This window comes from Saccoglossus kowalevskii, chromosome 19 (assembly GCF_978046115.1).
Source record: "Saccoglossus kowalevskii chromosome 19, keSacKowa6.1, whole genome shotgun sequence".
Classification (NCBI taxonomy): domain Eukaryota; kingdom Metazoa; phylum Hemichordata; class Enteropneusta; family Harrimaniidae; genus Saccoglossus; species Saccoglossus kowalevskii.
In genome coordinates, this window is record NC_140659.1 from 18,123,340 (window position 1) to 18,359,769 (window position 236,430).

Below are 236,430 nucleotides of genomic sequence, written 5' to 3' on the forward strand. Positions count from 1 at the left end.
CTAGCACCAATTCTTCGCCTAATTATGCGAGTGAAGTTTTCAAATATATAATTCTCCAAACTACAAAATACCATCTGCCATCAAGAAAATTGCTTTCAGCAACGTGGTTGATGAGAAGCTCCATTGGCAGGTGCAACGACATAATGTAGTTTTCATGGGAATACTGTAAATACTTTAGCTGGAACTAATTTTCACTGAATATGCTTTTTGGGTGTTTTGTGTCGAATTTACTTTCACTGATTTTTGATGAGTTGAATGTAAAATATAGGAACAACAGTATATTCGCTGGATTTTATTTTCACTGAATCATTCTTTCAGCGAAAATATCGAAAATTAATTCCCGGCGAAAATAAAGTATTCTACAGTATACACGTTCGTGTTATCTTATGCTGTTTGCGCTTTCTTGCAAAGCAACCATATATTAGCCAGGCCTTAGGCACAATTTTAGCGTGCCTAAGGCCTACCCAATTTTTTTGTTAAATAAGCAAGATTAAAATTAAGTCCGCTGTCACACAGTCTAAATTCCTAAGCTCTCCCTTTTCTTTGGAGTGAAGATTTGTTACGTCAGACGGAAGTGAACAATATGGCGAGGCCCAATGCTCTGTTTGTTCTCAACGTTTTTCTGTATTTACGTAACAAATATCGGCGAAAATGTAGTTTGTATCGTCGGAATGGTGTCTTAAATCGTCCTGGAGCTCTGCCAACTAATTTGAATCATGGATGGCGGGAAAACTTGGCACAAGCGATCGTTTCATTTTGATTTTAAAGCGGGGAGTCGTCACCTGCGCATGCGTCAGATAGCGTGTCATTGTTTACAAACAAGCGTCTACCCATGGGCCTTTGCGTTTTTAGCGTGTGTTTTTATCGTCGCTTGGGGCTCAATTCCAGCGCGTGCGCAGGTGACGACCCTTCTGCTTTAAACGTGGTTTGTTTGTAACTTTTGAACAGAAACTCGGTGATAATGGCGATAACAAGCTGGGAACTAGAACGAGATGATTGGTGGACACAAATAGTTTTGATAATATGGGAAAAATCGCAAAACTTTCGCTTTCGGTCATTAGTTGTTGTTTCCAACTTAAAATTCGCCTGCAGAAGTCTCAACTTGTTTATCACTTGTGCTGTCGTTCTCTTTTTTTTCATGCTGTCTTTGAAAGTTTTGTTGAGAATTCTTTGAATTGGTCTTCTTTCCATATAACGATCAATGATTTTGTTTTCCTCGGCAGTCCAATTGATTCCTCACACAACCATCGTTGTGGCTCTTGTTTGTTTTGTGGTGTTTTTTTTCAATAAAATAAAATATGAGGTGAGTGTATAAATGGCGAAAACCATGTTACCGCGTAAGCGGTGTTTCGCGGTAACCCGGCTTTCGCCATTAATACATTTATTGTATTGAAAAAAACAACAAAAAACAAACAAGAGAGTCTATGCAAGTCTACCATCGATGTTGCGATTGTGAAAAGGTTTTGAGACTGTCCGACAAGAGCCACGAACCTAATTTGCATGTTTAGTCAAGGGAGTGGCGATTACGTACTATGGCGTTTGTTCATACTGTAGTTAGACCGGCCTAACATGGGAATTACACCACTTCCCAGGCGTGCCTAAATATTTAGTTCCGTGTTCACACACATAATTTAGCCGAGCCATTTGGGTTAGCCTAAGGCCTGCCTTAATTTCCAAACCACCCGCCTTATCATCCTCTTCAGTCCCGCCACGTTAACAGGTGGTAAACCTTACAAGGCCACATTTTCGATTCGAGTCCGCAGTCGCAAAAAGAGACCTTCTTTTGAGAATAAATCGAACTCCCCCCGCATAAAAGGCACCGTGCGGATTTATAAGGAGGTTAGTTCCCACAATCTATAGCGTGCCAAATCGAAATGACTTACAAGAGCGTGCCGGATTGGCTTCACAACACTAACACCCAACCGTTTAGCCAATAGGAAAGAAGCTTGCTTGTTGACTGGTTCTTTCAACAAATCAAATCATGTCTTGTATAAATGTCCCGACTTCAATATAGTCCACTCATAAATGCATCTGATGTACCAATGCACAATCCTTGGTCAAATATACATGTATATTGAACATAAAAACAAATTAAACAATTCCCTAGATTTGCATTCATGTTAGGAAGGCACACACTTGACATGGTCACCATGACAATGTACAGACATTGACCTGACGTCATTGACAGGAACGGTATGTGCACTTTTCGCCAAAACAACATTTGGCCAGAAACTTATTAACAGTTGATCACAAGTCCAATTATTCAAAACTTACTTCATCGATTTTGCAAAACTTTTTCTCGAAACATGGCCTCGTAAATGTCTAAGTATTAATAACTTCTTGACTCTGTTATCACATCACCGAATATGAACTATAATATATATTAATCTCTCGCGCTTTCTTCTCGCTTTATTTGAATCCTTTACTTTGCGGCAAGTAAAACGAGGGCGTATATTTAAAATGTGAAGTCGATCATACGCGATAGTCCGTGAACGAGAGCCGGGGAAATAGGACAAGTGTTTTTGGTAGCTGAGGGTCACGAGCAAACTGGGTCAATAATTTGCCCTTGTAGAAAGTCCACCCCTCGCTACGGTCAAAGGCTGTCTCACATACCAAGCCGTATCTCGGCAACTAATATTCCGAACACGCAAACAATGTCAACCAGTCTATCCGAATCAAATCACTGTTATCGGTGTGATATTTTAAGAATAGCTCTATTTCAAAATATGTTAATTAGACATTCAAGTCCTGGTGAATATGGGTTAAATCATAGACTCTCCACTGGATAAATTTGGTATAACGCAATGATGTTTTTTTTTTTTTTAATTTGACACACATTTTATCAAATAATGATACGTGTGTATACAAAATATAAAAAAATAAATAATTAATCAATACTATGTTAATGCTATGTTGTTGAGTTACAGTGCTGTATTTTTTTTTAAATTCGGGAATCTGTATATGGGACCAAACCATTAGAAGTAATAAAAATAATGAACATCTGTAAGAATCATGACGAAGACACGTGATCTACATCATATGTCCTTCTTAAAGGAAAACATATTGTAAAGTAACAAAATCATGTTCTACCCGATAATTCTAACCCACCCCAACATAAATAACCCATCCCTTACCGTTATACGTTATTAAACTAAGTTTACCGAATATAGTTCAAATGTGAACAGTATTTCTGGTTTACTAAAGGGGTGAACCATAAATGCATAGTGAAGTGGTGGTTGATATTGTCGCTTCTGAGTAGTAATTTGTTTTTGTTATTGATTATTGAATTTGCTATTCTGTTTTTTTGCAGCTAATTTGTGTCCTCGATTATAGTGAAGTCACCCCCGAGAAAATAATGGCCCAGTCCTGTCTAATCCCGTGTCACACTGTGTACCGCATGATGGCGTGTGATTGACTGCTCGTTAAATGGACCGGATCTAAGTTGTACTTTATAAAGGCACCACTGACCCATGGTATATGTACTTGTACAAGCGTGGTATTAGGACAGTGTTCACTATACACCAAAGATTATATTCCAAAAGTAAGATATACATTTAGGTTAGGGAAAAGCAAAATAAAAACACGCAGATTACTAAAAACAACTTTGCCGCGATAAAAGGGCACTTTAATAACGGTATAACGTTAACAAGTTCTTGAATTGTTAGACTAGAATTCCTTAAATAACGGATCACTTGGATTCTTACACATGAATAAACTTGAAGACTTTCTCGTACACGTAGTTCACGTTCAATTGGGGAAAGTAGTTGTCTTTGTTCCGTGACGGGGTTTAGTAGTTTATTTTAGCTATATTGGTTTCCTAAGTTAAAAATTCCAGACTGTATCTAACGCTACCATGCGAAAGTAAATATTAGGATTAGAAGAAAACATTCAATGATCCGGTTAGTGGGTCTATTATTTACCACAATATTTCTTTCTATTTCTTGTAAATGAATTCTTCAGTATACATTTCATTGATAGAATCATGTATAGTTAACATCGAGTTAGGTGGTCAACTAACTGACATAACATTGAAGGTAAAGTTGTCGGTTGTTGAAATCATAATTCTTTCATTGATGCTAGCATACATACTTAACATTGAGTTAAGTAGTCAAGTAACTCACGCGAGAACAGGTTAATTAAATGAATTCTTCGCCGGGTTCTTGAACTTATAATTCTTTCATTGATGGAATTATGTATGTTAACAACGAGTTAGGTGGGCAACTAACTCACGCAAGAACTGAATAAATAAATTAGATCTTCGGGTCTAAAATCATAATTCTGTCATTAATATAATCATGTATAGTTAACATCGAGTTAGGTGGACAACTAACTCACACAAGAACAGAATAGATAAATGTACTCTTCGGATCTAAATATCCTAATTTTATCATTGATACAATCATGTATAGTTAACATCGAGTTAGGTGGTTACGGTAGCAAGAAAGTCCTTTTGCTCGGAACAAGTTGATGGCTATAACCTGACCAATAACGGCCAAAACCTGTGTGCAGAAAGTGCTGGTTGCTGAATAACAGTAAGTAGCACAGTGTCTCATCGTCAGTTCGTTTTTTCTCGTCGAGAAGAATGTCTCGTGATGTGTTCGCGTTGATTGTTATCTCGGAAATGGCATACCGAAATAAATAGTAATTAATATAATACTAGTAGTAAATCTTCCAATTAACGTTAAATACAATGGTGTTTGGGTGGCTTAGCCTGAGCTAAGCCTTCACACACACTTCGTTAGGAGCTAAGGATCTGGAGCTGGTCTTATAAACGGGTCAGATTTAATTCGTACTTGGCGTTTCTTAGCCCGTGCTAAGCGTTCACACACGTTTTCTTAACACGGGCTAAGGTATTTGACCTCTTGTGTGTGAACGCTACTATAAAACAATCTGATAGCATTATTCTCCAAGTTGCTATAACAACAAATACTATATATGTATGTCATGAAGTACTATAAATGGGAGTTTTGTTTTTCTAGTTATTGTTTCCATCAGTTTCAAAATGATAACTTCCACGCGCGGATTCAGGGGAGGCGCGCCAGCCCCCTTCAGCCCGCAAAAAAATGACAAATCAACTGACAAACCCATCCCACGTCAATAGGAGCGCGCTCCTTACCGAATGTCCGCCAGTGGCTTCTTCACAATTGTCATGTGAGGCCAAAACCATTTTTCTGTCAGCGTTTCACAATATACCGCAGCATCCGCTTACAAAATCCAACATTTTTCTTTACTTTTTTCTTATATTCTTCAATATTTCTGGAAATGAACCCTAATTTTGGGTCCAACATACAAAATTTAAATCAATTTTCAGTTTTTACCCCAAAAAAATGGCTATTTTTGGCCTAATCTTCTGATGGAAAGTGATTTGCTGTTTACGATTGACTTTTGACTTTAACTGAAAACGACAAGAACTAAATCACTTAGTTTGAGAGTATGTGTTGAATTAAATGAGTTATTTTATCATTATATTACGTGAAACGTATTGTTTACCTAATAGAAATTATCGCTTTCTATCCAACTTCAACGGGAAATCCATTGCTCATATCTTGACAATTTCCCGAGAGCTGTATATTATTTGAAACTGGTGCGTTTTTGTGACTTGGCCATCGTTTCCGTGACAATTTACTGAAACTCCAAGGCTAGCGCCCATGCGTAATGTATTGCATGTTTAGTTAGTAAGGTCGGAGTAGTATCATTGGCTAAATTTTGAGATTTAATTAGGTTGCCATGAGAAACTAGCTCGGGCATGTTGTACTAGTTTGGCAATGTGAGCAATGACACTTGGGCCGACCATTGTATTTATTGCCTTTTGTGCCCACGTTAGTTAATGTTTTACTAGCCATGATACGTTGAGAGCAGCGCAGCGTATGTAAACACATATTCTTTATTCTGCTTGTCTTTTGCACGCTGCTTGTGCCAGATACTCAACCACCGATTGGATCTCTGTTGCCTGCCAGCTGAACAAGCCACACCACGATACACAGGCGCGTTCTCCGACAAGATGGCGTCCTCCAACCCCGGGGACGCTGTCGGACTACATAACAACATTGGCGGGGACGAATGTAGCACTCTAGAGGACTACAAATCAGAGCTTTTGACAATGATTAGGCAAGGTGATAAGAACAGAATCGAACATTTACTGGCTGCAATACAACGTGATGGGTACATGGACCGAGTATGCCGCACAGATTTATCCACGGTGAGTCTCTCTATGTCATTTAAAACTCTGTCATAAGTGCCGAGTTTACACACACACACTTCGCATTCAATACACCTGTTACTCCATACATGCTTCTACTATATTAACTCCAATCATTCGATTCATTGTGGCCGAGGACAAAAGTTTTATAAAATCACGGCAGTGGTTTGATTGTTGGGTATTCACCATGTTAAGCAGGTATTTCTATCCGATTTAAGTCAATACATGCAATACTCCGCCAACTGATAAATCATTGATCAGTATGCACAGGTCCACTCCAATTTTACGGGCTTAAATATTTTCAAAACAGAACACGGTTGCTAACTCGACAGAGAAGTGTCTTCTGAAGAAAAAAATTGCGTTTGTTTACGATAACCGAATGGATCGCGTCAGTGGATCACGGGCGTTTCAGTGCACATACCATCAAATGACTTGACATGTTTATCGATCGGTAGACAAACTAGCCGTCATTATGGTCAATCACCAGCTATTGTTTGCTCGGAAGTTTTTTTTTTCAACATTTACTGAGACAATGCCTCATTGTTGGTTTCAGCAATATTTTTTAATATTTCCTAAACATACAAATCTATCATTCCTTCTAGTTTCGGCGGTGGTATTAAAATAAAAAAAAATTATGGCGTTTAATTATGACCGAATTTAATTATACTCCACCGCTTTGAGCTTTATAACTCATAATATCTACTGGTAATTAAAATAAATCAGATGTAGCAAAAGTCACTATGTCACATAACTCAATTAATGTGAAATAAATTGCGAGGCAGAAGAACATTTAATTAAGTTATACATGACAGTCGTTGCGCGGAATAAATTAACAAAAATATAATCATTTAGTTCCATTAACGCGGATGTCGACAACACTGCCATTTAATCAACGCAATAACCAAACACTGGGCACTTTTGCTTGCTGCTGCCTAAATATAGATTTTATCAATCGATTCAATGGCTGTTTTTGCTGTTCAACAACTACGCAACTTACGAGAGTCACTTCGGAATGTGAATATTGCGCAATTGCGCCTGCGCAATTCATGCGCAGTAGCAACCATGTCGCGTACGTGATTATGATTATGCTTGACAATAATATTAATGGTTTTACTTAATTAATGTATTTCTATCACCTTTTGTGTTGATGTGGCCTTCATACAGATAAAAACAGTTTAATAACACAATCCGACGCTGCGCTGTCTCGTTTATTTTTGTCACGTCCAGGCAGGACAATTACTATGTCTATTTTCATTGAAGGAATCGGTGTAAATACAGGACCATTGTAACGGGCGCGTTTGAAAGGAACTCCCCATGTCGTGTTAGTGAACCTAGACTAAATAAAACGTCTTTCCATGTTGCGTGTGTTTACTCTCGCGCCATAAAATTTTACGAATTTGTTTTTTCCGAAATGTTGCATTCAATGGCCGCGAAGGTTTGTTTACTAGTAGTTTGATTCTATTATGATGTCGTCTGCGAGTGAAATCTAGGCAAATGGTGGTTTGTCAAACTTGTATTCCTTTTTTGTGCACTCGTTTTCATGTTGCCATGGGAAGCGTTAAGTATATACTTTAGCCTTTTGTTTGGTTTGCTGGTGGACCAGTGCTAGTATTTCCTCTAGTTAGACATTTTGGCTTTTCTTATACCAGGTGATGTACCATTTCATGAAAGGTATTGCGAATAGATCACGTGATTTTTTTCTTCTGAAATCATTTTTCTGTTTCTAAACCTCGACAGAAAGAATAGACTGTCCTTCACCGGTGAGAAACCATGGTAACGCATGTTTTAAAATGCCTGACTCCACCATGTCCGTAATGTGCTGTAGCGATTATGTATTTTTTTCGGATTTCAACAAGTGGAACAGTTTTCGTGTTTTGGGGGTACGATATTTTATGGCTGGTTTTAATTTGTGAAGGACGAGCTCCTTCTATAACAGTGTTGTGTACCAATATGTTACGGATGACACGAAAAAAAAAAAAGTTTTAAACAACAATGGTTCTCGTATGGGGAACATAGTTCAAGTGTTGTTCGGCGCTCTCCAGAATTATCATGTAATTTTAGAACCTCGGTTACTGTCAAACGCAAACTTTCAAGTGTAACAATCCGTTAAATAATTCCCTATTAGCCCAATATTTATGTTTCCGGTTACCCATAATACAATGCGATAACAGTGCGGAAAACTTCCGTGTCAAAAAAACAGTGCATTTCTGTCCAGCATACTGAGATTTCAACTTTTGTATAGTTTAAAAATGTCCTGGATGGCAAGACAATGCGGACAATACTTGAGAATTGTGCCCTATATTTTACCTGTAAAATCATTCTCTGAAATTTCACATTTTTATAATTGAGTTCATTTGAATCAGACGACAACATCTCAGGAATCCTTCCGCTGAAATCGCTGAAGTCTTATTTTGACCTGTATACCGCGGGTGAATCTCACACATACAGAATATCTAGACCAATGTCTTCCTTATTTATTCCTTAAGTCATATATTCCCTGAAGTCGATGTATATATTCTTAGAAAGTCACCTCTTTACATTTTACAAACTACTTCAGTGTTCCGCAACAATACGTGCGGTACGAGAATTGACAAAATATCCCCCTGGTCGTTGAACAAACTTTAACGACTAGCAAACAAACAAGTAGTTTAGAACTTCGCGACAGTTGGACGTCACAGTTGCGACAGTTGGACTTGATGTGGAACACATGTTTTGGTCTGTGACTGTCGATGGCGCGCCATCACGTGACATCGCAGTATCCATGGAGACGCGTTAATAGCAAATCGTCCTTGTGAGCACGTTATTGACCCAGTGTCACATTTATTTTTATTTATGAATTATTTGTTTATGAAATCACTAAATCATATAAAACAGACTACACAGCTGTGCTAATTCTGTGTAGGATATTTACCAAAGGTAACACGCTGAGAAAACCCTTACTATTTGGTAAAAGTTTGGTCAAAGTGTGTAGAAAACCTTTCCATGCAAATTGGTTTCCATCATCTCGCAGACCAACATTGGTCCCTCTCAGTCAAGAATTTTTTTTTTAAAAATGGCGGAATTACAGTGTTGATTCAATTCGAAGTTGATAATTACGGATACGCCATTTATACGGGATTGTAAAACAACTAAAATAGTCTATAGTAGCCTTGGAATGTGTGCCTGGTCGAGAATTATTCACCGTCGTCGTTTTGTCATAAACCTGCCCACTTCATGGGATGGTTTACGGTTGTGTTTGCACGCCAGATATACGCGATATAGTTACATTAATTACGACAAAAAGTATCTAAAGTTATGATTATTCGGTTAATTGTCCCAAAGATTATATCGAAGTGAATTAGTCCGAATCGTTATGTAATTGGTTGTAATTATCACGTGACGTGTACAGCGTAAATGCCACACAATGTATTTTTTTGTTTAATGCCATTGTTGACCTTTCACATTTACCTGAATGACAGAAAGTTACACGACAGCCTCACTACTGTACGCTTCGCACTGCACTGTACTGCACTGCACTGCACTGCACTGCACTGCACTGCACTGCACTGCACTACACTGAACTGCACTGGACTGCACTACACTGCACTGCACTGTACTGTACTGCACTGCACTACACTGAACTGCACTGGACTGCACTACACTGCACTGCACTGTACTGCATTGCACTGCACTACACTGAACTGAACTGGACTGCACTACACTGCACTGCACTGGACTGCACTACACAAAGTACACAAAGTACATACTGTTGTGCACTATTAATTCAAATTACATTACTGGTACGTACTATTAGTGCAAAGTACATTACTGGTACGTACTATTAATTCAAAGTACATTACTGTTATGTACTGTTAATTTACATTACATTACTGTTATGTACTATTAGTTCAAAGTACATTACTGGTACGTACTATTAATCCAAAGTACATTACTAGTACGTACTATTAATCCAAAGTACACACTGTTATGTACTAATAATTCAAATTACATTACTGTTATGTACTGTTAATTTAAATTACATTACTGGTATGTACTATTAATTCAAAGTACATTACTAGTACGTACTAATAATTCAAAGTACATTACTGTTATGTACTATTAATTCAAAGTACATTACTGGTATGTACTATTAGTTCAAAGTACATTACTGGTACGTACTATTAATTCAAAGTACATTACTGGTACGTACTATTAATTCAAAGTACATTACTGTTATGTACTATTGATTCAAAGTACATTACTGTTATGTACTATTAATTCAAAGTACATTACTGTTATGTACTATTAATTCAAATTACATTACTGTTATGTAATATTAATTCAAATTACATTACTGGTACGTACTATTAATTCAAAGTACTTATTGTTATGTACTATCGATTAAAATCACATTACTCTTATGTACTATTAATTCAAATTACATTACTGGTACGTACTATTAGTGCAAAGTACATACTGTTATGTACTATTAGTTCAAAGTACATTACTGGTACGTACTATTAATTCAAAGTACATTACTGTTATGTACTATTGATTCAAAGTACATTACTGTTATGTACTATTAATTCAAAGTACATTACTGTTATGTACTATTAATTCAAATTACATTACTGTTATGTAATATTAATTCAAATTACATTACTGGTACGTACTATTAATTCAAAGTACTTATTGTTATGTACTATCGATTAAAATCACATTACTCTTATGTACTATTAATTCAAATTACATTACTGGTACGTACTATTAGTGCAAAGTACATACTGTTATGTACTATTAATTCAAAGTACATTACAGGTACGTACTATTAATTCAAAGTACATTACTGGTATGTACTATTAGTTCAAGTACATTACTAGTACATACTATTAATTCAAAGTACATTACTGGTATGTACTATTAGTTCAAAGTACATTACTGGTACATACTATTAATTCAAAGTACATTACTGGTATGTACTATTAGTTCAAAGTACATTACAGGTACGTACTATTAATTCAAAGTACATTACTGTTATGTACTATTAATTCAAATTACATTACTGGTATGTACTATTAGTTCAAAGTACATTACAGGTACGTACTATTAATTCAAAGTACATTACTGTTATGTACTATTAATTCAAATTACATTACTGTTATGTACAATTAGTTCAAAGTGCATTACTGGTACGTACTATTAATTCAAATTACATTACTGGTATGTAATATTAGTTCAAAGTACATTACTGGTACATACTATTAATTCAAAGTGCATTACTGGTACGTACAATTAATTCAAAGTGTGTGTATACAGTTAATTCAACAAACGCATACCGTGAGAACAACTTTACTGAAATTATTAAACTGGTGTATCTGGCTTATTTCAACTTTCTAATACCGAGCCATTTTCAGATCTAGTGTTTATTGATCTATCGATTATTGCTTTATTGTTTATTGCTCTATTGTTTATTGCGTTATTGTTTATTGGTTCTTTATAGTCAGGATAAACACGACATAGATTGATTATTATTATTAATCCTTTCACACAATTTAAAGGGGGGGAAACAATAAGAATTGTGCAACTACTGCTGTATTTCATAAGCAGAGCTATAATTTAAAACGACCACGTGGAAGTCAGTACTTACATATTTGGTGAATAGGCCGTCCTTACGTTTTCACTAACAAATGATGCTAATTTAAGAAACATTTAAAAAAAATGTTATTTGTTTATTCCACTGTTTTTTAGTTTCACACTTCATCTCTGATTTCTTAACATTCAACAGGTGGCGGTGGCCGCATATTATTTCCATTACAAATTCCGGGGAGGGGCCTGATCTTAGAGGTTATTTGCACAGATTTTTTTTTTAAAAGAATTTATAGGAACAAAAATACAGAAAAAACAACAACACGCATTTGATATATGATAACAAAATCAACATTTCACAGCAACTTGCATTCTCAAAAAAAACTCTTACTCAAAACCAGTGAAGGGAAACAACTATTCAAATGGTCAACCTCTAATGTTCACAAATTATAACTCTTGACCTTAACTCGATGACCTCGTCCGTGTTCTTTTTATTCAGGCGTGAGTCATGTGATCGTATGAGGTAGACAGATGACCTGTACATGAACAGTTCCGCCTATTGTTAAACGATGTAAACAGAGTATTTTTCGCAAAGCGTTGTTACATTTCAAAAGACGGAGAAAAATACTACTTAATAAAGCTCTTTGTCATAGCCTGGGCACGAATTCTCTTTGATAAGTACTTAAAAGCGCTTTATATTGTACTGGTGAACTTTTCAGTGACCCCTGTGTTCCCTTGTTCGTAAAGGACACGATCTACTCGGCAACACTTTTCTTGTGAGATTTCATATTGGCGTGTGAATGCATTATGCCCACTCCCCTTGGAGTTAACTAACCGCTGCCCGTGGGCTCCACATGCTGCAGTAAAGCCTTGCAAAATCGTTGAAGCGACAGTCAGCGTTATAGGGCTGGCAATCGGGGGTAAGTGCCGGAATTGTTGAAAAATATTATGTATATATCACATGTCTGTTTAAGTGAAAACGTAACAAATTACATTACTTTCAGCGCTAGCTCATATACGATTTCGTTTTTGTCACTTCCGTATAGTGACATGTTACTAACCAATAACAGTGTATTGCTATGCAGTTATTCGGCGCCGAGGCAATACTCTCCTAGTAGTAACGACACAGATTGGAGATTTATTCATTCGAGAATGGAAGCAGTGGTTCGTAAAGTTATGGCATTTGTTCAAGTTACAGTAACGTCATTGGCCCATCTAGAGGAAAACGTGAAGAACACTTATGCAGTTATTTTCGTTTAAACTTCTCCAGCTGGATGGGGACGGATACAACCTATTTATATTAACTAATGTTGCGATCGACAATAACAATGATGGAATTCTAATTCGATCCATTTTCTCTTGGTCACCTAATTAGTTTGAGTTTGTCAGTGCATATGATAGAACTCTGAAAATTACTTGATTTGTAGTATTTATTAGCACAGCATTGCATTTGGATTTCTAGTCGTCACCATGACTTTCAGTAACGCACCCAGCATATTGAAGGAGGTAGCCATCTTACTCCCATCATGCATCATTTTGAAACTTTGTTTTATAATTGTGACGTCATAAGCATGCACGATGTTATCATAGCCACTATCACAGTCAATGCGCGTCCTTAAATCCCCCTATTGTTTATATAAGTGCCAGATTACCCAGATGAGAAGCAAGGTCATTCATGCATGCGGGGATTCATCGCGACTAATAAATAGTCTTTCCTTAAAATATGAATATTCACTTTTACGCTTTAAGATCACATACTAAGAGGCGTCCTCACATAAAATAATTGTAGTAGCGCATATTTTTGCTTCTGATCAGCTAAAGATTAGAAAAACAAAACTATTGACAGTTTTTTTATCGGTTGCAACTAAAATAAAACAACCTCTGGCAGCAAATTGTAATCGGCTTTCAGTAAGATTTATCGGAACACAAAAAACACCTCTCACCACAGTCTCCACATAGTCCTTATAATTTGAATTTAAACGAGTGTCATTTTCGTGCATTATGTCCGTTCTTAGTTATTTTCCAGACTTGTACGTTCCACCGTGACGTGTAATATATAACACTTCTCCCCCGTTCTTCACCAAGCTTATCCAGTTGATGAAATCACTTGACACTGTAATTTTAAATCAATTGTCCGCTTATGTGTTTCATGCCCTGGAGGTTAGAAGTGGGGATTTCAGACTAATGGTGTGTATGTAATATTTCATTCTCTATCCAGACTATTTCCAATATATGCTGTGTTTATTTGTGCATTTTTCGTCGTGAGCCAGTGGCCTCGGATTAGTCAAAAATATCCCAGTATATGAGGATAACGTAGCCATGTACGTATAATTCACCAATAATATGGCGGATATGCGAGTCGGCGCGATAACGTTGTAGAGGGCCGGGGCACGTTAAAATACATTTACAGTATTTGTATCATTGTGTGCAATTGTTTAAAAGTATAGAATCACTGTTTCATATCTATAGACTAAAATTAAACTAATTAATTTTATCAACATCTACTTTTTGCCAGGCGTACTCACAGATGCATAACAAGTCGACAACATCTGATTTGGAATTTTTAACTATAAATTACGCGACTTAAACCTGTCTGACAACGACGATGCTCAGTTCGGATATTATCACTTTGTATACTACATTTTATTAACACAAATCAGCGAGAAGGTTTATAATCTGTTGATGAACATGGACAATGATATCACTTATTGACTGTTCAGATTGATTTCAAATTGAACAAACTTTTCAGGATGATCGTGCTTGTGGGATTTTTATTTATTATCACCATGGTCATCGCGGTCGATATTGTTCCAACAAACAAGCTTCTATTGTAATGCTAGTCTTATCTATGGCATTGCCACGGCGTCAAGGAATTTCATAGACTAAACGTAGAATCAAGTGCTCGCATTTTGTGTAGTCACGATTTTAAGTCAGCTCGAACGTGATGCGGAGTTAAAACCCGCTTATTTCCCCGGAGAAATCTCAAAGATTCAAGAACGGTGCATGACATTGTTGTCAATTTGACATCCAGCCACGAATTCGATTTTCATTTTGGAACATAGATCTATTTTTGTTTATGTATACATTTAAACTTTCTTTGAATGACGCACGTACACCAAAAGTAAACGTACTTTTAAAGCTGCTTTTCAAACATCCAGTAAAGTGTCCTCGATTCCCCTCTACTCTATGAGCGTCGGTAGGGTTTTCTTATGGTGTCACAGGGGCGGGGCTCCAATACAAAACGCAATCAACTGTGGAAATCATGCTTGAAAAAGTGTCGACCGATTCTGGGCCATGTGGTGAGAATGTTGGTAAAAAAAATCTCCCGGGACGTTATTATGGGGGAGATTTGTACACGTATGATGGCAGCTAGGAACACAATGACCCGTAACCCCACCTGGTGCGTAGTTGTATATGGCTCTTGAGTTGTGTGGTACGATGACAATACACTTTCGTGCTTTGTATAACTCCTGATGTCAAACGATCCTTGTTAACGCGCCAATAAAACGTTCGTGCCTATACAAACAACGTGCCTGTTCTAAATGATTTAGCATTCCTTCTAAAATAACATGATTATCGTCAACAATGCCTTTACGTCGGATTCGTATTCAGAATACGTTGACACTCATTTAAGTAACTTTGCGTTAACAATAATAAAAGGGCAAACTTATAAACGTATACCACCGCCCCTCGTTGCCGCGTTGAGTTACATATATGGCTGTTACCGCCAGGACTTGTGATTATAAATAGCCGACTCTACCAAAACACGAACCTTTGAATTATGTTTCTTCATAGTCCGGGCGTCGGGTAGCCTATCCGAATGCGTATGGATCTCCGTACGGAGGTGGTACACATACCGTAAACTCAATACCGACTCACCGTCCTAATCGCACAGTTGCAAACTGCTTATTGTGCCCTTTTGTCCAAATAAATGTACCCCTCCTGGTGACGATGGTCCGAATTTTTATTTTAGCTGGAATTAATTTCCGATCAAAAAGCATTTTTTGGGTGTTTTGTATGTGGTTCATTTACACTCATTATTGATGAGTTGAATGCAAAATGTAGGGAAAAGGAATATTTTCACTGGATTTTATTTTCATCATATATCAATTCATCGAAAATAGCACAAATAAAACACTGTTTTGACGTTGTTGCATTGAAACTGCAATGAAATTGACAATGGCCCAACGGTGTTGGAAAAATAGAACTGTGTTCCGTCATATTAATAATTTTATTAACACTTACACATTCCCCGGAGGGATTGGCAAAGGTTACAACAGTTTAAGAAGGAATAAAAGGTTACAAAAAAGTAAATAGATAAAATAAAACAAACAAAAACAAACTAAGCTAATACATTACAGATATAAAAAAATACTAAGATTAAATTATAATACTACAATAGATAGAAAACAAAATGCAAAACTTAAACTGTGAAAGAAGATTGTAATTGGGGTTGCTGTCTTATTTCAAAACACTTCTTTAAGTACTGTATATTATTACTGTTACATTAATTATACTTTGAAAAAAGAAACATAGTGAGATAATTTGTCCTCCCTTATTTATTGGGTCGATTTCCCGTGATGATTGTAAACATTTATGTACGTTGAAGAGGTCGTTTGTGTCGTGCTCGGTTGGATTATACTTGTTACATGTACATTTGGAATAATTAAACGTGTTTACGCAAGTTGTAAAAACCTGATATTTGTTCAACGTAAATTCTCTAAAAACGATAAAATGTTGCAAGAGCTGATAAATGCCCCCGGGGTCTAATAATTCTGGGTGCCGCGTTCTAGGACCAAAAAGTGTTATAGGAGTGAACACCTACATTAAAGCACGGTAGTCGTCGCGCAGCGCGTGTTCGAATTTCATGTATTATATATAAACAATGTATTTTACACGCGTTGTATACGTCGCTATGAGTCCCATATCGAACAGGACGCGGCACGACGACTGTCGCCCTTTAACCGACAGTTAGAGTACGACATGCAAGAGTCCCAGGCGCGCATTCATTTGAAGGCAAATATGCTTTTCATCTCATCTGAATCTGACATCGAATGTCATTTAAAAAAAAAAACATGGAAACGCCACCAGCGTTAAATATATGATATCTTTTATAAAATTCAATATTTCACTTGCATATTTTATAAAGTGGGCATTTTATCAGTCAGCTGTTTGCAACATGGTATGGCTACTTATAAATACACGTCATTTACTCGTTCTATTTGTTTATGAACAGTCAGCGGTACACTTTCAGCAAGTTAGCATCAAAATTGTTGACGTCTTTTGCAGTCGTATGCATGTAATTTGTTCCCCATTTCTTTTTTATGCCAACACAATAAAATGTTACACCTGGATGTCTGCCTCGACATTACCCTCTTATGTCACATTGGGTCAGGACCACCACGTCACATGTCTTATAAAAACTTATATAATCATCATACCTTAGAAAACAAGAAGAAGGTAAACAAAAATGTCGCTTAATTTACCCGAACGTAAACAATGGGCTGTCAGCAGTTATATCATTAAGGGTATTTTTTTAACATTTTAAATTTGGTCTAGTCTGTGCACTCACTGTGATAAATGCGGCTTTTAACGCAGTATATATTTTTAAACATACAAAAGGGGTTAAAAGGTAACATTTAAAGCTGTTTCTATATATGCTAAATTCGTCGAGTTTAATCAGGCATTTATTGATTAAATGTACTGGAGACAAGAACCCACGTAGGAATACGCAGTCGCAGTCGATACAAAATAAACAGAGACTCCTTTGTTTGGTTTGTTTTAAATTAAAGTTACCTAATTCAAGTTGATATTCTAAAAACGGGTTCGCGGAACTTTAAATAATTCGCCGTAAATTCTGAATGGGTGCCAGCTTTCGACAGTTGAGTCGATATACGAAGCAGAACGTGACACGTGACGAAAAAAACGCTGTCAACAAACAAGATGCTGTCTGATTGGTCTGTTGGGTGGATAATGAAGCACAATCTTGTATGTAGCTACACACTGACTAGATTTAGGACGCCACGCCACCTGTAAACTTTGTCTCAAATTTCATTTACTCTATTTACGGTTGACCAATATTGACATAATTATAGGTTTATTTGAATGAAATAAAAGATACGTTTCCATCATTTTCAAAAGACGACTTCATGATTGATATTAGTGGCGGTGTTCAGACTCGATTGCCATGCGTACAGAACAGAGATAACGATCGGAATTCAATATAAACACGGTTACTAAAAAAGATTAGTAACCGTGATATAAAGGACAAACGATGCGTCCGGTCATGTATTTTTTTTATTGTTGACAATTGTAAAAAACACATCAAGTGGATAGTAATTTCTAAGCGGTATAATAATAGAGTCAATGAATAATAAATCCTATTTGAATAGACAAAATAAAAGTAATGAATCATGTACAATCTTGTATTTTGATATCCAATGTACTCGTGTATGGTCTGACAAATCCGTTTTTAATCGCGTCGTCATAGTTACATAATATCCTTATTTGTTGTGGAAATCATTTGATACATACGATGAGATATTTTTATTAGATTTCACGTCTGATACTAAATTATTTTGTTCATTGAATTGAAATATTTCACATATTTGTCATAGTTGTGGGATTACGAGACTTATACCTTTATTTGCTTGCGATGATAATACCCAAGGTTAGCGTGATGCTCAACGTCATTTCCGGGTGAACTGTTCACCACTTCCTGTCTGATGAATCAGCGCACTGCATACTGCCATATCATTTCCCGATGCGCACAGAACCTTGTCGGCATTCATTGAATTCTTGGTATATAATTTAGCGACGTAATTTGAAAAGATGGGGCATTGTGTTTGAGATAGTTTGGTATCATAAAGTTTACGTTGTGGGGTAAGCTTGAATGTTTTTTGAACACTGGAAATATCAGGGTTTTTTTTTTCTTTTACGATGTAAATTGGCAATATAGATAATTTGTAATATTTGTTTAGAGTTACTTTTTGAATATGCGCATTGTTTTACGTGTGAATTACCTGTCGAATGAAACGCATGCGCATTGCTTTAATAGTACGTACAAGTAGATCAATGACCCACTCGCACAAACATTGTACATTATTTAGGCAAACGAATTCTAGTTTCGGAAGCAAAACAACATTCTCAGTCGATCCCGGGTGTGTATATAAACACAGACAACAATGCTACATTACTTTTTGTTGTTGCTTTAATCGCCCTGACAGTCCCATGTCATATGAAGGGAATTACGATTTAATGTCAGATTCAACAGTTTCTAAAATCGAGGACTTGTGTGCGATTCTCATAACAATCTGGTTCAAGTGGCGGAGTTCTCTTTAAAATTACGGTAACTGTAATAACTCATATATCAAGGGTGGTAGGTCGGGACTTTGACAAATCTGGCGCCGGGTTCGTACAGAAATATTGCCCTCGTCCGCTCATTCATCGTCTTAGTGTCATTTCAAATCTCACCACCACGATGAGCGAAATTTAAAGGGCTATAAAGCACTACAACGCATTGTAAAATGGGTTTAATTTGAAGAAGAGACACTTTAGTTTTATGGGAGTTACAAATCCGACACCAGTAGATTGTGAGTATTTGTCAGGAAGATTGAACAAGATGCGAGCGAGGCTTCTTCACCTGGCATATATCAAAAAGTCCAACACCAATTCGTTTGTTGACCCAGCGTGAAGTGCAAAGCGACCCCACGCATATTTTGTGTGTTTTTTCCCGATACATGACGTTAATCCTTGCTTTGATTGCTATCAGTATTTCCCTCGCTTCTCTAGTCGTAGTCCGGGCCTCCGTGTCTGTTGCTATGGGTTAAGAATGTAAGATAAAACCTTATCTTGCTCTAAAAATATCCCCCAACGGGTCAACTATGTTATCATCTATGTTAACAGGTTAAATTCGGGAATCAGGGGATTTAACTGTCTTGTTTTAACCATTAAGTTTGAATAAATCGACTAATTAGATATTTCTAATCCATCTGTATATAACGAAATGTTACGTTTACAAACTACCACATGAATTAGTTGTCGCATTGTGTATTCCCATAAACCTTTTTTTAGTTTCAATGTAGTGAACCGCCACGGTTGTATTATTGCAGATTACACAACTTCACATTGTACCGAGTCTCGCATAACGTGTACCACAGTCCCTGTGCGTGTACCCTACATTGTGTTTACGTGAACTGTGAATTGACCACACTTAGCCGTGTTTTGTATGTTTCTTTGGTTTCGTGACGATTCGTAACATAAGTGCGTATCTATCCGAAACTTCCAGATTACCTATACACGTACTCAGAAATACACAATGACAAAATACTATTATTACTTGAATGTCAGATTATGTTTATTCACAATACACGTACCCAACTCCCTGGTTTAAACTTGGACACATCCTAAGTTCACTGAAAAATAAGATCTTGAAGTTGATTGGTCGGAACGTAACCACGTGGTGGTGAATAAGACTCAATACTGACTCGGAATCAATATCGAAAATCCTGTGACCCGTGTTTGCAATGATATACAACAAAAATGGCTCCAACAGTTTATACTGTGGTTCACTCGGTTTAATGAAACGTCATAGTTACCTCAATGTCGGTAGTTATTCAGTTTTAATGACCCTCGGAAGAAACTATAAATAATTAATTCCTATTTGGGTCATTAAAATTAATATTGACCGACACTGAGGTAACTATTTGTTTAATATGTGACATTGTTGAGTGTATTGAAAGAGGTGCTATAGTTTTTAAATATTTAAAAATGCATGACAGTATTAGTCTGTAGTTGTTTTATGCATAACGTTGGTCACGTGGCGGCGGTTATTTACAGTAAGATAAAGAGTAAATATCTGGAGAAAATAAATGATAAGCACGCACAATCCCATTCCGTAATTACGTCATTATACACGATGGACGTCACGGCGATATAACGTCGATTCTCGCGTTGGTGTTGTATTTACAACAACGTGATAGGAATGACATCGACCAAGGTAAATGATCGTACTGAATATTTAACCATACCAATAAATAAATAAAGTCTGGTCAATAATTCACAAGTCTATGAGACATTAACTATAAGCGGTATGTTTTCAGCTCAATGGCATCGTATTTAATATTCAAGTGGACATGGTGTTATAACATTCGACTGTTCTAATTGTGTTAAACTTCATATTTATATCGAAAAGCTGAATTCATCTTGTGAATCAATAGGATGCTATTCATGTAGTATTTCAGTTGTCGTATTTTTTTTACTACTGTGTCCATATAACTATACTGTCTCCCGCTGTGAAATGTCTTGGTTGTTGTAAAAATGGCGTCTACTTGTCCCACGTAGTCTTAGATCCGACTATCAGCATGCCCATTGTGTTGTTCTCGACGATGTCATTATCATTAGTTCAAGGGTCTTGAAAAACAATAGCAGTGACATAAACACGAGTTCTCATCTGTACCAGGTGTAGAAGTTATCGGGAAACAATGAACAGCGCCACCACGAGGGTTTGTGAGAGATTACTGGTGGTGCAGTTGCTTATTTGTTATAATCAATTCAAAGATACTGTTTATTATCTATAGGATCATACTGTTCATTATGTATACTCATACTGTTCATTATCTGTGGAGTCATACTGTTCATTATCTATGGAATCATACTGTTCATTATCTATGGAATCATACTGTTCATGATATATGGGGTCATACGGTTCATTATCTATGAGGTCATACTGTTCATGATATATGGGGTCATACTGTTCATTATCCATGGGATCATACTGGTCATTATCTATGGGGGTCATACTGTTCATTATATATGGGATCATACTGGTCATTATCTATGGAATCATACTGTTCATGATCTATAAGATCGTACTGTTCATGATATATGGGGTCATACGGTTCATTATCTATGGAAACATACTGTTCATGATCTACGGGATCATTACGATTATTTAGCAGGTGTCATTATGCAATGGTTATTTTTGGATGCTAGTATGTGATGTTGTGTACGGTGGTCATTTTTGTGAGTTTGTTACCTAGCTTGCCATCATGCTGATAATGATGTATAGAAGGGAAACCCGATTAATTTAAGTGAGGAATATACGAGTTTTGAGTGTTTTGGTTGCTACGCTACTAGGCGCTCGCCAACTTGAGTGTCAACACTGCAACAGACAAAAACCCCAGACAAAAATAGTGAGTGAAGTGACTAGATTTCATAAGAAGGTTTGTTGCTGTTTGGTTTATAAACACGGTTGGACGATAGTTCCCCGGGGTGGTTCCCTTTTGTGATAGAAATATGAACTTTAAAATGGTTACCATGACGACACCAAATCTGTATGTTCGGTACAAAACGTTCGGTGCCGTAATCCCATATAGTCTTACACTGCCGGCACAGAAAGTATACAGAGGGGGGGGGGGCAAGGAGGAGTGGCTGATACAGTTTTACAGCAAATAAAAAGGGCTTCTTACAATTTACAAGGAAAAAAACATTTTTACAGTTTACAGTGAAAATTGAATGTTTACAGTTTACACAGAAAATAAAGGTTATTTTACATTTTACGGAAAATTAAGAAAGAAAACCTAGAAAAGTCTTGTACGTACCGAGAAAAATTACACATTTTTACAGTGTACGAAAAAAAATATTTGATTGATTACGTTGTACGTCTAGCCTGTGATCACAGAATTACGGAATTTATTTTTTCAATTTACGTTGTACGAACAAAAAAATATTGCAATTATGTTGAACGAAAATAACCCTTGCCCTCCCCCTATACAAAACCTCTCTTCGTGAACTTGATCTTGTTAGTTGCATCCTAGTCGCATCGTTGTATTTTTCGGATTCCAGTTCAGAATCTGTTTGTTTGTTTGTTGAAAGTTTCGTCAAATAATGACGTCACCGTCTTGTCGTGGCCGCCATGTTGCCACCACCTGTTAGCTACAATTATTTACATAGCACTATCAACAATAATTATCCCACTTCATATATTGCACACGAAGTCATTTTTTTTTATCCAGTAACATATCTCAGTCATGAATCATTCATTTCCTTAAGGTAGATTATGCTACTCATGCTATTTTGAAATATTCGCATATTTTTGCGCATGCGCATGCATCTGAGGCAATATGTAATGTCATGGACTGTCTATAATTGATTCAATATTATGTAATAGTATGCAGACGTTTTTTGTTCACTCAAAAATTACGTTTTAACAAATGTTTCCAAAGACCACTTACTGCCCTTAAAACCTGCTGAAATTACGGCATGCACCTTATAAGATAGATACTATATACATACACGTACATGTATATAGTATGTATATACATTGGGATAATTTCATTTCATAGAGAGAACAACACTAATACAGAACAACACTGATTATTTTTATTGCGTATTTATTGTACATAAGTTTTTCACAAACTTTGTATTGCGATGGTGACCAGGTATTTGTATGCACTTTTATCTTCATATCGTCATACGTGTAAAAATAAAGATAATTACATTGTCGAGTTTGTCGCCATCTTGAAAACGTCAACGTGTCCCAACAATGACAGTCACATCTGTCAACTTTATTTGCTCATGTCGCATAACACATTGATAAATGTGTGAAGGGGGAGTCATTGACCTCACTGAATTTATAGTATTCTGGCACGTAGGCATCGAGCCTTTTGACTACAACGTGTCGAAATGTAACTGTACCCCGAAATCACCAGGGTATAAGGCTTTAAGTGGATACAACTATGAAAGTCGATGAACGACCTTCTAAAGTAAATGACACTCGACTGAGAGAATATTTGTAGAATGTAACGCCAATATATAGGTGCTAGGAAAATAGTTCGAGTCGTCGGCGGTGAAATGTACATCCTGTCGAAGTTGGGGTTCAAACTGACAAACTGGGTCTAATATAATTTATGAGCAAATTGATCCTTGGGTAAATAACGTAAAGTTTATTTGTCCCCAAAACTGGAAAGGTTCTGTAAAAATATTTCACACATTGCTTCGGAAATTTAGTATGGTGTATTTTGAAAAAATAGAATTTTCTGATTTTATTGGGAGTAAATTGAACGCGGATATAGCATTATAATAAATACAGGAAACCATAGCAACAAGCAGGGTTACATGTTGTTGTTTTTCGCAACACAATTGCATATCTATTAAAATGGGAGCATATATTCTTTGGCTTGAAATGCCATTCCATGAACGTCGATGAAAGTTTCGATGAGAAGTTGTTATAATATAAGGACTGCGATTTAAAATGTCTGCGTACGTCATCCGCATTTGTTCTCTACTGAGAGTAACGTTCTATGATTACGTCATTTCTATTTTTAGTAAGACCTCGTAGTGTTTACACAAATTATTTTAAATTTAAGAGTGCGTGATTTTTTTTAATGTCGCAATGGATTTCATAAATAATGTTTGTAGCGCAGATTAATACAAGTTAGTTTTGTTAAATTGAAACACATCAAGTCATGACATTTATGATGATGTAGCTCGGGATATTTTTTTAATAAATTTATTATAGTTAATAATGATACATTAAATTGGATGAATGGGTCAACAAAACTGACTCACGGAGCTGGTTAGATGATCAAATTGGAAAATAGACTGCATTAATTTCTATGGAAGACAACACATATGAAATATTACATTTCTCCAATTTAGTTGCATCTCTGGTTTGTATACACTTATTAAATGACAGTCACATCATTTTAACCGTCACGCCAAAGGCACGGACTAAAATAAACTGCTCAAATTATGATGGTATCATACGCTTAAATGTATAAATGAGAAATACAAAAAAAAAATGAAACTGTTAGCTTGAAAGTGTATTGTCGGGGTTTTGGCTGCATTCAGTCGCGAGGATAGAATAATTACAATGTCACCTTGGTTGATGAAATATTGTTACTTGGGGGTGATCATGGATACCACGTGGGATTAACACTGATGGAAATTAATTGTCAATTAAATAAATCTGTCGCTTTCTATTACACAGAGGGACAATGCGAATAACTTATAACGCATGCGCCTTAGACTTTTTTATTATTTCATCGAACGAATATGTTTGCTGCCAAAGCGACGATTATTTTATGAAAGTTTTTTATCCTCATTGCTTCTTTAAGTTTTTATTATTCATCGTTAGATTCTGTGAAGTTCTGCGTATACCCCTCGTGAATCACTATGTAACTGTGTTCGTTCAGAACTAATATATAATTGGTACAATTAATTAGACTAGAGAATTATTCATTACCACGCCTTCTCCCCTTCAGTAAGGGCAGCAATAAAGTTACAGCGTGGTGGTCGTCGCGCAGCGCGTGGTCGAATTTCATGTAAACAAACAATGTATTTTACACGGGTTGTATACGTCGCTATGAGTCCCATATCGAACAGGACGCGGCACGACGACTGCCGCCCTTTAAAGGGCAATGGAGGTCTACCGGTTTCCCATCTTCGCCAGCCAAGGTCTGTTTTTCTTGTCACTATGCTTTAATGGATTTTATTCTGAATCAGCGAATGTGTATTTAAGTACGCCCAATTTGACAATTCTACGTCCCGCCATTGTAAGACACCTCTATTGGATGCAAGATTTAGAGGCGCTTCCAATCAGATTCATGTATTTTACTGAGGTTAAATGCTATTTTGGTAGAATTACACATGGGGTCATGCTTACATCGAGTTCGCGAAACCTTGCGATTCGGGCGATGCCGGTTAGCTTGTCCTGTCACGCTTGATGCAGCAGTAAGTTACACCTCAATCAAATATTCAACTGTTGATTCTCTTAAAACAGTTCGTAACAATTTTACGCGTGTCTAATGATCACACTGACAGATCCAACTAGCACCGTAAGTCTGTCGTCATGCATCAAATAGCCACACACAATCGTGTATATGGCGGCGGAGGGCGAGTTGGGACTCGAGTTAACAGTTTTGAACTAATTGTTATTCACAGCGGCATGCCAGTCACTTAGTGCTTAAACAGTCAGGCTTTATATGTACCACTGTATTGTTGACAAAACCGTACATCTAAGTAAAAACGTGATACGCATTCAAGAATGTTTCGAAGAATTTGTGATTGCAATTTAGTGATTATGATCACCATGGATACACTACGAAATGTTCAAGCTTTGGCGATGCAATGGAATTAGGTGATCACCATGGCAATGGTGTAATTATCAAACTGTAAACTTTGAAATGATCGATCCCTTGAGACAAAGGAATGAAATAGGTGCTGGAATTTATACTAGACTTCGGTTGCCCAGAAACGCCGCGACTTAGAACATTTGTTAAGATCTGGCGTCGCCCTGGTTGGAACTTCAAGTTGGTGAGAAGATGGAACCCATAATTCATCTTATTAAGTTCTGAATAACATCGACCGGGACAAATGAGAACGCCAAAACACTGATCAAGCAAATAATTCAGGTGACTCGTTGGCACAAATGAAGGTTTTATTTTTCATTTATCGTGCGTACCCCTGATCTTGACATTGGTGCCAATGTACCATGTTACGGTCACCGTGTATTAATAACGGAGAATGTTGGGTCTGTTCTTGTTCATTGTTTGGTATAGAACTTCTCTTTTAGAAGTACTAGAAACATAAATTGGAAATTGTCTGCCGACAGTATAACATGGGGTGTGTTGTCCGAATATATTAAACAACGAATGACCAGCGGCGAGTTTAACGAATGTACTCTTGTATGTAATGTATATAACGAAATATACGCAATATGAAAACGGATATAATAGTAATATGCAATGTTGTATTTCCTTCGAGGCTAATTTACCCTTTAAAAAAGTTCCCCGCATTACAGACTCATATTTCATTTTTCAAATTAATTTAATAATACATTAATTTAATTTCACTGACTTATGAAAATATTATTAGAAGTTACTTTGTTTAAAATAACATGCAAACATACGCATTTTATTAGTAATTGAAACACCATAGTCCTGAATTGTCTCGATTGGTCGACCATGTTCCAATCTACACAAGAATGCGCCCTCAATAGGCTCTAAGGTGAAAGGTGGTTTATAATAGCTTTTTTTACAAGTAGATCAGCATGTAGTAGAATCGGTATTTTTCACTAATTTGACATCAGCTTTAATGCTCACGTAGTACAATGGAAACTCACTCAATGCGTATGTGTATGCATTTACTTATCAAACTAGCCTAACATAATCTCGTATTGCTTGCTAAAAGAAGTTTTTGTTTTTTTACAAACTGACTCGGTACTTCGACATGTCATTGAATTGACAAGTATCGTAGTCACAGGCGCGTGCTATCGCAGATGATTTTATTTTTAGACTTGAGAGTTTAGTCAAGCAGAACAGTGACAAGTATGCCCAAATAAACCGTCCACATCACTAGAATGATTGTCCGCTGTGTGTATTCGATCATACTACGAACAGCCAACGACTGACTGTTAATAAGAGGTATACTGCGACACAGAGCCGTTGACCGCTGAATTCAGTCTTACGTTTGACTGAAATCGACTAATATAATATTACACCCCGAGGCGTCCACGTAGTGATACGGTCACGTGATGTTTTGCGGCTTTGCCCCGATTTCCATTCACTCTCACTATCCGGACAAAAAACACCGGATTACGATGTATGAATGGATAGCTTTTCAGAAATATTCCATATAAATGTGTTACTATTTTAAGCAACAGTGAATACGAATCAAAGACACTAGTGTTTCTTAGTCTCTTTGTACGAATGCGGTGTTTCTACGAAGAGTCATGTGGACGAAACAACACCCTACCGGGTGAAACAGCCGCGTTGCTTCACCGATATTAATTGTCCATGTCTAAAACCAACACGACTCAGGAACGAAAGCTATTTTCAGGCTCATTGTCATTTTATTTGTTCAAGATTCAACCACTTGATGGCATACTTTTTACAACCCCCTGACCCTGAATGACCCTATAAAAACTTGCCTCATACAGTACAGGTCACCGATGGTACAGGCCAACGCGGTTGGTACGAAACGAGGGCAGTGGTCCAACTTCGTCGCACTGGCATGTCACAGCGCAGTGTAAAAAAAAAATATGTGCGAATCGACAAGCAGAAGTACCTTATAATACATGATGTTTTATTTCATAATATTTACCCAATTACTGACAGTGCTAGGTCCGAACTGGTTCTATAAATAGCTTAGATTTGAGCGATTTGAAAAAAAAACTTCTAGCAGTCACTGTGTACAATTCAAGCGCTGTGATATTATTTTTCCACTCCACAGCAAGTGGGCCAACGAGTCACCGAATGCGGCATGTCACGGCCAGTTATCGGATTATTGGCCACCACGGCGAAGTCTACTCTTTGGTGACACGAACACTCGTGTTTACCGTATGCGTCATTCGCGGATCTGCTGCGAGCCAGCTCTTATATTAACTCTGCCCGTTTACTTGTGTCTTGTAGGGCGGCGCTTCTGTTCTGATCACGGCCGTTGCGTCTGGGAACGTGGAAATAGTACAACTATTGCTAAAGAATGGATTTAATACCATCGTCACAAACCACGTAAGTACTAAAGAACCCTCAAAGTTCATAACTAGTAGGATATGCTACAGACGTTGTTTGACGCACGTGTTCCGGCTTCCAGGGAGTATATGTATAGTTGAGATCAGTAGATGCACAGCGCAAATATTGAACTATCAGCGTATCTGTCCAAACAGCTTGATTCAAATAACGCCATTGAATAACGATGGTATATCAAAATGCATATACGGAGTTATTGGGTGTGGTACTGTAGGTCTGTAGGTTGTTGGGGCTCTTTTAGACCAATCGAAAACGGAAGTAGGTTTTATGCGAGTAATTTCACGGTGTAGTTCTATGTAATGTCTAAAGACCATTTCAATTTGAGCGCGATTATGCGAAAATATATCACCATGTCCATGAATTTCACAACAATGAGTGGTAAGATCAGGTGACAGATAATGGTGGGAACTGTCACATGTTCGGTTGGTATTGGTTTAACAATTTTCGACATCTTACAGCGATGTTGTAAACAAGTTGTTGCTCGTGGGTATATCGACGATGAAAATTACTGAAGTAAATAAATAAATTTCATTTCAGATGTTAAACAAATATACACTGCAGTCGTGCTTTAACGGAGAAATAATTTAATGCTCGGTATCTTTTCTTCGGTTGTTTTATTGTCACATAAACGTATTTTAGGTGTATGTCCCAAATACGCAGTACCTACCAATTCTTGCATGGCAGTGGTATAAACGATTATCACCGAATGAGATTGTTTATCGGTAATGATACATCGATACCACGATGATTGTCTCGATTGCAGTCTACGGCAAAGAGAACGTCGTGTTTGTGTTTGCTTGTTTTACCGCGATGTCATTCGAGCGATCGCGTTACGACTTTGAAATAACACGGATACGTTTCTGACGGTGGTGTCATTACCAGGGAGCGGTGTCCCTTTATGGTGATTGCAGTGAGTCCTGCGACGGTTTAGAAGTTTGGTGATTTTCTGACTTTGAAACTTGTTTAGTTATTTATTTTCATCCATACACCATGCTTAATTAAATATGTGTCCAAGGACATCTCCTGTCACATGATTTTTTACATCAATTTACATTGTCAGTCTGACAAGTTTAAAAAACGTGAATAGATACAGTTTGGAGGGCTGGAACGCAATATTTAATATGACAACATCATACGATTTTGACCTGATGAAATTAATGGCTTCGCTCTGTAAGGTCCATTTTCATGGATATTACCCATGGAATTGTAACAATGTCGCATTTAATACGGCATTTGACATTATTTGACCTCTAATTGACCCGAGTTGACATGGTACACACAAGCGTGTTAATTGGACCCCGCGGCCTAACTGAATATGACAGGACTATCTTCTGAGGGTTACCTATTTTAAATCGGGGTGCTGTTGGAATTTGTCTTTTTGCGCATATTTTATTCACGTATGACTGTCGACAATGTTTTTGATTCACATTTCTTGGAATCATTTCACATCATGTAGCCGCCGTATATTTTTTTATGTTAGCATACGGTAATTTTGAATCTTCCCAAGTCCCTAATTTTCAAATGGAGAAACCCTGTTTTCAATTACTCGTATTACTGAGTGCAATACTATATATATTTATACACCCATTCGACTTGAAAAATTAAACACCATTCAGATATCTGTTTTAACTACTATTTGAGCTTGTTTTTATTTGGTTACAATGATAAAGGGTTCATTTCCTCAGCCAGAAAACGTGTTTTTTATTACGACTGATTTAGATAGCGGTAGTGCATTTGTAGATGTATGTAATTTATACCTTAATGGAGGCCTTGGATACTGGCACCAACTGCTGCGAGCACTTACGTATTTCATGCTCAAGCTTTAATATTCCTTATTAAATGTTCACACTTATATTAAGTAAACAACTACTTGAACTTGTGTAAAGGCACGGAAACATGATTAGCTTGTGTTTGACCCCATATGTTAGGTTACACACTTAGACTTGTACTTGTAAGTTGAGAAGGGAAATGAGATGGAATTTAAAGGGCGGCAGTCGTCGTGCCGCGTCCTGTTCGATATAGAACTCATAGCGACGTATACAACGCGTGTAAACACTTTTAATTATTCCAAAAGTACAGGCAACTACTAGTATAACCGACCGAGCGTTCGCAGGCAAACCCGTGACACAAACAACCTCTTCAAGTTCACCAATCATCTTCATAGGTCATCTTGATTCGACCTAATAAACAAATGAGAAATAATTAAATCCATTCAAAAGTGTCACGTAATGATTAAAAAAATAGCCTAGTTTTTCGAGTGTTTTCCAAGTACGAAATAATTTGTAGAGAAAATTTGTTCGAGTAAGTGGTATATTTAGAACAATTCCCATGTTGAAGCATTATTTCATAAAAAATTTGTATTCACCCAAAATTTTATAATTCGTGACATTAAATGTTATTTTTTTCACCATATGTAAATTTGAGGTATGATGAGATTTTTTTCTAAAAACCAATCATGGCCCAAATGTCATTAATTTTGTGGACCCGTGTTTTGTTGGAAAAGTAGTTCGGTGACTATATAATTTTGTCTGAAAAAATAAAACCACATTGTAAAAGTAAAAAAAAAATGTTCAGTCTTTACTAGTAGCCAAAAGTGGAGAGTATTCGGTATTTTGTTAGCATGTTTAAATATGTGTATGCATCTTGAAAGAAACAGCGTTGATTTGGCAGTTAACGTAGCAGTATTCGCTTGACGCAATAATGAAAATATTAGTGCGCGTGCGCTTCAAATTAGGCGCATTCGCATATTAAATTGTTTCATTGATCGAATACTGTCATGTTTGTAGCGTATTTGTCTGGATTTCGAGATGGAATGTTATCGATAGTTATCGGATTATAGGTCATTCGAATTATCGTTAATGGTAGACATTGATTGAACAGTGTGCAGTGTGGTGTGTCGCGGGATCATATTGTACATGGCGATGATACCACATAGCAAGGTATACTAGTAATTGAGTAATCGTGCACATTGCACAGCAAGGCTCCATTAGGTTTGTATCCCTAATATCACATCCGGGTCCAAGGGTCCGGGTATCGGGTGTAAAACCGAGAATTGCGATGAAGATGAATGTGGTTGTTGACGCTAAATTGTACCGTGCAATTTGTGACAGCACACATTGTTATTCAAGTATCTGGCGTGCATTCAACCAATTTAGAACGTTTCAGTATGTCGGGGGAATTTAGAAAATAAGTATTATTCTGCGATATCGCGGTTCCGGACATTTGAGTTCAGGTACTATGCGGTTCTAAGAACACGGAGTTACAGCCTGTTCCGTAGTCTCTTTGGCTACTCTGTGTGTTCCTCGTCTTGTAAACAGAAATTGGCACCAAATAAAGCCAAAACTAGGACATCATGTCGGAACATGTGTGTGTGTGTGATGACACACTCCGACACAAGCCACGTAATACCCTTACTTTGTGATAAGGGACCCGTAATGATGCATTGTTCCGGTCCCCGCTAACTGTTAAATTGCAACCTCTTGAAAAATACCTTGACTCTCCCATTTTAATGCAGCACTTCCGTAACACCGCGTCGTGTTCGCTGTGGGTCCCATGCGACGTACACAGCGCGTGTAATAACATCAAACACGCGCTACACGACTATTTTGGCGCTTTCAGGACCCCGGTTAAAAATTAACTATTACAGACTATCGATAATTCATCTGACAAGTAAAATTGTCTGTATTAATAGTTATTTATGTATCATAGACGTGACTGCATCAACATTACACTCCTTGATGACCAGTACTTAATAACATACCGTACAATTGCTAAGATGAGTATTTCGAACGCGTACTGTTGCCATCAACATGCCGTGTGCTTGCCCCGTGGTGATAGCTGTCTGGGGTTTGGAAAATTGCAATGCACTGAATGGCAATATGCCGCTGATCGCTTTCTTTATTCTATTGATGGGAATTATTCAAGGTGGTCGCAAGCATGATAACACCGTGACGTGTTTTAGTCAGTATTGTAAATCGTGAATAAAAAGAAACATTTGAATCGAGTTTGAACCAGATTGGAAAATGTGTGCGTCAGGGAGAACGATAAGGTGAAAGTAGATATTGCGTAGTAAAACCTGAATTCATAAAGTAGAAGAGGCGGGGAGCTCAGTCGCATTTTAGGTGGATACAGTCCGAGCTTAAAGACACGGATTGAATACTTTGTTGTATTGTCGCTGACTAGTGTATTATTCTCTGTCCATTTCGCTCCAAGCTCGACATCTCACTCAACAGTATAAAATTCAGAGTTGCTGCCCAGACCACCAAATATGTGAGTTTGGGGCATGCGCCCTCTCTGATGGGAGACGATGATAACTGCCGTTCCCGTGTACTGTTTCGGCTCTGGGTGTTCAATCCCGGGGACGAGTGACAACTGTCTAAATAGTGTTCTGGGTCTATAATTACGTTTGTTGCCCGTTGATCTGCTAAGGAGTCAAATAATTACATTAAATTGGTGTTATTTACCCAAAGTCAATTCTTAAAGGGGGTCGTTATCTGCGCATTCGTCAGATGGCCTTAGCGTGCCATTGTTTACAAACAAGCGTCTACCTATGAGCCTTTGCGTTTTTGACGTGTGTTGTTATCGTCGCTTGGAACTCAATTCCCGCGCGTGCGCAAGTGACGACCCTCCCACTTTAAATGACTACAGTCGTTGCTCCACATAGGGACTCGTTTGCATACACATGATGAATGGCGTAAGTGTAGCATGCTGTTGTTAGGACGCGACGCGACTGGACCCGTGACTATATCTGACGCATCATTTCTACACGTCACAGACTAGTAGCGCCGCGTGAATTATTCATAGTAACACATCAAAGCTGTGAGTGACTGCGAATAAACTCCGAGAAACAATAATTAATGACCATACTGTGATCTTTAGCATGAACAATCAATTGTATATTGAACAGTTGAGAGGGTAAGTATTTTACCATCGCCGCCCTGCACCATTGTTGCTTTCAAGTTACCGATTATTTGCTTGATGAACCGCACTCTCGCCACTATTATTTCCGGGGGTACCGAGACCGTGTTTTCATTAAAGATGGATGAAAAGCGGAATCAGACTATGTTACATGTACAGCGTTTGGAATAATCAAAAAAGCTTATTGTACGTCGAAACCTCCGATCAAGTGTTCAGAATTTAACAATTCGTGACAAATTGACTTTTTCGTCACATGTAACCGAATTTGAGATATGATGATGTCATTTCATCATATAAACCAATGGCTCAAAGATCAACAATTTCGTCGATTCTTGGCAAGTGTTTTGTAACATGTTCCATATCGAAAACCACGCAGCGCGACGACCACTACCCTTTGATAGTTCTGCGAACGCCAGCATAGAATAAAACCGTATTGTAAAGGAATCCTGACGATCTGTTTTTTTTGGTGGCAACTAGTATTTTTGTACATACACCTTGATAGAAACATCGTTGTTTAGGTAGTATTCGTTTCCATGTAATGAAGAGTAATGATACACGTGCGCTTCGGAATTTATTATAACGTACATGTTATTATTGTACATCTGTCACCGTAACGCCATAAGTTACAGCGTGCCGTAGTTTTGCGGTATTGCACTGGATATTTTCATCCTACCGTATTAGGAAACGCGAATACCAAATATTGAGCGATTACGCGCGTAAGCGTCCTCCAACAGGGTTTGACCGAACCCACACAAAGAAGTTCGCTAAATCTGTTCTTAGACTAAACGTTTTGGATTTCGGCATTCCCATGATGTATTCCTGGGAGGAAAAGATGCATAATAATACTAGTAACTAAAGGTTATTACGAGGATACTGCAAATGCACGTCGGTCGATACTGTCGCTGTACTGTCTTCGTTCATACTTTGCAGTATCCTCGTAATAACGCGTGCACATTTTGCGGCTTGTATCAATTATTTAAACATCGTCAAATAAAACAAAAGTTGAAACATAGAGCAGGCGAAGAAACCATGGAACAGGGCATGCCTCCCGAGCTCTGGTGCATGCTTAAACTGCCAAGATCTGTGATATTGCCAAATACTCCTTGTTTGACAACTTCCTTAATAATATCTCATTAATAACTATCATAATTTTGTTTTACAGATTTTACTGGTGTGTTATCAAAAATTATTACTAAAATGCTGATTATTGGGTTTGCAATTCGAATATCTTCACTTTGCTTTTTCATGGTGCCGTAACCAACTGGATATCAGAAAATATGTAATATTAATGTGTACAACTCGTTTCACGTTATTGATATTCAAGGTGCAAATGATCTGAAACAAACTCACTACTTTGAACTGATTTTTGAATACAGTTGAAACTTCCCCCAACTCAATAGATTTGTTATTACCATGGATAGTGCTAAGCGTCGTTAGTTTTTCCCCATTCCCGGGTTACAAGAACCTTTCTGTGTGAAACCAAGAGGTTAAGGGGTGACTAAGCACGTCTATGCCGTAAAGCGTTTTAAGTAGCCGGCGTAAAGTGTCAGTGATTAGGTCCCGTTCATTCGCCCTTATTGGTGAGCATGTCACGTTCCTAAGTGAATCTGCTGGGCCGGACACCTGCATCATATCACAACCGGCCATTAAAGTATATGCAAATTGACGTAGGGGATTGCGTATGTCTCTTTCTTCGCTAATTCGATTTGACTAGCAATATTGCTTGCATTCCCAAACAACAACTTAATGGATGCATGTTCTAATACTGTCTAGTTACGTCGAGCATACATAATCTTCCGACTCAGTGTTTGCGGCATTGCGTTCTAGGTAAATGTGGAAATTGATTTTGAATATCGTAGCAATTTTCTAAGTCACACCTGAATAATTCTACTTCTCAGCAAATAGTAAAAGCAGGTGGATTGGACTAGGTTCACTGAGCATCTGGATTTGTGTTCTTGTTACTATGGTTACAAATGAATAATGGATGTATTTTATTCGTATTTTGGTTGATCTGCACAGCTGACCGAAACTTGGAAATATTGTGTTGGCCTCGCGCGAAATGTGCATACGATTTTAAATCACTGATACGTACGATTCATTAAAAGCACGTGTGCAGAGGCTTTCGTTCATATTTAAGAGACTCAAAAGCATGCATAACTAGGTGGGCTGACGAGCTTGTCTATTTTTATTTTTATCCAAATTCAAATCGATATAATTTACATAAAATATAATGTAAAATGGAACTACGTCATAATACGTCAAATGTATTTCACCATGAACTGAATGTATTCAAAATCTAGCCATAATCAGTTTGTGAGTCGTGACCTTTGACCGAGTTTTTCTCATACGAGGTGTGTTCAATTAGCAGCTTCTTGGGTAAATGGATTCAATTAATTCTAATTCGCCTCACGTACCTAGCCCCATTATGCTTACAATTCGAAGACGATTCATAAGATTCAGGTCTAAGTGAGCGCAAATGATTCAGAAAATGTGTTGGACATACATAATGTTCAACACCTTTATCAATAGACGATTTGTGGGTTGTTAAAGGTGTGCGTGGCATGGCTTGTTCGAAGTTCGAACTTGACGCATACCATCAACGGCTCATACCCAAATTTACATAAAGCTACCACACCTAATCCAGAAGTTTGCTGTAGGTAGTCGAATATATACCTAAAAAATCTTGGCGTTAAGGCAAATTGTGGACACACACAAATATATAGCTGCGCGTCGGTCGATACTCCCGCTGTACTGTCTTCGTGCATACTTTTCAGTATCCTCGTAATAACCTTATTATACATCTTTCCCCCCAAGGATACATCATGGTATGTCGAAATCTAAAAAAGTTTAGAACAGATTTAGCGAACTTCTACGCTTACGCGCGTAATCGTTCCATATTTGGTATTCGCATTTCCTAATATGGTAGGATGCAAATACACAGTGCAATACCGCAAAATTACGGCATGCTGTAACTTATGGCGTTAGGGATACAAATGTATAATAATAGTATATATTATTCAATCAATTTAGACGATCGTACAATTCCACGCGAAAATCCAATTCACGAAGATACTGTCGCGTGAGCTGGATCGATGAGATCATGTTAGTGAGATCCAAATGTCTCGTGTGCTCTACACCCAGAGGACGTCGCCTCATCCGACGTCACGTGACTACCACATGTTAACAAAAGAGCAATAATTGTCCGTTTTTCAAGCGTGGAAATCCATTAGCAAAATAAATTGAACGTCGTTTGTAGGAATGTAGTTTATTGTCCTGTTTGCATTTCCATTCTGTAGATACCGAGTTACACGTGTGAGCATCATTATATGTTTTACTATGGAACTCTTGTCTGTATCGTGTTGATATAACATCTGTTGGCGTGTAAAGAATAAACCATTAAGACGAGGGATGGGAGGGGTAATTCACTCAGTACCTGTATGGTCATTGTTTTATTTTTATAAATCAACACTTTGTTACTGTTGATATGCAGGTTTGTGATTCTTAATGACATCAGTAGATATTTTGTTCATATGTAAATTAGATGAGATGAGCAATACATTTGTAATCTGCGACATGTTAATTGTGAATTTCAACGCCCCCCTAATCAGTGCGCTTTGTGTGATTTTTCAAACATGCCCGGGCCAACATAATGGTGTACATGCAATTTTTTTTTTATCTGTTCATGCTTTTTGTTTTAATCATTTATTAATTTATTCAAATTAATGTAACCGATTTGAATTAAGATGGCTGACTGGTGGCCATTCTATATTATTCACGTTTGTTCAAATAATGGTATGTACATTAATTTGTGTGTGTCGTAACCATTTTTCAGCTTTGAAAAAAAATCTGCTGTATTGAAAAAACACACACAGGTGGGTTACAAATTAGACCACTGATATCAGGAACAAACACTTGGATAAGTGGACAGGTAATCAACACCAACATTTGAGTATGTAAATTTTATGAAACGAATAAGACAAAAGAAAAAATCGCGATGTGTGCAATATGTTCATAGCATAATCAACGTCACATGATGTGTATAGCAACGTCACATGATGTGTATAGCAACGTCACATGATGTGTATAGCAACGTCACATGATGTGTATAGCAACGTCACATGATGTGTATAGCATCCATGTTATATCAAGTAGGTTTACATGACATTACCCTAGATTCTGAGTGTTTTTCGAAATATCTAGATAAATCTTCAGCAGTGTCATCATCGATCTTTTTTCCACGAAGCAGACCCTCTTCTCAACATGATATGGGCTGAGCTTGTTTACGAAAGACATCGATACCCTGTTCAATTAATTCCCGCATCCAAACAAGCACGTAACTTCTGAGATAATCCTGCAGCTTTTGCCAAAGACATTTAAATCACCCATTTCTTAATCTTCTGACAGGGATTTTTAATAACGACACATACACTGCTCAATGTATCAGGTGCATATGGTTTACCGCACATACTACTAACGTCCATGACGAAATAACTCATCGAAACGACCAATGAATCAATGTCAATACAACCTTGCAGATCAGCAGCGTGACAGCTCAATCTACTAGTAGTTACGCTCCTCGCGCGCAACTCCAAACATATATAAGTTTGTGATACATTTTAACAACAACAGCAATAACGAAGTACCTGGTTATTGCAGCAAAGCTCCACAAGAGTAACTAAATACTTTCTAAGCATCGAATTCAACGCAAGATTATGTCACAATATATTTATAGTTGGTTTGTTGTATATTAAGTCGCATAATACCTCGCCTCGGGCTTGTGTGTCTTATGTTCCGAGGCTACAGGGCATTATTCTGTACATATTATTATTTGTCTGGGAGCGTGTCGCCAACTGGATCACTTGATTATTCTTAGTGTCTGAATTAAGAGTATTTCGTCTCAGGAATATGGAGTATTACATTTTTTTGCTCCTTGCAATAAAGTGCACTCATGAAGCATAAAGTCTGTCAAGTTGATGTCATTGTTAAGATGGGTTAGATAGATATGTTAGAAGAAAAGTATACAATAACGATGCCATACTACATATTAAAGCGAGAGGGTCGTCACCTGCGCACGCGTGGGAATTGAGTCCCAATTGACGATAACAACACACACTAAAAACGCAAAGGCTCATGGACAGACGCTTGTTTGTAAACCATGACACGCTATGACCATATGACGCATGCGTAGGTGGCGACTCCCCCGCTTTAAACGAATGGACTGACAGAATATTTCAGACAGATATATAATAGTAACAATAAATAATACCAAAATACAATTCCCGCTGGTTGGGGCTAACCATAAGGCGAGTAACATGGCGCATGTCGTTAACATACCATATCAGAATCGTAAATTTGCATATGACGCGAACCATTTTCCTGGGGGGCGCATACTCACAACATAAGCGAATCTACCGAACGATGTCCAGGCTTTCACTCCCAAGCTGTATTATAGTTATAATGATCAAAACCGATAGTTTAACGCATCATTGGAGACGGATTGTCTTCAATAGTTCGATAAAAGATATGTTATGCATCGGCGATGAACGGTAACAGTTCGCCCACCATTTCCTATCTTCTGCATAAATCCGACAAACATGATTTAACTGTTACGCAGATTTGTCCACGAATTGATACTGATCTTAAAAACGTTTCATCGGTGATAAATTGGAGATGTAATGCTTTCAGACTTTGATAACTTTACAGTAAATGCGTCCCTTTTATGCTGTCAATAATATATTCAATGTCATTTATTTACACATTCAATAGATTTTTTTCCGTGTGTCGAGTATTAAAATCTATTAATTAAACGTCAGTCAATCGCTAACGACTGTCATGCATGATTCCTCACCGTGACAGCCAACGTTTGGTTTTGCCTGTGCCATAATGCATGAAATGTTAATTTCTGAGCATGTAGGGTTCAGATATTGAACTACTTATATATTTTTGTACTTATATATTAAGCTTAGGACTTAATGAACATTGAGCTCGGCACATGGAAATGTTCGGGCATCTTGGATCTGTAGTGCTGGATACAATAATAGTTGGAAGCGGAAACACCCCATTGGATGTTTGTCCCCAGTTCATTCATAAACCCTAACCATCTTTATTTGTCAAGGAAAATAATTTGATTTGGGGAAACAGAGCTAAACAACACGTACGACGGGAGGGAATACATCCGAAATGTTTTCTCGGGGTTTCGATTTGAATTCATCACTGTTTAAAAAGAGATACAAAGATGGTGTCAGTAAATACGTGTCAAATACATGGTGGATTTCATGTGAACAGCAGAAAACAGTGCCGCAAAGGCGTGAAAGAAACAATCGGTTGTATAAAACAATATCCCAGGAACAAATTACAAATATTTACTTATTTTGTTGATAGGTTTTACTTGATTGTTAGTTGGTTATTTTCAAGAAACCATGCTCGCTTTTGCAAAACCACGCCCGAATACCCTGGACGACCTGGACAAATATTTTTATTTTATTTATTAATTATAAGTAGAACACTGTTTGTCTGTTGAATCGGTGAGATAATTGTGTTACCTCTGTTGAATTTTGTACGTAAAGCTTCAGCACAATACGATTACACTTTGCAGTTTATGCTTGAGTGGGTTCGCAGATCATTGATGAATTGAAATCTGTTGGTGACGTGTGCGAAAAAAAGCGTCGTCGTCGGCTCAGTGGGTTACTTCATGTCAGACACGCTGAACTTTGACCTCACGCACTAAAGACGCTGTAGCAATAACATTAGACTACCATTCGATTAACGGCGACAATAAAGGAAGCTCGTCAGCTGGAAATCTCACGTCATTACTAGCTGGACTAGTCATTTCCGTCCATCAAGTACACAACCACGAACGTAAGTCATTGATATATAATTAGTTTGTATGCGAAAGAGATTTGAGTCTGACAAAATAATTGAAGAAATCAAATGAACTATTCTATCTTGTTCCCAATTTAACCCTTTGCAATTTTTCCCGCCGACAATTTGATTTAACATTTTGTGCATTTCCATGTATTTTTTATACAACTTCTTTGTTATTTTCGAGCCTGATCCGAATCGAAATCAACTAATATTGGAAATAATGGAAATTATAGGAACATTTGGGAAATGTGAAAGAAATTAAATTAAACAATATTTTATCCCACTATGTCGATCAAATTATACAAATTTATATTTTAACAAGGTCAACTACCATAATACCCCCTCAAACACAAACGGACTAATAGTGTCATTTATGTCCTCTCTTATCTATTTGTTCGTGTTTTTCATTCAATTACTTAACGAGTGCATATAATATATCTAGTGTTTTGCTTCCATATATGGCGGTAATTTGCATTTTTTCCCACTATACATTGCAAAAAATTGACCACCGATACACCTTCTCTGGTAATGTTTAACTTGACATTTTGGAATTACGTGGTGGTAAATAGACAAAAAATGCGCCAAAAGAGTAAAACTGTCAGGATTTCGCGATGTTTCAAAATATATAACTTTCAATGTTGCGATGTGAAAGATAGATGTTTGGAGGAGGATTTTAGTGAATATTGGACGACTGACAACGAACGAGGGTGAACAAACATGGCGGATTTGTTAACGTACTCAGACTTAAATATCACATGACAACGAAACCGCAACTGTTCTATTGAAGAAAATTGAATCAGCATAAACGTGACATAAACCGGGTACATAAACAATATTAGCCACTGACAATGTCGACATTTTCAACTCACAGTTAATGAAGAAATGTTAGAATCGGCCACAGGGAGAAAACATTCATTACAACAGGTTAATTATGATTAAGTGCATGGGCGAGTTACTGTTGCCCGGAGGTCTATAACCTTCTGAAAAAAAAATGATGGTTTCAAAAGCTTGTTCTGGTTTTTACGACTATAAACTGCAGTATAACCATTTACGATACATGCCATATTGATTCGAATGGCTCATTCTACGTTGAGTTATCTGAATTGCTACTTGCCGATTTATACTGTACAACCTGTTGCCCGAAAATAGTTAAAAATCCAAGCAGTTAACCTAGATATTTCGCCCAACAAAACAACAATTATCTATAATATACATGGATGTGGATGATGTAATTGTTAAGTCCCGCCTCTGTCTAACCTTGGAGAAAATGCGGAAAGTACATACATACCTTCATGTGTTTTATTCATCTACTTCAATGGGTGTCTTGGGACGAGGACGTCACGTGACGCGCGTTCGGATTTGGTGTAAACAAAAAAATGTACTTTACGCGCATTGTACTATACGACGCGAGGGAACACTGGACACGACGGGTTTCGATGACTATGTGGTTTTCCAGATTGCATTTTAATAAATTTCGGTGAAAACTGGTTCGGTCAGAACCTCATATTTATAAACGCGTTTAAAATTCATATTAAATGTGGATCATCAAAATAGTTACGCGTTTTTTTCTTCTTTTAAGGCTGTATACCGAAGTTTTGCCCGAATAGCAAGTTAGTGCCCATCTTCTCTGACCAGAAGGTATTGTATGTCTTATTTAATGAACCCCAAATTGTTCGGACTCAAACTTGAGAAAACGATACAAGGAAAGACGCAGACATCGGAGGATGGGCAAATATTGCTTCAGGTAATGCAATGCGTGTTTTAATACACCTTTATCAAGAGCCGCGTTTTATTGATCTTCCGCGCATATTTGAAGATGTGACTCGTTTCTTTAAAAACACACCGCATTTACTTTCTGTTATTGGCTGTATAATATCAGGGTCGAGGAGGGGTTATCGAATAAGGAAGTACATGCTAATTCAATAACCAGGGGCGATCAGATATTTCTCATAGACAGAGACGAATCGCATGTGAAGCTATTCCCGCGTAGGTCACCGTCAATTTTCGTAATTTGTTCCTGCAAAACAACAAACGTTATACTGAATGTTTTGGCTCGGGGCAATGGTTATGATGTCCTCGTAAACCCTGAGATTGTTACCGTATTTTTCCCCGGGGTGATGACATTTAGCCAAGTGCAGGGTACATCGATAAATTTAACGGCAAACCAAATAAAATACGATGTTTGATTTGTGAAATGAGACAACTATTATTTTGAACTCAGGTCACTTAATACGATCACTACGAGTTGGACAAGGTGTGATGTGTTGCTATAGCAACAACCTTTCTGAGGCAGCGATTGCCAATCATGGTGGGATATGCTGCACTGTTTTTTTTTTAGGAAGGGACAGGTATTAGTTTTATTCCACTTGAGTGATTTCTGCGTGTTATAGATTTGACTGTGTAATCCTTGGTCCAATCATGGAAGGTACTAACGTTAGTACCTTCCATGGTCCAATGCGTGGCTGACGGAGAGGAGGAGAGCAAACAATGTTATCTTTGACAGAATTGAGATTAAAATTCCGTTCCTCTCGTTTGATTTGTTTTGCCGTGTGACGTATGGAATCACGTGACTGGAAACATCAGCACAAGCACGTTATATTTAGACTGACGTATAATTCGAGTCAGATCACCTTGTTGTCGCGTCAATTTAAAGGAAAGCGGTATATTTCACTCTTTATCAGTACACATTCATCCGAATTTATGACGCTTGCGGATGGGCATTCGTCACATTCTATTAAGTAGAGCTCATTTTTGTAGTAAATTGTCTGTTAAATTTTATAGTCTGCATTTCGTTTTTATTTCCCGCCCTTTACTCGTGTGTGGTTCTTATCGTCTGCGCTGCCATACTGCGCCGGGGAATAGCATTCATCATTCACGACTGCTTATTTACAAGAGTACTTTAAGTATGTGTCAAGTAATATTTTTTCACAGTACGTCATCACATATCCGCATATCTTTTCATCCTCGTCCGCAAGCTAGTTGTGCTGTAATGACTAAACTACATTTCCGGTTATATACTGAAAACGTGTATAGTTTTCCCTGGAATTGTTTTATAGTTTCAAATGTTGGCGTATTCACGAGCAGTTGACTGTGTCGTAGCGTACCGATCCATACGTTTAGTACTGGCCTATGATATTTGTGTTTACATCGTATTCCACAGGTAACCGACGATTTGGAAGTGTCCTATGTTCAACTTGAATGAGTCACTTTTTTTTACTAGACCGAAACTTTTCTGGTAAATGATGAATTTGATATTTAGTTATTCATAACATAATATTATATCAAAATATCGCTGAAATGTACTCACTGTTTGGGACTCCGTTCGTCGCTGTCTAGCTATTGACGGCCATGCTGGAGTTCATGTTAGTTCTCCATCGCAGGAACTAAGGAGACTGGCGTGACAGAGGAGACAAATGGTCGTAGATTACTAGCTAAAGGTTTTCATCACAATGTCTCTAGAGTAGTGGTATGCATATTTTTATGGTGGCCATATTTCGATAGCCCATGATATGGAGGATATGGGGGAGGGGGGGGGGGTATTCCCACACTGTATAATAGACGATGCCAGATTCAAAGCAGGACGTCATCAATAGATGGTCATGACCACCATGCACCCAGGGGCCGGTGAATCGTGTGTCGAATCGAGTTTTTTTTTATTTTCAATCAAAATAAAGACGAGAGACTCGGGCTCATGCCCTCGTGTCCCATATTATCTGCGGAACGTGTAACCGGTTAACAACATCATTACAATATTTAAAATTGCATGACGCTGTTGTTTCAAAAATATCACGTGATATAATGACGTATCCCATTGTCTATGAAACTACTTCTCTCGAATCATTTGTCTTGCGGACTTATAGACCAATTAGAATCCTAACTATCCCGTTGCCATGGAAACGGGTGACCTACTTCCACTAACAAGTTGCATTTTAACCAACATTCAATTATACTGTCTATAAATGGGAATTTACAAAAGCTCTATAAAATACAACCCACCCCGTTGTGTGTATGGAAGGCATTGGTTTGGAGATGTAAACGGTGAGCGATGAAAATTGGGTTTCAACTGCACATTTCCTTGTGCGTGTATTCTAACAAGCAGTAACATTGAAATGTTAATTTTCTTATGGCCATACCATTTCCATTCAATAACTCATTACAATACCACATTTTGTTCGCACAATATTTTTTTTTGTAACATGTTCTAATGACTCCACCTCAGTTTCCGCAACACAGCTTTAATTAACAAATATTTTGGGACGCTGAATCCAATTTTTTTACAGACTTGGAATGCTGTGTTGAAAAAAAAGCAACACGATGTGAATAATTATTATCTCTTGGGAAACAGAATCAACAAAATTTCTCGACGTTTTGGTGTTTTGTCGGATCACAATATCTTGAACGAAATAAATTGAACTTGAATTGGAACATTTATATTTAGTACAAATTGTACATGTCTGTTTTAAGCCCTATAGGTACCGCGTCATGTTCCGTGTGAGTTCCATGCTACGCAAGCAACGTATTTAAAATGCATTATAAAGTTATTCGAACGCGCGCAATGTGGCAATTTCGAGACCTGTAATGTAACTTTATGCAGGATACCCAATAAAAATACCATTAAAAAAAATGTGGCAATTTCGATCGTGGCCAAGTGATTTTCGGATGGGGTCTCCATATCGGCATATGTTACATAAATCAGCAATCAGTATTGTAACTAATTTATATTCCAGTTTATGTAAGAGTGCTGTATTTGTGGGGAAATAAAGACTAGTTTAAACTGAACTGAAGATCGAGGGATGCCTCGTGCTTCCGGAAGTTAGTTACCGAAAGGGAGGTCAATAGTCAATTATGTTCACCTGAAAAGACAATTATTGATAGGTGTAGCCGTGGAGCTAATAACTATGAATATTAACTTTGAGTTAGTTTCCATGTCACGTGACGACAGGTCCGGGGAATGAGAAATACTACCCTGATCGCGAATTATAATAATTACATCAATAACAGTTCCACGTTCAGTAGTAAACATGGTTCCGCATTTACCTTTTCCGGACTGTTAGTGATACACATTAGGAATCGGATTGATGCAATACACTGTCATTAATCATTAATCATTAATCGTATCCTCTGACGTCACTACAGAGCAAACATTGTGAGATTACTAACACACTAATTTATATCCAAATCCGATTGATTGTAATTGCTTATCGAGCTAACAGACACTGTAAGTGACGGGAATATGTCATATTTTTATAGCAATTATATTTCAACTTTTTGATCAATGACACAAATTTCTGTAACTGACATGAATTACGCTTGTTACACACCGAATAATACGCAGTGTAAAGTTTATTTATGAGTTTTCCATCTCGCGGATTTTTCTCATACACCGACTTTAAAGGTCACGCCTTCTAACGACGAAGCGCTTATGTGACGTCAACACGACGACGCGTGTGTGCGTGAGCAAATCAGCTCAAAACGCCAACTCTGGTTGCGTTGGTGTTCGCAATTTAGAATATAGCATTTCTGTGAAAAAAAGCAGTATATTTTATTGTGGACGACCATAGATCGGTGTCTTTCACACCCATTTACGTCACAGATTTATTTCGTCGTTAGAGGGCTTATAGAAGTGGTGTAATGTCATGTATGCTGTGTTTTTCTCTCCAACCATACACTAACGCAGTTTATTTCAAAGAACCCAGTTATTATTGCTGCTTGGGGTCTTTTTTTCTGAATCCATACATATCACTGTAAAAAAAATGCGAATGATAAAGTCGTCATCAGTTTTTGCATGACAGTCAATAGAATACTGATAGCGTGTCATTAGTGTCATTTACTGAGCTCATGTGACCCATCCCACTACATTGCGTTTATAATCATCATAAAATCACTTCAATGTCACGCGATTAATAATTAAAATAATCCCAATAATAGCAGCATGAAACCAACATTTTTTTAAAACTGTTAGCTACACTCATTTTCAGTTCATTTCTGATCAGGGTGTTTAGGGTCTCTGATCCCAAATCACCATATCTACTTCACTGTAATTACCGTAATTCACAATAGTAGCATAAATATAATTTATTATACCTAATATTATCTATTGGTAAACGGGTTGGATCTATTGTAATCACGTGATCTCCAGTATAAACGACCCGGGCTGATACTCATAATCGTGTGTTTTTATTAGATCGGTAAATTCACTATGTTGAATATCAAATCAGCTGGTCAATATTTCAGTGAGTGGCAACAGACCTACAGATGAACTATTGTCCTCGCGTTCGCCTCGGCCAGGGCTTTTTATTCTTTGTGTGTACCTGTACTCTCATGGTGTACTTGTCCTAGTGTGCGTATATCAGCTAATTTGAGCTCAAATCCCAATCCACCTAGCTGGCTGGCCGTGTAAGTACTTCGATGACGTAGTAACATCCCCCACGTGTGCGTACGTAATGTTTTTGTTCCCTGTTATTGTGAGTCACTGTTGTTGTGAGTCTATAACAGCATAAACTAGATATGACTCGATTACTATATTATTTCCTGTGCTTCTTCACTATTAATCAATATGCGTCCTTCCCTTATATAATTTAATTTGGGGGGTAATGACACCTTAAGTCACGCAGCAACCAAATATATGATAGGAGACACTAGGTGGCTGTGCACGCTCCGATTTCGCGTTGTGTACGTCGTCATATGCAAGTGGGACTCACATCGAGGACGACGCGAGCTGCAACGACCACCGCTCTTTACATATTTAGTATAGCTAGAGACTTCTTTCGATTTCATCATACCGTAAAGTGGTTAGAAGCGACCACAAAATATTCTGCATTTACAAGTCGCTAACAATAACCACAACACAGATGCGCTTTTTTTAGTTTAGCTACTAATACTATAGTCGATACTGAGAGACGTCGAAATAACGCCAATGATTGGAAAAAGCGTGCTAGGAAATTGACACAATTTGAATACGTACTCATTGATTTACCATTTAAATATAATATGAGATACTATTGGATATACATAATGTAACCGTTGCCATAGTTACACAATCAAGGCCACTCGTTATATATTCATTCAAAAAATGAGCCATTCATTTCAGGGTTGCGTTTAAATGAGACCTTTGTTGCGCACGTGTTTGGCCAGTGAGTTCCCAGCAGGACTTGCACCTCGATAAAAAAACGATGTGTTGAAATAAAGCGATGTATTTATACCCCCTGTGTTAAATGGTTTCTTCCACCCAATTTAACATTCCTATTTCACAAACACAGTTGGAAATAATATAAATGAACCACCTTCGGGTTGAAGTGGTAATTTTGATTTGTCAATTCTTGCTGGTATACGAGCAAAATAATCTTATTATGCTAATTTATGTTAATTTACCCGGAACGCTCAGCTAGCATCACAAACATCGTAATCTAGAATATTTCGTGTGTCTAAATTAAATCTACCGATGTGCGTTCATCGATCATTGGTAGTGTTTCGACTGGTTAATGCGTATGGCGTGTTGCAGTCGCTAGTTGTGTCAAGCTGCCGTGGCTATTCTATTGAACCATTGTACATTCACAATATCGTTCGTTTGTAAGTGAGTATACTCCGAACACGTTTTAAACCATCCAAGGCGAGTTTATTTCAATTCATGCGTTGAATTATATGTTATTCATACGTTGTTGTTGTTTTTTTACTTTGTAGACGATAGGCTCATTTATAGAAACAGCTCAGACAGTCGACAAAGACGCGATGGTGAAAGTGCTGAGTCTAAGTTGCGAGCCTGGTGACGACATCAAAACTACCGGCCCTAGGGTGAGTACGTATAGGGATTACGCACTGTGGTTTACATGTATTAATATTGAAACACGTCTTGCAGAGAAAAAAATAATCGATCTCGTCGCCAGTGTCTCTGCGTCAGACGTCGGAATCATTGCTCACTCTCTCCGATGAGCAATAGCATTAAAATGCCACAGAAAAGTTATTCTGATTTTTAGCGTAAAACGACGCGTTAAATGAATCATCCACGTCGACTAGACTTCAATCGCCACCTGTTTCAGGTAAAAGACGACTATGTCATATGTGTTTAGGGGAGCTGTATCCCTTCTAAACATCGTCATTAGGTGGCGATCTCAGTACCTGTATCCGTGGACCCTAGAAAGTCTTATTCTAAGGTTTTTGCACTGTGAAATCGTTCAAAATTAAAAAATAAATAAAAATAAACCCTTAATGAAAGAGTAATTAACATGAAATTTGATTTAGTAAAGTAATTTTATTCTCACTAGCTATTTCAAATCGTTTAGTCGTATGGCCAGTTTTGCTGACAGAGTTGATATTGAGTTAATACTCATCATCGACCGTAATTGCTATCATTTAGAAAGTCCGCATTACTTTGACGATAGTCAACGACTCTACCAAACTCACTGGTTATTTCACAGTAACGACAGCTATGTGTTTGAAGCGACATAACCATTAGCTACGGTTCATTGAAAAAGACTTAAAGGGTTTGATTTAGACTGCATGCAGAAGATCGTGAAATGATGAACTCAAAAACATGGTCTAATTATTGTCATTATATGCAATAGACACTCCGGAATCATTATGGGCGTCCTAATTACGGTGACGGTAGCAGAAATAATTCAAGACCGTGGTAGGGATTCTGCGCGATATCTGAAGTCCACGCATCCTGGTACGTTTCTATGGAGTCATCAATTGCAGCCCCCTTCAAAATCCAAACAGTCGTCATTGACATTCAAAACTAGTTTATTGTAAACCAACGTGAGATGCATGTATGACATTGGAAATTATTTCTGTTGTATGGCAACAATCATGATACTTCCGGTTCCGGTTTCGGTTCAGGGGTCAAGAATAATGATTAAATGCGCGTGTGCTATATTAAAAATCTAAATGACCATTGTGGTAACAAATAATTAAATGAATATGGCATCATTTGTGATAATAACAAGCATATAACTGGAAAGGGATTTTTTGGTTGATCAAACATTTATTCTCCAGTTGCGCAGATCTTGTTGGCATATGCGTAGAATGAACATCATAGCATTTTACCCCGAGCGTACCACAAATGTTAGACTGTCTACAGTCGGTCGTATCAAGGAAGCACGGTGTGCCGTTAGGCGGGACTAAAGTCCCTCGCTTGAAATGCTTCGAATGTTTGAATGCCCGAGAACTGTCGACAGTCTCCACAAATGTCATTACGAGTACGTAACTGCTAAGACCAATAATTATGAAATATCGGAAAAATCTCAGAGGTAAACGGAGCTCATGCACAACATATCCAAACGTTTAGGACCATGACCCTTCACTTTTTCAAAGACCATCAATGACAGATCATTCCCCTTGACCGGAAATAATCTGGTTGTCTTGCATGAAAAATACAAGCACTACTACGATTAATAGCCAGGTAAATTGAACTTCGGACCATTTTCGTTTATTCTATGCGATGGATTTTGGTAAAAGAAAATAAGAAATTATTTATTGGGGGGGTAAATATTTATACGCACGTTTTACAATGCTTCTAGTACTTTTCTATAATATTCAGCCTTCGTGATTCATAAGTTCACCAACCAGATCAATTTTCACAAAATGTTTCCACCACCCCCAGTTTTCTATTGGGGAACCCCGTAAATTACCCGTGTCAATGTAGGGGTATATGTGCTTTGAAACGGAAGTGTCTCTCCTCTAATTTCGAAAGAACATTCTTTATTAAAACTTGCGGTATTATTATTTGATCAGACCTCGCAAGTAAATTTTAATTAACAGATCTCATCCATAAAATAATATTGTTTAGTGATCAAGATACTATCGCAACACAAACCTCGGTATTCGCTTTATTTTCATGATTTTCAATTCAAACTGAAAGAAGCGGTTTCTATTGGTCGATGGAACAATATTGGAGCATTTTGGAATGACATCATTGCGCTCTGCGCTCGTTGATTGGCCGGTTGATTGGATTCAAGTGTCATAAATAGTTGTGGTCGCTGTAGTATATTAATATCTGTAAGTGTCAATAAATCTCCTTCAGTGTCATGAGAATTGATAACAGAATGATGTGTTCACAGCTGTTGTCGAAAGTAGTCATATTACCGTGAAAATCACATATTATTCATGAACAAATACTGTTGTATTTCTGTAACCTACATCATCGGTCAGTGTGTTTGTTGTAATGATACCTCAGTTCATGACATTACAAGTGGGTGGCCCGAATACGAGATCGTTATAACTCGAAAATATGTAATTTATTGATATCCTGATCACCTTTGAGGTCATAGGTCAGTTAGGTACATCAATAACTGGAAACGTTCCTGTTAAATCATAATTGTTATTGGAAATCAATATTAATGTCGCTTTTAATTGTAAACTGATATATTTTGAATGATATTGATGTCAATTTTTAGAAATATATCATAATTGGAAGAGTTTCCGGGTAAATTCGGCTCAGTAAGATGAACGCATATCAAAGCATTATGGACGGAACTTGTTTCTCCTGTGTGTGTTGGCATGAAAACTGTGGAGACTCTCTTGTCTTGTTTTGTTTTATTTCGATTTGAACAACGCAATTGTCGGTGTCAATAATCCACCCGTAGCTGCGACGACATTAGGCCGTTCTTAAAATATAGACACTGACGTTGTCTTTACACTCAAATTAAAGCGCGGTGGTCGTCGCGCAGCGCGTGTTCGAATTTCATGTGAATAAACAATGTATTTTACACGCATTGTATACGTCGCTATGAGTCCCATATCGAACAGGACGCGGCGTGACGACTGCCGCACTTTAAGGCCAACAGTGTACTCGCAGCGAACCACTGATTATTTTTCCTCAACGACGTACTGGGTCATTAGGTCGCTAATCTTTCCAGTAGATGAGAACGTAGTACATGTCATAGTACTTCCCAGGGTACAAGGTGGCTTCCCCTAAATATTGCCCTCGTGTTCGAAGCTTGGAGCAACCCCCTCCTCTGTGCGTTGCTCGGAAGAGCGAAGAAGTCGATGTAATTAAGTAATATTATTGGACTTTACACAATCACTGTATTGTGTACATTCCATGTAAACATAGTCAGTGACAAATAAAAAAAACGCCTTCAACGAGAAAGCATTACTCTTTTCTCAAATTGCCGTTTAGCGCATACATTTCACCGAAATGACCAAGTGATTTCAAGGCATGTGCTCACACAGCTGCGTCTCACTATGTCGTCTTCGACGTGCCCACGGTCTCATGCTAACGATCGTTTTGTGTAGATGTCTAGCATAATTTACTTCGCAAAGGTGATAACCGAATCATAAGAGTTATCGCTACTAGCATATGACCATTGTTCACTGTAATTTGGTTACCATGGTAATTAATCAATAAACGCCACGAATTATTTGACCCAAATATAATTTGATGTAGTATGTGTATGTATTTCCGTAAATGTTAGACCAAATGAACATCATTGTTCTCACTAGCAGAACAAGCATGATTATTCCTAAATAATTTCTTGAAACGTGAGTTCGAATTTCGATCGCCGCTCGTCGTGTTCAGGCATGGGTCCCACACGACGCGTGTAAACTACATTGTAAGTTTGCAAACCAAAAACTTAAACACACGGCTACGGGTCTACTGTTTGAATCTACGTTGAAGCATACATTCAGTACTATTACGTTGATTAAATCGATAAACTTCTGGAGTTCAGAGAATGCAATTTATTCAGTCGGCAGTCAGTTTTCAAAACTAATGTACCTTTTGACATCCGTATGTAACGGTTATGCAGTTATAAACATGCCTGAATGTTCGTATCCCACGGCGATGTTTCATTTTGACCTTTAGTGGGCGATTTTATGGACAACTTACCCCCCAGAACAATATACTCAATTCATTTGAGTACCCGGGGTTCGCACATAAAATTGGCCAATTTGCACCAGTCTATTACTTTCTTCATTAAATATGCATTTTTTAATAATTCCTTCGAGGAGACGGACAACTATTAGATTACTTCAGAGAGCGTGAAATGTAAACCCTGATCCCATCAGTCATAAACGATTTCTCACGATTCTTTCAAATTAATTTTTATTTCGAATCCCTATTCGGTTATAGTCCGCGGATTCGTTTACTGTCTAGAGGCCATCTTGTGTAATTGTTATTTTGTCCGTCGCGACGTCTGTTATGTATGATCGATTCTTGGCGTCGGTTGAAAGATAGTAGTACAACAATCCAAACTATCGTTCAAAAAAACATAAATTATTCTTTGCCGTTTGATGTTTGACGAAAGTGACACGATAATTTAGATTTATTTTAAGTAAGATATATGAACATAATTCTCTTTATTAAACTTCATGTATAGCGTATTATTCTGATGAGCGGGCAATCATGTGGAATGTCTGTATTAAATCAGAATTTATTGATCAAAAAAAAGCAGTAATGTAACGGTACAACGAGAAAGGCAAAGCGGAATTCTAGTGACAGTTTAACGGTAATCTAACATCTCTATCAGAATGACATAGCAGCAATTTGTCGACAACGTAACGGCTCTATAAAAACTCACGTACCGGCAGCGTCACGGTTACGAAATGGCTCTACGAGAACAACGTAACGGCACCGCAGGAACAATGAAATGGCGATGTGTCGGAAACGTACAACGATTCAAATAATGCTTGGTCTGTTTGAACTTCAAAAAGAAAGAAGACAGCAAACGGGGATCACCATAGTTCTGCTTCAAGTTGTTTCCATGGCAACAAATAGTTCACACTCTCTCAATGTGTCTATTTTCGAAGATGCCTTGAGCACAAAAATGTCAGTATATGCGCACAACCATTTTATAATGTAACTGATAACCGTGAACACATTACGGGGACAGTCAGATATGATAGATGACGCAACATTTGAAGAAAATATTTCTGTTTCTGTTCTGTTGTTACCTCTACAGTGAACAATTGAACCGTAAAATCAGATCACCTATTCCCGTAAATACAAAGATTCCGCCAGCGCAAACCGCGTGGGAGGGGGGTTATTTGTATTACTAGTAATTGGTGCGAATTTGTTACTAGGATCCGAAAGTTATTTTTTACTTGAAAGTGTGATTACGTTAGACGAAGGTTCGTTTATCTTCAATATGAAATAGATCACATTATCCCCCAGTCGCTGCGTGGTTATAAAACATTGATCACTCAAGATACCAAATCTGCTTCAGTTTACTGAGGTGATGTGCGGTGTGACGTCGCCGTGACATCGATGGTAAGCCAAAATAAGACTTTCAAGATTGCACACCATGGCACTCACCAATTTCATGATTAGTACGTGGCATATGACATCACCTAATCGCAGTGATATGTCACTGTAGAATGCAAAATCTGATGCACGGCTGTCAAACTGCCGTTTTCTAATTTTCTAGTGTTACTTTGTGGATAATGTTGTTATTAGAGTCAGATATAATTAGCGATATTATCGCATGCAGAACAGTCAACCCGTCGTTCGTGTAACCGTGTTCTATTATATAGTGAGCTATGCAAGGCATTATGAACTGCTTTGAAGCGGGAGGGTCGTCACCTGCGCACGCGCGGGAATTGAGTCCCAAGCGACGATAACAATACACGCTAAGAACGCAAAGGTTCATGGGTAGACGTTTGTTTGTAAACAATAACACGCTATGGCCATCTGACGCATGTGTAGATGACGATTTCCCCGCTTTAATACAATGTCTACTATGTTGATCAACTCTCTCTTTTGACGATACTCAGATTTTTAAAAACACGAGGTGCGTCGCTTTATTAGAACGTAATGTTGTACGCAGTGCTATTATCAAGGTTCAGGTAATACTAGTTGATAGGTGACGAGGAATGCGGCGGTGGTAATAGTAATCACGTACCTATTTATTGCGAGATCCGTCCCATGCGACACTGCAAGTTTTATGTGTTTATTTACACGAAACCCGCCTATAATAATATATGATGTCTATGGCTATAGTACATTACATCCCGGAACTGTGTACTGTACTCTCCGTAAATGCACGCGTGAATTGCTTTATTTTCGGTGTTAGCATGTTATCGACTTGCTGAGTTAATAACCTATCGTAGATTGCAGACGGAATGCCGACAATAGGCAGATGAGTACTAGGCACGAATCTCAGTAATTCCGAGACTCGTTCACTTTAAGTGCATTTGATCTATGGTTCCGTTGAGGCGTTTTGTGATCGATCGAGTGCAAGACAGTTGTGGTATTCGAGACAGTGACATTTACTGTTCAACAGCCGCTGCGCTGAATTCTTGATCTATGATCAGCATAGCGAAGGGGTCACTGTAATGTGACTCCATCTCAATACAACGTGTGGGGCTTCAGAGAGCAAAATACGGTCAGGCAATTGCGCAAGTCAGCAAAACTTTGCAAGTGTGGTGTACTGGCGATGATGTCACGTGATAATTATGTGACCATTATGATAGCGACACAATACTTGCACTTGTTTTCTACAAATTGTATAACTCGTTCTTCAATGACGTATATTTCTATGTTTAAAAATATGCCTCTCAAAAGTTTATATTCCCGCCAACTGCCAAAAAATGTGTTTAAGGGATCAACCATATGAAATCATGGGAATGGCTGGAAGAGTGTGACCAGTACATTTTTTTCGCGGTGTCTTATCTGAACATTTTAAATAGTCGAGCCCTTAGCTTTGTGTGAGCGTTGAAACTGAATTCCGCGCGATGAACCAAGAACAGTCGTGTGCGGCGCTCTCTGGGAGTTGAGGAGTTGAGTTCCATGCGACAATAACAACACACGCTAAAACGCAAAGGCTCATGGGCAGGCGCTTGTTTGTAAACAATGGCACGCTATGGCCATCTGACGCATGCGCAGGTGACGACTCCCCCGCTTTAACATTATTCGTTCACAGTCCCTCAAGGACTGTGATTCGTTGTAGACGAATATGCGTTCAATCGCAAAAATTATAAGTGAACTAGATATTTATATTAAACTTTTTTCTTGACAGGATACTGAACACAAGACTTCAGCTGATTCAAGCGTCAGCAGTAGTTCGGGGTGTAGCTCGGCTAGCCCTACCCAGTGCAACAACGGTGGTGATGATAAACCAAGTCCAACGGCGATCGAGACCATCGATCCTGAAGTGACGTACCCCGTTACGGAGTACGCTGGGCCAAAAATCGTTATTCCTGAACCAGAACCTGAGGTAATAAATATATGACCGTATTGTCTAGCCTGATCCGATATGTCACGTGTTAGGTCACGTGTTGTATTATGTGTAGCGGGCACCAGAACACTGTTGCTACATTTATTCGAATCGTCGTTATCATATACTGAATATCGTGTGAAAAAAAGTACCCGGATGTCTGACCTTTATTGTCTCAGGTGTTCTAAATGCTATTTCTGTAAGAACGTCCAAAAAACACCCACAATGATTGATTTTTAATGAAATACAAATTAAATTATATTACAATTCAATAAATATTGCAATCAATATATTATTTCGATTAACATGCAGCCGAAAAATAGAAAGGCGTATATATTTTGGCAACATTCCAGTAAAGCCAATTATAATAGTCTTTAAAATGAACGTCATTAGAGGTTTACGGAGGAAAAATGTAGTCAATTTGTGTAGCTTGCTGAGTTATTCATGAAATTCATATATGCAATCGTAGTGATACTTTTTCTTGTACGGCGTTAGCACGAAACGAATTCTTTCAGAGAGCACATGCTCAGGAAATGAAATGTATGTTACGGATTCTTAATATGCAGTTCTTATTGTAATAGGGCAATGTGTTGTACTTGTAATTAATTATTATAAATGTTTATGTGAATTATAGTCTGAATATTATTATTCAAAAAAAAAGGTCCACACTACTAGTAAGTCTGCGCTATGCAAAATTTACCGGAATTATTGTGAAAGCTGAGATTACAAGTCGACTTCCTCGATAGTCCAGAAATGCTAGAAAAATAGTGGAATTTTGGGGCCGATTTTAGTTCATTTTTACCACTTTGGCAGTAAAAATAAAAAAATAAGTCGCAAGCGGTGCCCTTCGAACTGACGCGCGCGCTGGCCAGAAACAAATTATTTGTTTGGCGTTAACGGGTAACACTAATCAGTACTAAAACAAACAAAAAAGTATTTTACAAACGCCGTCGCATTGCTTAAACTAGGAATTTTGGATAGTTACATATTGCCCCTTGGGTTTGGCAAATACTGTGACCGTTTTTCAATGTTTGTCAGTTTCAGATGCTTGACCTGCGTTCATTCACATTATCGTCTACACGTAATTGTAGTGTGAAACCTATAGTTCATCCGGGAGTGAAGTGGGACATGTATCACCTGGGAGTGTTAACATTCATTGCAGCTGTCCAGGAAAGTGATTTAGAAGATTTGAGTCATATATTTATTTATTCAAAGATCATACAGCAAACATACGTTTATGATGCAGGAAATTAGTCACGTCACTGTAACTGTGCAGTAGTTACGGCCTAGTCGCCTCAGATACGTCCCCTTCGTGCCCACTTTCACGGCGCGCGCAATATAGATATACTTACAATCCAACGCCACGCACAGCGTTACTATGTCTAAATGGTGACTCAGACAACCGGGAAACTGGAGTTTTAAATGTCATGGAAACTGCATTTTATGTCTTCGTTTTCCATTATTTTCAATGGTGAACGCATCGTCTTCATATTCCGTTCAGTGACATGGATTGTATATGTCACGACTCGGCCCCAAAACTAATCTCTATTTTTGTGCGCGATGTTTGCGTAGGTTTGTCATTTATGTTCATTTTAATCATAAACCTATATTTTTCCATTTTTAATTTGAAAATGGTATCATGAAAATGATATTTCCACATTACACTGTATTTGTTATTTTGATTTCTCGGATTTGAAAGTTGAACACAGCAGTGGGTAGGAAACTGTTGTCTAGGAAACATGAGTAGTCTTCATGTTTTTGAAGCGTATATCAGTTTTCTAGTCGTGTCATTGTGGGGCACAAATCCAACATCTACACCAGCTACTCCAACTATCTCTTGACTCATTATTTTGCTTGTTTTTCCTGTTCTATCCTCCATTCAATTCAAAATCTAATAAGTGTACATTTAATAGTTGTACGGGGTAAAGTTGAACGGTACGTTGCCAATAATTACATACATACAATCGAGTCACTTTGCTCACAAATATGGCCGCTCGACGGCGTTTCCATGGGTGCCAATATTTCTTTATAATTCTCCAACAACTTCAATTATTAATGTATCTTCAAGAAAGTTCGTTCATCGACCTCAGTCGTAAGTGTAGATAGGTTTATTGAACCGCGTGCGGGATTCGTCACACAGCCACGTTATCTTCTGAGATACTCTAGGATGGCGGTTGCTAGGGATGTGCTTGATCCGATCCGTGTTGTATACAAGCATTTATTACAAGAACTAATATATCCACAGTACGTTCGCATTTAGTCATCATGTTGCTACACTAATATTAACCAGTTCTGTGTTGTTGTATAAAAACTAAAGGGGAACCGAGCAAAACATTGCTGTAGTGGTTCTTCACTTCCCCGTACATATAATCCATTATCTCTAACTCCATACTTATTTTACTCCGATTCCGACCCGGTACTGCTAATAACATTGAAGTGCCGTTACCACATCATACACAATGCCTAGTGACAGTTATGTACTGAGACAGACCATGAAGCCAGCTCATTCTCTTTCTTTTCGCCGACAGGAGCCAGTTGTCGATGTCGACAGCAACACACGGGACGCCGTCTTTGTTTTTCTGCGGCGAAGGCTAGGTACTTACAAAGGGTGGAAAGAAATTTTCCGTGCCTTGGGATTCGAAGAAAAGGAAATTATGGAATTGAAGTTCCATTACATCAATACAAGTTTAGAAGAATGCATATTTCAAGGACTACATGTGTGGGCCAAAAAGGATGGCGCGGATATAGGCACTTTATTTGGTGCTCTGTGTCATGAAAAAGTCAATCAAAGGATTTTAGTTGGTAAGTACTGTGAAATTATGTTCAAACTGAAAAAAAACGTTTTCAACAGATGTGAGCGGCAAGTCAACATTAAAAAAAATATGTCCAAACCGCGTAGTGATTAAAGATGCAGTATAATCATATATATATATATACATTTGTGGAATGCACGACTTTTCGTTGAATGAAGAATTTAAACCACTAATATGCATGTGCTGTGCTTGTTATTGTACATACCAAAACAACGAGTAAAAAATACAGCGCCAAACGACAATACTAAAAATTACTTTCCTCGTTCCATAATGCATCTTTAAAGCGGGAGAGTCGTCACCTGCGCATGCGTCAGATGGCCATAGCGTGTCATTGTTTACAAACAAGCGTCTACCCATGAGCCTTTGTGTTTTTAGCGTGTATTGTTATCGTCGCTTGGGACTCAATTCCCGTGCGTGCGCAGGTGACGACCCTTACTCTTTAATGGATTCCTGAAATGACTATACGAGGGCGAACCACTGTTTTCGCTTGGACTCGACTTCTAGCACACAATTATCTGAAATTCGGCTCACTTTCACTAGTCAAAGAAACTAGACGCAAACGTATTGCTGAGAGAGAACGTTCATAATCGTACCACGTGACTACGGAGACCCAATCACTTAGCTTGTTGTTATAATTTAATATTTTTTTCTAGATGATTTGAAGAGGCGATTTTCTAAACTGAAACCGGTTGTTATCAAACCCGTATTGACAAGGCAATCCACTCCCGTAAGGTCCGTCGACGAATACGACAACAGACCATTACTGAGAAAACAAGAATACTTGCCGAAACCATCTCCGTCCCTGAAGAAGAAACAGAAATCTGGATTCAGAGAGAGGCTCCCATTCGGGCATAGTCGGTCATCCAGTATCACGGAAGAAGAGGCCGTGCCTCCAATTACTCCCAGCGAACCCAAAAAACGAGAACGTCGCCCCAGTGTACCAGCCATATTTTCGGATATGTTTAGTAGAAAGGGTAGTAATGGAGACGAGATGCCGAAAGTGAATGGCAACAAAAAGGGGACAAATAATCTAAGACAAATCAGTGAAGATGGAAACACGGCATCGAGTTCTAAACGCGGTAGTACGTCTGCACCGTCTTCCAAGCGGGACAGTTCGTCGCTATCGTCTTTCAGGGTGGAAGCGGATATCCACAACGAAAGTACAGACGAAAGTGTACACCAATCGCAGCCGACTACACCGAGAGTCGGGTTTGCGGATAGGACCCTTGTTATTCACGAGTCTGGAAGTGAAGATGGCAGCCCCAGAATTTCCAGAAAATCAAAAAAAGAGAATTCATCATTCTTCCGGCGAAAAGTCGGTATTCTAAAATCGTATTCACCTACTTCGAGTCCTGTTGTCGCAAAGAAATCTACGGGTGCGAAGTCACGGCGTCGGCGAAAGATGGGACACACTTCGCCTGAGCCTCCGTCGCTCGAAGAAGTTAGCTCGCGGTTTCAAAATTGTGACGATAACACACCAAAAGAAATATATATGTTGCCTTCGTCGGAAAGAGAATATCCCAATGGAGGCATTACCGGAAGTGAAACCTCGACTGAAGAAAGTACTAGTAGCTCGCGAAAAACGTCCAGCGAAACACAAGCGAGTTCAAGAATCGAGGACTTGCACGAGGCTATTGACGAGAAGGACCAAGACGATGCAACACGACATCTCGCGAATGCCGGAAAATCAATTGAGATTTTATTACAACAATATAATGAGAATAAGGATAATGTTAATTATAAAATGACCGAATTAAACGCTGATTCGAATGTGTGTGTTGTAGAATTAGTGAAGACAGTTGAGGAAGAAAGCAGACATAGTCATGTTAGACGACAGAGAAGTCTCTCCGATAGCGACATCCCAGTGCAAAGACTTTTTACAAAAACCAAGACAGGTACTTTCAGAATGGACTTTTACTTCAGACACAAATCGGACAATTACGGTATTCCTAAAATTAGACAGAACTCTTTTACTAGGAGGCATTCGGAACAATCATTCCCAAATACTGAAATTAAGTCGGACCCGGTCTGGCAGCTTCGACCCTCCAAACGAGTTGTAATGTTCAATCACCATAACAACCACCAGCCAGTTTACAAGACGACGTCATCAATGACCAATATCTCAACTACAATTTGACTCGTAGTGTGTCTGGTTTCAACTCATTCCCTCGTCAACGCCGCAGTTCTGTGTTACTGGGACGAGCCTGGGCAACTGTTATTAATTTGCTTAGTTCGTATTTACAACATTTTCATTTCAATGAAACACGTTTAAATGGAAACTGTCATGATGACTAGTATAGTCCGAAGTTTCTCCGAGAAAAGCGGGATATTTTAGTATGACAACGTCTGTTGAAGAAAAGTCAACAGTTTCAGCAAGTCACGAACTTGAAAAAGCGGTGTATCTTACTTTGAATATATTTTAGTAATCTGTCCCGGTTGTACCGAAAACTATTTACTTATCGTTGGCATATGCATACTTTTATGTTTTCAAATGAGAGACAAATACGATGGAAACTATAGCAACTGAATATCAAAATCTTCTTATATTATCCAGATACATCTTATTTATATACTAAAACAATATGTGACATCATCAATCACGTGATTACACGTCACAATGATTGGAAATGGAAACTTAATTACGTTATTTACGTGTTTTGGGGTCAGAGGTCAGTTATTTGACACTTTCAATTATAGCACGAACATATATCACGTGGTTGGTGTTTGTGTCAAAGTTCACTAACGATACAAATGTTTGCTAGGTTTGCAGAAATACTATTTTGACTTTTTATGCGTTGACCCACTTCCGGAGCTTCCTGGGGGGGGGGGAGAGGTTCTCAGCCTAGAATGGATTCCAATATCATCTTTAACTCCGTGTTTTTATGTAAATTATCCTTCCTTTACCCCCAAGCATACAATAAATGGTTTGCATTAATGTCTCAATGAGTTTCCTGGGACGCTCTTTAAAGACAGAACCTCAGAGCGTACGTTTCAGTGTGTTTCCGGGATATTCTAAATGAGCGGTAGTTCCGCGTCATTATGGGTCCCTTGCGGTCGTGGACCGTGACCTTGACTCCTCGTCTTAAAGGTTTAATATTGATAAGAACATGTATTTTTTAGCACTGCTGTTTGATGCTGAAACAATGAAATTCGCTAATACGCATGTGCACTGGTTGTTTAGGTACGTACAATAAAAACACTGCACATGCGTAGTAGTCACGATGATTTAAATTTTCCATCTAACGTATAATATTGTTTGTCCTGCAAACCCAAAATGTTTAGTACTAGTATATGATAAATCATAATTTCACCTACAGTATGGAATATCAAACAATAATATTAAATATATATATATATTTTCGTTCATACCGAAAATTTAAGGGACTATATATTGACTTTTAAAAAGTTGGGGGTCACTAGCCTAATTTTTGAGAAAATGATAGTATTTTAGTAGATATTGGCCATTTTGTTTGCCATATGTTCCTATGGCAGAAATATTATTTCATATGTCTAATTGTAGACTGGTGACATGGAGTGAACACAGCTTATTCTCCTGAATTATTTTTGTAAATCCGGGTTTTAAAAAAATGCAATTTTGTGATTTATTGAATTCCTTAATTTTTGACAAATATCAGGACAAGCTTCTCAAAATACGTCACAAACACATGAAATAATTTCATGCTTTCATGGTGCCATGGGACATTAGTTCCATGATTTAACATAACAAAACCAATGAACTCATGTGATTTACAACCACTTTCTCAAAAATTATAAGTACCTTGATGCGCCGGCCAGAGTAGCTGTGCGCGGTGTCGTTCGGTATGGGTCCCATGCGACGAATATGACGCATGTAAAATCCGTTGTTTGTTTACACGAAATTAATACATGTCTTTTAACCCACCAGTGTATCCCCACACATAATGATTAATTTCAGGATTCAATCTTTTTGCCCCGAAATCTACAAATCACGGAACGTACATGGCGGAAACTGATATTTCAGAGTTTTTTTCAATGTGAAGTCTAGTCGAGGAGACTGTGATGTTCTGGTCATTACAGAAATTTGCCCAAATGTACCCGGTAACCCCAAAAAATCATAATTTGTAATAATTCAAAATAAACATGTTCATTAAAACATAAACATATCATTTTGTGACTATCGTTCGATACAACCTAAAACTTCCGTTCGGTTATTTTATAAGACTCATCCTTTGTCCCATCATGCACTGCGATATTCCAACGCAAAAAAAGTCTATAAAATGGCCGAATACTGCCTTGCTATGAAAACCAGCAGTTAGTGCATAGCAACGGGTAAGCTAGGTAATTTGACGAAACTAGAAAAAAAATCCATGATTTTGCTGATTATTTGATCTGATGGCGGGTGCTTAAACCCATTATTGTTTAGTCAAATAGTGGTGGACCATAATTATATTGGATGTGATTAGAGTTGTTTTAGAAGTTGATTTCAAAATACACCGAGTTGATCTGTTCACATTTATCCAAACCACCCCGACAAAAATAATGGTCTAGCCCTTAGAACGTAAACGGCGTACGGTACTGGTCAGTTATTAAGGTGCTTGACCCACAGGTGATGATGATATGTGTGTTTGTTCGTCACATATTTTCTCAGCACTACACTCATCGAGTTTTGTTATCTCAGTATCTGTATATACGCAATGTAAATAAATTATATATGTAATAATGTATACAATATTAAATGATGTTTTTTTTTCTTCTGCACAAAACATTAGATTTTTCACGTGTTTTCGAAGAATAATGTTACATGCAATTTATTTTCATCAATGTTGGTAAACAACTTAGTTAACACATTCATTGAATAGCATACATTCAGTGTACTAGTACACAGAACGATATTTTAAAGCGGGGGAGTCGTCACCTACGCATGCGTGCGGTGGCCATAGCGTGTCATTGTTTGCAAACATGTGTCTACCCATGAGCCTTTGCGTTCATCGCTTGGGACTCAATTCCCGCGCGTGCGCAGGTGACGTCCCCCCGCTTTAAATGATCACCAACATTCGAACGTGCTGAAAATCGCTGACATTTGAGCGATGAAATGTTTCACTTAATAGTCAAAAAATAGGAGGAGTACCAGCTTTATGTCCAAGTTGGTGGCGCTATTACTTAGACAAGACACTAGCGACTGAGTAATCCCTGATTTGCCTGCCGTACATGCCCGGCTAGGCTGTAGTAAGTTAATTATAAAATTAATTATAAAATTAACATCCATATTTAATGGATTATGACTAACAAGAGATGGTATTTGTTGTCATTATTGACGTCATCGGTACATGTAATAGCTACAAATCAAATCTTAATCTTAACAAATCTTAATTTAACTAAAACGCCAACAATCTCATTCTGGGAATATACTTTATTCTAAATTAGCAACATCTTGAAATAGCGTAATAACTGATTAGCTAAATTATCTGAAATAACATGCTAACTAAATATGTTAGAGCAATAAAACAAGGGATTCCTCACAGGAAATATGATTTAATGTAACGTAATTGGTTTCGACGTAGTGAAACGAGATAAGAATTAGTCATTATATCATTAAACATACTAGTAAACAAAACACAGACGCCGTGATTTAAAATAAAACTGGTCAACGTTAATTTCGATAAAAACACATTCCCTCCATACGCCCTCTGGCGACGAATAGTTTTTGTGACGTAAATGGATACTGACCGTCCAACGCGTCGATGTTGTATTGATGTGCAGTCAACCGTGAATAAAACATAATGCCTTTGAACATTCTTGTCTATTTGAGCGGCGTTGCTTACTCCTTTCATCATACTGACGTCACAGAAAACATCTCACCACTAGAGGGCGCGAAAAGTGCTTGTCAGACACAAATCGGCAAGTGTGTACATCTAACAACCGTATATTATAATTAAATAAAATGATTTCTAAAAAGTCGCGACAGTTTTTCTTTATACATGGTGAATGTCGCTGGTTACATATATATTATGTGTTTATTTAGCTTGTTTTAAGTGAATCGAACCACATTCTCGGTATGCCGGTTCTTGGCGTGTGTGCAGGGCATCTGATTCACCGTTATACCAAGATTAGAAGACCGTGGTTTTACTAACTCTCGTCTCTCTTTTTATTAAACAATATTACACCGCAAGCTACTAGTAATTGTATGCCCGTTTAATTTTACCTACCCCCCTAAAAAAACATGTTTTTATAATTAATAATAGCAACAATATTATTACATCTGTGCAATACATTATCTTGAAATCCACACAGAAGGTCGGACGAATGACAACTTTTGTTTCAATAAACATATTACGATAAATTAATATATTCTTATTATTTTCTAGTAGGTAATAACAAAAACATAACGTAGTTCTTTAAGTCTTTTATAAATATTGAAATTAATCTAAGCAAAATGCATTTTTTTATTTATATTTGTTCGTCCATACATATGAATATTCCTTTCGCCAATACGATAACACTGCCTTTTTATTTATAAAACCGAAAAATGGAAAAATGGTCATTTATTGAAATAGAGGGCGCACTCGCTTGCAGGAACATATGGCTGTCTAACATAGAAGTGTTTGCGTATGTGAGTTATCTTTGAAAAATATGTGCATGTATGGTTATCATTCATTGTACACATCTTTCTTGTTTCTTGTACACTGATTCGTTCCAATTATATAAATAATGCAATATATATAATAGATGCATTTAACAACAGAAGTTTTCAAGTCACAGCACCACATTGATGTCCCGCGCTCGAGAACTAGTCACTAAATATTATATTGTCGACGAGGGCGGTATTTGTACTAGTAGTACTAATTTGTCAACTTGGTCACAGTTTTGACTGAGACTAGTAGAGGGAATACGATACGCCCGAGCACAACCTTGAAACACAAAACACGAGTAATCAGGGGTATATTTTGACAAGACACGTTATTACTTGACTACTAAACTTACTGTATCTCAAGTTCGCCATTTTTTTTGTCTAGTGCAAACCTCAGTGTTATGTTATCTTTAAAATAAGTCATTTAAGTATAACTTCAACTTTGTATTCGAAAAAGGTCAACTGTATGTTAATTTCTAGTTAACAAAATGTGCTCCAGGGGTGAAATTAAAAACCTAACATCAAGCTTGGCCACCCAAGATTGAAGTTCTACCCGAGTGGTCCTGAAACATTGTTTTCTCAACAACTCGGGTTGCCCGGTGATCATGCATGAACCTCGTTACAAGAATTTATCCGTAATCGATTCTGTGTTTTTTTCTTCTTCTCTAGATCTGGGAGGTATGCCGTTTTGTGACAGTCTGAGTATCAATCGTGAATTCCGGTGGGATATTTTGCGCAGTAGTGAACTGTATAATTTTATTCAAGTTTCGATCATATTACATGTATTTCATTGGCCACAGGTCTTCAGTGCAATTTGTGATAAAAAAAACAAAAAACGTAGGATAATCATGAAAATTGAAAAAGTAGACTTTCAAAAGGTTGCTCCACGCTCTAGAACGTTTAGTAACTTTAAGTACCACGGCGTTGTCCTTACTGAAACACTCGTTATTTGTACTCATACACGCATATATCCCATAATGCTAAGTAGACCACGATCGTGGAGGAATGCTTTTATTATACCGCAATGTGATGAGGCTAGAGAACTGAAGTAAAAAGGCAGTGTTACATGTCGATGAGGCATGAGGTAAATTGCTTTTTGTGTCACATAGAATAGTATTCGTCCCGCGCAAAGAAAAAAACAAAATAGGCAAATCTCAGACTATAGTTGTATGTGGGCAAATTCACACACACTTTAAAATACGAGCACGTGCTGGAATTTAAAGATATTTTATGTCAATAATCTTATAAACATATTTTAAAATTTTAATAAAATTTGCGATGTTTCAGTGATTAATACTTTTATATAAAGATAATTTGGTTTCTTCAACTCCATCATGGCCTAATTTTCATCGTTATTTGTACATTTTGTACTATTACTACGCCTGGGGGCGCTGTTCTGGTGAAAGGTCGAGGTCATTCATTGTAAATCCACGCTAAAAACAACGTTGCCCGTGTTCGAGATGTTTGGGTCTAGCCTGGGGCCGTAAACTTCCAAAATATGCATTTTATTTGTTAGAAAGGAAGGTACAAGGATTACAGTATTTAGTTCCATGGTATTCCGAATCTTTGGTAGTCAACGGTGACAGTATAGGTGAGTTGTTCAAGAGAGTGCGTAATTTTGAGTCACTGCCATGACTGGCTTTGTTCAATGTGTTGCGAGACTGGATAATGACAGATCGGCGCCTACAGCTTGCGATGTTCGTGTTTTCCGAGTGAATTTTAAATCCGTATTAGCCAGAAGCTCCCGAAAGCAATAATTTGTTTTTAATTCCTCCAGGCTCTGTCTCATTAAACGAATATTAAGCATATTTTGAAATAGATCCTTTCCGGAAGTGGTCGTAATTATAGTACTGATCGTCAACTCGCGTGCAATCAGTCAGCTATTACGTACAGCAAACCACGCTACATTAGCATAGCACTATTCACCTGAGATAAGGGCATGCTCTGTTTGTTTTGAAATACTTGAATTGAGTGTCAGTAATTCCCAAATATTTTGTTTTCGGGTGAATGCAACCATCGAAGCTATCACAATACATTTTATACGCCACTGAATTTGTAAGGGACTATGTTGACAGCTACCGGTCTCTTTAATTATTAAACTTTTAACATTTAATGTTAGGTATAACTTGTAATATAATAAGGGCTAAATATTCACTGTGTTTAATAATTTTAATGGATTTGATGTTGCAGGGATATATTTAATCGGTTTTCAATTCACTGATTTGTAAAGGAAACAATACATTCCATTGATAAATGTGAATATTCACTGGGACTTTGATGCATTTAAATTTTGGCAATATAAGTGTGAATAAAACTGAGTGAATAATTAAGCCCTATTACTACTTTAAAAAAAATTTAGTGTTAATTCCCAAATAATACTTTTTCATGGTGAATGTGAAACTTACACTTAGTGTGCAGCAATAAATTTGTACATGACAGCTTCTTTTTTTGTTTTTATAAACAAATTTGAATCCTGTATTAAGCTTGAATTTTTTTAGGATTTAATTTTAATAGAAATTAAGGAGAATAATTATTTCATCTGATTTTAACTTCTTAGCAGATGTGGTGTTGCAGGTATATTTGTTAGGTTTTACATTTGATTTCACTAGTTTGAGAAGGAAACAGTGCAGTCTGTAGTCAATTGAGGTACCTAATAATCACCAAAACAAGCAAGAATAAAACCCAATATATAAATACAGTCCTTCAAAGTAGACAACAATTTGATATTGTTTCATAAATTCCCATTTTTACTAAATAATTTCAGTATGTTGAATATTTCTGATAAAATATTGAAATTTGAGACATTTATTGATTTGTGAGCAAAAAAAAAAATGGATGTGCATTCTGTTTGTCTTGGAATAATAACCTACATTTTATAATACTATAATTCATCAACATATGGTGTTTAATATTGAAAAAAAAAATTATATGGAATCATGTGGTATTGCATATTCCTACAAACTGAATAAATCAGTCTATATTGTCTGAGTTTTCACTAAAGAATAGCAATCATAGTCGTGATTTCAAAATAAAATTGTGAAAACACTGCTTTTAATTCTAAAAAAAAATAATAATAATTTTTTTTCGTAGCAATAAGCATTTGTTAAGTGGGGAGTGATCTTCTGAAAAAAAAAAATAGTTTGCGAGGCCAACTGGAATTGGGACCTTTTTCTATATAATTTTGTGATCTGATTTTATAACTCCATATATTGGTGCAAAATAATGAGCCCCTAGTTGGCATTATTTGTTGGTTAGGCCAGACTTTTATTATCCCTTGTTTCGCGAACCCGCCGAATGAACAGAATCCAAAAAATGAAATAAAAATATAATTTTATTTCACTGTAATTTCTTGCGCTCGCCGACTTGTAAGCGCAAAAAAATGCTAAAAAAATATTATTTTTATCTTCATTTTTTTACCGCCCGCCGCATAACAAATCCAAGTTGCATTTTCGTGGGAGTATCATGATCTAAGTACCGAAGTCTCGCGCAGATGAGAAACAAGGTTATATGGAATAAAATTGTATTTCATGTCTTCTCTCCAATCAATGGTCTCACTTACAATTCTTTGAGAATCACACAAATCTAATGGAAAAAAAGAATTAATTTAATTTTTTCTCCACCCTCCTCAAAAAATTTGCCTTATAAAAACCCGTGAAACAAGGAATAAAAAAAGTCTGGCTTTATGAAAATAGTGCAGTATGAATTTAGAATCTAGAAATAGCGAAATGGTAAGTTAGCAAATTATGACCTTTCTTTATGCAAATGAGGCATGAAATTCACATATTTAATTGAGGCATTTCATTCATATGCAAATTAGTCATGAACATTTGGCTAAAGATGATACTCGAGTATATACTGCATCTTTATTCTGGACAATTGGGTTACTTTAACGTTGGTAGTCGTCGAATTTTGTGTATGGGATTCAGACCAAAACAACCACCACCATCTCTTATCTTAAAATAATGTTTTACAACAAATTTATATTTGTCATCAAAATCAATTGATTAGACTTTTGTCTAGATTTACATGAATGGTGTGGAGTCAATCAAAATATTCTAATTATACCATGTGATTGATCATGTGACATATTTGTCATTCCAGCTAGTATCTTGGGTAAACCATGAACAATGCGGTAAATGGTAACCATAGCAACAAGAATTCACCGACTGAAGAAGAAGGTTTGGGTAAATGGAAAGTTGTTGAAGTTCTCGGAACGGGCAAATATGGGAAAGTATCGTTATGGAAACATGAGGTATGATGTTATAAAAATACAGTTATGTTTGTGGATAAAATTATATGATGATTAGTCGAAACATATCAGTTTTTATATCTATATTTATGTATACAATAATGTCTGAGTGTAACAGCTGGTTTAACTTGCTTTCAAAATCACAATATATCTATCGGTGAGTTGAGCAAAGTAATCAGACTGAATTTGTCTTTTATCAGTGAGGAACATAACTTCTACAAAAAATAAGTTGATGTTATTGATGATGACTTTGATACTTTAAAAGTTTTTAGCTTATGTGTCTGCTGTCCACAGTCTTAGTTGATCTGTTGAGTCTATTCATCCACTAAGTCAGTGTTTGAAATCACTGCCCGCCCGTACACCCTGCATGGGTAACTACTCAGTCGGGCTTTTGAAAATTTACTATTTTATCAGTGAGGAACATAACTTCTACAAAAAATAAGTTGATGTTATTGATGATGACTTTGATACTTTAAAAGTTTTTAGCTTATGTGTCTGCTGTCCACAGTCTTAGTTGATCTGTTGAGTCTATTCATCCACTAAGTCAGTGTTTGAAATCACTGCCCGCCCGTACACCCTGCATGGGTAACTACTCAGTCGGGCTGGTGAAAATTTACTAGCCCCGTGTACCTAGAGTTCCAGTCGGCCCGACCTTTTCAGAACTGGATTATGAATCAAGATTTTTCTTACTTGAATGAAAGTCACTGCAGTGATACTGATTGAATGAAATATAGTGAAAGTAAATAAAATATTGAAAACATAAACAGGGGCTTGTAAATTGTTAGCAGGGCAGCAAGTTTTTAGCTCCGCTGTCGACTTTGTCGAGCGGAGCTTATCATATGAGTGATTGTCCGTCGTCGTCCGTGTCAATGTTTTACTTTTTTGACTTCTTCTTGAAAACTACAAGCCTGAATGCTTTGATACTTGGTGTATATGTACCTTGGGTAGACCTCTCTTAGGTTTGTTCATTTCATGTTGATATCTTCAATTCTTTAATTTTGGTGAATATTTTTGTCATTTTTGGTAAAAAGTGATATTTTCGACTTCTTGTTAAAAACCGCAAGTGCAATTGCTTTGATATTACATATATAGGTACTACATGTGGACCTCTCTCAGATTTGTTCATTTTGTAATGATATCTTTAATTCTCTAATTTTGGTGAATATTTTTATCATTTTTGGTAAAAAGTGATATTTTCGACTTCTTGTTAAAAACCACAAGTCCGATTGCTTTGATATTACATATATAGGTACTACATGTGGACCTCTCTCAGATTTGTTCATTTTGTGTTGATGTCTTCAATTCTCTAATTTTGGTGAATATTTTTGTAATTTTTGGTAAAAAGTGATATTTTCGACTTCTTGTTAAAAACCAATAGTTCAATTGCTTTGATATTACATATTTAGATACTACATGTAGACCTTTCTCAGATTTGTTCATTTCGTGATGATATCTTCGATTCTATAATTTTGGTGAATATTTTTGTCATTTTTGGTAAAAAGTGATATTTTCGACTTCTTGTAAAAAACCAATAGTCTGATTGCTTTGATATTACATATATAGGTACTACATGTGAACCTCTCTCAGATTTGTTCATTTTGTGATGGTATCTTCAATTCTCTAATTTTGGTGAATATTTTTGTAATTTTTGGTAAAAAGTGATATTTTCGACTTCTTGTTAAAAACCAAAAGTTCAATTGCTTTGATATTACATATTTAGATACTACATGTAGACCTTTCTCAGATTTGTTCATTTCGTGATGATATCTTCGATTCTATAATTTTGGTGAATATTTTTGTCATTTTTGGTAAAAAGTGATATTTTCGACTTCTTGTAAAAAACCAATAGTCTGATTGCTTTGATATTACATATATAGGTACTACATGTGGACCTCTCTCAGATTTGTTCATTTTGTGATGATATCTTCAATTCTCTAATTTTGGTGAATATTTTTGTAATTTTTGGTAAAAAGTGATATTTTCGACTTCTTGTTAAAAACCAAAAGTTCAATTGCTTTAATATTACATATTTAGATACTACATGTAGACCTTTCTCAGATTTGTTCATTTCGTGATGATATCTTCGATTCTATAATTTTGGTGAATATTTTTGTCATTTTTGGTAAAAAGTGATATTTTCGACTTCTTGTAAAAAACCAATAGTCTGATTGCTTTGATATTACATATATAGGTACTACATGTGGACCTCTCTCAGATTTGTTCATTTTGTGATGATATCTTCAATTCTCTAATTTTGGTGAATATTTTTGTCATTTTTGGTAAAAAGTGATATTTTCGACTTCTTGTTAAAAACTGTAAGTCCGATTGCTTTGATACTATACATATTGTTCATTTTCTAATGATGTCTGCAGTTCTTTAATTGAAATGTGCATTGCTAACAGCGGAGCTATCTCAGCCGATAGCCTGCTTGTTAAAGTTACCTGCCCTGTTGTCTGGTAAACTATTTTGACAAATATCAAACTCTGACTAAGTATCTCTATTTTCTCTGGCTTTAAATAAGAACTGGGAAAAGATTATTTTATCATGTGCTGCACAATAACCTTTATGATGCACAGCAATGATCCATACAAGGGAAACAATGAGTGCAAGTATCATTGGCTTGCTGTGTATCCTGGTCATTCTTTTACATGTATTGCATTTATGTGGAACTGAAGGTATTTTCCTTCTTCTTGGTCTTGTGGTTCTTCACTCCATCGTAAATTTATTCGGCAGGAAACTGGTCACCGCCTTGCAATGAAAGAATGCAGCAAGGAATTAGACGAGAAAATGATGGTGCATTGGAGGAGAGAAGTGGAAATCATACAAACACTACACCATGAGGGATTAGTGAAGGTAGATAAGCAAGCTCAGATCGGGAAATGCGGTTCCGAAAACAGCGAGATACGACGACTACCGCTTGAATACTGCAATGGCGGAGATCTGAGAAAGGTATTGTCTTGTCCAGATTTTAAGATTACACTGGGCATATGGGAGGTGCAAAAATGTTTGCGTAGAAGTTTTGAAAGAATTGCTAAAAGTCTGGAAGCAAGTAACAAAACTAAATATCGTTTTCCATGACTACGAGAGCTTACTAAAAATAGATCTGACGTAACCATATAATGTCATTCAGCGAATAAATCGTGAACAACGTGTGCAGACGGAAATATAATGACTGCATTACTGTGGCTTTATTGTGATTTTTTGTGAATGTCAAGTAACAGTAATTTTGATACTGGAGTGAAGCCATTTATAAATTAAGTGCCTTGTCAGTTATGAATACATTTTTCACTATTCTAGTTCTAGTAGAATCTAACATCTAACATGAATCACATTGCGCAATACCTAATGATATCATTTCAAACGTTACCGGTATTATAGTTGTATGTGCCAGTCGGTGTTCAAGTAAGGTGTTGCATTCTTTTTGTACAATTTTATGTAAAATCTAAAGAAGAGCCAGTAATATTGATATATTCTTTACAAATAATATTTTTAAAAATTTTAATTTTTGTTTTGTTTTAGATACTCCGAAAATCTGAACACTGCTGCGGACTTGAGGAGTACTGGGTTCGGGAACTGTTAAGACAATTGTCATCGGCCATAGAATATTTACATAATAACAAGATTATGCACCGTGATATTAAACCGGAAAATATTATCTTGCATCATGACCACAAAACAAAAAATGTAAGCGTGAATTCTTCTTTTATTGAAAGAAATGAATTTACACTGTTACTGTAAAATACTTTATTTTCGCTGAAGGGATTCATTGAAAATAAAATCTAGCAAATGTACCTGTATGCTTTTCTTATATTTTACATTTAACTCATCAAAAATCAGTGAAAATAAATTCCATACGAAACACCCAAAATAACTTTTCAGCAAATAATTCCAGCTAAAATAAAGTATTTTACAGTATTTTGTTCAGTTACAATATCACAAAGCGATTCATGAGGTTGTGTTGTGAAAATGAATTATGTTTTCATCACAAATTCACAAAATAGTCATGTTTGTAGTCTGCACTTTCCTTCAGAAGATTGGGACAAAATAGGCATGTTTTTTTGAGTAAAAACTGAAAATTGACTCAAATTTTATCTGTTGGTTCATTTCCATAAATATTAAAGAATATAATAAAAAAAAAAGTGAAGAAAAATTTGGGCGAGAAAGTCTGGTGGTGAAAAGGTTAAACTGCTTTTCTCGTCTATAGACGTTGATTTATTTTGTTTCACACCTGGTGTTCCATGTTCGTTATGTCATTTCTGTTGTAAATCATACTGTCTTATTCTTGGCATACAGGTTTGTTACAAGTTGACAGATTTTGGTTACGCCGTTAGGTGGGAATTAGAACCATGCGCCAGAGAATTTGTTGGAACCGCACAATACTTAGTAAGTATCTTTTCAGTAACTTTTGTATGGCTTATTGTTTAGCATGTCTTCCCAGCATCAGCAAAATTGGGTTTGAATCCCATGGTCAGCTAAGGGTCATAGCATTCCGATTTGGGAGAATGGCATTTTTTCGAAGCGGACATAAAGTTGTTGGTCTTGTGTACTAGTCATATGCCCAGTGTGTGTAAAGGACCTGATTGCTCTTTTCGCAAATAGTAGCGATTTCTGCAGTGTGCGACATTTGACATATTCTTCTCAATGCATGTGTATGCTTGAGTTGTACTATCCCTTATTTCTAAGACTGTAAATGGCCGCCAGCCTACCATTCAAAAGCCAGTTACAAACAAATTTACTTATTATCAACAGAATATTCTACCCTGCTGCATATTTTGAGAGATTCTAATCTTGGTAAATTGCTACAGTATCATGGATAAAAACTTAAATAACAGGGTTTATTGTACATCTGAATAAATACAATTCATTCATCCGTAAAATGTTGTACGAAACAACAAGAATCACTTCACTGAATTCAATCGATCATACAGGCATGGTAGAAAATAATAAGGTTAAATTCGGAATACCACAAAATATACAGGCAGGCAGCACAGGATCGCATTGACATCTGCATCGGTTGATATGATCATCAAACTACCTTCAGACATAATTAGCGGTATTCTCGTAATAACCTCATAATATTGAACCAGAAAATCAATTTAATTGAGTAGTTTCAGTGTCTAATTTACCAATTATGGTCGGCTTCATTTCATAAAATGCATACTGTAACCATGGAAACATGTTATGTATTTATAGGCACCAGAAATGCTGAGTAATAAGGAATACTCCCATACTATCGATTATTGGTGTTTTGGAACTGTTGTATTTGAGTGCATCACAGGTCATCGACCTTTTGTACCAACTCTTGCAATACCACAATGGTAAGTAAAGAAATTATGCACTTACCAATCAGATCTTGTGTTATAGGCCACTTTCTAGAGGCACAGTCTGTTTTAGTGAGGTGCACTCTAATTGGTTGATAAATCCTGACTGTGGAGAGATGCTTGCATGCAATTTGCTGGTATTTAGAAGAATGTACATAAGTTGACATAAAATAAAGCTGCTCTCTTGTCGGAATTATGTGCTTGTGTATTCTTGGTTCTGTTATTTCTCTTCTGTTTTCTGGCTGGTCTTTTCCTTCAGTATGTTCATTACGTTCAGGGATTATGCTTTTCACCACCAGACATTCTCTCTCAAATTATTCTGCACTTTTTTCTTATATTCTTCAATATTTCTGGAAATGAACTCCAATTTTGGAACTAATAGACAAAATTGGAGACAATTTTCTGTTTTGTGTCAAAAAATGTGGCTATTTTTGTCCCAATCATCTGAAGTGAAGTGCAAACTATAAATGGGACTATTTTGTGAATTTGTGATAAAAAAAATGGAACTGGTGGTGAAAAGTTAATGGTATTTTTATTACCTTGACCTATGACCTATTAGACTTTATTTGATATGCGCATACTTTACCTGAAAGATGGCGGTGGGCATATTGTGAAAAACTGTGTCAAATTTTAAATTAGGAGATATTCTACCAGAACTGTGAAACCATCCCTTCTCATATTATTTCTTTATATTTATTATGTTTATTTACAGGTTTGAAGTTGTAAATAAAAAACAGTCGGATCATATATGTGCAGTTAAGTTAACCACTGGTATGTAATTAACATAATTATAATAATAATACTGGTAATAAAAATTGGTTGTCAGTCATTATTTTTTATCTATACCTTGCTTTTATTTGATGTCTTGAATTAGTCAACGGAAACAATAAAAAACAATAGAATTGACTGCTCCTCAAAACACCGTTCAGATATGTTCAGAAGTGTTATCACGTTTGAATGTCTCACTTATTTGGAAATCGTGTTGTATTCATACATCACATCTGAAAACTTTCTTTCAGACGCTCAAGCGTTATCAGTACGTGATGCAAATATAATCTCGTCACTGAACACAAATGTTTGCACAGTGCGATATATTTTTAGTTATTATATATATATATATATATATATATATATATATATAATCTGTCATTAAATTATTACTACAGTAATGTTATCACAAGATTAATCATAATCATAATTGATATACGATTACCATACTACCTTTCTGTATACTTTGCTGTATTCTCATAATAACTTCATACCAGTAATACATACCTCAATTAAGATACATAATCATGACAACTCTACAAACACTCATTGGCCAATTCAAAACAAACAGTACACAAAAATACTACTGTAAAATCTGTATTAGAACCTGCTGTTTCTATTAGAAGGGAACAATGCAACAGAGGGGATGTGGTTTCTATTAGAGCATCTACACAAATTTGTTGGCTCTCAATTGTTCAAAAAAATGGGTGCTGCTTCTAATACAGATTTTATAGTAACATTATCACCTACACAAGACTAATAGTAACATTGGCACTCAAATTGTAACAAATTATGAAATACGGTCTCCATTTTGAACACACAAATTTTGTAAAAGCATTTATTAAAAACATAGCTTTAGTGAAAAATAATGTGTATTTCTTAATATATAATTTTTATTTTGTGAAGGTGAAGTGCAATATTCTAACAAGTTACCAGAACCAAATCATCTTTGTGAGTAAGTATTAACTATGTAATTATGTACTGTTTCCATGGCCAACTAGCAGCCATTTTGTTTTTCAAAAATGCAGTTACATGTCAGTTATATATACACTTTGTATGTTCGCACATATGTAAATCCATTCAGATCGGGATTTCATTTGAGATGGCTAACTGGTGGCCATTTTAGTTGTAAAGATGGCTGACTGGTGGTCTGTTTAGTTGTAAAGATTAGCCATCTGGTGGTAGCCATTCTTGTTGTAAAGGTGGCTGAGTGGTGGCCATTTTAGTTGTAAAGATGGTTTAGTGGTGGCCATTTTAGTTGCAAAAATGGCTGAGTAGTGGCCTTTTTTAGTTGTAAAGATGGCTGAATGGTGGTCATTTTAGTTGTAAAGATGGCTCAATGGTGGCCATTTTAGTTGTAAAGATGGTTAAGTAGTGGCCATTTTAGTCATAAAGATTGCTGAATGGTGGCCATTTTAGTTGTAAAGGTGGCTGAGTGGTGGCGATTTTAGTTGTAAAGATGGCTGAGTGGTGGCCATTTTAGTTATAAAGATGGCTGAGTGGTGGCCATTTTAGTTGTAAAGATGGCTGAGTACCCCGGTAGTGGCCATTTTAGTTGTACATGTCATGTCATGTATTTATATAAATGTATATAATAAATGCCTGGTTTTTAATAGATACATGAAGATTAATATGGATAGATGGCTGATGTGGATGTTACTGTTAGATCCTAATCTGAGAGGTGGTCCTTTACAAGATGACAATAGAATTCATTGTTTTAGTGCCTTAGAAGAAATACTTGATACCAAGGTTTGTAGAAAGTATTTCATACTTTCACCACTGAGGGCACTGTTACATTCTAAACTAATGGGTGTATAAACAGGTAACAAATAATGCAATGTTTTAGTGCCTTGGGAGAAATATTGGATTCCAAGGTTTGTAGAAAGTATCTTGTACATCTGCCTCTGAGGGCACTGTTTTAATCATAACCTTAGCAAGTGGTCTACAAGATAAAAATAGAAGTGTTTCATATCGATGAGAGAATCTATCGTATTTTTGTTCCGTCAATAAAAAAGATTAAATTATACTATGATATTTTCATGTTGCATCATTGTTTCACATAATTGGTACAAACATTATTTTCATTTTTTAGATAATTCATATCTACAGTATCCATGGCAACAAGCATACAGCCATACCTGTTTTAGATGAAGATGATGATTTATGCAAATTACAGCAAGAAATTGGCACTAATTGTGGAATTGTTGTTGACAGTCAGTTGTTACTATTGCCAAATGGTGATACGGCCGATTTGAACACAGTCATTGAAGGGTACTGGATGGACATGGTTAGTATGTAGAAGATAAATTATATGAAACTGGTTTTACAATAGTCTCTATGCTTGTTAAAATGGATGAATCCAGTTTTGCATGAATATGTACATTTACCAAGTTTCATTAAACTGGATGTAATCAGTTTTATAAATTTATGAAAGCTGGGTGAAACTAGTTTTAAAATGTTCTTAAAACTGGATAAAACCAGTTATGAAATGTTCATATAACTGGATAAAACTGGTTTTGAAATGTTCATAAACTAGATATAACTGGATGAAACCAGTTATAGCAATGTCCATAAAACTGGATGATTACAGTTTCAGGCAGTTCTTGACAATATAAGAACAATATAAATACATTATGATAATTATAATCGTTAATAATTGCCTCATCATATCAAATTACTATATTATTCTTTATTTCACAGAGTCCTGACAAATCACTGGTATTTGTATTCAACTCAAACCATGCACAAAGTGAAGACAGTGAAGCATTAGTGTCTGACTGGATAGATGGTATTATGCCTTCCATTGTGAAAGCAATAAAAGGTAGAACCTGACAATTGTAGCATGCTATTACATTATGCAAAAAAAAAAAAAAAAAAAAGTTTTGCTTTTCGTTTCCGACAAAATTAAAAGTTGATCTGGTCTTATTTATTTGTTTTTGTATTACCGTAAGATTATTCAATACCATAGCAACAAGATGTATGTTCTACATTAATTAAATCATTGTTTTGAATACATGCATTACAGTTTGATTGACATTGACAAAACATCCATCTCACCATATGTGGCACACTTTACCAGTATGCAAAATTGGAGAAAAAAATAGTTTCAAACTGACGTGCAATGAAAAGGAAAACTTTTTTTTTATTGCCTTATGTGCAATCATCACGTGGTTAAAACTTTATGCATGGTAGAATGATGAACAATGAATGAAAATCAACAACATTAGTTTGTAGTGGGTATCGTCAAGTCCCTGTGACACAGACAGATATCAAATATTTCATCATCGTTTTCAAATCAGTCGCTGTTGGACTGAATTATTCATCAATCAATAACATTATGTAATGCTTTGTGATGCGACACTGTCATCTTAATTATCATGGTATTGCATATATGTCAGAGGTACATTACTTGGGGTTTGCAACGCGCATAGTACTGTATGGTGACATCATGTCAAGATCCCATTCAAGTCTCATCTCGTAGATAGCGAGACAGATGCTACTACCTTCTGACATGACATAGGCCGTTTATAATAAAACAATAAAACATGTATTACCACATTCATAGTGAAAGAATGTAATACATCGAAAATGTACAGAAAACATAGTTATCGTAATCCGTCATATCGTGAGCAGTTATTTTGATAAACCTGGACATCCCAGTATTCTAGTTACCTCGGGCATGCGCATTTGCATTTTACTGAGTTGGAACGCTTATGCGAGAGCGAGATTGTAACAGGATCTTGGTATCATGTCACCGTAGTTGCAAACCCCAAGTAATGTACCTCTGATACATGTACGTACATAAGACTTCACAAAAACATGTTTTTTATACCGAACTGATTTTTGTTGAAAGTGCTACATGCCTGATACACTTTTATTGCCAAGCTAGTAAAAAAAAAAAAAAAATGTGTTGTAGTTCAAGATTTTGTGGGCTAAGGTACGATATACATATGTGTATGACCTTGAGCCAAGTAAATTTTGTTTGAATGTACTGTATTGTGCATGTAACTACGTGTATGCCATGTGCAGGTCTGATGACAGTGTCTCTTTACTTTAGTATCAGCTGCTTTCTTGTAAATTTTTCATATTTTTAAAACCAAAATGACCTTTGTAACATTGAGTAAAATATTAGTGGTCATGCTATATATATTCAAATCCAGACAGCTGGATGACCACAAATTTATTTTTTAGTCATTTGCCTGGTATTATTTAAAATATATGCCATATCATTTTGTACCTCAACACTTTTTGCTTGATACTATATGAAGTGAAAAATATGGAAAAATTGGCTTATGACTCTTTTAATTAAGCTGTTGGATATAATGAAAACTATGGCATAGCTATGTTTGTAGTTTGCATTCCTGTATCATCATCATCCAGTCTGTCACAGACACACTGTATATAAAAATGGCATTATGGGAGCTCTCATCTAATGACATTTGCACCAATTAGAAAACACCTTGTTAAAACAAATTTTGTATTTTGGAACACATGTTATGATTGGTCAATCGCAACAAGGCTTGTTAAAAAAAAAAAATGTTCAATTTGTCAAAGATTTTGAGATGATTATGATACAAAGAAAATCTTTGGCCTCACTATAGAACTGGAAAGAACAGGAACGTGAAACTTAAATTTCCTTCCAAACTTTATATACTGGAAACTTGACACTTCATTCATTATTGCAATGCCAATCTTTGATCAAAAATGATTTAAAAGATAACAATTGATTGTTAAACTAGCTCATGAGACACAGCAGATATGTTTGATTTAACTAAAAAGTTTTTTATTTTTAATTCAATATTTGCCACAGTTCTGCATTCCTGCTCTTATCGAATTCTTACCTATACTTCATTCTCACTGAAATTGAACAATGTTCAACACTAAGGCCAAAAAAAAAAATTGTTTTGTTGCCCTCAGCGACCGACCGAAAAATATGAAATATCGGGTCGTGTTTGTTTGTTTTTTAATAGGCCCAAATATTAAAAACTTACCATTTTAAGCAGTAAAAAAGTGTTTCCTCTAAAAATTAACGACCCCCTGGTCATTGTTTGATCCCCAGAATAAATAGACTGAAAGAAACACTTGATTTTTGTGTTTAATATCTAGCTTGCATTTGATTGATTCTCATATACCTCGGCTATTTACAATACCCTTAGTTTTCACAAGTTTAAAAAGAAAAAAGAAAATTCGGACCGACCGACCCAATTTTTCAATTTTTTGACTTGAGGGAAACATAAGTTTTTTTTTTTGGCCTAATGTTAATTAAAAAGATAGATAGCTGCTACATGTATTATACTGATTTTTGATCCATTAACATTTGCTTCAGATGGACTGATCCAGTAATATATTTCTCAATTCTTCTCAGCATGTAGTCTTCGGCTGTTACCTAATGCATACTAACCATAATTATATAAATGAGCTAATTAACTGTTAATTATTATTATTGTATATTAATTAGGTGAAGTGCTACATATAAAGCCCCCACGGGGGTATGTTTTTTTATTAGATGAGGACACGCATGTCCCATACATGCAACTCAAGTATATTTACAGATCAGCTGTCTATTTCTGTCAGAAGTTGAACTTTCATTATGAACGAGTGACCCAGGGTTATGGTGCAATAATGTAAGTTTCAGATTCCACTACCCATCGCTGTTGACAACCATTAACGTGATTTTGAACTTTTATCTACCGTATTTGCTCTGTTAGTAGTACATACACTTGATGTTTCTATACTTTATACATTCAGTATACCAGTACAACAAATACAATTTTTTGTTTATATGTGGTCCTTTTGGAGATGCACTTTTAATACTGTAGAATACTTTATTTTCGCTTGGAATTTATTTTCGCTCTTTTCACAGAAGGGAAGATTCCGTGAAAATAAAATCCACCGAATATACTTTTTTTCCTATATTTCACATTAAACTCGTCAAAAAACAGTGAAATAAATTTCATATAAAACGACCAAAAAGCCTTTAATTCCAGCAAAAATAAAGTATTCAACAGTATGGTAAAAGTTTTACCGTATTACCGGTAGCTCAATTAGTAGTGCATAAACTTATGGGTACATAGATGGCAGAGGTGTTTCTATGGTCAAAATAAGTCGTATTTTAATCCAAATCACAAATGCAACAAATATGATTTTTGGTTTATATGTGCTTCAAATACAATGAATATGGTATATGTGCACTTCTATTAAAGATGTGATAGTAATAGAGCAAATACGGTATTTGAATTTTGATTAGGACAAGTATTTTGATGATAAGGGTATGCAACTGATGTGATATGTGATGGAAAACGGTTTTTGTAGCCATGTGACAATCGCAGTCACATGACAAATGTACACTAATGCAAACGAGTCAGTGTTTATCTCGGGCTATCTCTCTGTGTATTCACATAGCGTATATGACGCATTTTTTGTTTTTTGAATACATTAATTATTTAATCGAACCTGTGATGTCATTAGTGAGAATTCTTTTCGATTGACACATACATAAAACTTGCACAGTACATGGATTTCAAAACAAATCACCATACTTATGATAGTTATTAAAGTTGCCTACCCTTGTTTTGGAAATCTTTGATTAGTATTGTATTCTGAAAAGAGGCAGAATACTTTAATGGCAGTTGTGAAATTGATCGCCTGTTGGACATCTCCACAGATCGCTGTCATGAATAGAGAAAAATGGATTCAGTGTTTAAATCTAGTCGTCATAGTTACCAAAATACTAGCTGTATATTTGCAATATTTTACTATTTGTTTTTAATGCATCCAATATTGCATGTTAGTTTGTTCGATTATTGTTGCTAAGTAACCGTGTTTAGCGTTGTACTGCTTAGATCTGACCATGGAGTATTGAGGAATGCATGAAATCTCACTTATCAGGTCGGTAGATGTTAAAATTTGTGGCTTTCTATATGCATTTTTACATTCAAATTATGTAATAACTAAAATACTTGTCTTTGTATTAATTTGCTAATCCCCATTCGTACGTAGTCCAAAAATGAAACATTTCATTTTACCCTGTGTGCATCCATGTGTCTTTCCACACCTGTTTCATGGACATGGATTGGACAGGTCAACTTCTCACATATTCCGGTATATCACACATCTTGGGATACATGTGCATATTCATTTGTTTTGTGATCCAATTAAAGATTACCAAATGATCATCATTTTAGTGCTGAAAATTAATTAAAATTAGCATATCTGTCATTCTGAAACCAGATCTTGGTCTGGTTTGGATGGATTTCATGAAATGAACATAATAGAACCTAATACACTTTATCCAGTTTTGTAGATTGGATTCTAAATTGCTCACAGTGATCATGTTCAAACTTCACACATACATCATATCACACCCATGCACATGCATGCACATGATCTAATTGAAGATGGTCTATGACATCACTTTTAAAGCTAAGATTCAAATAAACCTTGACAAATTAAAGTTGTACATCAGTCAATTTCCAATTCAAAATGGCTGACTTGCTTCAGTTGTGGATGGTCTAGACATCAATTTTGACGTTTGAAAACCTTGAAAAATTGTACATCAAAAAGTTATACATCAGTCAATTTCTGATTCAAAATGGCTGACTTGCTTCAGTTGTGGATGGTCTAAGACATCAATTTTGACGTTTGAAAACCGTGAAAAATTGTACATCAAAAAGTTATACATCAGTCAATTTCTGATTCAAAATGGCTGACTTGATTGTTTCAGTTTTGTTTACTACCGTTATTGCACAACAGAGACTGTGTTGTCTTGGAAATCTTGTTTAACTAAAGTTTAATGCTATGCAAATTGTGTATTTGTTTAGTGACAATTCAGGCATGCCCAAGCCCCAACAATATACAATGTTAACAGATTTAAAATAAGTATAAGTCACTGACGTAACCAGAATTCTCATGCACATCCAACACACTGTCAAGCTATTCCATTTCAGACTGTCCAAGTTTGTGGAAAATGTTAAAATTGTTTACGCATTGAAGCCCTTAACTTTATGAAAATTAATAATATGTGACATAAATATATACTGATAATGACAGATTTGGACAAAGTACATCTAACTTAGTATTTTCTATATGTTTATTTAATATATTGCAGAAATCACTTGACAAAACTAAAATCCGATTTATCGCAGAAGAAACTAACTCTGCTTGCCACATATCACAAATATCTTGGGAAGCTGGAAGTCTTTAAAGACAGGTATTTTTTCTAAATTTTGTAAATGTTGAATTTCAATGGTAGAACGTTAGACTAATTTGCTACTGGTACAAATTATGTCTAGTGAGTATAATAATTAATAACTCTGCATTGTGCTCAATTATTTACCGATCTAATGACTTCAGTTTGGAGCAAGACCTACAAAGTTACCAAGAACAAAGTGCAAGTGGTATAGGTACGTTGAGACTACATGTACATGATTTATATTTGTGATTTTGTACTAGATTAATAGAGTCTGCAGCTTTAGTCATTGGTTGATATTGTTGATAATGTCTCAGAGGCAGATCTATAATTTTATTTTGGGTTAAGATAAAGAAAATATGAAAAACGGAAAGTGTTTACAAATCTTCAGATTTGAGCTTTGTATAAACCCAATTTCCCCTTCTTTTGGTTAAGGGCGAGTCTGCATGATACAGCTTCAGCCATTGGTTGATATAGTTAAGGGCATGTCTGAATGATACAACTTTCGCCATTGGTTGATCTAGTTAATACAAGATCATATCTGCACGATACAGCTCCAGCCATTGGTTGATATAGTTAAATACATGTCTGAATGATACAACTTTAGCCATTGGTTGATCTAGTGAATACAAGATCATATCTGCATGATACAGCTTCAGCCATTGGTTGATATAATTAAATATATGTCTGCATGATACAACTTTAGCCATTGGTTGATCTAGTCATGGAACTATAAACCCCAGGAAGAACAACCACTTCGTTTCCTTTGAACTATGATAGTTGCCGCGATGTCGAAAGTTTATTTTGACTGTTTATTTTGTCGCATTAAAAAATAAGCCGATTTACGCAAATGAACGTTTATCTCCGACTATCGGCCATTTTCGGAGTCAATCGGACGACTCCGGGAGATCACGTGACCGAGTTGTTCCGGTTATAGCATAAAAAACAATGGCGCCAAGACAAAAACACTGATAAATGATCGACATTCAACGGGAAAAAAAAACACATTGCCACTTCTGGCGATCGAAGGGAAACACGGAATTAGTCGGGATATCTCAACAACAAACAGCTCACCAAACCCCATGTTTCGCAAACTTTCGCAACCTTATTTTTTCGAGGGTTGAAAAAAACAAGAAGTAATCTAAAAACGACATTAAAAATTATGAAAACTCGCTAAAACTCCGACCCGTTGCATGATTTCCGGTACACTGAAGGTCACCCTGCAGACCGACTTGTTTGCGCATGCGTAGTGAACGAAATATTTTACTGCGCAGATATGAAAATTTTTTTTCAAGTTTTCCGTTTCCAGCAAAGCGGTTGAAACGGGCGTATCGGCGGCAACTAACATGGAGTATGACTAATGTCGTGGAAACAAAAGCGAAAGCACTGTAAGATAAACTAAGACAAATTTTTTTTTAGTCCTCTTAGTTTCGTTGTTCTTCCTGGGGTTTATAGTTCCATGATCTAGTTGATACAAGATCATATCTGCATGATACAGCTCCAGCCATTGGTTGATATAGTTAAATACATGTCTGAATGATACAACTTTAGCCATTGGTTGATCTAGTGAATACAAGATCATATCTGCATGATACAGCTTCAGCCATTGGTTGATATAGTTAAATACATGTCTGCATGATACAAATTTAGCCATTGGTTGATCTAGTTAAATACATGGCTGGATGATACAACTTTAGCCATTGGTTGATCCAGTTAATACAAGATCATATCTGCATGATACAGCTTCAGCCATTGGTTGATATAGTTAAACACATGTCTGAATGATACAACTTTAGCCATTGGTTGATCTAGTGAATACAAGATCATATCTGCATGATACAGCTTCAGCCATTGGTTGATATAGTTAAATACATGTCTGAATGATACAATTTTAGCCATTGGTTGATCTTGTGAATACAAGATCATATCTGCATGATACAGCTTCAGCCATTGGTTGATATAGTTAAATACATGTCTGCATGATACAACTTTAGCCATTGGTTGATATAGTTAAATACATGGCTGGATGATACAACTTTAGCCATTGGTTGATCTAGTGAATACAAGATCATATCTGCATGATACAGCTTCAGCCATTGGTTGATATAGTTAATTACATGTCTGAATGATACAACTTTAGCCATTGGTTGATCTAGTTGATACAAGATCATATTACATGTCTGAATGATACAACTTTAGCCATTGGTTGATCTAGCTGATACAAGATCATATCTGCATGATACAGCCATGGCTATTGGTTGATCTAGCTGATACAAGATCATGTCTGCATGATACAGCTTCAGCCATTGGTTGATCTAGCTGATACAAGATCATATCTGCATGATACGGCTTCAGCTATTGATTCGTCCACTCCTGCATTTTATGTCAGCATGATACACCATCTAGGATTGGGCAGCATGTGACATTGACTTTTTTATTCCTTGGTTTCTTCAGAATCAGAGAAAATCTACAATTCATGGTTGAAATCAAGAAAAGAATTTGATAGAATAGAAAAAGTTGGCCAAGTAAGTTTATAGTTAGTCATAAATCATTAGTATGGTAATGGTATAATATGTATGTTGATATGCAAATTAGCTCATTACCTATGCATGTATATACAAATTATATTTGTATGCTATCGCATTGTGTTTTGAAAAGGTAAATTAATCTTTTCGTCTGAGCAATGATGTACTGGTATTTCATGTGAGAAGCTTGAATCCTAAAACATGTTGGTCTATATTGATTTGTTACTGATGTGCACATCTTTTTGACAAAAATGTTTAATATTATTATAAATTATATTCAGTCTAAAGCATGTACATCCTTCTTTTCTTGTTCATAGTTTTATCAAGAATGAGTACAGTCCAATTAAAATCCATTGGTATAGGCTTTGTTTACTTTATTGATAGATTTTGATAAGCTGACAGAACCTATGTAAATTATGTAATTAATATGCACAGATTGAAACTAGAAACTAATCAGAGTTATGCATTATCCTAGAGATCTAGAATGTATGTATCAAATTTCATTGAAATCTGTTATGTAGTTCTTAAGATAAAAATATGCAAATTAGGTCATTAATATGCATATATTTCAACAAAAAACGAATCAAGTTTGTGCATTATAGCAGAACTACTAAGTACCACGTTTTGGAGATATCAGTGGAACAGACACACAGACATCAGTTGCGATATTTCAAGTGGAGTTGATCACATATATTCCTGAAACACAAAATAAAAGTCACCCCTGAATGTTGTGAAAGGTATTTTATATTCAAATCAATAGAATAGGTGCATAACATAATTCATTTTGTCTTCATTCTAAACTGAATGTGTTCTTTCTTTCTCTACCAGAACACCAATATAAGTGAGTTTATACATTCTACTGATGTACTCCAAGACAGACTACTGAAGGAAATTGACACACACCAAGTTGATGCATGTCACAAACAGATTCAACACTTGTGAGTATTGATTACAGTCCCCTGGTTGCTAGGTTACTGAGTGTTATTTTATATCAGTATTTTGTGAGATCGTTTCACAAGTTTACTAGAATTTCTTTGGTGTCACCACTGTTCTACGCTTGACTGACTGTCAAGTCATATAAGGTACTTCTTAGCTGATTTGTAAATAATATATTGCACCCCTTAGCTGACTGGAAAATAATATATGGTACCTCTTAGCTGACTAGCAAATAATTGGTGCTGTTTAGCTGATTTGCAAAAAAAATATAGGATACTCTTTAGCTGACTAGCAAATAATATATAGTACTCCTTAGCTGACTGGCAAATAATTGGTACTGTTTAGCTGATTTGCAAAATATATATTATACTCCTTAGCTGACAGGCAAACAATATATGGTACCCCTTAGCTGACTGGAAAATAATTGGTACTCTTTAGCTGATTTGCAAAAAATATAGGATTCTCTTTAGCTGACTGGTGATATGTTAATGCTGCTATTATGAAGTGATGACTGAATTTTAGTTAAACCTCAGTTAATTATATAAATGTATATTATTTTCAGGAAAACTGAAGCTTTGAAATTATTGCATGGTTTGCTTCAGATCCCTAAAGGTGAGTGACAACTCAGACTCTCACATCATTAGGTGACAACTTTAAATGACTTCTGCATCACCTGGAATTACTGAAACTTTCAACAAGTTTTATATCTTCTTTCATGGAAGTTCTTGCAAGTTGCCACAATTTCATGAAATTTTCAACGTATTTAGCAATTGGTTATTCATTCAATATTAACTGTATGTATAAATGAAAACAACTGATGTAGCTTCATTAATCTGTGAAAATATCATGGATATTTCTATTATTATTATGGTCTATGTGTTTCAAGACAAAATAAATATTTTTAATTTTAATGAAAAAAACTGGTTTTAAAGATTCAAGTGTACCACAAAACAAGCCTCATCGATAGTCCTCATTAGCTTCTCATTTGCATACAAAAATACCCAGAGAAGTTGATGATCAGTGCCCATAGCCACTAGTGCAAAAACAGGTGGTTTCTTATTCAGTTTTCTCATCGTTTGACTAAATTGACCCACATGTACTTCTCATTGAGGAAGATTGTACCGTAATGAACACAGAATATCAAAATTATCGGTATAGTGTCGAGTCAGATGCGACATCTGTCATTTTTTGTGTAGCAGGTTACTATGATTAATGGTCTTACGAGAAAATTATGCTGGAGCCCGTCTACATTAAAAAAAAATATTTTAATATTATAAGCATAGAATTATAATGATCAGTGACATAGAGAAATAATGACGTAATATACTGTATTCGTGGTTCATGAATCACAGCTACAAAAGACTAACTGCAAGCGAATGAACTAACATTGAGTTGAAATGGGTCATGGTGAGGACAAGTCGATGACTGCGTTTGATTTATTAAAAAAGATGAGAACAACGTATAACCCAGGTTATAAGAGTGTTGACTCCCAATCTGGGATGAATGTGGACAGACTCAATGGAAAGACTGAAAAGGTCACACATCTTGGTTTGAAATACAAAAACAAATTTATTTTATTGATATCTCGGCACAATTTCCTTGATTTTAATATTTGTTTTGATTAAGAATGTAATGTTTCTGTTAGGAACAGAAAAATGTATTGAAATGCCCGATTGTGTTCGTTTGTGATGCTGTCATACCAACAAAAGTACCAGGATGTGTCATAAATGTGACCTATTCACCAATCATTCACTTATGGAAGTGACTTTAGATGAATTGATAATTTCACTTTGTAGATGCTTATGTTCAACCAGGGAACGAGTGATTAAATGTCTCTCCGTCCGTTCTCTCTCCCACTTCCTATTAAAATTTTGAAACCATTTTTTGAGGAAATGCTAAATATTATCAAGAACATAAGCAGATTTTCATCATCACTTCAGCAATGACAACAAATTGTTTGTTTCTGATCAGTGTGCTCGTCAGGTTACATTGTGTTCATCATAGAATTTTTCAAGGCATTATTCCTAAATATTGTAAAATAGCAGCAACAGAAAAAAAAATGCGTTATGGTACTTTGTTTTAATTACTGACTTTATTATTTGTCATCACCAGATCAGCGTGACAAAGTTTTTAGTTGTAGTAAAATGTCTTCAGTTATAAATCGGAGTATGAAGGCATGGAAGAAATATTACAAATATATGGATGCCAGTATCAGGTAATAATAACAGTGCAACTAGGGGGTTCTAATATAAGGGAATGTTTGGATGCCAAACTTGACCATTGTCACTTTTCACAAAATAAACTTTTTATTTTTATTTATTTATAAGACCTTTAGAGAATTGGTAATAATCATTTGGCCCGGGCGAATAAATTGTATTCATAAAAATATTACATCAACATTTTAGCGGAAAATATTGTAGTGTTCAGAGGAATAAGAGCATGCGAAACATATTGTCAAAATGTTTTGTTCATTAATATTCAAGTAGAAGTTTATATATTGTGTAAGTCAGATTGGGAAAGATATAACATGGTGAGAACTAAATGTACTGTGAAACCATTTATTTTCACTGGCGTTTAATTTCACTATTTTGATGTTTTGAACTATTTCGCTGGGTTTGAAGTTCACAGACTGGGCAGAGAAGCAATGAGTTCTATTATTTCACACTTTCTTGTGAATTTAATTTTGTGAATTTTACTTATCAATGAAAATAATAAAATTAAAAACCAGTGAATAAGTAATGTATTTCCAGTATCTCTATGTTTATTGAATATATTCATATTTTTTTGTAGTGTTGTCTTAAAACTTGTCCGGAAAGTGTCTTACCTTGATGCAGAGCTGGAACTGGTCTTGCAGCAATTTGAGAAAGGGGGTCAAGACTTAATGAGATTGCATCAAAAAAGACAAAACGATGTTTGGACATTACTTAAGGTATTTATTAGAATTGTCAGATCTTCAACACCGCAGATAAATCAGAAGTTTATCTGATTCAAATTTATATAGTAGATGTTGTCTACATTCAAAAGAAGGTCATTTCAACATTTCAAAATATGAAGATTTTACTAATAATATTAAATTTATACATTTTTAAAAATATATGATATTTTTCTATTTTTAGCTTCAAAGCCAAGTTGTAGCAGCTGTGACAAATTTAAATCACAATTCAAACAATGACACAAAGTTATCAATAGTCAGAGTCTAAATTAGCCAAGGTCAGCTTATTGTTAATTGGGAAGGTAAGTTTAATAACAGTGTATCTAATCTATCGTGTTTGGTGAAAATGATCACAAGGCTATGCAACAATATGTGCAATACATGAGCAAAGACTCTTTCACGGAATTACAAATCAGGAATTACAACCCAAATAGTTACTAAATGATACAATGTGTAACCAAGTAGTTGCTAAATGATACATAGTGTAACCAAGTAGTTACTAAATGATACCAAGTGTAACCAAGTAGTAACTGAATGATACCAAAGGTAACTTTATGATACCAAGTGTAATCAAGTAGTAACTGAACATGTAACCAAGTAGTAACTGAATGATACCAAGTGTAGTAACTGAATGATAGAACATGTGACCATGTAGTAACTGAATGATACCAAGTGTAACCAAGTAGTAACTGAACATGTAGCCAAGTAGTAACTGAATAATACCAAATATAACCAAGTAGTAACTGAATGATGCCAAGTGTAACCAAGTAGTAACTGAATGATGCCAAGTGTAACCAAGTAGTAACTGAATGATGCCAAGTGTAACCAAGTAGTAACTGAATGATGCCAAGTGTAACCAAGTAGTAACTGAATGATGCCAAGTGTAACCAAGTAGTAACTGAATGATACCAAGTGTAGCCAAGTAGTAACTGGATGATAGAACATGTAACCAAGTAGTAACTTAATAATACCAAGTATAACCAAGTAGTAACTGAATGATACCAAGTGTAACCAAGTAGTAACTGAATGATACCAAGTGTAACCAAGCAGTAACTGAATGATACCAAGTGTAACCAAGTAGTAACTGAATGATATCAAGTGTAACCAAGTAGTAACTGGATGATAGAACATGTAACCAAGTAGTAACTAAATGATACCAAGTATAACCAAGTAGTAACTGAATGATACCAAGTGTAACCAAGTAGTAACTGAATGATACCAAGTGTAACCAAGTAGTAACTGAATGATACCAAGTGTAACCAAGTAGTAACTGAATGATACCAAGTGTAACCAAGTAGTAACTGAATGATGGAACATGTAACCAAGTAGTAACTTAATAATACCAAGTATAACCAAGTAGTAACTGAATGATACCAAGTGTAACCAAGTAGTAACTGGATGATACCAAGTGTAACCAAGTAGTAACTGAATGATACCAAGTGTAACCAAGTAGTAACTGAATGATGTCAAGTAGCAACTGAATGATATCAAGTATAACCAAGTAGTAACTGAATGATACCAAGTGTAACCAAGTAGTAACTGAATGATACCAAATGTATCCAAGTAGTAACTGAATGATACCAAGTAGTAACTGAATACCAAGTGTAACCAAGTAGTAACTGAATGATAGAACATGTAATCAAGTAGTAACTGAATGATACCAAGTGTAACCAAGTAGTAACTGAATGATACCAAGTAGTAACTGAATGGTACCAAGTATAACCAAGTAGTAACTGAATGGTACCAAGTATAACCAAGTAGTAACTGAATGATACCAAGTATAACCAAGTAGTAACTGAATTATACCAAGTAGTAACTGAATACCAAGTGTAACCAAGTAGTAACTGAATGATAGAACATGTAATCAAGTAGTAACTGAATGATATCAAGTGTAACCAAGTAGTAACTGAGTGATACCAAGTGTAACCAAGTAGTAACTAAATAATGCCAAGTGTAACCAAGTAGTAACTGAATGATATCAAGTATAACCAAGTAGTAACTGAATGATACCAAGTAGTAACTGAATACCAAGTGTAACCAAGTAGTAACTGAATGATAGAACATGTAATCAAGTAGTAACTGAATGATATCAAGTGTAACCAAGTAGTAACTGAATGATACCAAGTGTAACCAAGTAGTATCTGAATGATACCAAGTGTAACCAAGTAGTAACTGAATGATACCAAGTGTAGCCAAGTAGTAACTGAATGATAGAACATGTAACCAAGTAGTAACTGAATGATACCAAGTGTAACAAAGTAGTAACTATACCAAATGTAACCAAGTAGTAACTAAATGATACCAAGTGTAACCAAGTAGATACTCAAGTATACAGAGTTGTTATTTCGTTAGCATACAGACTTGAGTTGAGTTACTGAATATGGATCTATTTCTTTTTATTCACAGAAAAGGCATCCATTTTGTGTTGTTTGTTGCCATGACGTCCACAGCCAAATTGATGCTGCTCTTGTGGTTATCATAATTCAAGATCTCCCATCATGCAACAGTAGCAGTACCTTTTCTATCATTCTATAGATTTGGTATTTTTATCTGGCTTTTTTCTCCATTGTTTTTGCAGTTTTACAGTACGATAATAATCACATGATCCCTCAACATACCAATGTATTGCTTATTACTTGATTGGTGTTGAACTTGAAATACCTTGAAATTTTCAATACTTGGCATTTTCCAGATTTTTTTCACCCGGAGGCCATATTGTGTGATATGATAATTTCTAATAGTCACTTCCAGTTTATTTTAATTTACTTGGTAAAGGATAATGAAGTGCTAATGAAAGCTAATGATTTACCATGTTGTGCCTTTTCCTAATACTTGGGCATCTTTGTAAAAGCAAGTGCTTTAAAGTGTGTTAATGTTTAAGTACATTTTTTATACATATGTTTGTTTTGATTTTCTAGTCCAGTTTTTGAAGTTGATTATCCAGCCAGTATTTGTGTATAAAACTAGCTCCGTATTGTTGTAATTCTGCATTTTATATATATGCCGTGCAGTTATGTAAATTTTTGTTTCACTCAGCAAGATATAGGTTTTTATTGTCGCCAATGTAAGCATTGTATAATTATGTTTCCTGCCATTATTATGCTGCAAAATTTGTCAATGTAATTATTATATTTTTGTCGCTAATCATGACATTATTTTAATCCTGCCATTTTGTGAATTATGAATTTGGGTGGATTTTTGAACTAAAGTTAATCAGTCGGGTCATCACTGATTGTTTTGTTCATCACAGTTTGGGCTCCATTGTAAATATTTGGCACCATCTACAAAATTATTTTATATATTCTGCTCCTCTCCGCATAAAATGTTGTTCAAAATTCACAAACCTTTTGATCAAAAACTACTTAAAATATCTGAACTTGTCTGTATGGTTCAAAATGGTGATGAAATTTAGTGAAAATTTTACAAAATGTGAAAATATTTGCACAAAATTTTGGGCGGGAAAATGCTATGAGTCCCATATCGAACAGGACGCAGCACGACGACTGCCGCCCTTTAAAACGGTTCTTGATCAAAATTTTCGTGAAAAATGGAAAAAATTATTCAGGTTTGTTTTTTGAAAGGTGACAGAAGTCAATCGAACGATTAAAACCAAATGGACGATTACCTAATGCTTATTTCTTATCCGGGTTTCATAGATAATTAAAACATGACAAGCATAATTTTTTTGGTCATTGCAATTTTGTATGTACCGGTGCATGACATTGTGTGAGGCTAAGTTTTGACTATGCGGATTTTCATTCTATTATAAATCTATCGAAATTGATCGTTTACTTTTGTGTGTTTTTCGTGATTGCAAGTCTCGCTGATGCAGAGAGGGAAAGGGGTTACCGTATTTGCTTACATAGATAACAAAAGTGTGTTTATTGTGACAGAAAGTTATATTTTAATTATCCACTATGTATTAAATGCTCATATGTGCTTCTGTCTGAGATGCGCTTCCAATTCATCTTTCCACAACGATTAGTGTGCATCATTTGAACAACTTACTGACCAATAGCCTGACAACAGCTCATCTAAAAACTTCAACGAGTAACATGTTGTTACTGGCCGGTAGTAAATATTCAGTCAGAAAAACTTTCAATATTTATTATGCGCATTTTTGATTAAATATACTGCAAGAAAGTATCTATCATCATTTTATATCATTTGGCATCTCTGTGAAATGTATGCAGAACAGAAAACTGTTTGAATATCACTGTACTTTGTCGGACTAGCAGCGGGGTTCTGACATTGGATTGTGGAAAGGTGTGAATACGACGTTCGTCGTCATGAATGGCCATTGGTGGGTAATTTTGCATTATTGCCATAATTAATGGCGCATTATATCGGTAACTGCAACTTAGGCTAAAATGCATATGTTGTGAACTGCTGTGGATATAATGAAAGTATAACTTGTAATACAAATATATGATATATTGGCTCCATGTACATTTACTTTAGAAGCAGAAATGGTTGTTTAAAAATGATTGATTGTATTATGTAAATATTGAAAAAAATGAAGATGTATCTATCTATCTATCTATCTATCAAGATTATAATCATTGTTTTCCAGACTGCCAGTTTTGTCATTTATTATAATCGAATAAAAACATTTGCTATTCTTTTTTATGAATTGTGTGTATTACTGTGTCTTTTTAAATGCCTGAATACATGCTAGACTGTCCCTACAAAAAGGGAGATTTCTGTTGGTACGCTAATCCCCATGTGTTTATCTTTGTTAACAATTCATACTTTATGTCACTGTACGTCTCTCAAAAAAAAGTTGTACATGTCAAATTGGAACAGTCTGATGTAAATACAATGTACTTTTTTTAGGCCCTATTAATTTTGGGTTACTTCCGTTCGTACGTCTGGAGCTATATCTCGGACACCCATTGATGGATTTCATTTAAACTGTCTTACATACGTGCGTCAAGTTACTTTTTGATCAGAGAAAAATGGCCGACTGGTGGCCATTTTGGATGTAAAATTTGCTATTTCTGATACCTAAATGTGTCCGCAGCAGTTCCTCAGAGATGACTAGCCGATTTGGATCAAACTTGGTATGATGATCATACATATTGGGTTATAGGGCACGTCATACTTTTTCTATGATTGGAATCATGATTCAAACAAACAAATATGGCCGACTGGCGGCCATTTTGTTTTTCATAATACCCTTTCATAGTGCTACTTTCTCTTGAATGTAATGAACATTTCTGTTTAAATTCTATACGAAGGTAGTATGCCAATGGATACATATGCACCAACATTATTTTTGTGATTCAATTCAATATGGCTGGCTGACGCCCAATTTTTATGTAAAAGCACTATAAATTGTCATTTTTACATGTCCGGAGCCGTTTCTCAGAGATGACTAAGCCAATTTGGATCAAAGCTTGTATGGTGATCATACATATTGGGTTATAGTTGCATATCATATTTTTTCTGTGATTCAAACTAATATGGCTGACTGGTGGCCATTTTGTTTTTCATGTTACCCATGCCTACTTTCCCATGAATGCAATGAACATTTCTGTTTAAATTTTAGATACATCAACATGAACATTATTTTTGTAATTTGATTCAATATGAATGTCCAATTCTCGAGTAAAACCACTAAATCATATTTTTTTACAAATCCATCTCCTATCTAATCTCAATGACTTCATCAGCATCAAATTGATATGTCAGATCACAACATTTTGGACGGGGACTGTGCCATTAACAATGACTTGTTTTGTTTTTAATTTGTCAAAAGTTTGCTATCACATTTTCTAATTTGTAATTTCCAAAGATTAAAGTAGTTTTGTTCCAATCTAACAGTCAAATCTATAAGTAAATAACAATACATAAACAAACAAAAAAACTTATAAAAAAAACATATTTGTATGTAAAATACTTGTAACGGTGATTTGTGATTTTACGCAGGCTAAGTCACAGTAGTGCAGCGACAAGAGACTGTAACCGAGTCTATACTGTCACAAGATCTGGGCTATTTGACCGACCACTTACTACAGAATATTAGATGTACGGAAGCAAAACCCCATCAGATTTGGAGTGACATTTTGTGAGCTTTTATTTAGAATCAATGCAATCCATGACGAAAAACAACTAAAAAAAAGTTAAAAAAACATACTGTAAAATGACTAATTTTCACTGGGTTTAAATTTCACTGATTTACCATTTCAGGCATATTCGGTGGGTTTTAAATTCACGGTTTCGTCATTTAGATATTGTGTTCTATGCTACATTTTACATATTCACTGGGTTTTAATTTAGCGCATTTTTCAGTCAGCGAAATAAGCTAAATTAAAACCCAGTGAATAATTACTCCCTTTACAGTACTTAGAATATGTCGTTGCGGTGTGCATTTGTTAGGTGTCAGGTCAACTGTCTGCTGACCCAGTTGAAATACAGTACATGTACTTGTAAATGTTTATTGGTGGTGCGTTTCCTGTTTAGTATGTTCATGGAGGTTCATGGTATGTTGATCGGGCTAATCTGCACTGGCTCGGAAGGTTGTAAATGATTAGCTAGTTTGAATTTGCATAACAATACTGACAATGAACGTGCATTCAACGCCACGAGTTTTTTTTGTTTTTTTAGCCAATCAGAATGAAATCTCTACACAAGGGCAATTTATCATCATAATTGCAGCATAATCATTTATATTTCAGATGAGCAATAATAACCAAAATAGGGAAGTATACATGAACATGTACTAGTATTTACAGATCTTTTGAAATCAGAAATGAAAATTCTTTACTTTTTATTTTATTATTATCTAAGCAATACAAACTTTCTTTTATTATTTTATTGCTAGAAAGTTAAAAAGATTGTTTTTTAAAGATGCAATAAAGATTACATGTATTATTATTGCCGTCTTGTTCATATATTAATTTGGCGGCATGAACTGAAACACAATTTGACTCCAAATTTCGCGGGAGCTCGTTGTCACTGCACGTCTCCTAACCTCGGTTAAGGTAGCGTGAAGGAAAATTTTAATTTTTTTCTTGATTTTTCAAAAATTTATAAAACGGTTACTTTAGACTTTGACACATCGTCCCAACCTTTTTAAAGATCGAAATTTCGGAAACACGCTGCTCAAATTAGTGTTTTAAATGCTAACGCAAATAACTACAACTGCCGTTTCACGGATATTTGCATAATGTTTATCTTTTGGGCGGTTTAAAGCGCGGTGGTCGTCGCGCAGCGCGTGTTCGAATTTCATGTAAATAAACAATGTATTTTACACGCGTTGTATACGTCGCTATGAGTCCCATATCGAACAGGACGCGACGCGACGACTGCCGCCTTTTAAATGATAACATCTTATCTATACACTCTATTGTTGACGATTCTGATATAACGGGTGATAAAGAATAAATAATGCGTGTTTATCTTGCGTCCATTGTCAGCACATGCAGGTATAAACCTCCATGGTCAGCATTATTGTCAGCCAAGACAACCGTGTCCTCACTAAATAACGTTAAAGGGAACCGCTCAATCCCATGGAGTGCACCAAAGAATCATGAATCACTATTGTTTATGTTGTTTACAAATTTAATCTATCTTTTGTTATCCATTGTGATTTTAATCCAGAAAGTAAATTTGTTGTGAGATTAGGCTTAACTGGAAGTGCCCCTTTAACTGCAATTTTCTTGAACGTGTAGCTAGCCCCCCCCCCCCCCCACTCAGGATCCATAGGGGGCCGCATGCGCGTTCCCATTTTCTCGGGAAAGAGGGTACTTTTTGACGATCTGTCTCGGGAACATTTTCCCGAGAAAATCGTAGAAAAGGGGGTATTTTTTGCTTGTTTTTCCGAGATTCTCAAAATAGGGGGTGTATTTCAAAACACTTCCCGAGATATACAAAAAAGGGGGGTTTAAAAGGAGTTCTAGACTGAAAAGTTCCCTAGATGGGGGGTGAAATTCATCGGAAAAGCCCGTGAAAGGGGGGGTTAAATTTTCTTCTTTTCCCTAGATAGGGGGGGTCAAAAAATGAGGGAACAAGCATAGCCCCCCCCCTAAATATAGGGAGTGGGGGGGCGGGGTAGCTAGTAGTCGAAACAGAGTTTCTAGCCGTAGCCGTGGGTACAAATCTCTACTTGTGTCCATTCTCGTATTCGTTCCTTGAGATTTGGTACTTTTCATCATGATGTTTCTGCTGTGGCGGCAAAATAAAAAAAAAACATTACAAAAAATCACAGGGAGCCCAGGAACTATAATCAACTGTACGCAGTCTCCATTAAAAATTATGAAAATCGCAACAACCGCATTTACACCCCCTCCCTTAAAGGTATATGAGAGATCACAATCTCTCGTCCCTCGATTGGTGATTTCTTTGCCGATTTATAGATTCCCCTCATATTAAAAACACTGATTATTGCTAGAATTTAGTTTACGCATTTCTCATGAAATATTTGAAAATCTACGACCAAAAATCTATATGGCGTGTTCCTGTTGATATTGTGCAAATGATGTACGGCAAGTTTTAGGCTTATTTTATTCAACATTTTTGCCCAAATTTGACTTTTTCACTGAAGTATAGTATTTGGAAGTGGGTAATTTATTTTTTTCATAATCGACTTGGTTCTTATAGTCGAAGTTTCATTTCAATTAAACATTCCATTTTTTAATGAAATTTTTCGAAACTCAATGGTGCATGCCGGTCTGACGGTGTACCCGGGAGTGTACACGGGATTTGACGGTGTACCCGGGATTTGCGACACCTTTGGAACCAGCATAGACCAGTCGGTTGTTGTTTACGCTTGTCAACAATAAATGGCTTGAGTAAGAGTAATGACATGCGTTGGCAAAAAATTCAACCTACATTTACATTATTTGTATACAAACATAACTCCTATCGTTATTAGTAGTTGGAGTAACAGATGACCTACTTCACCTCAAAAAAGCGGGTCGGTCCTATTTCCATGGTTACAATGTACAACGTATAATAATAATAATAATTTTATTAAACTCTCAATTCCCATTGTATTTCTGAAATAAAGTGAAGTGAAGTGGTCCCTGTTTGCATGTTCCAATAATAATAATAATAATAATACTAATAATAATAACTTTATTGCATCCTTAGAAGTATAAATGTTCTATTGGTTTACAGCAATAAATATATAAGTGATTAAAATAATATCAAAGTATGATAACGTAAAAAATAGAAAAAATTAGTCAAGGTGTTATATCTAAAGAGAGCTCATTTCTTAAAATGAATTATTTATGTAAAAATTCCCCTAAAAGTTTATTCAACTTCCTGTAATGGGCATTGTTTACAAATTCTATTTTCTAATGTTTTTTTTTTATTGATATGTCTGCCTTTTTCAATGACTAGATTGTGACTACTTGTCCTGAATCTAGCCATTGATATTCTTTGACTATTATCCAAAACATTAATGTAATTTTTCAGATTGTAATTCATTTTAAATTTAATGTAAGTTCTATGTCAAACCATCGTCCAGCAGCGTTTTTCCACAGGTGGTGTTTGCGCGACGTTTCTTCACGTACAGGAATTGACATAGTTTGTTAGTTCGAAGAAATACTGGTAAATGGGGAAATTTGGCGTACAGTGGTGTAATCGAAATTTTGTTTTAGTATGCACCTATTTGCGACACTGTTTATTTTCAAACGTCACAGATCGAACCAAACTATTGATGCGAAATGTTTGATTAGCTCCCGCCTTGTGACAATGACTCACGAAAACACCCAATGTGAACAGACTGGAGTTGGTGGCATTGATTACAACCGTTTTCAATGTCATATGCGTAGGTTACATACATGACGACCCACACGCCAGTCTCATCATGTGTATACACTCATTCACAACTTAAATAAATAAAAAAACTTCACGCACACTGAAAAAATCGTGCTAAAACCATGATTACTAAATTTTTTTAGTGACCGTGCAAAAACTTATTATTGTACAATATTTGTGATCCCTATTTGTGTATGCCAACTCCTATTCAGAATGAGTCAACAACCAATCATAAGATTAGTTACGAACCACACCGAGGTTACGACTCGGTTAGCCTCGCTTAACTGGTTCGTAACCAGTCTTGTGATTGTTTGTTGGTACATTTTGAACAGGCCACGCCTCCAACTGTGCCGTGAGTCCGTGCCAACCGTTAATTATTCATAAATGGAGTCAATTTGTGTAGTTTTCTTGATTTATTCTGCAGATATAGGTAAAATATAGGTAAAGCTTTGGCAAAATTTGAAAGAGCAACTATTATTCTTCAACCTGGTATTTTTTATAGATTTTATTTTTCATTCTGTTCGTCTGTTTTTTCCACTTTAAAAAATGTGAGCTGGCTGGAGCCTTCATCCATTGTCTATTTCTTATACTAGATACCAGCCGATACCCCTCTCCCTCCCGTTCATAGGGACTGCGTACAGCTGATCATAGTTCCTGGGCTTCCTGTGGCTAATTTGTGATTTCCAAAAATTAGAGTAGTTTTGTTTCAATCTAACAGTATTGATTTTTTATAATAATAACTTTATTGACATTATTCATTTTGAGTAGAACATGATAGTCAAATCTCTAACTAAATAACAATACATAAACAAACTTATACTTATACAAAAACATACTTGTATATAAAATTAGCGAAATACAAATTTGTATAGATAACATTAAATAACTGTTTGTCCAATTTGAATTGAGGCAGCTGTACTGTCGCTAGATTACTAGTATGTTTCTAGTCTGTCTCTTGGGTAGCCGTTCCTGTTTGTTATAGTGCCCTCAACGGTGATTTGTAATTATACACAGGCTAAATCTGAGTAGTGCAGCGACAAGAGACTGGAACCGAGTCTATACTGTCACGTGATCTGGGCTATTATATATACGGAAGAAAAACCCCATCAGTTTTGGCGTGACATTTTGTGAGCTGGTAATTTAGAACCGATGAATTCCATGACGAAAAACAACCAAAAAAATTAAAAAAAAACAAAAACTGAGAATCTGTCGTTACGGTGTGCGTTTGTTATGTGTCAGGTCCTCAACTGTCTGGTGACCCAGTTGAAATACAGTACTTGTAAATGTTTATTGGTGGTGTTTCCTGTTTAGTATGTTGATCTTTTATGAATGAATCTCTACACAAGGGCAATTTATCATCATAATTGTAGCATAATCATTTATATTTCAGATGAGCAATAATATTATAGTATATTTACAGATCTTTTGAAATCAGAAATGACAATTCTTTATAAACTCATTACTATGTACTTTCATTAACTATTACTTTTATCTTATTATTAACTAAGCTATACAAACTTTCTTGTTTTATTGCCGTAGACTGATAGAAAGATTGTATTTCTACGGATGCAATAAAGATTAATATTATTGCTGTCTTATTCATATATCTAATTTGGTGGCATGAACTGAATCACGATTATTAAACTCGTATTCTCATTGCATTTCTAAAATAAAGTTATTCGTCACAAAGAAAAAAATCACAACAATGAAAGGAGAATAAAAATATTATAAGTAGTGATGTAACAATGTTAACGTGGTCCCTGCATGAATGTTCTATGTCAAACCATCGTCCATTTAACAACAGCGTTTTTCCAGGTGTCTGCGCGACGTTTCTTCACGTGCCGGGAATTGACATAGTTTGTTAGTTCACAGTCCCTCTGATAGAGGGACTGTGGTTAGTTCGAAGAAATACTGGTAAATGGCGAAATTTGGCGTTCAGTGGTGTAATCGACATTTACTTTTAGTATGCATCTATTTGCGACACGGTTTATTTTCAAACGTCACAGTTCGAACCAAAGCATTGATGCGAAATGTTTGATTAGCTTCCGCCTTGTGACAATGACTCATGAAAACACCCGATGTACGAGTAGACAGACGTTTTTAAGGTCATATGCGTAGGTCACATACATCACGACCTACATACTAGTCTCACCATGTGTATACTCATTCACAAATTGGTATGGTAAAAAGTCCCATGCAGAGTGCAAATTTGAAACACAAAATGAAAAATGAAAAAGTCAGACACGACAACGGAGAAATCACTATTCACAACTTAAATAAATAAAACTTCACACACTCTGAAAAAATCTTGCTAAAACCACGGTTAATAAAAATTGTTAGTAACCGTGCGAAAACTTATTATTGTACAATATGTGTGATCCCTATTTGTGTATGTCAGCTCCATAATTTGGGTTTGTGACAAATTCGGGATATTGTTGTTTCTACGACCCGACCCGACATCATGATTCAGTCTTAGATAGGTACAAGAAATATTTGCTGTATTTAAGAAAATATGCATGATTTTCACATTAGTTTTCATGTTAAAAGCTTGTGAAACCAGACGAAGTGTTCGATTTAGTGTCTATACGCAACACCTCACTGGCAGGACTCCTCTAGATTGCATCATCGATCATGTGACCACAGCCTCGTTCTGAATATTCCGGGAACTACCTTTTCCGTCAACGGCAGGGTCGACGGTGCATTCGGGTGTGATGACCTATTCTAATACTGGCGGCATTTTAACTACGTATAGTGATTATCCTGTATGTTACCTATTGTGTAGAAAGAATCTACTTCAAAGAATTTAACAATACATTTTCAAGAGTGGGCGACCTCGACATCCGTGGCTATAAATTTGACGAGAGGCCAACCGAGGACTTCACATCATCTTTTCTGCTGATCAACATCACACTTGCCGTTGACGAATCGTGTCTATTTTAACGCTACCTCGGCGCATTTTGCTGAATTTGGTCTTGCTGTTTTACTATATTAAGATTACAGTATATACTCCCGTGAAAATCCGAGGCAGGTAAAATAGGTGAGTGATGTTATTAAAATTATAATTATCATGGTTCATATTTATTATGATGGCATAACCTATTTTTTATTTAAAATTACACATAATGAATCACCAAGTCGGAGCTCACCGGTAAATGGAATATTTATTACTGAAAGCGACAGTTGTGACAATCTCGATGATAAACAGTTTTAATTTTTTTATGATCTCGAGATGACGTCATGCTGTCGCCATTGCAAACACGTATCTGTACTCCTGTTGTATTTCTGTAACATATTGTTATTGCGTATAGCATTTGTGCTGTACTCACTCAGACAATGCAAACAATAAAAATAGTTCCTTGGTTACAATTACTTTAACACACATGTAGGATGTGAATTGATGCACGTATTAAACACAGGTAACTGCCCTCTCACTGAGAGGGCGTCTAAGGTTATTTGCGTTCAACGTAAATTCAATTCAGTTAAGCACAGTCACTTCATCATAGTAATAGTTTGTGGCTTAAGGTAGTATGCTACCTTTACACATGCGCATACTCCAGTACCTATAGAATATGGTTTAAAACAGACAGAACATGCCCTGAAACAGACAGAACATGCCCTAAAACAGACAACATGCACTAAAACAGACAGAACATGCCCTATAACAGACAGAACATGCTCTAAAACAGACAGAAAATGCCCTAAAACAAACAGAACATGCTCTAAAACAGACAGAACATGCTCTAAAACAGACAGAACATGCTCTAAAACAGACAGAACATTCCCTAAAACAGACAGAACATGCCTCAAAACAGACAGAACATCTTTATAACAGACAGAACATGCCCTAAACAGACAGAACATGTCCTAAACAGACAGAACATGCTATTGTCATTCCATTTTGTACATCAAGTTTCTCCAAGCAGAGTATGGTGATCCCATAATTTTTATTTCTATATGTTGATTCTTGCAACATTGTTAAATATGTAAAGATAAAAAAAATTACATTATTTTGATGTTTGGGTAGCGTCCTACATTAAAGCGCTACAGTCGTCAATATTGGACACATAGCGACGCATGTAAAATACATTGATTGTTTGCAAGAAATTCAAACATGTGCTGCGTGATGATTGTAGCACTTTAAATTGAGACTTTCAAAAATGACGTGTTATTTTGTGCTGAAATCCAAACCTACCTTTGTACAGGAGACAATTATTTTCTTCTTATCTGTACAAAGAAGTCAAAGATTTACAGTTTTCAATGTGCATAGTGGAACATTTTTTTATTATTGTTGCTGGTACAGCAAGGTGTTTTCCCAATAGATTCAAATCAAGAGAATTCACCAGATTGGGGGAGGCAAATCGAAGAGAAGTCAAACACTGCAACGTTAGCATTGTACAGACAATAAAATATTGGCTCAGAATTTCTGACAAACCATGTAACACTTTAATCTATGAGGCCTTCAGACTAGGTAAAGATATGGACTCAAAGGGGATAAAAAATTGGGTGTCCCACGCTAAAAACATATTTAATATTACAAACATGGACCATATGTTGGATACTGTGACAGCTGATAAAAAACAGACAATCATTACATCCCTTGAGAGCAATCTAAAATCAATGTTCAAAAATCATTTTAAAGAGACACTATATAATGATAACAAAGGTAAAAATTGCAAAAATAAAGTAAGAACTTATAGAATGATAAAACATAATTTCGATTTTGAAAAATATCTGGAAGATGTTAAAAACCCATCGCACAGATCTGCTCTAACTAAGCTAAGGATCAGTGCGCACACATTGCAGATTGAGGCAGGAAGATACATCAACCAAACAGTAGAAGAGAGAAAATGCCACTACTGTCACGAAAAACAAATAGAATATGAAAGTCATTTTCTATTAAAATGTTCTCTCTATGCTGATTTAAGAAACAAGTTCCTCCATACCACAAAAGTCATTACAACAATTGACAAATCTGATATTGAAAACACTGTAGACATTTTAAAAACAAAAGATAAACAATCACTAATTCATTTGGCAAAATATATCTTTGAGTGCTTCAATTTAAGAAATGACACTCATAAACAAAAAATACCAGCTGCTTTATAATTAATATAACTTATTAAGATACCTTTTCTGTTTTGTTTTTTTTCTAACCATTTCTTGTTCTCCGTTTTTATTTGATTTTATTATGTTTTCACTATGTCTTCATTTGTATTTTTCGTCTTGCCATTCTGTATGTATTTGAAACTTTATTTTATTTTAGAAATCTAGATCCTGAATAGGATATGATTTCAATAAAGGCATTACTTACTTATAACATTTTTTCTTTGTGAACAAATGGTTTTCTGTTTAATTAATTAAAACTGTTAAACGTTAGCCCTCGTGCAGGACTTTGTCGGGGGGGGGGGGGGTAGCTCATATCGTCAGGGGATCCTCCAACCACAGTCATGCATAGTGCTTATAGGACTTGATGTTGACAGCCTCATGAAATCAGTGGCTTGATGTTGACAGCCTCATGAAATCAGTGACTTGATCATTGATTTTGACGGTACCACCTGGGTTATTGTTGAGTCATTGATGTAACTAACACAATTACGGGTAGTTGTTATTTTTTCATATTTTTACAAAACAAGCTAGCCTTCCAAGGAAAGGAATCCTTCTGTAGGAAACACATTATCAGAAGATGTAAAATGAAAATAGAAACTGCAGAAGGAAAACATTTACTGGGTTTGGTTAATTTTAGCAAACTTTATTCCATGGTTTATATTCACTGGTTAGTGAAGTACATAATACATTTTATTGTTAAAAATTATTCATTGGGTTTTAATTTAGTACATTTAATGATCTTGAAAAAAACAGCAAATAATTATACAGTAGATAGAATTTTGTTAAACATTGAGAAAAATTTTTTTTCAAAATAACACTAAATTCTGAACTCTGATCGCCAGATATCACTTGTTTCTGTTAAAAATCTGTGAGTGACATCTTTAACCATTAACTGGATACAAGTAGACAATACAGCCATTGACGCCGTGATAACCTTTTCATCCCATACCCTAACTCTGATTGCCAAATATTTTACACTAAGTTTAGAAATCCTATGTTAATTATACAAAATGTCTAATCAATGTCAACGTAATTGCTGTTATGGTTGAGTTTCTTGGGTTTATCAATATTTACGGTATATCTTTTCACAAGAATTTGTATACACCTTTTTTTATTTTATTCTTCAATATTTCTTGAAATGAACTCTAATTTTGGAGCCAACAGACAAAATTTGAATCAATTTTTTATGTAAAAAATGTTTGCTATTTTTGTCCCAATCTTCTGAAAAAAGTGAAGACTATAAACAGGACTGTTTTGTGAATTTGTGATGAATTTGTGATGAAAAGAGGGAACTGGTGGTGAAAAGGTTTATTTTGTAAAAATTTTGAATTTTTGTAGTATTCCAATGACCCCAGTGAAATTAATAGCTACAAAATTCATGATTTTCACCTACCGGTATTTGCGAAATTGAAACGGTTTACTCTATGTGTGGAAGCATTGACTTCAGTAATCGTAATTTTTCAAAAAAAAGAAATTTTTTTCATAATATTTTGCTGGTTTATTAGAAGACTGAAAAGTTTTAATTTTAACACAGCTGAAAATAATCTAATAATAATTAGGTAATAATAGTTGAGTTGAGTTCATTTATCACATGTATTAAAAAAATGTGTTATTATTGGCAGAACTATAACACCGCAAAACCACTGGGGTTCTGTATTTGCAGGGCACTTAACTTGTTATTGAATGAGTCATAAACATATCACATTTTGAGTCATAAAGTTGAGTACCGTTTATCACCTGTTTGCTTCGTACGCGAAGTGTATCCATTATGCGTTACTGGTACGTGTCCAACATGTCAGTCGTTGATGTAGATATATTTATTTAGTTATTTTTAGTAAATATTGTTTTCACCTGATCATGTTGGCAACTGAACAATGCTAGTCAATCAGGATGAAATAGAATAGAATGGTAAAATAATAAAAACAGAGTAGAATAGAATTTATCCTGTACTTAATTTGAGCGGAAAATGCTCTGTTTTTGTACTTTGCATGAATTGTTTCCTCGAATACTGTTTCATTGAAGTCATATTGACATTTTGGAGGCACGCCTTATTTCCTTGTGACATAATCCGTCAATGACGCAGCAACAAATCATATACTGGAGAATACCGGTACTTTATTTTTGAAGGAATGATTCAGCGAAAATTAATTCCAGCTAAAATGAAGTAATTTACAGTATTAAAATAGTAATCATGAAAATAAATCTCATCATTGTTCAAATTTTGTTGAATAAATTCAAGCAAAGTTGCCAGAGTTATTAGTTGGCGTAGCTGAATCAAACTTTTTTTTCATTTGACACTTTAATTCAAAACAAATTCAGTTGTTTGTTAATTGTTTGATATTAAGTTAAAGCATAGAGGGTCTATGGTTAAAGTTGAAGGTAGACATGTCTGAATAAATTAAGTTCCCCTTGTCACTTTAAAATGTTTTTCACAACGAAGTTGTTTTATTACATTATTTTGGCATCATATGCTGTGTTAGATACTGCTGGTATATTCTTGAAGGCATTATTTTTTAGTGTTCTTATTATTTGTGTTGCATTTAAGCTCCATTTTCATTGTCTTCTAGTAAATTCTTATATACCCCCTCATATGTAATCAATAGAATAGAATAGAATAGAATAGAAGAGAAGAGAATAGAATAGAATAGAATAGAATAGAATAGAATAGAATAGAATAGAATAGAATAGAATAGAATAGAATAGAATAGAATAGAATAGAATAGAATATTTCCCGTAGGGTTATTTCTCTTTTCTGACTAGGAATTGTTTGATATCCAGGGACTTTCCATTCAACTAGTACCGATTTACCTCAGTATTTACTTTTATGAAAGAAATAATGAAATTTGTCTTCCGTGCCAATTGGTCCTTTGTCAATATCACGTGAGTGAACCATGTGACCAGACCATGTGACTAAAGGCTTTGTTGAGTAACTACCGTATATTTGCTTCTTGCCTGGCTTTGTGTGTTCATTGTTTGTATTTAGTTGTCTTAAAAATGTTGAAGGTGGTCTGAAATCCCTTTCACTTTGTTAGTGTTTTCTGAAAATGTGTCTCACAAACAAGTTTTATATAATGAAAAAATAATGTTGAAGGCATATACCCCAAAAAGTCTACCATAAAAATTTCTAGAATTTTGACTGATTACAAAAATTGTGCTGTTTTTTGTTTTCCAAAATGTTGTCTACCTCAGATTTTTTTTCTTGGAACAATGGTTTGACTCTAATTAAAACTTGAATTAATAAAAACAAAAACCGTTGATTGAACTGATGGTACGTGGTGTTATGAACACTGGAGGAATCAAAACATCTCGCAAACTATTATCTACTGCCATAGACTACCATAGATAATTTGGGTTACTAAGGTTATAACAGCATTGCTTTTTATTGAGTCATGGTTAGATACAAAAAATGTTATTTTTTTGGTTTGCAATGAAATGCCTGTAAACTTTAAGTTTGTATTATCATGAACAAATGTTTTAGATCACTATTTATTCCGTAACTGTCTGGGGATTCTTGATAACAATTTGACCTACCATGGTGTTCTTTTACCGGATCAAGAATGATATTAACCAATCAGAATATTGTGTGGTTCTCCCGAAAATTTCAGAAAATATACTATCACACAATGCATTATCATCGAAATTGCAGTATGATTGGTTGCCATTGATATCACTGCACAGCTGTTTAAAAAGGCGATTTCACCACAAGTGCCCTCTTGTCATCACAAAACAGTCCCATTTATATACTGCACTTTCCTATAGATATTGGGCCAAAACAGCCAATATAAGAAAAAAGTGCAACAAATTTGGGCGAACAAAGTCTGGTGGTGAAAAGGTTGAAAGGTAAAGTGAGTACTGAAATAGTTTAAACAGATTTCTTGATGTTATTAAAACAGATGAAATGGATGTTTTTTACCCCTTTCACATAATAAATCTGCAAGTCATTTTACAACAATAAATTTCAGTTTTATTTGTAATCTTTTTTTTTTCTGGCCATGAAACTAGTGAATGTATTTTGATGGAAAAGTTTCTTTTCTGACAACAAATGATGCACCGTGTCTGGCATCTAATGTTTTTGTAATCAATGATTTTTACTCTAAATATCTGACCAGTTGCTGTACTTTGAAAACTCAACCGTTTTTTCAAATACCTCAACGCAAACATTTTAATTCTGTTCAATTTTAATAGCACTATTGTAAAAACTTTTTAATAGAAATAGATTTCAATCTGGTACTTCGTGTTTCAACCACTTTTCTTGGAACACAAATCTGTTTAAAAAAAAGCTAGTGAAATTTACCTTCCGTGTATTTATATGTCTTTTGTCAAAACCTTGTGACTCGGTCATATGACTACAATACTCTTTGTTATACCATTTCAGTTGCTAAGGCCTGGTGTGTTTGTTTGTTAGATGTTTGTTCTTAGGTGTCAAAATACCCCTTTATGTTGTTTGTCTTTTTCTGAAAATGGTTTTGCTTGTTTGAAAATAACTCACTTTCAATATTATTATTATTATTGTTGTCAGAGATTAATTATTTATATTGTTATGCCCAAATAAGTAACTGTCGGCGTGGAGAATTCGCAAGTATTAACGTTCAGTGAACGTTGTCCTTTAGCCCTTCAAAGTCAGTCTAATATTGGGAATAGATTGGATTAGATTAGATTACCATATTGGAATAGAATAAACAACAACAACAAAATTGAATAAAAAAGCTCAAAAACTTTGCTTGAGGCGCATACAGAAACATGGACTTTCCATTTCAACACATAATCTTTTTATACCATCTGAGACGATAGGTATAGATTGGTCCCTTGCCAAGACCATGTGACCGCTCTCAGGTATTCCCACGCTGCTATTTTTGATAAGCTGTTCTCGACTAAGTGTACCTGCTTTTTCCCCACTTTTTGTGGTTTATCAGACTGGCTATCCATACTCATTTAGTTGTTTCTTGTCTCGCAACAAAATGGATAACGACAGACAATCATAAAAAATAAGGGGAAGATGGACATTCTGGATTTTCACTTTCATATCTTGGTTAGCCATTGTTATGGAGAGCCATTGTACTTGTCAATATAAGGACTTGAAAGCGAAGTGTTTGCTACAGTTACGAGATCTTAAACCAAAAATAGAACTGACATGACCATTGAACACCGCTCAGTGCTTGAAACAGAAAAAAAAATGGATGAATGCAGTCGATAGCGTCAATTTCATGCTTATAAACTGAACTACTTCGCTGTGACTTTTCAGTGATTTGTTTACAAGGATGTTTATTGTCTTACCAAAGCCCATTTTTTTAAAACCACAACAGTTGTTCTTATTTGTTTACTTATTTGTTTACTTATTGTTTACTTATTTGTTTGTCTGAATCAAATGTCTTCATGAAGAAGAAATCACATGACGTCATTTAAAACAAACACTACTGAAATGTTTATTGTACATTGTATTTTGAAATCTGTTACCATTGTAGATAGGGCTACTGAATCAGCATCACATTATCCTTTTTTTTTTTACAAATGTTGATTGAAGATGTATTATCGTATTTGAAGTCTTTAACATATGTAGTAAAATAAATTGGAATCAGCAGTTAAGGTGTTAGTGAGTTATGCATGTGAGAATCCGACTGTTTTATTAGTCTGTGTTCGGACTTCTGTTTATCTATACGTCCTTCCGACCTTCCACATGCTTGGTCCGATCAATTTCAAACTTCAAACATACATTTTATGCACATGTATTTGTTTCATGATCTGATTCAAGATGGATGAATGGCAGCCATTTTAATGCTAAAGATACATCAAAATCACACATTTTCATTATTCCAAAACTGATCTCAATCGTGGATTTGGTTTAAACTTTGTTCTTGCATTGAACACAATGGAAACTTGATGCACTCCAGTTTATTTTTCAGATTGGGTTTAAAATAGCCGACTGTTGGCCATTTTGTTTCAAAGAATGCGGGTCCTGTTGCACATTCCACATGCCTGAACAGATTAAATTCACAGACATCATTTCAGACAAACATACATGCATTTTTGTCACCTCCAAATCCAAAATGACTGAGCCATTTTGTTTAAACGAATACAGTTCCACAGAGCCATCTCTCATACATGCCAGAAATCCATCAAGTTTAAACTTCACGAATGCATCACACATTAGGTCATACATGTACATGTACATATCTTGTGTCTATAATACAAACAGAGCCACATCAGAAAGTCAGTTTTGTGTGCGATTCAATAGAATTGCTGACCCCCTAAGCTGCTATAATTCTGTCACAGCTGAATCTGCATAAATGCTCAGCGAAATTCAGCTGTTTGCTACCATTTTTTGACCCAAATATCTTGTGAATATAGTAATTGTTGCATTTGGTATACAACAAATACTATTTCATACGTCAAATGCTACAAAGTAGATCTGATGATATAGCTTTAAAACCTGTACCCAGTGAGAAATTTTCACTTTGACCAAAAACAACAAGAAGATTTGAAAATGTGCATCCTATGCTGCATACAAATTTGAAAATTATTGAATTCAATCGATTAATTATTTTTATCAGTCTCGGCCTATTAATCAGAAATTTTATTGGCAGTTAGGAGTGGATGGTCCACACTGCTGGTGACTGTACCACAGACCTTTAGGGGTACCTTGTACTCAAGGCATGATAAAAAGTTTTAAAAGAAAAATTGGCACTTGTCCAACCATATTTCTATGAGACACTTAAAGGGGAACTAAATAGAGCCTATTTTGGTGTTTGTATTTATCAAGTTATGTATATTGATTATAAATTTGAAAAAAAGAATTTAAAAAAATGATTATCTTCAGAGTTATGATTTAAATATGAGAAACCATAAACCTGCGAAGGACTTCCGTTTACGCCATCTTGCCATAAAAAAACGCCCTCATGAGGTATAAACAGGTAAGGTAACAAAGCATGATGACGAAATAGTATCTGATTAAATATAAGCAACTTAGGGAGCCATAGCTGGCTGGACTGGTGAATTGACTTCTAGTCTAGGTTGTTTCGACTTTTACGTTAATGTTATTTACAAGCATATCAACATACAAACATTATGGATGTGCGATTGATCGAGACAGGCATTTTGTTTTGTTTTTTGTCTAACTGTCTAATAAATGCTGTTTCCAGTACTGCACTGTGCGGCGTGCAAATTATTCTAAGTATGGATGCTGGAGTATGCAATCTTGAGTTTGTAGGGTGGTGGTGGAAACATTTTCGCCCATGTATTCACGGGGCTGCACTGGCAAATCATGGGACAAGTGTCACAGGAACACTAAGCAGATTGTTCACAGACTTCCGTGTAATTTGAAATAAAACTTTCATCCGAACAAGGGGCATCGTCGACGATATACTCACACTGGACTGAATTGAATCTTCACAGTATACCGTACTTCCCTGATCATAAACCCGGAGGCATGAACACGTAAAGGAAAAGTAAGGGATGAGCTTATACTCGAGGACCAACTCAGAAAAAATGATTTTGTTTTGGGGTTAAACACTGTAACCATCATGCAAACAACGAAAAACTATCCAAAAAAAATATTCGTTCACCACGCCGGGCTCAGAAAAATAATACTTATTTTTGAAAAAAAATGCGTCATTGATTTGAACGATACTTGAATGAAGAAACAAACATGTTCATAAAAAACACACACATTTTATTACAATACGATTTACATACCGTCTGAATTTACGGTGAAATAATGGGTAGGGTCTGTGAGGAAACAGTGGACGAAAGCATTTATCATTATCTTCGTTTTGGTATGTTTTCGATCGTACGCAAACTCTCGACGCAAAACAATTTTCCACCATGAGGTTTTTCAGCACGATTTGACCTGGAACAACTTCCTTTGACATAACAGGTCATATCTTTCATTAACCAATCAAAATGATGTGTCGTAATGATGAAATTTTCCGATTATTGACGATGATTTTTTAGTGCAATGCGGAAGTGAATTACCGGAATGTTAAAATGCAATCTGTAGCACTGATTGCAACGAAAAAACGATGATTTTTTTCCCTAAAAACTGGCGATTCGCAATTTCCGAAATACAAACGACGGTTAATAGTAACCGTGGGTAAACTGAGTGTGGAGGAAGAATTTAAACACCTTTCTCGGTCGCCAACATGTCTCATCGTTCAAACCCTAGGCCTTTCATGATAGTCTCAAAGTAAACCATGCCCAATAACCAGGTACACGCCTTGACAATCACATTTTTCGCTTTTCGAAGGCTACCACTCAAAGATTGGATTACTCCAGAATTGCAACATCGATGTTCATCCTGAGTAAATGACAGAATAGAAACGATGCAAATCACGTTGTGTACGTTCGCCATGCACTCTGAACTTGAAATTAATGCGAGTTTTCTCATAAAACTAAAAGCATGAACCAAACTAACATGCCAATCACGATTATTATGAAATGAAACACACCTTTTACACGCCTATTTTAAAGAGTATCGTCGACGCCCAGTAAAAACACTCTGGGCTTATAATCGTGAATGCCCTCAACTCGATAAATACCAAGTAAAAACATAGGGATGGGCTTCATACTCGGGAGGGGCTTACGATCGGGGAAGTACGGTACTTTAACGCAATTGGGCTTTCACTCTGAGAATACTGTGGTTCAAACGCATAAGGCTCTAACCCAAGTTTTAAAAAGCACATTGTGCATATAAAAGTTGAGTTTATACTAATAGTACACAATGCTAGGCAGCATGAACGGCTATGTACAATGGCATATACGAATGCGATCAGATACTAAAACGTCATAGCTTTGATAAGTACCCTGATGTTAAATATGTTCGTTCGTTAATTATTCCCCTCCATGAATGGCCTCCATGGCAAGCACTTCAAATGCCTATCCAAGCTACAGTTATAATTAAAACAAAATTAAACCATTGCAATATTATTTCGAATACAGTTTAGAATATACACAACTATAAATTAAGGCCGCATTTAGGTTCGCTTTAAATATGAAAACTTGCACCAACAATGAAAATAAAAACAGAAATTTGAGACAGCGAAATGTAGTCCAATATTATCAAACGTATCCTGGTTACCTACATTTTCAATTTTCCCTGAAAGTTTTAACATCTTTTGAGCAAGAAGATTTCAACATTTTACACCTACTGGCAGTCACTAACACTTACTCAGGCTCATTTTGGTTAAAAAAAAATTGGTTCATTATTGGACACAAGTTATTAGGCAACTACATTTTCATGTCGAAATCCAGTTTTTCAGAGTGTTTGTACAACCACCCTGCTACAGTTTACAGTGACAATCTTAAATACATTAGAATACAACTCAAGCATAAGATAAAACCACCCTGAAGTAGACTATAGTCCGGGTATATCTAAGATAAGTGTTGTGTACTGTGTAATAAAATTTGCACTGTGCACATAAAACCAAAACAAATGATGTAAATGGTGGAATGAAATCTGCAGGTTTTCTTAGCTTAAATTTTCAAGGTATAATGTTCAGCTTACTGCATCTACAGAGGGAAAGTGAGAGGGGGGGGGGGTAAAGGAATATGAAACTGAACAGACTATGTGATGCATGTAGCTGGTCAGGATTGCTTAAGTCTCCAAGTTGAGGTATATATACAAGGCAGACTTTGAAATCGCAAAAAAAAAAACCTGTTAACAAACAAGCTTCTCTCTGATTGGTCTGACTGTTAGATGTTAGGGTCAGGCAGCCAATCAGAAACAATCTTGTAAGTATCTTTGCATTGATTCTAGTCTCACCTCAGTGCGATACTGTGTTTCAGTGGTACGTGCTAAATTCGGCAACTTTATATGTTTCAATTAACATCTGGTATGTGACTATGTACAGCGTATGGGATATCTGCCATTCACTGAGGTAGTTAAATAAATAAATAACCAAACAAACAAACAAACAAACAAATAAATAAATAAATAAATAAATAAATAAACAAACAAATAAAACAGTATGTGATCAATGAATTATTATGTCCCTTGAGTGTAACTGTAATACGACCAATCAGTAAAAATAGGTTTAGAATCTATATTGAAAAGTAAGTGAACAAACCATGAAAAGAAAATATTGTATCTATCATGAAGACTTTCAAAAATACTGTAAAATACTTATTTTTGCTTGCAACTAATTTTTGCTGAAGGAAAGATCCAGTGAAAATAAAATCCAGCGAATATACCTTTTTAGACCCCGTTCGGACGAAGTCTGAAAACGGGGACTTATAATTTGGCCGTCCGTCCGTCCGTTCGTGCGTCCGTGCATCCGTCTGGAGTCATATCTCAGAATCCCTTGGACCGATTCCGTTCATTCGTTGCATGTGCCTAGTACTTTATGTGGGACATATGCACATGCAGTGGTTTAGCGATTAGATTCAAAATGGCCAACTGGCAGCCATATTGTTTTTTGAAAATGTTGTATTTTGGACATGCTTTGTCAGTTTTCATTCAAACTTGGTACATAGATTATACATGTTAGGATACATGTCCATGATGATTTATTTCACAATTGGATCAAAGATGGCCGACTGGCAGCCATCTTGTTTTTTGAAAATGTCGCATTTTGGACATGCTTTGTCAGTTTTCATTCAAATTTAGTACATAGATCATACATGTTAGGATACATGTCCCCGACCGTTCGAGAGTTCCTGAGTATGTCCGTCCGTCCGACCGTCCGTCCGTCCGTGCATCAGTCTGTCCAACGTCATATTTCAGAATCCTGTGGACCAATTCCGTTCATTCTTTGCATGTGCTTAGTACCTTATGTGGGACATATGCACATGCAGTGGTTTAGCGATTTGATTCAAAATGGCCAACTGGCAGCCATCTTGTTTTTTGAAAATGTTGTATTTTGGACATGCTTTGTCAGTTTTCATTCAAATTTAGTACATAGATCATACATGTTAGGATACATGACCATGACGATTTATTTCGCAATTGGATCAAAGATGGTCGACTGGCAGCCATCTTGTTTTTGTTTTTTTATGTGGTATCTTGGACGTGCTCTGTCAGTTTTCATTCAAATTTGGCACATACATGTACTTTATACATGTTAGGATACATGGCCATGACAATTTGTTTCAAAATCTGGTGAAGGATGGACGATTGACAGCCATCTGACTTTTTGGCCTTAATATGACAAGCACAAAGAGAACTTAACAGGGACTGTGTCATTTTCAATGACTTGTTTCCTATATTTTAAGTTCAACTCGTCAAAAATCAGTGAAAATAAATTCCATACAAATCACCCAAAAGGTCTTTTAAGCGAAAATTAATAATCCCAGCTAAAATAGATTATTTTACAGTAATATTGATTTTAAAGTTGCAGATGGTGTATACAAACATATATATGCGTTTGTAGCAAACTGATTGTTGAAACGCTTCCAAGATTAAAACTACCTTCAATCACCTCAACTTAATTTATTTCTTTTTTTAGGAGTTTGTTGAACACTCCATAAACCATAAACGGTATTCTGGCTCATTGTGGATTATACAGGGTTTAGAAATTTTAGTATTTTCTCTTTCACTTTCACTACAGGGGTTTTTCTAGAAAAAAAACTGCTATTCAACGGTGCCACCAAGTGGGGGAGATAGGGTCCTCCCTACCAGGATGTGGAGTTTTTGATAATTCTAAGTTAAAGTGGAGCATTCTATGGCTTCCTTGGGGCGAAAATTACTATCAGACGGGTCACAGTTGAAGACTGTGGCCACATGTGATCCCTGGTCAATCAGAATTTTATGGTTGCCAGAGGATCTGCTCCCCAGGGTAAGGGGGCACATGGCCATAGCATGAGGGCGCTGCGCCCCTGTTCCCTTATTTAAAAAAATCCCTAAGCTAGATTCTATCTACAATCGATACTGCTCTATTGATTTACTTTCACCATCTGAAATATAGAGGGCGTAAGTCATTTTAAGCATCCAAGTCATTTGTGATTGTGCATTGCATTGCAGAAAACAGTACCATGGAAGTTAATTTCACAACAGTTAATATCCTTGTGTATTATTTCAGATATAGCAAGTTATATTCTTGCAAACTTGAATCTTGTGGAGACAGCAACAAACTTCAAGACCAAGACATGGCGAGTGCAAGTGATGAAAGCGTTTCAGATATTACAAAAGAAATCGTTGATTTAAATGTCAATGACCCTTCTGCGAAAGACGAAAATGGAGAAGAAACCACGGATGCAGCTCCAGTGCGAATCAATAAAATACTGCATCCAAGTGCTGGTCAAGACACAAGCGATAGTTCACCGGAAGAGGTAGTAGATGCAAAATTCACAATCGGGTAAAAAAAAACAATTTTTTATTTAAGATTTTTTGAAAATTTTATAGTACCCTCCTGCCTCTTTTCTCAGGACGATGTAATTCACAACATGAAGATTACAATTGTACTGAATATTCGCAGATTGTTCTTTTCTGATATTATGTAATTGTGGTGGCTACTTCTCATAGGCTATTTAAACTAATTAATTATTCACATATCATTCAACATATTTTAAAATATTTTCGAATATTTTAGACAATGAATCATGAAACAAAGTATGTATGAAAAACATGCAGATTATGCCCCTCTAATCTACGTACAAAATATTCTGAGAAACCCTATTCGTGTCTTGTATTGAGAAATTAGATCTAAAAACAAAAGAAAATTGCATTTTGACACTTGAGGGTGCTATACCGAATTCCTTTCCTATTCTCTGCAGTAGCTCGAAAAAAGAATTTACACCATACAGAACCACGAGTCATAAAACATTAGTTAATGAATATGATATGACGCATGCAAGACGAGGTAGAGTGATAATTATTAACAACAAAAACTTTGAGAAAGAAACTGGTATGAACTTGAGAAGTGGAACTGATGTTGACGCTTTCAACATAGTGAATAGTTTTCAAAGACTTGGTTTTGAGACAACACATTATAACGATCTGAGTGTTAGAAAGATGCTTGCTGTTATGAAAATAGGTAAGAAATGATTTGTAACTTTTCTATCATCACCTAGTGGCAGTGAGTTTTCTCTCTACCTATCAGCCGAATATCTGCGTCAGTGTGCCCCCTAAGCTGATAAGACGTGCCACTGACACAATGAAATGTGTTGGGACGCAAATTGTTGTGCTAATTCACTGGCTTGTCATTGACACAACCGGAAATTATATATTGCTATACTGTGAAATGACTAATTTTCACTGGGTTTAAATTAATTGCTAATTTACCATTTCAAGCATATTCAGTGGATTTTTAATTCACGGTTTCATCATTTAGATAATGTGTTCTATGCTAAATTTGACATATTCACTGGGTTTTAATTTAGCGCATTTTCCAGTCAGCGAAATAAGCAAAATTAAAACCCAGTGAATAATTAATTCCTTTACAGTAGTAATCTTGAATAGCATTTTACTATAATAGTTATAGAATTTGTTTACTTCACATTTTATAAACAAATTGAGTATAAAAACCAAGCCACAAGCTGACTCAACTTCATTTTAGGGATTTTATTTTGAATCAGAATCCTTACAAAATCAGTTCTGTTAATAAAGAGAATACTGTGTGGATATTTTGTGATAAGAATAACTAAAACTGACCTTTGCTTCTTATATTTGTCTGCATCATCATAATTTCATTCAATAGTAGGTTTCTCTCATTTCTTTATTTCATACTAAAAAAGTTTGATTTTTGTAATAATTTCTAGATATTATTTATTTTTGATCGACAGTGTCGCGTGACGACTTCAGTGATTGTGACTGCGTAGCATTTATAATACTCAGCCACGGTGACGATGGAATTGTGTACGGAACAGACGGCACACTTGAGGTTGATACAATAACAGAGTTCTTTCAGGCGGATAAATGTCCAACTCTCGCTGGAAAACCTAAACTTTTTTTCATCCAGGTATGAAATGCTAATTATTTTGAATGAAATTGAAAAATTCATCATTGTTTCTGCAATTATACCGGAATATAAGAAACACTTTGTATGGATAATATATATAAAGCTTTACATACTACTGTACAATGCTTTATTTTAGCTGGAATTAATTAAATAAATTTTAAGTGTTTTGTATGAAATTTATTTTCACTGATTTTTGACAAGGTGAATGTAAAATATAGAAAAAGGGTACATTTGCTGGATTTTACTTTCACTGAATCATTCCTCCAGCGCAAATACTGAAAATTAATTCCAAGTGAAAATAAACTATTTTTGGCTCAACGGACCATAGGTCCACTGAGCCTATGGGATGGGTTTCTGTCCTGCGTCTGTCCTGCGTCTGTCGTCCGTCTGTCTATCTATCTATCTATCTGTCTGTGCACGACTTCTCAAAAACTGCCAAACCGTTTGACTCGATTTTTGGTGTGTGGATGCCTTGATGAGTGTAGATGGTAATTTGTTCATGAGAAGTCGATCTGCCAAAAATTAAGCAAATTAGCCCCCCAAAACTCTAAAATTTCTTCTATGCTACTATGACACTAAGTGGTCTACAGTGCTGATATTGATAGTGCATGTGCCTTGGGTTGTCCTCTATCAGTTTTGTTAATTTGGTAAGGAAATTTTTCAATTTCCTAATTTTGGCGAATATTTTAAAATGGTCATTTTTGGTCAAAAATTCTATTTTCGACTTCTTCAAAACTGGTAGCCTGAATGCTTTGATACTTGGTGTGTATGTACCTTGTGTTGACATCTACTAGATTTGTTCATCCCATGACCATATCTTTAATTCTCTAATTTTGGCAAATATTTTTGTCATTTTTGGTTAAAAATGGAATTTCAACTAGCCACTATTTCCAATGCTTTGGTGTTAGGCATACATGTGTTTATTATTCCATTGACAACTTTGTTGATTGTCTATTGTGATTGTAATGAAAACATAACCACTCAACATATTTAAATGTGTATAGACACATGTGTATGGAAAATTATGCAAATTGCCTGATTTACATACCAATATTTAAGCTATTTTGGTGATATCTTGAGAACCATTTAATATGTTTTAATAAAACTTGGTGCATAGATGTGTTGGGACAGTTTTCAGATATATTTAGTTTTTGGTGGAAATTTATGCAAATTATCTAATTTGCATATCAGCTAGTGAAATTCAAGCCATTTGGGTGCTATTTCAAGAAGCATTCAACATATTTCAACAAAATTTGGTATATACATGTATGTTATTCTCTCAACATGCTGGAGTTCTTTTTAAGCTCTCTTTGATTCTAATTTTATTGAATATTTCTGTTATTTTTGTAAAAAATTCCACTTTTAGCATAATGTTTTATTGTCTCACTCACTGCCTTTTGGAGTATTTGTCATATACAGCACTAATCTTTTGTACAATAGCCGTTGAGCAACAGACCATTGGCCTATTTTTTGTATTCCATACAAAACACCCAAAAAGTCTTTTCAGCAAAAATTAATCCGAGCTAAAAAATAATTAGATTTACCACAATTTTTATATATCAACAGTTCATATCAGTTGATCATTTCCCCCTAAAAATTGTTTAAATTCCTAACTTTACATTTTACTAGGCATGTCGTGGTGATAAATTTGACGATGGGGCTGTACTCAAGAACAATGGGGCTGATGAAATGGATGGAGGCCGACAACAGCGCATTCCTGTTTCTGCAGATTTTCTTTTGGCTTACTCCACTGTACCAGGTAAGGCACAAAACCCTGAAAAATTACCTTGAACTGAACTGGAGTACAAGATTTTCCTAAAATATGTTGAATGTCATATATACCATTAATAGAATAAAATAATGCTTTATTTTACACCATTAAAACATTTACATTTTAGTATTCTTTTTATTAGGTTATTTGATGATAATGTCACCATGGTAACAGTGTTACATCACCATGGTAATATTTATGTCACATCACTGTGGTAACATTTGTGTCACATTTCTGTGGTAACATTAGTGTCACATTACTGTGGTAACATTAGTGTCACATTGCCATGGTAATAATAATGTTACATTCCTATGATAACATTTGTGTCAATATTACTGTTCCATCACCATGGTAATATTAGTGTAACATCATGGACATATCAGTGTCACATCACCATGCTAACATTAATGTCTCATCACCATGGTAACATTAGTGTCATATTCTCATGGTAATTTTAGTACCACATCACCATGGTAACATTAGATATCTTCACTTCACTGTAGTAACATAGTGTTCCATTACTCACATAAGTGTTGCTTTACCTTTTTAACTTTTGTGTCCCATTGTCATGGGAACATTTGTGTTGTATCTCCATGGTAACTTAGTGTCGTATCTCCAAATAACAATGATACATGGCTGAAACTGTAAAAAAAGCAAAACAATAACTTGCCTTCCATTGATGCTGACTATTGTTTTGTTTGTTTTTTCTAGGGTTCTATTCGTGGAGGAATCCAACTAATGGTTCATGGTTCATACAGGCACTTTGTCGGGCGTTAAACGAGTACGGTGACACTCTGGATATATTACGAATGATGACCAGAGTGAACCGGATGGTTGCCTATGAATTTGAATCCAATACTACCCAAGATTTTATGAATCAAAAGAAACAAATACCTTGTATTGTCTCTATGCTGACTAAGGATTTGTATTTCCCCAAAAAATCTCAGTAACCATCTTAAAGAAGTCTATCTTTTGAGTATGTGACAGTGATCTGCTCGTGGTATCCATTCAGTTGTTCAGCCCATGAAGGCGCCAAATGGTTTTATCTCTTCATTTTATGTTTATTATGTTATTTTTATTGCTATATTTATCCAGTTTATCTTTGAGAGATGAGGTGTCCATAAAACGTAAGAAATACATCCTTTTTCGAAGAAATATTTACCTGTAGATGTTATGTAATCAGTGTTGGTACCTGCCTTGTGGCAAGATGGAACAACAGCAATTTGGACAAGAAGGAGTTTATCGAGGAAAAACAGAATAAATTCCATGAGATTGGTCAACTAAACACAGCAACCAGCATTATATGTACCCCCTTCTTACCTAGACACTCCCTCTCATTCAGATTGTGTTTTTACAAATGTACACATAAACTCTTGGAGAGCAAAAATTTGATGTTTTTTTAAAAAGTTCTGTGTACACGTACATACCACAGAAAAAAACTAGAATTATTGAATTGAGTAAAATTATCAGTACTTTCAGTAGAACTATTGTTCTTTACTCTGTAACCAGAAGTGCCATTGTAACACTACAGTGTGAAGTTCACTGTAATTGGGCAAAGTAGTTGTCGGGGCTGTCTCTAAGTTCTAGAGTAGGCAGATAGATTTAGATTGTAGGATACCAAAATGAGAAAATGTGATTTTTCAGAATACAAAGAAGCCGACTGAATAAGCCAAGTTGACAGCTATCTAACCTACAATGAAATCCCTGAGTATGATGTTCTATTAATATATGGTAATTATTTCCATGTCTTCTAGAAAACTAATCTTTTGAAATTCTCCAGCAATAACTCATTTTCCTGTAATTGGGTAGATAATCAGAGCGTACAAAAAATAACATGAACAATGTATGGTGTTTTTTTTTTGTGAGGTCTTATACTGCAGGTGATGCCAACAGGGTGATAACTTTATAATTTGATTTTCACAAAGTATATCAGCTGCCAATAAAAAAAATACTTTGAAACGTAAAAATCATATAAAAATGTTGATATATGATAACATTGGTCATGTATGTGGACATAATTATTATAAAAATATATTACAATTATTAATTATTTTAATAATATTATTTTAAATCTGTAAAGTTTTCAGAAAATATGCACACCATTTCATATAGGCATGACAGTTTTTTATGGAAGTCTTTCAATTATTTACTAATCGTTTACCTGGAAATCTTCCACTACAATCAACTCCAGTGATGAGGATTTCATTAGCTATAGAAGCCATATTGTATGGTCCATTACCCAGAATGCTTTGCTGTTTTCTTACAATAATTGGCCAATTTACTACCATGCGTATGAAAGATATATACAAGCAGTATGCATATCTACCAGTTGCGATGGCACCATGGGGGTGTCACCCCCACGATAAGATAAGGTGAAACACTCATCTATATTTGTCACCTAAGTGTACCATCAAAATTTGCTCCCCAAAATGCAGGAAACAGCGTTTCAGAGGGTCTAGATTTCAAAATTTTCCCGGGGGACCATGCACCCAGACCCCCCAAGAAAGGTCAGGCTTTCGGCGCTCGATTTGTTGACATTCACATCAAATCTTTGCCCCCACAGTCAAAAAAAGCTGCCGCCGGCTCTCCCTACTACCTTGTGATTGGCTAAAGTATGGTGGCCATCACGCTGCGTCCAGTTCAATATGGGACTCATAGCGGCGTACACAATGCATGTAAAATACATTGTTTACATGAAATTCAAGCACGCGTTGCACGGCGACCACTGCCCTTTAAGTTTTAAATTGCATTTGAAACTAAACTTATAAATATTTTTATATAAACAAAAATTCATGCCTATATGAAGGTGTAAAGAAAATGAGTGATGTAAAAAAAAATTTGTGGGGAAAGTATAGTTGGTGCTTTATTATAAGTTTTATCAGTTCTGTATATCACTATAGACAGGAATTACATCATTTTCTTGTGGAGTACAGTTGTTTAACTGTTCCGCTTTCTTGGACATCAAAGGTATTGCTACAATGTACATTCTTTTTGTTACTTTGTTGTGTGAAGTGTGAAATTGTAAGTTTCAAAATGTGAATGTGGTGCATCTGACCTTTATTGTGCAAATACATATAGGTTGCCTAGGCAGCAGTATCCATACAAAATATTATCTTGTGCAATTTCAACAATCCTATTTACATGCTTTTTTTATCATTAATATTAATATTATTTAATTTTATTTAATCCTCGTTTCCAATATATAGGTTGTAAATTCATTTGTATTACTGTGTTTTTTTCTATAATATTATGTTAATGACTCGTTAGAGTAAATATATATTTGTGGTTGGTGCACCTTAGATACCAAATGCACTTCTAATGGATCTAGAACTAATACTCTAGCAAAGATTTATAAGGTAAGAGTATGCAACTTAGATTGCCGTGATATGCGCAATGGTCGCTTGCAAATGGTTTGATTTCGAAAAACAGAATTGCTTAATAATCATATAAAATGCAAAACATACTTATTACATGCTGTATCAAAAAGTAAAGACAGTACTGTGAATGCATCAATTATTCACTGGGCTTTATTTTCGCTGATAAGTAAAATCCACTAAATTAAATCGACATGAACATGTGAAATAAGAATAAAACTCATTGTTTCTTTGATAAATTTATCTAATTAAAATGATTAAATGTCAGTGAAAATAAATGATTTTGCAGTAGTCAAAATGATCAAGACGAACATCAAGTGCTTTCACAGACTCGCTTAATTTTATGTACATTTGTCTTGCACTGTTATGCATACATTCTGCTTTATGATAATCTTGTAATTCGGGTGAGTTCAATCGGGATCTTCATCGCATATCACGAAGGTTGCGTACCCGCATCTTGTATATTCTTGACTTCTACTTTATATATTTTATTATTTTATTCAGTTTTTAAATTTTTGCGAGATTTCAGAACTTGTGAAGAGATATCACAAATGTAGTTTTTTATCTTGGTTTAAAATATTTCTGTTTGGTTTGGTGTGTAAAGTTGTGAACAGATTTATTCCACGTCCAGTGAGTGACATACTCGGCTGTCTGAAGTGTGAAACAATGAGCCAAGTACAATATCGTAATGAGCATTGGTACGATATAACTGATGTTTGAGATTCTGTGATTATCACATTAGGTGACTGACTGCACTTAACACATGTCACCTCTAGAGGGCGATATACAGTTAGTATTTGGTTGCATTACTAAACATATCGAACATTTATATTCTGTATAGATTTTTTTAGTGGCGCAGGCGCAGCCTGAAAAGGAAGTATAGTTTCTTATTTCCGGTTCCCTTCTATGACATTTCCTTTACATCTCCAATATTTTCTCAGAAATTCTGCATAGATATCAATGAAACTTGGCAGGTTGATGAACAAGTCTCTGATGAATATGCACGTAGTTTTTTTTTCCAGATCTGAAAATCCTAAGTGGGTCTTTTTCATGATTTTCATCCAAAATTACCTCTCCCAACAACGCTGCGAGAACAACTGAGCATGCTCAGAATAAATAATTAGCTTAGATTGTAATGCTAGGGTTTTCAGTGACGTCATGACCTTGATCTGGATCAAGTAACAGAAATGAACCACAGTCTGGTTTTTGTTTGGTTTTATGAAATGGAAATTTTCCGTTATCAGTACAATACTAGATTAAGGGAAATCACTTTATGATGAGTTGTACCACGATAATCGTAGTTGTACCCACATAGTGTACATATTAATTCAATTGTTTGCAGATGTTCCATGTATTATTTTAACATGAGTATTTTATAATTAAAATAACTGGGAATGACATTCATGTCTTGTTATTGTTGTAGTTATTTATAAGCTTTTTTTATTAAATAAAAATCTGTAAAGTTTCGACGTGTCACAATTTTGCAGTATTGCAAGAGAAGGTCTACATCCTACTTTCCAAGATGTCGGACATGTTTGAAAAAAAATGTCATAGTAAGAAAGTTCAAATAATTCTCATTTGCCTCATTTATGGGCTTTATACACAAAGTGGTCGATCAAGAGGATGTAATAATTAAAAAAGGTTAATACGATGATATCGCAAAGTTTGCACTTGGATTGTTTGCCACACCCTTTATCTCCACTATGGGGTGGTTATACTGTTATCCTTGTAATCATCACATAGTTTTGAAAGTTTATGTTAAATCTTTTTAATATAACAACCGCTGTACATGCGTTTTTTTATACTTGCTGTTATAGCGCCCTCTGCTGTCCATTACCTTTTTGAGGTAAATTGCTGTTTGCTGTTCTTTATAATAAAGTGCATTAATTTGTAATAAATCTGTTAATGTTCTTATATTGACTTTTTGTAGTACAAAATGCTACCATGATTGTTTGTGCTAAGTTGTAACCATAGCAACATGTATAATTTAATATATACATGTAAATGAGAACACTGCATATTTTGTGCTCTCCCAAGATTCATAAAGTTATAGAAAAAAAAAATAGTGTCGAGCAGTGAAATTCATAATACAAGTGTAAACACTTCCTCATTATATTCGATATATACTAAAAACGTCAGCATTGCATACTCTATTTAAAATTTAACTGAAAAAATTTTTTTGGCATAATTTAAGACACTAGATTCACAAAAGTGTGTGAATTGAATGCAAATACATTTTTTGTATAAGTAATAAGTACATTGTAAATATTTTTGATTTCGTATGTGTTTACGCCCTCATCGGCCATCCTCAAAATGTCTGTCCTTTTTTAGGTAAATGTAATTTATCCACAAAGGTACTCGTAGTTTTTAGAACGACACAGCACAGTCACTCCTAGCAGTGACCAAAAACTAGATCAATGTTATTGATTTTGGCATCTATGTGTTGCTTTTTTATTATGTTCGACAGATATTGCTTGATGCATGATCAATGGCTTCGGGTGTAAGTCGCCAAGACCGATACTTATACCTAAAATCCGAAAAAAGGAGGGGGGGGGGGGGCAAGTGCATAAGAACTATTCCCTAACTGACACATAAACTATTCTCTATTCCAAATTTGCTTGACTGATGTGTATCGTTAATTTAAAATGAAAATTGGTAAATGTTAGCATTACACCATAAAGTCGGTCTTGGTGGTAGGAAAAAACACAAAATTGAAATATACAGCGGCTTTAGTTTGGCATATTGAGAATAACGTCATACAATTAAGCGAGGCAGTCGACACATGCGCTTGCGGCAGACGGCCGTAGCGCGTCGTTAACTTGAACAAACAAGCATCTCGTAATCATGTGCCTTTGCGTTTTTATTGTGCGTTGTTGCCATAGTTTTGGACTTAATTCTCGTGCGTGCGACTACTCCGCTTTGAGTTAGTGATCATAACTGTTTCAGTTAAATTTTAATGATATACTAATTAATAATATCTCTCCCAAGTCTCGGTGAAATTATAGTTTTGATATTGATCGCCTGATTTGAATGGTAATGCCTCAATGTTCAATAAGGCACGCATGACAATAGCTGTGGAATCATAGCCCTATCTTGCCGACCGCATTATTTACGTGACAGACTCTGGCGACATACAACAACGAAATTAAAAAGAAGACGTCCAAATGAAATTGTTTGGGAGAAATTCGATTGTAGGTCGCACCAAAGAGCTACGGAACCGCAGCTAACATGGCAATTGGTAGAATTGCACTAAACTTACGTAACACTAGATTGACCAACAATATTGTGCAAATTGTCTAGACTTGCATACGGTCTCTTGTTTATTTTTGGTGTTTTTTCAATGAAATAAAATGGGACTGCGTAAATGGCGATAGCCGGGTTACCGCGAAATAAATGTTTATATTATTCATTTGTTTATTTCGCGGTAACCTGGACTTCGCCATTTATATACTCCAATATTGTCTAGAACTGTGGTTGTACGATGATATGATATATGGTGATGAACTAGTGAACTTGCCATTTCTTGCCACAACAAATATACGTAAAATACGTGAAATAAACTGCTTTTATTCTCATGGAAATTTGTGTGTGAATATTAATTAATAAGTACAAGGAAGTCCCGATGAGTTCTCAACTCGAAATATATAAAGTTTGAACATGAAAAGTCAGAGCATGTAAGAGTTATGACAACAGAACTGTATTCACTGAAACCACTTGTAAAATAATGATTTTGCCGCCATGTTGTCTTGTCTACCAGTGACCACTGGGTAACTTTATTTCTCAAACTGAACGTAGATGTCAGTATTACATAATGGTATTACATGCTAAATACATATATAGCTTCCATGTAACATACATCACATGCCCCTTTTCACTTGATACTTATTATTTATGAATAATGAGTTTGTACACAGTTTTGAATGGTATACATGTGCTTACAATACTGAGAATCAGTCCTTGGACTGCATACACTAGATCACATACAAGACAGTATTTTAATTTGTTACATAACTTGAACATCAAAGAAAGCAAACTCACTGAGAACTATTTTAAATAACATTATCTTTAGAACCTTGGTTTGCAAAATTGACCTATCAAAATAAACTTGGTTACGCTTAAGGAATTCATGTGATCCTTTGTAGTATAAAAGTGATGGTTTGTTTTTATATTACAGTGCAACAACTGTTCAACTAGTCAATACATAATACAAATTAACTCATAACAGTTAACAATCATTTGCAAAAAGAAAACATTACAAGTTTAACTGGGTTTTCCCTTTTGACACTCTACCACTACCAGTAGTAACGTCTTGTCGAACCTTAACATGTTCATATTTTGTTTTAGTTGGAATGTTTCCAACATTTGTGCTACTTGATAATTTATGTTGAACCATTTTGTCATTTAAGTCTGAAATTGGTTTATCGATTGTTTCAGGCGGGTCTCCATCATCAAGCAATTCTGCTAGTGGTGGGACTTCACATGTTGGGTACATGTGTCTGCGATTTCTTTTGTACAATTTTCCTGATGTAGTTTCAACAAGCACACTTCTAGGCTGTGGTAGTGTTTTCTTTACCACACCATATTCCCATTTATTCCGAGGGTTTCGAAATCTTACAGACTGTCCTGAAATCGGTTGGCGAATGTTATGGCTTGCTGTGCGGTCATAGTAGTATTTCTGCTTGCACTGCCTGGCCTTTAATTTATTCAGCATAGGGGGAACAATGTGAGGTTTGATCAGGTTTTCAGCAGTTGGAAGTTTTGATTTGAGAATTCTGCTTTTTAACAACTGACTTGGGGCAAAACCATCTGTTCCATCTAAGGGGGTGTTCCGGTATTCTAACAATGACATGTACGGATCTTGGCCAGCTTTAAATGCTTTTTTCATTAACCGCTTCACAGTTTTTACAGCGTTTTCTACTTGGCCATTTGATTGAGAATAACCAGGACTAATTTTGATATGATGGAACTCCCATTGGCGAGCAAAATCTTTATACTCCTGGTTGTCATAGCAGGGGCCATTGTCACTGATTACTGTATCCGGAATTCCCTCTCTGGCAAACACAGATTTAGTTGCTGATATCACTGCATGGGCAGTTTTGTTTGGAATTCTGATTACCTCCGGAAATTTAGAATAGTAATCTATTAAGATTAGGTAATTTTCTGTTCCTATTTCAAACAGGTCGGTGCCGATTTTAGACCATGGGTGGTCTGGTATTTCATGCGGAATCATCGGTTCGCATGGCCTTTTACTGCGAAATTCCAAGCATGTAGAACATTTAGAGACTATTTCTTCAATTTCGCTATTCATACCTGGCCAAAACATAATTGATCGAGCCCTTTGTTTAGACTTTACTATTCCTTGGTGACTTATGTGTAGTTTTTTAATGATTTCAGGGCGCATATTTGAAGGAATTATCACTTGATTGTTGCGAAACAACAGCCCATTAGAGTAAGTGATTTCATCGCGAAATGTATGAAAAGGTTTAGCTTCATCCGGAATGCGTGTCCTACAATTTGACCACCCTGAAAGGACAAGGTTAATGACCTTTATCAAGGTGGGGTCATTCACGGTTTCCTCTCGTAACATAGCTAGTTTCTGGTCAGAAATGGGCATTTGATTTATGATACTTAGAACGTCGTTGTCATCATTGACTTGTGGAGGAGCATCCATTAATGGGGCTCGACTAAGCATATCAGGTACAAACATGTCTTTCCCTGGTTTGTATATGACTTCTAAGTCGTACCTAAGGAGAGTCATGCGCATGCGTTGTAAACGAGGGCTAAGTTTGTGCAGCGGTTTTTTGAATATTCCAACCAGTGGTTTATGATCCGTCTCCACTATAGTTTTAGCTCCAAATATGTAGTCATGAAAGCGACTGCAACCAAAAAGTATAGCACTCATTTCCTTTTCTATGGGTGCATAATTTGTTTCAGCATTATTGAGCCTCCGTGATGCATACGCGACTGGTTGTGAATCTTGGCTAATCATAGCTCCCAACCCTTTGTTACTAGCATCAGTTGAAACCGTGACAGGTTTTTTAGCGTCATAATATTTAAGTACGGGAGCTTGAGTGGCTACAGTAATTAATTTGTTAAAGGCTACGTCATGCCTATCTTCCCAGGTCCACTCTATGCCTTTACCAAGTAGCTCACGTAGCGGTGCTGTGAGTGCAGACAGGTTTGGCATAAATTTAGAAAGGTATACCATGATACCCAGAAACGTTTGGAGATCTGATTTGTTTTGAGGTTTAGGCATTTCTGTAAGAGCTCTAATTCTACCTGGACTAGGTTTCAGTCCATTACTTGTTAGCAGGTGACCTGAAAACTCAACTTCCTCTACACCTATCTCGCATTTTGGACCATTGAACTTTAACCCAGATCTTTGTACCCTTCTCAGAAATTGGGCAAGACATTTGTCATGTTGTACATTACTATCTCCATACAACAACATGTCGTCTACTATAACTTCAAACCCTTCAAGACTGCCGAATTCCTCAACCATTGCTCTCTGCCAAATTTCCCCTGCTGAACTAATTCCAAATGGCATCCTTTTGAATTTGTATCTCCCCCAGGGTGTGTTAAATGTAGTCAATTTAGAACTCTTTTCACTCAACCTGAGTTGCCAATATCCCGAGGTCGCATCAAATTTTGAGAATACCTTAGCGTTTGGCATTCTTGTTACTATGTCTTCCAGCACGGTAGTTGGATAGTGCTGACGACAAATCGCTTTATTTAATTCTCGCGGATCAAGACACACACGAACTTGGCCATTTTTTTTTATGACCGTGGTAATCTGACTAACCCATTCAATAGGTTCAGTGACTGGTTCAATTACATCCAGTTTAACCATTCGTTCCAACTCAGTTTTAACCTTATACCGTATTTTGTGGGGTATCTGGCGTGGTGGCAGCTGCACTGGGGGAACAGTGGAGTCAACCTGAATATCATATTCACGGTTTTGCAAACACCCTAACCCTTCAAACAGATCCTTGTTGTGTCCAAGTAATACTCGTGCCTCCTTGCTTGCTTTGTGACCTACTAGGGGACTTGATTTAGTGTTAGATTGAGGCATATTTATATTATTATTTGTCATACTATCAGATGAAGTAACATTCTCTTTCTGAACAGCAATGCTTGATTGTATTGTAAACACCCTTTTCAAAAGACCAATACTTTCACATGTATCTCTGCCAAGAATTGGTACAGTGGTATCTTTGACAACTTGAAATGTAATAGGAATAGGTTGGCTACTTATAACTTTGCCATTTGTATCAGATCTATTCACCTTCACTTCTAACTTTACCTGCCCAACAGGCTTGATAATATGATTGCTATAGGACCTCAAAGTGATAGTAGTGGGCCGTATTTTCTTAGCATGGTTTGGTAATGATATATATATTGACTCTGGGATAATATCAACCTGTGACCCACTATCTAATTTAAAATCTATACATGTACCTAAAATGTCACAACTTTGTGACCAGTCTTTTGCTTGTTGTCCAGCTTCAGTTTCTAAAGTTCGTACACTTGTTATGTCATCTATGGTGAATGGAAGTGAATCTTCATCACTGGTATCCTCACATGTAGCGATGGCTTTCACTGACTGTGGTCTGTTTAAATACTTGTTTCTAGAGCTTCGAGAACTTTTTGTTGACTGTTGTGTTCGTTGAGTACCCAAGTTGTAACGCCCATTGCTACGACATTTACTGGCAAAATGGTTGGGTTTACCACATTTTCGACAAGTTTTGCCCTGTGCGGGACACTTATCCACTTCATGTTCATATGAACAGTTGCGACACTGATTTTTATCAGATCTTAATTTATTTCCAGGCTTATAATTTGACCTCCAACGAGACTGACTTCTTTCTGACGTTTTCATTTCATGCACGTCCATTGAGCTGATGGTATCATTTAGTGAAAGAGATTTCATCTGATCAACGGATATTTCTGCTATTTTGCATGCGTCGATTGCTTTTTGCAAGGTCAAGTCGTCAGTTCTGAGCAATCTTTCTCTCACCTTCTCATTTCTGATTCCACAAACGATACGATCTCTTAAAAATTCGTTCGCCAAATCCGGGGGAAGGCTACAGTCTTTCAACAATGTGCGCAATGTGGTCAAATAGTCCGTGAACGTTTCGTTTATCTTTTGATGTCTTGTGTTAAATAAGTAACGAGTTACTGTGATATTCTTCTTTGGTTCGCAATAACCAGCGAATTTGTTTATGACTGGCTCGATTTTCTTCTTATCATCGGCGTCAGTAAACTGAAATGTTTCAAATACCTGTTGCGCTGCGATCCCGGCAACATGGAGGAATGTGGCGACTTGTACTGTCTCGTCTTTTTTATTCAGTTCTGCTGCTAGAGAGAACAATTCCCAGCTCCGTCGGAACTCCTTCCAGTTCTGTGCGACGTTGCCATCCAGGCTAAGGGACACTGGGGTTTCAATTGTATGTTCGAGAGTGCCATTTTATCCGTCAACTTCTGACACCATGTAAAATAATGATTTTGCCGCCATGTTGTCTTGTCTACCAGTGACCACTGGGTAACTTTATTTCTCAAACTGAACGTAGATGTCAGTATTACATAATGGTATTACATGCTAAATACATAGCTTCCATGTAACATACATCACACCACTAACTTCCACTAGTTGGCCGTTTGGAGTCCTATCTGACAAACAAAGTGGTGTGCATTAAGGTCCCATACAATTCAATGTAATACCAGAAAGGCTTGATTTTGTTGATTTTTTAAAAACACAACGGTCAACGGAATTTATAAATATACATACGTGTGTCATGATGAATTATGCAAATACCTACATGTGAAAACATGATCGGTATAGGCATGTCGGAGATATAGCTCAAGAACAGCATTCGTTAAAACAAAAATGGCCGCCAGTCAGCCATTTTGAGTCCGATCTGGAAAAAAACAGACGTGCATCGTGCATATTGTTCAGTGTTTGTACCAAGTTTGAACAAAATCCATCCATTGATAACTGAGATCCGATTCTGGATTCGAATTTGATTGGATTTGAATTCGATGAATTTTTAACATTGAAATGGCCGCCATTCGGCCACCTTGAATGGGATAGTCAATTGAATACATGTGTATATGCGCAATATGATGTATGATGTATATATTACAGTGTGAACATATGGGTTTCTTTGGCACAACATTTGTTAAAACAAGTCTAATGTATTACGCCTTCACGGACGTGCACACGCACTCACAAAGGTCAAAGCATAAGTCCCCGTTTTTCGAACATAATGAATTTTTTGGTGATCGGTTTTGTTTCATTGTGACAAGTGATTGGTCATCTGATGTCTCCTGGTAATCAGTGAATGACCATAATTCTTAATGATTGATGAATAGTTATTTTTAAGTGTGTATGAAGTGTACAACTGTCCCGTGGAAAGCACCGCCTGTTTTGGAAATTCCCAAGTCTATAAATAGAATCTGTTGTAGAATCAGCCCCACTCTGTCCTTGTGTCTTTCTCTGGTAGAATGCGTTGGAAATTATTTTTACACTGAACGCCATTGAATTTGTTTACGTGCACAATATTCCCTGTTTTCTTGAATGCAATATTGAATGTAAGCAGAATTCTATTTTGAGCGAAAACGAGCGAGCTTCCAGCTTGAAACGAAAGTTAAACGTGAGAGACTGCTTGCGGACTGGTTCTGATGCTGTGTTCATGGTATATTCACGGTTATTAGTAACCGTGGTATTCTCACGTAGGCGTGGTTTCACGGCCGTGGGGTCATATTTTGGCGATCGTGATATTACGTAGACCCCTAAACCGTGGACCCTAACCCCGGGCCTAACCCCCCACAACGTGTTCATTTCACAAGCAATTCTTGTATAATGTTTCAGGTATAGAAGTTGTATTGGTACAAACTTGCAGTGAATCAACGACAAACTTCAAGACAAAGATATGGCGAGCGCACTGGCACTAGGTGACGAAAGCGTTTCCGATATTACAAAACAAATCGTCGATTTAAATGTCAAGGAGCCTTTTGCGAAAGAAGAAAGTAAAAAAGAAACCACTGATACGGCTTCGATGCGAATCAACGAAATTGGCCCCAGTGCTGGTCAAGGCACAAATGGTAGCTCACTGGGCGAGGTAGATGCAATCACTCACGGGTAATTTTTTTTTTTTATTTTGAAAATGTCATGGTAACCCTATCACCCTGACTGACCCTAACCTATAACATTTGTTTAAAAGGGCATAGTCCATAACTTGAAAATTAAAATTATATTAAATTTTGGCAGATTATTCTCATCTGATATTATAATTATTGATGACTTGCAGTTCTTGTAAATTTATCAGCGTTACAGCACAGGGAGCCCAGGAACTATAATCAATTGTTGACAAAATGCTGAACAGGCCACGCCTCCAACTGTGCCATGCGTTCGGGCAAACCGTTAGGAATTCCTAAATGGAATCAATTTGTGTAGTTTTCTTGATTTATTCTGCAGATATCGGTGAAATGTAGGTAAGGCTTTGGCGAAATTTGAAGGAGCAACGAATATTCTTCAACCTGGTATTTTTTTTAGATTTTATTTGGCAATGACTACAGGCTCATAGGCAATTACTCACTTCAAATTCAAGTGATATCTTGTTAGAATGCTTCATTTCAGTCAATATTTGTAATAAAGAATGTATATAACAAATCAACATGCACTATTGCCCATTAAGCAAAATGAATCAATTTAAAAAAAAAATATTTTGAGAGGCCATACTAAGTATTTGTCTGTTTTTTTAATATTTGATTAGAATTCAGAATATAAAAAATATAAAAAAATTGCATTTTGACGATAGAGGGTGATATACCTAATTTTTTCCTTTTCTGTAGCAGGTCGGAAACAGAATTAACACCGTTAGAAACTGCAAGCCACAAAACGTTTGATAATGTTTTTTATAATATGACGCATACAAGAAGAGGTAAAGTAGTCATCATCAACAACAAAAACTTTGAAAAAAAAACTGGGATGAACATTAGAACTGGAACTGATGTGGATGCTTCCAACTTAGTGAATAGTTTTCAAAGACTTGGTTTTGAGACTGACCAACATGATGATCTGAGCGTTAGAAAAATGCTTGCAGTTATGAAACTGGGTAAGGAGTTAATTATGAATAATCTAAATATCTGTGTGGATTTCTGTGTTAATAAGAATAAATAAAACTGGCCTTTGCTTGTTCGTTATATTTATTAGCATCATCGTAATTTCTGCTTTCCCAGATACAATGTAATCCATGTGAAACTGAGTCCAATTAAATTACCTATTAACATGACTCATGTTAAAATATGCTATGAATATTGAAACAGCTCCAAAAAAACTGAAAATATTGTCTCCTTTGAACAATTTGCATGAAATTATCATATATATATATATACACCATATCATGTTTTTTTTGTATTTATCACTTTTTGTTGGAGTTTCCTTTTAAAGATACATTTCTTGGATGCTTAACTTACATAACCATTACATAACTTACATGAAGTATAATTACAGATAAATTCTTGTCTCTCTGTTTGTTGACCTGGGTGTTTTTCTTTTGGATTTCAACAAGTGTATTTTAATTCAAATGTTCCATTTATTTTATTTTTCGTGTTCATTCATTTTTATCTTAGAAGTTATCTACATATTGTCTCCATTTTCTATTGTGGGATCTGGTTTTGTTTTTTCTCTTAGCAATGTACAACTCTATTTTTTGTATTGTTTTCACAAACTGCTTGTAAACATGAAAATCTGGTTTGGTTTTTTTACATCGAGATATATATTTATATGTCCTTTTCCCAGCAGTACAAGGAAATTTGTGAGACAGGAAAGTGATTCATCTCCTAATATAATCTGCCAATCCCTAAGTCTATGCCGTAGATTCATTTTCCTTCCCCACAGCATAAAATTGTTTTCCCAGAACATCTCTACATGTTGACATTTGTAAAACAGATGTAACATTGTTTCTTCCGATTCACAGAATGTACATTGTGCACTCTCCACTCTTGGTGGTTTCATTTTGAATAAATTTACATTTGTGGTAATAATGTTATGCACCATATCATGTTACAATTTACCCACTCGGTATTACGCACATCGTTTAGGATCAGTATTATTTTGGATAAGAAAATACAAAATAATCAATGACAAAATTAATTAAATAATTTCATGATTGAATGAACTTTCTTCTTGAAGTTGACGGTTGTTATGTCCCGTTTGTTATGGGTCCCATGCATGTAATGCATTGTTTGATTTTATAATAATTTCTAGATATTATTTGTTTTTTGATCGACAGTGTCACGTGACGACTTCAGTGACTGTGACTGCGTAGCATTTGTAATACTCAGCCACGGTGATGATGGGATCGTGTACGGAACAGACGGCAAACTTGAGATTGATGAAATAACAAAGTTCTTTCAGGCGGATAAATGTCCAACTCTTGCTGGAAAACCAAAGCTCTTTTTTATCCAGGTATATTAAATACATAAAATGAATATTTTTATTTTGTGTATATATATATATATATATATATAGAGAGAGAGAGAGAGAGAGAGAGACAAATTCATTTTTTATTTTTTTTTATTTAGTCCCCATTATGGACAAAGTCATCTTTACTTGTGCCTGCATGGAGCTATTTCTCTTGCTTTGACCGATCACATTCAAATTTAACACGCAGACATGTATGATGACTTACATATACACAACAATTCTTATTCCCATTTGATCAAGTTTGGCTGACTGGCAGCCATTTTGGTCCTCAAAATTGCTGAATTCTGTCCAGGACAGCTCTTCATAAATGAACAAAAATGGCCAACTGGCAGCCATTTTGTTTTCATTCATAGTCATGCCAATTCCTCGCTAATATATTACCTGATTCTTTCGAAAGTTTGCCCATAGGACATTTGTGTTGATAAACATTGATTTTCCCACAATCCAATCCAATGCGGTTTGACCTGAGTGTGACTTCAACTAATTACAGCCGGTGACTTAAAATCTTGGAATCGTCTCAGTTTGTACTCGTTGATCTCTGCAACAGTCAAAGTCGTCATCTTTGTTTATATGAGACCCATATATCTTCGTGCTTTAACAACTGTTTCTAAAACATATAACGTATTTAGTGATTCAATCAAATATTTTACTAGGCTTGTCGTGGAGATAAATTTGACGATGGAGCTATACTTCTCAAGAATGATGAAGCAGATGAAATGGATGGAGGCCGACAACAGCTTATTCTTGTTTCTGCAGATTTTCTTTTGGTTTACTCAACTGTACCAGGTGAGGCACGCATTAATCCCAAGTTGTTACTGAGTAGCCATGAACCAGATTTGCATAAAGTATGTTGAATGAAATTTTCAAATAATAGAATTGAATACAATCCTTGGGGGCGGATATTCTGGTATTTTCATCGCCTGGCAACCATCATGGTGAAAGCAAAAATCCCAGAAAACGGTAATTTGGGATAGACTCCCCTGAACAGTGTAACAAGATTATCCCTACATGTGCAACATGTGTAAATTCAGCTGTTCAGGATTACTTCAAAGTTGAGTTTGTACTGTCTCCTTGACTTTCGCTGTTTTCATCGGCTCTTCAACCGGCGTTCCACAGCAGCTTATGCAGAGCCCATAGAAATACATAGTACAGTGGTGTCCGTTTTAAAAAGATAGAACGTTCTGTGACGTAGCTCTGCCCCCAAGTATAGTACTACTACTAAAACATCACCATGATAAAATTAGTATCACTTTAAATTCACAATGGTAACATTAATGTTTCATCACTATGGTAACATCACCAGCATAACAATATTGTCACTTTACCATTTTAATATTAATTTCTCATGACCGTGTTAATTATTTAGTGTCACATCACCATGGTAACAGTGTTATGTAGCTGACTGATGTGACTTGACAACAAGTATGTGTCACAAACTGTCTCAATATTTACACCGTTGTACACCACACTACTGCTTTGCGACCTTGGTATGACTGTTATGTAGAAAAAAGCATACAATACTGATCAACTCTTCTCATACTGATGACTATATTGTGTTTTTTCTAGGGTTCTATTCATGGAGGAATCCTATTAATGGTTCATGGTTTATACAGGCACTTTGTCAGGTGTTAAACGAGTACGGTGACACTCTGGATATATTACGCTTAATGACCAGAGTGAACCAGATGGTTGCCTACGAATTTGAGTCCAGTACTACTAAAAATTTTATGAATCAAAAGAAACAAATACCTTGTATTGTCTCTATGCTGACTAAGGATTTGTATTTTACAAAAAAACCTCAGTAAACATCCTAAACAAGTCCATCTTTTGAGTATGTGACAGTTGTTCGTTCCACGTTCCATGAAGGCGTTAAATCGTTTTATCTTGGCTGGTTAAGGATGTAGTAGACATAACAAGTATGTTATAGTTAGGCTTGATATTTTCATATAAGAATTGTCCTGAACTATAGTAAACCATATATTTTATGAAACCTCTTATCTCACACTTTCTGAAATTCTGGGTAATTTTGGATAGAATTTAATGGTTATCACGTGACTGCTAAGTAAATAAACAAAAATGTTATTTAAAAAAAACGAGTACTGCATGAAACTGGAACTAGTTAGATGAGTAACAAACATCGTAATGTTAACCACAGGGTGTCCCATACAATCGGGTGACAAGATTTTTGCCCAGCGAGATGCGTTTATTTCATGAGACCCAGCTTGAAATGTTGGACCACGGTCACTGAATTACACTCAATTTACTTTTAGTTTATAACAAGATTCTCGCCAACGATTATTGTTAGGATAAAACGCTCTCACCCGCATGTTTGTACCCCAGACCATTCGTCCCGGTGTTATCGCTATCGCCACACGATAGCGATAACACCGGGACGAATGGTCTGGGGTAGCATGTTTGACACTTTCGGTAGAACAGCCCATGCAAAATTCAAGCCAATGCGATACCTAGGGAACGCAGCGTACTCGATAACTAATTAGTCCGTTTTCATTTGTTTTCATTCGTTTTCATTTGGCAGAAACGGCAAATAACCTTTCCACTGAACAAACTGGCCAATATTTTCAGTTTGGGACGTCGTTTGAGAAAAAATTTACACTCGGGCGAAGGGTATACTTCTGTTTAATAGATTGTGTGGTTCAAGTTACTAAGTGATCAAGCGTATCGTCGATATTCAACGTAAAAAAAGGCTTCAAAGCACTGGCGAGACACGTTCATCGAGATAGCGTTGTACAGTTACAAAAGATAAATTACGTAATCCTATGCGCATACAAAGGTTGTTTATTGACTGGACATAAGTGAGAGATTATGGTTACTTCCTTAGTAACCGGGAACCGCACGACTGGGGTTATTGTGGCAGCTACTGCAATTTTTAATGTAGGCCAACTGTGATCAGTGTGAATCGCCGCGTGTTTTCTAAACAATGTCCAAGTTGCCGACAACGATCATATCGGTCACCCCCCTTAGAAAAAAAAATATATATAATAAAATAAAATGAAATGTGCCTTGTTAATGTAGATGCAGGCGTGCTAGCTGGAGACGAGAGATAGAAACAGCTCGGTCCGACAGAGCATGTGTTTCGCTGTTCGGTCGAGCGGCACCCAGGACTGGCGTAACGATTATTCAATTGTCCTTTCTTACGGGATATTAACATTTAGTTGTGATAAATAATTTGTCGTTTGGGACATCGTGTAAAAAAAGTACCTTGCCATACCCAAAGCCGGCCTGTAAAAAGATAACCCTGCCTGGTGTACAGGAATCATGGAGCTCCATGCAGGAAGTAAACATGCAGTACAGTTCAGCTCTGCACATTTGACATCATAATTGGGCGGGGACACTCCGTATAAGGAGTGAGGTGATTGACACGTTTCTTGATTTGAATTTTATTTGTCGGAGCTCTACTGACGCCGCGTCTACGAATTCCTTCTCAAGTTCGTTCTCGGCCCCGTTTGCCACTTCAACGACGTGTTTTTTATATGGTCCCCGGTGCAGTGGATCGGTGCCGGTAAACCCATGTACTTGGCAAATTTTTCCATCACACGTCGGCCTTTACCGATCACTCTTCCGGCGATCACCATTTTCCTGTTTACTTGGAACTCTTTTTCTTGTTTTTCAAAAGACGTGAAAATTCTCTCGGCTGAGGAAAAATAACATTCGGAATTTGAACATTTAATTTCGAAGTGGGGTCCCCAGCCGTGCCGTGTGTCTTCCTCCAATGTCAAATCCCTATGTTGCAACTTGAGCACCGCAATGGCGCCAAAAAAGTTCGCTATTTAAAATGTAGACATCGATCAGTCTCAGCAATCCATCTGCGTCAGCCACCCCATCATCGTCACCATGTGACGATAATTTCTTTTCTTATGCACTTCTTGACACTTTTTCTAGTTCTTCAATTCTGAGCTACATGTAGATAAATGTTGCACCGTCACAGCAGTATCGTCGGAGTCCGAACTTTCCGAACCGCGATGGATGTTATTTTTTCTGAGACGAAGTTTTGCTTCTTCGGACATTGGAGTCATATTCTTCCTTTTTTGTCCCTTCCTTCTCCTAATTTCTAATCATAATTCTGATAACAATTTTAAAGAGCGCTAATTTTTTGATGTGTCACACACGGTGTACTAATATAGAACGATCACAGAGACAGGGCTTGCGTGCGTTGTTTCCGTTGCTAAGTAGGCCAACTTATGCAAATTAGGTCAATATTTATTGTTTGCGCTCAAAGCCGATTATTCTGAAATCAAAGTGAGCGGTCTGCTGTTATAAACACATATCCTAACTTTTTTGTTAAAAATGTCTTTTTTGGATGTACTGGTTACTATTTTGAGTGGGAAACACATCCATTGCATGCAGATAGACAAATGCCACCAAAATAGACAATAAACAAAAAATGTATAAAATAGTGACTGTTATGTCTACTACATCCTTAAAGTCTATCATTTGAGTATGTGACAGTAATACAGGTTTTGTAATTTTTTATCCATTATATAATGGTTTTATTTCTTCATTTGAGGCTGATTTTGACTATTATCATATCTACTGGTACATTCAGCTTTTGGTCCAGATTTTACTAAATATGTTAATTTTTTAATCAGATCAGATGAAATATTCACAAAACACTTTTTGAAAGATATATTTACAGGTTATGTAATAAATGCTAGTATCTGGGTACAGTGGGTCAAGAAAAGTTTGCAGTATGTATACACATATAGTTGACTATTTTGTACTTTATGAAAGCATAAACTTGACTTCTTCACTTCTGCGTGTTTTAGCTTCAAAGTCGACAGTGTGGAGTTATTCATATCATATTGTTCTTTATTGTTTATCAGAGTCAACTTCAAAAAAAAATGTCAAATATCTTGAGTGAAATTATGTCAGATTTGTTCATTTCATGACGGTATTTTAAAGTGGTAATCGTCGCGCCAATCATGTGCGACATTTGTCTTGATAAACATTGATTTACCCACAATCCAATGCGATTTTATAATGCCCTGGGTGCCACTTGCACTTATCACCACCGACGACTCCTTCGATTCTTTAAAATCGCCAAAAAATACCAAATTGAAGCTTGGTAACCTGTCGGTTTTTACTCGTTGGTGTGCGCAACAGTCATAATTGCCATCTTTGTTTATATGACACCCATGTCTCGTGCATGCATGGCACGATCACCACTGCCCTTTAATTCTCTAATTTTAAAGAATATTTTTTTGCATTTTCATCTTCTTATTGGAAAAAGCAAGCCCAATTGCTTCGATATTTCATGACGATAATTTTAATTCTCTAATTTCAGTGAATATTTTGGTGAAAAAGAATGATTGCCAGACTGATTGCTTCTATATTAACTTAGGTGGATCAATGTCAAATTTATACATTCTGTGACGATAACTTCCATTCCCTAATATCTAGTAAATATCTAATAAATATTTGGGGTAAAAAAGTGCTATTTTCGACTTGAAGATCGCTTACACAAATGCTGTGTTATTATTCAATCATTTCTTTTTCTAATTTTAATGAATATTTGGCATTTTGGTAAAAATCATGATGTATTTTTAGAAATCACAAGACTGATTGTTTTGATGTTGATGGATCACTGCCAGATTGATTTTGTTTACTTCATTATTAGATTACTTTATTTAGTGTTGAGTTGTTAATAAATAATAACAAATATTTAATAAACACACATACAATACAATAATACTATACACACACACTTCTGGACAGATTTTGTTATTATTGTTGTAATATTCTGTTCATAAGCTTTATTTAATAAATATATATTATCTCAGAATGCCATGTTTTCAGCCTGACTGACATTTGTGGGATATGAAAGTTATTACATTTGACTTTATTCTAAAATGTTCAGCATTGACTACTGGATGCAAAATATTTGTCATGTCGAGATGGAAGTCACTGTGACCCACTGCAGACTAGCAAATCCTGTTTTCCCAAAAGTGTAAAAATTTGATTCAGATGACCATAGCGTGCTATTGTTTACAAACAAGTGTCTACCCATGAGCCTTTACGTTTTTAACGTGTGTTGTTATTGTCGCTTGGGACTCAATTCCCGCGCGTGCGCAGGTGACGACCCTCCAGCTTTAAATTGCATGTGTTTACGCCCTCGCCGGCCATCCTCAAAATGTATCCTTCTTTTTAGGTAAAAGACGATTCACATTATCCACGCGCGTACTCATGATTTATAGAGAGACAATAACCAGAAATTAGACCAATGTTATTTATTTTGGCATATATGTCTTGCTTGTTCATTATATTTGAAAGAAACCGCTTGATGCATGACCGATCAATGGCTCCGGGTGTAAGTCACCAAGACCAGGGACCTGCACAACTCCACGCCAAGACGAAGAAGATATTAGATATTAGTTGATAGTAAAGACAGAGTGAAGGACAAACAGATGTATTAGTTGTTTGAATCCAAAGAATCGTATAGGAAACAGTAGAAAATCACATTTACGTGTGACAAATGCAAGAAATACTTTATTACTGTGATTTGCATATCGAGTATGATAATATCATTGATATACTAGTATAAACTATATAAAAATTTTAAAGTTTGGTATCCAACTTTCAATCAAAGGCTTTAAATATTATCTCTAAACACGTGTCCTGTTGACTGCAAATTAAAATCTCTTTTCGTGTACGTGTAGACGTATCCCTGAGATCATGGATGCGTGGAGCAAGTGTTCATATTGCGATTACGTCATGAAAAACAACACCCTCACCTGGCCGGGGTTTTTCAGTGTTTCTGACAAAATTCCCCGGTGAATATTAGATATGGTTAGATAACCAAAAATAACCAAATCGCATAACGTGGGCGGTTACGCTATTTATTCTTTGTATTGTTTATTTTCGAAAAAAAAAGTTTCAATTTTCCTGACATCGAATAGTGATATTCTAGTATACAACAGTTCTCGTTTTTCTTTATTAGTATGAACGGTGAATCACCAAAACGTATGCTAGTATTCTGTCAGAATCGTTATTTGTTATGAATTTAACCAATGATAAATTCATTTCAATATGTCACATACTGGCGACTATGTATTGCACCTTTCCGGGGTACCTTTTATTTGTAGTTGCGTGTTCGCGAATGTTGTTTTAGGGATCTCTAGAATAATTCTCTACGTTGCCTCTGCACGGAGCTGTTGACCATTGAACTGCTGTAAATGAAAACCCAGAAGTGATACGTCAATCATAAGTGTATCACGTGATAGACATGTGGCACAAATTCACCAACCAAACGCTAACTCATGCGTTTCCATACCAGGAAAGCACCGCCCATTTTGGAAATCCCCAAGTCTATAAATAGAATCTTTCGTAGTATCGTCGACCTCTCTCTGGAAGAATGCATTGAAAATACATTTTACACTGGACGCCATTGATATTGTTTACGTGAGCAATATTCCCTGTTTTCTTGAAATCAATATCAGAACCATTGGATGTAAGCAACGATCTTTATCGAGTAAACGAGCAAGCTTCCAAAAGAAAGGTGAGAGACTATACTCCAAATTGGAGCAAAATGGCGGACTGGTTCGGACGCCTGTTCAAGTTATTTATGTCGTAATTGTGACAGTTTCGATTGGTACTAATTTCTGCATGGTTGTGAAGGTTATTTCCCTACATGTAATGTCCTGGTTTTGTTGACAAAATTCCAGAACTATCGAGCATCTACGTGGTGATCATCTGTGTCCCTGTGTTGAACAAATACCAAGTTCATTCAAGTTGTTGTTGACATTGGGTTATAATCCTGTAAAAAGTCTGTGCGATTTTATATTACGGATTGTTTACTATTATGTCACGTAGAGCTAAATAAATAGATAATGTTCATAAAAAGTGCGTTGTGGGAGAGTCGGAGCTGTAGTTTTGGTGTTAATTCCAGATTAATTAAACTCGAACGAAATGATCCATGAAATTATCATTGTTATTCTCTAGATGATAAACTTTGATTTTCTTAGTCACAAACTTGATCGTTAAAACAATAAAATATCTAAAATTTGTCCATACTTAATAATGTACTACTGTAAAATACTTTATTTCCGCTTGGAATTTATTTTCGCTGAAGGGATGATTCAGTGAAAATAATATCCAGCAAATACAACTTTTTTCCTTTATTTCACATTCAAATCATCAAAAATCTGTGAAACTAAATTCCATACGAAACACCTATTAAAAATGCATTTTCAGCGAAAATTAATTCCAGCTAAAATAAAGTATTTTACAGTATATACTTTTGATGATGGTCAATTTTGATAAAGTAAGGCCCAGACCACTAATAAACAGACTGGCAACGTGGGTATTTCTTTTGATCTAACGTGTGTCTTGAGTTTACTTTTGCGATAACATTTCAATCTTATGAATAACTGGGGGAGATAAGAAAATGTCCATGAAGTCACTCGATGACACATGACTTTGTGAGAAACTGCGATGTTTCAAAAGGAAGTGACGCGACAGGTCAGGCCGAAGTTTCATATTTTCCTTACGTTAGTGATTATCGCAGGCCCATAGACACTCATAAAACAGGTCCAGGTAAAGATAAAACAGAAAGTATAAAATTTAGTTGCAGGTCAAACTAAATAGTGGAAATAAATCAGGTGGAAGTAAGTAATGATCATTCTCTCAACGCGATTTTGCTACACACATGTACAAAATCAAAACATTGCATCAGTACTATTTCAAGACCATTACTGGGGTATATTAATTTTGGCTCTATTTAGTTGACTGGTACAGTTTTTGCCCTGATGTATCATATTTTAAAAAGCTTTTTAATACATGATTGGTGAAATATAATAACATAAGACCATCTTTGTTGTAAACATATCGACATAAACTATCCTAGAAAAATCAAGTAACTATCGGAATAAATTGCCATGTTATGGTAAAAGTTGTTCCTTTTTCTTCAATATACATTCAAGAGCATTACTATAAAGATAGTCTATACATTCAAATAATTGTTACTTTCCTGAAATATAGTCAATTTTGGCTTAAAAATATATTGTTCGACAACTCAACATAAAACTCTCTCGTTTCGGACGATCTGATCTGAACTGAACTGAAATACATGCAATACTGAGGATTCTCGATGTGTGTACTCGCCATTCGACAAAATTTGGCAACGTGTGAGCCACCAGCGTAGTTTAGACACACCTTCACCGGGGATTAGGCCGATTAACACCTATAAACAATAGTGTTGCCAGTCTGTTTATTAGTTGTCTGAGAGTAAGGGTATCTCAATGCTATATTCATCTCCAAAAGATTGGCATTTTGACATTCAGCTATCAAAAACCAAAAAAGTTCAAGTTCAAATCAAATCATTCAATTTTTGTGGCAGATGTTCATTCCATGCCTTTTACGCAATATGCAAGATTTCGCAGTAAATGGAAAATCACTAATTAGATTCAGAAAATGTCATTATCATTAAATAACATGTCTAACGGTCTTACTGAATAAGCAAATAATGGATATCAAATAATGTTCATGATATATAATAATTGCTTATCTCTCAAGCTTTTCCAATTGGGAATCTACGGCGTGTTCGTTGGAAATACTATGGACATCCATAGGCACGCCAGCATGCAAAAGAACAATTTTCTTTTGTCCCTATCCTTGTCACAGCAGTACAAGCGGGATAGGAAGTCTGCAGTCAGTGATCAACAGTACAAAAATGCGTGCCATCATGGTAAACGTGCTGTTGTCATTTTACGGAACTCTTGGGAAAACACATTTTCACAAATTTGAGGATTTCTGGATAACCAAATAATGTTACATTTATCATTCAACAAAATGATTGACGTTTTGTTAATAATGATTATACAGTGCACATTCACATTTCATGTCAATAAACAATTCAATGTATTTACACGAATTGCCACTTTATCATCTTATCAAACACAACGTGTTGTAACAACCACTTTTTTAAGTATTTACAAAATACATACCCCGGTAGTACATCTACTCCCTTCTAGACTAAATTTATGCGAATAAATAGAAATAAAAATGAGTTTGACTATTTCGAGACAAAAAAATGAAAACAATGAAATATTCGTTTGTCTTGAATGTCACCATTCAAGTGGCAACGTCAATGGTTGTCACATCCATTCAAAGTCATGTTTTTATTATCGCTGCACCTGTCCACAATGTTGTTATAACTCGTATGATACCCATCCTAACACTGGACAGTATTTTGCACATTTTTGTTGATCTACTAATATTACCATTTTGTGTACTGAAATCATCATTTCTGGCATTCCGGAACCGGATCTCTGCTGTTTACAGATGGATTTTGTTCAATCTTGGTACATACATATACATTGGACATTGATGCACATCATTTTGTTTTTCAGATCAAATTCAAAATAGCTGACTGACGGCCATTTTGTTTTAATCAATGCGGTTTTAGTGCCATATCTTTGACCTGCTTTGACTGATTATGTTAAAATTTTATATATTCATTGTACATCAAATACATTTGTATTCAAATACAGATATACAGTTGTATTCAAAATGGTCGACTGGTGGCCATTTTGTTTTAGTTATTGCTGTTCCAGGGCAATATCCCTCAATATGGACCCAGGACTTTTGAAACTTGTTGTAATACATTCCATATGTCCTTAGGTTAACAACAAAAAAGATTGTTATGTGGGCTTTGATTCAGTTTAAAAAAAAAAAACTTGTTATATGTTTCAAAATTTACAAAATTATTTAGTAATGATAGGAATAATACTGAAATTCAAACTTAGTGTATTTTCAACAAAATTCTTTAAGTAATTTAGGGATAGAAAGCTGTTGTAAAAAAACAACTGTTTCACTTTCACTTGCGTTTTTTGCATGTGATGTCAAACGAATTTCTATTTGTACAACCTGTTTAATCTTCCTTGCAACAAATCAGGTTTCTTAATTAATTAGGCCAAAAGAAAAAAAAATTGTATGACCCCTATAACCCGACCTATCTTATTTTACTGCCGACTTATTTGAAAAAACTTTACAAAATTCTACCACACTTTTAATGAGATTTTACAGAAATTCAAAATTTGGAAATGTAAACTTTAAACATGACAGTTCTTATATGCAAGATAAAAACATGAAACACCAAGAACAAATCTTAAAAAATTGCTACCTACCTACTCTATGTTTGAAAAGCTTGTTATAGGAGACAAGACCTGGCTTGTATGTAATTGATTTCACACGTTTCATGGATACTAACAAAAACATTCAGTGAGCTACCGGTACATGTGCTGAAACAAAAATCGATTTTGGTTCCAATAGATGCTCAAGGACGAAACTCGTTATACGATTGTACATTTTTTTGTCTCCATTTGCAGAAAAACCCCAAAAGACGGAAAACAGAAAGTTTTCGTGCGATCAGAGCTATAATTATGATAGAGATTTTAGTTTGAAATGTGTTGAAATGCTTTGGAAATTTACTTAAGCACCGGCACTAATAATAAAACAAATATGGTTGTATGTATATATAGTTTTTAAAAGTCTTGTGCACATACAGCGTGTCGCCATGCAGCGTGTGCTCAAATTTATTGTAAACAAATTATGTATTATATACATTGCATGTTGAGGCAAAACATTGTGGCTCTTCAAATTGAATCATCAGTATAGAGAGTAAAAATACTTTATACATTATGTCTACAATCAGGTTGACTTTTCACCACCAGTTCCCTCTTTTCATCACAAATTCACAAAATGGTTCTGGCACAGTCACTCTATCCCCGGTCTGGAAACGGTCATTGTATTACAGCCATTCTGAGAATTATTCAGACAGTCAGTTAGCAATGTCTTGGAATATTAATATTTTGGTTCAAAAACCCCAAATTTCATACTGCTAATTATGTTTACATGTTTTGTTTACGTTGTAGTTGCTAGAATTTGAGGTCAAAGTGAAGTCATACAATGAGATATCGCTTTGCATGACGGTAAATTTGCCGAGTTTAATGAATATATTCTGACAGTATTTTAATCTGTCTGACTTCCTGGCTCCCTCGGCCCGGGTGTGAACGGTTTGTTTACTGGCAACAGGGTTTGAGACAAAAGAACGCTAGTTGTTTCCAGACCGGGGATAGAGGGACTGTGCCAGAACCATTTTGTGAATTTGTGATGAAAAGAGGGAACTGGTGGTGTCTGCAAAATTGTGTGAGTAGAAACTTAAAATTGACACAATTTAGTCTGTTGGCGCCAAAATTAGAGTTTATTTCCAGAATTATTGAAGAATATAAGAAAAAAGTGCAAAATAAATTTCGGCGAGAAATTCTGGTGATGAAAAGGTTAATTCCTACATGTACCTTGCCAAAATGTCGGTCACTGATCTTATTATGACACTGGTGGTCTTCTTTTGTGGTCACTAAGATTTTGCATTGTACTGAGACTGTACAACTATGACCAACTATTGGCTAGAGGTGGTCTTTAAAAACAAAGTTTGTACTTAAGGTCTACTCATGATTTCAAATACCCAGAATTTAGTCAATTTTGGGATCACCAGCTTTAATTTTCAAGAAAATTATGGTTGTATTTTAGTGGATACCCGGTAGTGGCCATTTTGGCAGTATTATAGTTTCTATGGCAACGATAATATGTCATATCTTAAACTGTGACCTAGGCTAAACAAATTATATATTGTTAACGATAGGGGTACTTTTTGTTGTTCTCAATTATATCAAAAATCTGGGTTTTAAAAAGTGGTAAAAATGAAATTTTTCTTCAAAATTGGGAATTGTTCACAAAATATCAATTTTTGAAAAATATTAGTTTCTCAAAAAATATAAATTTTTGAAAAATATTAGTTTCTCAAAATACGTCACTGAAATACACAAAAGAATGCTATTTCATGGTTCCATGAGACATTAGCTTCACAATTTTACACAATAAACTTATAAACATTGTCATGCAATTTATGACCAACTATCTCAAAAATTATGAGTATGAGAAAAAATTCATTCATTTTAAGATGTACATGTACTTTAGACATTGTTTGATTGTGTTTAATGGAAATACCCATTAAAATTAAAACAAATAAATACCTACATCTATTTCGCATAGTTACATTGTCTTTATGTATAGTGGGATTTTACTGTTTTTGAAAACAGTATTTGCTAAAAATAGAAAATGACATCATCGTCATACAGCCTGATACCATTGCTAACATTGTCAATTCTGTCAATTCCGTCAATACCTTTAAAGTATATGCATGTGATAACAGCTGGTAAGTGAACTTTGAGTTGGTTTAGGTAGTTTGTTTTGATCGGTAAAACACGCTTGGGTACATGTATATGTATTGAACTTATTTTTATTAGGTTTCACATGTATATGCTCATTTCAGGTTACCCATGGATGTAGTTAACAATTAAATTGTTAAAAAACATTCAGAAAAACAAAATGACCGTTTTAAACCATTCATCTAATCACAACAACACTGAATTTTATGTTACTTGTGAGGATAAATGTAATTTTGTAATGGTAATGCAGAGGGTGTTACAAATCCAACATTGACATTCAAATAAACCACAATATTAATATTGAGGCATATCTGCAAGGTTTTTTTCTGTTAACATCATTATTATGTTATTATTTTATTTATTTTTTTCTCATCCTCACTTTATTTAAATCAAGATCCCATAAAAGAAAAAATATCTATGAAGTTTATTATTATTTATTATTACAAAAGAGTTTCACAACAGCCAATCACATTCTCTCATTTAATTAACAAGAACCACTGAGTAATTCAAAATGACGGTAGTGATTGTGTTGTTTGTTTATAATATCAGCTAATAACAGATACGTAAATATGACTTATTAGTAGATGTGACGTAATTCATGATATCGAAAAACGTTTTTGCATCGTTACTTTCCTGTGAATTTAAAACAAAGATTAGTGCATAGCGAGGAAAACATTTGTCTATTTTGAGTCCGAATCAGTGCTTTATTTTACCCCAACGTGTTAGGAATTTACGAGGGGTTAGGGAATATGGTTGATATAATATTCAATTCTTGGAAACTGATTTGATTTCAGAAACCAGTTTATTTACATACATTTAATTATCTGGATGATATTGTAAATAAACCAACTGCTATATTATAAAAACACCATGAACGAGAATACAGATAACTTTGAGATTCCGAATGAGTTGATGAATAATTGGATTGCCAATGGTGACGTGGTGAGCGTGTCAACTGATATTACCATGTTGGAGAACATGACGCAAGGTACCTCTGATTCGAATAAGGCAGAGCCATCACAGCCTGATGATGCACCTCGGCTAGTTATCTTGACAGAACCAAAGGCGGTAAGTTTATTTGTTGGTGTATTTTGTTCACAACGTTCTTGTGGGGTTAACTAATGGACAAATTGTTTAACACTATGCATACATGTAAATATCACATCGTAATTAAGTCACATTTTGAGTAAAGGTGAAGGTCTGGCTCACGTATAAATGGTCACGGCCATTTTGATTGGCCACGGGAAATTATGTTCTGTTAGCTTAAAAGTAACGACAAATTTTTTAGAAAAATTCATGAAAATGTGGATCTTTTTAGCAAAAAAATTATGCCCTTGAATTTAGGCAGTCCTCAATATTAGGTTGCTATGTACACTTATACTAAAACACTGTTTCTTTAACCACCAGTTCCCTCTTATCATCACAAAATAGTCCTGTTTATAGTCTGCACTTTCCTTCAAAAGATTGGGACAAAAATAGTCAATTTTTTTGAGTAAAAACTGAAAATTGTCTCAAATTTTGTCTGTTGACTCCAAAATTAGGGTTCATTTCCAAAAATATTGAAGAATACATGTGTATAAGAAAAAAATGCAGAAAAATTTGAGTGAGAAAGTGTTGTAGTGAAAAGACTAAGCATATGTAAAGCAATGATTTCTTAGGGACGACGTCAAAAGATCGATGTCGAATAAAAAACTTATTTCCTTTAGTTTGGGGGTGGGGGGGTGGTGGTGGTGGTTTGACCTCAAAAAGTTTTCATCCTTCAAAAACGATTTTATTTTTAATGAAGTCAAAAAAATCTTGGAGTATTTGTAGTTCATTTTTATTCTATCCAATCATGGACAGAAATAACCGAGAAGGGAAAAAACAGAAAAATGGTTTGGTTCGAGTGTAAATCTGTGCGTCAAATGAGGTGCATTTGCATAAAATCTTTTTACACCCACCTGACAACCAACTGCTATGCAATACTACTGTCCGATTATCAATTTGTATTTAATGGTGAATGTAGTCTGACGCCATGACCACTATTTATCAATTAAATTTCAGTGGGGGGTAGGGGGGTTTGGAATAAAACTAAAGGAATTAATTTTTTTATCGGACATCGATCTTTTGACGTCGTCCCTTATCTGTCTGAATAGCATTCTACTGAACATACATGTCAAATTTCAGATATATTATCAGATATATTATTGCCATAGTAATAAAAAAATGACAAAATTGGGTTATATGCCGTTGGCGCTTTGAAATAGCTATTTTCTGCTTTGACTTCCCTCCCATGTATTAATTAAAGAAAATTGTCTGTGATGCCATTGAAAGACATCCTGGTTGTCCAATGTCACTCTGAGGACTGAAAATTCAGTTGCATGATTTGCCTTTTGTGTTTACCGGTATATTGCTTTTGGTTCAACCAAATTTGTGTCTTCTTTCACAAAATATACCTGAAAATTTCACAAAATAAACCTGAAAATGTCAGTCATAGTGCCACCAGGATCTGGCTCAAACTGCCGGTAATGTTGCAATGATGTTTTGTATTTATCACTTTTTATTGGAGTTTCCTTTTAAAGATACATTTCTTGGATGCTTAACTTACATAACAATTACATAACTTACATAAAGTATAATTACAGATAAATTCTTGTCTCTATCTTTGTTGACCTGGGTGTTTTTCTTTTGGATTTCAACAAGTGTATTTTTATTCAAATTTTCCTTTATTTTATTTTTCGTTGCTATGATGTTACTATACTAGACTATGGAAAATAAATCATTCTTTCCAAGAGACAACCAGTTTCCGCATTTGGATGCCCCAAGGAAAATTTGAGGAAAAACGATGGCGCTCAATGAGTTGAGGGGTGACTGATGATGAAATCATCCTAAAGTTATTATTTCTCTGGTGATAATTTAACAATTCATATGAATAATTCAATGTTGTAAAAATAAATATTTCTTCCTTATTGTGGTGTCTTACAATACCTGTCTTCTATTTTCGGATTGAGGAAATAGGTTCCACAATTAATAGCAATGGATTATGTTCCTGTTTCTAATACTAGAAATGTCAATACATGGTTACAAAATCTTCTTTATTATCACATTATAAATGCAAAACTTCATTGTTCTCATATATCAAAATCAGATTAGGTAATGTGATATCAATACAGTAAAATACTTTATTTTAGCTGGAATTAATTTTCGCTGAAAAGTCTTTCTGGGTGTTTTGTATGGAATTTATTTTCACTGATTTTTGACAAGTTAAATGCAAAATACGAGAAAAAGGTATATGTTCACTGGATTGTATTTTTACTGAATCATTCCTACAGTAAAAAACATGAAAATTAATTTCAAGTGAATATAAAGTATTTTACAGTATATTAACAACGATTTTTTTTATACAGGTTCTAATCATTTGTCTGGGATATAAAATTCTACAGTATGCCCAGACTTTTTTTATTCCTTGTTTCGCGAGTTTTTATAAGGCAATTTTTTTGAGGAGGGCGGGAAAAAAATAAAATTAATTCTTTTTTTCCATCAGATTTGTGTGATTCTCAAGGAATTGTAAGTGAGATCATTGATCTGAGAGAAGAAATGAAATAAAATTTTATTCCACGTATAACCTTGTTTCTCATCTGCGCGAGACTTCGGTACTTTGATCATGATACTGCCATGAAAATGCAACTTGGATTTGTTATGCGGTTAGCGGTAAAAAAATGAAGATAAAAATAATATTTTTTAGCATTTTTTCGCCCTTACAAGTCGGCGAGCGCGAGAAATTACGGTGAAATAAAATTATTTTTTTATTTCATTTTCGGCTCCTGTTCATTCGGCGGGTTTGCAAAATAGGGGATAATAACAGTCTGGCCTTACCGGTAAACTAACCCATAACCTGGTTTAAAAATGTCCATTCCTCTCAGACACCTTGTTGGAGCATAAGAGCAAATATTAAAGAATATTAGGACAGTCATAGCAAGAATTGACAATTTTATTCAAGAAGCTAAAATCAAAAATAATTTACCTGTTAAATAAAAGTGTGCAGTAAATAAATTAAGAAGTTGCACTACATAAATCTCTGCATTAAAATTTTATAAATTTAAATTGTATTTACTTTTTTACATGTAGAAATAATCTAATAGTCACACATTAATACTGTATGCTGTATTAAAATATGAACTTATTTTGACCATATACGTTCACATGTGTGTATATAAATCACTTGTGCTACTAAATAAAGCAGATATGTTTTGTTTTGGTTTAGTTTACACATGGCTGAGTTCAGAGTCCTCTATTACAGTATTATTATTCTTTATGAGACACAGTTTGGCCAAATCTAATCTAAAATTCAAAAAACCATGTTCATGGACTTGAGAAGTTTTCTTTGCACCGATCAGCTTTTAGCCAGCTGCCTGCTATTTTAGATAGGTACAAAATTTCATTATATTTATATAAAATATTTACAAACTTGACCAATTTTCATTGAAATTAGCTGTAAATTACAAAATACTGACAAACAACTTACAAAAAATACACTACTGGTATAACTATTGCTACAGACTAGTAACATCCATTTTTCAAAAAGACAGATCCGGTTTTGATTTTATTAATTGAGTCACATTCAATGGGAATTGGTAACTTGATGATGAATTGAAACTCAGAAATATTTTGGAAAATCAGGAGAATAGCATATTTATAATTAATTTTGTGAGTACGAAACCACGCCGACCAATAAACTGTGTTGTCTCACAAAAGGAATGGATCACGATGACAATGTGTTGCTTGGCAACAATCTCAGGATTCACATTGGTTTTCACTTGCAAAATTGTTTTCATACTGATTTTAAAAATTATCCTACTTTTGTTCATACCATCATAGATATTTGTAACAATTCTCCACCTAATTAAACCCAAATCTGGGAAACTATCTGAGAAAAGGGTAGAACATATGGAAAAAGAAGAAAATTAAAAAAAACTGTCTGTTTGTCCTTAAATCTATCTGTCTGTTTGTCTATCAGTCAGTCAGTCAGTCAGTCTGTTTGTCTGTCTGTCTGTCTGTCTGTCTGTCGTCACATCTGGCATTCGTACACCATCTTTGAATGACAATTTACTTCACATTCTGACAGCCGCATATGAATATTTCCTGTGGTAATTAATTAATTTGGTAATTTTTTTTTTTTCAGAGGGGATTTCGTTTCCGATATGGTTGTGAGGGTGGTTCTCATGGTGGACTTCCAGGAGCTGATAGTGAAAGAGGACGAAAAACTTACCCTGCAGTCAAAGTTAGTATTATTCATATTTTACTCAATATGCATACATTTCAGAATGCCATTATTGTTTCACACTTTTAAGTGCCATACTGTTGCATTTCAAAATTTAGGTGCAATATTTTGCACATTTTAATGTCTTTTTCTAAGACTCTTTTTTAATTTTTCAATCCAAATAGGTATAATTCCTCATTTGCTAAAAACTTGATCAAAATTAGAATTTATGAAAAAATTATCAAGAAAAAAATTGGTTTTCAGAAAATTTATAAACGCACTTGGTCGCTGAGATCTTGTTGAAAGCGAAAGTACCATGTTACTTGTTTTTGTACTTCAAATAGTGTTTAATTCTCCACTGTTGATCTGTGTTACCATTGTAATTGGAACAGTAGACACAATAATGGAAGATAATGGAAAACAACATTGTATTTGAAATAACAGTCACATGGCTGTCTTGCTTTCAATAGAATCTAGGCGGGTATATACATCTAACGGTCTATTTACAGTTGAGTCCTAACCTCATTATGCAGTCTTACCTTCATCTATGTATACAAAGTAGTAACAAAAATCCATTTTCGACAAAAATATAAAAATAATTGGATGCTTATATTTGTTTGAATAGATTTTAAATTATCAAGGAATGGCTCGAATTGTAGTGAGTCTGGTAACCAATGATTCTATCCCAACACCACATGCACACAGTCTTGTCGGCAAACAATGTGACGATGGAATTTGTACCGTCCAAGTTGGACCGACTGATATGACAGCCAGGTGAGATTTTTTTTTGTGTGTGTGACCTTGCATACAGTACAGTTCTCGCGGAAGCTTTGGCTTTTGTGGCATCATTGTCGCCTATGCATGGCTTCATTGTCGCCTCAGCATCGCATCATTGTGGCATCAGCTTCGCGTCATTGAAAATTGAAGCTGTGTTCGCCTCGCTATTTTGTGGCATCATCGTGGCCTCAGCTTCGCAGTCTCATGGCATCAACATGGCATCAGCTTCAACTTATTGTGACATGAGTATGACCTCATTATTTGCACGCAGAAGGGCAGTAGACAAAAACATGTACAGAAGTTCGATATGTAATCGATTTGAAATTCAAGGCGAATAAAATAATATGATCAAGAGTAAAATGACATTTTAAAAAGATATCTTGTTTAATTATTTTAGTGTTGCGAGTATTGGGCACCAAAAACTTTGCGAAGTACATTACAATCGGCAAGGTGACGAGTTTCATATTGACTGGAAGGAAAATCGTGATAAATTCAAATCACACGATGCAATCGTCGTTCTGATACAACACAATTTGCTGTATACGAAGTGAAACTGTTCTTGTTATAAAATTTACCTTTTTTCGCTCATTTTATTTGCTGCTAGAAGAGCAGATTCAGATTCCTCATTTCGGTGGTATTTTTCTGTGTCTCGTTTAGTTTTAGCCCAATCTGATTAAAATCTGATGTAGTGTACGGGCTTTAATTATTTTGGCTATAAACTTATTTTAATTTTATTTTTTATTACTTTTGTTATTAATGCCCTTTTATTTTATTTTATTTTATTTTATTTTATTATTTTACTTTGATTTTGATTTTGTGATTTTTTTAATTCCGCCCTACCTACATCTGAGCCGATGCCTATGTAACGAGATTTCAACGAGACCCACTATCGACGATTTTAGTCAACGAATCACAGACCTCCTTCTATAGCGCACATGATGACGTCACCGGGCGGAGTCGGGTGGCAAACACTCAAATAAAATTGAAGATAATATTTGGTAATCGTAGTTCTAAATAACTATTAAAAATAGCTAGACGTTTCGAGCAATGGCTCTTTATCGATAACATAGAAGCAAGTGTGATAACGTACCACTCTTTATGGATAGCATAGAAGCAAGTGTGTCTAGCTATTTTTAATAGTTATTTAGGACTACGATTACCAAATATTATCTTCAATATATCATACTTATCAGTCTGAGCAGCGTTTATTTATTTATAACTCAAATAAAATAGCGGATTATACCGACGTTAGCGACCGAGAATAACACGGCTTTACGGTAAGTTTATCATTGTCAAATGCAACGAAAGTCATTTTTATGTTAATATTGTGGCTCGAATGGTTCGACTTTAGATCGTTATTTTGCATAGTTATTCTGGGAGTGACGATTTTTTTTCCATCGTTTCGACCGAACACCAGTGTCTTTTTCCAGTCGCCTGCCCTGGAGACGGGTGATGTTTTGTTGAAGATCGGGCCAACATCGTCTACGGTATTGAAGCCGTAGCTGTAAATATTCATCAAATTGTATCAACATTTTGTACATTATACAATAACTCTTTATTAAAGTAATTGAGCTGATTTGGACTGGAATAAAATATTTTTTATTTGGAACACATCGCAATCGATCAGGAAATATTTGTTTGCTCCAATTTTCTGCGTCGATGCCGTGGGCCGGTGACCGTTATACAATTTAAAATCAGTTTGCATTGTTTACTATAGCTGTTTACAGTGTTCTAATCATTACGATTTACGTATTTTTTTGCTTCCATTCTAGATAATTATGCTCAGTGATGTAAAATTGAAGCGATGACTGAATGAACGAACCTTGGCTGGCGAAGATGTATCTGGAAGTGTACACATTTGTTGGAAGTGAAAAAAATATTCAATGTAATGACAAAAATTGTAAAATGCTGAGGAATTTCTTTTGCAAATAAAAATATACTAGCAATTTTCTATTAATGGTTTATTCAAGTGGGCAAAATATAATGTACAGAAAGATTGCCCGTAGAGTATCGCTACACTGAAAAGTAAGCAACCGACAGCCTGTATAAAAGGGGGGCTGTGATTGGCTGTTACTTACGCGAGATTTGAACGGGACTTACATAGGCGTCGGATCAGATGTAGGTAGGTAGGGCAGAATTAAAAAAATCACAAAATCAAAATCAAAGTAAAATAATAAAATAAAAGGGCATTAATAACAAAAGTAATCAAAAATAAAATTAAAATAAGTTTATAGGCAAAATAATTAAAGCCCGTACACTACATCAGATTTTAATCAGATTGGTTTTAGCCGAGTCCGACCCCATGCCCGGACTACTAAAACATGCAATACACACGTACGCCGCCTGATGCGTCGGCGTCGTCGCCAGTCATCTTGATACAAAGTTTCAAAACAAGTGCGTACATTTCCAACATATGATTGGATGGTTGTGGTGGCGTCGGTCTGGTAAAATTTGACAACCAATTCTCAAAATTAAGTCACGATCAGTGATCTGAGCTCGATCTATACGTACTTTAAAAGTATTCTCACAAACATATTTTCGAATGAAAACGAGCCACATGCCCTGTAAAAAATCGAATAGCGCTTGACATGCAGAAATAATTTATTGGGCTTCAGAAAAAAACGTGTCCATTTAGTGTGGCCGTAAATATTTGGTGACCAGCCAAACAATTTGAAAATCATGATTCACACGGAAGTCCTTCGATACTGAAAATCATCGACCCCAGTCTGGTTTACCTTATTTCCCAAACTTGCAAAACTGATTTGTACCCCAGCCCTGTTTTTTTTTTCTTTTTTTGAACTGAGGTAAAATCCCATCCGTTTGTCAAAATATACCGATGTTTTTCAGTGAATAATTGCGAAGCCTGTCACAGCACAAGAAAAACTTTGTGAATCGACGATGGAGATTGGATGGTACGACGACCCTTCAATTTGCGTTAAATATGTTTTGTTACAATATCACGAAGCACGACCTGGGTCACAGATCCATATTTGTCCGTATTGTCAACAGGACTTTGCGAGAAAACCACACCCACATTTTCAACCATTTTAGCGCGGAAGTTGCCAACAAATGTCGAAAACTCGTGAATTTTATGAATTCGAATAAAATAAAGCTAGCGATTCGTAAGACTGGTTAATAATAAAAACCCCGATGCTCTTCGATTTTTTTATTTCAAGGTGAGAAATGGATACTAGTAGTTGAAGTTCCATCGATTTCAAGGCGACTATTTAACCGCGACAACTCTACGCTCTGTTGTAGTTTCGCGAGGTAAAACAAAAATACAATAAATAGTACTTGTTTAATTATTTGGTTGTACAGCCCGCAAATTACGGGGCATGATCCCCATGAATTGCGATAAATAAATTCTGATTGTGTTGAATGACGGACGTCGGGACCAAATTACGGTCGGTAGACATTTTAAAATAAATGAAATTATTAACGAAAGACGAGATTTTTCTAGGTATTTACGATCATACGGTCATACCAAATATATTCAAAATTGACAAATACACAAAGAGGTGTAATAGTAGGTCATTTTTATTTTAGCCTTAGAAATATTTTCTTTCACTCAGTCCACGTCCATGCGTGGGAATTCTATTTAGCTTCATGGTCCTTCGGCTTGTCTTCTGCTTGGGGGGAAACAACAATAATTATACAAATCGTAAACTCAACACAATCAGGAAAAGAAACCCAGACAACCGTATTGTACTTCTGTTGAATACATTTTGTAGCAGTGCGTCACGTCGGAATGTTGTCTAAAATAAAATATTCAATCCCAGCCAAATCTAGGTCAAAGGGTCAGATTGCGTGCATATAATTATAGATAGTTAAAACAAAATGTATTTGAACTTTTGACGGTTGTTCAACATCTATGCACGGTTACTAAACTAGTAACCGTGATCTATGAAAACCAGATAATTTTTAGTAGTCCGAATTTTTGCACGGTCGAAAATAAAACGGAAATTGACCGGTCAAAAGCGGAAGTGGTCAAGAGGTTTGGGGGAAATGAGTACAGTACTTCTTTGTTTGATGAAGCGATGCTGATGCCACATTGTCGCCATAATGAGGCCACAATGAAGCGAAGCGATAATCTTCTAACTTTTTAATGTCGCGACATTGAAGCGATGCTGAAGCCATAACAATGCCATAATGATGCGATGCTGAAGCGAAGGTGAAGCTGAAGTGAAGCCAAAGCTTCCGCGAGAACTGTACTGTAATTGGTGAATAAATCTCCCTCGCCCAGTGACCTACAAATGGTTTCTCATTGATTCTGCAGCTACGGGCCAACCTTATTTTGGTGTACAACACTTAGAAGGCATAGATCTTTGTAATCTAACAATAACTGGTATAGTACAACCGCTATGCAATTGGTGATTCATAATTATTTTCATATTATTCAGCTTTCCAAATTTAGGTATCCGGCACGTTACGAAAAAACAGGTTCCAGACGTGTTGAGAAAAAGAATTTCTGAGTCTGATAGATTATTTCGAGAATTTCTTTCGGATCCGGGTACACCATTAACAGAAGCAGAAGTTGCCGATCGTGCCAAACAGCAAGCAAGCGATATGGATTTGTCAGTCGTACGACTGTGTTTTCAAGCATATTTAGCCGATGGTAGCGGCAGTTATACAAGACAGTTGGATGCAGTCGTATCTAAGCCAGTTTATGACAGTAGTAAGTAGAGTACCGTTGGTATTGTTACTATCCCCGCCATATTGTTTCGAACAACAACATTGCGTTGGTTTGTTAGTCGTGTCTCAAGGTCGTTACATGATTAGAACTGGTTTGTTCACCGTTTGGCTCATTTACGAGCATTATGACACACACCACCAGCGACATTTCATACTGTGTTCAGTACGTACATTTTGTTTGGATATCTTTGCCATTTATTATATACTGGTACACATTTATATGATTGAATGAAATAAATTGAAAGGAAATCATATTGTAATCTTCTATTCATATTCAACGTGTCAGAGTCCCTATTAATTTGACGTTGAAGTTGGTTTGGACCAACTTGTTCTAATCACGTAATGATCTCCAAGCGTGCATAGCAAACCAGTCAGCAACTCAGCTGGCAATGTTGCTGTTTTGGTGTACGAAGTAATACGGCAGTTACCGTACTGGTAAAACTATTTTATTGCTACATGTAAGATCATAGCCAAAATTATACACATACCTTAAAGTTTGTGGATAAATGCGTCATAAACTTTAATACTTGTATCACCCAGCTTTTTATAAAAACAAAAGCTATCAGGTAATTATAATTTGTACATTTCTTACTACGCAGTGTGCAATGACGCTAAAGTGGCAAATTATACAGGTTATCTTGTCTGACATTGTTGTCATCGTTGTTGTCATCGTTAACTCTTCTTTGTTTGTATCTTGATCAGTGTGCGTTAAAGCATAATAAGCCAATATAGTGTGCACTTTCCTTAAAAATTCTAGATTTTCTGTTAAATTTTTGAATTGTTTGTGTCAAGAGCTGTTTTATAAGTATATAAAAATCTGTGTATTCAAAAACACTAAAAAATCATGGATTTGGTACATGATGTAACAATAAACTGTTTTTTTTTGTTTCGATAGAGGCACCTAACGCATCGCAGTTGAAGATCTGTCGCATGGATCGTTCGTCTGGATGTTGTACTGGCGGAGATGAGGTATATCTTTTATGCGATAAAGTTCAAAAAGATGATATTCAGGTCCGGTTCTTTGAAGATAATGGTAATGGAGATGTGTGGGAACAGATGGGGGACTTTGGTCCCACTGATGTACATAGACAGGTAGTTACAGTTGTATATGACGTTCACTACAAATTGAAATACATTATATCTAATGAAAAACACTGGGTGCATTGGCCTTTATCCACAGAAACAAATGCTTGTGATTTCCCATCATGCATCATTCTGTCAGCCATTTTGAATTGAAAAGCTGCTATAAGCTATCTAATGTGGCACAACTTGGTGGCTTTAATATACGGAAATGGAAGCAAAATACATATGGTACAATTCTCACTGTAGAGATGTTTGTCATCTTGAAAATAAAGGCATTGATGCATTCTCTGGTTGTTGGTTTCAGTATGCCATTGTTTTTAAGACTCCAAAATATCGTAATATTGCAATTGATCGACCTGTCAGTGTTATGGTTCAACTTAGAAGAAAGTCTGATTCTGAAGTGAGTGAGCCTAAACCGTTCACGTACCATCCACAACAATTTGGTAAGTGTAGTTCATTCTTGAATGAAATATAAATACAAGTATCTAGTAGACCATACTCATGTGATAGTATAGACATAGGCATGTGATTATCATGTGATAGTATAGACCATAGGCATGTGATCATCATGTGCTAGTATAGACTGTAGGCATGTGATCATCATGTGATAGTATAGACTAGGCATGTGATCATCATGTGATAGTATAGACTGTAGACATGTGATCATCATGTGATAGTATAGACTATAGGCATGTGATCATCATGTGATAGTATAGACATATGCATGTGATCATCATGTGATAGTATAGACCGTAGGCATGTAATCATGTGATAATATAGACCGTAGGCATGTGATCATCATGTGATAGTATAGACATAGGCATGTGATCATCATGTGATAGTATAGACCATAGGCATGTGATCATCATGTGATAGTATAGACCGTAGGCATGTGATCATCATGTGATAGTATAGACTGTAGGCATGTGATCATCATGTGATAGTATAGACCGTAGACATGTGATCATCATGTGATAGTATAGACATAGGCATGTGATCATCATGTATTAGTATAGACCATAGGCATGTGATCATCATGTGATAGTATAGACCATAGGCATGTGATCATCATGTGATAGTATAGACTGTAGGCATGTGATCATCATGTGATAGTATAGACTGTAGGCATGTGATCATCATGTGATAGTATAGACTGTAGACATGTGATCATCATGTGATAGTATAGACTTTAGGCATGTGATCATCATGTGATAGTATAGACTGTAGGCATGTGATCATCATGTGATAGTATAGACCATAGGCATGTGATCATCATCATGTAAATTGTTTAGGGCTTAATTAGGTTTAAATCCGGTAAATATCCCTGCAGTAAAATCTGCTTAAAATAAAACCCAGTGAATAAATAGTTAGTTTTCTACTGTACGTATATTTTAAGTAGAGACTGATGCCATTTTTCAAATGTTGATTATGATTGTGTTTCATATTCTTAGACAAAGAAGAAGTGAGCAAGAAAAGGAAAAAGACTCTTCCATATTTTGGAGATCACCTTGGTGGGGGACCGAGTGGGAGTGGAATGGGTGGAAGTGGAGGAGGGAGTACCTATGGCAGTACTTCGTTTGCGTTTGGTGGTGGGGGCGGATTCCAAGGATTTACTGCAGGCGGAGTGCAAGGTTAGACATGAAATATCACATCTATTGTATTCTTTGGGAAAATGATAATGGCCATTGTATGTGATGAATCATTGTAAAGTAATTTATTTTCATGTGAAATTTATTTTTCGCTGAAGGGATGAGTCAGCAGAAATAAAATCCAGTGACAATACCTTTTTTCCTATATTTTACATTCAACTCATCAAAAATCAGTGAAAATAAACTTCATAGCCAATCTGTCTTTTAAGTTTAGAAATTAATTCCAGCTAAAATAAAGTATTTTACAGTTTATGTTGATCATAGAACTGAGTCAAACATCAAAGGAAAGAGTCTCAAACCCTCTGCAGCATGTGTCTTGTGTTTGTGTATTATTTTACCTGTTCACCACCAGACTTTCTTGCTAAAAATTTTTCAGCATTTTTTTTTATATTCTTCTAAATTTCTGGAAATGAACCCTGATTTTGGAGCCAACGTACAAAATATGAGTCAATTTTTAGTTTTCACTCAAAAAACTTTTCTGAAGGAAAGTGCAGACTATAAACGAGACTATTTTGTTAAGTTGTGATGAAAAGAGGGAACTGGTGGTGAACAGATTAAACATCTATTCTACCTTTGCCCTCTCAATCTGCTGCATTGATAAACTAAGTTGTCAAATTTCGAACTGAAATATTTATTCTTTTCTTGAATTTTAGGTTTACAACGAGGCGGGGGTGGACAAATGGGTGATCAGAGGTGGGGGCAGAGCCTGCAGTCTGTGATGACTACCTACCAATCTCAAGCACCACTACAAGATGACAGACTACTTGCCCGTAGTGCTGTCGGACCTCATCATGTGATGCCACAGGTTGTCAGCCTTGATAGAAGTAAAATCGAACGCCGATCTCGTGATTACTCAGACGATGCTGATGTAGGAATTGATTGTGATGATGATCTTGTTACTGATGCTGCTCCATTCACAGATGATGATCTTATGCAGCAGAAAATGGCGAGTTTAGGGTTGTCTGACAGAGACAATCTTGTAGAGCCATATAGCACTGGACTGTCTATGTGTTTTGAGGAAACGAAAGCTAAACGAATTGATTCAATGGTATCATTAGAATATGATGAAACAAAACTGCTCAAAACAGAAAATGAGAAACCTACAGGTAAGTTTATATATTATCATATTTGTAATGTTTTTTTCAATTTTTTAGCTCTTGAAATTTAGGAACTATTGTCCTCTATTTGCGGTCTAAAATTGCCAAATATATTTCTGATAGAAAGTATCTGTACAATGAAATGTTAAAATTGTAAGAAAATCAGACTGGAAGTTCAACAAACATTTATATTTTGGAATATTTTTGAAGATTTACTTAACCCTTTGCACACCATAGATACTTTGTTGCAACAATGTTGCAGGGCCCATTACTAATTTGCATATTTGTACTCCCATTACCCAAAACTTTTTACCAATTTAGTGTGAGCCAGGTAGGTTGACATGTACACAGGGAAAAGAAGACTAGGACACTGTAGTTTCATTTCATTTAAAAAAAAAAACTCATTTTATTTACAATTCACTTGGTTTCTAATTTATGATAACACCAAAATAGGCACTCATTTCATCTCTGTCCGTTTCATACCAATGCCGGTCTACGCGCCCGGTAACTTCCTGTCTATGTCTAGCGTAATTATTTGTTTCCCCGACCAACAAATCCAAAAAATTGTCCGTAAAATATAATTTAAAAAAATCCAGTGGTTCCCCGTCGAAACCAACACCATGTCTTGGTCCTGAAAACTGGTCGTCATGTGCTGGAATGTTCACGTCGGTCCTTTCATTTGACCAGATGTTTGGTGTATCGGCGATGTCATCGGCATCAGAGTCCGAGTCACTGTCGGCATCGGCATTCAGCAAGTCTAACAGTTCATTAGGATCGATGCCACTGCCACAGTTGGTATTTTGGCATAGCAATTCACATCTCAATCTCCCTTCGTCTATTTCTTCCACTGTAAAGCCTTCAAACTTAGTGTCTGAATCAGACTCATCGAAAAATCTAAGAATTGCGTCACGTTCAGTTTGCAATGACAGCTCCGAGTCGGCCGGTTGTTGTGGCATCCCGGTACTGGGGCCCGCAGTCTGCTGTTCGCTCACAGTTTGGAAATTCATCACTGAGTTTAAACTTTAAACGTATCACACAAATAGTTGTGAATAATTGCATAAAAAATCCAAAAATACTCGACAGAAATTTAATTCGTTCGATTACAAGTCAGCTGTGTTTACAAACAAATGCAAATACGCAGTGGAGGTCAACTGAATGATCGTGTCTGTCAACCACTGAAAAACCTTGCATATTCCCGCCACAGTCAAATTAGTGTGTAATTTATCCATATATTCGGAAGAAGTATTCCTTATTTGGCAGGATTCTTTATTAGGAATATACATATGGAACAGTAGGGCGGGAATTACCGGGGCTACGACACAGTGATCGTGTTTAAATATTCAAACCAACGGTAATTGATGACAGTGTCGTTTGGCCTACAGAGGTCATTGGATATTCCCGTTTAAAACCCCCATTTTAAAGCGATATTTGAACACTGTGAATGAAAAAAATACATGGATATCTAGTGGAAATACAACAGAGGCGAAATAAGGACTTGCAGTGAAAAATAGCAACGAAACTGGGATGCCTTTTATACGGAACCAGCGACTACGGCAATTTTCACGTGTTGACCTCTGCTGGCACGCAAGACTGATTGCGATGACAGTCTGATTTTTCGACATTAAAAACTCGCCGACAAGGAAAAACAACATTTTATATAGGTAATTTATTTAAATAATGTTTCCAGTTCAGATGAATATAAATTTTGTATGTATTATGCGTTTATTTTGGTTAAAAACTGCGGTAGAATAAATGAACTTTCACCAAACATGCTGCTGTGTTTGTTTATTTATGCAAATTGTCACAGCTCTTCACAGACACCGTCCGAAAAACCCGTTGTACAAGAAAAGTACGAGGACAATTCGTATATAATTTTCAGTCTGAACGTACCTGTATTTCTAATTATTTTCATCAACAATTTATTTTTTCATGCAAAGATCTTGGGAGATCAGAATCAACTTCTGTTTCAATATATGAAATACCGGCCGTTTACGGCCGCATTGGGATTTTGACAGTGCATTAACGGGTGGCCTTTTACGGCCGAATTCGGTTATCTTTGGTCAGAAATAAGCGGCCATATATGGCCGCATTGGGGCGCAAAGGGTTAATTATGTTCATTTGTACAAGATTGTTAAATTCAAACTTTATGTTCTATAAAAATAAAAACATTAAGTGTTCCAAATCTTTGGGAAAACCCCTGAGTCATAACATTACACAACAGAGTATTGAATTTATTAACAATTTCTATATTGCAGTTTCAGTTGCAGTAGGTGCAGTTCAGACGGATCCGCTGCCTCTGCCTTCCGTACAGATCAATACAGCTACAATGGAGCTAGCAGAACGGACATCAGCTGCATTAAGAGATTTCTGTGTCACAGGCGATGTCAAAATACTGTTAGCTGTACAAAGACATCTTACTGCCGTACAGGATGAAAACGGTGATTCGTAAGTGTGAAATACAGAATCTGTAAATGTGGTACACCTACTTAAATTAAAGTTTTGAATTGATTTGTTTATATTTTAAACTTTATCTCAAATACTGTAAAAGGATTAATTATTCACTGGGTTTTAATTTTGCTTATTTCGCTGATTGGAAAATGCGCAAAATTAATTAAAACCCAATGAATATGTAAAATTTAGCATAGAACACATTATCTATATGATTAAACCGTGAATTTAAAACCCACTGAATATGCCTGAAATGGTAATCAGCAAAATTTAAACCCAGTGAAAATTAGTCATTTTACAGTATTGATTATATATTGATTTCAGGGCATTACATTTGGCTGTGATTCACGGTCATGTCGAAGTTGTCCACAGTTTGCTGAGTGTCATTATCAGTATACCGCAACAACAAATTGTCAACCGCTACAACAACCTTCGACAGGTGAGATTACTTAACACTGCAGCATCTGTTACAAATGCGTTGATTTGCAAATTATAGAAATGTAATCATAGAACATTAAACAGTGCCTGAAATATGTTAAAATTAGAAAGCAGACAAGAACAACATTTTTAACGTAATTTATCTATTTTGATGTGGTGATGATCATTTTCTACGTATTTCTTGCAAATATAATAACGTGTTATCACTACAACTGTTACTTTATTGTCAGCGCTTTTGTTCGTCTGAATCATTCGATGACTTCTTGAATTATTAATCACATCACAAAATGATTTGTCAACTAGCAATTGGCATGTCGGATAAAAACGGAGTACGTGCATCAGCACTAGCTTGCTATATATTGTGACAACTTTGCTCATACATTGTTTTATTAAAGGAGACACATATTCACAGCGGTAAAATTGTCAAAACATTATTTTATTCTTACTTTATCATTCAATATTCTGTTTTATTTGTCTTTTAAACAAATTTCTGTCTAATTCAGCTCTCAGGTTCAGAGTTCAAAGGTTGGCACTTTCAGTCAAGATGCAGTTTTGTATAATATTGAATCTCTGAATCTGTATATATGCTCAATATTAATATTTATTTTCTTGCACAATAATTTTATTTATGTTAAAATATATTTAAAAAAAAATTTTCAGAAATATGCATTGGAGGGCTCACACAACAATTAATGTTTATATTTGGATAGTAATCAGTTATTAGAGAACTGGTAAAATCTAGTAAAAATGAAACATTTGTCAAAAATGGTGCGTTTTTATAAAATACTAGTTATGACTGAGCAATGTTTATGTTTATTGCGCTTGAATGAACTGTGTATAACGTGCAGTGTGCTTTATAATATTGTGCAGTCTGCTCCTTCCAATATGGAATGTTGGTAAAAATTGACAAACCTTTTTGATCAAAAACTTAAAGCAATATCTGCAACTGTCTGTATAACTCAAAACGATGATGAAATTTAGTGACAATTTTACAAAATGTGAAAATATTTGCACTGAATTTTGAGCTGAAAAAATATCTGGCACTCAAAGGGTTGAATGAGTATTTCGAAATCTCCATTTTATTTTCAGACTCCCCTTCATCTGGCTGTCATCACCGGCCAACCTGAAGCTGTTGAATTGTTACTAAGATGCGGAGCTGATGTGTCGAAACTTGATCGTCATGGCAACACTGCAGCTCATCTTGCTGCCGAGTTGGGTAGTGTAAACTGTTTGAAGGTGTTACTAAGGCAACAGAGAGAACTAAAAGAAGGTAAAAGATATCCCGAATTAGACTGGAAGAACTATGAAGGTTTGTGATGATTTATTTTTTTTTTTTACAAAATATTTTACATTTGCACTATGTTTTCACTATGTTGGAAATGTTTCAAAATATTGAAATTGCCAAATTCAATGCCATAAAATATGCAGCAACATTTTTTATAACATTTTGCTAATTTTTATGTATTTTTTAAAATTTCTATGACTTAAAAGACTTAATTTCTCATTGGACACAGAAATTGATGAAAAAAAAGGTTAATTTATTGAAAGGTGACAAAAGTTGACTTTGATGCTGAATGATTTAATCCTAGTTAAGTAAAGTGTGTGGTTCACAATATGTTTCTTTGTGTATTCAGCACAGTTGTTGCATCATACAATGCTTTTTCCTACTGTTACTGTATGCAAATCATTTAATTAATATGTATAATGTTTGTTTTTAGGTTTTACCTGTGTTCATCTTGCTGTTAAAGCTGGTAGTCTGAACTGTTTACGATCCTTAGTTTCTGTTGGAGCCAATGTCAATGAACCGGTTAGTTTTGCATCTATGATATGCCATCTAACATAAGGCAAAAGGTCAAATGTCAATGATATGCCATCTAACATAAGGCAAAAGGTCAAATGTCAATGATATGCCATCTAACATAAGGCAAAAGGTCAAATGTCAATGATATGCCATCTAACATAAGGCAAAAAGTCAAATGTCAATGATATGCCATCTAACATAAGGCAAAAGGTCAAATGTCAATGATATGCCATCTAACATAAGGCAAAAGGTCAAATGTCAATGATATGCCATCTAACATAAGGCAAAAAGTCAAATGTCAATGATATGCCATCTAACATAAGGCAAAAGGTCAAATGTCAATGATATGCCATCTAACATAAGGCAAAAGGTCAAATGTCAATGATATGCCATCTAACATAAGGCAAAAGGTCAAATGTCAATGATATGCCATCTAACATAAGGCAAAAAGTCAAATGTCAATGATGCAATATATTGAGGAAATCATTTCAAGCTTACATATGTTGTCACTTGGTATAAATAGTTTAATAGTTTAACTATGTTTTATTTTGTATTTAGGATAGTTGGCAAGGTTTTAATAGTTTAACTATGATTTATTCAGTATTTAGGATAGTTGGCAAAGTTTTAATAGTTTAACTATGTTCTATTCAGTATTTAGGATAGTTGGTAAGGTTTTAGTAGTTTAACTATGTTTTACTCAGTATTTAGGGTAGTTGGCAAGGTTTTAATAGTTTAACTATGTTCTATTCAGTATTTAGGTTAGTTGGCAAGGTTTTAATAGTTTAACTATGTTTTATTCAGTATTTAGGTATAGTTTAACTATGTTCTATTCAGTATTTAGGATAGTTGGCAATGTTTTAGTAGTTTAACTATGTTCTATTCAGTATTTAGAATAGTTGGCAAGGTTTTAGTAGTTTAACTATGTTCTATTCAGTATTTAGGATAGTTGGCAAGGTTTTAGTAGTTTAACTATGTTCTATTCAGTATTTAGGATAGTTGGCAAGGTTTTAGTAGTTTAACTATGTTCTATTCAGTATTTAGGTTAGTTGGCAAGGTTTTAATAGTTTATCTATGTTCTATTCAGTATTTAGGGTAGTTGGCAAGGTTTTAGTAGTTTAACTATGTTCTATTCAGTATTTAGGTTAGTTGGCAAAGTTTTAATAGTTTATCTATGTTCTATTCAGTATTTAGGGTAGTTGGCAAGGTTTTAATAATTTAACTGTTTTATTCAGTATTTAGGATAGTTGGCAAGGTTTTAATAGTTTAACTATAATTTATTTTGTTGGCAAGTTTTTAATAGTTTCACTATGTTCTATTCTGTATTTAGGATGGTAAAAGTGGACACACAGCCTTGCACCATGCTGTAGAACATGAACATTTAGGAATTATTGGATATCTTATACTAGAAGCACAGTCTGATCTACATGCTCAGAACTTCGCTGGTGATACAGTATTACACATCGCTAGCGGCCGTCAGATGTACAATGTAGCCGCTTTGTTGGTGGCTGCGGGATCTGACCCATGGATGGAGAATTACGAACCATTAGAGGAATCGGAAGATGAAGAACAAGAGAAAGAAATAGATACGTCAGATGATGATTCTTATGGAGAAACGTCACTTGATTTAGCCATGGATGATCAGGTATGCTAACCCCCTAAGCTAACAATTATTATTTCAAAACCCCCTAGTTGATCACTGTTTTTTGCAGACACCTTAACTTTACTGTTAATAATTTCCATGTGTGGAAAATCTTTCAGATGGCAAAAATTCTCAAAGGTGAGCCGTATCATCTGTCAATATTAAGTAAATCATCGCACATTTCTGCTGTTCCTATGGCAACTCACAGTGAAAAAACAACGTCTCAGTCGCCCAGTAGTTTTGATGTCGGGTATTACTCGGTTTCAAGATCAACTGCACTCTCTGATTCCATGTCAGAATGGAGTAGCCACATCAGTAAAGGTGAGATCTGTTTACTGTGAATCAACCTTTTCACCACATTTCTCAACTTTTTCACCTTCCACAAAGTAGTTCCATAATTTGTCTGTGCATCTTAATTAGGTAATTTGCATATTTTAAACCCCTTCAGCACCATTGTAAGTTTTTGTCATCTTCCACAAGATTTTTTATAATAAGGTTATTACAACTTAACCAAGGATACAACAAACTATTGCATTCAGACTTGCCGTGCTGTTTAGGGTTGTCACCTGCGTACGCGCATGAATTGAGTCTTAAGCGTTGATAACAACGCATACTAAAAACCAAAGGCTTATGAGTAGATGTGTGTTTGTAAACAATGACACGCTATGGCCATCAGACGCATGCGCAGGTGATGACTCACTGCTTCAAATCGCTTAATTAGGAATTTTTAAATTTAACGAATCACTGTCAGTTTGTGTCGTGGAACCCGAGTGCTACAAATTTTCAAGATTTTCACTAAGTTACAAAATGCACAAAATTAATGCGGTTTTACCTTGTCACTCTTAATTTTAGTTTTGTGCAAAGTGTAGATGTTTGTCATAGCATATCAAAGGTAGATAAGTGATAAGGGCATGCAGCTATAGTGACAAGTCATAACAAATCTCACTGATCAAAATCACACAATCATTTCCAACTAGATTGCTTTTGAACTTTTATGTTTTTGTCTTCTTCGCATGGTTCATAACCACCTTAATTTCACAATGTCTACCGATGAGTTTCATGTTATTCTGTGATGATATTGGTCAGATCACTCGCTTGGAAAACTTTATAAAAAGTTTGCTCCTATCAATTTGCAGTCTGATAATTTGAAAACATTAAAGGAGAAAAGTTTCATGAAAGTCATGTGACTTGATGTTTCATGACAACAGCAAAAATTAGTTGTCTTGTGTATTTAAAGCTAACATACAACTCGAGTTCAGTTTATTGATTGTCATTTAGCATAATTATAAAGTTGCATAGCCTTATTTTGTCACTCTGTTTTATAGGAGACATGATTAAATTGGATCCTATTGTACGTAACAGTCTATTAAAACTATTGGACGTCCCAAGGGACAACTGCTGTGATTGGAGATCAGTCGCTGAGGAACTTTGCCTTGGAAACATGATAAATGCTTTTAAATTGTCATCTAGCCCCACAAAAATACTTCTTGATAATTTTGAGGTAAGTGGTTTTTTTTTTTAAATCATTCATCAACTTCTGTGGTCAGTGGTGCTGTGAAGTATGATAATTTCAGTTCGCCTGGGGAATCATCTGGGATAATTTCAACTGGGTTAGGGAGTCCAGTGGATTTTTTAAACTGGGCTAGGGAGTCCTGAGGCATCATATTCATATCATTTTTACTCTGGTACTTGTGGTTTCTGTAAGAAAACATGATAGTTTTGGTTATACGGGTAAACTAATTCAAAATATGTATCTGTGTTGTAATTAGGCAATCGGTGGAACTATTGAACAGTTGCAGCAGGCACTTTATGTTTTAAACCGAAAAGATGCCCTGAAGGTTCTAGAGGAAGCTGGATTTCCTTTTAAACTAACCATCACACAAGAAAAAGGTCAGTTCTTCACTAATTCTAATCAACAAAGTATGATTGTAGGTAGTATTTGACTAATCAACGCTCAGTGAAGGTGGATGTGATCCTGTGTCGCCTGAGTGCATACTTTACGGTATACTCTTGATAACTTTATTATAAATTTTTTTCCTGCTTATAGAAATCATTTAAAATAACTGTCTGAAATGGCAACGAAAAATATTTCGCGCTATGCAAAATTTTATTATTATATACAGTAACAAGATTCCTTTATCATCACGGGCTACAGCACTTCTGTGTCTGATGTAAACAAAAAAGTGTTTGAATGTGATGTAAACATAACACACATTTCCCAAATAGGGTTAGTTATTTTAACGTGTCTTATAGCATGTCTGTACGGCATTGTATGGCTGAATTCTATTGTTCACTGTGTCGGGTGTATAATACGACCATTTACGCATTTATTGCAGAGCGAGATGTGAAAGGGGTGATACCCGAAAGCTGTGAATCTGGGCTGGGTTCGATACAAGCTTCAATGATATCAAGATCTGATGAAGCTTCTGGTATGACTGTGTTGCCTAGCAACCAGTCGTCGCAGCATTTACCAGATATAAACCAACCCACAGAGGCACATTGATCCAAGTTGAATATAAAACTAGATAAATTTTAAATCTAAAATTTTTAGTTTGATAAAAATATGTTTATGAAAGTAAACATATTTAAACATATGTGATGTATTAAATTCAGTACATGTTACCAGCAATTTTTATATTTATCACCTAAGTTGTCATTATATGCCATTTTTTGTGCTTACCTATATTTTCCAGTTACTCCATAATTTGTAGTTTAGTAATAGTTTTTGAATTGGTTTGAGTCAATCTTAGTTAGTCTTCAACTGGTTTGTCAATATCTCAAATAATTACGTATAGTTATCAATAAATACACTCTGACAGAAGTGTATTTATGGAGAAAAGTCATTTTTTTATTAAATTCAGTATACAATATTTAATTTATGTGTTTGTATTTGAGATACATTTCCATTAAACAAAATACAGTTTTCGAAAGGTAATCACATTCGGATCAAATGGCGACAGCGTCAAATTCATAAATCTAGTAAACTCTATGTTCATTTTTTATGCTCATGTTTGAGTACTTGTTATTTGTAAACTTGGAATAGATTGTCAAATATGTCAAATTGTTCTAATTTAAAGTAGATACATGAATTAGGTATGTCTCTATTGTTCATCTTAATGCACATGTAGTCAGTAGGAGTTCATTCTTTTACAGTATTACATATATGACATGATGACTTTGTGACCATGTATATTATGACTATTGCCCTCTATGTCAATTGCAACAGCATTAAAATTAAAATATACTTTAGGTTGAATAAATTACATGAAGTCATTGTGACAATTATCTAATGAAAAACTGAACTCCTATGAAATTGCACAAATAGACACAATTGGGCACTGAGAACTCCTTGATAGGAAGAGAGTAACTCGACTTGCTTTTGCCCCCAAAATAGTACTCCCTGTTCTTTCCCTGGATGCAACGGCGGGAGAGAATGGATTGCATATATTATTTGAGGGCAAAAGAATTGTTGCATGACTCTCTCAATCTCAGGAAACTTGGTATCCATTTGTGTTTAATGTTAACCTCAATGATTTTAAAAAATAGGATTACCTTAAAACAAAAATTTGCTCTGGTTGGTTTTAGAAAATATACATTATTCTAAAATGTGTAATGTAATTACATTGGTCAACCCGCGATTATATTGATATATCCACAGTCCCTCTATCACTGTGATATATCCAACATACAAATAAATGCAAAGAATTGAATCCTTGTTGTTCCAGTGAGCAGTCTGAGAATTATAAAGATTCAAGTATGTTTTTCTTTTCAAAGATAGATTATACTTAGATGTACAAGCTTTTTTTTTCTTCTCATGTTGCATATCAAATGTAGTTAGATTCTTTGAGACTTATTTTTTAGTGTTTTGTCGAGTCAATTGCTGTAATAATAGTATATAGTAATAGTATTAAAATAGTAATAGTATTAAAACCACATTTAATTTATAAGCATTGCAAGATTGGATTATGATTGTATATTAATCAGTGATATAATTATTGACCATTTGCAGGTTTCATATTATGCAACATTTTTGTTTGGAGTGAATACACCATATTCAATTGTTGCCAGTCATGAAACAATGGAAGCTAAATTCTTTGATAATCCAGATTCTGGTCATCACTTGACAATGATTTGTGTACACGAGACAATGACCGTGCGCGTCATAGTTAATGAACCTACATTGCCGACATAATTGGACAGAATGTCACGTGTATCAGAGTTCACAATAACTAACGCGGCAATATTAGAATTAGAATTTGTGGTTTATTTTTGTGTTAAATGCAGTGTAAATGTTTCTTACTTCTTATTTCATCAATAAATTTATTATTTTACATGTCAATGTCAAGGACTTTTAATTTTGAAAAGTATGATTATATTTGAGTTGTATGTTGCGTGCATTACCATCTTGTCACTTTGGGACAGTGTTCATTACATTTTATTTTAAACCGACTTTGGAGGAAGCACATCTAGCAGCAGTAGCGATCTAGCCACTTGTTTACCTAGATCTGTAAAAATGTTTTCATTTAAATTACCTTTACTAGGGGTAGAGATGTGCCTCTTTTTGCACAAATAACGTAGCACACAGATAACAATTACAACATTGTTTATCTAAGCATGCAATATATTTATTGAATATAATAATATACAACATTTACAACGCTTTCTCAGCTAAGAATAATTACAGTACTGTATAACTAGATTCACATCAAACTAATATACAAACTTGAGTGAATAACTTTCTAAACTCTTTTCAATATTATGTACATTTATTGTACAAACTATACATTTTAATGTAATGTTGCCATGACAATCTATTTTAAGTTCAGTGGTTCATGTGATGGGTCCTGTTAAACATAGTTCCCATATGATGTACGCTAAAATTTGTAAATGCCCTTTTATCCAAAACGCAAGTACGTGGCTGTAATACATGCCAAATACAGCAGTTATTTTATAAACACAAATTACTTTGATATGTTATTGTGAGAATTTCGCGAACTATGCACAAAAATAACTGTATATGTTTGTATCAACTGACGAATATATCATACACTGCACGTCTTGGAACTACTATACACAAATCTTAAACTTTTTTCTCAATAAGCGAGACATTAAGCTAAAGTGACAATCTCTGTATTGTAATAATAAGTTGATGTCTAAAATAACAATAGCAGTTAGTGAAACGCCACGCGATGTCCCAGGGACAACACAGTGGATCTTTAAAGTTGATTGCACGACTTCACATATATACAATACCAAAACTATGGAAAAAAAAAATATATATATTTTTTATACAGCTATATTTCATAACTTACTGAAATTCACTTCTAATCCTCTATGACTATATGGAGGATTAATGAACATGAACAATTGTAATTGTTATAATTTGCCCTTAAGTTACAGTTTTAAACTTTTTATCACCAGACTTTCTCGGCAAAAAATTTTTCTGCACTTCTTATACTTTTTATAATTCTTCTATATTTCTGGAAATGAACCCTAATTTTGGAGCCAAAATTTGAGTCAATTTTCAGTTTTTACTCAAAAAATGTGGCTGTTTTCCCAATCTTCTGAAGGAAAGTGCAGACTATAAACAGAACTATTTTGTGCATTTGTGATGAAAAGATGGAACTGGTGGTGAAAAGGTTAATGCCAGTTAAAGAAACATAATTTTGTTTCAGAGATTTCTCTGAGTGTGATTTTTGTTTAACCGCTCAAGGACCATACTGTAAAATGACTAATTTTCACTGGGTTTAAATTTCATAGATTTACCATTTCAGACATATTCAGTGGGTTTTAAATTCACAGTTTTATCATTTAGATAATGTGTTCTATGCTAAATTTTACATATTCACTGGGTTTTAATTTAGCGCATTTTCCAGTCAGCGAAATAAGCAAAATTAAAACCCAGTGAATAATTAACCCTTTTACAGTAATTGTTTTCCCACTAAAATTACTGTATAATAATTTGCCCACATTTATGTATTGATCCATAATTTTGTTCCTAATGGACAATTAAAAAAACCTGAATCTAAATTTCTGAAAATGTATTGAAAACACTTAGCTATTTTATTTTGTCAAAGTTAAACCAGTATGGCTAATACTGAACAATTAAAAACACACTGATACACCTGTCTATCTCGTATGACTGTAAATTCATTTTGTGCTTTAACAAGACAACCCAACTGAGAAAATTCAGTATTTCATAAATTTCTAGCTGGTATTCATAAATGTGAATTAAATCTGAACCAGTTTCGAAATAAACAAATCAAACCAGCATTTAAATGTTAAGTAGAACAATTTGTAATTATAAATGTATTGATATAGTATTTTATTTAACTTTTCCCAATCATAGGTGACCAACACCTTTCAAATAATAAACTCACCCATTTTACGATTGGCTACTAAAAGTCAGGTGATTTATATTATTTTCCTCATTGGCTACCACAAACAAAGTGATATTCGTCTTCTTATTGGCTATCCAATATCAATTTCAAATTTCTGGGATGTGGAAATACACAATGTAGCTGAATAATTTATTGAAAATTATTCTTAACATTTTCAGCACCAGACTTTCTCGTCCAAATTTGTATGCACTTTTCTATTTCTGGAAATAAATCCTAATTTTGAAACCAACAGACAAAATTTGTCCCAATCTTCTGACGAAAAGTGCAGACTATTTGGGACTATTTTATAAATTTGCGATGAATAGAGGGAACTGATGGTGAAAAGGTTAATGGTACTATCAATAGTACATATTTCCTTAAAATAATATCTTCCTTGGGGTACAATTATGCAAATTCATTTCCATTAAAATGTTTTGTGTTTTTAAATCACTATGTAATAGTACCATGTAGTAGTGTCTTGTGAGATGTGTGCAAAATAGGGTAAATGACTTTTAACCAATAACTGCTGCAATACGATACGAGAATTACTTCAAAGTTCAATGAAATATGATGGTTTGTTTTTGAGATATTGATAGAAATATTGGATTTTTTATGGACATATCATTTTGAAGTTGAAAAAAAATGTTGGTGTTTTATAACGAAAAGATGTTATTTAAATTATTTGCATATTACTAGACAAATTATTTTCCTACACAAAGACTGGACAAAAGTAAAATAATAAAATCACATTAAAAAATATAATCACAAAATCAGGTGCACATTATGCATTTTCTGATTGGCTACCACAAATCATGTGATTTATATTCCCTTTTCTGATTGGCCATCTACAGTCATTTGATGAAGTAGTTTAGCCAATGAGAAATAAATGTTTGTAAAACATTAGAAATGAAAAGATGACCGAGTCATGATTATGAAATTTACAGTTTAAATGACATAGCAGAAACAATAAACAACATTCTTATTTTAGAATATTAAAAGCAACAACTTAAGCAATTAAAACAATACTATTTCAAGTAAGTAACAAATACAACAACAAACCTGTACAAATAAGACAAGAAAATCACTTTTAAAACAAAGTTGGACATACTGTAAAGAATTACATTTTAATTATACAATCAAATCTATTTGTAGCAACCAGCCAAGGGATTGTTGTTTATAAACAGGTGTTCTTTATATCGAGGCTGATTATTAATTTATGAATAAAACTACAGCAACCTCTCAGTTGATCAAACAGGTACCAAAAACATGGTTGGTGATCACATTAGACAGATGGTCATTATATACAGGTCACTTTACATGTAATTTGCATTGGGATTGCACAAAGGTGGTCACTATGGACAGGTGGTCATTATATACAGGTCACTTTACATGTAATTTGCATTGGGATTGCACAAAGGTGGTCACTATGGACAGGTGGTCATTATATACAGGTCACTTTACATGTACATTTTGTAAATTTCACTGGGATAGCACAAGGGTGGTTGCTATGGACAGCAGGTCACTATCGACAGGTTGTCACTATGGACAGCTTTGACTGTACAAGGTATCTTTTGTATATGATAAATATACAAGGCAGCGTTTGATATCTTGAAAACAAAAACTTGTCAACAGACAAGCTGCTCTCTGATTGGTCTGAATATTAGGTGTTAGGATTAGGTAGCCAATCAGGCACAATCTTGACTTCACTCTGCATTTGTCACGAAAGTCAAGTTTCCTTAAGAAACCCATTAAATTCTCACCCCTACAAATTTTTGTGATTTTCCCTGAATCACAAAATTAAATTTGCCAAAATAACACCTGGATTTGATATGGTTCACCAAAATAACACCTAATACTACACAAGAAAGTGGTTTCTAGTTGAATGATACATTTAGTTTGCATTGTTTTCAAGAAATATACCCGTTTTCTTATTTTTTTTCAAGGGCTCCTAGAATAATACCCTTGTCAGAAGTTATTTTGAAAATGATCCTATTTCATCCAACACATTGAAACACCCCTATAATTTTGTAGACGTAGACTAGAACCAGTTACTGAAATGGAGACAAATCAAATTGGACTGAACCATTCACATAAAACGGGGTAGAATGATATGTGCTGGGTCAACATTTGATTTACAGATTATGTATGTAGCCAACACCCCAACAGAATGATGAGAATATTGGATATAAACTACATTTGTACTGTGGAATACTTTATTTTTGCTTGGAATTAATTTTCGCTGAAGGAATGATTCAGTGAAAATAAAATTCATTGAATATACTATTTTTCCTATATTTTACATTCAACTAATCAAGAATCATTGAAATCCATACATAATACCCAAAAAGTCTATTCAGCGAAAATTAATTCAAGCTAAAATATTTTTTTTTACATTATTTACAAGAAGGGGTGTTCTGGTATATCAAGTATGAAGGGAACAGAGAATCAAAACTAGCTGAACACATGGCTCATTTTAACAAATAATTTGGATGGATTAAACCATTTACATTGTAGAGGTAGATTGGTAAATGTACCTTATGTATTCTACTCCTAATTTAAGTAGCACATTGACCCAGATGGAGCAAACCATTCAAAGTGAGGGATGAACTGGGTTTAAGTAATGTGACCATGTACTGTATATTATTTCTGCTCAAAGTCTGATAACATAACTCAGTAAACTTATATAGATGGACCAAACCATTCACAGGCGGGGATGGACTAGTCTAAGTAATATGCCCACTTGCATGTTAAGTTTGTTCCTTATTTCAAAGTCTGGCAATGCAGGCCAGCAAAAAATAATGTAGTATGGATGGACCAAACCATTTAAAAGGGGTGGGATAACTTGTATAATTACACTGCAGCTTACTCTACTCCCTTAATACGGGATACAAAGAGAGCACTTAGCATAAAATAGACAGAAGTTACAGAAAAAAGAATGATATAGCCGAGTCCGATTTCACAATTAACATATTCAAACACATCAAGTAGAATTCCTCCAGTGGGAGTCGCTATCAACTGAGGTAGTACAAATGCCTGCAAAACAAAAAGTGAGTCATCATCAACTTTTTTTTTTACTTCAAAATTTTCATATGACATATTAAAAACTAGTTGTTAGTTATTGATATGTTTTTAATAAGACTGTTTTCAATAAGATGATAAACATTGAGCAGAAATTTACCCGCACCTCATCACACATTATGTCTACAAACAAATAAACTTTACCGTGAATGGTTACTCGCTAATGGCGGTCACTACCGACAAAAAATTGCCACTGAGGGCGCAACGCATGCAACCTTGTCAGGGAAATCAATAACTTATTTAGCCCCTTCGCTCACCAAAAACAAAATTCAAACAGCAATTCATTACAAGATTTATTGTAGTGAAGAATAACTTTAAGTCAATGAACACCAAAATATGGCAGGTTCTACCAGTGTAAATGAAGAATGATGTAATTTTCTAGATTTGATTTTTTTAGCCAAGACACTCCAAATTGAAATGAGTTTTCAACTAAATTTTGCCAACAATACAACAATAAAAGTGTTTTGGGCAGGATGACAGTAATATGTTTACATACCACAGACCATATGGCAATATCTTTGGCTTTGTCTTTTTCCGCTGGGAGTACATCCAACACTAACGCAAAATCCACCGCCACAAAGGAACCATAACCAATACCTGTGAACACAGCACATTTTGTATATACCACCCACTAACAATAATAATCACTATATACCATATTTGGTCATATACTGTCATGTGATTGAACATATACATATTGTGTTCAATAGGCCCTGAACATGCATAAATATCATAGACTGAAATTAGGCATATGTCAATTTCAAAAAGGCAAGGATACATTCTCTAAGACAGAACGTAAAATGAATATAAAAGTTTTTTGTATTACCAAAGGAAAGTTATTTAGCTTTACAGAAACAGGATGGTGTTAATCTGAAAGCCAATGTGTGAGCTTGTTTGTGATTGGTCAATGTTGCTTGCTATATAGGTCTGTCTTAAAAGAATATTTGATATATTACAATATTGCAAAACTGAAATGCCTAAGGGACGAAGTCAAAATATCGATGTCGGATAAAAAACTTATTTGCTTTATTTTGGGGGTGGGGGATGCGGGTTTGACCTCAAAAAGTTTCCATCCTACAAAAACGATTTTATTTTTTAATGAAGTCAAAAAAATCTTGCAGTATTTGTAGTTCGTTTTTTTTTCTGTCCAATCATGGACAAAAATAACCAAAAAGGAAAAAAAACAAACATCCAAGACTGTGACGAGAAAAAGGTTTGGTTCGAGTGTAAATATGTGCGTCAAATAAGATGCATTTGTAAAGTCTTTTTACACCCACCCGACAATCAACTGCTATGCCATACTACTGTCCGATTTGTATTTAATGGTGAATGTAGTCTAACACCATGACCAATATTTATCAATTAAGTTTCAGTGAGGAGTGGGGGGGGGGGGGGGGTGGGGGTGGAAAAAAACTAAAGGAATTAAGTTTTTTATCCGACATCGATCTTTTGACGTCGTCCCTAACAATCTGCCTACTTGCACATCATCTCCACATACTAGTATACCACTAATCAAGTGAAACAGTTATAGCGCCCTCTGGAGGCTCCTCACCAAAATCTAGTGCAATAAACTTTAGTCTGGTTATTATTTTTAAATCATCACATTATCGATTTGAACAATTTTTTCTTTCTTTACAGAATGAGAAATATCCAGTCAGATATAAATCTTTAATTCAAGCAAAATAAAAATACAGAAAAATAAATATAATTCTTAAAATAGCCCAAATTAGAAGTAGTTCGTTATATTACAATATACCATAAAATCTGTATCAGGAGCCCCATCCCTAATAGATGCATTCTTTTTGAACAATTGTGACCTAAAAATTCACCATTTCTCATATGTGTAGATGCTTTAATAGAAGCCACATTCCCTCTGTTGCATTGTACCATTCTAATAGAAGCCGCAGCTTTTAACAGATTTTACAATACTACAGGACGCAATTCTCGACTTTGTAATTGAGATCTGAACTGAACTTACCAAAGAGCAATGAGATGACAATGACACCGTAGAATGAATTAGGACCACGTATTGCAGCAAATAATACAGCAACAACCGACATTATTAACGCTATAATCAGAATAAAATCATTATTATTCATTTAATTATTAGTCACATAACCCTTACCCATTGAAAACAATCATTTCCCTCCAAAAATTTTGCTGCAACAGATTCTTCATTTTTTTGTATTTTTCTATATTTTCTGTTATTTTTCGACCAAAGTGACATAATTTCCTACTAGCTACAAGTTTCAATCAAAATCAAGAACAAAAATTAGGTCTAATTCTGCAAAAAATGACAAAAATGGACATTTATATTCGACAAGTTAAAACATTGAATGTTTTAATATTGTCACAGTTTTATTTTAATCTTCTGTGATTATGTTATGTTATGTTATGATTATGTGAACACGTCTTTAAATAATAATATCTCCTGTGACTTGATCAAAACTGATTTATTGACAAAACATAAACTTCTTGGGAGGTGATTTGTATTTTCACACATAAAACAAAACTGTGTGGGAATCAGTGCTTCAACATTGTGTTAACACCTTGTATGTTGATGCCATTGTATAACATTCAGGTGAAGTAATCAACGACTTGTGTGTGGCTGTGATTTGGTTCGAAGTATAGCCACTGTATACTATAGGTCGGAGCAGTTAACGAAGTCGGAAAGTTTCATGTCAGGATTGACATTTATTGAATTATGAAACGGGAAACATCAACATCGACTTGAAATAACAACAAAAAATAATAACGATAACAATGGCGCGAGAATCTCCAGTGTCACATGACACAAAACTCAAGTTGTGATAAGTCGGTTCTAAACCAATCACTGATCGCGGTAATAACGTCATAAGGATATGATATAATATGAATGAGAATAATCTAAACTAAATATCAAAGCTATTGCTGCACAGAAATAATACAGCAAATGGAATAATTATAGAAAACATTTTGATGTCTAACTAGACAATTAAAACACACCTATGATTTGCATCTCGCCCGACATTGTGAGGAACCATTGGAAAAAATGCATACACAGCAACCCCCCTGAATTGAATAGTCTAGCCCAAGAAGTAATCTAACATGTTTTACCTGCTCCCATCACAATAGGTTTTCTCTTCTCATATTTATCAGAGAAGCAGCCAGCAGCTATAGAGCAGAGAGCAGCAGTGAACAGCAATGGTACTAGAATTAGACCAATAGCGGTGTGTGCCGCCATACAGTTCGGTAGTGGGATCATATCACCAATCCAATACTCCAAAAACCTAGTAACAAATGAATTTAACAAATTGATGAGTTGAAAATTCTTCTAAAATCATAAATAGATTAAATATGATTGTACAGTATTTAGCATGTGTTTCATATGACATCTCTAGCGATTATATAGTTTGATTAATTAATTATAAAGATGTTTGATTTGAACAAAAAAAAAAGACAATTAAACAAAAACTAGAATAGCTACAGTTGTATTTAAAACTGCCGTGTTTAAATAAATTTAGCAAATATTTTTTTTCACAAAACAAACTACTGTAAAACACTGTACTGTAATTGTACTATAAAATTTGTTACTCAACGTATAAATTAATAGAATCCTAATTTAACTAAAGTGTTCAGTTAAATTAGCTGCATCTTGAATTAGGAAAAATAGTTGAAATAACATGCTAGCTAAAAAAAATTAAGTTTTATAGTATCTTGAGATTCACTGAAAAGCCACAGTGAAGTAACGCAGACCGAAATGAAATTGACGTTTTTGCTTGTGCATGCGTCCACATTTGATCTTGATGAATAATGTCAGTTCTATTTTTAGTAAGCTCCTGCAATTTTGAAAAAAAAAAAATATTAAAGCATACGTCAGCACATCTTAACTTACCCTGTTACCGTGGCGATACCTTGTTGCATTAGAAATCGTGTAAAGAATACCCAACAGAAATCTCTTTGTCTGAATGGTTCAATATAGTCGCACACCATGGTTCTGAAATCTGAAAAACAAAAATCAATTTTCAACAAGTCAGACACATAATTACCAAAATCTTTGATCAAAATCTGCACATAACAAAATTGACTGCTCAAAAAGTTAAAAAGATTTCATTTGTGGGTAGTTGCTGTATGAGTGAGTAATTAAACAAATACTGTAAATGTATTAATAATTCACCCAATTTAAATTTTACTTTGAGGTGGAAATCCGCTAACATGAAAAAATAAAAAATTACAACAGAACTCAATTGTTTCACTGTAAAATGTATGAATTTAAAACCCAGTATATATAATAAAAATATCAAAATAGTGAAATTAAACAAATGAAAATTAATGATTTTACAGTAGCTTTTAGGTAAGTTTATCTTCTATAATTGATAGTCACTCACTTAATGGTTCATGCGTTGTTTTACCAAGTTCCTCTGTGGTTGTAATCACAGTAATTAGTACAGTCACAACCAGGACACTGGAGACAAAAATATAAATACCCAGCACACCAATGGTCTGAAAACAAAACAAAAAAATCTTATTATATAAGGCATAAATATTGTGGTAATCATTAAATTAGGACACTGGGGACAAGATAAAAGAACCTAGAACATCAAATTATGATCTGGAAACAATTATTTTTTCCAGTGACAAGTTTTCGTGAATTTCATAAGTCAGTAAAAATCAGGAGTCCATTGTTTTGTATGTTGCCATGGCAATTCAGTCAGAAACATTTCGGGGTTGGCGATTATCTAATACCTAAACATTATCTCAAATTTTACCAGTTTCTTAGTGGTGATGAATAAAAACTCTGAAGAAACGAAAAAAAAAAAAGAAATCAACTAGAAGCAAACAAAAGTAAATAATTGTCTAGTAAATAAAAACAAAAGACTTATCTGTGAACCATTGGTGGCGCTATTACAAAACAATTCATCCTACGTTAAAATTCCCCCTTGGATGGCTACTAGTATTATAAATGTATTTTTTTACCTGGCCATCATTTTGACAATTTTTAAATTTTTTTTTATAATTACTTCAGTTATTATGCACCGAATAGATATAAAAGGCTTGATTAAAATTGTTGAAAAACAATGAAAAAAAATCATGCGAAAGGAGATTGATGTTTGGTATATAAAATGTGAAAGTGATTAACATGCGGTCGTCATCGATATGGGACCCACAGCGATGTATACAATTTGCTGATGTGAATCACATTGTGTCAACTCAGTCCATCGCAGCAGCCATTCATCACAAGAGGGCTAATTACATTTTAGTATCTCAAATATAAACAAGTGCATCATGGGAAATTACAGAAAGAGAAAATACTTAATAATACACAATATTTCATCAGCTAAACACAATGGAGGACACAATTATCACTCCTATTCTGATTATTACCTTCATATCATTTCATTTAAATATAATATTCACAGTATTATCTAAACCATGTCCTTGACATCGAAATGAACAGCTGTGGCATATTCAAGATATTGGTAACGGAAGATGTATATTACTAATTGATATCAGTATCAAAAATATTTTTTTATTTAAATAAAATTGATACAAAAAAATACATTTATGCCAGACGTTCAAGAGTTCCCCTGTAATAGCGCCACCAATGGTTCACTAATAAGTCTTTTGTTTTTAAGATTTACCTTACCCCAAAGAATATTCCAATGACGGCCCCCGAAATGTTACCAAGGAGTATCATGAAACCCATCATGCCTGAAGTAGAACCTATAATAATAATAATAACAATAATATTAGTATAATAATTAAATACTTTATTTAAAGTGGAATTAATTTTCGCTGAAAAGACTTATTGGGTGTTATTGTATGGATTTCAATGATTCTTGATTAGTTGAATGTATAATACAGGAAAAAAGGTATATTCGCTTGATTTTATTTTCACTGAATCATTCCTTCAGCGACAATAGCGATAAATAATAATAAATTATTTTACAGTTGTGTTATTGACTTAAAATGGCTTAAAAGGAAAACATACAAGTCATCAGAAATGTGATAACAAAACCACTGATACATGTAAATCATTACTACACACATATGGTAACTTGCTGTATGATATACTCCCAACACGCAGTGTGGTAAACTCCCAGCATGCACTGGGGTAAACATCTGGTGGACCATTATGTAGTGTACTGCGCATGTGTGTCACGTGCTCCGTGTGTTTTTCTGGAGCTGTGTAGTCTGTATTACTGTGAACGAGATTCTAATAAAGATGAAATTGTTTACCAATATCATTGAGTTCGTACGTTATTACATAAGCAGGTGAGAAAGTTTTGGATTTCCTTTGATATCACTAACATTTTCAGAAATACTGTAAAATGACTAGTTTTCACTGGGTTTAAATTTTAGTGATTTAGCACTTCAGGCATATTCATTGAGTTTTAAATTCACGGCTTTATCATTTAGATAATGTGTTCTATATGCTCAATTTCACATATTCTCTGGGTTTTAATTTAGCGCATTTTCCAGTCAGCGAAATACGCAAAATTAAAACCAAGTGAATAATTAATCCTTTTACAGTACTCATGTCTTAGCAGGGCAGATATACTAAACAAATACAATAAATATTATGGGATACCTACCTCTTTGCTGTGGTGGTGCTTTGTCAGCCATTAATCCATTGTAGGGCACATGGAGAGCAACTAAACTTGACATTGACATCAAATAAAATATTATATAAAGCCCTGCAAAACAATATACAAATCTGAGTAACATTTATAATTTAAAATTTTGGTACAAGTTATGCTTTTTCGGATTACTTATGTGATTTACAGCAAATTTCTAAAAATTTTAATAACTCTGATAACAGCAATTTTAATTTTCACATTAACATCTTCCTTTGTTTACAAGATATACTTTTTCAGATTACTCATGGGGCTTACAGTTAATTTCTAAATATTTTAATAACTTTGATAACAGCAACTTTGATTTTAACATTAACACCTTCCTTTGTTTGTATTTAAATGGGCAAAGGAAACAGAATCCTATCACTAGAGACAAATGTTCGCACAAGACAAAATATTTCTCGTTGCCATGTCTGGCTGTTAATAAATTATTATTACAAGCGGGGAAAAGGTTTATGATATTAATATATTAAGGTTATTACAAGAATAATGCACGAAGGCTGTACGGTGTCGATGCCGATGCATAGCAAAGGTTGATGCGTAAATTTTTCGTACTGCCTTTGTGCACACTTTGCAGTATACTAATCTCATATTAATGACAGAAAAGATGCATTTTGAATTGAAACATTGTGACAAATAATTGCAAAGAGTTAACAGAAAATGCACCCACTCAAATTTGTTGTTTATGGTATAAAGATTGCGAGTGGGTGTGGGTGTGTGGGCCAGATGTTTGAATAATACATGACACGATTATGTTTGTTGTGCACACCAAGGCCTCTTACTCTTCATCTTTTTGGAAGTATTAATACATAATTCCTGATATTCATAATACAAAAGAATACAAGTGAAAGATACAATCAAAGACAAACCGCTGAACGGAAATTAACAGCGGAGAATGTTGACCCTTGACACATATTCACTATTTTATCAAATCATCCACATGGAACGGTTATGAAATACAACAAAGCTAACAATTTGATTAAAAATAAGAATTACTTGTTTTGCAAAACAACTGTTTTCACACTAAGTGTTTATTACATTGCAAGTCAAATTTTGAAATAATGGCGATAGTCTGCCACCGACTGATATTGCATGGTCAGTAAAGTGTTCTTATAAATTCATAATCTTATTCAATCTTTCACATATTTTATAAAATATTGTCTTTTAACTGAAAATTTTAAAATAAAATGGCTTTCAATTTCATTAATTATCATGAAACCATGGCTACTTAATGTGATGTCAAAGGTAGATAAGAGATAAGGGCATGCAACTTAGATGAAATGTCTGCTAAAGATACTACGCATATTTTTAGATACATGTATATATAAATGTACCATCCCATAATATTTCCTCACATAAATCCACCAGTAGTTGAATAAAACTTGATAAAATATTTCTTTATGAATCCGTAAATCATTATACTTACCAATATTACCAGTTTTAACTTCTCCAAATGTGGTTGCCAAGGAAACCTCTGGATCAGAAACAAGTCCACTGGCTGCGGATTGGTCAGCATTTTCAATCTTGGGTGCCTCCAGAGACACAACAGGGTAAGTTTGGTTACTGTACGGTGAGCATCGCTTCTCAACCAAATCAATCGGCTCGCACTAAAACAAAGAGAAATAAATGTTTGGTAATAGCGCATAATTATTCATTCATTATTTCATTCAAAAACTTAAAATCACTTACACCAACATTTTGAGAAAATAAATGATTTTGAGGGGAGAAATGTTGCTACAATGTTTCTGGCAACTTTTTTTTTTTATATTTTGCAAAATTACCGGTAATACACTATAGTTTTGTTGACACACAAAATAAAAGATGCAATTTGGGAGAACGTAGTGATTGTTTAATGTGATATACAATATATACTATTTTTGTTCGATAGATATTATTATTGAATTGAAGCACACAAAATCATAAAATTAATTTTCAGTGCATACCAAATTATTAAAATACGAATTATTTTATCGGTAGACACACTTGTGTTATTAACGTAAGCACATGTGCTACTAATAGAGCAAATACAATATACCTAGACATTCAACACGCTATTTCAGGAGTGACATATCGATACTAAATATCCTAACTTAGACTGATAAACACCAGGTCATGCAATAATGCAAGTAACGTTCTGACCTTGAACTCATGAATTATAACGACATTTATAGTCATGCATTAACAGATAAGGACAGAAATAATAAAATAATGATAACAATTATTGAATTAATTAAGATAATAGGAATTTATACATTTACTTGAGATGTCACAAGGGAATTAAAATAGTATACGACATATAAACATATTACTTAGTATCAATGAAGGAAAAAAGAATCAGAAATTACTTTTATATGTAAATATTACTTTTATGTACAGTAGCTAACAATCGCTGTCGATGCTGACAAAATGTTATGAATCTCTTTAGTTTACAGAGAAATGTTCGCTGCTGAAGAATTTTGTGAAATAATAAACAGTTTTTAATACCTTCTTCATAGTGTGGATTTGTTTTAACCCTTTAAAAGCTAAACTCAATGTTTGTCACTTTCCACAAGGTAAACCCTCATAATTTTGGCATATATTTCAACCAGTAGCCAATAAGAATTTATGTTCATCTGGACCAACATAAACAAAAAAGTTATAGAAAATTACATAAAATGCATTTGCTGAACCAAAAATATGGCAAGCACAATAATGGCATGCATGTATAAGAAATGTAGCAGCAACTTTCTGTATTGTAGATTTTATGTTTTGAATAAAACGTGTCCTACAAGGTTGCAGGTTGTGAAACAACAAACTATCAAACTACTCAGACTGCAAGTACAGATCAAATAATTGTCAGATATCTACCGAACAGCCCTTTAATGAATTTTGGTTGAAGACAATTTTGATATGTTCTTAACACTTCCCTCAGCAGAAAACTCAATGACACTGAACTCATTTTTTTTTCAAAATTTAAAATCTGGAGAAAAACAACAAAATTGCAACTACTGTCTTTAAAGTGTCAGAGTAGTCACACTGCGCATGTTCAGTGATGGGTCCCATCACAAGAAAAATGATGATGTAATTTCCCACAATGCAGTGTGTTATTATCAACTTAATAAAATGGTGACCAGGGCTGCCAGAAACGGACACCCACGTCTTTTTTGTTGGAGACTACAACTTTACCAGAATCAAATTTTGGTGGACATCATGCAGTTGGATTTTTGCTTCAATCTTCAACTCCCCTTGTCATGCTGCCCCATGACCTAATTCCCACCATTTATTTTGTTTTAAAAGAAAACTGCAGTGCAATGTGGGTAAAATTACAAAACACTTAGACATGCGCTGCGAGACGAATCATAGTGGAGTGCGAAAGTGCAAAGAGAATGAACCGAGCCTTACTGATGTATCATTCATGGATTCGTCACTAAAGATGAGAAAGCAAGGAAGATATGACAATGAGTAAAATATAGTTAGCTGATGAAATTAAAACAGAGCATCATTGAAAATAGCAATGAAGAAAATAAAAAATAAAACAATCAATAAATTGGATTAATAGAACGGTGAAAACTGTAATCCCGAAAAACTTACAATTGTATTTCTGGACTACTCAGTGCCATTCCGAACAACCCAAGACTGAAACAGAAAAATAGTAAGATTACATATGCATGAGTTCGAACTACAATTGCTGAAGCTAAAATTTAATGAGATTCAGTTTTATGTAACTTTCAAAATTTTTAGGAAACTTACCAGGGGTAGTCTAATATACTGTACCTTTATTTGACCCCACCCCTCCCCCCCCCCCCCACACACACACACACACTTTACCTGATACTCGCCTGATTATCAAACCTTACCAAATGGAAAATTTTTTATATTTTGTTAATATTTTCTCAAGTTTAGACAAATATATTTGTAATATTTTAGCTAATTTTGTTTTTCAGATTCTAAAATTATTTTAGATGAGTTGTGTTACTTTATGTTTCTTATATTGGACTTTACTCAAACATTATTTTTGTTTATGTTCGAAATAAAATATCCTATCCTATCCTATCCTATCCTATCCATACATGTATCTGCATTCACCTCCAAACACAGGAAATTAGCACATTTTCTCATTTCACTGATGTGTAAATGTTAGATTTAAACAAATATTGTTTGGTATTTTGTTTATTTTTCACTTTTCTGATTCTTTTATAATTACTTTCTGTAATTTTGTTTAGTATGATAGAAAGCGTATCTCAACAATCATCTGGCTATCATACACCCACTGAGAATACATATACATAGAATACATAGTGATCAGCCAATCACAGCACTTCATACACATACCTTGCTTCTCCCAGTAGTGTGCATGCACATCAACACCGATAGATAAATACTTTATTTTCGCTTTGGAATTAATTTTCGCTGAAGGAATGATTCAGTGAAAATAAAATCCTGCGAATATACCCTTTTTCCTATATTTTACATTTAGCTTGACAAAAATCAGTGAAAATAAATTTCATGCAAAACATCCAAAAATTCTTTTCAGCGAAAATTATGTACATTCTGTCTATGAAATTTCCTCTGTGACCACCGTTACATTTATTACAGTGAAATAAAGTATTTGATTCCCTTAATTCAATGTGGCAATTAGTTCATTAAAATTATTTCCACAAGTCCTTTTTTATGAGGCATATTAAAGGGTATTCCACGCTAACAACATATAGACCTGTAACAGAACATTTTTCTCTATGATTGACAGTTTTTATGATGGATTGTTGTTCATATCAGCTTTTCAATAATTCGAAGGCTTCCTCTCACAACCTCCCCCTCCCCCATAAAAAAAAACATAGTTGAACTCTGGTGACCTTGCCCTTTGTTATATAATATAATTCCCTTTATCATAGTTTGTTTCAATATAAATATGCATTGTCATAATTAATTTTGAATACAAACAAGTTTTGGGGTTGAACCAACAGTGGGGAATGAGTCTACCGAATGTCCTTAAAAGATGTATTATAAAATATCTTACAAAAACATTGGTGCCTTATTTGTTTAATTATTTTAAGGAACATAATTTCCAGCTTTATTGAAAGTAATTGAGATATTTTAGAATAAAAACAAATGTCTCATTGCAAAAAAAAAAGTGCTGCATTTAGATGTGAATAGATTCATAAAACATGCAAGATAACAGAAAAATTTAGCTGGCTTTAGTTCAAGTATTTTGTACAGGTGTCTGTCAAAAATGAATGATTCACTGAGACAAATATGAACTGCCTCATTGTGTGACTATTGTATTATATGAAAAGTAAAAAAAAACACCCTTTATGAATAGCTATCATGTTGCAACCTCTGCTTTGTATGCTAATCAACTTAAATAGTTGGTGTCCAGTGGAGGGAGAAGTCAACAGTACTGTTGTCTCCTGAGAAACTAGATCTTCAAACACTGCAATCTCTGAAGTGCGTTTTTAAACTAGTATTATAAAAACTCTATCATTCTGTTCTAATAGCTGAAACATATTCCTGTGAGTTTTCATTTGTCGAATGAACTGTTTGTCAAATACAGAATACATATATTTTAGAATAATTTTCTTTTTAAAATGCGGATGAAATGTTTTGCTTTTAATGTATTTTTTATGTATTGTTTTTGATTTGATAACTTTGAACTAAACAGATTTTCTATTAGCTTCAGATCTTGATCAAAGTTAGGCACCCAGTTCATAGGAGTGCTTATATTGATTTTCTGACATCTTGTTTTCTGTAAAGATTTATTGGTAGATTTGCAAATGTGTATCAGACTGTGCAATCTCTCCATGAGTTGGTTTTGAGACCCAGTATGGGATTCTGAGATACATTACCAAGGATATTATTACAAGATAAATCATTTGCTTCATTGAACACATACAACATTGCATATTTCCACTGAGATCAGTGACCTTTGATGTGTATCACCAGTGATCAGTCAAGTAGAAACAGTCAAAATATTTTATCAGATTTTCTCAATTTTTGCATGATATTTTCATACAGGACATCTGTTGTTCAAACTCAGGGAAGACTTTATACTGATGAATAAGGTGACCAAGTTTGATAAAGTTTGGAATAGAATTAGTAAAGTTATTATGCACACAATAACAATTATTAACGACGACGACAACAACGACGGACAAAATTTTTCCCTTAAAATACCTTTCCCTTCCATCTTTGATGGTACGGGTAAAAATGTATATATATGTTCTGATATGCATTTGTCATTTACTGTCTCCCCTCAAATATAAATTGGTGCTACCCTTATATGATATTAATATTCTGCTCACTGTATCACAATAAATACTACATATAAACACTTTTAATTATTCATTTTGATGATTGTCATTCGACAAGACGCATGATTACACATCAATAAGAAAATTACACAACATATCAAGTTTTTGTATGTACTTTTATTTTCATTTCAAGAACAATTCAGGAGAACTGAAATTCTAGTAGTCTATCGCCATGGTTTCTGCAAGTTTAAGTAAACACATGTCATTTAAGACTTTTTTTTTCAAGACTTTTAAGACCACTTTTTCGGAAATTTAAATCTAAATTTTTGCATATGGGAAAAAACGTCTACACTCTGAAAAGTTAAGCTGAAGTCAGTAGATAGCATGTTACTATTTAAATGTCTCAGATTTTTAAGACTGCAATAAAAATGATGTATTCCTAATTTTTCAAGGCCTTGAAAACGTAAAAACAAATAAAAATAAGACCTTTTAAGAATCTGTAGGAATCCTGAACGCCTAGCAACCACATATGGATAGCAATACCAAAACACTTCAAGCAAAGCATTATCATAATGCCTACTATAAGACCCATACAGACTAATCATCTATAACTAATGTAGAAATAATTACCATAAGACAAGCGTGGCAACTACCATGATTGGTCGCCTTCTGCCAAACCTTGTTACCATTCTGTCACTGAAAGAGCGAATAATAAAAATAATAAATTTCAAATAAAATACTAAATAACATATACATGCATACTGTAAATGAATTAATTATTCACTGGCTTTTGCTTTTAAGCGAATAAGTAAAAATGCACTAAACAAAAAAAATTAGCCAATTCAAACCTAAAGAAAAACATAGAGTAAATTTAAATTCAGTGAAAGCAAACTGTTTTACAGAATACAATTGAAACACAGTTTTGTTTTTGTACACTGTACACTGCAAAATGTACTTGTAACTGTATTGGCTGGTGCTAAAATATATCATAGCCTTGAGATTAGGACCCCTTGTACTGTATGGAATCATTTTCACCCATGGCTGATGGAACTTGACTAAAACGGAATTATGGAAAATCATATGGTTACCAACTATGATGAATCATATGGTTACCAAGGCACTGACTATGGAGAGTCACATGGTTACCAAAGAAACAGTTATTGTGGATGATATGATTACCAAAAAACAGACTGTGGTGAGTCATATGGTCACTACAGGAATGACTATGGTGTTTCATATGGTTACCAAGGAATTGACTATGGTGATTCATATGGTTACCAAGGAATTGACTATGGTGATTCACATGGAAATCAAGGAATTGACTGTGGTGATTCATATACTTATCAAGGAATTGACTATGGTGATTCATATGGTTACCAAGAAATTGACTATGGTGAATCATATGGTCACAACTGAAATGACTATGGTGATTCATATGGTTACCAAGGAATTGACTATGGTGATTCACATGGAAACAAAGGAATTGACTATGGTGATTCATATACTTATCAAGGAATTGACTATGGTGAATCATATGGTCACAACTGAAATGACTATGGTGAATCATATGGTTACCAAGGAATTGACTATGGTGATTCACATGGAAACCAAGGAATTGACTATGGCGATTCATATAGTTACCGAGGAATTGACTATGGTGATTCATATGGTTATCAAGGAATTGACTATGGTGATTCATATGGTTACCAAGGAATTGACTATGGCGATTCATATAGTTACCAAGGAATTGACTATGGTGATTCATATGGTTACCAAGGAATTGACTATGGTGATTCATATGGTTACCAAGGAATTGACTATGGTGATTCATATGGTTACCAAGGAATTGACTATGGTGATTCATATGATTACCGAGGAATTGACTATGGTGATTCATATGGTTACCGAGGAATTGACTATGGTGATTCATATGGTTACCGAAGAATTGACTATGGTGATTCATATGGTAACCAAGGAATTGACTATGGTGATTCATATGGTTACCAAGGAATTGACTATGGTGATTCATATGGTTACCAAGGAATTGACTATGGCGATTCATATGGTTACCAAGAAATTGACTATGGTGATTCACATGGAAACAAAATAATTGACTGTGGTGATTCAGATAGTTATCAAGGAATTGACTATGATGATTCATATGGTTACCAAGAAATTGACTATGGTGAATCATATGGTCACAACTGAAATGACTATGGTGAATCATATGGTTACCAAGGAATTGACTATGGTGATTCACATGGAAACCAAGGAATTGACTATGGCGATTCATATAGTTACCAAGGAATTGACTATGGTGATTCATATGGTTACCAAGGAATTGACTATGGTGATTCATATGGTTACCAAGGAATTGACTATGGTGATTCATATAGTTACCAAGGAATTGACTATGGTGATTCATATGGTTACCAAGGAATTGACTATGGTGATTCATATAGTTACCAAGGAATTGACTATGGTGATTCATATGGTTATCAAGGAATTGACTATGGTGATTCATATGGTTACCAAGGAATTGACTATGGTGATTCATATGGTTACCAAGGAATTGACTATGGTGATTCATATGGTTACCGAGGAGTTGACTATGGTGATTCATATGGTTACCGAGGAATTGACTATGGTGATTCATATGGTTACCGAAGAATTGACTATGGTAATTCATATGGTAACCAAGGAATTGACTATGGTGATTCATATGGTTACCAAGGAATTGACTATGGTGATTCATATGGTTACCAAGGAATTGACTATGGTGATTCATATGGTTACCAAGGAATTGACTATGGCGATTCATATGGTTACCAAGAAATTGACTATGGTGAATCATATGGTCACAACTGAAATGACTGGTGATTCATATGGTTACCAAGGAATTGACTATGGTGATTCACATGGAAACAAAATAATTGACTGTGGTGATTCAGATAGTTATCAAGGAATTGACTATGATGATTCATATGGTTACCAAGAAATTGACTATGGTGAATCATATGGTCACAACTGAAATGACTATGGTGAATCATATGGTTACCAAGGAATTGACTATGGTGATTCACATGGAAACCAAGGAATTGACTATGGCGATTCATATAGTTACCAAGGAATTGACTATGGTGATTCATATGGTTACCAAGGAATTGACTATGGTGATTCATATGGTTACCAAGGAATTGACTATGGTGATTCATATAGTTACCAAGGAATTGACTATGGTGATTCATATGGTTATCAAGGAATTGACTATGGTGATTCATATGGTTACCAAGGAATTGACTATGGCGATTCATATGGTTACCAAGGAATTGACTATGGTGATTCATATGGTTACCAAGGAATTGACTATGGTGATTCATATGGTTACCAAGGAATTAACTATGGTGATTCATATGGTTACCAAGGAATTGACTATGGTGATTCATATGGTTACCAAGGAATTGACTATGGTGATTCATATGGTTACCGAGGAATTGACTATGGTGATTCATATGATTACCGAGGAATTGACTATGGTGATTCATATGGTTACCGAGGAATTGACTATGGTGATTCATATGGTTACCGAGGAATTGACTATGGTGATTCATATGGTAACCAAGGAATTGACTATGGTGATTCATATGGTTACCAAGGAATTGACTATGGTGATTCATATGGTTACCAAGGAATTGACTATGGCGATTCATATGGTTACCAAGGAATTGACTGGTAATTCATATGGTTACCAAGGAATTGACTATGGTGATTCATATGGTTACCAAGGAATTGACTATGGTGATTCATATGGTTACCAAGGAATTGACTATGGGGATTCATATGTTTACCAAGGAATTGACTACGGTGATTCATATGGTTACCAAGGAATTGACTACGGGAATTCATATTGTTACCAAGGAATTGACTATGGTGATTCATATGGTTACCAAGGAATTGACTATGGTGATTCATATGGTTACCAAGGAATTGACTATGGTGATTCATATGGTTACCGAGGAATTGACTATGGTGATTCATATGATTACCGAGGGATTGACTATGGTGATTCATATGGTTACCAAGGAATTGACTATGGTGATTCATATGGTTACCGAGGAATTGACTATGGTGATTCATATGGTAACCAAGGAATTGACTATGGTGATTCATATGGTTACCGAGGAATTGACTATGGTGATTCATATGGTAACCAAGGAATTGACTATGGTGATTCATATGGTTACCAAGGAATTGACTATGGTGATTCATATGGTTACCAAGGAATTGACTATGGCGATTCATATGGTTACCAAGGAATTGACTATGGTGATTCATATGGTTACCAAGGAATTGACTACAGGGATTCATATTGTTACCAAGGAATTGACTACGGTGATTCATATGGTTACCAAGGAATTGACTATGGTGATTCATATGGTTACCAAGGAATTGACTATGGTGATTCATATGGTTACCAAGGAATTGACTATGGGGATTCATATGTTTACCAAGGAATTGACTACGGTGATTCATATGGTTACCAAGGAATTGACTACGGGGATTCATATTGTTACCAAGGAATTGACTATGGTGATTCATATGGTTACCAAGGAATTGACTATGGTGATTCATATGGTTACCAAGGAATTGACTATGGTGATTCATATGGTTACCAAGGAATTGACTATGGTGATTCATATGGTTACCAAGGAATTGACTATGGTAATTCATATGGTTACCAAGGAATTGACTATGGGGATTCATATGGTTACCAAGGAATTGACTATGGCGATTCATATCGAAATCAAGGGATACATGGTGAATCATATTGTAGCTACTATACCTGAGCATTCCTATCATGGGTCCTAATATTAATACTAATAATGCACCTGCTGCTACAATTCCTCCTAGCCATCTACCCTTTGCTGCTTCACCAACCATAGCATGTATCTGTGCTGGAACAACTACAACATAAATAGAAATACATCATATTATTATTATCTGTCACCGTAAGTTACAGCGTGCCATATTTTTGTAGTATTTCACGGGGTATTTTTATCCAACCATATTAGGAAATGCGAATCCAAGTATGGAACGATTACACGTGTAAGCGTCCTCTAATAATAAAAACAAACATGACAGCCCCCAGGGTTTGATAGACATTTGTATCTGATCGTCAAAACGAGTATTGAGAGATATTGCTCTGGAACAGCATTAACTAAACCAAAGTCAGCCATTTTGAATACATGTATAATGAATATATAAAATGTTAACATAATCAGTCAAAGCATGTCAGAGATACGGCTCTAGAACCACATTCATTAAAACAAAATTGCCGCTAGTCAGCCATTCTGAATCCGATCTGCAAAATAAAATGATATGCATCAGGAACCCGTAATGTCTAATGTATATACTAAGTTTGAACAAAATCCATCTGTAAACAGCCGAGAAAAGCTTGATTTTGATGATTTTTAAGCACACCATTTTGGCCATCTTGAATCCGATCGTGAAACATACATTTGTATGTATAATATCATGTATGATGTATGTGTGAAGTTTGATTGCGATTGGTTCAGGCATATCTAAGATACGGACACATGGTCGCACAAAGGTCAAAACATAAGTCCCCGTTTTCTGACTGCGTCCTAACGGGGACTAACAAACATGGCAACCCCAATGGTTTGACCGGACCCCACACAAAGAAGTTCTAGATTTGTCCTAAACTTTTTGGATTACGGCATTCCCATGATGTATCCTTGGGAGGCAAAGATGTATAATAATAATCAAAGACATTATGTAGGGAGTCTTCGCTGTATTTTACGCCACCAGCAAATCATACACCTCTCGTCCCATTTTCAAAGCATTGACTGAACGAATTAATAAATTAGACATGCCACAGACAAACTTGAATATTTGAATATTGTTGTATTCTTAATGTATGTGTACATTGAACGCTTGAACATTTATAGTGATACTTAAAACAGTAGAAAGACGAACTGATCGTTATGACCTCATTTAATTGGGATAATCTGATTCACACAACTCAGGCCATATCACCATATTCAGCTCCAAGAAACAGTTTAGAACATGTTACAGATTTTAAACAAAATGGCCGTCATTTCGACAAATTTAATCAAATCTCACGACAAAACATGTTGTTGTGTTACCTTGCTGTATACCACCTATGTACAAACTTTCAAGTGAATCAGACCATATCTTTAAGCGTAATCGACACAAAAAAAGGAAAAAAAAACAAGATGGCAGCCAGTCGGCCCAAATTTTGAAAAAAGTATGACAGGCACAAGTAACCCAATATACGTCATCATCATTTCGATTGAAATCACCCTATTCAGTCCTATTAAAGAAACAGTTCGGGACACGTTACAGATATTTAATCAAAATGGCCGCCATTTCGACAGTTTTTTTCAAATTGCAAAACTAAACATGGTGTAGTGTTATTTTGAAGTATAGTAAATGTACCTATGTACAAACTTTGAACCCCTTAATATATCGCAAAATATGTATAATAATTGTTTATAATTAAATATAATCTTGATAAAATAATAACTTACCAACAACACAAAGTACTAAATACATCAAATTGGTTCCAAACCATGTTATGTTAAGTAGAATTAGATTCAAGTAACTAAGTGGTTCCATGTCATGTAAATTGTCATTTCGTAGTGATTCTTGTGAACTGAAAGAAAAAAGCATAGATATATAAATCTTAAAAGATCAAAATGACATAAAACAAGATTAACTTAAATTATAGTTAATGCTTCAATAAATGACACAAGACAAAAGGTTTTGGCAAAAGTGGTGGGGGGAGCGAGTTGCGGACACAGGGGGAGCGAGTTGCGGATGCAGGGGGAGCGAGTTGCGGACGCAGGGGGAGCGAGTTGCTGACGCAGGGGGAGCGAGTTGCGGACGCAGGGGGAGCGAGTTGCGGACGCAGGGGGAGCGAGTTGCGGACAGCTCCATGATGCGACTTGCCTGTGAATTGCATCACGACGCTGAGCGCATTGTACCTGGTCGCAACCTTCCACCAGCAGAGACTGTACAGGTGGGCGTCATGGTGTCCCCCTGGCGAGAGCCTGCAGATAGACTCACAAACCCAGGGGGATGGACAGTGTGGGTACCCGTGTAAAGTCTGCTTGGTCTGCCTATTACCTGTCTATTGCTAAGGTTGTTCACAAGCAAATAAACATGAGTTAAACTTAAGTGAGATCGGTAATGGTATAGAAAGTGGTTATATGGAGACCTGTGCATGAATGGGTGGGTGGGTGATAGGTCATCTGAGACGATGTGTATCGTACGGTGCGGAAAAACAAACTGATGCTTGAAGGGGACGCAAGCCCAGATAAGCAAATGAACAGTCTGGTGTTAATTAATGTAAATCCGACTGAAGGACGAAATGTGAGCAAATATTGCATGAAGTACAATGTGGCATGGGAGGTGTCAAAATATGAAAGGGGGATGCCAGCTTGGTCAATGCATGTTATAATTGAGCATTAACACAGATTATAAATTATATTCATATTCATACTAGAAAAATTGAATTGTACAATAATCTGGAGAGATTACCCAAGAGCACCTATATGCACCAAGTTTCTGTTGGCTCTTGAAATATTATTGGAACAGCCAAGAATTGGCTAATTATTATGCAAACTTGGTAATCAATATGCAGAGATTTCAACCAAAACCTTTTCATGTGTGGACATCATTCCTGGCAAGCATCTGTATGTACCAAGTTTCAATGAGTGGTTCACATTATACAAACACACATAATACTGGTACCCAAAGGTTTGGTTATTTTTTTTTATTTTCAAATATTCAGTCAAATACATAAATTATTAATATGCCGAATTGACAAGATCTGACAGGTTTAAACATCAACTGTTTAGAATAATTTTATCTTTAATTATATTTAGATGGAAACTGATATCGTTGTTAGACTCTGGGGACATAATAACAATATGTGGACTAACATAAAATATGATTTGTCTTGTAATATATATTAGCAAATTACGTGATATACCATCCTTCATGAAATGTCAATGGATGTTGTTTTCTCGTCTAGTGCTTGATTCTTAATTGTTCCCTTCCCTTGGAAAATTATGATAGGGAAATCATTTAGAGAAGCCACAGCCTTGCACTCTGCGAATTTTTTTATTTGCTGAACTTGTCGGAGAAGATTCACAAAGTCTATTATCTTGTTTAAACTACATCATTTTATTCAAGCCAGCAAAAATGACTGTATAAATGTGTTCAGTTCTAGTTCCACTTCAATAAACCCTCATGGTTAAACCCAGATAGAACTGAGATGGCCGACTATCTAAACAAGAATTTACCTGCAGTCAAGCCACCAGCTTGGCAGAACCATGGAGGTCCATGGCAGAACAAAATAAGCTGAACTTTAGATCATGTTATATTAATCTTCTGTTAATTTGAGGAAGAAGCAATAATTTGGCTCTGATAAAATGACGTACCAGTACGCTGTGTTAACGTAGCATATTATATCTCTTGCTGGTCCAGAAATCTATATTGTAACTACTCATTCTTTATTTTAGTTTAACGTAGAAATGCTGATCTTTCAGAGAAGAATATTGCTTTCAGATAAATTTATCAAAATTTACCACCATCAGAGGTGTATATAGCACATTATTGAGCATGGAAATACTCAAAACATTGCTACACGAATGTCAAATCACACCTGATATTTTGACGCTACTACAACGCTATGACCTTTGTCTGTCCTGTCCGATTTCACACATAATGCAAGATTTCACAGGGAAGAGAAACATAGTTGAACTCTGGTGACCTTGCCCTTTGTTATATAATATAATTCCCTTTATCATAGTTTGTTTCAATATAAATATGCATTGTCATAATTAATTTTGAATACAAACAAGTTTTGGGGTTGAACCAACAGTGGGGAATCAGTCTACCGAATGTCCTTAAAAGATGTAAATATCTTACAAAAACATTGGTGCCTTATTTGTTTAATTATTTTAAGGAACATAATTTCCAGCTTTATTGAAAGTAATTGAGATATTTTAGAATAAAAACAAATGTCTCATTGCAAAAAAAAAGTGCTGCATTTAGATGTGAATAGATTCATAAAACATGCAAGATAACAGAAAAATTTAGCTGGCTTTAGTTCAAGTATTTTGTACAGGTGTCTGTCAAAAATGAATGATTCACTGAGACAAATATGAACTGCCTCATTGTGTGACTACTGTATTATATGAAAAGTAAAAAAAAAACACCCTTTATGAATAGCTATCATGTTGCAAGCTCTGCTTTGTATGCAAATCAACTTAAATAGTTGGTGTCCAGTGGAGGGAGAAGTCAACAGTATTGTTGCCTCCTGAAAAACTACATCTTCAAACACTGCAATCTCTGAAGTGCGTTTTTAAACTAGTATTATGAAAACTCTATCATTCTGTTCTAATAGCTGAAACATATTCCTGTGAGTTTTCATTTGTCAAATGAACTGTTTGTCAAATACAGAATACATATATTTTAGAATAATTTTCTTTTTAAAATGTGGATGAAATGTTTTGCTTTTAATGTATTTTTTATGTATTGTTTTTGATTTGATAACTTTGAACTAAACAGATTTTCTATTAGCTTCAGATCTTGATCAAAGTTTGACACCCAGTTCATAGCAGTGCTTATATTGATTTTCTGACATCTTGTTTTCTGTAAAGATTTTATTGGTAGGTTTGCAAATGTGTATCAGACTGTGCAATCTCTCCATGAGTTGGTTTTGAAACCCAGTATGGGATTCTGAGATACATTACCAAGGATATTATTACAAGATAAATCATTTGCTTCATTGAACACATACAACAATGCATATTTCCACTGAGATCAGTGACCTTTGATGTGTATCACCAGTGATCAGTCAAGTAGAAATAGTCAAAATATTTTATCAGATTTTCTCAATTTTTGCATGATATTTTCATACAGGACATCTGTTGTTCAAACTCAGGGAAGACTTTATACTGATGAATAAGGTGACCAAGTTTGATAAAGTTTGGAATAGAATTAGTAAAGTTATTATGCACACAATAACAATTATTAACGACGACGATGACGACAACGACAACGACGACGACAACGCCGGACAAAATTTTTCCCTTAATATACCTTTCCCTTCCATCTTTGATGGCACGGGCAAGGTAAAAATGCTAAGACCTCAATGATATGGGGAAATCACAGTCACTGTGAATACAAGTTCAGGTTCCCATTTTTTTTTTATTTCCCTCATTTTCACATTCACCATGTGCTCACCAATTTCAATACTAATAGGTGAATATATTGTTACCAGTTAGCAGCAATAATAGTAAATAATATAGATACTTTTTATTACATACAAGTTCAATGCAACATTTTTATGGTACATAAAATTTGGATATGTTTCAACCAGCAACATATAAAAACTATCAAACTCAAAAAAAAAAACTAAATCGTGTAATAATTGGTATGCATGTTCAATTATATAAATTTGTTAAAATAAAAATCATGAATTTTTCTGGGCTGTGAAAATTTCAGACTTTCTGAAAATTTTGTTCATGAAGATGATAGGTTGAAATTGAACAATTTACAGCATGCAGTTATTTGACCAATTAATGAAAAACAAGTAATTGTCAATGACACGTCCCCGTTCCGTTCATATTTGAGTGACATATACATTCAAAGCAGATCATGACCAAAATGCACCTGCATATGTACAACACATTGTGCTAAATCTGAACAAAATCCATCCATGCATGACTGAGATCCGGTTCTGGAATTGTGAAAATACGTGATTTTGATGCATTTTTGGCCTTAAAATGGCCATCATTCCGCTATTGTTAAGCAGATCATGAAACAAATGCACATATCTATTTGTGACATGATGTACCATGTGTGTGTGAAGTTTGAACTTGATCAATACAGACATGTCTTGGATACGGATCCAGAACTGAATTCTTTAACAAAATGGCCGCCAGTCGGCCATTTCGAACTTGATCCGAAAAAAAAAAGACGTGCATCAAGGTCCTATTATGTTTAATGTATGTACCAAATTTGAACAAAATCCATCCATGCATAACTGAGATACAGGTCCGGAATGGTGAAAATGTGCGATTTCAATGCATTTTCGACCTTAAAGCGGCCCCCATTTGGCTATCGTTAATGAGATCATGAAACAAATGCACTTACATATTTGTGACATGATGTACCTTGTGTGTGTGAAGTTTGAACTCGATCAATCCAAGCATGTCTCAGATACGGATCCAGAACTGAATTCTTTAAAACAAAATGGCCGCCAGTCGGCCATTTCGATCCCGATCCAAAAAAAAAAAATGACGTGCATCAAGGTCCTATTATGTTTAATGTATGTACCAAATTTGAACAAAATCCGTCCATGCATAACTGAGATCCGGGTCCGGAATGGTGAAAATGTGCGATTTTGATGCATTTTCGGCCTTAAAATGGCCGCTATTCGGCTATTGTTAATCGGATCATGATAAAAATGCATGTGCATATGTCCCATATAATGTGTGATGTATGAGTGAAGTTTGAACTTAATTGATCCATGCATGTTCGAGATACAGGTGATCACGGACGCACGGACGGACGGACGGACGCACACAGGGCAAAACATAAGTCCCCGTTTTCGGACTGCGTCCGAACGGGGACTAATTAACGAATACAAATTCCAGTCTTATTTAATAATAAAATTTCTTACAAATTCCATGAGTATGAAGAAGATGGAAACTATACATACAATTCTGAATTGGTGATTTTGATAGAATCAGTATTCTGAACACTGCAATATGGCCTCTGATATTTCACTACCCTCAGGTACTTGAGATTTTATAGTGTGTAGGTGGAAAATTTGACATATTTTGGTTGAAAAAGAAAATCCCCTGTTAGTTCCACACTTCCTATCTAGAGGAAATAAACACTGATAAGTGTATTGATGACATAGTCCCTGTTGTATCATTCACAATATTTACTATAAAGGCATGCCTCACCTTTGAACTATCATTCTAGACAGGGATTTAATACTGCATTTTATGAGCCAAAAATATTTTCACCCCCCCGAGGCAAATCATTGTTACCATGGAAACAAACTCAACAGAGTCTCCTTTGCATATTTTTGTACATGATACAACTATAATGGTACATCAGAAAAACATTACATATTTTCTAGTTCTGTGACTTCCTAACTTGTCTTGGCAGTTTACGTATTCATAATACTGTTCATCTATCATTATAGTTTCAATGAGTCACTCATGGTACATCACTTCAGTCCCCGAGATGCTTCAATATAAGTACACCACATTGAAGTAGAGGGACTTGAGTGTACGTGACCCCTTTTTGCAAATTCTTATTTCATCCCTAAGGAATGATGTACTGAATATGAAATGTTGACTACAATATCACTCAGTGTTTCAAGTGACCAAGTTGGTGATGCATATGGATCGGTTGTTGTACTCAAATGAACGTGTGAAGAGTCAGGTGATTATGTATAACAACAGGACAAACAAATAGTGATAATATTTTGTACCGGGGGTACCGTTTAATTTTTTTGCTGCCAGGAATTTTTATTTGCTGATTTTGTGAGGAAAAAAAAAATTTCTGAAATTTGCTGTGTGTTTTAGGATTCCTGAGAAATGTTCACTGCTACAAACCTTGCGAAAATTTGTCTCATGAAATGAGAGCAGTTAACAGTCTAGAAAGAAATGAAAAAAATATACCGGTAATTTGTTTCCTGACTTTGAATGGATTTATAATAGAGCGTGTTAATGTTGATATTAATTATAAACTCATGCAGGAACAACAAAATTCTAGTGAATGACAATTTTGATTATCTTTTCATGGCATCTCTTTATTACTACCGGTACCTTATACTAAAATGGATATTTAGAGTACTGGTTAGAATTACAATATACCAAGATTATTTACTTTTGAGATATAATTTTTGGCATGTGTTGTTTCTTGCATATTTCAGCCTTGTCTTTCTGAACTCTGTTTAGTAATTCAGACTTCCCAGATTGCATAAAAACGGATAGTTTCACGATTTTAACTTGGAAAATCATTTGCTGAGGGACGGCCGCTTAGGTATGTGCACTCTAACTTGCAGCGTTAGGCAATCAAACAAAAATGATGTTGTACTAAAGTACATAAAGTCTATACTTTTTCATACAATAAACAGTTTTCACCTCGCTTATTAGGACTCAAAAGCGAGTAATTTCCGTTTCCCTCAAGAGTAAATGCTCAGTCCCGCACTTGCCGATAACGTTTTGATTCCAATTAACATAGCTATTGACAAGGAAATTCAAAAAATGAGCATTAAACAATGTTTTGACCATTTTAACTATTTTCAATTATCCTTGACTTTTTCCATGCCAGAGAGAATTACATCACAAAGAATTGTTCCCCGAAAGTCTGTAATAAAAATGAATCAATGTACTTCATGAAAATTCACAACCTTGTTTCCCGAATTCTTGCCAATATTTTGACTAGGTCGCAATTATCGTAGCTATCGCTGAGGTAAATAGTTTTTTACCTTACCTTTACTTATAAATAACGCATCATATTTTAGGCTTCGACCTTTTTTTGGTCGGAAAGGCAAAGGTGATACGACTCAAATTTTCAAGAACATAAGTCGTTCTTTTGTTTCAAGTTTGTTGTATATCAAAACATGGCGTTACAGTGATAGGGAAAAACGCATCATTATGGCAAAGAAAATTATTGATTACTTTTGTTCAGGTTATATAATAAATTCTCTAATTAAAATTTAATTTTTGTCAGTGTACCTGTATGTATTAAAATACCGGGGGGGGGTATGTACACATTATATCTAATTGGTGGTGGGAATTGTCAAGCCAGTTTATAAAATTGTGAACAAATATTTTCGTAAATAACACTGACTGCAAAATACGCCCTCCAGAAGTGTCACCGATGGCATATTTTATATTGCAAGTTCTTTTAATTTTACTTTAGTTGTATTGCAATACATTAGTAATAATTAAATGGAGTGGGTCGTCCAAGGCAATGATAACAACACACGCGAAGAACGCAAAGGCTCATGACGCATGTTTGTAAACAATGACATGCTATTGCCATAATGCGTAGTTGACGACTCCCTCGCTTTGAAATATATTATTATACATTTCTATATTTTATTGCTAAGAATGAAGTATACATTCGTTTTATACCATAATTTCTTATCTATATTGGAAAATTGTTCTGGGGATTATTAAAGTCAATAAACAATATTGAACTATCCTTCAGCAACATCAATAAGAGTATGCCACTAAAGCAGTATGACAAGAATGCATGATGCAAAGCCCATTCTATAAATGGTCAAAAGTTTCTTGGTTTAAGAAACTAGGGGGCAATATCAAAGCATGGGTCTTATTTAAGAACTCCTAGGGGGCATTATCAACATGGGTCTTATTTAGGAACTCCTAGGGGGCATTATCAACATGGGTCTTATTTAGGAACTCCTAGGGGGCATTATCAACATGGATCTTATTTAGGAACTCCTAGGGGGCAATATTAAAGCATGGGCCTTACCCGGTGATTAGGAACTCCTGCCAGAGCAACTGGACAAAAAAAAAAGGGCAGCTAATTAACAGCTAAGGATGGTATTCCCAGAATAGCGCCAGTTGTTAAAGACATATAAAACTTTAATTCTCAACAACGATGAAAGGACCAGTTACTGCGGCAAAGCACTATATACTCCTCACGAAAGCTACACGCTATGAAATCCACTTATCGCAAAAGCCACTCGACGATCATCATGAGCTATTAGTTTTTTTTAATAAAATTAGGCAAATTTAGCTCTGGAAGCCTAACATCACAAAAGAGCGATCAAGTTATTTCCTGACAGATTGTCATTCACAATAGTGTCTGCTGGAAATGTAAAGTTTACTGATTTTCACTGAGTTGCCGCCCACTCACATGTTATCCCTAGACAGCAGAATGATTGTAAATTATTTAGTTGTTTTTATATGCAGCTACCGGTAATAGGTTAGAGGTCTAAAAAATTTGGTGACAAAGCATGGTTTATTTCTTGATTACACGCCCAGATCTGGAATGAAGGTTACAGTTCCAGTCATCACATATGGTAATCTGCTACTTGTTGAAAAAAGGCAGGAATGACAGTTTTATGTTCATTCCAATTAGATGCAATATTCCCAACACAATTTAGCAGTATGTATTTTTTTTTTCACTGTTAAATGGCAGCCAGAGTCAAAACTGTAATCTTCCTAATGTTGGGTAGACACGCTAACCAGTAGGCCGCATATCAGGTTTTTCAATGACATCACTTGGCATAAAATATCAGTGTTTTTTGATTTATACTAATAATGTACACAATTTATAAGCTGATGAAATTATCTACAGTCTATTATTATACATCAGCAAAACCGATAGAAAAGTTGCATCTACAACCATAAGGTATGTACACATGTATCTGTCCTCAATGCAACTTTTCCTTTTACTGTAAAATACTTTATTTTCACTGGAATTAATTTTCGCTGAAATGACTTTTTATGTGTGTTATATGGAATTTATTTTCACTGATTTTTGGCAAGTTGAATGTAAAAGATAGGAAAAAAGGTATATTCGCTGGATTTTATTTTCACTGAATCATTCCAAGCGAAAATAAAGTATTCTACAGTATATATCAACATTGAACATGTTCTAGGTTATTGACATCACATTCGAACACTTTCTTAACGCAGAGCTATAGTGTCTTAATATAAACAAGCAGCCTCTCGGCTGAGATAGCTCCGCTGTTAGCAATGCACATTTCAATTAAAGAACAGAAGATATCATTAGAAAATGAACAATATGCATAGTATCAATGCAATGGGACTTGCTGTTTTCAACAAGAATTCAAAAATATCATTTTTGACCATAAATGATTGTGGTTTTTAACAAGAAGAAAATATCACTTTTTACCAAAAATGACAAAAATATTCACCAAAATTAGAGAATTGAAGATATCATCATGAAATGAACAAATTTGAGAGTGGTCCATATGTAGTATCTAGAGAGGTTTACCCAAGGTACATATACACCAAGTATCAAAGCATTCAGGCTTGTAGTTTTCAACAAGAAGTCGAAAAAGTAAAACATTGACACGGACGACGGACACTGGACGACGACGGACAATCACTCATATGATAAGCTACGCTCAACAAAGTCGACTCATCATTGAACGCACAACGAAAAATATTTTTCGTAGGCATTTTTAGTTGATTGCTCTCACTAAATTATTTCTACAAACCGAGAAAAGATTTTATAATAATAAGTTTATCATGAGAACAGCGCAAACCAGTACAGGGTCACATGACAGACTTTGCTACATAGCCGTAAAAACGTTCACTGTACTGCATGTCTTTGTGCATAATTCACGTTTTTTTAGTAATATTCGCACATTACAAATTTGTTATTTGCATGTTCTCTGCACATGATCTGCAGAACTCCACATGGCATCATTTGTTGAACAGTTAATGAGTATCAATATAAAATTAATTCAGCAGATTACATGTTGCAAATATAAAAGCTATATTTTATCAGATCAAAAATATAAATTGAGGTGTTTGAATCTTATACATGCATGTATGCACATCGCAGGGTTCCCATGGTGCATCTCACTTTATGAAGTAAACTATTACTCCCTGTTAAAAAATAAAACACTTTATTATTTGCTCTATATTAGTATGACGTCTGACTTTTTTTTTTACTCACAATAAACTAGACTTTCATATAACTATAATAAAAAAATTTGCATATTACAAAGAAGCATGAATAAGAATTTTCACATTTTCTGTTTCTGGAGAACATAATAAAATTATTTAGCGCTGCTTGATTCTCACAGATGACGTGAAGCATAGAAAAGCTTCGATGCTGAGCCGATCTGTAGTTTTGTGTACAGGAAACAATTTTCTATTCTCTGTATAAATAAAAGTCTCCAATGATGTTAGTAAATTGATGTATACATTACATCAAAACTAACTCAATATGGTACTAATAGATGTACAAGCATGCCACGGAAAGACATCAACGTGGCTAAAGGTAATCTGACAGTATTGAGTTTATTCTTTATGTTTTAAGCCTATCAATGTAGGTGATGACATCATCAATCTTTGTTTCAGTGCAAATGATGTCATTCTTTAACGCGTTTCTGAGCAAATGATATCATCTCTTTCTTTTTTTGTGTTTCTGTGGAAGTGATGTCATCATTATTTGTGTTTCTGTGGAAGTGATGTCATCATTATTTGCATTTCTGTGGAAGTGATGTCATCATTCTTTGTGTTTCTGTGATGTCATCATACTTTGCATTTCTGTGGAAGTGATGTCATCATTCTTTGTGTTTCATAAAAAGAAGATGTGCAGATCGGAAGTGAAATGCACCATGGTAGTACCACCATGCAATGGTAGCACTTAAATTTAGATATAAATTCTTTTCTAACTAAAGTATATATTTTCAAAATACACATACACACATACTGTAAAAGGATTTAATTCTCACTTTGATTTTTGGATCATAATCACTGGGGTTTTAAAATTGACAGATTTGTCAGTGAAATAATAATAATACTAGTATATTTCCTGGAAATAAATATTGATGAAAACACCATTAAAATTGACAGGTTTAACTGATTTGACAACAACTACATGCAATCCAGTAAGGAGATGTCATTTTTTGCCGTTTTATTTTTGTTGATTTAAACTTTGAGCAAAAATAACAAAAATAGATTAAAGGAAAACAAAGAATTTCACTGTAAGCGAATTTCATTTCTGTCAGTTAAAAAATAAATTGAATTAACTCACTCTGATATGGAATCCAATTTAATGTCAGATCCTTTAAGTACTGGTGTGTCTTCACTTGGTGCGTCTTTCTCATCCATTTTGAATTCTACAAGAAAACGTCAAATTTTATTAGATCCCCTAACACATAAATTCTATGCAATCAAGGCCATTTAGCTTTCTCAAAAACCTGTCCATATCGTATCTATGGAGTCAAAGCATTTAACCTTTTTCCCCACCATACTTTCTCTGCACTTTTTTCTTATATACTGTAAAAGGATTTATTATTCACTGGGTTTTAATTTTGCTTATTTCCCTGACTGGAAAATGCGCTAAAATAAAACCCATTGAATATGTGAAATTAAGCATAGAACACATTATCTAAAAGATAAAACCGTGAATTTAAAACCCATTGAATATGCCTGAAATGCTAAATCAGCGAAATTTAAACCCAGTGAAAATTAGTCATTTTACAGTACTTAAATATTTTTGGTAAAAAACCCAAATTTTGGAGCCAACAGACAAAATTTGAATAATTTTTAGTTTTAACTCAAAAAAATTGGCTATTTTTGTCCTAATCTTCTGAAGGAAAGTGCAGACTATAAACAGTACTATTTTATGAATTTGTGGTGAAAAGGTTAAACAAGACAGAATTTGATCAAAATCAAAGAACCCTATCAACAAACAAGCTGCTCTCTGATTGGTCTGAATGTTAGGTGTTAGGGTTGGGTGGCCAATCAGGTACATCGACTCTAGAAATCTACCTCAGCTTAGGACATCAGACTGTGTATTAATAATTAATACTATATTTTTTGTTGTGGTTGTGTACATTATATCTAAAATACTTAAGTAGTATTAGCAATAATATACCTCATGACCATATAATAGCCAATCAGACTTAGGCACTTGCAAAATGCATAAATTGTATAATTCTGTGAATTAAAAAGTACATACAAAAGCACATATTTTACACAAAAGTAAAAATTGTTATTTTTACACATTTGATTATGTTACAAAAGATGAAGAAACAGAATTGAGAGAAAATCAACCTATGAAAATGTCATGTTTTGTTTTTCTTAGGGCATTTAACATTGTTTCCTATTGAAAAGATAAATCTCAAAAGTTTTCTCGGTGACATATGGTGAAAAAAAGATGTATCTTACAAGGTATTTTTTAATGTCTAGAAGTAAAAATTAACAATATTTTTAGTGGGTTTTTGGCAAAGAAATGTATATTCATTGTGGTGTATATAAGCTGATGGTAAAATGACATTTAATATATATTATTTTTTACGGTAGAGATGCAGTTTACCTGACAGGTATTTTAATTAGTTAATTAGGAAACCAAGATGACCTCCCTTGTCCACAAAACTATATGTTTTCGGAAAGCTTATTTTATAAATTTTAAAATTTTGTTAAAATTAACACCCTGGCTAGTTGTCTGTACGATTGTTGTAACACTGTTCAACCAAAAACAATGCCCCGACGGCGTTTTGAAGATAAACACATTGTCAATCATTTGTGAAAATTTCAAAACAAAAGGTCAAAGCGTCTAGGAGCTATTTTTTTTTTAAGTTCTGGGATGTGCACTAAAAAGAAGCTGAGATAATTGCGAATTTGCATAACAATTCACTCAGTAAGAAGTTTGCTAATGCTCATAATTAAAATGGCTGTAACAGTTCCAAATTTAAATGTATTTTAGTTTTGTTAAAAGTTAAATATAGTACATAATATGGAGATCCCGTCATTTCTTTTTTTCACCATGTTTTTTTTTTATTATTTATGTACATCCTTGCTAAATCTTGCTAAGCATTCAAAAGAGATAATTTTGTACCTGTTATCTGTATTTTAAAATCGTTTTTTGAGTATGTTCCACTATTCACAATTCTACAAAATTTTAAGTCTATAGCCAAGACCTTTTGGATAATAAAAAGCAAAAAAAAAAAATTTCACTCCCAAGTGCCCACAAACCTGCATCTCTACCTTAAATTAGTGTTTTTTTCAACCAAAAAAATTTACTAATACTAACTTGATTAATTTTGTCCCTGCTGAGGTATGTAATGGCAATCTTGAGCTTCAACCTGAGCTTGCTCAGAGTCAACCTGAGCTTGCTCAGAGTCAACCTGACATCCATCCCTGAGCTGTAAACAATTTCCCAAGCTCAAGTTGGAGCTCAAAATTGCCATTACATACTATACGCACAAGTAGCATTCTACCTTGATAGTACATGTACACCAAGATGCTACAAAATTTACATACTGTCCTCACACATGTATCCCTATTTTAATAGTGATGTTATTCGACAGAGAAAGATAATTTCACTGTAATTTATCTTGAACTGCCTGGGAGTTTACTTTGTGAAATTTGATCCGTGATTCACTTTGGTTGACAATTTTATGACCTGTGTCAGTTTGGTCCAAAATAAACACAATATGTAAAGCCAATGACTTTAAAGAGAAGAATACAGAATGATGTATAATGAGCATTTTTAAGATAAGAGAATATGACTAGCATGATATACAAGATGAAGATTCCATATGTTAATCCCAAGCATCACAAAACACAAATAAAAACAGCGTTAGAAAAAACATTTTTATCTGTTAACATCAATGTGTATATAAAACGAATGTAATAGTAAATGAAAAAGTCAGTATTACAATTCAAGAAAATTGAAATGTAAGAATTGTGAATTAAATGACCTTAATTGTATTTTTGTCACTTCTTTTCATTACATACGTTTTTACCATGTGAATATAATAACTTTTTGGTATACCATCAGAGGGCGCAGTATGGTAAATAAAATAAAATATTAAAAATACAAATCATAAACAAGTCATTGTCAATGACATAGCCCAAGTCTTTTAGTGACTTTGTCAAACGATGAAAAGCATAGTCAGATTATGTTTAAATATTGGAATAGTATTTTGCATATTAGGTACCGTAACTACAAATGTGCATGAAACAAGTATAAAGACCAAGTTTGAATGAAAAAAAAATGTTGTGCATCAGTAACCCATTATGACTGATGTCAATGCCAAGTTTGAATGAAATCGGTTGAAGCATGTCCGAGAAACGGTTGATGACATGTCCAAATGTTGATTTTTGGCGTTTTGCGGGACAAAATGACCGCTAGTCGGTCAAAGGTCAACCAAATAAAAAATAAATTGATGTGCACATGTCTGCCATTATGACTCGTCTTTGTATCAGCTTTGAAGAAAACCTGTCCAGGCGTCTCTGAGAAATGACGATAGACGCACACACGGATATACACACAGACCCCAAAACATAAGTCCCGTTTCGAACTACAGAACTAAGTGAAAAGTTGATGTAATACAAATTCAGGCGACAAATTGAATTATACTACTCATCATTTAACAGACATATTAAAAACAAGTTTTCGTGATGTTTAACTTAACGTTCTGAGAGTAATGGCATAACGGTTTTAAATGATGACTATTTTCTCAGAATAACTCTTATATCCATTGAGTACTAATTTGTTGTAGTCAAATCTGAATTCAAATCACCATTGGCGGCACGGAAATGGTTATAGCGGGAACCCAATGATCCAGTACACACTTTATAGTATGTTAGTTAAGTCTTTCTAACAAAAACACACCATCTGTCAATGTCTGAATCTAAATCCGTATCACAATATTAAAATGGTATATTATTCATGCGTTTGAAGTTTTGAATACCATAAAAAAGAGAAATATTATCCGTGTTTAATTTTCACAGATTTGATGTTGCTAGGATTACTAGGTTTATAGATTCTTGGTTTGTGAAGGAAACAATGCATTCTATGGGAGAATTTGCATATTCACTGGGTTTTGAATTTAGCGCATTCAGCAAATTAAGGGAAAATAAAATCCAGCAAATAATTAAGCACAATACAGTATAAGACAGTATTGGTGAGTGAAAAAAAAAAGAAAAATGTAGCACCATAATTCTGTCATGAATCAAAAATTGTAACTTTTTTACCAAAATTAGAGCGTGGATATTTTCTTTAATTTTGATAAAATTCTAGTAACATGCCATTTTTTTAAACTAAACTAATCACAGAAAATACACAGCACTTTTACAGAACAAGATAGAAAACAGGCGAATAGAAAGGTTGGTAACCATAGTAACACTCACAGTACTCAAGGTTTTTAAAAGAATGCATAACCGCAAATAAATATACATCACGATGATTTCTACCTCATCCATTTATTTCTTCAAGCTTTTTTTACAAAATTGTTCATTCCCATCACAACATTAACAGGTAAGAAAGTGACCTGTTATTATAAAGGTTATTGCATCGCCAGAGAATTAAAAATTGATTTCTCTGCTGTCACCTACTTATCCTGAATATGTCGCCACATGGTGCGTATATGTACTCTGATTTGAACAATGTACCGGTATATTTATTTGTCATACCTCTGATACAGGACAAATTTAATTGTATTATTTCACAAAGAAATAACATAAGGTAGCCGGTACCCGACTGGAGATTACGAGCTTCGCAAAGGTCGAATATATTTGTAGACAAAGTCAAATTAAATTAAATTGTCAACAACAAAATTTCAGAATTTTTACTCTCAAAATGTGTAAGCCATTTTTTTCTTCATGAAAAAATAAAAGAAAAAGTAAAAAAAAAAAAATGTTATCCTGTAATTTTAAGTGAAGATTGTGGTGAAAATGTTAAACAAATTCGAAAAAAAAGTCCATGATAATTTTCATCTTCTAAATTACAACTTATTCTGTTTTTTCAGCTGAAAAAAAAAATATTTCTGTTGTGCAACATTCAAAATTAACAAACTCAATAGTTCCCATTTTAAAATTTCAACCACACAGCAACTACAAATATGATTACCAATGAAGCGTATATTTCTAAAAGCGGAAATTTCTCCTCCATAACTTGTAGGATGTATTGATGCGGAGGATTATCTCCGGAGCCGCCTTGGATCAAGTGCCAATTTACTGCTTCAACAACAGTCGAAAATCATTAATAATTTGTGAACCGACTTAGTACGTGCTTTCAGCACGACCGCATGGTATTTACAGGTATCTGCAGATGTAGCTACAAAATGTAATAAATACGGACAACAATGTTTTGTCTTTCATTTCTAGCAGTTAGTGTTTATAACTAAATTAGTGAGAATACAGAATACAATTTTTTTTGTATTTGTATATAAAGTGATTTTGCACTTGTCAGGGGGAGTCTGAAACTAAATTTTTTTTTTTTTTTTCAAATCAAATTACATTTTATTTAAAGTGTGGTGGTTGACGCGCAGCGTGTGTTCGGATTTCATGTAAATAAACAATGTTTTTTACACACATTGTATACGTCGCTATGAGTGCCATATTGAACAGGCCGCGGCGTGACGACTGCCGCCCTTTCAAGTGCAAGGTTTTTTATTGAATTAATTTTCAGTTTATTTTTTTACTTGATTAAAAAGTCCATGCGAAACACAAGACAGATTAGTCGTTTCAGCAACAACAAAAATACAATTCCATGGTGCAATCCTCGAGATTGAGGAGCTTGGGTTTAAGTTCAAATATAACCACTGAACTTACTGACTGGATGATAAAAAAGATTAATTAGGGTCAAATAATATAAAAAATTAAGATCAGCAAAATTGCAAGCATTTAGTTGTAATGTTTTGAATGAAATGTAGTAATTTAACTCAAAATCAGACAAGATAAATAATGAAATCAATATCCAGTACTTGACGATGATTTCAGTAATTAGGAATCTACCATTTTATCTGCAGGGGTTTGGGCTAGGCAAAAATTTGGAGAGAAATTCTGAAAATAAAGTGTGATCAATACAATAAATAAATACAGAGTAGCATTTATGCCCCTCTTGATCAGTACCCCCAAAGTGTCAACACAACCAATAAAGAAAGAATTACCCCCCCCCCCCGAGTCAATATTATTGTTGATGGTTGACAAACAAGTTCAGATGGCTTATTATGTTGTAGCATTTAGTATTTTGTTACAAGGTAGCGAGGCAACTGACAACTGTCATCCACATGTTAAACTCTTTCCAATATTATATTCCCAAGTGAAAAGTGAACCATTACTAATCTACATAAATTCTTCATAAAAAGTAGTGACAAAAATACAATTAAGATAATTTTAGTCACATTTCTTCCATTTTAAGAAATGAAATTTTTAGTCTTAAAAGATTAAGATTTATTCCCTATATTTGGGAATATCTGGTTGTCTACATTTCACGATATAAGTGTGCTTCACTTTCAATTTCATTTAAGTCATATAATTTATAAATAAATATGTTGGTCACCAGTGTGCCCTCTAAGTCGATAAGACCTGCCAATGACGCACAGAGATTTACTGTGATGCAACTAATTACGCTAATGACGCTACAGAAAATCCTACATTGATCTTGAAAACAAATCTTTTTATAGTTACAAAATTTTATTAAAACAAAATTGACATTTTATAACAACATAAATGTAAAACTGAAAAAAAAATCAGAAGCTACAACATTTTCATATATAATTTTATGTTTTATATTAACCCTTATTCTGCCAGCCCCATGTACTTTTACATTGACTTGACCAGATAGGGGTTAAATTTTGGAAAGATATCGCGTAATGAGTGAAAGATGCATTTTGCTACAAATACGTCTACCACAACAATTGAATGATTTGATTTTGAACTTGTATTTCTCTTACATAGTTCAATGTCAAAATGCCCATCTTTCAGGGAGCTATATGGTGCAAGATATCTTTACTTCATGAAAATTGCCCATCATAAAATGTGTATAGCACATTATTAAAGTGGGGGAGTCGTCCCCTGCGTATGCGTCAGTTGGCCATCGCGTGTCGTTGTTTACAAACAAGGGTTTACCCTTTGCGTTTTTAGCACGTGTTGTTATCGTTGCTTGGGACTCAATTCCAGCGTGTGCGCAGGTGACGACCCTCTCGCTTTAAGTGTAGAAATGCCCAAAAAATAGTTTTGTGTTTGTCAAATGACCTTTGTTTATCCTGTTTTTATATCCAAGTTCACGCATAACACTGGATTTTGCAAAAAAAAAAAAGGTCTATTGAAAACAAATTGTCAGTCAAATATGCAAAAATAATTGGCTTCATTATATTTATAAAGTCCCAGTGAAATGAACACTGGAACAATGTTTCACGTTTGACCTTTACTTGCTACATTCACGAAATTAGTCTCTTGCGAATATGAAGCAGTTTTTAATAGCACTAATAAAGCGCAGGGAGGTTCATTTAATCACAGTCCCTCTATCCCCGGTCTGGAAACGCTTCGCAGTCTATTGTCGCGAGGCTGGTTGCGGGTAAATAAACCGTTCACACCTTGGACAATTAGCCACGAAGCTGAGCATACACTAACTTAAGCATTGCAATCACAAACTACAAACAGAACATACCATATTACCGTTATATATCAAAATACCAACATCAGAGAAAAAAACTACCCACATCACCAAAAGGTAAATGTACATATCTATTCACATTAAAAAAATATTATTGTTGAACGCAGTTTTCTTACTATAAAAGGGGCCAACCCACTGTCAATGCGTTGAATAAGTTCAGTAAATCAAAAACAAAATGACGCCTGTAAATAACTTCTCATTGGGGCAAAAAAAAAAGTCTGCCTACTCAATTTCTGGCAGTGCTAAAGAATTGATACTGCAGGATCTTATTCTTAGAGACATGATGTCACCAGCATTGTAAACTACATTTAAAATATATGCTTGGAAAAATATTGACACGAAAATTTGAATGGCAATGAATCGACAAGAGGTCATCTTTATTTTTAACGGAAAAAGTGATGCCTAAATACGATATGTATATTATATATGATATTATAAAACAAGCACAATAAACCGATCCGCCAACTACAACTAGGTTTAAGCTATCCAATAAATGAAAAAACATTGATCTTTTTAAGACGAATAGAAGAGGCCAGCCAGTGAAGGTCGTTAGAAATGTTCCAAGTTGCGATCCCTGACTGAGTACCTCAAATTTAAGTGCGATATTCACAGATAATAATGTCTGTATGCCACTATGGAAAGACTTGCCGACTAAAGAATTGTGTTGAGCTTCTAAATCTATATAAAGTATCAAAATATATGGGTTTTTTTTGGTTGTAAAATCTAGAATATGAAGGGAACAATGAATCAATCCTTTCAATAGAATGCTCTGCTATTAAGAGGCTATGCTTCGCGGAAAGCCATACCAAGCGCAGTCCGAGCACAGTGCTAATTCACACCTTAGACAATAGCCGTTTCCAGACCGGGGATAGAGGGACTGGGATTTAATTAATTTTCAGTTTATTTTCTTGGATTAAAAAGGAGTTGGAAAGAATAGATAGATTATTTGTTTAAACAACAACAATAGTATCCCATGATTCCATGGTGCAATCCCTGGGATTGAGAAGTCACGGTTTAAGAGCGAAGCTGTTTTTAAAATGGCGGTCAATTATTTGTACAGTGTAGTATACTAGTAGTTAGGATTATTTCGGGAAAAAGATACTAGTATTTATTTGTAATGTACATTTATAACATTATATTTGTACCGACCTTATTACCCTTCATAAATACCATATGGTTAGTAGCCTCAATTTATATTTAATACTGTAGAATACTTTATTTTCGCTTTGAATTTATTTTCGCTATTTTCGCTGAAAGGATGATTCCGTGGAAATATAATCCAGCGAATATACGTTTTTCCTTATATTTCCCATTCAACTCATCAAAAATCAGTGAAAATAAATTCCATACAAAACACCCAAAATGCCTTTTCACAGTATACTCAAGCCAAAAAGGTTTCGCTTTGCTTTCTCCTCAATTTTAAACATTGAACATATACATCTTGTTGTTATTGTACTGAACAATTTTAACACACAAAAAAGTTACACCATGTCACCGCATCATTAATTATTTATTAAAGTCTTATATACTAGTTTTACTATTGACATGAACACATACCTAATACAAAGTAAATTACTTGAGTCAAAACAAATTTTTCCAAAAACAAAACAAGAAAAAACACAGGTTCACTGATGCTATGAACTTCCCTGCTGCATCGCTAGAATCTATGTTTTATGCTTGTGTTGAAATGGCAAAGAGGAGGTACCAGCAAGATGCAAGCAATTACAAATCCAACACGACTATTTTTAAATAAGATGTATAGTCATGAAGCAATTAACGCAAATTGAGAATATACATGTTATGTTTTGTACAATCAGTATAAACAGATGTAAGACTCTTAGGGGTCAAACATTTGAAATCATTTGGGAGGGGTAGAATGTGACAGTGCATTTTTTTTTGTCTTATCTGTCATTTATTTTTTTAATGTGTCAACATCTTTTCCCTGCAAACCTTTTTATGCATATTGTTTTTTCCTCTGTGTCTAGCTTGCAATATTGCAGCCCCCTAATGATTACAAATGGTTGATCCCTTAGTGTACGTTTTTTTATAGAACTACCGGAACACATTGTGTCATACAATTTCTAAAGGTCTTTAAACATATGTCACATCAGTGTCAGAAATAACACTTGTTTGCAGGAAACCTCAAATCTGAATCAAATAACAATACTGTCTCTATGGAAACAGGTTTATATGTACAGTAGTGAAATTCATTATAACAGCATTTTTATAATTTATATATAATTTATTATATTTTCAAAATATATTCTAAAAAATTTTCTTCAATATTTTCTGAACAAAAAATATTTGAGTACAGCATTTTTCAACAAATGCATACAAAAATCTGTTGTTTGTAATAATTTATTGTTTTTGTAATATTAATTTATTGTTTTTGTAATATTAATTTATTGTTTTTGTAATAGCACATAATTTCCATGTAGAGAGAACAACAGGGTATGTTACCTACAAAATTACCGGTAAGAGTCTGTCATTTTATTCTGTTACCTTTCACAAAATGTATTTCGCAAATATTTATTATATCTAGATGTCTGAAAAATGTAAATTTAAATATACACAGCTGGCAATATGACAAGAGAAAAGCTGATTGTTTGCTGATTTCGTCCATCTGCTACCTTTACAAGATTTAATCTTAGTTGGTTTGAAAACAGAACTAACACAAGGGTGACTGGGTCAATGACAACTTGAAAATTTTAGAACAATTTGGTATTTCATTGTTTTTGAAACTAAATAAAAAGATTTGAAATTAATAAATATAATAACACGCTAGTTGTATGTAAATTAGGTTGAAGTACGTGCCACTATATTATTATTAAAATCAGATATTGTAATGTTAAATTCTGTCATGCGTTTGTGTATTTTTCAGCTTGTTCATGTTGAATGAAATGCACATCAGTGTGACTTGATATGTGAATTAATATACTACAAGTACATACATACACTATGAATTTATATTGCCAGTTATAAACGCACATTTTTTGATTGTTCTGTTCTCCAAATTCTATGTGCTCACATTTGCTTTGATTTTGATTTTTTTTATGAAACTTTTTCATTGTTCATTGAATTATGTTTGACAAAAAAAAACACTAAAATAAATATTTTAACTGACATGTGTTGACAGAAAACAGGTATCTACTTGTACGGTTTTGCATCAATTCAGAAATTCTTTTTTCAATGATGTGGAAGCAGTAAGCTTGAACATTATACATTGGACATTTAAGATGATTTCACCCAAATAAACATTTTTTTTAATTTATAACAAATCACTAAAAAAAACATATATTGACCAAAAATACTATAAAAGTATAAAGACGGCTTCTTTACGAAAATATAACAATATGAAAGCATATCCTAGCAACAGTAGACAAAGATGAATGGAATATAAATGACATACAATGTAAAAAAAAACATGTTTAGACATCTTTCAGGTAACTAACACAAATGTTTCAGTGAATTAATAGTTGACAAGTTCATTTATAGTATGCATGACTTGAGCTTTCCCACCATTTAATACTTGCTATTTTTTTTTTTTTTTTTTACATAAATGCCGGTTTTGGGTCAAGCAGATAATTTTCTAGTTATACCTTATTATCAAACATTATCCTAAGATATTAAATAGTAAATTAGATAACTCATGAAATACGGCAAAATTAGGTTAGATTGGGTATGACAATATTTAAAAAAAAATGATGTAAATCTTGCATTTATTTAGTTCAAAGCAAGCGAAGAATAAATCAATCATTGAATAGTCTTCAAGGAATTCTTCATGTTTCCTTACTCTACAAAAAATCAGTTTATTAACTATAAATTGAGTTTATGTATCAACTAAATCTGTTTAACTTCAAACTAAACTACTGAAGGTCTCAAATTCTATTTAAACAGAAATTATTTATTAATATATCTCTTGCTCTTCGTCCAGCTGTTTTGTTCCTCACCTTAAAAATAACATTTTAATTCACATAACAATAATAATAGCATGAATTGACTTTCAATGTTACATTGTACTGTATAGTTACAATTAACGCTGGTGTGCATAGTTTAAAAAACAAAAGCTGTATGACGTGTAGATTCCTTTACATACACCCCTTATGTTTCTAGACAGGAAAATCTGTGTGATAGATGATGTCACTATAGCAACAACATCCAATTCGAGAATAATTTGAATATCAGCATATGTGGTGATTTGGATGAAAACAAAACCAATTTTGAATCTACATAAAAATAGATTTTAACTACTACTTACAACACGTATTTACTACCTCTTAGTTGTCATAATGTTCTATTCTTGAATAAAAACTGATTTTTAGTTGGATACTGATTAACACAGCACAGAACACAAAGCTGATGATGATGATGATGATGAAGAGAACATGACAATAAATAACACTGGTAGATGATAAAAATTTAAACAAACATCAGCAAATTTTCAACAAGATTTTATAAATGTGATAAACTTACCAGTGATTTTCCTGAGTGTATATTTAGCCGAGAATTGATGCTTGTAGAGTTTTGCGCAACATCTGTGGATATCCAGGCAGTGATGACCACAGATACTGCGTATTGAGGAAACCTAGTACATTAGTGATTAGACAAAATGGAATAATAATGAATATTGAAAGGAAGATTCCATTATTTATTTGAGGGAAGGAGGGAGGGCATCCATTGTGTGACAGCGCCCTCAGTTAAAATAAATATTTAATAATAGAGGGCTCACTTTGGTTGCAATTTAAAAATCAAGGTTTATATTTTTGCATGATTATTAAAAAGCAAGCAGCAACACACTAACTGAAATTCCCAATTAACGAGTAAATTATATAATAATTTAATTAGATATTCAACATATCAAAACTAATGCACGCAACAATAATTAACTGTATTACATATGGTTCTATCTTTGTTAAACCTGACGCACACAAGCGCTATCAACTTAAGAAAAATTCATTCATGGGTGTTTGCTTAAGCAGATAGCTTCTGTGTACGCTCAACTTTGCACCAGATTTTGGTCACTCGAGGCAAAAAGGTAAACATCTAATGTGTTTGATAATTATCGACATGAGTGTTCACCATGTCTGGTAAATGAAAATCATCTGCTTAAGTGCAATTGCATGCACATTGACATAAAACAAATACGCCCATCACGTATTGTCATTATATCAATCAAAGTATTAAGATTTAGTTTATGTCAAAAATGACCGCCAGTCAGCCATATTTGATTAAATAAAAAACAAAACTTGATGTGCATATGTATGCCATATATGGGTCTCATATAAACAAAGATGGTAACTTTGACTGTTGTGCAGATCAACGAGTACAAACTGAGACGTTAATAAGCTTTAATTAGGTATTTTTTTCAGGTGATTAGAAGGTATCAAAGGAGTCATCGGCGGTAATTAGTGGAAGTCACGCCCAGGTCAAATTTCTCAGTCATATCGCTATTGTATACACTACCTTTTTTATTCTGGTTTGCACAAACGTTGAATAGCCATCAAACATTCAAATATATTTAGTTTTTAACTATCTATAATTATATGCACCCAATTTGACCCTTTGACCTAGATTTGATTGGGATGGAATATTTTATTTTAAACAATATTCTGACGTTACTTACTGCCCCCAAAATGTTTCAACACAATTGCGGTATGACTGTCCGATTTATAAGTGCATCGGGTAATATATTAATAACCATTCTCACCAATCGCTAGCTTAGGATTTCATGACGCCGTCTCACAGCGGTTGGGTACGAAAAGCTCGCACAGCAATTCACACTTATTGTCAAGACAATGAATGAACAGAAAGGACTGGGAAATTAAAAAGATTATATTTCCACAAAGTTAAATAAATCTGGCTGCATCAAAAGCTTGGAAACTAGTTATAATATTTTGCAAAAGACTGAGTGATCAACGACATCATTTTGGGATGCAATTGAACTTGAACTTCTTTGCGTAACTTACTGCGCAACGATGCTGACATCAAGTGTGTGTTGACCGAAGTTTGACCCCTAAGTCACACACTGAACAGACACGTTACCTTAGCAATCTCTTTCTTTCATGCTCTGCGCGTCGATCTTGTAAAATTGTTATTAGTTCTGACGGTGCTGTACGCAAACTTGTATATTTTGAGGTCGTTTACTTAGTGCGCTGCTTTTCTATTTACGCAAATTTGTTTACAATGTTGTACCGGCTCTAAAAATTTCAACATTGTAATATATCGCTTTCATAATAATTACGCAAAGTCAGTTATTTAATATTGGACACAGGTGAAGTTTCGTCTGCGAACGATACAATGTGGTATAGATTTGAAGAGTAGTTCGGAATTTAAAAATAGTTAGTACCCGTTGTATCCCCAAACTATATCACTCAAAACCACTATTTCGATCACTCCTGTGCCAGTGACCAGTGTTTGGGCGACCGGTCGGTGTTTTCAATGGGTCGGTGAGAGAAAAATTACAATAAAAATGCGGTCGTTTTCCGGTTGGAAAATACAGTGCGGTCGGAAATTAAGCGATAAGCGGTTGATTAAAAGTGGGAAGTTGGGCGAAATGATTACTGTAGTTCAAGTGATATTAGCGTATTTCTAATTTAGTTTTTAACTCAAACAATATTTATTTACTCACTGTTTACTATAGCTAGAGCGCTGTACGTGTCTTCATTTTCAGGTTAGTTCTTCTGCCGATTTCTCGCAACCAACAATGTGATTTTTTATTTGGGATTTCGAGAAACATAACATGAATCGTTATGGCATTCATACGCACAACATTTCGCCATGTTTCAACTTTTAATTAGTCAGTTAACAAGGTCTTTCATAATAGCATTTCTATGGGATTGACATACTAGCATGAATGGGTTCAATTATCAGTGTTCACTGATGACGTCATTTGACTGGCCCTCTAGAGGCGAAATGACGTCAGGAAAAGCGGACGTTTGTCGTCTGCTTCACAGTCCGTTTTATACCCGATATTTAGGGCATTTCGCAGCACATACAAGTTGTTTTTATCGACAGAATTCATTCATAGATCTCAAATTTCATGTACAGAGTGTCAAAAGCCACACCTCTGCTCCCTTTTAAGTATATTCAATACCCAGAAAACATTTGAGTTTTATATCAAATTGTACAGAGATTCATTAAGAGAAAATAAATCTCAGAAAATAAAATATTGTCGAGATATTAAATGCAGTGTGTCTAAATTTCCATTATCAACGTACTCCTATGAGCCATTATTCAAACTAGTAGTGAATGTGTAGACATCACAAAAGTTTACCTGTATAGTACTCTCAGCATAGCAAAGGCTTTCCCGTCATCATTATAAATATTTATAGATTTTCAACCAGCCAATCAACACACAGTATGCAGCAATCAAATGTTATCAAATCAGCCAATAGAAACCTCTCTTTTCAGTTTGAATTAAAATTCATAAATATATATACAAGATAAAAAGAATGAGTATAATTTAGGACTACAAAATGTTCAAATCTGCAACAAGTGCACCCTCTAGCATCAATGCAATAGGCGACTTTTCCTGAAGTCAAAGATAAAGAGTTTTGCATGCACGTGCATATCGTGTTGGGTTGTGACGTAAACTTGCAAATGTGATATTTTGTTAATGGGTGTACCAATCGATGTCACAAAAATACAAGTCATTGAAAATGACACAGTCCCCGTTAAATTTTTGAAAGTTGTTTTTGTGTTTGTCATATTAAAGCGGAGGGGTTGTCGCGAGCATGTCCTTGAGTACCAAGTGGCGTATACAAGAGATTGTTTATTTACATCAAATTGGATGACATAGCAAAGACAAGTCATTATCAATGACACGTCCCCGTTCCGTTCATATTTGAGTGACATATACATTCAAAGCAGATCATGACCGAAATCTCAGACCACTTTCAGTGGTCTGATCCGAAATGCACCTGCATATGTACAACACATTGTATGATGTGTGTGAAGTGTGGTCTTGATCTGTTCAGGCATGTCCGAGATATGGATCGAAAACTAAATTCTTCAAATCAAAATGGCCGCCAGTCAGCCATTTTGAACTTGATCTGAAGAAAAATGTGTGTGCATCAAGCTTATATTATTTTTAATATATGCACGAAGTCTGAACGAAATCCATCCATGCATGACTGAGATCCAGTTCCGGAATTGTGAAAATACATGATTTTGATGCATTTTCGGCCTTAAAATGGCCATCATTCAGCTATTGTTAAGCGGATCATGAAACAAATGCACATATCTATTTGTGACATGATGTACCATGTGTGTGTGAAGTTTGAACTTGATCAATCCAGACATGTCTCGGATACGGATCCAGAACTGAATTCTTTAAAACAAAATGGCCGCCAGTCGGCCATTTCGAACTTGATCCGAAAAAAAAAATGATGTACATCAAGGTCCTATTATGTTTAATGTATGTACCAAATTTGAACAAAGTCCGTCCATGCATAACTGAGATCCGGGTCCGGAATGGTGAAAATGTGCCATTTCAATGCATTTTCGGCCTTAAAGTGGCCGCCATTTGGCTATCGTTAATGAGATCATGAAACAAATGCATATACATATTTGTGACATGATGTACCTTGTGTGTGTGAAGTTTGAACTCGATCAATCCAGGCATGTCTCAGATACAGATCCAGAACTGAATTCTTTAAAACAAAATGGCCGCCAGTCAGCCATTTCAAACCCGATCCCCCAAAAAAATGAGATCCGGGTCTGGAATGGTGAAAATGTGCGATTTTGATGCATTTTCGGCCTTAAAATGGCCGCTATTCGGCTATCGTTAATCGGATCATGAAAAAAATGCATGTGCACGTGTCCCATATAATGTGTGATGTATGAGTGAAGTTTGAACTTAATTGGTCCATGCATGTTCGAGATACAGGTGATCACGGACGCACAGACACACAGACGCACGGACGCACACAGGGCAAACCATAAGTCCCCGTTTTCAGACTACGTCCGAACGGGGACTAAAAAACATAGATCACAATTAAAAGCAAGTTATCACATTTTGAACAGACAAGAAATTGAATTGACACGTATATGTATCCATTTATGACATGCAATATCAATGAAAATGATACATAGGTTACAGAGATATAATAATATGTCCAAAAATAAAAACAGTCGTTATTCGGCCATTTTTGATCTGATTATGAAACAAACTGACATGTATGTGCCAATTACAAATGAAAATGGTACATAAATTTGGAAATATAGTACCGGTAGTAAGGCCAAAAAGTCAGATGGCAGTCAATCGGCCATCCTTGATCCGATTTTGAAACAAATTGTCATGGCCATGTATCCTAACATGTATAAAGTATGTGCCAAATTTGAATGAAAACTGACAAAGCATGTCCAAGATACCACCTTTAAAAATGAAAAGATGGCTGCCAGTCAGCCATTTTGAATCGAATCGCTAAACCACTGCATGTGCATATGTCCCACATAAAGTACTAGGCACATGACAAGAATGACCGGAATCGGTCCAAAGGATTCTGAAATATGTCTCCGGAAGGACGGTCGGAGACCGATCAATTATAAGACAAAAAATTCCCTTCTATCGACTATTAGCTAACTGACAGGTTTGTATATTTTCACCATGGCAAAGCAAGAGTTTTTTTGCACCCTAGTCTCGCTACTTCCAGGAAAGTGGTATATGTTTACAATTGCCCTTCATGTTGAAACGCAGTCCCTCCCATGCATTGACTGCGGGCTGAAATATGCCACTTTCACACATTCACAGCATCACAAACGAACACAATTGACGCATTTTAATTTGTCTTTTTGTTCTCAACAGAAACATTTTATTGTCTAGTCTAGGAAATTGGCTGAAATATGATTAAAATAAATTCATTTTTGAATTTCATACCTTTAAAGGTCATGAAAGTTACTTGTGGTACGGTTGCACTTGACGATGAGGGAAAGTCGGCAGGTCATAGAAAATATTGCATGTAAATATACAAGCAGTCTTTCTCTCGACTGAGATAGCTTCGCTGTGAGCAATGCACATTTGAATTTGAGAATTGAAGATATCACAAAATGAACAAATCTGAGAGAGGTCCACCTGTAGTATCTATATGAATAATAGCAAAGCCATCAAACTTGTGGTTTTGAACAAGTCAAAAATATCACTTTCTACAAAAAATGACATAAGTATTCATCACAATTAGAGAATTAAAGATATTATCATGAAATGAACAAAGCTGAGAGATTTCCACTTGTAGTACCTATATGTATAATATCAAAGTAATCTGACTTGTGGTTTTGAAAAAAAAGTTTAAAATATCCCTTTTTACCAAAAAATGACAAAAATATTCACCAAAATTAGAGAATTAAAGATATGAAATAAACAAATCTACTAGTAAGTGAGGTCTACCCGAGGTACATATATGCCAATTAACAAAGCCATCAGACTTGTAGTTTTCAAGAAGAATTCGAAAAAGTAAAAAGTTGACACGAACGACGCCGGACAATCACTCGTATGATAAGCTCCGCTCGACAAAGTCGACAGCGGAACTAACAAGAAATGTTCTAGTATGAACAACTGAATTATTCTGAGATAATAGAATAGAATAGAATATTTTATTTGACTCGAAATAATGGAAGAAATTACATAACTTATGGCCAAAAACCAACACAGTAACGCACAAATACAACAAATACAACAATAATAAAATAAAAATTAAAAAGATGTTTAACAATTAGCATACATTTCTAAGATTGTATGTATATAGACTCCTAGACTGCTGGTAATGAAACTATCTTTTGAACTCATCAGTTTCTTAAACAAGTCTGCTTAGCCAAACTTTGAAATTCTTTGTGCACTGAGATTGCTCTCATAAATTTGCACCTAGCAGATTCCATCTCTTGGTTCCTGCAATCTAAGAAAGCATGCATCTCATTGCCAACAGCTAGATCATCACATAGCATGCATAACCTTTCCTCTGGTGGTACTTGTAAATACCTTAATTTCTCTATTGGTAGTTTATGTGCAGAAATTCTGAATTTAGTGATGGCAACTCTGTGTTTGACATTATTTACATATTCCAAATATGGTTCCAAAGAGTATTCAGATTTGAAATTGTTAAATGTACGTAGCTTGTTATTTTCTTTTTTGTGTAAGGTAGGAGACCACAAATCTTTTATAAATTTTTGCTTTAATTTATTTTCAAAATTGTCAACATCATGGCTAATCTCATTGGTTTTAGTATTTTCTTGTAGTTTACGTACAAAATTTGTCCATGTGTTGCCTGTACTTTTGCTTTCATTGTTGTAGGCAGAATGCACTAACACATTACATTCATCTGTTACAATTCTGTCATGATACCTAATCATCTGTCTGCAAATATCAATGATAATGGGGTAGCTTCCAAGTTCAGCTCTTGTCGTAATGTTGCTTGATTTTTTGTGAACTCCTAGTATGGTTTTACAAAATTTAATGTGTAGTTGTTCAAAACAAGTTTTATCATCAAATAATTTTTGAATGAATTTTTCGCTTGTAATTTCAACATTGGCTCTGTGCAATTTGAATGTGAAAGCTCCCCAGATTTCAGATCCATACATTAATATAGGCAGAACAGATCTCTTAAACATGTGTATAGCATTACTCACTGATAAATAATGGTTATGTAAATTAAGTGTTTGTTTAAGGACCCCTATTGCTCGTTGTACCTTCATCACTAAATTTTCAATTGTCAGTTTGAAATTGCCACTACTTTGAAAGACAATTCCAAGGTAATTGTATGAATTAACAATTTGTATTTGGTTGTTCCCTAAATGAAGTCTCAAGGGGAATTTCTGTATGTAAATAAGAAGCTAATGAGGAGCCTCGTTTTAAAATACACAAAAATAAAGTTGCCGTAGATTGAGTTTAAAACACATTATTTCACTTAAAAAAATAATTCATGCTTAGAAACATAAAAATTAATAATATTTATGTATCAATGGATAATTTTAGGCGTGAAAATAGCAGCCATTTCACAGGCACTTTAATAGATGTTTTGAAGATTGACAATGGCTACGTCATCCCCCACGTCACGACAGTGCCATGTGTCACGGTTACTAGTAACCGCGCATGTGTATACACAGTACATTTCTATTAAAAACAAAACATCCTCACCTCTACGCCGCTCCCAATTCACGTGAGAAAAACAGAGGAGAGATGATTGCGTCACGTCCTGTTTCGGTGTCCTGTTTTCTGGGTGACGAGTTCTTCATTGTCAACGTGAAGTTTATTTTGAAGCCACACCACTCTCACAGAAATCTAAAAGAATTTGTCTGCGCGTCAATGCAGCCGCTCATGTGATCACAGGGAGCCCAGGAACTATAATCAACTGTAATACGCAGTCTATATGAGCGGGGGGGGGGGGTATCGGCTGGTATCTAGTGTAAGAAATAGACAAGGGATGAAGGCTCCAGCCAGCTCACATTTTTTAAACTCGAAAAACCAGACGAAAAGAATGAAAAATAAAATATAAAAAAAATACCAGGTTGAAGAATATTAGTTGCTTCTTCAAATTTCGCCAAAGCCCTACCTACATTTTACCGATATCTGCAGAATAAATCAAGAAAACTACACAAATTTACTCCATTTAGGAATTCCTAACGGTTTGCCCGAACGCATGGCACAGTTGGAGGCGTGGCCTGTTCAGCATTTGTCAACAACCAATCACAAGACTGGTTACGAACCACATCGAGGTCACGACTCGGTTAGCTTTGCTCAACTGGTTCGTAACCAGTCTTGTGATTGGTTGTTGACAAATGCTGAACAGGCCACGCCTCCAACGGTGTCATGCGTTCGGACTAACCGTTAGGAATTTCTAAATGGAGTCAATTTGTGTAGTTATCTTGATTTATTCTGCAGATATCGGTAAAATGTAGGTAAGGCTTAGGCGAAATTCGAAGGAGCAACTAATATTCTTCAACCTGGTAATTTTTTTAGATTTTATTTTTTATATTTTTCGTCTGTTTTTTCGAGTTTAAAAAATGTGAGCTGGCTGGAGCCTTCATCCCTTGTCTATTTCTTACACTAGGTACTAGCCGACCCCCCCCCCCCCCGCTCATAGAGACTGCGTACTAGTATTACAGTTGATTATAGTTCCTGGGCTCCCTGTGATGTGATAATAAACTACAAACCAGCTGCGATAAAACAAAAGGTCTGACAGTTCTATCAGTGATGGCACTCTGTCCGGCTTTTGTTGGATTGAAGGATTTCCCTAGATAAACAGCGCCATCTATGAACGAAAATACCCAGAATGTATTCATTTTACAACACATCTCCTGGTCAATATAGAAATATTGACTTTTAAACAAAAGTTTGGGCTCACCAGTCTACTTTTAGAGAAAGTAATGATAAAAATTTCAAGTCAGTGACAAGTCAAAGTCATTTTGTTTATAACGGTTTCACCGTTGGTCCATATGATGGAGAGAATATATTTCAAATTCTGAATTGCAGGTTGGAGACAATGGAATTTGAAAACGAAAATAGATTTTGAAATCAAAAAAAGGATTTTGAAAATGAAAACGGATTTTAAAATTGAAAATGGATTTTAAAAGAAAATGGATTTTGAAAATTAAAATAGAATTGAAAACGAAAATGGATTTTTAAAAAGGAAAATGAAACAATTGTTTGTTTTTTTTAAATTAAAACAGAATCCAGAAACAAGAGTGGGTTTTAAAAATCGTTTCCATAACCGAAAATGGTGTTTAAAAAGGGATTATAAAATAAAAATGAGTTTTCAAAATTTAAATGAATTGTAAAAATGCTTTATAAAATGCCATGTTGTGAGCCACCTCGGTTGCCTTACAAGACCCAGGCGCTTCATAAAATCTATAGAGAGCGCTTTTCTTAGCTGTCGTCGTCATTTGGTAACACCGGAGTGAAGTCATCCGCCAGTCGCCATCCGCCAGTCAGAGTATCCGCCGGTCGCATCCGCCAGTCAATTTTTATTCTGTTCATACAAAGTAAAAAAGTTACCTCTTTTTATAATCGCTGGTTCATGCGACTGTGGAAAATATTAAAAATTGACAAAATGACGATTTTTAGATGAAATTCAGAAAACACGCTAGCATTTCTCCCGACTTCAGGCGATCACAACCACAGTTTGAAAATCGATACACATGAACTAACTAGTAATAAATAATCTCAAGTATCTATATAGTATAGAAATTATTTCAGACCTTTGGTACAATCATTATTTTAGTTGCAATTTGGGGTCAAAATGACGATTTTTAGATCAAATTCATAAAAAACGCTAACATTCCTTCGGAGTTGAGGCGATAGCAACCACAGTTTGAAAATCGATACAACCGAACTAACTAGTAATACCTAATCTCCAGTATCTATATAGTATAGAAAATATTTCATACCTTTGGCACAATCATTATTTTGGTTGCAATTTGGGGTCAAAATGACGATTTTTAGATCAAATTCATAAAACACGCTAACATTCCTCCCCAGTTGAGGCGATAGCAACCACAGTTTGAAAATCAATACACTCCAATTAACTAGTAATAAATAATCTCCAGTATCTATATAGTATAGAACATATTTCAGACCTTTGGCACAATCATTATTTTGGTTTCAATTTGGGGTCAAAATGACGATTTTTAGATCAAATTCATAAAACACGCTAACATTCCTCCCCAGTTGAGGCGATAGCAACCACAGTTTGAAAATCGACACACTCCAATTAACTAGTAATAAATAATCTCCAGTATCTATATAGTATAGAACATATTTCAGACCTTTGGCACAATCATTATTTTGGTTGCAATTCGGGGTCAAAATGACGATTTTTTGTACAAATTCATAAAACACGCTAATTTCCTTGCCTCATCTTATCAATGGTGAACTGATTTACATTTGCTTGATGATTTTTTCGTATATACGTCAGTTTTCGGGCAAGCGATTTTTACCTCTCAAATTTGACTATTTGGAAGATTATAATGTGGTCAAATCCAATTATATGTACATACGATTTTGGAACGTTGTAAAAATATGACTCATTCTCAACTGAATTCTTATACAAATAGCGTTACAATAGATGAGAGAAAAACGTCAGAGTAAAACAGCGCCCTCTATAGGTATGAAGTAGTCTGTGTCTGGTCAGCTGTTTTCTTCAGTGTATAATTTCACAGTAATCAACAACTTGGGAATTGTTGCTTATTAATCGAAGGGGATATGTGCAACATTATCCAAATGTATTCATCCGCAACACAGTGGCGTCAACTGCGCAATCGCATTGATGAGATAAAAAGTTGGCAAATAAATAAATAGTACTACATTAGATCATGTTTGTGGAAATCATAAATACGATTATTAAATGCTAATCATTAATCAGCTACCTTGAAAATAAATTTATGACAAACATGACAAACCACCGAGACCGAGGAGTTTTGGGTCTAGAATCCCACACGTCCGAGGCGATTCTAAAGCAAGAAACTTCGAGGGGGAGGTTGTTATTACTCTAAATATTTTCACAATTTTCAATAACTGAACTAATGTGATACAAAACAGAACACTGTAATACATTTTGAGCTACAAGTTTTTATATATTTAACATTAATTATTGCTTTTTGATAGTTATTTCTAAATTCGTATCCCTTTTACCGAAATGGACGATGCCGCGACAACTCTCCCACATACCAGTAGTTACCACACGATACAATAGTACGACGTCACGATCGAAACATTATATCCCGTACTGAGCCACGTCATAGAAGTACTTGTATGTTGCTCGGACGGGCCCACTGTACAATGTATACAACTCTGCGCGAACTGCTGTGGAAGAGCTGGTGGAAAGAGCCCGAGAAAGTCGATAAAACGACACAAACTCGACTTTACGGTAATCCCTATAGAAGCGGTGATCTTGTTACACTAGGTTCAGTTTCTGGAGTTTTTCGGCCTTTGCTTTCATCGCTGAAAATGCCCGGATGTCCGACCGAGAATATGATTAAGTTGCCTTGTGTTGTGTCTTGTAAAATGTCAAGTTCAAGTTAATAAATGCCAAGTTTTGAAATAAAATAAAGATTTTTGTCTTGTTGTTACTACTTATTTTACAGTATATCGATATCCGTTTTTAAACTATCATATAAAATACAGATAAAACTTATGTATACGTGTCTGAGTCACCGTATTGCTTTTTCAAAGAAATTCAATTGTCAAAATTCAATAATTGTTGCCAAGATTGAGGCCAAACGTACATATATCATCAAAATTGGGGTCAGATTTTTACATGATCTTCTGAAATTAAGATTACATCCTCGAAATTCCAAATAATTCCCCAATATAATTACGCATTGTCCTTTATTATTAAAACACAAGAGGAATTCAACGGTTACCATAGTAACCTATGCAGTCGAGATGAATTTTGATGAAAGGACAATTTATGAGAAAGTGTCGCTGGACACGGGCCAAATGATGATTAATTACGATTTTTTCTTTTGACTAATATGTCGTCGGAATTTTTAAATTGTTTCCACCATTTTAACAGAAGATGCTCGACACTATAAGTTTCAGTCGCTTAGAAGATCCCATCTTTTTTTCCTGAGTACCTCCATCTCTTCCCAGCCACACTTTAGTACAGACTTAACTCGGCTAATACGTCAAAAATGTAACAGATATTAACGTTCAAACCATCGATTATGTAAGTCATAAAATTATGAAAGTTTTTTTGTCATTGCAATTATCACTATATTTGTGCTATATTGTCACCTTGGTTAATTCGCCGGAAGTATCACCGTATGTATAATACGATTTGCATATTTTGAGAAATTAGATTCCCATTTCGTTTTATATCGTATAGTTCGGGTGATATTTTCAACGTGAATCGAGATGCCGACATTTCATTCATGGTGTGACTTTATTATGAAACATGAATAGTTAGAAATATCGAGCGTATGATATTTGTTTGTTTTTTTGCTATAAATAATTAAAATTTCACGGTGACAGGAATGCAAAATTGTGATGTGCACGACATAATCTCGTATTTACTCGTTTCCAATTTCCAGAAACTCCAATTTTCACTTATTTATAATAAAACAACGACTAACCATCCGGAAATGAGCGAGTCTAAGCATGGGGGCCATTTCACTTTTCCGCTCACGTACCTACTGATTAACGCCATTTCGAAATCACCGATTCAGTGACAATGTACTCTAACGGAGTATTCAAAGACAAATTATGAGACCCTTGTTTAAATCCATTTTAAAACCATCATCATTCATGTGAGAATATTATGTTGTCCGTGGTCGAAAGGGTTCCCATATCATATTACATTTACCAGTGCATATGTCACGGTACTGATAAATAAAAAGTAAATAACAGTTTGCAACACCACATTTGCCGAATACAGCATGATCCCCCGTCCAGGTTTCCGTCACACTATCATGACTTCACAGGTAGGTTTTTGAATTCTAGTAGTTTTTAGTAGGAGCAAAGAGCAACGGAATCACAGTTTGCTGAGTGAGGTTTAATATAAGGGAGCAAAATCCCGTATCGCGATGACGCGGTCACGAAGACGTTTTTGTAGAGGAGATAATAGCAACACCGCGAGTGCGGTTTATACTCATCAACTAGCAAAAATATACAACATTTAAAAGCGATAACATTAAAATCGCGGGTCAACTCCTACGTCAAATGAATGGCAAAATGTAACAAAAAGAGGGGTCGACCACGTGATTAATAGGTCAAGCTACATTACATCCGATTTTGCTAATATACTTCAGAACAACACTGTAACGCACACACTTGAAAGCGTGTTTTGTCGTTGAAAAAAGTGTAACAGCAATGGTTGAAATCAGAATATTTATAACGAAGACATGAGATAGTATGAAATACACTAATAGGAAATGTCATATCACATGATTGGAAACAAATCATTCAATTGGCCACTTTGAAATCAAGGCTATTTGGGCGTTGCTGACACTTTCCCGCGTGGAACTTTAAAGAGGAACCTTCCAAGCCCTGGGATTGCACCAAAGAATCATGGGACATTATTGTTTATGTTGTTTACAATGTTAATCTATCTGTTGTTATCCATTTTAATTTTAATCCAGAAAGGCTTAACTGGAAGTGCTCCTTTATGTCTCAAGATAAGTCGCAAGCACATGACGGAAGCGTATTATCCCATCACGGTGACATATAAAGGTTTTCTATGGAGGGGTAATGATAAGAAACGGTGCTATCGGGTATCATAGACCTCATTCTAAGTTCTATGCTGGCATATGCGACGTAGACGTAGACGTAAAAAATATTGATCTGAATGTTAGCCATGTATCGATCCCTATTTTGTACACAGATGTGACGTAATTACAATTGTGGTTGTTTCGGGGGTAATTTTAACACAATCTAATATATTGTATGAATGGCAAAAGCGATGGCTTGGATTGCTGGGACAACTTCAAAATATGTCAAGTTTATCAAAAATTAGGTTTTATTATTTTGCTTTCGACACACGGGAGTCCTCTCTAAGCTTTCTTTAATTTGTCTGTACTGTACCCATGCCGTTATTTCGTTTCTTATTATGACCCGATTCCTTTGAACAGTGTGTCTATAAATATGTACAGTCCCTTGAACATGTTATTGTTTTTAGTTTTCCATTCAGCATATGTAGATTTGTATCCCAACATACTATTGCGACCACAAACCCATTTTCTTGATTTGTGTAAACATTTATAAACGTCAATGGCGGTTGAATCCACGAGCGCAGTGCGCAATTATGTCATTTGAAAATGTTCCAATGTTATTATATCGACTAACACTAAAGAAACCACTCGTTTCCGTTGTCGAATTTATGAATATTCATAAAAATCCATTTTACCATAATGAGA

The 236,430-nt window shown here is 35.1% G+C and overlaps 6 protein-coding genes and 1 long non-coding RNA gene across 17 annotated transcripts; 6 read left to right on the top strand and 1 right to left on the bottom strand.

The window, feature by feature from the left end:
• Window positions 1–5,946: 5,946 nt before the first annotated feature.
• Window positions 5,947–62,751, top strand: LOC102805246 (uncharacterized). 4 transcript variants are annotated; one of them, XM_085493570.1, is made up of 6 exons: window positions 5,947–6,199; window positions 28,177–28,275; window positions 47,755–47,865; window positions 55,026–55,223; window positions 57,752–58,025; window positions 58,690–62,751. In XM_085493570.1, exons 1-6 carry the CDS (start codon window positions 6,002–6,004, stop codon window positions 60,171–60,173), a joined length of 2,364 nt encoding a protein of 787 aa, XP_085349696.1. In that variant the 5' UTR covers window positions 5,947–6,001; the 3' UTR covers window positions 60,174–62,751. The 4 variants fall into 4 exon arrangements, with proteins under 4 accessions (XP_085349696.1, XP_085349697.1, XP_085349699.1 ...); XM_085493571.1 differs by lacking the exon at window positions 5,947–6,199 and adding an exon at window positions 12,521–12,684; XM_085493573.1 differs by lacking the exons at window positions 5,947–6,199; window positions 28,177–28,275 and adding an exon at window positions 47,497–47,647.
• A 3,299-nt stretch (window positions 62,752–66,050) lies between these two features.
• On the top strand, window positions 66,051–94,195 carry LOC100375591 (inhibitor of nuclear factor kappa-B kinase subunit alpha-like). 2 transcript variants are annotated; one of them, XM_085494112.1, is made up of 21 exons: window positions 66,051–66,234; window positions 68,745–68,895; window positions 71,626–71,841; window positions 72,412–72,576; window positions 73,186–73,275; window positions 74,086–74,210; window positions 74,926–74,984; window positions 75,888–75,936; window positions 76,598–76,730; window positions 77,074–77,268; window positions 77,682–77,802; window positions 80,440–80,605; window positions 83,089–83,190; window positions 83,334–83,383; window positions 85,624–85,694; window positions 86,523–86,632; window positions 87,193–87,242; window positions 88,743–88,845; window positions 89,421–89,559; window positions 89,747–89,864; window positions 91,969–94,195. In XM_085494112.1, exons 2-20 carry the CDS (start codon window positions 68,764–68,766, stop codon window positions 89,828–89,830), a joined length of 2,160 nt encoding a protein of 719 aa, XP_085350238.1. In that variant the 5' UTR covers window positions 66,051–66,234; window positions 68,745–68,763; the 3' UTR covers window positions 89,831–89,864; window positions 91,969–94,195. The 2 variants fall into 2 exon arrangements, with proteins under 2 accessions (XP_085350238.1, XP_085350239.1); XM_085494113.1 differs by having other exon boundaries at window positions 80,488–80,605.
• A 7,799-nt stretch (window positions 94,196–101,994) lies between these two features.
• Window positions 101,995–125,365, top strand: LOC102803581 (caspase-3-like). Of its 2 annotated transcripts, none has more exons than XM_006821631.3 (6): window positions 101,995–102,367; window positions 116,445–116,720; window positions 117,139–117,398; window positions 118,147–118,322; window positions 119,952–120,081; window positions 120,805–125,365. In XM_006821631.3, exons 2-6 carry the CDS (start codon window positions 116,512–116,514, stop codon window positions 121,041–121,043), a joined length of 1,014 nt encoding a protein of 337 aa, XP_006821694.2. In that variant the 5' UTR covers window positions 101,995–102,367; window positions 116,445–116,511; the 3' UTR covers window positions 121,044–125,365. The 2 variants fall into 2 exon arrangements, with proteins under 2 accessions (XP_006821694.2, XP_085350229.1); XM_085494103.1 differs by having other exon boundaries at window positions 117,142–117,398.
• Window positions 125,366–132,918: 7,553 nt separating this feature from the next.
• Window positions 132,919–138,050, top strand: LOC100374591 (caspase-3-like). 5 transcript variants are annotated; one of them, XM_085493602.1, is made up of 6 exons: window positions 132,919–132,966; window positions 133,339–133,608; window positions 134,322–134,584; window positions 135,764–135,939; window positions 136,611–136,743; window positions 137,524–138,050. In XM_085493602.1, the coding sequence occupies exons 2-6, from the start codon at window positions 133,400–133,402 to the stop codon at window positions 137,760–137,762; spliced, it is 1,020 nt and encodes a 339-aa protein (XP_085349728.1). In that variant the 5' UTR covers window positions 132,919–132,966; window positions 133,339–133,399; the 3' UTR covers window positions 137,763–138,050. The 5 variants fall into 5 exon arrangements, with proteins under 5 accessions (XP_085349728.1, XP_085349727.1, XP_085349731.1 ...); XM_085493601.1 differs by having other exon boundaries at window positions 132,925–133,058; XM_085493605.1 differs by having other exon boundaries at window positions 132,925–133,058; window positions 134,325–134,584.
• A 5,255-nt stretch (window positions 138,051–143,305) lies between these two features.
• On the top strand, window positions 143,306–174,400 carry NFkB (nuclear factor kappa-B). Its single transcript, NM_001165001.1, is given in 18 exon segments — window positions 143,306–143,470; window positions 149,993–150,266; window positions 154,360–154,458; window positions 155,063–155,211; window positions 159,615–159,889; window positions 160,802–160,998; window positions 161,294–161,432; window positions 162,441–162,620; window positions 163,292–163,744; window positions 165,991–166,180; window positions 166,508–166,622; window positions 167,711–167,930; window positions 168,340–168,428; window positions 169,750–170,064; window positions 170,181–170,382; window positions 171,387–171,562; window positions 171,831–171,951; window positions 172,398–174,400. Coding segments are annotated over 17 exon segments (3,285 nt in total). The 5' UTR covers window positions 143,306–143,470; window positions 149,993–150,068; the 3' UTR covers window positions 172,565–174,400.
• Window positions 156,223–157,160, top strand: LOC146730596 (uncharacterized). Its single transcript, XR_014927469.1, has 2 exons — window positions 156,223–156,491; window positions 156,987–157,160. It is a non-coding gene; the product is annotated as an uncharacterized LOC146730596 (long non-coding RNA).
• A 261-nt stretch (window positions 174,401–174,661) lies between the features above and the next one.
• LOC102803819 (uncharacterized) lies at window positions 174,662–229,961 on the bottom strand. 2 transcript variants are annotated; one of them, XM_085493547.1, is made up of 17 exons: window positions 229,718–229,961; window positions 222,064–222,175; window positions 210,214–210,298; window positions 198,936–199,060; window positions 197,207–197,327; window positions 192,994–193,059; window positions 189,707–189,751; window positions 189,518–189,542; window positions 187,563–187,743; window positions 186,095–186,196; window positions 185,146–185,222; window positions 183,887–184,001; window positions 183,394–183,502; window positions 182,616–182,788; window positions 181,498–181,587; window positions 180,016–180,116; window positions 174,662–179,474 (listed from the first exon to the last, which is right to left on the bottom strand). In XM_085493547.1, exons 3-17 carry the CDS (start codon window positions 210,288–210,290, stop codon window positions 179,304–179,306), a joined length of 1,578 nt encoding a protein of 525 aa, XP_085349673.1. In that variant the 5' UTR covers window positions 210,291–210,298; window positions 222,064–222,175; window positions 229,718–229,961; the 3' UTR covers window positions 174,662–179,303. The 2 variants fall into 2 exon arrangements, with proteins under 2 accessions (XP_085349673.1, XP_085349672.1); XM_085493546.1 differs by lacking the exon at window positions 229,718–229,961 and having other exon boundaries at window positions 222,064–222,192.
• Window positions 229,962–236,430: the final 6,469 nt, after the last annotated feature.

What these genes read in the sequence shown, in the direction of transcription:
- LOC100374591 (XM_085493602.1), top strand. Translation starts at nt 133,400, where the DNA reads ATGGCGAGCGCACTGGCACTAGGTGACGAAAGCGTTTCCGATATTACA. An exon ending in GCTTGCAGTTATGAAACTGG is followed by an intron (nt 134,585 to 135,763) that starts GTAAGGAGTTAA and finishes TTTGATCGACAG; the next exon opens with TGTCACGTGACGACTTCAGT. An exon ending in GGTTTACTCAACTGTACCAG is followed by an intron (nt 136,744 to 137,523) that starts GTGAGGCACGCA and finishes TGTTTTTTCTAG; the next exon opens with GGTTCTATTCATGGAGGAAT.
- LOC102805246 (XM_085493570.1), top strand. Translation starts at nt 6,002, where the DNA reads ATGGCGTCCTCCAACCCCGGGGACGCTGTCGGACTACATAACAACATT. An exon ending in GCCGCACAGATTTATCCACG is followed by an intron (nt 6,200 to 28,176) that starts GTGAGTCTCTCT and finishes TGTGTCTTGTAG; the next exon opens with GGCGGCGCTTCTGTTCTGAT. An exon ending in CAATCAAAGGATTTTAGTTG is followed by an intron (nt 58,026 to 58,689) that starts GTAAGTACTGTG and finishes ATTTTTTTCTAG; the next exon opens with ATGATTTGAAGAGGCGATTT.
- LOC102803581 (XM_006821631.3), top strand. Translation starts at nt 116,512, where the DNA reads ATGGCGAGTGCAAGTGATGAAAGCGTTTCAGATATTACAAAAGAAATC. An exon ending in GATGCAAAATTCACAATCGG is followed by an intron (nt 116,721 to 117,138) that starts GTAAAAAAAAAC and finishes TATTCTCTGCAG; the next exon opens with TAGCTCGAAAAAAGAATTTA. An exon ending in GCTTGCTGTTATGAAAATAG is followed by an intron (nt 117,399 to 118,146) that starts GTAAGAAATGAT and finishes TTTGATCGACAG; the next exon opens with TGTCGCGTGACGACTTCAGT.
- LOC102803819 (XM_085493547.1), bottom strand. Translation starts at nt 210,290, where the DNA reads ATGGATGAGAAAGACGCACCAAGTGAAGACACACCAGTACTTAAAGGA. An exon ending in AGTTAAAACTGGTAATATTG is followed by an intron (nt 186,197 to 187,562) that starts GTAAGTATAATG and finishes ATTGTTTTGCAG; the next exon opens with GGCTTTATATAATATTTTAT. An exon ending in AACAACGCATGAACCATTAA is followed by an intron (nt 183,503 to 183,886) that starts GTGAGTGACTAT and finishes TTTGTTTTTCAG; the next exon opens with ATTTCAGAACCATGGTGTGC.
- LOC100375591 (XM_085494112.1), top strand. Translation starts at nt 68,764, where the DNA reads ATGAACAATGCGGTAAATGGTAACCATAGCAACAAGAATTCACCGACT. An exon ending in CAGGGTTATGGTGCAATAAT is followed by an intron (nt 80,606 to 83,088) that starts GTAAGTTTCAGA and finishes AATATATTGCAG; the next exon opens with AAATCACTTGACAAAACTAA. An exon ending in TATATGGATGCCAGTATCAG is followed by an intron (nt 88,846 to 89,420) that starts GTAATAATAACA and finishes ATTTTTTTGTAG; the next exon opens with TGTTGTCTTAAAACTTGTCC.